The 288358-nt window shown below is 40.0% G+C and overlaps 4 protein-coding genes across 4 annotated transcripts; 1 reads left to right on the top strand and 3 right to left on the bottom strand.

Moving 5' to 3' along the window:
* The first annotated feature begins 118305 nt into the window (after positions 1-118305).
* LOC147605899 (uncharacterized) lies at positions 118306-234114 on the top strand. The gene is made up of 5 exons (XM_086792563.1): positions 118306-118355; positions 119882-120472; positions 120558-120908; positions 233741-233925; positions 234018-234114. Exons 1-5 carry the CDS (start codon positions 118306-118308, stop codon positions 234074-234076), a joined length of 1236 nt encoding a protein of 411 aa, XP_086648689.1. The 3' UTR covers positions 234077-234114.
* Positions 234115-263193: 29079 nt separating this feature from the next.
* On the bottom strand, positions 263194-263996 carry LOC147605898 (cyanovirin-N homolog). Its single transcript, XM_086792849.1, has 2 exons — positions 263880-263996; positions 263194-263631 (listed from the first exon to the last, which is right to left on the bottom strand). Exons 1-2 carry the CDS (start codon positions 263964-263966, stop codon positions 263326-263328), a joined length of 393 nt encoding a protein of 130 aa, XP_086648975.1. The 5' UTR covers positions 263967-263996; the 3' UTR covers positions 263194-263325.
* Positions 263997-276830: 12834 nt separating this feature from the next.
* On the bottom strand, positions 276831-277525 carry LOC147605897 (cyanovirin-N homolog). Its single transcript, XM_086792686.1, has 2 exons — positions 277388-277525; positions 276831-277151 (listed from the first exon to the last, which is right to left on the bottom strand). Exons 1-2 carry the CDS (start codon positions 277472-277474, stop codon positions 276846-276848), a joined length of 393 nt encoding a protein of 130 aa, XP_086648812.1. The 5' UTR covers positions 277475-277525; the 3' UTR covers positions 276831-276845.
* A 7614-nt stretch (positions 277526-285139) lies between these two features.
* Positions 285140-285965, bottom strand: LOC147605896 (cyanovirin-N homolog). The gene is made up of 2 exons (XM_086792620.1): positions 285824-285965; positions 285140-285587 (listed from the first exon to the last, which is right to left on the bottom strand). Exons 1-2 carry the CDS (start codon positions 285908-285910, stop codon positions 285282-285284), a joined length of 393 nt encoding a protein of 130 aa, XP_086648746.1. The 5' UTR covers positions 285911-285965; the 3' UTR covers positions 285140-285281.
* Positions 285966-288358: the final 2393 nt, after the last annotated feature.

Genomic DNA, 288358 nt, shown 5'->3' with positions numbered 1-288358 from the left:
TCGAGGAGGCATGTGTCCCCGCGGTTTGAGTCAATGTCATCCTCGATCTTTGGAAGATTCCCGTGGCATGGTGATATTTGTGAAAGAATCTCCTATCCTTAGAAGAAGCCATTGGAGTGAGAAAGCGGCGACAGCGGTGGCCTTGTTCGTCGGAGTGTTAGTGCAATGTCGCCTTTAATGCTAATGTTTGCACCATTGCTTTTGGCTCGTTCCTCTTGTTGACCACTGTGGGAGGCCTTGGTGGTTACAGTTACGATCAAGAAATGGTTTCAGCCTTGTAAATCTCTTTCCTAGAGACTTTTACATTGACCCAATTGTGCATTTTGAACACTAACAATGTCCATAAGAGTAGGATTTTCCAACAATGGTTTAGATATTAGCACTAATATTGGAGAATTTACTAATTTAGGACCACACATGATCCATTTTTTCTTCCATCCTTTGAGCGCTCTTATTAGCCTTGTGGAAAATTTAGTACTTTAGTATCCATTGGCCTCGTAAAAATATCATGCTATTGTCGAGGCAATCATAATAATAATAATAATCATATTCTCATACTAGACAGGTTTCCCCTCAAAAGCAATTGGTGTACTAATTTAATTGCAATTTCTGCATAGTAAATTTACCTTCAATTTGCTTAAATTGTTTTAAAAGCTGATTACATGATATTTTGTTGGGCCAAACTTTCGACAACTGCTTTGATTCTTTGGACCAATTTGACTTTATGCTTAGAAGCACACCCTGTGTGGTATGGATGCTTGATCAAGGGTGGGTGTTAGAAATATGTGATCTAGCATCCTCTCTTAGTTTGGTTTCTTAGTGATACCTTAGAGTGGTTTGTTCTAAGGCTAAAAGGCTCAATTATCAGAGTAACTGGGTGTAGGTCTAGTAGTTATCTCTCTTTGATTGGGGCATCACCTTTTAGGTGAGTCAGGTGAGAAATCATAAGAAGGTGAAGAGAATCAAGGGCTCTAGTTCCCTCCCTCTCATGACCCTATAAATTCAGCTTTACAGATAAAGAAACTAGGTAGCTGCTTTACCTCTAAGAGTCTAGACTTCCAAGGGCTTTGTGCCTTCCTATCGATTTGTGTGATAACTAGCTACATTTTGAAAACGATACATCCATGCCAACACATCCTCTTCGATAATTAGGAAAAGGCTTTGTGGGCGGACCTTTGGATCGGCTTTTTCATGAGCATACAGCTGTTGCCGAGTTAAAACAAAGTTTATTAGTGTGACTATCAAATTTTCTTTTATTTTTAGTAAACTCGTAGTGCATAAGGGCATCTTTAAACTGAGGAGAACTCGGCATATTCCTTGGGAAGGTAACACAGCTCATTCAGGAAGAAGGGAGGAGGAATCCAAGAAGTAATGAAAGGAAGACAAGGCTTCTACCAAGATTTTTGTACTGTACACAAAAATGACTCTATCTGGAAGTGCCAGTAACCTCCTAAGGACCATGTATACTAGAATAGATGATAATTACAGATTGGGCATTAGCAAATGGGCATAAACCCAGTACTAATTTAAAAAATATTGCCCTTATAAACCAAGCTCTTATTTAAAATTTTGCAGCTCTGTGTAGAAGAGCTGCAAGCAACACTGGTTGTTGTTGTTATTGTTGATGCAGTTATCGAGGTTGAGGTTGGTCCAGATAAGGGTGCCGGTGCCATTCTTACAGTTTTGGCAGTGAGGGTGTGTCCGTCGCTCAGGCCTATGTTTGAGCAAGTCGCTCTGCGAAGTCAGCACCGGGGCACTGTAGGTTGCCATTGTTGTTGCTCACATGCTCGTTCAGGTTGATGGATGATGTCACTGAGTTGCCACTCTCGGACGCGTAGCTCGTCGTCAATGTCGACCCGCTAAAGCCCTTGTAGGTGCACGTTGCTGTGTATTTGCACTGCATGCATAACGACATACAATATATATATAAATGATCATGGCCTCCAACGAGTCTGTATATAATAGCTTCCATATACGAGAAAGACAGAAAGAGCTAGCAGTTCCACGTGAAAGTTTGATCGAGATTCATGGATGACGACAAGTGCTCGTGTGAAAAGCTCTGAAAAAGACGAGAAAAATGATGATAGATAACGGGAAAAGTTTAGGCATTTCAGGGTACAAATATCTCAGGTGAGATACGTGGCCATCGACATTCATTTTCGCTCTCGTACGATAAATATTAATTCAATTTAATTTTCATATCCCATCCGAGATATGTTAATTAAATTTTTGTTTACTAATTGAGATAATCTAAATAAATTTCAAGCATATGTTACTCCAATTTCATTTTTGGTATCTGGCCTCAAATATATTTTCTCGATTTCTAATCTCACCCAAGATATGGTAATTCAATTTAATGCATATATTGATCCAATTTCATTCTCCGTGTATCTCACCCAAGATATGGTAATTCAATGTAATGCATATATTAATCCAATTTTATTTTTAGTATCTCAACCAAGAAATGCTTTCAATTTCATGCATATATTCAATTTAATTTTCGTATCTCAACTAAGATATGTTAAATAAATTTATGTATCGCTCTCGAGATATGTTAAATAAATTTTCGTATCTTGCCCTAGATACGTTAAGATAAATTTTTGTATCTCGCCCGAGAAACAATTTATCAATTTTTATATCTCACTCGAGATATAAATATACATACTGAGATGGCATGGCACCATCATCGGGAAATCTAGTCAGCAACTCCACCTATCTCGCTCGATATATGTTGAGATGCTGACTAGATCGCTCGAGATATTGCGTGGCTCTACCATTCATGAACTTACATGGCCAACACATATCTCAACCGAGATATGTGACCACGACAACTTGACATTGTGTGATTGGTCATTTTTAACTCACCTGAGATACCCGGACATGGATTCGACAGGCTAAAAAATGTCCCACTTTTTGCCAAACTTCGGCGAAGTAGCCACCTTATCATGCTACTTCCCACTAACTCCTCTCAACTCTCATACTCATGTACACAAGAATGAAAGTAACTTGTACCAAGATTGTAGCTCTCTCCTCTCTAAACTCTCTCTCTCTCAAACATAATAGACAAGCAAGAAAGCAAGAAAGCAAGGACGTTGGTTGCTGACCAGCATACTAAATGGTGGGCTCTCCTCACTAGTAGTCACGAACGGATGCAAAGACAGAGTGGAATGAAACACAAACATAAGGTAAGAGATAATAAAACGAATACAAATAAGAGAGAGAAGACTGTGATAGGGGAAAAAGGCACTTGCGGTACTCAAGACACACTTATACAAGTCCGCCACAGTGCACTACGCACACTCAGCAAAGGTCAGAGTGGAAAGGACGATGCACAACTCAAGATGGAGGCAAGTGACTCTTCAAGACTAGCCAAGTCACTATTGACACAAACTACAAGAGTATATTAGAAGAGATGTCCAACTCATGCAAATGAATCGACTCCCTCAGGATGAGTCGAGGTGGCATGTGTCCCCGCGGTTTGCGTCGATGTCATCCTTGATCTTTGGAAGATTCCCGTGGCATGGTGATATTTGTGGAAGAATCTCCTATCCTTAGAAGAAATCGTTGGAGTGAGAATGCGGCGGCAGCGATGGCCTTGTTCGTCGGAGTGTTAGTGCAATGTCGCCTTTAATGCTGATGTTTGCACCATTGCTTCTCGCTAGTTCCTCTCGTACTGTGGGAACCCTTGGTGGTTACAGTTGCAATAAAGAAATGGTGTCAGCCTTGTAAATCTCTTTCCTAGAGACTTTTACATTGACCCAATTGTGCATTCCGAACACTAACAATGTCCATAAGAGTAGGATTTTCCAACAATGGTTTAGATATTATCACTAATATTAGAGAATCTACTAATTTAGGACCACACATCCATTTTTTCTTCCATCCTTTGAGCGCTCTTATTAGCCTTGTGGAAAATTTAGTACTTTAGTACCAGGCATCCAATTTTCTTCTATCCTCTGAGCACTCTGAATAGCCCCATGGAATGTTGGAGGACCATGATCCATTGGCCTCATAAAAATATCATGCTATTGTCGAGGCAATAATAATAATAATAATAATCATATTCTCATACATAGACGAGTTTGCTCTCAAAAGCAATTGGTGTACTAACTTAATTGTAATTTCTGCAATTTTTGCACAATAAATTTACCTTCAATTTGCTTAAATTTACCTTTAATTTTCAAAATAATGTAGCTAGTTATCACACAAATCGATAGGAAGGCACAAAGCCCTTAGAAGTCTAGACTCTTAGAGGTAAAGCAGCTACCTAGTTTCTCCATCTGCAAAGCTAAATTTATAGGGTAGAGGGAGGCACCTAGAGCCCTTGATTCTCTCCACCTCCTTATGATTTCTCACCTGAATCACCTAAAAGGTGATGCCCCAATTCAAGAGAGATAACTACCAGTTACTCTAGTAATTGAGCCTTCTAACCTTAGAACAAACCACTCTAAGGTATCACTACGAAAACACACTAAGAATGCATGTATTATTGATACTCGGTGTATGTACATGTACTCTGGTAAGATTTGGTGACACACAGGTTGTGCTAAAGTACCGCTGCTGTTGCAATATTTACATGAGATATTGTTGTATTAGAGGTTGCATACAGAAGCAGTGCCTATTTGCAGGTTATTTTTGCTGTAGGAAAACATGTCTAATAGAATTAATAAGATTGGTAGTGAGAAGCTCGATAAGAATAACTTCCATATGTAAAATTTCAGAATGATTAATTTCCTAATGGTGGGTAAAGGATTTTAGGATTATGTAGAAGGAGACAATGAGGGGCTTCCAGAGTTATCTGAGGAGAATGCCACTCCTGTAGATATAAAGGGATTCAAGGATTGGAATCAGGTGCAAGAAAAGTCATGTATTGGCTTTCAATTAGTGTCACAGACACTATGATAGGACACATACAAGAATGCAAACACTCCAGTAGTTGCATGGTAGAATCTGGTTCATATGTTCTAGAATAATAAAGGCAAGGAAATTGCAGTTAAAGAGAAAGAGTTGCATACTAAAAGATCCTTGTCCCCACCGTACAACGAATTCAAGGGTGCTAGCAGTGAAAGTAGCACTTCTTGCATGGGGCAAGGTCCATCACTTGGAGCCTTGCCTCCCACGGATATCCGGACAAGAGACTAACCCTCGATTCTTCCAAAACCAAACCCCGAAAAACTTTTCTCGCCCGGAAAGCACAGGCGATTCCTCCAGGATATTTTTACTCTAACGTAGTCAAGAGCCTTAACTAACTGAATTGATCTGACTGAACCCGTAAGTATCATAGTTAGATCAAGGAAAAGACTTGCACTTGGATCATAGAGACCAATGCTTTTTTTCTCATTCAGAGGCACAGCCGTTGATTCTTTTCCATAGAACAAATTTTATCCGGGATTTATTTCATCTATCGTACCATAACAGAATCGAGTCTCATTTTAGGGATCCATCAGTCCGTGGGTTAGCCAACCGCCTAGCCAATCGCCCAACCACTGTAGTGATGGGATCCAATTAGGAATTTGGTTAGGTTTTGTCTCGAGTACTAGGGAAAAGAGTTCTCAAGCACCTTAGCTGGATATTCATGCAAACTTGAAACTAGTCACACCACTTACACACCCAATATGAAATCGCCTTTTTCACAGATTCAGCTGTCTTTAAAACAATCAACTAATGAAATCATAGTGTCACTGATCATAATCCTCAAAATCTCTTGTTGAATCCTAATTTCTAATAATTCCTTTATCGGTGTACCTATGGCATCATTGGCAACCAGAACGCTCATAACCTGTCCAATCAAGGGCCTTTTCGATGGTTACCAGCTCATAGTACTCGATAATATATTCATATATCAAAATGGAATCTCCATTGAAGATTAGAAAGATCAACCAATGGATCCATATAAAAGAGCCATGGACTCATTTGTTGAGGACCAGCAAGTTCAATCAACCATATCCATGCCCGAATTCAGAAAACAACTCTTACTCCTTGTTCCAATATCTTCCATGCATGACGCACGTGTGAGTATCTTCGGTGACCTAGAGCCCAAGCATTGTATGGTCAACACCCTCTAGGATCCTTCGCAGGTCACCTAGTGCTTCACTCATAGGCCGCTTCCTTGGTCCCTCATCCACCACCATACCAGAAGCTCACCATTTAAATCGAACCGAGGCTGGTCAAGACCTCGACCAACTTTGCTACGCGAGACGTCTTCTGTTGACTCTCCGTCAGCTATTGTAACTTTTTCAGTTAGGTCTCCATGACCTCATTCACAAAACGATCAAAATGCTTCCCCAATATTCTTGACATAAAACAATCATTTAAAAATAGGTCATAAATACAGTTTCTATAACGAACTCTCTTTCCACATTGTTCCACATCAATCCACATTATTTAATTCCATGTCCATTTCATATGTATTCCTATTCTCATCCAATCACATCATTTTCATCTCATCACATCTTTCCTCAATTTATCCTCATCAGATCTCATCCACTCGCATCTACCCATATCCACATCTCATCACATTACATTCATTCACATCTCATCCATTCAGACCACATCACATTCACTCACATCACATCTCATTCATTTTACCTCACGTCTCATTCATTCACATTCATCCCGATTTACATTCCATCACATCACATTCATTCATATCCATCACATTCACATTCATTCATATCCATCACATCACATCATTCACCGTCACATTCACATTCATTCATATCCATCACATTCATTCTCATCACCATCCCATCCCATCACATACATTCTATCCGCATAACATCACATCATATCTATCCACATCAAATCTCATTCATACGCATCTCATCTCATTCATCCACATCCATCTAATTCATCCACATCCATCTAATCGTTCCCATGTACGACTAACCACATATATCCATACATTTATATCTATCACTTCACATCTACATATATTCATGTCACATCACATCTCTTTACATCACATCACATTCTTTCACATACACATACACATTCACATCCATTCTTCACATACACATCCACATCCATTCTTTCACATGCACATTCACATCCATTTTCATCACATATCATCCACTCACATCCCATATCATTCATTTACATCCTGATTCACATGACATTACATCTTATCCATTTATTCACATCTATCCATCTCATCACATCTATTCACCTCACATCTCATAGCATTCATTTACATCTTGATTCACATGACATCACATCACATACACATCCACATCCATTCTTTCACATACACATTCACATCCATTTTCATCACATATCATCCACTCACATGACATTACATCTCATCCATTCATTCACATCTATCCATCTCATCACATCTATTCACCTCACATCTATCTGATTCACATCACATCTCATCCATTCTTCACATACACATCCACATCCATTCTTTCACATACACATTCACATCCATTTTCATCACATATCATCCACTCACATCCCATATCATTCATTTACATCCTGATTCACATGACATTACATCTCATCTATTCATTCACATCTATCTGATTCACATCACATCTATTCACCTCACATCTTATATCATTTATTTACATCTTGATTCACATGACATCACATCTTATCCATTCATTCACATCTATCTGATTCACATCACATCTCATCACATCTCATCACATCTATTCACCTCACATCTCATCACTCACCTCTATTCACATCTCATCCATCCATTCATTCATTCACATCACATCTATTCACATCTATTCACATCACATATATTCATAGAATTTAAATATAGATTTTAAGCGAATTCTAATTTTGATATAAAAATTCTTTATGCATAAAAATAAACTTTAATGAGAATAACACTTTTGAAATAAAAATAATTCCTTTATGCATCTTTCTATGCATAAAAATCAAATTTAATGAGAATAACACTTGTGAAATAAAAATAATTCCTTTATGCATCTTTCTATGCATAAAAATCAAATTTAATGAGAATAACACTTGTGAAATAAAAATAATTCCTTTATGCATCTTTCTATGCGTAAAAATCAAATTTAATAATTAATATCAGTGATATCCATGCATATTCATAGGTGAATATGTACATGTAGTAATTAGAATATTTCTTTTAGATGCAAAAATGGTCGGAATTACTCTTTTGGAATAACATAAAAACAAACTTTCTTTTCCAAAAAAATTTAGAAAATTTTGCCATAACCTCCTTTGTGTGGCTGACCATTTCTCATTTAATATTCTATTTTTGACTTAAATTAACCCAAATTAGATTCCAAGAACTCTATTCATTTTCTAAAATCAAGAGAGTAAACAATAAAAAGAGTTTAATTAATCTTTCTAGGATTAAGAAAGGATGGAATGTAAAGAAGAGAAGGGGTGGCCTTTTCATCAAAGGCATAGCATTAGATTTTAATTAAAACATTTGCAAAGCATAAAAATTAAGAAAACCATAGATTTAAAATTTAAAAATGAGTAAGAAATTAGCTTACATGGAGCTTGTAAGCTCTCCTTTGGCTTTAGGGATTGAGGGTTCTACTCATGTTTGAAGCAAGAGTGGCCACCAATTCACTTTGGAGAGGATTAGGCCAAAAACAATTGAATTATTAAGAAATTCAATGTTAAATGGCTCAGGACAGCAGAGTAACAGTGCATAAACACTATTGAGCTTTTACAAAGGGGGAGGCTTCTATTTATAGAAAAATGTGAGCCTCTGACCAAGCAAACTGATTCTAGAATTGTCTAGATCAGTTTGGTCAATTTTTAACCATTTTTGGGTCAGTTCAGCTTACTTTTTAGATCTAGTTTTGAAATAGGAGAGAGGAGAGATGAAATATCTCATTTTATTGATTTAAAATTGAGGGTAATGATTAAAAAAAAGGTGCCTCCTTCATGAGGGGAGATCCCCACTGTGAGGTGTCAAAAATCAAATTTTTAACTATTTTCTTTGGTCCTTGTCCACTCTTCATCTTATGTGAACATTTACTCATTTTTGGGAGAGTTTTTTCTTTTATTCTTCAATTTATCTCCTCGCCCTACATTTGGTTTAATCCTATTAGTCCATAGAAACCTTAATCCAAATTTTATTAAAAATTTGGACCCTTAGGCTAAGGTGATCTTTTGTGCACATTATAATTTATTTCTAATGCACCTTAGGAATTTCTTTTTGAACTTCTGATTCGGGAAAATTTATTTTAATAAGAAGGAATATTTTTCCATCCAAAGATATCTAAAAACTGGATTATCTCTCTCTAGAATATTTTCTCTCTCTAGGTCAAAACAGATAGAAACAAGATCTGTTACTATTCTGAAAAGGGGATTAATTACAGGGGGAGAAAATGGACATCTTGAGGAGCTGGGGAGGAATCTTACACATACTCTGGAAAAGAAAAGCAGATCTATCAATGAATATGTCTTAAAAATCAAGGGTATTGTTGAATCCCTTGGGTCTATCAATGTATCAGTGGAGGATGATGATTTGGTGAGTGTCTGTCTAAATGGGCTCGGCAAAGAGTACAAGCCATTCATCAAGACCTCCCTTGGAATTAGGGAGAATATTCTCAACTTTTCGGACTTGATATCTATGATGGTCATAGAAGAAAAGGCTTTAGGTGAGGATTCTTCTTCACAAAGCAAGAACACATTGAAACAGGCCTTCTACTCTAATTTAGGTAGAGGCATAGGTAGAGGCTGTGGTCGAGGCCAAGGTGGTGGCTGACAAGGAAATCAGAATTTTGGACAACAGTCAATGATTCATAGAGCAGCAATCATACAACACAGGTGGAAGAGGTAAGTGTAGAGACAAGGGGAGCCAAAGAGGCCGAGGTGTGAAAGAAATCAAAATAAAAATAGTATAGAGTGGTATTAATTTGGAAAACTAGGATACATGGCAAAGGACTACTACAAAAGCAGAATGACATTAAAAGTGGGAAGTTGTAGCAAGGCACCTATGCATCATCTAGCAAACATGGAGGTGATGATAGAAGTAAGTAGTTGTTTATGATGCAGCAGGTGTTTAGTCCCATAACAGGGGATGTGTCAGGATCTCAAGATATATGGTATGTGGATTCTGGCGCCTCTAACCACATGACTAGTCATGCTGAGTGGTTTAGAGATATACAAAAAATGGAAAAACTAGGTTATGTAGAAAAAGGTGCAGATAATACTGCACATCCCATTGCGCATGTTGGTAAAGTGTCATTGTCTATGTAGGATGGCAAAATGAATTACTTGGCTGATGTACTTCATGTTCTGAATATTACAAAGATCCTGGTTTTCTGTTGGACAGATGATTGAGTAGGGTTTACAAGTGAGGTTTAATCCTCAAGGATGTTTTGTGGAAGACTTCAAAAATAAGTGTCCCTTGGTTGTAAAGGGTAACAAAAATGGCACGATGTTTACTTTGGATGTGAACATGCCCGAGAAAAAGGCATCCATGTTTGCGCATGGAACAAGTGTTATTGTAGATATTGAAATATGGCACAAACGCATTGGTCATGTGAATGTACAGTGACTGAAGTCTATGCATGCCTAAAATATTGTTGCAAGTTTGCCAAAATTTAAGATTGACGGTATGCATAAGGTATGTGAAGCATGCCAAATTGGTAAGAAGGCCAAACATGCTGTCCCACATGAAAAGCATGTCAGTACAAGGCCATTGGATGTCATACATTCAGATGTATGGGGATCGACCAAGACTACAACAATTGCAGGTTGCAGGTACTATGTTACATTCATTGGATGACCACACTAGGAAAGTGTGGGTTTATTTCATGAAGGAGAAAAGTGAGGTGTTTGCTCACTTTCAAAGATTTAAAGCCTTGATCGAGAAAGAAAAAGACATGCAAATAAAATGCCTAAGATCAGATGGTAGGGGAGAATATTTCTCCAATGAGTTCAGCAATTTCTTAAGAAAGTAGGGAATCAAGAGGCAATTTATGTGCAGGTACACTCTGCAAATAGAATGGTGTTGTAGAAAGAAAAAACAGGCACATTCCAGAAGTGGCATGTGTCTTGATGGCTGAAAAGAATATGCCACATTACTTTTTGGCAAAAGCAGTAGCAACTACTGTGTACATTATAAAGAGGACACTAACTGCAACTGTTCATGGTATGACTCCGAAACAAAAGTTTACAGGCATAAGACTGGATGTGTCTCACTTGAAAGTGTTTAGGTGTATTGCATATGTACATGTTCTTGATGAAGTTAGAAAAAAGTTAGATCCAAAGGCAGAGAAATGCATCTTTATTGGTTATGCTATGGAGAAAAAAGGTTATAGATGCTATAACCCTACCACTCAGGAGATGCGAGTAAGTAGAGATGTTGTCTTCGATGAGATGAGTAGCCGGTATGCACTAGTAGTAGTGAGTGAAGGTAACAAAAGATGCAGATGTAAGAAGTGTTGATGTTGCACCACATGTAGAGTAGCAATCTCACAGGTGTGCTGAGTGGACTTGGGGAGTCCTCGAGCAGTGGCTCCAATGTTAGCCCATGGCCAGGTAGGTCGAGGAATGATGTAGGTACACATGTATCATGGAAAGGGAAGGAAAAGGTAGATCAACCTTTTGTTCTTGATCTGTCAGAGCAGGTCACTCATATATGGATGGTGAATCTAGTGGCTCTTAAAAGAGCCTTGATGAGGCCTGCTTGGCGTTTTGTCTATGGTTACTTTGGCGTAAGGAGAACCAGGGCTGTTTTGAGGACACCTGGCAGTGATCCAGGTGTATGCAGGTCTACGAGGGTTAGATACCCTGTTGATGACATGTTTAGATATGATGGATATATAGCCCATCATTATGCATACATGGTAAAAGCAATACAGGAGGTTGATCCCACTTGCTTTGAGCACGCAATTGGAAATAAGAAATGGGAAGATGCCGTGGATGAGGAGATGGGAGCGTTGGATGCAAATACAACATGGGAGTTAGTGCCTTTGCCTAAGGAAAAGAAGAAAATTGGATGTAAGTGGGTGTATAAAGTCAAGCACAATGATGATGGTTCAGTGAGAAGGTAAAAGGCAAGATTGGTTGCCAAGGGCTATGCGCAAACTTATGGCATAGACTATGAGTAGACATTCAGCCCCAGTTGCAAGAATAGAAACTGTGGGAGCTTTCATTGCTATGGCTGCCGCAAAGGGTTGGTGTTTACATCAAATGGATGTAAAGAATGCTTTCTTGCATGGTGATTTGCAAGAAGAAGTGTACATGATGTAGCCACCAGGTTATGAGAGTGATGCATATCTAGATTTGGTATGCAGGTTACGCAAAGCCTTGTATGGCTTGAATCACGCACCCAGAGCATGGTCAAACACGATCGGGGAGTATCTTGTTACCATTGGATTTCAGATATCCAATGCCTATTTTTCACTATATGTGAAAAAGATAGATAGAGGGATCATGCTATTAGTCATCTATGTGGATGACTTGATTATATCACTGGTGATAGTGATGTAGACATACATGATGCCAGGATGTTTTTGAAGCAGAATTTTGAGATGAAGGATTTGGATGAGCTACAGTATTTCTTGGTCATAGAGGTGGTGAGATCACTTCATGGCATTTTGCTATTGCTGTAGAGGTAGTATGGCTTGGACATTATGGTATGACAGGATATAAGCCTATTTTAGTGCCATTCGAGTAGAACACAAAGCTTGCCACACATACAGGTGAGCTTTTGGAGAAGCTTGCCACACATACAGGTGAGCTTTTGGAGGACCCCACTACTTACGGGCACATATAGTGGGTAGTTTGATGACCATTACAAGGCCAAACTTGAGCTATGATGTTGGACTTGTGAGTCAGTTTATGCAGGCCCCTAGGAAGCCACACATGGATGCGGCTAGATGGATCCTCAGGTACATAAAGTCCATAATTAATTATGGACTTTTCTATGAGGGTGGTATAGAGATACAGTTGCATGGGTACATAGATGCTGATTGGGCTAGTAGTATTACAGACATGAGATCTACCAGTGGTTTTATGTTCTCATTTGGGAATTTTGCTGTGAGTTGGAGTAGTTATAATCAAGTTACAGTTGCCTTGTCAAGTGCAAAGGCAGAGTACACGGGTGCTGCTACTATGGCAGCTTGTGAGGTAGCTTGGTTTTAGAAGCTACTTGGTGACATGGGAGAGGTCATGGTGGGATAGGGCAGTTGTCATATATTGTGACAACATGAGCAGCATACACTTGGCCAATAACCTAGTATATCATGCTAGAACAAAGCACATTGACTTTGTGAGGGAGAAGGTTCTAGCAAGAGATGTAGTCATTTTGGATTACTAGAGACTGGCATGGTTATAGCGCCATAGGTTTAGGAGCTTACTTGGAGTGCAGTGTGTGGAGTTGAGCTCGAGGGAGAGTGTTGATATATCGAGCTCAACTAGTGCTACGGTGGACATTGATGACGTGCCTGGGTGATAGCTTTCGCATCTACACCACTACCGTGGTTGGTGAGATTATGGGTGATATGCGACCAGTGGGATGATAGGCTCTGTGACAGTCATTTTGAATTACTAGAGACTAGCATGGTGATAGCTTTCACATCTACACCACTACCATGGTTGGTGAGATTATGGGTGATATGTGACCAGTGGGATGATAGGCTGTGTGACAGTCATTTTGGATTACTAGAGATTGGCATGGTTATAGCACCAGCTCATTTAGTCATGTTCACATTATGGACTGACCCTTATATGTTGTAGTAGTTGAGTAACAACCCATATAGTGTGTACACTTATCTTTATGTTATGTTGGTTGTGTAGAGAAGAAGAATATAGAAGAAAATTTAGCTATCCATCTCTAGTGTCCATCTCTAAATTCAGCTATCCATCTCTCTTGTGTCTTGCTCTCTCTTTTGTGTGTGTGTGTGTTTGCTTGCTAGGGTTTGAAGCTCTCCCTCTCCCCACATTCTGTTGATGGTAAAGAATAAACTGAAAGACTTATTAGAGGAAGGAATGTCCAAATTTCTATTTGTAGAATCTTTTGGGAGCAACAATTTATCTATAAATTGCGCTTCAGGAACATGTAATCAATGGGTCTTCCAACGTGTACAAGGGGATATAGTCCTTGGCCTAAAACAATGTTTATCTATACAGGGGAGTTCTAGGAATTTCAATGACTGTAACCAATGAGTTTGTCGAGCACACAATAGTCTAATTGGAATAAATCAAGCAATTTTAAACATGATACGTAGCTCTAAAATAATGGACCCGTGCATAATCGAATGCAAACTGGTTTTGATAATTATGCTTTACAATAATCAAGTTTCTTTAATTCAGGTTTTAATAGAAATGTTTTTCTTAAAGCTTAAGAAAAGCATTACTAGTTAAACTAGGGAGCTTACTTCGGCGAAAGGGTAGGTTTGATAAGAGATTGATGGGGAAGATCGAGCGAGATCGATAGCTACACGCGATAGCTTGATCGAGATCCATGGACGACGATAGGTGCTCGTGAAAAAGACAAGAAAAAGGATGATCGATAATGAAAATGGGGAAAGTTTAGGCATTTCAGGATACAAATATCTTAGGTGAGATAGGTGGCCATCGACATTCATTTTCGCTCTCACGTAATAAATATTAATTCAATTTAATTTTCGTATCTCATCCCAGATATGTTAATTAAATTTATATTTCTTGCTTGAGATAATTTAAATAAATTTCAAATATATGTTACTCCAATTTCATTTTCGGTATCTCACCCGAGATATCTTTTCTTGATTTCTTATCTCTCTCAAGATATGGTAATTCTTTTTAATGCATATATTAGTCCAATTTTATTCTCGTTATCTCACCCAAGATATGGTAATTCAATGTAATGCATATATTAATCCAATTTCATTTTAAGTATCTCGACCAAGATATGCTTTCAATTTCATGAATATATTCAATTTAATTTCTGTATCTCGACTGAGATATGTTAAATAAATTTTTGTATCTCGCCCTAGATATGTTAAATAAATTTTCCAATCTTGCTCGAGATATGTTAAAATAAATTTTCGTTTCTCGCCTTAGAAACATTTAATCAATTTTCATCTCGCTGGAGATATAAATATACATACTGAGATGGCATGGCATCATGATTAGGCAATCTAGTCAGCAACTCCACCTATCTCACCCGAGATACGTTGAGATGCTAACTAGATCGCCCAACACAACGCCATCAACTTCCCACTTGGAGCTTTTGAAATCTCTATCACCCCAGCCACCCCCTCTTCCACTGCTATTACTCCAGCTACCTCCATCATTTATGCCTCCTCCAAAACAACCACCTGTAGGGATCCTCCCTCCACACCCAAATCTTCCCTTCTGACCCAAGTTTTGCCTCCAAAATCACTACAAAAAACAAAGGAAGGCCATAGATGAAACAACATGAATTGAAGTAAGACTAGGCATGCTTTAGCTACTCCATAAGTTTTTTTCAAATTAGGTTTTCTTTGATTTAGGATATCTGAAAACAAAGACGATTAGATGCCCTATTAGGTTTCTCTAAAAGCAAAGTTTTACATAGGCCACTTTGCTACCACAAATAAGGCGCCAAATGATAAATTGAAATTCTAGACATTGAAATTCATTACGAATTGTGATGCTTAATAATTATACCATATGGCCATTGGCCATTAGCTATTGCCTTATAAATGTTTATACTATATAAGCATCCAAACTTCAAAGCTAAATACCTTAAGGTAATATAGGCACTATTGATATTAAAATATTAATTTTCTTTAAAAAAATTTACCCTTATGTAGAAAGGTGATTTTTTAAATGCATTTCTTTGAGAAGGGAAATTTCTTAAAATTAACCTTCTATACAAGGCTCTAAATTTTTCTTCAATTCTATTGAAGGGCCAATTCCCTTAAGAAGGGTGCCACAACTTGCAAAAATAAACTTTGGTTAGATAAGGGGAGGAAAATGACTCCATGCTGCATGTTGGGAGCTTTTGAAACTTTTTTAATATAAAATATCCTTTTGTATATTAACCTTTGGACCTTAATTTACTTCCTTCACTATATATAAATCTATAAGTAATGGAATTAATAAAAACCCATGTGTTGAACTCACATGGTAGGGTTATATTTGATGAGTGATCCCCTCGAGAACGAATGGTAACATCTCCAATCCACGAGGTGTCCGAAGTGCAGGTGGGAGATGCCTAGCTTGGTCACCATGCATGTTGTCCTGGTCCTGAAGAAGCTGGCCTACACCATGGTGATCATCCATGAGTTTTTCTCCACTTTTTAGCATGAAGATTTGTTCCCTGCGATTGAACACCCTAGTTACTTAGGACGGCAGAGCTTATACTGTTTATTATGACAATGCACGACGCTCCACTATCCCATTGAAAAAGGTGTCTGCAATCATTTACGTACTTAAATGGAGTTTGAGTAATAGTAATTCATGCTATTCCATGGACTCAACAGGCTAATCATGTTTCCACGGTGCGTGACATTGTTGCCTTTTAAACGAACTTATGAGCACAATCTTAAGAGAAGAAGAGTTATGAAACACTTTGTTGAAAACATTCTCAAAGAATATGCTGAAAGGTTTTGTGAAGCCCCTGATAGCCCCACAAATACTCATGAAATTGGGAAGAGAAGTGGGAGTTCCAGGCATTTATTTTTTTCTTTTTTTAAAAGTAACTTGTACAAAGGGAGGAGTTAAATCTGGTGGCACAGCCACCAGATCCCCACCACATGGACTAATTGGTGTGGCTATAAAGTGCATATAGAGAGCATCTCTCTTTTTGGGCTCACTAGATTACAATTTGATAACAAGACACATAGAGAAGAATCATACCTACTAAAAATTTTAAACTTTGCTAAGCAACCTTATTTCTTTGTATTAAACATGCTCCAATTTACAAATCTATAAGGTTGTTAAGCAATCTAGCTCAACTCTGCAAACATAAAAAAATAGCAAACACACACCAATCCTCCACTACTAAAATGTATAAATGCATGGTGAGGAATAAATCGAAAGGCTTATTAGAGGAAGGAATGTCCAAATTTCTATTTGTAGAATTTTTTGGGAGCAACAAATTTTCTGTAAATTGCACTTTTGGAACATGTAATCAATGGGTCTTCCAGTGTATACAAGGGGATATGATCCTTGGCCTGAAACAATGTTTATCTGTGTAGGGGAGTTCGAGGAATTTTGATGACAGTAACCAATGAATTTGTCAAGCACGCAATAGTCTAATTGGAATAAATCAAGCAATTTTAAACATGATACATGGCTCTAAAATAATGGACGCGTGCATAATCAAATGCAGACTGATTTTCTTAATCATTCTTTACAATAATCAAGTTTCTTTAATTCACGTTTTAATAGAAATGTTTTGCTCAAAGCTTAAGAAAAGCATTACTAATTAAACTAGGGGGCTTACTTCGACGAAAGGCCAGGTCCAGAAGAGATTGATGGGGAAGATTGGGCGAGATCGACAGCAGCACACGTGATAGCTTAATCGAGATTCATGGATGGTGACAGGTGCTCATGTGAAAAGCTCTGAAAAAGATGAGAAAACGGATGATAGATAATGAAAGATGGAAAAAGTTTAGGCATTTCAGGGTACAAATATCTTAGGTGAGATACGTGGCCATCGACATTCATTTTTGCTCTCGCACGATAAATATTAATTCAATTTAATTTTCGTATCCCATCTGAGATATGTTAATTAAATTTCTGTTTCTTGCTTGAGATAATTTAAATAAATTTCAAGCATATGTTACTCCAATTTCATTCTTGGTATCTCACCTCAGATATGTTTTCTCGTTTTATTATCTCGCCCAAGAGATAGAAATTCAATTTAACGCATATATTGATCCAATTTCATTCTCGGTATCTCGCCCAAGATATGGTATTTCAATGTAATGCATATATTAATCCAATTTTATTTTTAGAATCTTGACCAAGATATGCTTTCAATTTCATGCATATATTCAATTTAATTTCTGTATCTCAATTGAGATATGTTAAATAAATTTTTGTATCTCTCCTGAGATATGTTAAATAAATTTTCGTATCTTGCCCTAGATATATTAAAATAAATTCCTGTATCTCGCTCGAGAAATAATTTATCAATTTTCATCTCGCCCGAGAAATAATTTATCAATTTTCATATCTCGCTCAAGATATAAATATACATACTAAGATGGCATGGAATCTAGTTATAGCAACTCCACCTATCTCGCATGCTCGAGATATGTTGAAATGCTGACTAGATCGCCCGAGATATTGCATGGCTCTTCCATTCATGAACTTACATGGCCGACACATATCTCAACCAAGATATGTGACCACGACAGCTTGGCATTGTGTGATTGGTCATTTTTAACTCACCTGAGATACCTGGACATGGATTTGACAAGCAAGAAAATGTCCCACTTTCTGCCAAACTGCCCGCGAAGTAGCTAGCTTATCATGCCACTTCCCACCATGAACTCCTCTCAACTCTCATACTCATGCACACAAGAATAAAAGTAACTTGTACCAAGAATGTAGCTCTCTCCTCTCAAAACTCTCAACTCTCATACTCATGTACACAAGAATAAAAGTAACTTGTACCAAGAATGTAGCTCTCGCCTCTCAAAACTCTCTCTCTCTCAAACATAATAGACAAGAAAGAAAGCAAGGAATTAGACTAATGTAGCAACGTTGGTTGTTGGTGACGGGCACACTAAATGGTGGGCTCTCCTCACTAGTCATGAGCGGATGGAAGACGAAGTGGAATGAAACACAAACACAAGGTAAGAGATAACAAAACGAATACAAATAAGAGAGAGAAGACTGTGACAGACGAACAAGGCACTTACGCTACTCAAGAAACACTTATACAAGTCCGCCACACTAGTGGAAAGGACGATGCATGGCTCAAGATGGAGGCAAGTGACTCTTCAAGACTAGTCAAGTCACTAGTGACACAAAGTACAAGAGTATATCAGAAGAGATGTCCAACTTGTGCAAATGAATCGACTCCCTCAGGATGAGTCGAGGTGGCATGTGTCCCTGCACCGTTTGAGTCTGCCACACTGCACTACGCACACTCAGCAAAGGTCAGAGTGGAAAGGACGATGCACAACTCAAGATGGAGGCAAGTGACTCTTCAAGACTAGCCAAGTCACTACTGACACAAACTACAAGAGTATATCAGAAGAGATGTCCAACTCATGCAAATGAATCGACTCCCTCGGGATGAGTCGAGGTGGCATGTGTCCCCGCGGTTTGAGTCGATGTCATCCTCGATCTTTGGAAGATTCCCGTGGCATGGTGATATTTGTTGGAAGAATCTCCTATCCTTAGAAGAAGCCGTTGGAGTGAAAATGTGGTGGCGACAGTGGCCTTGTTCGTCGGAGTGTTAGTGCAACCTCACCTTCAATGCAGATGCTTGCACCATTGCTTCTGGCTAGGAACCCTTGGTGGTTACAATTGCCATAAAGAAATGGTGTCGGCCTTGTAAATCTCTTTCCATTGACCCAATTGTACATTCCGAACACTAACAATGTCCATAAGAGTAGGATTTTCCAACAATGGTTTAAATATTGGCACTGATATTGAAGAATTTACTACTTTAGGACCACACATCCATTTTTTCTTCCATCCTTTGAGCGCTCTTATTAGCCTTGTGGAAAATTTAGTGCTTTAGTACCAAGCATCCAATTTGCTTCTATCCTTTGAGCACTCTTAATAGCCCCATGGAATGTTGGAGGACCATGATCCATTGGCCTTGTAAAACTATCACGCTATTGTCGAGGCAATAATAATAATAATCATAATCATATTCTCGTACATAGATGGGTCTACCCTCAAAAGCAATTGGTGTACTTACCTTCAATTTGCCTAAATTGTTTTAGAAGCTGTTTGCATGATATTTTGTTGGGCCAAACTTTCTATCGATCGACAACTACTTTGATTCGAACCAATTTGACTTTATGCGTAGAAGCACACCTTGTGTGGTATGGATTCTTGATCAAGGGAGGGTGTTAGAAATATGTGTCTAAACCCTATCTGCAGTTCCAAAATGCACTGTTGCTCTGCAATAACCAGATTTTGAGTAGAAACAGTTCTCTACCAGAACTTCTAGAAAACTACCGAAAATACCCTGTAGTGACGAAACGGGGCCCGTAACATGCCCAAAACGTGAATCTGTCTGAAAAAACTTTGTCCAATAGGGAAAAGAGATGATGGTGCTCTTACTCGTGTGATACCGCTTCCTTCCTTGCTTGTTCCTGCCTCTTGCTTGCCTCCTTAGCTCTCACACGAACGAGGATCTCATACCACATAAAGAGAATGTGGGGGAGAGGGAGAGCTTTAAACACACACACAAGAGAGAGAAAGACACAAGAGAGACGTATATCTGAAATTTCTTCTATCTTCTTTTTCTCTACTCAACCAACATAACATAAAGATAAGAGTACACACTATATGGCTTAGTTCTCAACTACTACAACATCCAAGGGTCGGGTGACCCAAATGGCTCACACAGCCTATCATCCGAGTGGCTGCATATCATCCATAATCTCACCAACCATGCCAGTGGTGTAGATGCGAAAGCTATTACCCACCACGAGGGTCATCAATGTTTGCCGTAGCACTAGTTGAGCTTCATATCTCAACACACCATGAATTTATACATATTAGTAGTGGAGGAATTGTGTATGTTTGCTATTTTTTTATGTTTGTAGAGTTGAGCTAGATTTGTAGACTGGAGCATGTTTAATATAAAGAAACCGTCGATTAGGTTGCTTAGCAACCTTATAGATTTGTAAACTCGAGCGTGTTTAATACAAATAAATAAGGTTGCTTAACAAAGTTTAATTTTTTTAGTAGGAATGATTCTTCTCTACGTGTCTCGTTATCAGTTTGTAACGTAGTGAGCCCAAAAAGAGAGATGCTCTCTACATGCACTTTATAGCCCCACCAATTACTCCACGTGGTGGGGCTCTGGTGGTTGTACCACTTTAACTCCTCCCTTTGTACAAGTTACTTTTCAAAAAAGAAAAAAAGAAATGTCTGGAACTCCCACTTATCTACCCAATTTCATGAGTATTTGTGGGGCTATTAGGGGCTTCACAAAACCTTTCACAGCATATTCTTCGAGAATGTTTTCAACAAAGTGTTTCATAACTCTTATTCTCTTGAGGTTATGCTCATAAGAGTGTTTAAAGGCAACAAAGTTGTGCACCATGGAAACATGAATATCGGGCTGAGTCCGTGTAATAGCATGAATTATTATTACTTAGTCTGCATTAAAGTACACAAATGATTGCATAATCTTTTTGCAATGGGATAGTGGAGCATCACGCATTGTTGTACACAAATAAACAATATAAGCTCCGTCGTAATAAGTAACTAGAGTGTTCAATCATAGGAACAAATTTTCATGCGGAAAAGCGGAGCAAAACTCATGGATGATCACCAAAGTGATGATCCTCATTTTTTGGAGTGAAAATTAATACTCCAGTCTACTAAAGCCATTAGCATTCTTGCCCAATTTTGTAACCTCTGTGCTCATTATGTCTTCATTAGTCTTTGTGGACATATTCCTAAGTGTCTTTTATCTCTTCATTGTCCCATACGCATGCAAACCTGCTATGTTGCATCTAGCCAACCACTCGCACCCCTTGGCACATATGCATCGCCGACCCTACAACCTATCATTGCTCTTAAATCATTGAGGTTATTTTTTCCATCATTAGTAAAAGACCCTCTTGCCCCATGTAGACTACAATGGCCCATCAGCCTTTCTAAAATTGTTTCAAGCCTACATGGCTGGCCCCAAGCGGCCTTTTGCCCTTTGAGGCACATAAAAGAGTCTATAGAGGCCCTAAACAATGCCTAGGCAACAAGTAGTCATCTCACTTGGGTGATATAAAACTATTGAGAATCAGAGAGAGAATGAGAGTGAGAGAGAGAGAGAGAGAGCCTTTCGGTTACGTGGCACCCTGCAATTTTTATCATGGCTCTCGTGAGGCACGTCCAAAGACCCCATCCCTGAGATGGTCGCACTCTTAGAGGCTTCATGCAGTCAGCTTTGCGAACAAAGAGATCCACATCCCTCCACCATGCATCTTGTTGTATCATTGGAGAGCATGTTGAAGACTCTATGTTTCCTCAACGACGAGAGCATTGAATAGATTCATCAGCAAGCATTGGACATGAAAGTAGAGATAATTTGCAGAGTCGTATACAAGGCTGGTGTCTTAGAAATGTTCTATCTGAAAACAAAGGATGCTGATGAGAAGGGGATGCCACCATTTTAAGTGATAATATAGAAACAATCTTCATGTTCATGTGGTGCATTTATAGAAAGGGTAAACAACAAGAAGACGTATCTTGCTTGTAAGCATATATATATTTTGTTTTTGATGGTGATTGGGCAAGATGTAAATAATAGTATGCACATACATCATGTAAAAATAGCTCAACATTTTTGAAGTACATGCTCACCAAAGCTATAAGGAGTTACTCTTCCACTTTACATTAGGCCAGAGTTCCTTTGCCTCATTTTATGTTGTACGTCTTTTTAGTAGACCATAAATACCTAGTATAGCACTATTTCGTGATGGTAGATATACAAGCATAGGCATCTCCATGTGGTAGAAATTTTAAAATTTTGAAGTTATCATGAAATGCCATGTGTCTCAAATTCTCCTAAAAACTAGCACTAGAATGTTACTTGTTATTGTCTCAGTATTACCATTGGTATATTTTTTATGTTATGTTATTTGTAAATTGCTTGTCAATTCATGTTATTTGATGTTAGTAAATGTAGGTAGTTTAGTATTCCTTTATGATTAATTACTACATATGTACATATCCATATATCTTTTGGCTCACTCTTGCTAGCTCACACACTACTAAGTTGTCAATAACCCAATCTGCTTGCTAACTCGTGCTCGCTCCACATACACACCCATTGTGTTATATCACATAGGTTATTGAAGAATCAAATTATACCAAAAGACAATGAGATGCCTTTGAACCGTGCACGAGAAAAGATAGTATTGCACCCCATAGGGATGGACTAGAACACAGACCATGCTTGTCCAAAGAATTGTATTCTCTTTCGACAAGATTAGGCCACTCTTCACACGAGTTTCCACAGTAGTGTGGTTCATTCAAATATAGGCAAGATGTCTAGAGATGAAGGGTACCTACTAAATTCTTATGACACTTCCCTATCATTCCATGCATTCAAACAATGTTTATATGCAAATCCATCGTATCTTTAATAACTTGGCATCGGAACACCAAATCCAGAGATGACGTTATGCGTGTGTCCCCTTATTCTCCACCATGGAGGTATATCAAAGAGCAGTGTGTGGACTTTGGGGAAGATCATCGTGACATTCGCCTCGGACTATAGTATGGAGACAATCCATTTGTCTTATGAGATCATCATGGAGTACATGGCCCATTTGCCTAGTCAACTATAACCTACCACCATTTTAGCGATAAATAAGGAGAACCTTTTACTTTCTTTGATAGTTCCAAGCAAGTACAAGGTTAATAACATGGACAACTACTTAGCTCCATTAGTCTATGACCTACGCACATTATGGGATTTTTCATGACTTTTTAGATCATACAAGTCAGCATTAGAATCATTTCTTATAAACCCAATCTTTTTGAAAAATTGGTCTACCTTGTGATACCATGCCCTTGGGGCTTGTTTCAACCCGTACAATGCCTTCTTCTGTCTACAAACTTTGTTTTTTAATCTAGGCATCTCAAAACTTTGTGGTTGAGCTATATATATCTTCTTCTTGAGATGGCTGTTCAAAAATGATGATTTGACATCCATGTGAAAGACTGGCCACTTTTTGTGAGCAGCCAAGGCAAGTATCACCTTCATAGTTGTCATACGAGTTGTGGGAGCAAAGGTTTAATCAAAGTAAAAACCCTCTACCTGTGCAAATCCATGTGCAACCAGCCTAGCTTTGTATTTTTCAAGTGAGCCATTAGCCTTATACTTAGCTTTCTAAACCCATTTATACCAATTACCTTTCTGTTTGGTGGTCAGTCAACTAGCTCCCAGCAAAGCAGGTGTTGTTGTTTATGATGTCATACTCAAACTGCATCGCAGCTTTCCACTTTGGATTTGCTAAGGCTTCATCCAAGGTGGATGGCTCCTTTACTGTTCCCATTATATTATCCATCAAGGCTATATTGACAATGAGATCAGATGCTCTTCTCTGCTCCTCTATTCTCCTTGATCTACGTGGTGTATCTGCTAAAGATATTGGCTTCTTAGGTATTTGATTACGCTCATCAAAGAGCTTTTGTGTCCACTTTGGAAGTGGCTTTCCTTGTGGTGCAATAGCAGGATGTTCTGATGTGTGAGAGTCTTCATTCTCTGAAAGCTCCTCCTCCTTGAGAGGAAATCTAACTGGTGGGTTGGACTCATGGTGGACTATTTCTTTGGCTGATGATAGAGTAGTGGATGGACCTCCTTCCTCCACTGAGTGTGGCTGTTCTTGTAAATACCACATCTCAGCTGGCCATAATATTCTTTGCCTCTCTATCATAGAGCCAATATGCCTTTGACTCTTGACTATATCCAAGAAAGATACACTTTTTGCTTTTGGCATCTAGCTTGGTGCTGGATGCATTTGGAATATGCACATAACATTCATAACCAAATGTTTTGAAATGAGAATTTGAAGGTTTCTTACCAGAGTAGGCCTCTTGAGGTGTAACATCCTTGAGTGCCTTTGTGTAGCTCCGATTGAGGACATAAACTGCTGTGTTGATGACTGCTTCTTTAGCCCAAAAAGTATTGGGCAAACCCTTTGCCTGCATCGAGCCATGTCCATGACAGTTTGATTGTGACATTCTAATACACCATTTTACTGAGGTGTGTGAGCAGTGGTGAGTTGGCACTTGATGCCATTCTCCTTGCAGTAGTTGTCAAATTCCATTGAAAGGAATTCTCCTCCTCCTTGATCTGTATGAAACTTCTTCACCTTCTTTCCTGTCTCATTTTCCACAAGCCTATGCCACTGTTTCAACTTGCCCATCATACAAGCTTCACATGGTTCCTTCAATTCTAAAAATGCAAGCAAATTAGCTACCATACCCTTTTTCTACATCTCCTTTAGCACGGCAAATCCAATATGACCAAATCATCGCTTGTGCCAAAGCTTGCTTGTTCTCTTATCTGGAGACACTATAAGGGCACTCAGCTCGTAGAGATTGTTGCGCCTTACTCCTTTGCCGACTACCTTTCCAATAGTATCTACAATTTTTGCTTCAATTTTCTTGAAGCGTACTTCAAGCCCACGATCCGTCATGGCAGCAAACTGATAGTAGATTTTTCTTTATCTAGGTACATAGAGCACATTTGATAGCTTCTTCTCTTCACCTATAGCTGCTACAAAAGATATGGTTCGAGACCCTTCGGTTGGACATTTAGCATTATTCCCAACAACAACACTGATGGGTTCTTGTAGAGGCTTCAAGGCACTATACCAGCCCTTCTTACTGGTCATGTATCGGGATGCTCCACTATCCAAAATCCATGAATCATCAACTGGAGCCTGAACAGATGAACATACCTCTTCAATGTGGCGACCTAAAGTTCAGGCTTGGTCTTGACATTGTTGACTGACTCCTTTCCCTTCCAAGAAGACTTCAAGGTGCCGTTCTTCTCATCAACCTCTTCTTTCTACAGTCTTGGAGAGTGTGACCCTTCTTGTCACAATAATCACAGCTCCCTTGAAACTTCTTCTTCTTCTTCTCATTAGAAGATGTCGTGCCTTTGCCTTGAACATTGGCTAAAAATGCACCATCACTACCATTGCTCTGCGAGTCTTCAGCCTCATCTTCTCCTCAAGTAGCATAGCACTAAATTATTCAAATGATAAAGATGGTACTCTAAACTGAGTGTTTAGTGATGTAGCCAAGCCATCATACTTCTGTGTGGAAGAATTCGGCCAAGCCAACTCCTCACTAGTGTGTGTAATCTCTACAGGAGCCATTTGATCTCACAGATTTTTGATCCATGAGATTAATGCTTCAGCAGCTTCTCCTTCAGCAAACTTTTCAGCAAGCAAGCTAATTCTCTAGGTTTAAATCATGGTCTGATTACGATTCTCATATGGATTTCTCAGTATGATCCAAGCCTCTACAGCCTCGGTAGTATGTTGAATCAGAGTGAGAACAGAATCACTTACGCTGGTGACGATGGCACAAAGTGCATCAGCATTGCGTCTTCTCCATGCTCTAAGAAGTGTAGCATCTGGTGGAAGCATGTTTGTAGGGTTGTTGAGGATGAGACTTCCCTGGTTCTGAATCCATTCCCATAACAGTTTCTAGGAGCTCATAAGAGTCTAGAATGGCATTAATTTTGAATTTCCAAAGAGTATAGTTCATCCCATCAATCTTTCCTTCCATGAATTTCCAAAGAGTATAGTTCATCCCATCAATCTTGCCTTCCATGAAGGCAAGTGGACGAATGCGCAAGACTGGTGAAGTAGCGCACAAGCCATCACTCCTAGGGTTCTATGCAAAGAAAGACTAAACTTTATGCACTATTCATGCTAAGAGAACCTAAACACCTGATACCATATAAGAATATGGCATAGCGAAAAGAGATATCAAGACAAAGCACAATAGACAATGAAATAGATACACAATGGAGAGAATTTAAAATTCTTATTATACCAAAGAGGTGCAAGTGATGGTGCTATCCACCCATGCACTCTCAAGTAGAGCTTAGATGGTGATCTAGACAGACTCTAGATGGAGTATGTACGAGGGCGGTTACACTACATAGACACGATCACTGCCTGCATATCAAGAACGCGGCCCACCGACCACCGCCCACTAATGATGGACCTAGTATCCAAGGGAATATTCTAGAAAATATTCCTCATACCGTCGCCTCCTCAACATGATGCCCTGGACCCCAGCTAACTCTCATACCCCTAACCATCATCAATGGTAATGACCCCGTCAGCGTCTAAGCAAGGGTTCCCACACTAAATACATATGCACCATGGCTACTCCTCATAATGAGGGCCTAACAAATGTGCATTATACAAACAAAATGAGATACATGCTGAGAGGTAAGCATTGAGTGTATACTAACATATTGTACATTTCGCATTATTTACAGATCTAATCATAATGATTAGAATGTTTGAAAAGGCTTTTAATATTTGGTTACCTATACATGGGCCTATATTAGAGGACTGATACCCAACATCTTTTAGAAAGGTTATCTATGAGGGCCACAAAAAGTATCTGCCCTAACAACCATGAGTTGCAAGAGAGATTTCTAGGAAGGCCTCCTCATGTACGAAAGCTAAGTGATTGGAGGAGGGCATGAGAAGTGGATCCAAGTTGTTCACCCCCCAGAATGAAGCAGCTATCCATCTTCCATCTACTCCTATACTAGAGTGATCTTCTAGTCAATCATCTTCTTGAACAACCGTATGCACGTATTTACAAACATAGTGGATATGCTTTGGAGAACCATCCCAAGTGCTAAAGAGATTAAGGCAAAAAGATATGCTCTCTACAAGAGGTGGATTGCATGAAGGACTTATGGGCATTGAGCATACTTGATGGGAAGGTGATTCTCCCTAGAGCACCTTGGGCCTTGGAAGAGCAGCGATGTGCAAGGAATTGCATCAGTGAGTTTCGTACTCCCACTGGTTGCAAGCATTGCTTGAAGCGAGCACTCATAAAGGATAAAGAGCTTAGTAGCTTGAATTCTCATGATTAGCACAAAATCTTATAGTTTGTACTACCAATATCTATTAAAGATTACCTCACCAAGGAGATAAGAGTGGAAATATACAAGATTGATACAGTGGTACAATGGATATCAAGCAGCTCACTGAATGTAAATGAGGTTTTGTTTGCTTTGGGAACATAAAAATTTTGAACCAAGCAACTCACTGAATGTACCTTTCTTTGAAGAGGTTAAATGACGTTTTGGAAGAGGAAGAGGTTCAATAGGAAGAGGATTAAAATCTAAATATCCTCTAATATTGATAAGACAACTCTGAAGACAAGACCTCTAATAATGATGAGACCACTCCACAAAGACAAGTGCAAATCTAGCCTCTAATGGATAATTTTGAGCTTGATTAGTGAGTGCTACTAAAGTAATTAGCAAAGTACTTCTTTGTTTTTAATGCAAAGAATAACCGATTTTGGAGTCAACAATAGAGTACTAGAATCAAGGGACAAATCAATTTTGATTACATAGAAGTGTTTAGCAACACTTGAATGAGATATTAATTACAGGCATGGGATACAAAGAAACATCTCAGTGAGACTAAAATATATGTGTAATTCATAATTTCAAGAGACACTCTCTGAGACCCATATAGAGATTGGAGTGCCACCACAGCTAGAATACTTGATGGTTGCTCATCAAAGTCAATGTAAAGATTTCTTATAACATTAGTATATAGTCTATTTTGACAATAGATAAGCAATAGAACATATTTAACATGTTGTGTAGATTTGGGTTGCCATCTTAGTGTTTGCTTTACTGGAACAGATAGTTATTGTTGATGATATAAGTGAATCATAGAGTTTTCACTTCTATGTTTGGAAGGCTCTCCACTCCCTTCAAGGAGTACAAAAGCTACAAACGCTCACTAATGAGCCGATTAAGCACAAGGGCTACAACGAGGGAAAAAATAGAATTTAGTAGGGAGCTTAATCTATGATTATTACGTAATTTAGGAGCTTATTTGTGATGAATGGGTTCAAGTAAGATGGAGATGAGGCCCTGATACCCATAATAAGAGTAAATTGGTGTTGTGGACATGGCTATGGTGGATACAAAAGAATGGGAGCCATCATTAACATATACAGTGGATGATTAAAAAGGTGATTAAAACTTCATTAAGGCCTCGTCCAATTTGAAAGCTATCACTTGTTCTTTCAATGAATCAGCTTTTAAATAATACTAATAATAATTTCTCCCTTTCTCTCTCTGTACCTTCTTCACCTTCAGGCTTCTCTATTCTTGTGAATAATTATATATTCATGCTCACCTAAAAGGTACCGGCGGGGACGCTTGCCACTCTACTACTATATTCTCCTTCTGATCCGAAAGAGGAAGCTGATTAGCAATTATTTATTATGGCTGCCTTATTCTCATCGCCTGCTCACATCTTACTTCTTCTGTGCTTTCTCCTAGCTGTGGCTGGGGGCCTACGCGTCACTGCATCAGTAAGAAGACATTAGTTCTCGTTGTTATTCTCGTTTCCAGCATAACTACGAGTTCAAATCATGTTTGTTTTTTCTTTCTTTTTTTAAAATGAAAAGTTCTCGGCCATGCATGAGCGCGTCGTCGTAAGCTTCGCCCGCGTCAAATTCCCCTAAATCTTATTAGCGTAGAACTGCTCTCTCTGTCTTTCCCCGGTCCCGTATATGGAAGCTGTTATATACAGACTCGTTGGAGGCCATGATCATTTATATATATATTGTATGTTGTTATGCGTGCAGTGCAACTACGCAGCAACGTGCGCCGACGAGGGCTTAAGCGGGTCGACATTGAAGGCGAGCTGCGCGTCCGAGAGCGGCAACTCGGTGACATCATCCATCGACCTGAACCAGCATGTGAGCAACAACAATGGCAACCTGCAGTGCCCCGTGCCAGGCTTTAAATTTGGCACCCATACGGGAGCCTTTCACAATTTCAAGTGCCAAATGGCACCTCCGTTTTCTCGTAAAAGTGCCAACGTGGCACTTTGAAAAAACAAGGGAAGTACCCAATGGCACCTAGCCTTAGGGGTCTAAGTGACCAAGGGTATATATCCTATATAATATATATAATATAGTAAATATATATAATATAGTACACAATACATAATAAATATGGAAAGTCTTCAATAACTTGAAAGTCTTCAATAATTTGAAAGTCTTCAATAATTTATGATGCCTTTAAAAATTCTCTTGCTATAATTGTGTGATGAGAAGATGTCTATTGAATTGTGAAAGCTTAATGCACTTACAAAGCTAATATGTTTTCATTACTCAAAGTAAAGTGCTTTGTTATTAAAAGGGGCACTCAAAATTTTAGCCAAAGGTGACATTTTGACACCCATGGTTGATGGCAAAAGTGCCACTAGATTTTCTATGGCACCTAGACTTAGGTGCCAAATTTAAAGCCTGCCCGGTGCTGACTTCGCACCGACTTGCTCAAACATAGGCCTGAGCGACGGACACACCCTCACCTTATCCAGACCAGCTCGACCTCGATAACTGCATCAGCAATAACAACGGCTACCTCGTTGCATGTGTCTAGCATATATGCACACCGCCGCCACCTATATATATAGTATATACAACACGGCACAACAACCAGTGTTGCTTGCAGCTCTTCTACACAGAGCTGTAAAATTTTAAATAAGAGACTGGTTTATAAGGGCAATATTTTTTAAATTAGTACTGGGTTTATGCCCATTTGCTAATGCCCAATCCGTAATTATCATCTATTCTAGTATACATGGTCCTTAGGAGGTTACTGGCACTTCCAGCTACAGTCATTTTTGTGTACAGTACAGAATTGTTAGTAGAAGTCTTGTTTTCCTTTCATTGCTTTTGCTTCTTGGGTTCCTCCTCGCTCGTGAGTGAGCCGTGTTACCTTCCCAAGGAATATGCCGAGTTCTCCTCGGTTTAAACATGCCCCGATACACTACGAGTTAACTAAAAATAAAAGAAAATCTCCTCGGTTTAAAGATGCCCCGATACACTACGAGTTAACTAAAAATAAAAGAAAATCTGATAGTCACACTAATAAACTTTGTTTCAACTCGGCAACAGCTGTATGCTCGTGAAAAAACCGATCCAAAGATCCGCCCACAAAGCCTTTTCCAGATTATGGAAGAGCATGTGTTGGCATGGATATGTCGTTTTCAAAATGTAGCTACTTGTCACACAAATTGATAGGAAGGCACAAAGCCCTTGGAAGTCTAGACTCTTAGAGATAAAGCAGCTACCTAGTTTCTCCATCTGCAAAGCTGAATTTTTAGGGTCATGAGAGGGAGGCACCTAGAGCCCTTGATTCTCTCCACCTCCTTATGATTTCTCACATGACTCACCTAAAAGGTGATGCCCCAATTAAAGAGAGATTACTACTAGACCTACACCCAGTTACTCTAGTAATTGAGTCTTCTAACCTTAGAACAAACCACTCTAAGGTATCACTAAGAAAACACACTAAGAATGGATGCTAGATCACATATTTCTAACACCCTCCCTTGATCAAGCATCCATACCACACAAGGTGTGCTTACGCGCATAAAGTCAAATTGGTCCGAATCAAAGCAGTTGTCGGTCGATAGAAAGTTTGGCCCAACAAAATATCATGCAAACAGCTTTGAAAACAATTTAAGCAAATTATGTTGAAATTGCAGTTAAATTAGTACACCAATTGCTTTTGAGGGTAGACCCGTCTATGTACGAGAATATGATTATTATTATTATTATTATTACTGTCTCGACAATAGCATGATATTTTTACAAGGCCAATGGATCATGGTCCTCCAACATTCCATGGGGCTATTCAAAGTGCTCGAAGGATAGAAGCAAATTGGATGCCCAGTACTAAAGTACTAAATTTTCCACAAGGCTAATAAGAGCACTCAAAGGATGGAAGAAAAAATGGATGTGTGGTCCTAAAGTAGTAAATTCTCCAATATCAGTGCCAATATCTAAACCATTGCTGGAAAATCGTACTCTTATGAACATTGTTATTGTTCGGAATGCACAATTGGGTCGATGTAAAAGTCTCTAGGAAAGAGATTTACAAGGCCGACACCCTTTCTTTATGGCAATTTTAACCACCAAGGGTTCCCATAGTGGTCAACCATAGGAACTAGCCAGAAGCAATGGTGCAAGAATTAGCATTGAAGGCATTGCAATGACACTTCGACAAACAAGGCCACCGCTGCCGCTGCCGCATTACCACTCCAATGACTTCGTCTAAGGATAGGAGATTCTTCCACAAATATCACCACGCTGCCACGGGAATCTTCCAAAGATAGAGGATGACATTGACTCAAACCACGGGGACACATGCCACCTCGACTCGTCCCGAGGGAGTCGACTCATTCGCACCAGTTGGACATCTCTTCTGATATACTCTTGTAGTTTGTGTCAGTAGTAACTTGGCTAGTCTTGAAGAGTCACTTGCCTCCATCTTGATCTGTGTGTCGTCCTTTCCACTATCACCTCTACTGAGTGTGCACAATGTAGTGGCAGACTTGTATAAGTGTTTCTTGAGTAGCGCAAGTGCCTTGTTTCTCTGTCACAGTCTTCTCTCTCTTATTTGTATTTGTTTTGTTGTCTCTTGCCTTGTGTTCATGTTTCATTCCACTCTGTCTTTGCATCCGTCTCGTGACTAGTGAGGAGAGCCAACCATTTAGTGTGCCAGTCAGCAACCAACCTTGCTACATTAGTCTAATTCCTTGCTTTCTTGCTTTCTTGCTTGTCTATTATGTTTGAGAGAGACAGAGTTTTGAGAGGAGAGATCTACATTCTTGGTACAAGTTACTTTCATTCTTGTGTACATGAGTATGAGAGTTGAGAGGAGTTAGTTGAAAGAAGCATGATAAGCTAGCTACTTCGGGCAGTTTGGCAAAAAGTGGGACATTTTTTAGCCTACCGAGTCCATGTCCGGGTATCTCAGGTGAGTTAAAAAGGACCAATCACACAATGCCAAGCTGTCGTGGTCACATATCTCGGTTGAGATATGTGTCGGCCATGTAAGTTTATGAATGACAGAGACACACAATATCTCAGGCGATCTAGTCAGCATGTCAACACATCTCGGGCAAGATAGGTGGAGTTGCTGACTAGATTTCCCGATGATGATGCCATGCCATCTCAATATGTATATTTATATCTCGAACGAGATATGAAAATTGATAAATTGTTTCTCGAGCGAGATACAGAAATTTACTTTAACATATCTAGGGCAAGATACGAAAATTTATTTAACATATCTCGGGAGAGATACAAGAATTTATTTAACATATCTCAGTTGAGATACGAAAATTAAATTGAATATATACATGAAATTGAAAGCATATATTGGTCGAGATACTAAAAATAAAATTGGATTAATATATGCAATACATTAAATTACCATATCTTGGGTGAGATGCCGCGAATGAAATTGGATCAATATATGCATTAAATTGGATTACCATATCTTGGGCGAGATAAGAAATAGAGAAAACATATCTCAGGCGAGATACTGAAAATGAAATTGAAGTAACATATGTTCGAAATTTATTTAAATTATCTCAAGCAAGAAACATAAATTTAATTAACATATCTCGGATGAGATATGAAAATTAAATTTAATTAATATTTATCACGCGAGAGCGAAAATGAATGTCGATGGCCACGTATCTCACCTGTAATATTTATACCCTGAAATGCCTAAACTTTCCTCATCTTTCATTATCTATCATCCTTTTTCTCGTCCTTTTCTAAGCTTTTCACAAGCACTGGTCGTCATCCGTGAATCTCGATTAAGCTATCGCGTGCTACCGTCGATCTCGCCCGATCTTCCCCATCAATCTCTTGTCGAACCTGGCCTTTCGTCTCGAAGTAAGCCCCCTTGTTTAATTAGTAATGGAGCAAAATATTTCTATTAAAATCTTAATTAAGAAAACTTGATTATTGTAAACCATAATTAACAAAACCAGTCTGCATTCGATTATGCTGCACCGGTCCATTATTTTAGAGCCACGTATCATGTTTAAAATTGCTTTATCTACTCTAATTAGACTATTGCGTAAAGAAAAAGTAATTGGTTACAGTCATCGAAATTCCTAGCATGGATGTATCGTTTTCAAAATGTAGCTAGTTATCACACAAATCGATAGGAAGGCACAAAGCCCTTGGAAGTCTAGACTCTTAGAGGTAAAGCAGCTACCTAGTTTCTCCATCTGTAAAGCTGAATTTATAGGGTCATGAGAGGGAAGCAACTAGAGCCCTTGATTCTCTCCACCTCCTTATGATTTCTCACCTAACTCACCTAAAAGGTGATGCCCCAATCAAAGAGAGATAACTACTAGACTTACACCTAATTACTCTAGTAATTGAGCATTTTAACCTTAGAACAAACCACTCTAAGGTATTGTTCCACGGGAACACTCACGAGAACACGGATTATGGAAGGAGGCCGGAAGTAATTAATGCGAGAGAGCGGGATTGTAGCCATGGGAACATAAAGACGCACATAATTTTTTCATATTTTTGTGCCGAAGTGCAATGTAAATCATTTTAGGCCAATGTGGGTTCTAAATGAGAGTTCTAAGTGTATTAAGCAAGGCTCACTTATGGGATTGTCTGCCCATGTGTGAAAGAGGCCTAGGGTTAGGGTTAGTGACATCGCTATAAAAGAGATGTTAGCTAAAGAAAGAGTACATTTTTGGCCATTCTCATAAGCTATTGAGTGAAGCTCTTGAGCTCTCAAGCTATGGCAACTCTCTAACTCTCTCTATTGTACTCTAATGAGCATCAAGCTCCAATGAGTATAGCTCCACTTCTTTCTCTTAATCTGTTTTAGCATCATTGAAGTAGATTAATCTATGATTAGTTGAATGCTTCTTTCTTTCTCTTGTGTATGCATGCTTGTAGTGTGTGTGTGTGTAGTCTCCATTGATGCAAGCTCTTGCCCACCTCATTGGCAATGAGTTATTCACGGATAGACTCTCTCTATGAGCTTGTGGGTTTGTGAATGTTACATTCTATGCTTGCTTAAGCTTGTGGGTTAGTAGATGCACGCTTATGGGTTTGTTGGCATTAGGAAAATCTAAGATTTAATCAATGTTTGAATGGGATTAAGAGATTGCCATGCATTGCTTGTTCTCTTGATTAGTGTAGTGGGTTTAAGGGATTGAGAGATTGATTGAGGTGTTGAATGGTTGAATCGTCAAGTGGTGATTCGTGTATGTGAGCTCTCCCCCGTAATAAGGGATAAGCCTTCATGCACTAATCGGGTCGAGTACTCGGATTGATATTGTGTTTCTCAACACATTTGTTGATCGGTAGTACTGTATGAGCACTATATTGCACGGTAGAGAGAACCGCTCTTCAATGGCGCCGCTTGCCGAGGAGTGAGTGCCTACATTAGTTGAGCAGCATACACACACTACCACTCCTTGTTAAGCTCCAATCGGTTGCAAAACCGTTGGATAGGAGAGCAGGCTTTGGGATTAATTTTGGTACTTATTTAAGATTAATCTGTTGTTAAATTCTCTTTATTATCTTGCAAATTGAGTGCGATTGGTTAGCTACTCCTCTCCCTTGAGGTCAGGACAAGAATTCAACACACGGGAAAGGATTGGAGGTAGGCGCTAAACCTGCCAATTTCAATTTGTGTGCGAAAGAGAGAGGCCTGATTTGCATTTCTATCATTCTGTTTGAGGATAATTTTTACAGTTTCAATTTTCTACATGTTCGTTTTATTTTATGTTCTTAGCTTAGTTTTTTGCATCTTTAATTTTGTGCATTTTAGTTCAGTGTTAAACCTGCACCTGTAGAGAAATTGAAATCTGTACACACCTGTAGAGAAACTGAAATTTGTGCATTTCGAATTCCCTGCAAATCTCACAGCTGCACACTCATTGAGTTCCTTGCCACACGCATTGAATTCGCTGCAAATCTCACAGCTGTACACGCATTGAAATCTCTGCACACGCACTTCAAAAAAGAGAAAATAATAATAATAAAAGAAGGCGCCTGTGCGTGAACAGTGCACCGCACGGAGAGACCCACACACCGCACCATAAAGACCGCCAGCGCACCGGATAAAGGGGTGCAAGAGTATGAAAAATTTTTCATTTTCTAGTGCAAAAAATTGGGAGGTTTTCTAACTTTTTGAGAGGAGTTAGAAAACACCCATCGTCGAAATTTTGGTCCCAGAACCATTTTTCCATAGTGAGTTCATTATGGAAAATTGGTAAATTTTAGGCGATTTTTTATCCTGAAAAATACGCAATTTTTTTGGCCTAATGTGTTCAAGGGGGTTCAAAATGGGTTCTGGCAAAGTTTGCGCCAACTTGAAATTTTTTGGATTTTTTTTTAAAAAAAATAAATTTAAAAAAAAACCAATCTTAAAATTTGACCTTATTCACTTGGCGGTCGGGACGTCATATAGACACTGCCATAGCGTCTAGGGCACCTTCTTCTTGGAGATGGAGGCGATAGCATGAGAGAGATGAGAGAGAAGCATACGAGACACAAGATTGAATCCCCAAAGTGTGTGGAATACACACAATAGATGAGTATATATAGAGGAGATCCTAGGGCTATATATAGAGACATTCTATATATAGCCAACACCCCACTCAAAGAAGGGTCTCTAACTGTGGATGAAAAAACCCTTGGGGGCTCAAGGGAAAAACCCACAGCTCTATATACACCTACCGCTATATTAAATTATTTTATAGTTACAAAGTATTATTTAAAGGAGCTACATCACTCCCATTATACAATAGCCATGAAGGCTGCGAAGGAGCTACATCACTACCATATACACAATATCCATGAAGGAGCTACATCACTCCTATATATACAATAGCCATGAAGGCTGCGAAGGAGCTACATCACTCCCATATACACAATATCCATGAAGGCTGCGAAGGAGCTACATCACTCCCATATACACAATATCCATGAAGGAGCTACATCACTCCCATATATGCAATAGCCATGAAGGAGCTACATCACTCCCATATATACAATAGCCATGAAGGAGCTACATCACTCCCATATATCCTTCATCACTCTTATGTGTACAATAGCCACCATGAAGGCTTTGAAGGAGTCATCATCATCCATCTTCATGTTGTCTTGATCCATTCATGTAGGTTGGGTGCGAGTCTATCTTCGTGACGATGCCAAATAATATTTTTGTAGTCTCTTCTCTATACTGAAGCTCAACAATATCCAAATACAATCCTGATCCATAAACCCTGTAATATGGAAGAAGTCTCCATAACAAATGGAAAACCATAATTTTGTTATAGAAATATGAGATGTACATGAAAAGATGTACACAAAGAAATAGACATAAAGGTATCTATTATATGGTTGCTTAGGAATATAGTCCATCCGCAAGGACATGCATGGCAATGTCAACTTGTGGAAGATCATCTAATCAATGGCAAATGAACTAGATTTGGTAAGAGAATCTGGTTACTTGGAGAAGTTGACTTGGAAGATTGACATGTCAATAAACACTAAAATAGAGAATGACACTCATTCTAGTTAGTAAGGATATCATGGAAAGCTAGAATCATATCTTTGCCATGGGAAAAATTTATGACATAAGATCAAACCTCCAATATTATGAGTCAAGATAATGACACAACTATAACTTGGATCAAACCTCCAGGATGACATGATATGAAAGTAAACCTCATAAGATGACAGGACGAGAAATCAAACCTCTGACGTCCATAGGTAGGATGACCAGACATGATGAAAAAGCAAACCTCTGACATGAAACAATAATTAGGATGTAGACACCTCTGACGAGACGAAAAAGCAAACCTCTGACATGACGTACTTGAAAGTAAACCTCATAAGATGATAGGCCGAGAAATCAAACATGTGACATTCACAATCAGGATAGTAAACCTCATAAGATGACGGAACGAGAAATCAAACCTTTGACATCTGTAGGCAGCATGTAGCCAGGATAACATGATGTGAAGATAAACCTCATAAGTTGATAGGACGAGAAATCAAACCTCTGATGGGAAGAGAAATCAAACCTTTGACATGTAGTCAGGATGACATGACGTGAACATAAACCAACCTCGTAAGATGACGTGAACGTAAACCAACCTCGTAAGATGACGGAACAAGAAATCAAACCTCTGCCATGTAGTCAGGATGACATGAGGTGAACATAAACCTCATAAGCTGACGGGACAAGAAATCAAACCTCTCGGGAAATATGCTCGACGGAATTTCTTGTTAGTTGCCATAGATTAAATTCCAATACGACCACCATTATAGCCATTTAGACCTGCATGGATTGTCGACCACAAAAGACATTGATAGACTTAAATAAACCTAGTCAATCTGATGAGCCAAAGCCAAGCACGGTGCATCCAATGACCATGGCATCATGGATATAATCCATGGAAACGTAGTCAACCATCGTTGATGAAACATGTAGCCATCATCATGGAACAACACCATGGCATCATGGATAAAATCCTTGGAAACACAATCAACCAATATAGATTAGCCAAGTGAACCAACATCAACGAAACATGTAGCTTGGAATGACCAACATCAATGAAACATGTAACCATCACCATGGAACAACAATCCATGGAAACATAGTCAACCATCATCGATGAAACATGTAACCATCATCATGAAACAACACCATGGCATCATGGATAAAATCCTTGGAAACACAATCAACCAATATAGATTAGCCACGTGAACCAACATCAACGAAACATGTAGCTTGGAATGACCAACATCAACGAAACATGTAACCATCACCATGGAACAACGATCCATGGAAACATAGTCAACCATCATTGATGAAACATGTAACCATCATCATGGATACAATCCATGGAAACGTAGTCAACCATCATCGATGAAACATGTAACCATCATCATGGAACAACACCATGGCATCATGGACATTTCGACGAAAAAGCATCCATATGTATGCTTGAAAAATCATCATAAAACAGCACCATGGCATCATGGATCTTTTCCATGGGAACATAATCAACCAATATCGATGAAATGTGTAACCATCACCATGGCATCATGGATATTTTGAGGAAACGTGTAACCATCATCAAGGAAGGAAACCATAGTATCATGAGACAACACCAAAGCATTAATACAAAGGTAAACCAAGTCAATGGATGCACAACCAAGTCAATATGAAAGAAACAAGATGCATTTAAAAGCATCACAATCAATATGGGAGAAACAATTGACATACCTTTTCTTGAGGATTTAATATGAGAATCATACCTATCAGCTCCTCATCTGAAAAGTGAGATTTGAGTATCCTCCATGCACTTGATGGATACTCATATAGCAGTTTTTGTGATGGAGAACCAATGCTACCATTGTATGATGGAGATAAGGATTATGTCTCCACAAGATCTTCCTTAGGGTCAAGCCATATCAAACTCGACACCAAATGCAGGGTGAGAAAGGTAAAATTAGCGAGAACTTGTGTAAAATACTAGTTATGCTCTCTCTAAGAGATGCTTGATAGTGGATTCATGTATGAATTTCAATACAATTTCTCATAGTTAATGCAAAACAAACTATAAAATAGAGAACTTATCTCGCCATAATCCAAACTCTCCTGCTCTTGTTGGCAGCTAGTGCCTTCACAAGATGAATATGAATGTATATATGATCAAGAAACCATAAGAAGTGAAATCATAGATTACCAGATTGATTTAGTTGAAAAAAAATGATGAATATGTCAAGCTGCAATGTATATATGATCAAGAAACCATAAGAAGTGAAGATAGTAGCATTGCGTGTAAGAGTTAGTTTTCACAACATAAACCATCAAAAGTGATCACAAAAGAGGACTTAGCTGTTTGTTGATGAAGAGATTTGTTTGACGATTAAGAGATTTGCATGATGATGAAGGTTCCATAGTTTAAGATCTTGCTTTAGTAGGTTGAAGAATGGAAGTATACATTGGACCTTGGGATCCTTTTGAGGGCATGGCAGTGGTGTAATATCTTCAAGGTGCTCGAAAGCATGAGAGAACTGTATAATTTGCATTGGTCAAGAAGCCAGTAGAGACGAAGCGAGAAGCCCTTTAAAAACCCCTTGAGCTGGCATGTCTCGTCGAAGCATAACTCAATCGTCTGTATAATTGATCAAAGAATATCTCAATCATCTGCATAATTGATCATGACTGTGGCCTTGACTCTTACAAAGGATCTGTATGTACTGCACAACTACTTTCTAATTTGTGACCGATTACAATCCTCATGATGATTGTTATCTACATTTTGATTTGAAGTCTTGCAATAGTTTTCTATTTGAAGATTTTCACAAGTTGGTTGCTATACAATAACTGTCTTGGACACCGTAGCTAGCTATCGATGTAAGACTGCATTCATAATTATAAGAAGACCTCTTGTTGGAATCCGATATCATCATCATCGCAATTAATCTTTGATCAAAACACCACTTGTGTTATAAGACGAGTAAGGTAACTGTTGGAATCTAATGAAAGACTCTTGAAGCGCTGCTGATTTGCAGAGAATTAAGGTAACTGTGGGAAAGATTTGTGTGCTTGTATTTACACACACATACACACCGCTCTCTCTGCTTTGCAAAACAGATCTAATCTCTCTATCTCATGACAGCGATTTCTCTCTCCCTTTCGCTCATCTGGAAGTGCACGAGCCCCTTGGGAAATACGAAAAGGTCGACCCGCGCTGTCGACCTGGCCCACCATGATGCTGCCATCGACTACGTAGAAGAGTTCAGTGGCACGCGGGTGGGTGTGGGAGGTGTTTTGGGACCTCGGCTGGAACTCCAAGAGAGCGACGGAGATGCCCATCAATGCCGGGAAGGCGTTCGCGAAGGCCTTGATGGGCTTGAAGGCGCCGGCGGCCGCGTTGGGCCCCCCACAGAACCTCGTGAAGGTGAAGAAGTTGCCATCCAACATGCTAGCGTTCATCCCCGTGAGCACTGAGAAGTCCGTTAGCTTCGGGTCGTTTAGCGCCCGCCATCTGGGGCACCAGCAATGCTAACGTGGCTGCGCACATGAGCAAGGCATAGGAGAACATGGCCATGCTGACGCTGCTGCGGAGGATTGAATGTTATCGCACACACGATGGCTTTGAGACCTATGTTATCGCGTGGCCATATGTAGGCTTTGGCAGTGCTCTGATACCATGTTAGAGATAGAGGTGATAGCATGAGAGAGATGAGAGAGAAGCACACAAGACACAAGATTGAATCCCCAAAGTGTGTGGAATACACACAATAGATGAGTATATATAGAGGAGATCCTAGGGCTATATATAGAGACATTCTATATATAGCCAACACTCCTAGAGTGCCTACGCAGGAAAGTGAGACCCAATCGGTAGGAAATTTGGCAGATATTGCTGAAACCTTTTCTGAATCCCAATCTAATATCCTTTCCAGGACAACTAGCTCATTGTCTATAGACAATCTAGGGCCGTCAAATAGTCATCCCTTACCCCCAAATAGGACACCCACAAGATCTTTTAACCCATTTGAAGCCGACATCATGGGGTTACCACTCAATGTGAGACTTCAATATGTCTACATGAATGCTCAAGGAGTTGAGATCTTTAGGGATCCACAATAATGGTATCTCGTTAAGATTGCAGACTTTTTCTCAGAACTTGATAGAGCACCTCTAGTCAATGACCAGGGTAACATGTACATGGGTGGAGATGGTGTTCGCTCTACGAAGTCACCTATCATCCAGAGAATGTAGACAAATTAGGGGGGCTCTCTAAGAGTGAGTTCTTAGACTTATCAAAGCCTTCGAGAGCAAGGGAGTCTAGAGATGATTGTGGCTCATTGAGCCGGACATGCTTGGACCATCCAATGCCCAGTCCTCAAAGCCATCCATAGATGATTTACTTTTTGTAGATCTAAATTTGGAAAGGGATAGGAAAGGCAAGAGCAAAATGGATCAGGGGGCCGAGAACCAATGGGAGTTTGTACGATAAATTCCAGTGACAAAGGTCTTTCAAGATGACCCACTTCAAGAGGTCTATAAGGACTCTTTAGAAGGATATTATGCCACAACTAGATTGCCAGAGCTAGATCTTCCTCTAGCACTTGTGGTGGTAGTCGAGAAGCTTGCAGGACAAATTTCAGTGACAAAGGTCTTTTAGGATGACCCACTTCAAGAGGTCTATAAGGACTCTTTAGAAGGATATTATGCCACAACTAGATTGCCAGAGCTAGATCTTCCTCTAGCACTTGTGGTGGTAGTCGAGAAGCTTGCAGGATACATGAACCGAATCGTTGATAAATGGGCCAATGAATACCGGACCTTAGATTGGAAGGAGATTCGTGAGCTCACGTGTAGAGGACAACCATTATTCATGGAAGTGTTCTCAACTAATATAGCTAAACTAGGAGAGACAACCTTTCTTGGAGAAAGTGTTGCTCCTTCCCTACGAGAGTTCACTAGAGAGGGACCCTCAACATCAAAGTGGACCACTGCAAGTAGCCCAACTCTAGCACCAAGATATTATCCTACACCAAAAGTGCGACCACAGATCACACCACAACAACGTTTCTCTCACTATGACAATCGGAGGATAGGGGAGACAACTCAGCCTCCCATAAATGCACCTCCTGAAATGCGGGTAACAAGATCTTTGGAGAGGGTTGGTGAGGCAGGTAATAGGGGACCCACACCAATTTGGGATGCATATGGACCACCTTACCAAAGAGAGGAACCACTGAGAGAGAGGCCGTAGGCCTGATGATGAGTATTCAAGACGAGTAAGGCCATCAACTCTTCAAAAATTAGTAAAGAAGTACGAAGGGTCGAGAGATCCATATGACCATGTAGCAGCATTTAGGCAAGCAGTTTGAGCTGAGCAAGTGACTGACAAGCATACGCAAATTGAAGGATTTGGGCTGAGTCTTGAGGGAAAGGCCCTTGCTTGGTTTCAGGCACTAGAGACTTTAGACAAATCTTCTTTACGTGTTTTGGAAGAGAGATTCATTGATGCTTTTTCCTTGATGGGGATTGAGCATGACACAGTAGCAAACATCTACTCTTTCAAGCAAGGCAAGACTGAGAGTGTTAGAGACCGTGTAAATAGGATGAAGCAGTACATTAATCGTTGCCCAGAAGATGAGAATCCCACCCAGAGTCGATTAATTTCTCTCTTCTTAAAAGGACTCAAAAATTCAACACTGCACACACATCTCTATGCAAAGAAGCATACAAATTTCAATGAGTGTTGCCATGATGCTATGGATTTCACAGATAACTTCAAATTCCAGATGGTACTGGCCCTGAGGTGCAATCGAGAGATCAGTGGGGTGATGACCAAAGTTCAGGATCTAGCACACTAGTAAATCCAGACCAGATAGCTAACCTCGTACTAAGGAGATTGGGACAAACCTATCGCCCACCCATGCAGCCACAACAACAGCAGCAGCAGCGAATGAGGAGTGTACTACCTACAGGTCCTCATCTTTGTGGAGCATGTGGCGGTAACCATAAAACCAAAGAATGTAATACCTTTTCTCCTCTAGTCACAAACCAATCCAAAAAGAAGTGGTGCCAGGCCTGTGCTTGGAATTATACCCACACCACACAGGAATGTACTCGCATTGCAAGAATGAGACAAGAGTGTGAGCAGCAAAGGGGTGCAGTGGCTCCACAAATGCATCAACAGTATACTAATTTTGAACGTAAGCCACTGATGGCACAAGAGCAAGCACGACTTGTACTTGGAGCTCAACCTCCTACTCCTGGGACTACTCCTGTGAGGTTTGTTGACTACGACAATTCAAATATGTGTAGAGACTTGGTAAACCCAAGCTATGTGGAGGAGGAATATGCATCATATTCGTCCAAGGAAAATCTCTTTGAAAGTCCCACATATCCAAGCCAAGCACTGGAGCCTCAATCGGGGGAACAAAATTCTTTGATGTTGCTAGGCGGCTACCAACCTAGGACTCCAGGCCCCTTAGGTCAATGGCAGCAAAGGAAAGTAGAAGCCAAACTAATGGGCCCCTGTTATGAGTGCGAAGAAGCCCATTGGGCTCAAGATTGTCCACATCGCCAAAGGCAAGCAGCTCAATCCAATACAACAGTACCTCAGTTTTCACCAATTGAAAGATATTGTCTAGGGTGTTGTGTAGAACACTTTCCAAAGGATTGTTTGCTGAAACTACATGAGGAAGGCACCTCTCAACCAAAGGTCTCACTCAACTTTGTAGAGGCAGTCCCATCGCCACCTTCATCAGAGAATGAGGATGTCGTGCCACTTAGAGTCATGACTAGATCATAGACACGAAATGCCGAAATGCATACCGATGAGACACCTCGAACTAGGGATGCAAAGGCAAATCTAGTGGACAAGACCCTACATTTCAATAGAAAAAGGACCACTAGGAGGAAAAAGAACCGTAACAAGCAAACTAAGAGTACATCCACTAGTTCTCAAGAAGTCTCTAAACAAAACATGAAGGATCAAGCTTTTACATCCCAAGAAGAGCATGAGGAGCATCAACCTCAACCTGGGCCTAGCGCTAAACAAGATGAGGCTATTCTCGAGGATAGTTCAGGGGGTTCTGTTTTTGTGGATAAGGTGAACGAGACTCTAGATGCCATCATTGATGCTCATAGAAGTCGCATTGTAGCTTTATCTGAGCTACCCAAGAAGCTTCAAGAATACCCAAACCCTCGTGGTGGAGGAGAAGATCAATCTAGCTGTACATTAGCAACTCATTAGGGAAGCTCAATCAATACTTGAGGGCCCACCTCCACCTATCCCATGGGGCACCACTTCTCTTAAGCCAACATTAGAAACCATACCAGAAGTGTCATTAAGTTGGGAAATGAAAAGTGAGCTGATCTCACATAGCGAGAAGTCTGCACCAATTGACACCCCATTGAAAGAAGGCATTCTGCCACCACCTAGTCTTGCCTTCCCATGCAATGATGAAGTTATTGATGCTAACGGACATGGCAAATGAGATGTGGACAGCAGTTCATGAAAAAGTTAATGAGAATATGTCCTCTATTATTTCACCTCCATTCTCTGAAGTGGATTTTACCAGGGGCACAGAAAACAACTTTAGACACCCAAGCATCCAGGAGGAAGTTCAAACAATTGTTTCTCCTAGAAGTAAGCATACAATGAAAACCTTACCATCTTATTTGGGAGAATATGAGAACTGTTCTCAAACCTTGAGGATACCCTCCATGCATAGAAGGTTGACAAAGGAGATGGATATGGGTATTGTGCAAGCTATTTTGTCAGCATAAAGCTTCGACCAGAGTTGTGGAATGATCTTGCCACATTTTTGTCAGAGCAGGTATTGCTACAAAAGGGTCACCATCAATGTGCTATACACCCTGAGACAAAGCATGTTATGCCAGTTCCTATCAACAAAGTAGGAAAATTTCGTGAGGACGATCAGGGAAATGCTACCTTCCCATTAGAAGTGCGAAAAGTAGCTTCAACTGCAATACTTGATAGTGGTGCAGGAGTGGGCATTGTAACAAGGTCCATTTGGGAAAAGTGGGACAAACTAGCTATTAGGAGTACAAGGATGCGCTTGCAGCTAGCAGATGGAAGCTTAGAACATCCCATTGGGCTGCTAGAGAACATATTGGTCACCACATGTGGGATTGAATATGAGCACGCATTTGCAGTAGGAAAGCATCCAAACTATGAAGTGATATTAAGTGATTCTGTTCTCACACTGATTCAACATACTACCAAGGCTATAGAGCCTTGGATCATACTCAGAAATCAATATGAGAGTCGTAATCAGGCCACAAATTTGTACCTAGAGAATTAGCTTACTACTGAAAAGTTTGCTGAAGGAGAAGCTGCTAAAGCATTTATCTTGAGGATCAAAAATCTGCAAGATCAAATGGCTACTGTAGGGATTACACACACTAGTGAGGAGTTGGCCTAGAGGTGCATCCAGATTCTTCCACAGAAGTATGACGGCTCTGCTACATCACTAAACACTTAGGTTAGAGTACCATCTATATCATTTGAATAATTTAGTGCTATGCTACCTAAGGGGAGGAGATGCGGTTGAAGACTCGCGATGGTAGTGAGGAGTTGGCCTAGAGGTGCATCCAGATTCTTCCACAGAAGTATGATGGCTCTGCTACATCACTAAACACTTAGGTTAGAGTACCATCTATATCATTTGAATAATTTAGTGCTATGCTACCTAAGGGGAGGAGATGCGGTTGAAGACTCGCGATGGTAGTGATGTTGCATTTTCAGCAAAAGCACGTCATCTTCTAATCAGAAGAAGAAGAAGAAGTTTCAAGGGAGCTGTGTGATTACTGTGACAAGAAGGGTCACACTGTCCAAGATTGAACTTTAGGTCACCACTGAAGAGGTATGTTTATTTGCTCAGGCTCGAGTTGATGATTCATGGATTTTGGATAGTGGAGCATCCCAACACATGACCAGTAAGAAGAGCTGGTATAGTTCCTCGAAGCCTCTACAGAAACCCATAAGTGTTGTTGTTGGGAATAATGCTAAATGTCCAACCGAAGGGTCTGGAACCATACCTTTTGTGGCAGCTATAGGTGAAGAGAAGAAGCTATCAAATGTGCTCTATGTACCCAGATAAAGAGAAAATTCATGAGACAATTTCAAATGATTCAAGATTGGGGATACAATTATTTGTACCTCCGACATGATTCTGTCATCACAAGGGTCAACCTAAAGAATCACTCATATCGTGATGTAACAAGGTCTCCAATAGATGAGTTTGATTCTGCTTCATCTGAGGGCTCAAGAGTTACATTATTAGATGGGCAAGAAGATCTGTGGATGTGTAGAGCCTCATGTAAGGATTTCAACACTGAGAGACTTAAGGGTAATCAAAGTATATTAGATGAGGCATACATTCCACAACCCTTCCCTTAGCACTTAATTGATCCCCTAGAATGGAGTTATGTCCTTGCAACATTATCGACATGTGCTTTACCTAAGCCAATTCAATTTTGTGACTTAGATGGATATGACATTATTCCTATACGAATGGTACAACCACGTGACCTTCTAGATGATTTGTACTATGGGGATGCATCCACAACACTGCATGTAGAGGAAGTCTCAGTGGAGGATTTAGCACTCGAATCTACTAATGATGCTGATAAGGAAGATGGATGGGACTCTGATTTTGATAATGATGTGATAATCCCCGAGGAAGAGTTAGGAAAGGCACGCCTACTCTTGAGAGGAAGGGAGGTTCAAGTAGAGATCCCTCGAAGCCGACCTAAACGTAAATGCTGTAAGAGCCATAAGAGAATCCGTAAACAAGATGAGAGGGAACGATGTGAGAGAATACTAAAAGAAGACGAGGAGTTTAAGAATGAACACTCTCAACCACCACCTCACTTCTCTCAGGAAAGAATGGATATCTATACTATATCCAAGCACAAGATAGTATCAAAGACCAAGTAAAACGATGAGATGGATTTCAACTAAGAGAAAAGCCAAAAACTATTAGCAAAAATCGAAAAAAACAAAGAAACCAAAACAAAAACTCAAGTCTCAAACAGATTCAAAAGAGAGTGTCGGAAGTGCAAAGATAAAGGTTGAACGAGAAACTCTGATGTAAGATTGCAAAAGAGAGCTCAAAACCCCATGGTCTTCAATTAGTAATGACTCAAGTGAACAAGAACAAGGTCTCAATGTTCCCCCCAACTTCACACAGTACACTCTTCAAGATCGGAAGATTGTTCTTCAACAGCCCATGCGACAAAAGCCAAGCATGCCAGGGGTTTTATATGATGGTCCAGAAGAAGCAAAAAAATTGATATCGCTGATCCAGGAAAAGAGCCTCGCTATGTGTGGATTGCCACAGACTTATCCTTAGATGAGGAGAAGTTATTAATTCAAACAATAAAAGAGTATGGCGATGTTTTTGCTTGGAGTTATAAAGACCTCAAAGGAGTTGATCCAAGCATATGTCAGTATATAATTCCATTACGAGAGGATGCAAAGCCTTCCAAGCAACGTCCTTATACTTACAATGAGAATTTTGCACGAAAGATAAAAGAAGAAATAGACAAGCTCTTAAAGGCAAAATTTATCTATGAGATTGAACACACTGAATGGGTCTCCCCTATTATAGTGGTGCCCAAGAAAAATAGAAAAATTTGAGTATGTGTAAACCTCAAGAAGGTAAATGCAGCTACTGTACGTGATTATTACCCACTTCCAATCACGGATCATGTTTTGGAATGTGTTGCAGGAAAAAAGGCATATAGTTTCTTGGATGGATTCTCTGGTTACAATCAAGTGTCAATTGATCCGAAGGATCAACAAAAGACAGCCTTTGTTACTAAAGATGACATCTTTGCCTATCGTGTTATGTCATTTGGTCTAACAAATGCACCTGCAACCTTTCAGCGGTTAATGAGTCATGTATTCAAGGAGTACCTTAGGCTATTTCTTGAGATCTTCATGGATGATTTGTGTGTTCACTCACAAGAGCGTGATGATCATATAGAACACCTCAGACTTGTGTTTCAAAAGTGTCAAGTTTATTATATATGCTTAAATCCTGACAAGTGCAACCTCATGGTAAGACAAGGGAAGATTTTGGGCCATATTGTTTCTCGCAATGGTATTTCAACAGATATGGATAAAATTGATGTCATTGTCTCATTACCTCGGCCTATCAACCCTAAAGGGGTACAAATATTCATGGGACATTGTGGCTATTATCGTCGATTCGTCTACATGTACGCTGTCCTAGCCAGACCATTATATGCTCTTCTTGTAAAGTTTAATTGGACTGACGAGTGTGAGGAATCCTTCGAAAAGTTGAAGCAAGCATTAGTATCTGCACCCATCTTACAGGCACCAGATTGGAACCAAATCTTTCATGTCCATATTGATGCTCCAAACTTTGTAATTGGATGTATTTTGGCTCAATCGGGAGAACATAATAGGGATTTCCCCATCTCATATGCTAGTCGACAATGCTGAGAAGAATTATACCACAATAGAAAGAGAAGGTTTGTCCATGATATATGCAGTGAAAAACTTTTGCCATATACCTTTTGGTAAACAAATTTATATTTTTTGTGGACCATCAAGCACTGCTATATTTGGTGAATAAGCCTTGTGTAACTGGAAGGATTGTGAGGTGGTTTGTCATCCTTCTTGAGTTTGATTTTGAAGTGGCAGTCCGAAAAGGAACAACTCATCTTAGGGCAGATCATTTGTCTCGAATCACCTCTGGAGAAGCTCCTGTACTGGGTGTGGATGATGATATGTTAGATTCAACACTTTTCCTTGTAGTAGAGACAGCTCCTAAATTGTCTGAACCCATCTTAGAAATTTTGACAAGTGGGCAAATACAACTAGCGGGTCCTAATGTGGACCTATGGCGACCATTCACGTTAATCTCAGGGAGATTATATCGTCAGGGTAATGATGGACTGTTGCGGCTTATACCTAGCCCTGACCAATATGAGGAGATCTTGGAATGGGCACATGAGGGTATTGGTGGAATTCATGCATCAGCTACTCCTTGTGTGCGACGTATAACTGAGGATGGGTAATGGTGGCCTACCATGCATGCGGATGCTGAAAAATTTGTTCGTAACTATGCTTCATGTCAAATTCAACAACCAATTCATAATGTCACATTATTCCAAATTTCAACTACACCAAGTTGGAGTAAGTATATTGTGGACTATCTTCAGCATGGTCATACTGATGGAACAATTCCTAAATATCGAAAGCATGCTATTGAAGTTAAAGCGGCCAACTATATGCTGATAGAGGGCCAACTCTCCAAGAGGGGCAAGGATGGCAACCTGCACATGTGTGTATGTGAAGATAACTACTTGAAAATCTTGACTCATGCACATGCAGGTGGGGGTGGACACTTTTCGGGCAATACCACAGCTAAGTTGATTAGGTGGTCTGGACTTTGGTGGCTAACCTTACAAATGGATGCCGAAGAATATGTAAAACGTTGTGACGATTGTCAAAGGACAAAACCTCCCATCACAAAGGACAATATGCCATTGCGGCCTATGTTAATTAAGCACACGTGCTTTTGCCAAATGGGGTATTGATTTTGTCGGTCCCATTAAACCTCCAGCTCGTCACACGCATGCCAAATATATTATAGTCGCAACAACTGACTATTTGACCAAATGGGTAGAGGCAAAGGCTACAGTCAAAAATGATGCCAGAACCACAGCCAAGTTCTTGTATGAGTACGTGTTTACACGCTATGGCTTATCTATTGGAATCGTTAGTGATCAAGGTGTGCACTTTGTGAATGAGGTCATAGAGTTTTTACTTCAAGAATTTATGGTAATTCACAAGCGTTTGCACCCTATCATCCCCAGACCAATGGTCAAGCTAAGAGTACTAACAAGATTCTCTGCACAGCACTCACAAAGATTGTTGAGGGACATAGGATTGATTCGGAGCAAAAGTTGCACTCAGTTCTTTGGGCATATAGAACAGCCTATAAAACATCTGTGGGAAAAACCCCATTTGAGCTTACTTTTGGACTAGATGCAATTCTTCCCATTGAATTTCTTGTACTGCCTACTCTACGAGCTAAACAATTGGACTAGACTGGTCATTCATGATCTTTCTCAATGCATTGATGAATTCAAAAATCTTGATGAGACCCGCTTATTGGCGGTAATGGGGATGTATGCCGAGAAGAGGAGACAAAAGCAATGGTATGATCGAAATGTAACAACTGGCTGATTCAAAAAAGGGGACCTTGTGCTCTTGTACACACTTAAGAAGCATAAGCAAAAGCTCAAGAAACGTGGCCTAGGACCGTTTGTGATTAATGAGCTTACTCCTAGTGGTGCAGTGCATTTAGAGACACTAGAAATGCCTAACTTCATTAATGTAAGTCGTCTCAAGAAATACAATGAATCATTAACTGAAGCCATGCTTCAACAAATGCATGCTACCCACACACGGAAAGAAGCACATGACCTACTTAAATGTCAGGCTCAAGAAGAAGCTAAAGCTAGAGTTGCAAAAGCCAAGGAGCGTCGCAAGGCTTCTGTGTTGACCTTATAGTTGGCTACTGATGAACAATATGTCGATCCTTTCAATATTCACGTGTGTCTTCATCTTCATGAGACTACCTACATTGTCTGTGCCTTAATTGACTCTAGTGCAGATTATAATGTTCTCTCATTTGACACATGGGTAGCCTTGGGACAACCAATACTTGTGCACATTCCTATTGACTTACGAAGCTTCTCAGGTGAAGATAACCCTATAGAGGGAAATGTGTCATTATGATGTCCATTCAGGATCACCAGATGTCAGTTCCCTATTATGTGGCTAGTAAGTCTAAGGTAGTGGTAGAGGTTGTTCTTGGTCGATCATGGTTAAGTGCTACCAATTGTTCATTAGATTGGAAGAAGAGACAATACAAATTGCAAATTGATTTTGATTGCATCTTGGGATCTGCTGCTCCATGAGTTTTATCATGTCAAAAGGGTGGTAGTTCTACCTTACACAACCCAATTTCAACATCTGCTCTTCAAGCTCCAAGACAAATGATGTGGATAATCGATGAGTCCTCAAATGAGGGCCATGGCTGGCATGTTCCAACTACTCTAGTCACTGCTCAAAGAAGGCCAGGCAAGAAGGAATTGTCAATTTGGCTACCCAAAGATGCGTACAAATTTGTGCCATCTAGCCTAGTTGCTAAATCTCCTAAAAAGCATATCTTTTCAAAGCCTAAGCCTCAGATTGTTACTCATTGGGTCCCAAAGCACGTTCTTAAAGCACAAGGCTATTATGAGGGTGCAACAACACTTTGGCTTCCCAAATGCCATGGTTTGCTAGATCCAGAAGAGTGTATCAATAAGATTCCAAAAGCCACTCTTGGTTTTTCATATCAGTGGTGGATGCAAAGGAAATCAACACAACCTCTTCAAGATAGGATAGGTACCTACAAATCTACTTGTGTTGACCTTCCCCAAACATGTATTGAATCACCAGTTGTTCCAACTTCTTCTTGTTACACATTTCCACCATTAACTTGTGTACTTAAGACAAATCCAACTTTACATGAGTCTCCTTTGAGCATAGATTCTAGCACTTCACTGCCTAAATCCTCTTATCTTGCTCAAATTTCTCGACAATTACTATCCTTCCCACCTCTTAAGAAGGACATACCCAAAACCAAAGGTAAGGCATTAACACTACAATTGAAGCTCTTTGGTAGATCAGTGTTTGAATAGTCTCACTTTTACTAATGTGGTTCCTTATGCCTTTACAGGATTGTGTTCTTTTTTAGATGATCTTAGCTACATTGTTTTTGATAGGGATTGTAATGATGGATATGAGTGTATAAAGTTTGAAGTTTCTAAATTTCATTGTTCTACGCCCAGATACCTCCTGATGGATACTTGGCAAGAACATGTCCACCATGCATTGACCGTAATAGTACTCAACCTGAACATTGCGGGGGTTATAGTGCTCCTCCTTTTCAAACTCATTCTAGGTACTTTTATGCTCCCTTAGGTGAAATTTGCTGTGGGCATCACTTTGTCACTTTATTCTATCAACAGTATCATCCATTTCCACATTGTCAAGAGTGTGCACGACTCGTATTAGGGGAAGCTTCACACATTTGTTGGCTATGTCTCTCTTACTTTCGACGATATGGCACGGGCTTAATGAAACAAATTATGGGAATTACACCCCAATGCCATAACCTTCTTGATGTGCGAGTACCAAACCGAGGACCAAATAAACGTAGATTACATGAGGAGGTTCAAGCACAACAATGGAGGGATACATGCATAAATGACTTGCAACTACCTATCTTGCAAGCCCTTATTCCCCCAGCCTCAACATGTCAATTTTGGATCACAATGAGCACCTATATTGAGCAATTCCAAAATCGAAATTGTCTGCTTAACCTTCCCATAGAACCAATGCCATATTTTAGCGAGAGGAAGCACTCCTTCCTCTACCACCTTCTCCAGAGGCCGGCTTTTGTATAGGGTTGTCCTTGCATCCTGAAGTGATTGATATAATCTTTCTAGCAGAAGTGGACACGGATCCACTGCCAGTGCAAGGATAATCTCATCAACTCCATAATAAGATCAACAAGCCCCAGAGCACTTTTCTCCCACTGGGTTTTTTCCCTCGGCTATATTCAGTGATTGGCACCAATAACAAATTTTATTCTTTTCTTTTCTTGTTTGTTAATAAGACATTTTGCAGAGATCTCAGCTAAACAAGAGCATACAAACAAGCTCCAACAGTCCACCTACCGTGCACACAAATTAGAAAGGGGGGAGACATGCAATGCCTACAAAGAGCAAAAGAAGCAATCTACAAATCAGCAATGCATCAAGATAAACATGTCACATCAATGAGCACTACAACACGTGTATTCAAATCATAATCTTTTGTTCTTTATGTGCTTTTCACTTTTGCATATATTGTTTGCATGTTCACATACAGTTGGCTGGTTTAAGTTTTAAATTAGTTGTTACTATGTGGCAAGTGATTTCTAGATTCTTAGAGGACTTAGTCGAAGGTATTTCGATTTGAAGATGATGTAAGACATATACCAACGGAGTATGCCAAGTTCTTATGCTCTAGAAGTATATTAGTTATCCCTAGCGGTAGCTACCTCTTAGTTATGGACTAGGTTCTACGATAAACAAAAATTTACGAAACACATGCCCTAGAAATATATAGAAGTGACTTGAGACATGACGTGTCTACGGCCATGTGAGATGCTTGGTAGGACCTTGGGTTGTTTTAGCACCTTGCGGCTGATACCTTGGTTTCCATGGTGTGAACACTCACGTCTAAAAGATTAAGAAGAAGACCTACAAGGACTCTATCACCTTGATAGATGCTAGTAGGACTCTTGGGTACATTATGGGCCCTCGAGACCGATGCCCTCATCTTCATGGGGTACTCCTTATGTCAAAAAGAAAGAAAAGGGTCTGTCGTCCTTGAGATACTTAGCGGCCTTTAGATACTCTCGGCGGAGGTCTCTTGGCCATTGGTTGGGTCTCATTGGGATGGAACCTTCCTCTTTATCAAGCTAAAAATAATAATTCTCTTTAATCTTCTGCTCTTTACACCAAAAAAAAAAGAAGAAGAAGAAGAAGGAAAAAAGAAAGAAAGAAAGGTCCAATCACCATGGCTTATATTTAGGAGTAGGGTTGCCACTTAGGAATAACTTAAACACTTGTAGGACATCGAGACTGCGGTCATAACCTGCAGTGTAAAAACACACTTGCCTTTGCATAGAACTATCTACCACTTAGTCTCACTTTGACTAGTCTTTACTCGCTTCTTTTAGCACTCTTTAAAACTCTAATCGGCCTTTCACTTGCATGCTCATGTGTGAGATTGTCATTGCTAGTTTTTTTTCAATAAAAGGCTTTACTTGTCTTCCATTGTTTTTTATAGCTTTTGTTTCTACCGCACCTGAGGACGTGCGCGATTTAGGAAGGGATGAATGTTCCACGGGAACACTCACGGGAACACGGATTATGGAAGGAGGCTGGAAGCAATTAATGCGAGAGAGCGGGATTGTAGCCATGGAAACATAAAGACGTACATAATTTTTCCATATTTTTGTGCCAAAGTGCAATGTAAATCAAATTTTCCACAAGGCTAATAAGAGCGCTCAAAGTATGGAAGAAAAAATGGATGTGTGGTCCTAAATTAGTAAATTCTCCAATATTAGTGCTAATATATAAACCATTGTTGGAAAATCCTACTCTTATGGACATTGTTAGTGTTCGGAATGCACAATTGGGTCAATGTAAAAGTCTCTAGGAAATAGATTTACAAGGCTGACACAATTTCTTTATCGCAACTGTAACCACCAAGGGTTCCCACATTGGTCAACGAGAGGAACTAGCCAGAAGCAATGGTGCAAACATTAGCATTAAAGGCGACGTTGCACTAACACTCCGACGAACATGTCTACCGCTGCCACCACATTCTCACTCCAACGGATTCTTCTAAGGATAGGAGATTCTTCCACAAATATCACCATGCCACGGGAATCTTCCAAAGATCGAGGATGACATCGACTCAAACCGTGGGGACACATGCCACCTGGACTCATCTCGAGGGAGTCGATTCATTTGCATGAGTTGGACATCTCTTCTGATATACTCTTGTAGTTTGTGTCAGTAGTGACTTGGCTAGTCTTGAAGAGTCACTTGCCTCCATCTTGAGTTGTGCGTTGTCCTTTCCACTCTGACCTTTGCTGAGTGTGCATAGTGCAGTGTGGCAGACTTGTATGAGTGTTTCTTGAGTACCGCAAGTGCCTTGTTCCCCTGTCACAGTCTTCTCTATCTTATTTGTATTCGTTTTGTTATCTCTTACCTTGTGTTTGTGTTTCATTCCACTCCGTCTTTGCATCCGTCCGTGACTAGTGAGGAGAGCCCACCATTTAGTGTGCCAAAAAGCAACCAACGTCCTTGCTTTCTTGCTTTCTTGCTTGTCTATTATGTTTAAGGAGAGAGAGAGAGAGTTTAGAGAGGAGAGAGCTACATTCTTGGCACAACTTACTTTCATTCTTGTGTACATGAGTATGAGAGTTGAGAGGAGTTAGTAGGAAGTAGCATGATAAGATGACTACTTCGCGGCAGTTTGGCAAAAAGTGGGACATTTTTTAGCCTGCCGAATCCATGTCCAGGTATCTTAGGTGAGTTAAAAATGAGCAATCACACAATGTCAAGCTACCGTGGTCACATATCTCGGTTGAGATATGTGTCGGCCATGTAAGTTCATGAATGGTAGAGCCACGCAATATCTCGAGCGATCCAATCAGCATCTCAACATATCTCGAGCGAGATAGGTGGAGTTGCTGATTGGATTTCCCGATGATGGTGCCATGCCATCTCAATATGTATATTTATATCTCGAGCGAGATATGAAAATTGATAAATTGTTTCTTGGGCAAGATACAGAAATTTATCTTAACATATCTAGGGCAAGATACGAAAATTTATTTAACATATCTCGAGAGAGATACATAAATTTATTTAACATATCTCTGTTGAGATACGAAAATTAAATTGAATATATGCATGAAATTGAAAGCATTTCTTGGTCGAGATACTAAAAATAAAATTGGATTAATATATGCATTACATTGAATTACCATATCTTGGGTGAGATACGGAGAATGAAATTGGATACATATATGCATTAAATTGAATTACCATATCTTGGGTGAGATAAGAAATCGAGAAAACATATTTGAGGCCAGATACCGAAAATGAAATTAGAGTAACATATGCTTGAAATTTATTTAGATTATCTCAAGCAATAAACAAAAATTTAATTAACATATCTCGGATGGGATATGAAAATTAAATTGAATTAATATTTATCGTGCGGGAGTGAAAATGAATGTCGATGGCCACGTATCTCACCTGAGATATTTGTACCCTGAAATGCCTAAACTTTTCTCGTCTTTCATTATCTATTACTCTTTTTCTCGTCTTTTTCAGAGCTTTTCACACGAGCACCTGTCGTCATCCATGAATCTCGATCAAGCTATCCCGTGTGCTGCTGTCGATCTCGCCTGATCTTCCCCATCAATCTCTTGTGGTACTTGACCTTTCGTCGAAGTAAGCCCCCTAGTTTAGTTAGTAATGCTTTTCTTAAGCTTTAAGCAAAACATTTCTATTAAAACCTTAACTAAAAAAACTTTATTATTGTAAAGCATAATTAACAAAACCAGTCTGCATTCGATTATACGTGGGTCCATTATTTTAGAGCCACGTATCATGTTTAAAATTGCTTGATTTATTCCAATTAGACTATTGCGTGCTCGACAAATTCATTGGTTGCAATCATCGAAATTCCTGGAACTCCCCTGCTACACAGATAAACATTGTTTCAGGCCAAGGATCATATCCCCTTGTACACATTGGAAGACCCATTGATTACATGTTCCTGAAGTGCAATTTATAGATAAATTGTTGCTCCCAAAACATTTTACAAATAGAAATTTGGACATTCCTTCCTCTAATAAGCCTTTCGATTTATTCTCCACCATGCATTTATACATATTAGTAGTGGAGGATTGGTGTGTGTTTGCTATTTTTTTATGTTTGCAGAGTTGAGCTAGATTTGTAGACTAGAGCATGTTTAATATAAAGAAACCATCGATCAAGTTACTTAACAACCTTATAGATTTGTAAATTGGAGCATGTTTAATACAAAGAAATAAAGTTTCTTACCAAAGTTTAATTTTTTTAGTAGGAATAATTCTTCTCTATGTGTCTTGTTATCAGTTTGTAATCTAGTGAGCCCAAAAAGAGAGATGCTCTCTACATGCACTTTATAGCCACACCAATCAGTCCTTGTGGTGGGGATCTTGTGGTTGTGCCACTTTTACTCCTCCTTTTTTTTACAAGCTACTTTTTAAAAAAGAAAAAAAAAGAAATGCCTGGAACTCCCACTTATCTTCCCAATTTCATAAGTATTTGTGGGTCTATCAGGGGCTTCACAAAACCTTTCAACATATTCTTCGAGAATGTTTTCAACAAAGTGTTTCATAACTCATATTCTCTTAAGATTATGCTCATAAGCGTGTATAGAGGCAACAACATCGCGCACCGAGAAACATGAATATCATGTTGAGTCTGTGGAATAGCATGAATTACTATTACTCAATCTGCGTTTAAGTACACGCAAATGATTATGCAGACACCTTTTTCAATGGGATGGTGGAGCGTCATGCATTACAGTATAAGCTCCATCATAAGTAACTAGGGTGTTCAATCACAAGAACAAATATTCATGCCAAAATGTGGAGAAAAACTCATGGATGATCACCAAAGCGATGATCCTTGTTTTTTGAAGTCAAAATTACTACTCCTGCCTACTATAACCATTAGCATTCTTGCTGCCCAATTTTGTAATCTTTCACCACCACCAAAACAATTAGCATTCTAGCCCAATTTTGTAATCTTTATGATCATTATGTCTTCATTAGTCTTCGTCGACATATTCCTAAGTGTCGTTTGTCACTTCATTGTCCCATACGCATGCAAACCCGCTCTGTTGTGTACAACCAACCATTCGCACTCCTTGGCACATATGCATGTATCACCAATCCTACACCCTATCATTGCTCCTAAATCATCAAGGTTCTTTTTTCCATCATTAATAAAAGACCCTCTTGCCCCATGTAGTCTACAATGGCCTGCATCAACCTTTCTAAAATTGTTTCAAGCCTACATGGTTGGTCCCAAGCGGCCTATTTGCCCTTTGAGGCACATAAAAGAGTCCATAGAGGCCCTAAACAATGCCTAGGAAGAAGCAAGTAGTCATCTCACTCGGGTGATATAAAACTATTGAGAATCAGAGAGAATGACATAGAGAGAGAGAGAGAGAGGGAGAGGGAGAGAGAGAGAGAGGGAGAGGGAGAGAGAGAGAGAGAGAGAGAATCTTTCGGTTACATGGCACCTTGAAGTTTTTATCATGGCTCTCATGAGGCACATCTCTAAGATGGTCGCACTCTTAGAGGCTTCATGCAGTTAGCTCGCAACAAACAGAGAGATCCACATCCCTTCACCATGCATCTTGTTGTATCATTGGAGAGCATGTTGAAGACTCTATGTTTCCTTGACGACATAGAGTCTTTGATAGCATGGCTAGAGAGGCGTAGCAGGGTGGATGAGTTTGTTGTTGCAGCTTGTCTCATCGATAGGTATCTCGACTGCCCTCTATCAGCAGAGAGAGGACATTAGAGATGTTCATTCATGAGGATGGGCGCGAGTCACAGAACAGCAAACAGGGCCGCCTTCTTAACGCAGCTCTGTGCTTCCATGTAGCTATGGCAGTCCACATTCTACCACAATATGTGGTGTATTATGGTGCCTTGACCCATCATCATGATATTTTGATCTACTTTGCACATCAATTATTTGCGGAGTTTGTGTTGGGATGCGAAGTAGATTATCATGTTCACTGACCCAGCGTTGGCCATGGTATAGGCGAGCTTCTTCAGGACCAAGACAGCAGGCTTGTTGGTGACCAGGCTAGGCATCTCCCACCTGCACTTCCGGACACCTCATGGATTGGAGATGCTACCATATAGTGAGAAGGAAGTAAATTAAGGCCCAAAGGTTAATATACAAAAGGATATTTTATATTAAAAAAGTTTCAGAAGCTCCCAACATGCAACATGGAGCCATTTTCCTCCCCTTGTCTAACCGAAGTTTACTTTTGCAAGTTGTGGCACCCTTCTTAAGGGCATTGGCCCTTCAATAGATTTGAAGAAAAAATTAGAGCCTTATATAGAAGGTCAATTTAAGGAAATTTCCCTTCTCAAAGAAATGCATTTAAAAAACACCTTTCTACATAAGGGTAAAATTTTTGAAAGAAAATTAATATTTTAATATCAATAGTGCCTATTACCTTAAGGTATCTAGCTTTGAAGTTTGGATGCTTATATAGTATAAACATTTATGGGGTGATAGCTAATGGCCAATGGCCATATGGTATAATTATTAAGCATCAAAATTTGTAATGAATTTTAATGTCTAGAATTTCAATTTATCATTTGGCGCCTTATTTGTGGCAGCAAAGTGGCCTATGTAAAACTTTGCTTTTAGAGAAACCTAACAGGGCATCTAATCGTCTTTGTTTTCAGATATCCTAAATCAAAGGAAACCTAATTTGAAAAGACCTTATGGAGTAGCTAAAGCATGCCTAGTCTTACTTCACTTCACGTTGTTTCATCTATGGCCTTCCTTTGTTTTTTGCAGTGATTTTGGAGGCAGACTTGGGTCAAGAGGGAAGGTTTGGGTGTGGAGGGAGGATCCGTAGAAGTGGTTGTTTTGGAGGAGGCATAAATGATTGGGGTAGCTTGAGTAATAGCAGTGGAAGAGGGGGTGGTTGGGGTGACAGAGATGCCCCAGACCCTAGCTAACGATCGTACCTCTGACCATCTCCTAACGGTCATCAATGGTCATAATAATGACCCCGTCAGTGTCTAAGCCCGGGTTCCCACTAAAGACATATGCATTATGGCTACTCCTCATAATGGAGGACTAACAAATGTGCATTATACATTAAAGTGAGAAACATGCTGAGAGGTGGGCATTGAGTGTATACAAAAACCTGCCTTAATGTCCACTGGAAGATGCACTAGGTTTTTAGCCCAATGCCAAGTTGATGAAGATGCCAAGTGAGCTGGTCCTTTCCAAAAGCCTTGCTGAAGATGTTGGCGTAGTTTTTCTCTGTAGAGCAATAGTCTAGCTCAATTATCTCATCCTCTATCGGCTCGTGCACATAATGATACTGAATCTCAAAGTGCTTCGTGCGAGCATGAAACACAGGGTCCTTGGAGATAGCCATGCAACTCTGATTGTCGCACCTCAAGATTGTAGCCTCCCTGATCTAAACTCCCATGCCAACCAAGATTCTTCTTAGCCATACTACCTCACATGCAACAAAGCAAGCTTCCTTATACTCAACCTTTGTGGAAGAAAGTGCAACTGTAAGTTTCTTTTTCTTGGTCCAATTGAAAGCACCGGAACCAAGCAAAAAATAATATCTAGAAACTAATTTTGTAGAATCACAATCTCCTGCGCCCAATCTGAGTCACAATAAACTGTCAAAGTGTCACCCATGCTGTAAGTGATGCCATACTCAAGAGTACCTCTGATGTACCTAAGTACCCTCATCCCTTCCTTCCAATGACTCTCTTGTGGCTTGTTGGAAAACCTGCTCAATACACAAACAGTGAAAGTGATATCAAGTCTAGTGTTAGTGAGACAAATTAAACTCCCCACAAACTTCTTGATGTCAAGAAGTGATGAAGAATCCTCTGCAAAAAGCTTCATGTTCCATTGGCATAGATAGAGGATTGCAATTGGTCATCCCACATGCTTTGAGAATCTCCCAAGTATAATTTTACGACGAAATGAAGATTTTACCTGACTCTTGCCAGACATCAATCCCCAAACAGAAATGCATAAGACCCAAGTCTACCATCTCAAACTCATGGCTCAACATATCCATTATCTTCTGGATCATCTCTTCATTGTCACCTGAAATGTTTAAGTCATCTACATACAAGACTACTAAAACAATCTTGCCATGAACATACAAGTCAGCATTAGAAGCACTTATTATAAACCCAATCTTTTTGAAAAATTGGTCTACCTTGTGATACCATGCCCTTGGGGCCTGTTTCAGCTCGTACAATGCCTTCTTCAGTCTGCAAACATTGTTTTTTAATCTGGGCATCTCAAAAGTTGGTGGTTGAGCTACATATACCTCCTCCTTGAAATGGCGTTTCAGAAATGCTAATTTGACATCCATGTGAAAGACTAGGCACTTTTTGTGAGCAGCCAAGGCAAGTATGGCCTTGATAGTTGTCATACGAGTTGTGGGAGCAAAAGTTTAATCAAAGTAAAAACCCTCTACCTATGCAAATCCATGTGCAACCAACCTAGCTTTGTATTTTTCAAGTGAGCCATCAACCTTATACTTAGCTTTTCAAACTGGTACCAATTACCTTTCTGTTTAGTGGTCGGTCAACTAGCTCCCAAGTGTTGTTCTTTATGATGCTGTCATACTCAAACTGCATCGTGGCTTTCCACTTTGGATTTGCTAAGGCTTCATCCAAGGTGGCTGGCTCCTTTACTGTTTCCATGATCTCATCCATCAAGGCCATATTGACAATGAGATCAGATGCTCTTCTCTGCTCCTCTATTCTCCTTGATCTGTGTGGTCCAACTGCTAAAGATATTGGCTTCTCATCAGGTTATTGGATTACGCTCATCAAAGACCTGTTGTGCCCACTTTGGAAGTGGCTTTCCTTGTGGTGCAGCAACAGGATGTTGTGATGTGTGAGAGTCTTCATCCTCTGAAAACTCCTTCTCCTTGAGAGGAAATCTGACTAGTGGATTGGACTATTTCTCTAGCGGATGATAGAGTGGATGGACCTCCTTCCTCCACTGAGTGTGGCTATTTTGCAAATACCACATTATCTCAGCAGCAGTATTCTTTGCCTATGTATGTATCATAGAGCTAATATGCCTTTGACTCTTGACTATATCCAAGAAAGATACTCTTTTTGCTTTTGGCATCTAGCTTGGTCCTGGATGCATCTAGAATATGCACATAACATTCATAGACAAATGTTCGGAAATGAGAAACTGAAGGTTTCTTACCAGAGTAGGCCTCTTGAGGTGTAACTTCCTTAAGTGCCTTTGTGTAGCTTCGATTGAGGACATAAACTTCTGTGTTGACTACTTCAGTCCAAAATGTATTGGGCAAACCCTTTGCCTTCATGCATTGAGCCATGTCCATGAGACAGTTCGATTGTGGCATTCTAAAATACCATTTTATTGAGGTGTGTAAGTAGTGGTGAGTTGGCGCTCGATGCCATTCTCCTTGCAATAGTTGTCAAATTCTATTGAAAGGAATTCTCCTCCTCGATTTGTACTACGAAACTTCTTCACCTTCTTTCGTGTCTCATTTTCCACAAGCCTATGCCACTATTTGAACTTCCCAAAAGCTTCAGCATTATCTTCAATGAAATAAATCCACATCTTGCTACTCTGATCGTCGACTAACAGCATAAGTAATAAGATCCCCCTAATGCAGTAGTAGACATTTTACCACAAAGATCAGCATATAGTACCAGGTCTAGAGGAGTCTTTGCTTGATTGTTGCTTTCTTGTGGAAATGCCTTGCATTGTTGCTTGCCCATCATACAAGCTTCACATGGTTCCTGCAATTCAAAAAATGCTTGCAATTCTAAAAATGCAAGAAAATTAGCTACCATACCCTTTTTCTGCATCTCATTCAGCACGACAAATCCAATGTTACCTACAATTTCAGCTTCAGTTTTCTTGAAGCGCCACGATCCATCATCGTAGCATGACGATGGCACAAAGTGCCTCAACATTGCACCTTCTGCATGCCCGAAGAAGTGTAGCATCAGGCAAAAGCATGTTTGTAGGGTTGTTGGGGTCGAGACTTCCCTGGTTCTGAATTCATTCCCAGAACAATTTCTAGGAGAATATATATAAGAGTCTCGAATGGCATTAATTTTAAACTTCCAAAGAGTATAGTTCATTCCATTAATCTTGCCTTCCCTGAAGGTAGGGGGACGAATACGCAAGACTGGTGCAGCAGCAGCAGCAGCAGCAGAAGCCATCATTCCTAGGGTTCTATGCAAAGAAAGACTAAACTTTATGCACCATTTCTACTAAGAGAACCTAAGCTCTGATACCATATAAGAATATGGTATAGCAAAAAGAGATATCAAGATAAAGCACAATAGACAATGCAATAGATACACAATGGAGAGAATTTAAAATTTTGATTATACCAAAGAGGTGCAAGTGATGGTGTTGTTCCCCCGTGTGCTCTCAAGTAGAGCTTAGATGGTGATCTAGACAGACTCTGGATGGAGTATGTACAAGGTGTAGAAGGGGGTGGATACTCACAAGTATTGGATGCCTTAGCTCATGGCAACCATGTCCATATATAGTATTGTAGGTTGCGTGATAGACGTGTATACCAACGAGGGCGGTTACACTGCATAGACACGATCGCTGCCCAAGAACACGGCCCACCGACCACTGCCCACCACTAATGATGGACCTAGTATCCACAAGAATATTCTAAGAAATATTCTTCATACCGTCACCTTTAGGGTGATGCCCGGGACCCTAGCTAATGTTCATACCCCTAACTATCTCCTAACCATCATCAATGGTCATAATAATATAATGACCCTGTCTTGGCGTCTAAGCCAGGATTCCCACTAAATACATATGCACCATGGCTACTCCTCATAATGGGGGCCTAACAAATGTACATTATACATCAAAATAAGATACATGCTGAGAAGTGTATACTAACATATTGTACATTTCACATTATTTATAGATCGAATCACAATGATTAGAATGTTTTAAAAGGATTTTAATATTTGGTTACCTATATAAGGGCCTAGATTAGAGGACCGATACTCAACATCTTTTAGGAAGGTTATCTACGAGGGCCACAAAAAGTATCTCCCCTGACAATCATGAGTTACAAGAGAGATTTCTAGGAAGGCCTCCTCGTGTACTAAAGCTAAGTGATTGGAGGAGGGCATGAGAAGTGGATCCAAGTTGTTCACCCCCCGAAATGAAGCAGCTATCCATCTTCCATCTACTCCTATACTAGAGTGATCTTCTAGTCAATGATCTTCTTGAACCAATGCACATATTTACAAACATAGTGGATATGCTTTGGAGAACCATCCAAGGTGCTAAAGAGAGTAAGGCAAAAAGGCATGATCTACAAGAGGTGGATTACATGAAGGACTTATGGCATTGAGTATACTTGATGGGAAGGTGATTCTCCCTAGAGCACCTTGGGCCTTGGAAGAGTAGCGACGTGCAAGGAATTGCATTAGTGAGTTTCGTACTCCCACTGGTTGCAAGCATTGCTTGAAGCGATCACTCATAAAGGATAAAGAGCTTAGTAGCTTGAATTCTCATGACTAGCAAATCTTATAGTTTGTACTGCCCAATAGCTATTAAGCATTGTCTCACCAAGGAGATAAGAGTGGAAATATACAAGATCGTTACAGTGGTACAATGGATATCAAGTAGCTCACTGAATGTAAATGAGGTTTTGTTTGCTTTGGGGAAGATGAAAATTTTGAACCAAGCAGCTCACTAAATGTACCTTTTCCTCGAAGAGGTTAAATGAGGTTTTGGAAGAGGAAGAGGTTGAATGAGATTTTGGAAGAGGATTAAAATGTGAATAACCTCTAATATTGATAAGATAACTCTGAAGACAAGCTCAAACCGACCTCTAATAATGATGAGATAACTCCACAAAGACAAGCGCAAATCTAGCCTCTAATGGATAATTTTGAGCTGGATTAGTGAGTGCTACTAAAGCAATTAGCAAAGTACTTCTTTGTTTTTAATGCAAAAAATAACCGATTTTGGAGTCAACAATAGAGTACTAGAATCAAGGGAAAAATCAATTTTGACTACATAGAAGTGTTTAGCAACACTTGAATGAGATATTAATTAGAGGCATGGGATACAAAGAAACATCTCACTGACTAAAATATATGTGTCATTCATAATTTCAAGAGACACTCTCTCAGACCCATATAGAGAATGGAGTGCCACCACAGCTAGAATACTTGATGGTTGCTCATCAAAGTCAATGTAAAGATTTCGTATAACATTAGTATATAGTCTATTTTGACAATAGATAAGCAATAGAACATATTTAACATGTTGTGTAGATTTGGGTTGCCATCTTAGTGTTTGTTTTTCTGGAACAAATAGTTATTGTTGATGATATAAGTGAATCATAGAGTTTTCACTTCTATGCTTGGAAGTCTCTCCACTCCCTTGCAAGGAGTACAAAAGCTACAAATGCTTGTTAATGAGCCGATTAAGCACAACGCCTACAACAAGGAATTGAGTAGAGAGCTTAATTTGTGATTATTACGTAATTTAGGAGCTTATTTGTGATTATTACGTAATTAAGGAGCTTATTTGTGATGAATGCAAAATGCCATTTTCCAAATACACACACGACTCGAGGTTTTTGAAGTCAAGACATGACCATTAACCACTCTTTGTCTTGTCAACTTTGGGGGCCACGTATTGAGCCACTAGACTTGGATATCTCAATCAGTACCTCGTCCTTGATTCTTTTCTCTTAAATAATTAAGCAGCATTAAGGGTTATTCAAAACTGGTGTTGGCTACTCGTAAAAACCACTCGTAGCTTCATTAAGAACTAGCGGCGAAAGACTTGTTCAATTAAGACTTTAAATAAACCTTTATTACTCACAAAATTGGGCCCCTTATATGAATGGTGGGCTAAATAAGATAAATCTTAATTACTCCCTACATGAATGGTGGGCTAAATAAGATAAATTCTCCCCGATTCTCACTTAGGAACTCGTCGTTATGTGATGTCCTTTTAGTGTGTGTGTGTGTGTGCATGTGCTTGAGAAAGAGGGAGAAGGAGAGAGGGAGAGGTCTCACAAAGCTTAGTTAAAAATGGGAAGTGTATTGTTCATCATGCACTTGCGAACTATGGTCCCTTGAAAGACTACTAATGATCCCGGACGGGGATAGTAGGCTCTGTGCACAATTAGATACAAGATATATCTTGAATGATATAGGTCTCACCATAGAATGCTTGCATTAATATATTGAATTACTTCATGTAGTGTGCATACACCACTAGGTCTCTTAGAACTTTTTTTCCTAACACCATTAAGTAAGATTTCATCTCATGCACGAATCGCATGGGGATAATAGATGACTTCTCCTTCTTGTGTGTTGTATCTTTCCATGGGGATAATAGATGACATGTCCTCTTTGTGTGTTGTATCTTTCCATGGGGAGTAGTGAATGGCTTTGGTTGAAACTCGTGACGTTGTTGAATATCTAAGAGGGAATAATTTCCCTTACCCCATGAAGTCCAAACAAAATTAAATGCATTATTATATATGGAAGGAAACCAGAAAAATGAATGCAAAATGTCATTTACCAAATACACACACGACTCGAGGTTTCTAAAGTCTTCAAGAATGATGACCATTAACCATTCTTTGTCTTGTCAACTTTGGGGGCCACGTATTGAGCCAGTAGACTTGGATATCTCAATCAGTGCCTCGTCCTTGATTCTTTTCACTTTTTCTTGTTTTTTCCTTTTTGCGGCTACTAACGGACCTTGGAAACAATGTCGCTGGGGGAGGGGAGACGTACACAATAATATTATTCGCGTTGGCTTCTCGTTGGACACTAGTAGTGGACTACTACTAAGACAAATAATTAAGCAGCATTAAGGGTTATTCAAAACCGGTAAAAACCACTCGTAGCTCATGAAGTTATACGCTAAATCAGTCTTGGGTCACGCAGTCCAATTTGACGTGGTTTTCATCCTGCCTGGCATCATCACCTCGTCCAATTTGAAAGCTCCCTCTCTCTCTCTCTCTCTGTACCTTCTTCACCTTCAGGCTTCGCTATTCTTGTGAATAATTATATATTCGTAACCACCTTCGTTTTTAATCGCACGCCGCGCGAGGGCGCCACCTGGTTGTGTACATCTAGACGTGGCCGACAAACTACATCTCCTAAATCTTAGACTTGGAAGTTGGTACTCACCTAAAAAACTTGGGGAGTTATAATAAAAGGTATTCGCCTTCTGATCCGAAAGAGGAAGCTGATTAGCAATTATTTATTATGGCTGCCTTATTCTCATCGCCTGCTCAGTAAGAAGACATTAATTCTCCTTGTTATTCTCGTTTCCAGCATAACTACGAGTTCAAATCATGTTTGTTTTTTCTTTCTTTTTTTTAAATGAAAAGTTCTCGTCATCATCATGCCATGCATGAGCGCGTCGTCGTAAGCTTCGCCCGCGTCAAATTCTCCTAAATCTTATTAGCGTAGAACTGCTAGCTCTCTCTGTCTTTCCCGTATATGGAAGCTGTTATATACAGACTCGTCAGAGGCCATGTTATATATATATTGACTACGCAGCAACGTACGCCGACGAGGGCTTAAGCGGGTCGACATTGACGGCGAGCTGCGCGTCCGAGAGCGGCAACTCGGTGACATCATCCATCGACCTGAACCCGCATGTGAGCAACAACAATAGCAACCTGCAGTGCCCCGGTGCTGACTTCGCAGCGACTTGCTCAAACATAAGCCTGAGCGGCGGACACACCCTCACCGCCAACTGTAAGAACGACGCCGGCTACCTCGTTACGTGTGTCTAACGTATATGCACACCGCCGCCACCTATATATATAGTATATACAACAACAACCAGACTGTGTTGCTTGCAACTCTTCTACACAGAGAAGAGCTGCAAAATTTTAAATAAGAGCCTGGTTTATAAGGGCAATATTTTTTAACTTAGAACTGGGTTTATGCCCGTTTGCTAATGCCCAATCCGTAATTATCATCTATTCTAGTATACATGGTCCTTAGGAGGTTACTGGCACTTCCAGATAGAGTCATTTTTGTGTACAGTACAGAATTGTTGGTAGCAGCCTTGTCTTCCTTTCATTGCTTCTTGGGTTCCTCCTCCCTTCTTCTTGTGAGTGAGCAGTGTTACCTTCCCAAGGAATATGCCGAGTTCTCCTCGGTTTAACGATGCCCCGATGCACTACGAGTTTACTAAAAATAAAAGAAAATCTGATAGTCACACTAATAAACTTTGTTTCAACTCGGCAACAACTGTATGCTCATAAAAGAGCCGATCCAAAGATACGCCTACAAAGCCTTTTCCTGATTACCGAAGAGGATGTGTTGGCATGGATGTAGCGTTTTCAAAATGTAGCTAGTATCACACAAATCGATAGGAAGGCACAAAGCCCTTGGAAGTCTAGACTCTTAGAGGTAAAGCAGCTACCTAGTTTTTTGCAAAGCTGAATTTATAGCGTCATGAGAGGGAGGCAACTAGGGCCCTTGATTCTCTCCACCTCCTTATGATTTCTCACCTGACTCACCTACAAGGTGATGCCCCAATCAAAGAGAGATAACTACTAGACCTACACCCAGTTACTCTAGTAATTGAGCCTTTTAACCTTAGAACAAACCACTCTAAGGTATCACTGAGAAACCACACTAAGAATGGATGCTAGATCACATATTTCTAACACCCTCCCTTGATCAAGCATCCATACCACACAGGGTGTGTTTTTAAGCATAAAGTCAAATTGGTCCGAAGAATCAAAGCAGTTGTCGATCGATAGAAAGTTTGGCCCAACAAAATATCATGCAATGAGCTTTTTAAACAATTTAAGCAAATTGAAGGTAAATTTATTGTGCAGAAATTGAAATTAAATTAGTACACTAATTGCTTTTGAGTTTCTCTCTCTTAGTTGTATTCGTTTTGTTATCTCTTACCTTGTGTTTGTGTTTCATTCCACTCCGTCTTTGCATCCGTCTCATGACTAGTGAGGAGAGCCAACCATTTAGTGTGCCGGTCAGCAACCAACGTCCTTGCTTTCTTGCTTTCTTGCTTGTCTATTATGTTTGAGAGAGAGAGAGAGTTTAGAGAGGAGAATTCTTGGTACAAGTTACTTTCATTCTTGTGTACATGAGTATGAGAGTTGAGAGGAGTTAGTGGAAAGTAGCATGATAAGCTGGCTACTTCGCGGCAGTTTGGCAAAAAGTGGGACATTTTTTAGCCTGCCGAATCCATGTCCGGGTATCTCAGGTGAGTTCGGCCATGTAAGTTCATGAATGGTAGAGCCACTCAATATCTCGAGCGATCCAGTCAGCATCTCAACATATCTCGAGCAAGATAGGTGGAGTTGCTGACTAGATTTCCTGATGATGGTGCCATGCCATCTCAATATGTATATTTATATCTCGAGCAAGATGAAAACTGATAAATTGTTTCTCGAGTGAGATACAAAAATTTATCTTAACATATCTAGGAGAAGATATAAAAATTTATTTAACATATCTCGAGAGAGATACATAAATTTATATAACATATCTCACTTGAGATACGAAAATTAAATTGAATATATGCATGAAATTGAAAGCATTTCTTGGTCGAGATACTAAAAAAAAAATGGATTAATATATGCATTACATTGAATTACCATATCTTGGGTGAGATACCATTCCTACTAAAAGTTTAATTTTTTTAGTAGGAATGATTCTTCTCTATGTGTCTTGTTATCACTTTGTAGTCTAGTGATCCCAAAAAGAGAGATGCTCTGTACATGCACTTTATAGCCACACCAATTAGTCCATGTGGTGGGGATCTTGTGGTTGTGCCACAAGATCTTGTGATGGGGATCTTGTGGTTGTGCCACTTTAACTCCTCCCTTTGTACAAGTTACTTTTCAAAAAAAAATTGCTTGGAACTCCCACTTATCTTCCCAATTTCATGAGTATTTGTGGGGCTATCAGGGGCTTCACAAAACCTTTCAGCATATTCTTCGAGAATGTTTTCAACAAAGTATTTCATAACTCTTATTCTCTTAAGATTATACTCATAAGCGTGTATAAAGGTAACAACATCGTGCACCGAGAAACATGAATATCATGTTGAGTTCATGGAATAGCATGAATTACTGTCACTCAATCTGTGTTTAAATACACGCAAATGATTGTGCAGACACCTTTTTCAATGGGATGGTGGAGCGTCGTGCATTACAGTATATAAGCTCCATCATAAGTAACTAGGGTGTTCAATCACAAGAACAAATCTTCATGCCAAAAAGTGGAGAAAAACTCATGGATGATCACCAAAGGGATGATCCTCATTTTTTAAAGACAAAATTACTACTGTAGCCTACTAAAACCATTAGCATTCTTGCCCAATTTTGTAATCTTTATGATCATTATGTCTTCATTAGTCTTCATTGACATATTCCTAAGTGTCTTTTGTCACTTCATTGTCCCATACGCATGCAAACCTGCTCTGTTGTGTCCAACCAACCATTCCCACTCCTTGGCACATATGCATGTATGACCGATCCTGCACCCTATCATTGCTCCTAAATCATCGAGGTTCTTTTTTCCATCATTAATAAAAGACCCTCTTGCCCCATGTATACTACAATGGCCCGCATCAACCTTTTTTAAAAATTGTTTCAAGCCTACATGGTTAGTCCCAAGCGGCCTATTTTCCCTTTCAGGCACATAAAAGAGTCCATAGAGGCCCTAAACAATGCTTAGGCAGCAAGTAGTCATCTCACTTTGGGTGATATTAAACTTTTGAGAATCAGAGAGAGAACGACATAGAGAGAGAGAGAGAGAGAGAGAGAGAGAGAGAGAGCTAGGTTTGAGATTTGGATGCTTATATAGTATAAACATTTATGGGACAATAGCTATATGGTATAATTATTAACCATCACAATTTGTAATGAATTTTAATGTCTAGAATTTCAATTTATCATTTGGCGCCTTATTTGTGGTAGCAAAGTGGTCTATGTAAAACTTTGCTTTTAAAGAAACCAAACAGGGCATCTAATCGTCTTTGTTTTCAGATATCCCAAATCAAAAGAAACCTAATTTGAAAAGACCTGATGGAGTAGCTAAAGCATGCCTAGTCTTACTTCGCTTCACGTTGTTTCATCTATGGCCTTCCTTTGTTTTTTGCAGTGATTTTGGAGGCAGGGTCAAGAGGGAAGATTTGGGTGTGGAGGGAGGAGCCGTACAGGTGGTTGTTTTGGAGGAGGCATAAATGATGGGGGTAGCTTAAGTAATAGCAGTGGAAGAGGGGGTGGCTACGGTGATAGAGATGCCCCGGACCCCAGATAACAGTCATACCCCCCCTGACCATCTCCTAACCATCATCAATGGTCATAATAATGACGCTGTCAGCGTCTAAGTCGGGGTTCCCACTAAAGACATATGCATTTGGAATTGGCTTTCCTGGTGGTGCAGCAATAGGATTTTGTGATGTGTGAGAGTCTTCATCCTCGGACAACTCCTCCTCCTTGTTGAGAGGAAATCTGACTGGTGGGTTGGGCTCATGGTGGGTTGGACTATTTCTCGAGCTGATGATAGAGTGGATGGACCTCCTTCCTCGAGCTGATGATAGAGTGGATGGACCTCCTTCCTCCACTGAGTGTGGCTATTCTGCAAATACCACATCTCAGTTGGCCACAATATTCTGTGCCTCTGTATCATTGAGCCAATATGCCTTTGACTCTTGACTATATCCAAGAAAGATACACTTTTTGCTTTTGGCATCTAGCTTTGTCCTGTTTGCATCTGGAATAAGCACATAACATTCATATGTAGTAACATCCTTAAGTGCCTTTGTGTAGCTCCGATTGAGGACATGAACTTCTGTGTTGACTGCTTCAGTCCAAAATGTATTGGGCAAACCCTTTGCCTTCAATATGCATCGAGCCATGTCCATGTGACAGTTCGATTGTGGCATTCTAAAACACCATTTTATTGAGGTGTGTAAGCAGTGAGGGTGAGTGGCGCTTGATGCCATTCTCCTTGCAATAGTTATCAAATTCCGTTGAAAAGAATTCTCCTCCTCGATCTGTACGAAACTTCTTCACCTTCTTTCTTGTCTCATTTTCCACAAGCCTATGCCACTGTTTGAACTTACCAAAAGCTTCAGAATTATCCTTAAGGAAATAAATCCACATCTTTCTAAGAGCATAAAGTAAGAAGATCCCCCTAATGTAATAGTAGACATTTTACCACAAAGATCAGCATGTACCAGGTCTAGAGGAGTCTTTGCTTGATTGTTGCTTTCCTGTGGAAATGCCTTGCATTGTTGCTTGCCCATCATACAAGCTTCACATGGTTCTTGCAATTCTAAAAATGCAAGCAAATTAGCTACCATACCCTTTTTCTGCATCTCCTTTAGCACGGCAAATCCAATGTTACCAAATCGCTCATGCCAAAGCTTGCTTCTTCTCATATCTCTGCAGACACTGTAAGGGCACTCAGCTTGTAGAGATTGTTGTGCCTTACTCCTTTGACAACTACCTTGCCAACACAATAGTATCTACAATTTCAGCTTCAGTTTTCTTGAAGCATACTTCAAGCCCATGATCTGTCATCGCAATAAATTGATAGTAGATTTCTCTTTATCTGGGTACATAGAGCACATTTGATAGCTTCTTCTCTTCACCTATAGCTACCACAAAAGATATGGTTCTAGACCCTTTGGTTGGAATTTAGTTTTATTCCCAACAACAACACTGATGGGTTTCTGTAGAGGCTTCAGGAACTATACCAGCCCTTCTTACTGGTCATGTGTCGGGATGCTCCACTATCCAAAATCCATGAATCATCAAATGGAGCCTGAGCAGATGAACATACCTCTTTAATGGTGACCTAAAGTTCAATCTTGGTCTTGACATTGTTAAGTGACTCCTTTCCCTTCCATGAAGACTTCACGGTGCCGTTCTTTTCATCAACGGCACCTTCTCCCGCACAAAGTGATAATGCACCTCAATGTGCTTTGTTCTAGCATGATATACTAGGTTATTGGCCAAGTGTATGCTGCTCATGTTGTCACAATATATGACAACTGCCCTATCCACGACCTCTCCCATGTCACCAAGTAGTTTCTAAAACCAAGCTACCTCACAAGCTGCCATAGTAGCAGCACCCCTGTACTCTGCCTCTGTACTTGACAAGGCAACTGTTGATTTTTAAGGCATATTCATTGATGGACCTGGTTTTCTTTTCCAGAGTATGTATAAGATTCCTCCCCATCCCCTCAAGATGTCCAGTTTCTCCCCCTGTAATTAATCCCCTTTTCAGAATAGTAACAAATCTTGTTTCTATCTGTTTTGGCCTAGAGAGAGATAATTTAGTTTTTAGATATCTTTGCATGGAAAAATATTCTTTCTTATTAAAATAAATTTTCCTGAATCAAAAGTTCAAAAAGAAATTCCTAAGGTGCATTAGAAATAAATTATAATGTGCACAAAAGACCTTAGCATAAGGGTCCATATTTTTTGAAAATTTTGGATTAAGGTTTTTATGGACCAATAGGATTAATACAAAGGTAGGGAGAGGAGATAAATTGAAGAATAAAAGAAAAAACCCCCCCAAAAATGAGTAAATGTTCACATAAGATGAAGAGTGGACTAAGGACCAATCTCATTAAATTTAATTTTTATGCATAGAAAGATGATTCTCTTAAAATCTATATTTAAATTCTATGAATATATGTGATGTGAATAGATGTGAATAGATGTGATGAGATGTGATGTGAATCAGATAGATGTGAATGAATGAATGGATGGATGAGATGTGATAGAGGTGAGTGATGAGATGTGAGGTGAATAGATGTGACGAGATGTGATGTGAATCAGATAGATGTGAATGAATGGATGAGATGTGATGTGATGTCATGTGAATCAGGATGTAATGAATGATATGAGATGTGAGGTGAATAGATGTGATGAGATGTGATGTGAATCAGATAGATATGAATGAATGGATGAGATGTAATGTCATGTAAATCAGGATGTAAATGAATGATATGGGATGTGAGTGGATGATATGTGATGAAAATGGATGTGAATGTGTATGTGAAAGAATGGATGTGGATGTGTATGTGAAGAATGGATGTGAATGTGTATGTGTGTGTGAAAGAATGTGATGTGATGTAAAGAGATGTGTATGTGAAGAATGGATGTGAATGTGTGTGTATGTGAAAGAATGTATGTGTATGTGAAAGAATGTGATGTGATGTAAAGAGATGTGATGTGACATGAATATATGTGGATGTGAAGTGATAGATATAAATATATGGATAGATGTGGTTAGTCGTACATGGGAACGATTAGATGGATGTGGATGAATGCGATGAGATGTGTATGAATGAGATTTGATATGGATAGATATGATGTGATGTTAAGTGGGTAGAATGTATGTGATGGGATGGTGATGAGAATGAATGTGATGGATATGAATGAATGTGAATATGATGGATATGAATGATGTGATGTGATGGATATGAATGAATGTGAATGTGATGGATATGAATGAATATGATGTGATAGAATGTCAATCGGGATAGATGTGAATGAATGAGATGTGAGGTAAAATGAATGAGATGTGATGTGGTCTAAATGGATGAGATGTGAAGAATGAATGTAATGTGATGTGTTGTGGATATGGGTAGATGCAAGTGGATGAGATCTGATGAGGATAAATTGAGGAAAGATGTGATGAGATGATGTGATTGGATGAGAATAGGAATACATATGAAATGGATGTGGAATTAAATAATGTGGATTAATGTGGAACAATGTGGAAAGACGAGAGTTCGTTATAGAAACTGTATTTATGACCTATTTTTAAATGACTGTTTTATGTCAAGAATAGAAAGTTTGGCCCAACAAAATATCATGCAAACCGCTTTTAAAACAATTTAAGCAAATTGAAGATAAGTTTATCGTGCTGAAATTGCAGTTTAATTAGTACATCAATTGCTTTTGAGGGTAGACCCGTCTATGTACGAGAATATGATGATTATTATTATTATTATTGCCTCGATAATAGCATGATATTTTTACAAGGCTAATGGATCATGGTCCTCCAACATTCCATGGGGCTATTCAGAGTGCTCGAAGGATAGAAGCAAATTGGATGCCTGGTACTAAAGTACTAAATTTTCCACAAGGCTAATAAGAGCGCTCAAAGCATGGAAGAAAAAATGGTTGTGTGGTCCTAAAGTAGTAAATTCTTCAATATCAGTGCCGATATCTAAACCATTGCTGAAAAATTGTACTCTTATGAACATTGTTATTATTCGGAATGCACAATCGGGTCGATGTTAAAGTCTCTAGGAAAGAGATTTACAAGGCCGACACCCTTTCTTTATGGCAATTGTAACCACCAAGGGTTCCCATAGTGGTCAACCAGAGGAACTAGCCAGAAGCAATGGTGCAAGCATCACCATTAAAGGCATTACACTAACACTCCGACGAACAAGGCCACCGCCACTGCGGGATTATCACTCCAACAACGACTTCTTCTAAGGATAGGAGATTCTTCCACAAATATCACCATGCTGCCACGGGAATCTTCCAAAGATAGAGGATGACATCGACTCAAACCACAGGGACACGTGCCACCTCGACTCATCCCGAGGGAGTCGACTCATTCACACGAGTTGGACATCTCTTTTGATATACTCTTGTAGTTTGTGTCACTAGTGACTTGGCTAGTCTTGAAGAGTCACTTGCCTCCATCTTAATATGTGCGTCGTCCTTTCCACTATCACCTCTGCTGAGTGTGCACAGTGCAGTGGCAGACTTGTATAAGTGTTTCTTGAGTAGCGCAAGTGCATTGTTTCTCTGTCACAGTCTTCTCTCTCTTATTTGTAGTCGTTTTGTTGTCTCTTGCCTTGTGCTTATGTTTCATTCCACTCCGTCTTTGCATCCGTCGTGGCTAGTGAGGAGAGCCAACGCTACATTAGTCTAATTCCTTGCTTTCTTGCTTTCTTGCTTGTCTATTATGTTTGAGAGAGAGAGAGTTTTGAGAGGAGAGATCTACATTCTTGGTACAAGTTACTTTCATTCTTGTGTACATGAGCATGAGAGTTGAGAGGAGTTAATGGAAAGTAGCATGATAAGCCGGCTACTTCGGGCAGTTGGGCAAAAAGTGGGATATTTTTTAGCCTGCCGAATCCATGTTCGGGTATCTCAGGTGACCAATCACACAATGCCAAGCTCTCGTGGTCACATATCTCGATTGAGATATGTGTCAGCCATGTAAGTTCATGAATGGCAGAGACATGCAATATCTCCAGCAATCTAGTCAGCATGTCAACACATCTCGGGCAAGATAGGTGGAGTTGCTAGCTAGATTTCCCGATGATGGTGCCATGCCATCTCAATATGTATATTTATATCTCGAGCGAGATATGAAAATTGAAAAATTGTTTCTCGGGCGTTATACATAAATTTATTTTAACATATCTAGGACAAGATATGAAAATTTATTTAACATATCTCGGGAGAGATACAAGAATTTATTTAACATATCTCAGTTGAGATACGAAAATTAAATTGAATATATGCATGAAATTGAAAGCATATCTTGGTCGAGATACTAAAAATAAAATTGGATTAATATATGCATTACATTGAATTACCATATCTTGGGCGAGATACCGCGAATGAAATTGGATCAATATATGTGTTAAATTGGATTACCATATCTTGGGCGAGATAAGAAATCGAGAAGACATATTTCAGGCGAGATACCAAAAATGAAATTGGAGTAACATATGCTTGAAATTTATTTAAATTATCTCAAGCAAGAAACATAAATTTAATTAACATATCTCGGATGAGATACGAAAATTAAATTGAATTAATATTTATCGCGCGAGAGCGAAAATGAATGTCGATGGCCACGTATCTCACTTGTGATATTTGTACCCTGAAATGCCTAAACTTTCCCCATCTTTCATTATCTATCATCCTTTTTCTCATCTTTTTCTAAGCTTTTCACGAGCACTTGTCATCGTCATCCGTGAATCTCGATCAAGCTATCGCGTGCTGCTGTCGATCTCGCCCGATCTTCCCCATTAATCTCTTGTTGGACTTGGCCTTTTGTCTTGAAGTAAGCCCCCTTGTTTAATTAGTAATGGTTTTCTTAAGCTTCGAGAAAAACATTTCTATTAAAACCTTAATTAAAGAAACTTTATTATTACAAACCATAATTAACAAAACCGGTTTGCATTCGATTATGCACGGGTCCATTATTTTAAAGCCGCATATCATGTTTAAAATTGCTTTATTTATTCCAATTAGACCATTGCGTGCTCGACAAATTCATTGGTTACAGTCATCGAAATTCTTGGAACTCCCCTACATAGATAAACATTGTTTCAAGCCAAGGATCATATCCGCTTGTACACATTGGAAGACCCATTGATTACATGTTCCTGAAGCGCAATTTATAGATAAATTGTTGCTCCCAAAAAATTCTACAAATAGAAACTTAGACCTTTCTTCCTCTAATAAGCCTTTTGATTTATTCTTCACCATGCATTTATACATATCAGTAGTGGAGGATTGGTGTGTGTTTGCTTTTTTTTTTATGTTTGCAGAGTTGAGCTAGATTTGTAGACTAGAGCATGTTTAATATAAAGAAACCATCGATCACGTTGCTTAACAATCTTATAGATTTGTAAATTGGAGCATGTTTAATACAAAGAAGTAAGGTTGCTTAACAAAGTTTAAATTTTTTAGTAGGAATAATTCTTCTCTATGTGTCTTGTTATCAGTTTGTAATCTAGTGAGCCTAAAAAGAGAGATGCTCTCTACATGTAGAGATGCTCTCTACATGCACTTTATAGCCACACCAATTAGTCCATGTGGTGGGGCTCTGGTGGTGGCAATGCCACTTTGACTCCTCCATTTGTACAAGTTACTTTTCAAAAAAGAAAAAAAGAAATGCTTAGAACTCCGACTTATCTTCCAAATTTCATGAGTATTTGTGGGGCTATTAGGGGCTTCACAAAACCTTTCAGCATACGCTTCAAGAATGTTTTCAAAACAAAGTGTTTCATAATTATTATTCTCTTAAGATTATGCTCATAAGCGTGTTTAAAGGAAACAACATTGCGCATCGTGGAAACATGAATATCGTGTTGAGTCCGTGGAATAGCATGAATTACTATTACTCAGTCTGCGCATTTAAGTACGCAAATGATTGTAGACACCTTTTTCAATGTGATAGTGGAGTGTCGCGCATTGTTGTACGAATAAACAATATAAGCTCCGTCGTAAGTAACTAGGGTGTTCGATCATAGGAACAAATCTTCATGCTAAAAAGTGGAGAAAAACTCATGGATGATCACCAAAGTGATGATCCTAATTTTTTTAAGTCAAAATTACTACTCCAGCCTACTAAAACCATTAGCATTCTTGCCCAATTTTGTAATCTTTCACCTTCATCACTAAAACCATTAGCATTCTTGCCCAATTTTGTAATCTTTGTGATCATTATGTCTTCATTAGTCTTCGTAAACATATTCCTAAGTGTCTTTTGTCTCTTCATTGTCCCATACGCATGCAAACCCGCTTTGTTCTTTCCAACCAACCACTTGCACTCCTTGGCACATATGCATGTATCATCGATCCTATAGCCTATCATTGCTCCTAAATCATCGAGGTTCTTTTTTCCATCATTAATAAAAGACCATCTTGCCCCATGTAGACTACAATGGCGAGCATCAACCTTTCTAAAATTGTTTCAAGTCTACATGGTTGGCCCCAAGCGGCCTATTTACCCTTTGAGACACATAAAAGAGTCCATAGAGGTGCTAAACAACGCCTAGGCAGCAAGTAGTCATCTTACTTCGGTGATATAAAACTATTGAGAATCAGAGAGAGAATGTGTGTGTGTGTGTGTGTGTGTGTGAGAGAGAGAGAGAGAGAGAGAGAGAGAGAGAGAGAGAACCTTTCGGTTACATGGCACCCTACAGTTTTTATCATGGCTCGTGAGGCATGTATCTAAGATGGTCACACTCTTAGAGGATTCATGCAGTCAGCTTCGCAAACAGAGAGATCCACATACCTCCACCATGCATCTTGTTGTATCATTGGAGAGCATGTTGAAGACTCTATGTTTCCTTGATGACGTAGAGTCTTGGATAGCATGGCTAGAGGCACAGTAGGGTGGATGAGTTTGTTGTGGCTTGTCTCATTGTTGATAGGTAACCCGAGTGCCCTCTATCAGAGAGAGGACATTAAAGATGTTCAGTCATGAGGATGGATGAGTTGCGAAAAGCACGGCTGCTTAAGGCAGCTCTGTGCTTCCATGTAGCTATGGCAGCCCACATTCTACCACGATATGTGATGTATTGTGGTGCTTTGACCCATCATCATGATATTCTGATCTACTTTGCACATCAATTATTTGTAGAGTTTGTGCTGGGGCATGAGGTAGATTATCATGATCACTGACCCGGCGTTAGCCATATGGTGTAGGCCAACTTCTTTAGGACCAAGAGATAGTAGGCATGCTGACCAGGCTAGGCATATCCCACTTGCACTTCGGACACTTCGTGGATTGAAGATCCTACCATTCGTTCTCAATGGCATCACTCATCATATATAACCCTACCACATGAGTTCAACAGATGGGTTTTTATTAATTCCATTACTTATAGATTTATATATAGTGAAGGAAGTAAGTTAAGGCCCAAAGGTTTATATACAAAAGAACATTTTATATTAAAAAAGTTTCAGAGGCTTCCAGCATGCAACATGGAGCCATTTTCCTCCCTTTGTCCAACCAAAGTTTATTTTTGCAAGTTGTGGGACCCTTCTTAAGGGCATTGGCCATTCAATAGAATTGAAGAAAAAATTAGAGCCTTGTATAGAAGGTTAATTTTAAGAAATTTTCTTTCTCAAGGAAACGCATTTAAAAAATCACCTTTCTATATAAGGGTAAATTTTTTGAAAGAAAATTAATATTTTAATTATAGTGCCTATATTACCTTAAGGTATCTAGCTTTGAAGTGTGGATGCTTTTATAGTATAAACATTTTTGGGGCAATAGCTAATGGCCAATGGCCATATGGTATATTTATGAAGCGTCACAATTCGTAATGAATTTTAATGTCTAGACTTTCAATTTATCATTTGGCACCTTATTTGTGGTAGCAAAGTGGCCTATGTAAATCTTTGCTTTTAGAGAAACCTAACAGGGCATCTAATCATCTTTGTTTTCACATATCCTAAATCAAAGGAAACCTAATTTGAAAAAAACCTTATGGAGTAGCTAAAGCATGCCTAGTCTTACTTCGCTTCACGTTGTTTCATCTATGGCTTTCCTTTGTTTTTTGTAGTGATTTTGGAGGCTGATTTGGGTTAGGAGAGAAGATTTGGGTGTGGAGGGAGGATCCCTACAGGTGGTTGTTTTGGAGGAGGCATAAATGATGGGGGTAGCTGGAGTAATAGCAGTGGAAGAGGGGGTGGCTGGGGTGATAGAGATTTTAAAAGCTCCAAGCGGGATGTTGACCGCGTTGTGTTACCACGCAATATCTTGGGCGATCTAGTTAGCATCTCAACGTATCTCGGGCGAGATAGGTGGAGTTGCTCACTACATTGCCTGATCATGATGCCATGCCATCCCAGTATGTATATTTATATCTGGAGCGAGAAATGTAAATTGATAGAATGTTTCTAAGGCGAGAAATGGAAATTTATTTTAACATATCTTGGGCAAGATATGAAAATTTACCTAACATATCTAGGGCGAGATACAGAAATTTATTTAACATATCTCATTGCATGAAATTGAAAGCATATCTTGATCGAGATACTAATAATGAAATAGGATTAATATATGCATTACATTGAATTACCATATCTTGGGAAAGATACCAAGAATGAATTTTGATTAATATATGCATCAAACTGAATTACCATATCTTGAGAGAGATAAGAAATCGAGAATACATATCTCGGGCAAGATACTGAAAATGAAATTGGAGTAACATATGCTTGAAATTTATTTAAATTATCTTAAGCAATTATCTTAAGCAAGAAACATAAATTTATTTAACATATCTCGGATGAGATACGAAAATTAAATTGACTTAATATTTATCGCACGAGAGAGAAAATGAATGTTGATGGCCACGTATCTCACTTGAGATATTTGTACCGTGAAGAAATGCCTAAACTTTCCCCGTCTTTCATCCTTTTTCTTATATTTTTTTGAGCTTTTCACGAGCACCTGTCGTCGTCCATGGATCTCGATCAAGTTGTCGCGTGCTGCTGTCGATCTTGCCTGATCTTCCCCATCAATCTCTTGTCAAACCTACCCTTTTGCCGAAGTAAGCCCCCTAGTTTAACTAGTAATGCTTTTCTTAACTTTTGAGAAAAACATTTCTATTAAAATCTTAATTAAAGAAACTTGATTATTGTAAATCATAATTAACAAAACCAGTCTGCATCATTCGATTATGCGCAGGTCCATTATTTTAAAGCCATGTATCATGTTTGAAATTGCTTGATTTATTCCAATTAGACTATTGTGTGCTCGACAAATTCATTGGTTATAGTCATTGAAATTCCTGGAACTCCCCTGCTGCATAGATAAACAATGTTTTAGGCCAAGGACCATATCACCTTGTACAGGTTGGAAGAACCATTGATTACATGCTCCTCAAGCACAGTTTTTAGATAAATTGTTGCTCCCAAAAAAATTTACAAATAGAAATTTGGACATTCCGTCCTCTAATAAGCTTTTCAATTTATTCTTCACCCCATAAATAGAATGTGGGGGAGAGGGAGAGCTTCAAACCCTAGCAAGCAAACACACACACACAGGAGAGAGCAAGACAAAAGAAAGATGGATAGCTGAATTTAGAGATGGACACTAGAGATGGATAACTGAATTTAGAGATGGACACTAGAGATGGATAGCTGAATTTTCTTCTATTCTTCTCTACTCAATCAACATAACATAAAGATAAGTGTACATACTATATGGGTTAGTACTCAACTACTATAACATACAAGGGTCGGTCCTCCCCATAATGTGAATGCGACTAACCCTTGAGCTCAACTCTACACACTGCACTCCAAGTAAGCTCCTAAACCTGTGGAGGTTCTTTGTGCCCAATGCCTTCATGAAGATGTCAGCCCCCTGATCCTCTGTGCTGACATATAAGAGATCTACATCTCTTGCTAGAACCTTCTTCCTCACAAAGTGATAATGCACCTCAATGTGCTTCATTCTAACATGATATACTGGGTTACTGGCCAAGTTTATGCTACTCATGTTGTCACAATTTATGACAACTTCCCTATCCACAAGCTCTCCCATGTCACCAAGTAGCTTTTGAAACCAAGCTACCTCACAAGCTGCCATAGCAGCACCCTTGTACTCTGCCTCTATACTCAACAAGGCAACTGTTAGATGCTTATTACTACTCCAACTCACAGCAAAACTCCCAAATGAGAACATAAAACCACTGGTAGATCTCCTGTGAGCAATACTAGTAGCCCAATCAACATCTGTGTACTCATGCAACTGTATCTCTATACCAGCCTCATAGAAAAGTCCATAATTGATTGTGGACTTTATGTACCTAAGCATCCGTTTAGCCGCATCCATGTGTGGCTTCCTAGGGGCCTGCATAAAATGACTCACAAGTCTAACAACATAGCTCAAGTCTGGCCTTGTAATGGTCATGTAGATCAAACTAAGCGCCTGTATGTAGTGGGGTCCTCCAAGAGCTCACCTGTATCTGCGGCAAGCTTTGTGTTCTGCTCCAATGGCACTAAAATAGGCTTATAGCGTGTCATACCATACTTAGACAATATGTCCAAGCCATATGTACTCTGCAGCAATAACAAAATGCCATGAAGTGATCTCACCACCTCTATGCCCAAGAAATACCGCAGCTCACCCAAATCCTTCATTTTAAACTTCTGCTTCAAAAGCATCCTGACATCATGTATGTCTGTATCACTATCACCAGTGATAATCAAGTCATCCACATAGATGACTAGTAGCATGATCCCTCTATTTGTCTTTTTCACATTTTGATGTAAACACCAACTCTTTGATGTAGCCATCGCAATGACAGCTCTTATGGTTGCCATTCTTACAACTAGGCTGAATGGCTCCTCATAGTCTATGCCATAAGTTTGCCCCATAGCCCTTGGCAACCAATCTTGCCTTGTACCTGCTCACTGAACCATCAGCATTGTGCTTGACTTTATACACCCACTTACATCCAATTGCCTTCTTTTCCTTAGGCAAAGGCACTAACTCCCATGTTGTATTTGCATCTAATGCTCCCATCTCCTCATCCATGGATCAACTTCTTGTATTGCTTTTACCATGTAAGCATAATGATGGGCTATAAATCCATCATATCTCAACCTGCCCAATAGGGTATCTAACCCTCATAGACCTGTGTACACCTGGATCACTACCAGGTGTCCTCAAAACAACCCTAGTTCTCCTTACACCAAAAGTAACCATAGATGAAATTCCAAGCTCCTCATCAAGGCTCTTCTAAGAGCCACTAGAGTCACCATCCGCATATGAGTGACCTGCTGACAGATCGGAACAGAAGCATGCAAGTCTCGGTGATTCTGACAGGTTTGGTGAGTTTGTAATTTTGGTGCCTTGGTAATTATATCATTAACTATGTCACTTTGACTCATGGCATCTCAGTAATGATATCTCTAGTGCCAAGACAAAAGTACCTTTTTCATATTCATCTCAGTGCTTCCTTTCCTATATGTTATTTGTATAACACATTTGTATGACACATTTGTGATTTCATATGCGCACATATTTGTATGACACCTTTATATGTTATTTGTATGACACATTTGTGATTTCATATGTGCACATATTTCATTAGTATCATTTGTATCTATGTTGTCCATAGAGCGGCATCATGACCCGTCTCTTATGGCATTGTGCTTATGTTGTGATATTTTGTATATAATATAATTATACAACTTTCTGTTGAGTTTATGATATTATAGATTATGCTGCCCAGATCTGAAGAGAAGGAAAAGACATATCAAAAAGACAATGAGATTACAGACTATGTTGCCTGAATTTAAAGAGAATACAAAGACATATCAAAGACAATGAGTGAATCTATTTTCTCATTTAGTTATAGCTATAAATCATTTAGTTGTTTCTACATTTTTTGTCCGTATCTACATACCGTTTGTATCTATGTTGTCTTGAGAGCGGCGTTGCGAACCATCTCTTACGACATTGTGATTGCATTTCATATTCATAATCTTTCCATAATACTTTACGTGGATTCTTTGTTTTGAGTTTATGATGCTTCTAGGTCATAACAAGGAGAAGTTGTATTCAATTGATGACTCACAGAAAAGTTGAACTCAAGCCGATGATTCTAGGTCATAACAAGGAGAAGTCATATTCAATTGATGACTCACAGAAAAGTTGAACTCAAGCCAATGACACAAATTTTTTCAAGATGTTTTATATCTTTCAAGTGACCCTTTGTGGCCACCATTGTATGTTTGGGAGTGATGTAGCTCCTTTGAACAATTCTTTTGTAACTTGAAATAATTTAATATAACGGTAGGTGTATATAGAGCTGTAGGTTTTCCCTTGAGCCCCCAAGGGTTTTTTCATCCACAGTTAGAGACCCTTATTTGAGCGGGGGTGTTGGAACTATATATATAGATGTGCTCTATATATAGATGGGTCTCCTCTATATATGATCAATCTCTCGTGTGTATTGAACACACTTTGGGGATTCAATCTTGTGTCTCGTGTGCTTCTCTCTCATCTCTCTCATGCTATCGCCTCCATCTCCAACATTTACATCACATCACATTCTTTCACATACACATACACATCCATTCTTCACATACACATTCACATCCATTCTTCACATACACATCCACATCCATTCTTTCACGTACGCATTCACATCCATTTTCATCACATATCATACGTACGCATTCACATCCATTTTCATCACATATCATCCACTCACATCCCATATCATTCATTTACATCATCCTGATCCACATCCATTCTTTCACGTATGCATTCACATCCATTTTCATCACATATCATCCACTCCATTCCATATCATTCATTTTTATCATCTTGATTCACATGACATCACATCTCATCCATTCATTCACATCACATCTATTCACCTCGCATCTCATATCATTCATTTACATCATGATTCACATGACATGACATCTCATCCATTCTTTCACATCTATCTGATTCACATCACATCTATCTTATTCACATCACATCTCATCGCATCTATTCACCTCATATCTCATCACATCTATTCACCTCACATCTCATCACCTCTATTCACATCTCATCCATCCATCCATTCATTCACATCTATCTGATTCACATCACATCTCATCACATCTATTCACATCATATCTACTCATAGAATTTAAATATAGATTTTAAGAGAATTCTAATTTTGATATAAAAATTCTTTATGCATCTATTTATGCATAAACACTTTTGAAATAAAAATAATTCCTTTATGCATCTTTCTATGCATAAAAATCAAATTTAATGAGGATAACACTTTTGAAATAAAAATAATTCCTTTATGCATCTTTGTATGCATAAAAATTAAATTTAATGAGGATAACACTTTTGAAATAAAAAATAATTCCTTTATGCATCTTTCTATGCATAAAAATCAAATTTAATGAGGATAACACTTTTGAAATAAAAATAATTCCTTTATGCATCTTTCTATGCATAAAAATCAAATTTAATAATTAATATCAGTGATATCCATGCATATTCATAGGTGAATATGTACATGGAGTAATTAGAATATTTCTTTTAGATGCAAAAATGGTGGGAATTACTCTTTTGGAATAACATAAAAACAAACTTTCTTTTCCACAAAATTCTGGAAAATTTTGCCATAACCTCCTTTGTATGGCTGACCATTTCTCATTTTTAACATTCTATTTTTGACTTAAATTAATCCAAATTAGATTTCAAGAACTCTAATCTACACTATTTTCTAAAATCAAGAGAGTAAACAATAAAACAAGTTTAATTAATCTTTCTAGGATTAAGAAGAGAAGGGGTGGCCTTTTCATCAAACGCATAGCATTAGATTTTAATTCAAACATTTTCAAAGCATAACCCTGTCTGCAGTTCCAAAATGCACTGTTGCTCTGTAATAACCAGATTTCAAGTAGAAACAGTTCTCTACTAGAACTTCTAGAAAACACCGAAAATACCCTATAGTGACGAAACGGGGCCCGTAACGCACCTAAAATGGGAATCTGTCTGAAAAAACTTTGTGCAATAGAAAAAAGAGATGATGATGCTCTTACTCGTGTAATACCGCTTTCTTCCTTGCTTGTTCCTACCTATCTTGCTTGCCTCCTTAGTTCTCACACGAACCAGGATCTCATACCACCATAAAGAGAATGTGGGGGAGAGGGAGAGATTTAAACACACACACAAAAGAGAGAGAAAGACACAAGAGAGACGAATATCTGAATTTTCTTCTATCTTCTTCTACTCAACCACCATAACATAAAGATAAGAGTACACACTATATGGGTTAGTACTCAACTACTACAACATCCAAGGATCGGTCCATAATGTGAACCCAACTAAATGCGCTGGTGCTATAGCTATGCTAGTCTCTAGTAATCCAAAATGGCTCACAGAGCCTGTCATCCCACTAGCCGCATATCACCCATAATCTCACCAACCATGCCAGTGGTGTAGATGCAGAAGCTATTATCCCCAGAGGAGGGTCATCAATCTTCGTCGTAGCACTAGTTGAGCTCAATATCTCAACACACCATGAATTTATACATATTAGTAGTGGAGGATTGGTGTGTGTTTGCCATTTTTTTATGTTTGCAGAGTTGAGCTAGATTTGTAGAATAGAGCATGTTTAATATAAGGAAACCATCGATCAGGTTGCTTAACAACCTTATAGATTTGTAAACTAGAGCATGTTTAATACAAAGAAATAAGCTTGCTTAACAAAGTTTAATTTTTTTAGTAGGAATGATTCTTCTCTATGTGTCTCGTTATCAGTTTGTAACGTAGTGAGCCCAAAAAGAGAGATGCTCGCTACATGCACTTTATAGCCCCACCAATTACTCCACGTGGTGGGGCTCTGGTGGTTGTGCCACTATAACTCCTCCATTTGTACAAGTTACTTTTAAAAAAAGAAAAAGAGAAATGTCTAGAACTCCCACTTATCTTCCCAATTTCATGAGTATTTGTGGGGCTATCAGGGGCTTCACAAAACCTTTCACAGCATATTCTTTGAGAATGTTTTCAACAAAGTGTTTCATAACTTGTAGAGTGGTTCTCTCTACCGTGTGCAATATAGTGCTCATAGAGTACTACCGATTAACAAATGTGTTAAGAAACACAATGTCAATCTGAGGACTCGACCCGATTAGTGCATGAAGGCTTATTCCATGAGGGAGAGCTCACATACACGAACCACCACTTGACGATTCAACCATTCAACACCTCAATCAATCTCTCAATCCCTTAAATCCACTACACTAATCAAGAGAACAAGCAATGCATGGCAATCTCTTAATCCCACTCAAACATTGATTAATTCTTAGCTTTTTCTAATGCCAGCAAACCCATAAGCATGCATCTACTAACCCACAAGCTTAAGCAAGCATAGAATGTAACATTCACAAACCCACAAGCTCATAGAGAGAGTCTATCCATGAATAACTCATTGCCAATGAAGTGGGCAAGAGCTTGCATCAGTGGAGACTACACACACACACACTACAAGCATGCATACACAAGAGAAAGAAGGAAGCATTCAACTAATCATAGATTAATCTACTTCAATGATGCTAAAACAGATTAAGAGAAAGAAGTGGAGCTATGCTCATTGGAGCTTGATGCTCATTAGAGTACAATAGAGAGAGAGAGTTAGAGAGTTGCCATAGCTCGAGAGCTCAAGAGCTTCACTCAATAGCTTATGAGAATGGCCAAAAACGTATTCTTTCTTTAGCTAACATCTCTTTTATAGAGATGTTACTAACCCTAACCCTAGGCCTCTTTCACACATGGGCGGACAACCCCATAAGTGAGCCTTGCTTAATACACTTAGAACTCTCATTTAGATTCAACATTGGCCTAAAACGATTTACATTGCACTTCGGCACAAAAATATGGAAAAATTATGCGCGTCTTTATGTTCCCATGGCTACAATCCCGCTCTCTCGCATTAATTGCTTCCAGCCTCCTTCCATAATCCGTGTTCCCGTGAGTGTTCCCGTGGAACATTTCTCCCTTCGTAAATCGCGCACGTCCTCGGGCGCGGTAGAAACAAAAGCTGCAAAAAACAATGGAAGACAAGTAAAGCCTTTTGCAAAAAAACCAGAAATGACAATCTTACACGTGAGCATGCAAGTGAAAGGCCGATTAGAGTTTTAAAGAGTACTAAAAGAAGCGAGTAAAGACTGGTCAAAGTGAGACTAAGTGATAGATAGTGCTATGCCAAGGCAAGTGTGTTCGTACACCGTAGGTTATGACCGCAGTCTCAATGTCCTACAAGTGTTTAAGTTATTCCTAAGTGGCAACCCTACTCCTAAATATAAGCCATGGTGATTGGACCTTTCTTTTTCTTTTTCTTTCTCTTTTTTGTTTTTTGTTTTTTGTTTTTTTTAATTTTTTTTTGTGTAAAGAGCAGAAGATTAAAGAGAATTATTATTTTTAGCTTGATAAAGAGGAAGGTGCCATCCCAATGAGACCCAAGCAATGGCCAAGAGACCTCCGCCAAGAGAATCTAAAGGCCGCTAAGTATCTCAAGGGCGACATACCCTTTTCTTTCTTCTTGACATAAGGAGTACCCCATGAAGATGAGGGCATCGGTCTCGAGGGCCCATCATATACCCAAGAGTCCTACCAGCATCTATCAAGGCGATAGAGTCCTTGTAGGTCTTCTTCTTAATCTTTTAGACGTTAGTGTTCACCCCATGGAAACCAAGGCATCGGCCCCAAGGTGCTAAAATAACCCAAGGTCCTACCAAGCATTAATCCACATGGCCGTAGACACGTCATGTCTCAAGTCACTTCTATATATTTTTTAGGGCATGTGTTCCATGAATTTTTATTTATCGTAGCACCTAGCCTATACCTAAGAGGTAGCTACCACTAGGGATAACTAATATACTTCTAGAGCATAAGAACTTGGCGTACTTCATTGGTATATGTCTAACACCGTCTTCAAATAGAAATACCTTCTACTAAGTCCTCTAAGAATCTAGAAATCACTCGCCATATAGTAACAACTAATTTAAAACTTAAACCAGCCAACTGTTTGTGAGCATGCAAACAATATATGCAAAAGTGAAAAGCACATAAAGAACAAAAGATTATGATTTGAATACACCTGTTGTAGTGCTCGTTGATGTGGCGCATTTGTCTTGATGCATTGCTGATGTGCAAATTGCTTCTTTTGCTCTTTGTAGGCATTGCATGTCTCCCCCCTTCCTCATTTGTGTGCACGGTAGCTGGACTGTTGGAGCGTGTTTGTATGCTCTTATTTAGCTGAGATCTCTGCAAAATGTCTTATTAACAAACAAGAAAAGAAAAGAATAAAATTTGTTATTAGTGCCAATCACCGAATATAGCCGAGGGAAAAAACCCAGTGGGAGAAAAGTGCCCTGGCTTGTTGATCTTATTGTGGAGTTGATGTGCTTATCCTTGAACTGGCAGTGGATCTGTGTCCACTTCTGCTGGAAAGATTGTATCAATCACTTTAGGATGCAAGGACAACCTTGTACAAAAGCCGGCCTCTGGAGAAGGTGGTAGAGGAAGGAGTGCTTCCTCACTAAAATATGGCATTGGTTCTATGGGAAGGTTAAGCAGACAATGACGATTTTGGAATTGCTCAATATAGGTACTCATAGTGATCCAAAATTGACATGTTGAGGCTGGGGGAAGAAGGGCTTGCAAGATAGGTGGTTGCAAGTCATTTATTCATGTATCCCTCCATTGTTGTCCTTGAACCTCTCAGGTAATCTACGTTGATTTGGTCCTTGGTCTGGTACTCTCATATCAAGAAGGTTATGGCATTGGGTTGTAATTCCCACAATTTGTTTCATTAAGCCCGTGTGCCATATCGTCAAAAGTAAGAGTAGCATAGCCAACAAATGTGTGAAGCCTCCCCTAATATGAGCCATGCATACTCTTGACAATGTGGAAATGGATGATGCTGTTGATAGAATAAAGTGACAGTGATGCCCACAGCAAATTTCACCTAAGGGAGCATAAAAGTACCTAGAATGAGTTTGAAAAGGAGGAGCACTATAACCCCCGCGATGTTCAGGTTGAGTACTATCAGGGTTAATTCATGGTGGATATGTATCTAGCCAAGTATCCATCAGGAGGTATCTGGGCGTAGAACAATGAAATTTAGAAACTTCAAACTTTATACACTCATATCCATCATTACAATTCCTATCAAAAACAATGTAGTTAGGTTCATCTAAAAAAGAACACAATCCTATAATGGTAGAAGGAACCACATTAGTAAAAGTGAGACTATTCAAACACTGATCTACCAAAGAGCTTCAATTGTAGTGTTAATGCCTTACCTTTGGTTTTGGGTATGTCCTTCTTAACAGGTGGGAAGGATAGCAATTGTCGAGGAATTTGAGCAAGATAAGAGGATTTAGGCAGTGAAGTGCTAGAATCTATGCTCAAAGGAGACATGTAAATTTGGATTTGTCTTCGGTACACAAGTTGATGGTGGAAGTATGTAACAAGGAGAAGTTGGGACAACTGGTGATTCAATACATGTTTTGGGAAGGTCAACACAATGAGATTTGTAGGTGCTATCACAACCACCTATCCTATCTTGAAGAGGTTGTGTTGATTTCCTTTGTACCCACTGATATGAAAAACCAAGAGTGGCTTTTGGAATCTTATTGATACACTCTTCTAGCTCTAGCAAACCATGGCATTTGGGAAGCCAAAGTGCTGTTGCACCCTCATGATAGCCTTGTTCTTTAAGAACATGCTTTGGGACCCAATGAGTAACAATATGAGGCTTAGGCTTGGAAAAGATATTCTTTTTAGGAGGTTTAGCAACTAGGCTAGATGGTACAAGTTTGTACGCATCTTCGGGTAGCCAAATTGACGATTCCTTCTTACCTGGCCTTCTATGAGCAGTGACTAGAGTAGTTGGAACATGCCAGCCACATGGCCCTCACTTGAGGACTCATTGATTATCCACATCATTTGTCTTGGAGCTTGAAGAGCAGATATTGAAAGTGGGTTGTGTAAGGTAGAACTACCACCCTTTTGACATGATAAAACTCGTGGAGCAGCAGATCCCAAGATGCAATCAGAATCAATTTGCAATTTGTATTGTCTATTCTTTCAATCTAACCATGATCGACCAAGAACAACCTCTACCACTGCCTTGGACTTAACTAGCCACATAAAAATGAACTGAAATCTGGTGATCCTAAATGGATATCATAATGACACATTTTTCCTCTATAGGGTTATCTTCACCTGAGAAGCTTCGTAAGTCAATAGGAATGTGCACAAGTGTTGGTTGTCCCAAGGCTACCCATGTGTCAAATGAGAGAACATTATAATCTGCACCAGAGTCAATTCAGCCAGAGATAAAGTAGGTAGTCTCATGAAGATGAAGACATACATGAATATTGAAAGGATCGACATATTGTCATCAGTAGAGCCAACTGTAAGGTCAACACAAAAGCCTTGCGACGCTCCTTGGCTTTTGCAACTCTAGCTTTAGCTTCTTCTTGAGCCTGATGTTTAAGTAGGTCATGTGCTTCTTTTCGTGTGTGGGCAGCATGCATTTGTTGAAGCATGGCTTCAACAAATGGTTCATTGTATTTCTTGAGACGACTTCCATTAATGAACGCACTGCACCACTTGGAGAGTAAGCTCATTAATCACAAACGATCCTAGGCCACGTTTCTTGAGCTTTCTCTTATGCTTCTTAAGTGTGTACAAGAGCACAAGGTCCCCTTTTTTGAATCGGCCAGTTGTTACATTTCGATCATACCATTGCTTTTGTCTCCTCTTCTCTGCATACATCCCCATTACTACCAATAAGCAGGTCTCATCAAGCTTTTCCAATTCATCAATGCATTGAGAAAGCTCATGACCAATCCAGTCCAAATTTTTAGCAACTCATAGTGTAGGTACAAGAAATTCAATGGAAAGAATTGCATCTAGCCCAAAAGCAAGCTTCAAATGGGGTTGTGCCCACAGATGTTTTATAGGCTGTTCTATATGCCCAAAGAACTGAGTGCAACTTTTTCTCCCAATCAATCCTATGTCCCTCAACAATCTTTGCGAGTGCTGTGCAGAGAATCGTGTTAGTACTTTCAGCTTGACCATTGGTCTGGGGATGATAGGGTGCAGAACGCTTGTGAATTACCATAAATTCTTGAAGTAAAAACTCTATGACCTCATTCACAAAGTGCACACCTTGATCACTAACGATTTCAATAGGTAAGCCATAGCGTGTAAACATGTACTCATACAAGAACTTGGCTGTGGTTCTGGCATCATTTTTTACTGTAGCCTTTACTTCTACCCATTTGGTCAAATAGTCAGTTGCGACTATAATATATTCGGCATGCGTGTGACGAGCTCGAGGTTTAATGGGACAGCCAAAATCAATACCCCATTTGGCAAATGCACGTGTGCTTAACATAGGCCGCAATGGCATATTGTCCTTTGTGATGGGAGGTTTGGTCCTTTGATAATCGTCACAATATTTCACATATTCTTTGGCATCCATTTGTAAGGTTGGCCACCAAAGCCCAGACCACCTAATCAACTTAGCTCTGGTATTACCCGAAAAGTGTCCATCCCCCAACACCTGCATGTGCATGAGTCAACATTTTCAAGTAGTCAGCTTCACATACACACATGCACAAGTTGCCATCCTTGCCCCTCTTGTAGAGTTGGCCCTCTATCAGCATATAGTTGGCCGCTTCAACTTCAATAGCATGCTTTCGATATTTAGAAATTGTTCGATCAGTATGACCATGCTGAAGATAGTCCACAATATACTTGCTCCAACTTGGTGTAGTTGAAATTTGGAATAATGTGACATTATGAATTGGTTGTTGCATTTGACATGAAGCACAATTACGAACAAATTTTTCAGCATCCGAGGTGCCTTCCTCATGTGGTTTCAGTAAACAATCCTTTGGAAAGTGTTCTACATAACACCCTAGACAATATCTTTCAATTGGTCGAAATTGTGGTACTCTTGTATTGGATTGAGCTGCTTGCCTTGGGTGATGTGGACAATCACGAGCCCAATGGGGTTCTCCGCACTCATAATAGGGGCCCATTAGTTTGGCTTCTACTTTCCTTTGCTGCCATTGACCTGAGGAGCTTGGAGTCCTAGGTTGGTAGCCACCTAGCAACATCAAAGAATTTTGTTCCCCCGACGGTTGAGGCTCCAGTGCTTGGCTTGGATATGCGGGACTTTCAAAGAGATTTTCCTTGGATGAATATGATGCATATTCCTCCTCCACATAGCTTGGGTTTACCAAGTCTCTACACATATTTGAATTGTCTTAGTCAACAAACCTCACAGGAGCAGTCCCAGAAGCAGGAGGTTGAGCTCCAAGTACAGGTTGTGCTTGCTCTTGTGCCATCGGTGACTTACGTTCAAAATTAGTGTACTGTTAATGCATTTGTGGAGCCACTACACCCCTTTGCTGCTCACGTCCTTGTCTCATTCTTGCAATAAATGCGAGTACATTCCTGTGTGGTGTGGGTATAATTCCAAGCATAGGCCTGGCACCACTTCTTTGCGGGTTGGTTTGTGACTAGAGGAGAAAAGGTATTACATTCTTCGGTTTTATGGTTACCGCCACATGCTCCACAAAGATGAGGACCTGTAGGTAGTACACTCCTCATTCGTTGCTGCTTTTGTTGTGGCTGCATGGGTGGGCGATAGGTTTGTCCCAATCTCCTTAGTACTAGGTTAGCTATGTGGTCTGGATTTACTAGTGCGCTAGACCCTGAACTTTGGTCATCACCCCACTGATCTCTAGGTTGCACCTCAAGTCCAATACCATCTTGGAATTGAAGTTATCTATTGTTGAAATTTGAGCATAATGATGAGCTATGGTGGATCATACACTAGAATCAACATGATTAAGAAATGATTAAGATGTAATTAGTGAATAATTAGCAGATAGATTAATGTAGGCATGGATACTCAAAAACTAGCAAATTCTCATTAGGGCTATGCCTCAATTTATAGTGTTTACATCAAGAATCAAATCCCATTGATTTCTCCATGATTCACTCCCTGAACATCTCCACCTCTTGCCTGATTCTCTCCACCTCTTCTCTTTTCCCTGAATATCTCCCAGAATATCTCCACACTCCTAAATTCCCTCATGCTACCCATTATTCTCTCCCAGTAGATTCTTCTAACCTTTTCACAGGTTCTTTCACAATTACATCTCCTCTTTTACAGCCTCTATCCAAGAGCTTGTTCCCACACACACCCTATTCACTTGTATTTTCAACACCTCCCCTCAAGTGAATAATCCTAGCACACCTAGACCCTATACCAAGTTTGCCTCCCTTTACTTGGTAGTCCGCGACCAGTGTCTACTCCTCCCCCCTCAAGTTATCTCAGCACACCTGGACCCTATATCAAGTTTCTTTCTTACTTGACAGTCCGCGACCAGTGCCTCAAGTCCCTAAACTCCATAGTCCTTGACACACTCTCTCTCTCTATGTGTCCAAGGCTACTATAAGTGCCCGCGACCTTGACTAAAGTGCTCACACATACATCTACCACTTGGCTTGCATCATCGGTGGCTCAGAGGTGGTTTTACTTTATTGGGGCAGGTTACATTGGGTTGTGGGCTCTCTCTCTCTCTCTCTCTCTCAGAGATTTTCACATGGCTCCTCACTCTTTGGAGCCTCACATCTTCTCTTCTCTTCAGTCTTCTTGTCGTGGCAGCTTCTCTTCTCGTGTCCATGTCTTCCTTCAGATCTTCTTCTCGGTGTGGATCCTCTTCTTGGGAAGAGATATTCTTCTTCTTTCATGGTTGGGGCCATGAGCTCGTCCGTCAGGTCATTTTGCTCCATGTGAGCAACATGTTTCAATGTTTTGCTCACAGTTCCTTTGGGTTGTTGATGTTCATCTTTTATCATTATGCAATGCAAACCCAAATTTATGCGGGAGGTCTTACCTCTTGCCTTAATCTGGACAAGGGCAGTGTCTATTCCCATTTTTACACTGATGCAATGTGCCCAATACATAATGCGTATAGCATTCATTCTCATGCACATTCCCAAATGCAACTCTGGCTGTGAATAATCTTGATTTTGAGTGAGATTTACAGGCATTAACCAAGGGTTAAATGCAAAATGATGATTTTCACAATTTTATCAGTACAATTTTACCAGAAATTACATTAAATTAAGGGTAACCAATTTGTACGGGATGGTTGGAGTATCAAACCAACTCTGATTTGAAATCTGAAGTTATAGGGATCTGTATCAGATACCTAATGGTTAATTTGAACCCTCAATTGCACCAAAGTACAGTGATTAGCACTGATTAATCACTGATTAGCAAATTAATGCTCTGGTTTGTGTGCAAAAAATAGAGTATGCGGGGAGCTCATATCTGGTGCCTTCCACTTCAAATGAGCTCAAATGCTTTCAAAGGCATCAATAGCAATGAGTCTAGTAGAGGATTAAGCCAAGAAACACAAGATTTGACCAAATAATGAAAGCTTAATCTCTGTTTTACCAAAGTCACCTACAGATTTGATGAAGAGCTTTGATCTCTCTGTAGACTTGATGAAATGGATTTCTGTCTTCACCAGCTTGTAGAGCATGCTTGATTACCCCTTGGGCTACGAGGAATTGAAGTAATTTGATTGGAGCAAAGAGAAATCTGCAGTTTTCTTCAGAAAAAACGCGCCGGCTAAAACGTTGATTTTCGCGTCTTCCGTTAGCGGTTTGCTGCGTAGAGTAGATGGGCTGGTAGCCAGGAGTGTTGGCTAGCTTAAGCTAGAAGCTTGTGACCTAATGTGATGTGTGCTAAGTGCTAGAGACCCTCCACTGGCTGGGGGTGAAGGGGAAGAGAGAAAACTCACTAAAAAACTTGATTTTTTGCTAATTACCTACTAATCCTGATTAATTCACTAATGGGCTCATAAATCTGGTTGATTATAGGCATGGCTCTGATACCATGTTGAAATTTGAGCATAATGATGAGCTATGGTGGATCATACACTAGAATCAACATGATTAACAAAGTGATTAAAAAATGATTAAGACGTAATTAGTGAATAATTAGCAGATAGATTAATATAGGCATGGATACTCAAAAACCAGCAAATTCTCATTAGGGCTATGCCTCAATTTATAGTGTTTACATCAAGCATCAAATCCCATTGATTTCTCCATGATTCACTCCCTGAATATCTCCACCTCTTGCCTGATTCTCTCCACCTCTTCTCTTTTCCCTGAATATCTCCCAGAATATCTCCACACTCCTAAATTCCCTCATGCTACCCATTATTCTCTCCCAGTAGATTCTTCTAACCTTTTCACAGGTTCTTTCACAATTACATCTCCTCTTTTACAGCCTCTATCCAAGAGCTTGTTCCCACACACACCCTATTCACTTGTATTTTCAACATCTATGAAATCCATAGCATCATGGCAACACTCATTGAAATTTGTATACTTCTTTGCATAGAGATGTATGTGCAGTGTTGAATTTTTGAGTCCTTTTAAGAAGAGAGAAATTAATCGACTCTAGGTGGGCTTCTCATCTTTTGGGCAACGATTAATATACTGCTTCATCCTATTTACACAGTCTCTAACACTCTCAGTCTTGCCTTGCTTGAAAGAGTAGATGTTTGCTACTGTGTCATGCTGAATCTCTCTTCCAAAACTCGTAAAGAAGATTTGTCTGAAGCCTCTAGTGCCTGAAACCAAGCAAGGGCCTTTCCCTGAGCTCAAACCCTTCAATTTGCGTTTGCTTGTCAATCACTTTCTCAGCTCGAACTGCTTGCCTAAATGCTGCTACATGGTCATATGGATCTCCCGACCCTTTGTACTTCTTTACCAGTTTCTAAAGAGTTGATGGCCTTACTCGTCTTGAATACTCATCGGGCCTACGGCCTCTCACTCTGAGTGGTTCCTCTATTTGTTAAGGTGGTCCATATGCATCCCAAATTGGTGTGGGTCCCCTATTACCTGCCTCACCAACCCCCTCCAAAGATCTTGTTACCCGCATTTCAAGAGGTGCATTTATGGGAGGCCGAGTTGGCTCCCCTACCCTCCGATTGTCATAGTGAGAGAAACGTTGTTGTGGTGTGCTCTGTGGTCGCACTTTTGGTGTAGGATAGTGTCTTGGTTTCTAGAGTTGGGCTACTTGCAGTGGTCCACTTTGATATTGAGGGTCCCTCTCTAGTGAACTCTCGTAGGGGAGGAGCAACAGTTTCTCCAAGAAAGGCTATCTCTCCTGGTGTAGCTGTATTAGTAGAGAACACTTCCATGAATAATGGTTGTCCTCTCCACGTGAGCTCACGAATCTCCTTCCAATCTAAGGTTCGGTATTCATTGGCCCATTTATCAATGATTCGGTTCTTGTATCTTGCAAGCTTCTCGACTACCACCACAAGTGCTAGAGGAAGATCTAGCTCTGGTAATCTAGTTGTGGCATATTATCCTTCTAAAGAGTCCTTATAGACCTCTTGAAGTGGATCATCCTGAAAGACCTTTGTCATTGAAATTTGTCGTACAAACTCTCATTGGTTCTCAGCCCCCTGATCCATTTTGCTCTTGCCTTTCCTGTCCCTTTCCAAATTTAGATCTACAAAAAGTAAATCATCTATGGATGGCTTTGAGGAGTGGGCATTGGATGGTCCAGGCATGTCCGGCTCAATGAGCCAATCATCTCTAGACTCCCTTGCTCCTTTGATAAATCTAGAAACTCACTCTTAGAGAGCTCTCCTAATTTGTCTACATTCTCTGGATGATAGTTGACTTCATAGTAGCGAACACCATCTCCACCCATGTACATGTTACCCTGCTCATTGACTAGAGGTGCTCTATCAAGCTCTGAGAAAAAGTCTGCAATCTTAACGAGATACCGTTGTTGTGGATCCCTAAAGATCTCAGCTCCTTGAGCATTCATGTAGACATAGTGAAGTCTCACATTGAGTGGTAACCCCATGATGTCGACTTCAAATGGATTAAAAGATCTTGTGGGTGTCCTATTTGGGGCTAAGGGATGACTATTTTTAACGACCCTAGATTGTCCATAGGCAATGAGCTAGTTGTCCTGGAAAGGGTATCAGATTGGGATTTGGAAAAGGTTTCAGCAATATCTGCCAAATTTCCTATCGATTGGGTCCCACTTTCTTGCGTAGGTACTCTAGAAGGTGCCCTAGACCCTATGGCAGTGTCTATATGACGTCCCGACCGCAAGTGCATAAGGTCAAATTTAAAGGTTTTTTTTTCAAAAAAATCCAAAAATTTTCAAGTTGGCTCAAACTTTGCCAGAACCCATTTTGAACCCCCTCGAACACATTAGGCAAAAAAATAGCGTATTTTTTAGGATCGAAAATCGCCTAAAATTTATCTAGAAGGTGCCCTAGACCCTATGGCAGTGTCTATATGACGTCCCGACCGCAAGTGCATAAGGTCAAATTTTAAGGTTTTTTTTTCAAAAAAATCCAAAAATTTTCAAGTTGGCTCAAACTTTTCCAGAACCCATTTTGAACCCCCTCGAACACATTAGGCAAAAAAATAGCGTATTTTTTAGGATCGAAAATCGCCTAAAATTTACCAGTTTCCCATATTGACTCACTATGGGAAAATGGTTCCGGGATCGAAATTTCGACGATGGGTGTTTTCTAACTCCTCTCGAAAAGTTAGATAACCTCCCAATTTTGTACGGAAAAAAATGAAAAATTTTCCAGACAGCATTTTTTTTGGCACCCCCTTATCCGCCGGTGCGGTGGCGGTCTTTATGGTGCGGTGTGTGGGTCTCTCCACGTGGTGCGCTGTTCACACACAGCTGCCTTTTTTGAAGTGCGTATGATGCAGTGAACTCAATGCATGTGCAGTTGTGAGATTTGCAGCGAATTCAATGCGTGTGTAGCTATGAGATTTGCAACGAATTTGAAATGTTCAGTCTTCATGTGTGTGTACAGATTTTAGTTTCTCTGCACAGGTACAGGTTTAACAGAGAACTAAAATGTAGGTTTAACAGAGAACTAAAATGCACAAAATTAAAGATGCAAAAAACTAAACTAAGCTAAGAACAGAAAATAAAACGAACATGAAGAAAATTAAAACTGTAAAAAGTAACCTCAGACACCTAAAATTATCCTCAAACAGAATGACAGAAATGCAAAAACAGGCCTCTCTCTTTCGCACACAAATTGAAATTGGTAGGTTTAGCGCCTACCTCCAATCCTTCCCGTGTGTTGAATCCTTGTCTTGACCTCAAGGAAGAAGCGTAGCTAGCTAATCGCACTCAGATTGCAAGACAAATAAAGAGAATTTAACAACAGATTAGTCTTAAATAAGTACCAAAATTAGTCCCAAAGTCTGCTCTCCTATCCAACGGTTTTGCAACGGATTGGAGCTTAACAAGGAGTGGTAGTGTGTGTATGGTGCTCAACTAATGTAGACACTCGTTCCTCGATAGCAGCGCCATTGTAGAGCGGTTCTCTCTACCGTGCAATATAGTGCTCATAGAGTACTACCGATCAAAAAATGTGTTAAGAAACACAATGTCAATCCGAGGACTCGACCCGATTAGTGCATGAAGGCTTATCCCATGAGGGAGAGCTCACATACACGAACCACCACTTGATGATTCAACCATTCAAAACCTCAATCAATCTCTCAATCCCTTAAATCCACTACACTAATCAAGAGAACAAGCAATGCATGGCAATCTCTTAATCCCATTCAAACATTGATTAATTCTTAGCTTTCCCTAATGCCAGCAAACCCATAAGCGTGCATCTACTAACCCACAAGCTTAAGCAAGCATAGAATGTAACATTCACAAATCCACAAGCTCATAGAGAGAGTCTATCCATGAATAACTCATTGCCAATGAAGTGGGCAAGAGCTTGCATCAGTGGAGACTACACACACACACACTACAAGCATGCATACACAAGAGAAAGAAGGAAGCATTCAACTAATCATAGATTAATCTACTTCAATGATGCTAAAATAGATTAAGAGAAAGAAGTGGAGCTATACTCATTGGAGCTTGATGCTCATTAGAGTACAATAGAGAGAGAGTTAGAGAGTTGCCATAGCTTGAGAGCTCAAGAGCTTCACTCAATAGCTTATGAGAATGGCCAAAAACGTACTCTTTCTTTAGCTAACATCTCTTTTATAGAGATGTTACTAACCCTAACCCTAGGCCTCTTTCACACATGGACGGACAACCCCATAAGTGAGCCTTGCTTAATACACTTAGAACTCTCATTTAGATTCAACATTGGCCTAAAACGATTTACATTGCACTTCGGCACAAAAATATGGAAAAATTATTTGCGTCTTTATGTTCCCATGGCTACAATCCCACTCTCTCACATTAATTGCTTCCAGCCTCCTTCCATAATCCGTGTTCCCGTGAGTGTTCCCATGGAACATAACTGATATTCTCTTGAGGTTATGCTCATAAGAGTGTTTAAAGGCAACAAAGTTGCGCACCATGGAAACATGAATATCGCGTTGAGTCCATGGAATAGCATGAATTACTAATACTTAGTCTGCATTAAAGTACACAAATGATTGCAGAATCTTTTTGCAATGGGATAGTGGAGCATCGCGCATTGTTGTACACAAATAGACAATATAAGCTCCGTCATAATAAGTAACTAGGGTGTTCAATCACAGGAACAAATTTTCATGTCAAAAAGCGGAGCAAAACTCACGGATGATCACCAAAGTGATGATCCTCATTTTTTGGAGTGAAAATTACTACTCCAATCTACTAAAACCATTAGCCTTCTTGCCCAATAAACAATATAAGCTCCATCGTAATAAGTAGCTAGGGTGTTCAATCACAGGAACAAATTTTCATGCCAAAAAGCGGAGCAAAACTCATGGATGATCACCAAAGTGATGATCCTCATTTTTTGGAGTGAAAATTACTACTCCAGTAGTCTACTAAAACCATTAGCCTTCTTGCCCAAATTTGTAATCTTTCGCCTTCACCAATAAAACCATTAGCATTTTTGCCCAATTTTGTAACCTCTGTGCTCATTATGCCTTCATTAGTCTTTGTGGACATATTCCTAAGTGTCTTTTATCTCTTCATTGTCCCATACGCATGTAAACCCGCTATGTTGCGTCTAACCAACCACTTGCACCCCTTGGCACATATGCATGTATCGCCAACCCTATAGCCTATCATTGCTCTTAAATCATTCATGTTATTTTTTCCATCATTAGTAAAAAACCCTCTTGCCCCATGTAGACTACAATGGCCCATCAGTCTTTCTAAAATTGTTTCAAGCCTACATGGCTGGTCCTAAGCGGCCTATTTGCCCTTTGAGAGCCACATAAAAGAGTCCATAGAGGCCCTAAACAATGCCTAGGAAGCAAGTAGTCATCTCACTTGAGTGATATAAAACTATTGAGAATCAGAGAGAGAGAATGACAGAGAGAGAGAGAGAGCCTTTCGGTTATGTGGCACCCTGCAGTTTTTGTCATGGCTCGTGAGGCACTGTGCCATGAAAAATTGATATCTTTCATTGTCAATTTTGTGCTTATTTTGATGGTTTCGCAATGGTAATAAGGTGGAAGCTTGTCCAAGTAGATTGTGGCGCCCACAATGGAATAACGGCGTGGTGATGCGGCGGCTTGGCGGCTACCCCGATAACAGCATTCTATCTTCAAATATCATGGTTTTACTTGATTTAGGGTGCACACATTGTAAATGCCACAAGTATGTTTGATAAATACTTTGGTATGGTAGATAGGCTAGTGATGTGGAAAATAAAAGTGGGCCTTCATGCTCACATGGATTTTTATTGTATTATTAATATGGTATTCACCATAAGGCTACAAGTTGGGGAGTGTGGAAGGCGTGTGGAGGAGTGTGTGTAGGTGCATAATTGGGAAAGATTCTTCTAGAATGCCTACATGGAAGAGGAGAATTCTGCCATGTGTAAGTGGGATCTCCACCTACACGCCACTTAGGCTTGGCTATTATCTCATCACACTCTCAAAGTCAAAAACTCTTCAATTTAATAATCAATAGAAGACTTAGCCTAAGAGGACAATTGATGGTGACATCTACCCTTATGTCACTGAAGGGTTGAAGATTTTTATGTTGTAATTTGTAACAATGGAAGAGAGGGTGATTCTCCACCTATAAAAGGAGCCCTCCTCTCCCTTTCAAATCAAAGGAATGAGCCTCCTCAATTGAGCATTTTGTAACATTGCCATTCTCTTATCTTCAAATCCTTATTCCAACACTCTCTTTACATGTGAATGTCTCATTTAGCATTAGCTCCTCATGCTTAACCCAATTTTGGACCTCTTTGATGATTCATGATAAGTGGGATAAGGAGTTATTATCTTGGCGGGCTTGTGACTTCTCAAGGTAGCCCTTGCCTTATTACCGCCCTCCTTTGGAGGTACCAATGGTTTTAACGGTAATGAGCATGTGGAAAGACTTTGGGGACCATAGGTAAATCTTTACGATTGTCTGCTGAGCAATGTTAACCCTTACCCTCTAGCTTGAATCATGAAGGAGATGAAAGGCAAGAGGCTATGTGAAAATTGAGGTTTCATGCAAAGAGAGAGAAGTGCAGTTTTTGTGGTCCAATACCCAAATTTCAACCGATAATTACTCATCACTCGGGTGTTGGTTTCTTAAATTGATCATATGGCTAGGAAGCTTTTTCTATGCTCTTTCCACTCATGTAAATAATTTCTTAATCTCTTACTTCATTGATGATCAGAATTTCTCCCAAAGTTGCTAATTTTTAGGCGAATTTTGGCAGTTTTATAGTCTTGTAGTAAAATGCTCATAACTTTTCGCTCGATTGTCCGTTTTTGAAAGTTTTTATATGGGCGCGAAGCTCTCTTCAAGATCTACGCACCTATCTAATCATCTCTTGCACAGCCTATATGGATTTAGAACTGCAATTCTCTGTGTATCTCTATTTTTATAGAATTTTGGTAGTTTTATAGTCTTGCAGTAAAATGCTCATAACTTTTCACTCGGTTGCCCGTTTCTGAATGTTTTAGTACAGGCACAAAGCTCTCTTCAAGCTCTACGCATCTATATAATCCTCCCTTGTACAGCCTTTATGGATTTAAAACCGTAATTCTCTGTGTATCTCTGTTTTTATAGCTTTTTGGCCATTCTTTCTTCTTAATCATGATTAATTCCTCCTAATCCCTTATCAAAAGGCAGACCCCATGTGTCTTATCCTCTTGTAAGTGATTGCCATATTCATTTTCTTTAATATATTCCGTCCAAATCGCCCAATTCGAACGGATGAACCTTACCAATATTCCCCGTATGTTTCCGTTCACATAATCCTGAGTCGGAAGATTTTCTTCCAACAAAGAATCGCCCTTTTGTTTGGAGCTACAAGACTGGCAGAAATTCTTGCTTCTTCGGAGCCTTTCATCTTTCCTTCCATGAATTATGATCTCACCTTTGATGTGTATATCTTTATTCTAATCTAGGGAGAGAAAGGGAGGTGAGGAGGCTGTGAGGTTTCATACAAGTGTGTTTTGATTCTAAGAAGTGACCGAAGTCCAAACCCCAACTTCGTGTCACATCTTTTGGTGGAGTTGACGGGCAGGTTTTACTTAGAATTATTCTATTTTAACCTCAAGGTCCCGCATGATCAAAGGAAAGTTATTTTGAAATAAGCAAATTTCCCTTGTTGCTACTCATCTTTTGGTGCAAGATGTTCAACATTCTGGTGTTCCGAGGATCGGAAGGAGAAGACCCGGGGAGTTATCTCCGAGAGTTTAACCGAGCATGCCGCTTGACGGGTTGGTCTATGAAGGAGAGGGCAGAAATACTTCCAGATTTCTTGGAGGCTATGGCCTTAACTTGGCATGAGGCTTTGCCAGAGGAGTCCAAGAATGATTGGGAAAGGTTGACTAAAGCAATGAAGGAGAGATTTGGGACAGTGGAGTTGCCAAATGCTTTACTATTGCAATTGGATCAAATCTTCCAAAAGGATGGAGAGTCAGTTTCTGCCTTTTCAGTGAGATATGAAGCCTTATTCATCAAATATCAACAAATTGCTTTACATGTTGCTTCTTCTTGTTCACCTTCTATGGAAGATTCAAAGAGTTCTTTAGCAATGGAGCACCTTAAGATGAGCAAGTTTATCAGGGCTTTGGATCCCCGCTTGCATGGAAAAGTTCTTAGCAAAGATCCCACTAGTTTTAAAGAGGCCCTTCGTATTGCTTTGAAGAAGGAGGCCACTCTTCATATTGAGTCCACATTCTAATCTTCTCCAAGTGTGCCAACCCCACCACCACGAGTAGAGATAGCCTCAACATCTCAGGTACAAGCTCCATCCTTGGATCATAACAGTGCACAACTTATGGTAGAATTTGCTGATTTGAAGTTACACTTAGTCAATGCAAGGCCACCTAGGGTTCCACAAGCTGAGGATAAACCTAGGGATAGAAGTAGTGTCACATGCTATGAATGTCAAGAAAAGGGGCACTATCGTACTGAGTGTCCAAAGTATAGAAAAAGTGAGGATAAAAGTTTAGCACTTTTAGAGGAAACATGCTTAGAAGAAGAAGAGGAAACATTGATGCCATTAATGGCAAAAAGGGGTCGTAAAACTAGGAGTCAGGAAGAAGAAGAACAAGAAGATAAATCTGAAGAAGAGGAGAAAAATAAGAAGAAGAAGAAGTCATCTAGGAGAAAAATTGAACAATCTAACTTTCCTCTTGGAAAAGGATCTCTTAGTTATGACCTCTTAACAGATCTTAGGGAGAAAATAACACAAATCACATTTGGTCAGCTTTTGGCACTCTCTCCCAAGCTCAGAAAGGAATGGGGTAAGCTGGCTAGCACAAGGGAATCTAAGAAAAAGAAGAAGAGGGATAATGGGACTCCTATGGTTCAAAAGGTGGATATTGATGTAGGAGATGACGTGCCTGTGATTGATGTCATCATTGAGGGGCAAACAATTTCTAATGCATACATTGATGGAGGTGCGTCAATCAATGTCATGAGTGAAAAAATAATGAAAGATGCTGATTTAAAGTTGTCTTCTACCAACTCTCCCTATCGCATCAAACTTGCTGATAATACTAGGGTGAAAACCTTAGGAATTGTCAGGAATTTGGGAGTGGATGTATGTGGTATTTCTGTGCCTACAACTTTCCAGGTCATTCGTACAAAGCCTGATGTTAGGGCTTACCCATTGATATTGGGTAGGCCATGGCTTCGCCAAGTGAAGGCAATTCAAAAGTGGAAAACAGGTGATCTTATTCTACAAGGTGAGAATAAGAAGGTCCACTACAACATCAAGAGTCATCGCAAAAAAGTGGTAAGAGGTGAGCCTTCAACTTTCAAAAGTTCAGAGTCAGAGTCATCCGATGAAGAGGAGACAAGTGGTAGCTCTGAGGATTCCATCTCAGAAGGAGAGGTGGAGGGAGTTGCATTTGGTCTTTCCCTCGGAAGGGATCGAGGGGATGCTGAAGACAATGGAGCCTTGGAAGGGGAAGCTTTTTCAACCATGTGCAAAGAAAGGAGATGTGGACCTCACTAGTCTTCACCAACAAAATGAACTTCTTCTTGATGAGTCCATAGCAGGTACTGAAAGGGAGAATTACTTAAAAATGTTGCATGGATTTCCTAACCTTTTTGCAAACAGCTACTCACAAGTACGCCAAGTTACCCTAGTAGAGCACAAGATTGATCTCAAGCCCCAAAGTAAGCCAGTGGTGCAGCGGCTAAGGCTTTTGGGAGTAGTGCAAGCAGAGGTACTTAAGAAGGAGGTAACTAATTTGCTGGAAGCTGGATTTATTTTTCCAGTAGAGAATTCAGAGTGGATTTCCCCAGTTGTAGTCACTCCCAAAAAGGGTGGAAAATGGCGTGTGTGTGTGGACTTTCGGCCTTTGAATGTATGCACAAAGAGGGATTATTATCCTCTACCCTTTCAGGATGAGATTTTGGATCAAGTTGCAGGTCATGAATTGTATTCAGTGTGTGATGGATACTCTGGATACTTTCAAATCCGGATTTGTGAAGAAGATCAAAGGAAAATCTCATTTATCACCCCTTGGGGAGTGTATGCCTATAGGGTGATGCCATTTGGCTTGACCAATGCACCAGCAACTTTTCAACGCTTCATGAGTCAGGTATTTGCACCTTACTTGGGGAAGTTTATAAGGGTCTTTCTGGATGATTTTTGCATTTATTCAAGCCACATGGATCACTTGGAAAAGTTGAGGTTGGCCTTGCAAAGTATTGATGATGCAAAAGTGTGTCTTAATCCTAGAAAATGCCGCTTAGCACGAAGGAAGGTGGTTCTCTTGGGACATGTTATCTCAGAAGAAGGCATAGAGATGGATCCTGAGAAGGTGCAGGCAATTGTGGCCCTCCCACCACCTACCAATGTACGGGAGGTAAGGAGGATTTTGGGTAAAACAAAGTACTACCAACGCTTTGTTGACATGTTTTCTGAGAAGATGTATCCTATAAATCTACTAACAAAGAAGAATGTTTCCTTCCAATGGGGGCCCGATCAAATTCAATCTTTTTGTTTGCTCAAGGAATGCATGAGTCAAAGTCCAATTGTGCAGCCTCCTAGGTGGGGGGAGGACTTTTATGTGAACCCAAGTGTCTCATCACATTCAGTGGGTGCTATACTCTTGCAAAAGGGAGAGCAAGGACGTATGCAACCAGTGTATTATGCAAGCCGACAACTCACTGACGCCGAGGAGAGGTATGGTGAAATGGAAAAAGGTGGTTTGTCTCTTATTTTTGCAGTAAAGAAATTCAGGTCATACTTGTTACCTCACCCTTTTTTCTTCCTCACATCTCAACCTTCTTTACAATTCTTGGTCCATAAACCTAATACTGCAGGAGGAAAGTTTGCAAAGTGGATTTGTGAGCTTCAAGAATTCTCTTTCACTTTTATTACAGAAAACACCACTAGGGCCTCTCTTGCAGATTTGCTTACCAGCAGGAAGGAAGAGGAAGAAGGAACAAGAGCAAAGGAAGAAGTATATGAAGATTTGGAGACACCACCAACTGCTTTCACTATGCATTTTGATGGAGCCTTTAGCCCTTCCAGGCAATGTGGGGCTGGGGGGATAGTTTTATTTGATCCAGGAGGAGAGGAAAAGAGGTATGATGGCCGTGTGGAGAAATGGCTAGATAAAAAACTTCTTCGACGCTGGGAAGGCCCCTTCAGGATAAAGCAAAAGTTCAAAAATAACACCTATCTTCTAGAGGATGCAAGTGGCCAGAAGGTTCCTGGACGTGCCGATGAGTACCGGCTAAAGATATTTTACCCTCAAGCACCATGGCCAGCAGATCCCCAAGGCAAGCATGGAGGATCTGCTGGGGGGGGAAAGATGTGACGTGAAAAATTGATATCTTTCATTGTCAATTTTGTGCATATTTTGATGGTTTCGCAATGGTAATAAGGTGGAAGCTTGTCGAAGAAGATTGCAGCGCCCACAATGGAATAACGGCGTGGTGATGCGGCGACTTGGCGGCTACCCCGATAACAGCATTCTATCTTCAAATATAATGGTTTTACTTGATTTAGAATGCACACATTGTAAATGCCACAAGTATGTTTGATAAATACTTTGGTATGGTAGATAGGCTAGTGATGTGGAAAATAAAAGTGGGCCTTCATGCTCACATGGATTTTTATTGTATTATTAATATGGTATTCACCATAAGGCTACAAGTTGGGGAGTGTGGAAGGCGTGTGGAGGAGTGTGTGTAGGTGCATAATTGGGAAAGATTCTTCTAGAATGCCTACATGGAAGAGGAGAATTCCGCCATGTGTAAGTGGGATCTCCACCTACACGCCACTTAGGCTTGGCTATTATCTCATCACACTCTCAAAGTCAAAAACTCTTCAATTTAATAATCAATAGAAGACTTAGCCTAAGAGGACAATTGATGGTGACATCTACCCTTATGTCACTGAAGGGTTGAAGATTTTTATGTTGTAATTTGTAACAATGGAAGAGAGGGTGATTCTCCACCTATAAAAGGAGCCCTCCTCTCCCTTTCAAATCAAAGGAATGAGCCTCCTCAATTGAGCATTTTGTGTCATTGCCATTCTCTTATCTTCAAACCCTTATTCCAACACTCTCTTTACATGTGAATGTCTCATTTAGCATTAGCTCCTCATGCTTAACCCAATTTTGGACCTCTTTGATGATTCATGATAAGTGGGATAAGGAGTTATTATCTTGGCGGGCTTGTGACTTCTCAAGGTAGCCCTTGCCTTATTACCGCCCTCCTTTGGAGGTACCAATGGTTTTAACGGTAATGAGCATGTGGAAAGACTTTGGGGACCATAGGTAAATCTTTACGATTGTCTGCTGAGCAATGTTAACCCTTACCCTCTAGCTTGAATCATGAAGGAGATGAAAGGCAAGAGGCTATGTGAAAATTGAGGTTTCATGCAAAGAGAGAGAAGTGCAGTTTTTGTGGTCCAATACCCAAATTTCAACCGATAATTACTCATCACTCGGGTGTTGGTTTCTTAAATTGATCATATGGCTAGGAAGCTTTTTCTATGCTCTTTCCACTCATGTAAATAATTTCTTAATCTCTTACTTCATTGATGATCAGAATTTCTCCCAAAGTTGCTAATTTAGTTCATCCCATCAATCTTGCCTTCCATGAAGGCAGGTGGACAAATGCGCAAGACTAGTGCAGTAGCAGAAGCCATCACTCCTAGGGTTCTATGTAAAGAAAGACTAAACTTTATGCACTATTCGTGCTAAGAGAACCTAAGCTCTGATACCATATAAGAATATGGCATTGCAAAAAGAGATATCACGACAAAGCACAAGAGACAATGCAATAAATACACAATGGAGAGAATTTCAAATTCTTATTATACCAAAGAGGTGCAAGTGATGGTGTTAGCTTAGATGGTGATCTAGATAGACTCTAGATGGAGTATGTACAAGGTGTAGAAGGGGGTGGGTACTCACAAGCATTGGATGCCTTAGCTCATGGTAACCATGTCCATATATAGTACTATAGGTGGTGTGGTAGACGTGTATGCAATGAGGGCGGTTACACTACATAGACACGATCACTGCCCGCCCGCGTATCAAGAACGCGGCCCACCGACCACCGCCCACTAATGATGAACCGAGTATCCGAGGGAATATTCTAGAAAATATTTCTCATACTGTTGCCTCTCAGGATGATGCCCCAGACCCCAGCCAACTCTCATACCCCTAACCATCATCAATGGTCACAATAATAACCCCGTCGCCATCTAAGCAAGGGTTCGCACACTAGATACATATGCACCATGGCTACTCCTCATTATACTTTAAAGTGAGATACATGCTGAGAGGCGGGCATTGAGTGTATACTAACATATTGTACATTTCACATTATTTACAGATCTAATCACAATGATTAGAATGTTTAAAAAGGCTTTTAATATTTGGTTACCTATACGTGGGCCTAGATTAGAGGACCGATACTCAACATGTTTTAGGAAGGTTATCTACGAGGGCCACAAAAAGTATCTCCTCTGACAACCATGAGTGGCAAGAGAGATTTCTAGGAAGGCCTCCTCGTGTACTAAAGCTGAGTGATTGGAGGAGGGCATGAGAAGTGGATCCAAGTTGTTCACCCCCAGAGTGAAGCAGCTATCCATCTTTCATCTACTCCTATACTAGAGTGATCTTCTAGTCAATCATCTTCTTGAACCAATGCACGTATTTACAAACATAGTGGATATGCTTTGGAGAACCATCCTAGGTGCTAAAGAGAGTAAGGCAAAAAGGGATGATCTACAAGAGGTGGATTGCATGAAGGACTTATGGGCATTGAGCATACTTGATGGGAAAGTGATTCTCCCTAGAGCACCTTGGACCTTGGAAGAGTAATGATGTGCAAGGAATTGCATCAGTGAGTTTCGTACTCCCACTAGTTGCAAGCATTGCTTGAAGCGAGCACTCATAAAGGATAAAGAGCTAAGTAGCTTGAATTCTCATGACTAGCACAAAATCTTATAGTTTGTACTACCAATAGTAGCTATTAAGGATTGCCTCACCAAGGAGATAAGAGTGGAAATATACAATATCCATACAGTGGTAGAATGGATATCAAGCAACTCACTGAATGTAAATGAGGTTTTGTTTGCTTTGGGAAGATAATAATTTCAAACCAAGCAACTCACTGAATGTACCTTTCCTTGAAGAGGTTAAATGAGGTTTTGGAAGAAGAAGAGGTTAAATGAGGTTTTAGAATCTAAATAACCTCTAATATTGATAAGACAACTCTGAAGACAAGCTCAAACCCGACCTCTAATATTGATGAGACAACTCTAAAGACAAGCTCAAACCCGACCTGTAATAATGATGAGACAACTCCACAAAGACAAGCACAAATCTAGCCTCTAATGGACAATTTTGAGCTTGATCAGTGAGTGCTACTAAAGCAATTAAGGAAAGTACTTTTTTTTTAATGCAAAAAATAACCGATTTTGGAGTCAACAATAGAGTACTAGAATCAAGAGACAAATCAATTTTGATTACATAGAAGTGTTATGAACACTTGAATGAGATATTAATTAGAGGCATGGGATACAAAGAAACATCTTACTGACTAAAATATATGTGTAATTCATAATTTCAAGAGACACTCTCTGAGACCCATATAGAGATTGGAGTGCCACCACAGCTAGAATACTTGATGGTTGCTCATCAAAGTCAATGTCAAGATTTTTTATAACATTAGTATATAGTCTATTTTGACAATAGATAAGCAATAGAACATATTTAACATGTTGTGTAGATTTGGGTTGCCATCTTAGTGTTTGCTTTACTAGCACAAATAGTTATTGTTGATGATATAAGTGAATCATAGAGTTTTCACTTCAATGCTTGTTGGAAGGCTCTTCACTCCCTTGAAGGAGTAGAAAAGCTACAAACACTCGCTAATGAGCCGATTAAGCACAAGAGTTACAACAAGGGGAAAAATAGAATTTAGAAGGGAGCTTAATTTGTGATTATTACATAATTTAGGAGCTTATTTGTGATGAATGGGTTCAAGTAAGATGGAGATGAGGCCCTGATACCCATAATAAGAGGAAATTGGTGTTGTGGACATGGCTATGGTGGATACAAAAGCATGGGAGCCATCATTAAGATATACAGTGGATGATTAAAAAGGTGATTAAAGCTTCATTAAGAACTAGTGAAAGACTTGGTCAATTAAGACTCTAAATAAACCTTTATTACTCACGAAATTGGGCCCCTTATATGAATGGTGGTCTAAATAAGATAAACCTTAATTACTCCCTACATGACTGGTGGGCTAAATAAGATAAAGTCTCCTCGATTCTCACTTAGGAACTCATGGTTATGTGATGTAATTTTAGTGTGTGTGTGTGTGTGTGTGTGTGTGCTTGAGAAAGAGAGAGAGGGAGAGGTCTCACAAAGCTTAGCTAAAAATGGGAAGTGTATTGTTCATCCTGCACTTCAGAACTATGGTCCCTTGAAAGATTACTAATGATCCCGTTGGGTATAGTAGGCTCTGTGCACAATTAGATACAAGATATATCTTGAATGATATGGGTCTCACCATAGAATGCTTGCATTAATATATTGAATTATGTCTATTGAATTACTTCATGTAGTGTGCATACACCACTAGGTCTCTTAGAACTTTTTTCCCAACACCATTAAGTAAGATTTCATCTCATGCACGAATTGCATGGGGATAATAGATGATTTCTCCTCCTTGTGTGTTGTATCTTTCCATGGGGATATTAGATGACATGTCCTCCTTGTGTGTTGTATCTTTCCATGGGGAGTAGTGAATGGCTTTGGTTGAAACTCGTGACTTTGTTGAATTTCTAAGAGGGAATAGTTTCCCTTACCCCATGAAGTCCAAACAAAAGTAAATGCATTATTATATATGGAAGGAAACCAGAAAAATGAATGCAAAATGCCATTTACCAAATACACACACGACTCGAGGTTTCTAAAGTCTTCAAGACATGATGACCATAACACAGGGTTCTTGGAGATAGCCATGCAACTCGGATTATCGCACCTCAAAGACTGTAGCCTCCTTCATCTAAACTCCCATGTCAACTAAGATTCTTCTCAGCCATACTACCTCACATGTAGCAAAGCAAGCTTCCTTATACTCAACCTCTGTGGAAGAAAGTGCAACTGTAAGTTGCTTTTTGTTGGTCCAAGTGAAAGCACCAGAACCAAGTGAGAAATAATATCTAAAAACTAATTTTCTAGAATCACAATCTCTTCCCCAATCTAAGTCACAATAAACTGTCAGAGTGTCACCCATGCTGTAAGTGATGCCATACTCAAGAGTACCTCTGATGTGCCTAAGTACCCTCATCCCTTCCTTCCAATGACTCTCTTGTGGCTTGTTGGAAAACCTACTCAACACACCAACTGTGAAAGTGATATCAGGTCTAGTGTTAGTGAGACAAATCAAACACCCCACCAAATTCCTGATGTCAACAAGTGATGAAGACCCCTTTGCACAGAAAGCTTCATGTTCACTTCCATTGGCATAGATACAGACTTGCAGTTTGTCATCCCACATGCTTTCAGAATATCCCAAGCATACTTTTGCTATGAAATGAAGATTTTACCTGACTTGCCAGACCTTAATCCCCAAACAAAAATGCATAAGACCCAAGTCTATCATCGCAAACTCATGGCTCAGCATATCCATTGTCTTTCGGATCATCTTTTCATCATTGTCACTTGAACTGTTTAAGTCATCTACATACAAGACAACCAAAACAATCTTGCCATGACTTTTTAGAACATACAAGTCAGCATCAGAAGCACTTCTTACAAACCCAATCTTTTTGAAAAATTGGTCTACCTTGTGATACCATGCCCTTGGGGCCTGTTTTAGCCCGAACAATGCCTTCTTCAGTCTCTGCAAACTTTGTTTTTTAATCTAGGCATCTCAAAACTTAGTGGTTGAGCTACATATACCTCCTCCTTGAGATGGCTGTTCAGAGATACTGATTTGACATCCATGTGAAAGACTGGCCACTTTTTGTGAGCAGCCAAGGCAAGTATCGCCTTGATAGTTGTTATACAAGTTGTGGGAGCAAAGGCTTAATCAAAGTAAAAACCCTCTACCTATGCAAATCCATGTGCAACCAACCTAGCTTTGTATTTTTCAAGTGAGCCATCAGTCTCACACTTAGCTTTCCAAACTGATTTGGTACCAATTACCTTTCTGTTTGGTGGTTAGTCAACTAGCTCCTAGGTGTTGTTCTTTATGATGTTATGATGTTGTCATACTCAAAATGCATCGCGGCTTTCCACTTTGGATTTGCTAAGACTTCATCCAAGGTGGCTGGCTCCTTTACTGTTCCCATTATCTCATCCATCAAGGCCATATTGACAATGAGATCAAATTCTCTTCTCTACTCCTCTATTCTCCTTGATCTGCGTGGTCCATCTTCTAAAGATACTGGCTTCTCAGGTACTCGATTACGCTCATCAAAGAGTTGTTGTGCCCACTTTGAAAGTGACTTTCCTTGTGGTGCAGCAACAAGATGTTGTGATGTGTGAGAGTCTTTATCCTCTGAAAACTCCTCCTCCTTGAGAGGAAATTTGATTGGTGGGTTGGGCTCATGGTGTACTATTTCTCCGGCTGATGATAGAGTGGATGGACCTCCTTCCTCCACTTAGTGTGGCTATTCTGCAAATACCACATCTCAGTTGGCCACAATATTCTTTGCCTCTTTATCATAGAGCTAGTATGCCTTTGACTCTTGACTATATCCAAGAAAGATACACTTTTCCTTTTGGTATCTAGCTTGGTCCTGGATGCATCTGGAATATGCACATAACATTCACAGTCAAATGTTTAAAAATGAGAAACTGAGGTGTGTGAACAGTGGTGGTGAGGTGTGTGAACAGTGGTGGTGAGTTGGCGCTTGATGTCATTCTCCTTGCAGTAGTTGTCAAATTTCATTGAAAGGAATTCTCCTCCTCAATCTGTAAGAAACTTCTTCACCTTCTTTCTTGTCTCATTTTCCACAAGCCTATTCCACTGTTTGAACTTGCCAAAAGCTTGAGCATTATCCCAAAGAAGGAAATAAATCCACATCTTCCTATTGTAATCGTTGACTAATAGCATAAAGTAAGAAGATTCCCCTAATGCAGTAGTAGACATTTTACCACAAAGATCAGCATGTACTAGGTCTAGAGGAGTCTTTGCTCGATTGTTGTTTTCCTATGGAAATGCCTTGCGTTGTTGCTTGCCCATCATACAAGTTTTACATGGTTCCTGCAATTCTAAAAATGCAAGAAAATTAGCTACCATACCCTTTTTCTACATCTCCTTTAGCACGGCAAATCCAATCTGACCAAATCGCTCATGCCAAAGCTTGCTTGTTCTCTTATCTGCAGACACTGTAAGGGCACTCAGCTCGTAGAGATTGTTGCACCTTACTCCTTTGATGACTACCTTGCCAACAACAGTATCTACAATTTCTGCTTTAGTTTTCTTCTTGAAGTGTACTTCAAGCCCACGATCCGTCATCACAGCAAACTGATAGTAGATTTCTTTTTATCTGGGTACATTGAGCACATTTGATATCTTCTTCTCTTCGGTTGGACATTTAGCATTATTTCCAACAACAACACTGATGGGTTCTTGTAGAGGCTTCCAGGAAGAACTATACCAGCCCTTCTTACTGGTCATGTATCGGGATGCTCCACTATCCAAAATCCAATAATCATCAACTGGAGCCTAAGCAGATGAACATACCTCTTCAATGGCGACCTAAAGTTCAAGCTCGATCTCGACATTGTTGACTGACTCCTTTCCCTTCCATTGTTGACTGACTCCTTTCCCTTCCATGCAGACTTCAAGGTGCCGTTCTTCTCATCAACCAAGTTCTTTTGACAGTCTTGGGTGTGGATAGTGTGACCCTTCTTGTCACAGTAATCACGACTCCCTTGAAACTTCTTCTTCTTCTTCTCATCAGAATGAAAAGATGCAGGGGAGAAGAGATCTTGAGCTGTTGCAAGCACACACTCACAAAATCCTAAGAGAGAACACACACTCATCAGAATGAAAAGATGCAGGGAAGAAGAGATCTTGAGCTCTTGCAAGCACACACACACTCACAAAATCCTAAGAGAGAACACACAAGGTGAGAGGCTGAAAATCTTCTTCTTCTTCACTCACCACTCAACACACCATATACAAAGATAAGAGTACACACAATATGAAAGGTACTCAACCAAATACATACTAGGGTTCTCTATAGTGTGAACCCAACTAAATGAGTTGGCGCTATAACTATGCCAGTCTCTCTAGAATGGCTATGACACAGCCTGTCATCCCATTGGCCGCATATCACCCATGATCTCACCAAACCATGCATTAGGGGAAGGTTGAGGTCTATGGGGGCCCTTTAAGCTGCCATGAGATTAAGGAGATGATTAGTGTGAAGGCCAATAGGAAAAATACATGTGTACAAAAACGTTGGGTTGATTAAGACCCTAAATCTTGTGGTCAAAGGTGGAATCTTACCTTTTTCAGATCTGCCAGCAAAGAAAATCTTCAATATCTTTTTTTTAAATATTTTTTTAAAGGAAAAGTTTCAAAAAGTTACCCCCCCTCACTTCCCTCTTCCCTCCAAAAGTAGGGGCGTGTTTCTCTCTCCTCCCTTTTAGACTAACCCACTTTCCCCATCTACCACTCACTACACCCTCACTTGCAGCCCTATCTTCATCCCCAACTTGAGGAAAGCTCTTTGCTACCACCTACTCAGAGAAAGCTCTGTTATCAGCCTCTTTCTCTCTCTAGCGGAAGCTCTGTTATCAGACTCTATCTCTAGGTCTCTCTCTCTCTGTGTGCAAGCAGGCACCTAATGCAATCTCTCATTAGCTTTCTTTTGAGGAAAACTCTTTGCTACTAGCTACTCAGAGGAAGCTCTGTTATCAGCCCTTCTCTCTCTCTCTAGAGGAAGCTCTGTTATCAGACTCTCTCTCTCTCTCTCTCTCTCTCTCTCTCTCTCTCTGTGCATGCAGGCACCTAATGCAATCTCTCATTTGCTTTCTTTTGAAGGTTTAGCTTTCTGTGTGTGTGTGCATGTGTGTGTGTGTGTGTCTGTGTATTGTGTGTGTGTGTGTATGGATTTGCAGCAAACTTCTTTGAAGCTTTAGCTAGCTCTCTCTCTCTCTGTCTCTGAGCAGGTATTTGCTTTTTTGCCATATTCTTAACATTCACTTTCTTTTCATTTGGGCCATCTATGGCTCTTCAGTGTGTACGCAGGCCATCATCCACTATCGAGTCCATGGCTATTTCCACAGTACAGGATGATGAAGGTTATTGGATTCCTACCGTTTTTAAGCGGTTCATGTGGATAACAATGCAGCCCAGTTTGAGGGGTGCACACAAGGTTCCTCGACGAAGGCACATGGCTTCCACAAGCCATCACTGGAAAGGAAGGATCTTAGAATTCAAAGTTTGCAACAAGGATGGAAAGCGGCTTGCAAAGGTGCAACATGTTTACACCTCAAGCCAAATACATCTTGAAGATGAGAACTCACCACGGTTCCCAACTAACTGTAAGTTTCAGTCCTTGTTTAATGTTTCTTTGCTTTGGAGAAATGCTTGCATGAAGACTATGTGAATATCAAGAACTCCAATGTATTCTATTGTATGCAGATGTTTTCCCTTCAACATGTGTGGAATGGCAGCCTCTAGAATGTTTTACAGGGACCTTCGAAGCATGTCATGTTGATCTAGGTAGGCTTATGTATGCTGGGGAAACAAGTTCCGAACTTGCAAATAGAGGAGTATTTTTCATTGCTACAACATATGTTGTGCCACAGAGGGGAAGGTTTGGAGCACTTGAGCCAATTTCTCCTCCTGCACTAAATAGCCCGGAATGGCCCATTCCAGACCCCACTACAATGGAGAGCTTTCAGCGCAGGATTTTCCATGACATTCAGTCAAGCCTAAAGGTTGCATATGGATCCCACAGGATAAGTGTATCTCTTTTCATGCCTTTACATGTGTTTATTGCTATTTTCAAAGCAGGCAAGTTCCATCGCACCCCAACAATGTGGATAAGCAAAGATGGGGCCTTTGAAGCTCTAGATGATAGACCATGGAGTGGCAGACTGCATCATAATACTTGTCCTGCAAATGTGATTAGTACATCACATAAAGGCAAAGAGAAAGTGGTTGAGCCCCTTAGTATGCTTGACATTTCTGCAGGGCATAGCTATGAGAACATCTGGTGTAAAGAAGTCTATGGAAGCCATGAATGCAAAGCTGTGAAGATCTGGGAGAGTGAAGAATCTTGTGCAAAGGTTTATCTATGATGGTTATGTGGCACATCATTATGCATACATGGCAAAAGTTGTGCAGGTTGTAGAGCCCACATGCATTGATGAGGCTGTTGGAAATGTGTGTTGTTGGGAGAAAGCTATGGATGAGGAGATGGATGCACTATATGGAAATGAGACTTGGGATTTAGTGCAATTGCCCAAAGGCAAGAAAGCCATTGGATGCAAGTGGGTGTACAAAGTAAAACATAACAGTGATGGAAGCATAAGCAGGTACAAGGCTAGATTGGTAGCCAAAGGATATGCGCAGACATATGGCATTGATTATGAGAAGACTTTTAGCCCAGTTGCCAAGATGGCAATAGTCAGAGTTGTGATAGCATTGGCTATGTCAAAGCAATGGTCTTTACAGAATGCATTCTTACATGGGGAAAGAGGTGTATATGTTGCAGCCACCTGGTTATGAGAATGTGAGTCACTTTGAGCATGTTTGCAGGTTGAAGAAAGCCTTGTAAGCTTAAAACAAGCACCAAGAGCATGGTCTGACAAGATTTTTGAATATTTTGTCACTATTGGCTTTCATGTAGCCAATGCAGATTTCTCACTGTATGTGAGACACAGTGATAGAGGGGTTGTACTTGTTGTCATCTATGTAGATGACCTAATCATTACCGGGGATCTTTGATGTAAAGATCTTGCTTAGATAGAAGTTTGAGATGAAGGATCTGGGGGAGCTCAGATATTTCTTGGGCATTGAGGTGATTAGGTCACCACATGGTATTGGATTACTGCAGAGACAGTATGGCTTGAACATGTTGTCCAAGTATGGATGACAACAGGATGTAAGCCTATCTCAATGCCATTGGATCATAATGGCAAGTTGAGTGCTGATTCAGAGAGATTTTGGAGGATCTTGCTATGTATAGGCACATAGTAGGAAGCTTGATCTACATGATGATCACCAGGCTAGATTTGAGCTATGCTAGGTGGTTGGTGAGTCAGTTTATGCAGGTTCCTCAGAATCTGCATTTCGATGCATTGAGACGCATACTGAGGTATGTGAGGTCTACTTTGCATTGTGGACTATTTTATGAAACTGGGACAGAGATATGTGTACATGGGTACACATATGCTGGTTGGGCTGGTAGTATCTTAGATAATAGAAGATCTACGAGTGGCTTCATGTTTTCTTTGGGGAGTGCTGTTGTGACTTGGAGCAGTAAGAAGCAGCCTACGGTTGCTCTATCCAGTATACAAAGACCGAGTACAGAGGTGTTGCTTTGGCAACATGTGAGGTAGCTTGGTTGAGACAGCTACTTGCAGATTTGGGTCTATCAGTGAATAGACAAGTTGTCATTTTCTATGACAACATTAGCAGTATACAGTTGGCCACCAAGAACCCAGTTTTTTCATGCTCACAAGAAGCGTATAGAGGTCCACTATCATTTTATGAGAGAGAAGGTTTTCGCAGGAGACATTGACCTTGTTTATGTCCGCAAATAGGATCAGGTCGCTGACATCTTCACTCACCAAAGCATTTGGGTACAGAGAGAAGCTCCGCAGATTTAGGGCTTCGCTTGGTGTACATGAGATGGAGTTGAGCTCGAGGAGGAGTGTTGAGATATCGAGCTCATCTAGTGAGGCGGTGGACAGTGATGATGACCCGCCTGGGGGATAGGCCCCACACTTACACCACTAGCATTAGGGGAAGGTTGAGGTCTATGGGGACCCTTTAAGCTGCCATATTATGTTTTTAAGTACTTTTGCTTAAGGACTCTAAGCATACTTTGACTAGGCCTGACAAGGGGATCTTTATGCAATCATTATTTGAATTTCTATTTTTTCAAATATATATTTGCTTGAGCTAAAATGGGGGTAACTTTTTGGTTTCCCCAAATTCAAAATGGCTAGAAAGCCTTCCCTCCTCTCTTCCCTCCACGTTTAGGTCCCCCCCCACTTTCTCTCCCCCCCCACTTTCTCTCTCTACATTCTCTCTCTAAGATGCCCTCGTTTCTCTACCACTCTCTCTCTTCCCCTTTCTCACATTTGGGTGTGCCATGGCTCTGCATCTGTGATTAGTAAGCTTCCATAACCTCTGAACTTCCAAATGCAGATATCTCACACTCTCTCATCCTCCATGCCTCATCTTTTTATCATTTTCTGCTCTCTCTCTCTCTCTCTCTCTCTCTCATGTCTTTCCCCCATTGAAGTGCAGAAAATCCCTTTGTCAACCTCCATAGCTTCAAAGCTTACCATTTTCCATTCTTGCATTGTTTACCATACATATCCCCTACTTCTGTCTGCAATCTACATCTCTCTCTCTCTCTCTACTGCATTATGCTGCAAAACCTCAATCTACCATTTTCTATGCCTCTTGCCATCTTCCTTGTCCTTTCTCCTATTACCTAATCAGAAGATCTATGACCTTCTAATATTTTTTACAGCAAAACTTCATTGCACTCTCCTCAGAATACCCTATCCTCACTCTTGCATTGTGTTCTACAAGAAGCTCTTTTCAGCATTGCCTAACCCTAAAGAAAATGCCACTTGAAGATATATCTAACAGAGCACCAAAGTTCAGGTTACATGTAGATTTGGATGCTGAGTATGCTACAATCCGCAGCACAAAATCAAGTGGTGTGACCGATGTGCCATTGGGTACTCTTCGATCACAAGGGCGAAAATGTATTGACCTCTGGACGAATGGATTCATATACCCTATTGACCCGCTCACCAATGCTCCACCTCATTTTGTTAATATCACTACATTTCTTAGTTATGTAGGTGATGGAGCTAATGGTCTATTTGGCTATTGTAGGAGGCTTTCTTTTGTTGCAGCTCAGGAATCGCATTCAAGACTGCATTTCCGAGGCTTATGGCTTGAGTTGCAGAAGCAACACAAGAAGGACATTGATAGGCTTGAAGAAGTGGTGAACAACTTGAAAACTCAGAATCAGGAGCTCCAGCAGAACAACTTTTTGCTTAAGCAGGCCTTTGATACTGAACGGGACAAGGTGAATGCAGCCAAACAGGATGCACGAAACAAGCAACGACATCTTGCAAGCCTGAAGAAGCTTCCAGTAGGCTTTCGACAACGGAAAAGAAAGCGTCAGTCCCTAGAAACCTTGGCAATCCTAAGTGGAGCAAGAAAACGTCGTGTACGAGCAACAAGGTAACCTCTATTCTTGCCATTGTTTTGCAGGCCTTTCTGTTTTGTGAAACATATTGATGTTATTTTGTACTTATGTTCCATGTAGAGATATTGCTGGGGATATGATGGGATATGAAGGTGGTGCTGAGGAATGTAGAGCAGGCATATTGAAACATGTTGTTAAGTTATCAGACATATATAAGCTGCTAGAAGATCCCACATGCAAAATATCTAAGCAAATCCGAAACAAAATTTCTGGAGAGCTGCAAAATATGGTAAGCCCCATACAGATTATGGATGCATGTGATAGTGCTGGTGTCAGTAGGAAGGGATATGAAGCCATCTACAGGGTGTTTACACTAGGTCATCGTGCTAAAGGTTTTCTTCGACCCATGCTACCAACTCCATACAGTGTAACCATGGCAAAAAAAAGTGCAAACTCAGAAATTGCGACCATGTTAGGTGGCTACCGTCATGTGGAGGATGCTCTGCCTGTATGTACTACAAAGGTATTTGAATACAACAAGTACAACAATGTCTTTATTGATTTAAGGACCCTTCAAAGAGCTATGATTTCTTATTATGGTCTAAGCATTGAGGAGTGCCAAGGTCAGGCTGTGTTTGTGTTAAAGCTTGATGAGTGTCAAATTGTAAAAGGACGAAAATTAGAAAGAGTCAGCCTAACACTTATGAACAGGGCTATCAAAGGAAATATGGAACAGGATGATAATCTTCTTGACTGTAGTGCACAAGCCTCAAATTCCAACAAGGGAAGTCAATCTCAGGGAAAAGATTACTATGGAGTGCAATCAGAAAAGAATATATGGTGGTTGGCAGCATTTGAGCTTCCACAGGAGACGAATGATACATTGCGATGGTACCTTACCCGAACAGGCATCCCAAATGTCATATCATTGCAATCAAAAGGAGAAACTTTGCATGTGGAAGATGTAGGAACATTTACAGTTGAGTGGCACATGGCAGGTGATTTAAAGACATTGAAGTGTATGCTGGGATGCAAGCTAGGAGCAAATACTTTTTTTCCATGTATTTATTGCTGCCATTCAAAATCAGAGTATATTGATCACGGCAAAGCTTCAGGCAAGGTTGCAGCCACCAAGACGACCAAATCTCATGCAAAGGGCAAGAAAAATGTACAACCAACTTCAATGAGTGCAACGCAAAACAAAGATCCAAAGAAACCTATGCAGTGGGTTAATGGCATCATGAATTGTAATACCAATTGTCCGCCTAATCGTGATCAAGAAGATATCTCATGGAGCCCTATATTAGAGATTCCACTTTCCCGTGTTCATATTTGCACGCTTCATGCTAGGTTACGCATAATGGACAAATTACTGAAGTTACATATCAATTATGCATGGAATATGGAGCCTGAACATCTTCGCAACGAATGCATCAGTAAGCTGGAAGATGTCCTTTCAAGTGTGGGGCTTCATGGTGGTGCTGTAAAGTTGACTAAGGATACTAAAAAGTCAGGACCGGGTCAGGATAATCCAAACAAAATATGCATGGGTGGGTCCAAAGCAAGACACCTTCTCTCAAATTACGAGGGGTACAATAGTCACACAAAATATGAATTATGGAAGGCCATTTGTGAATGCACCACTTATCGTGGGAATAATGCAAAGCTTGGTCTCAAGCGGGCAAGGCTGTGGGAGTCACTTGACAAAATGATTCAATTGCTAGAAAAGGCTCCACTTGTTGCTGAGGAGATTGCAAACTTGAAGACTGCAATACATACATTTACTCAGCAAATGGTTGATGCATGGGGAGAAACACATATCACCCACTATATGGTATTTACCTTTCTATCTATTTACTGATATTAATCGCCAAATAGTAAAATTCTGATATGATCTTTGTTGCAGCACATTATATTTGCCCACGCACAGTTTTTTCTCGACGAATATGGTCCAATGGCAATTTGGAGCACCCAAGGAATGGAGCGCTCTCATTATCAACCTAAGGCAGCATACTTTAAGAACACGCGACATGGTGGAGGTGGTAAGGAAAAAAGTAATGCCTTGCATGAGATGTTTAATTGGTTTTATCGCAGTTTGGGAGGTCGACGCCGACAGAAACCAAAAGGGCAGGTGTCATTACTACAAAGGGTTGTAAAAAATGTCAATCTGCAACGAGCAATTGCATGGCGAGCATCAAGTGTCGTGCATGGGATGCGTGAGTGGTTCGCTGCGCGGAGGCGTATGGGTCGAAAATGGGTTCCATATTAGAAAATTGTAACCTTTTTTAAGTTAGAGCTTTTTTTATTAATGTCAAGATTTTTTTTATTAATAAGTTTTTTTTCAAAAACTATATAAACCTGTGAAAGTGAGTTTTAAAATTACATTTTCACGTTCATTCACTCGTGTAAGTCAATGGATGGCTAGAACTAAGCACACTGCACGCAAAACTGAGAACCCAAACGTACCGTCTGGTGCACACAACTTAATACACGCAGTAGCCGCGGCACAGGCATTTCAACAAGTGCAAAAACGTATCAAAAAGAAGCATACAAGCATGGACAGAGAGGTAGAGACCCGACAGGAAGATGTACAGCCGGATGTGTTCTCAGGACTGGACAATATTGAGGATGTCTCCAAGCAGCCTGGAGACACCGGCTCATTTAGAGCCACGCGTACACCATTCCCCCGACCTCTCTCAGAGGCTGAGCAGCAGGAGCGTGTGCTGGAAGAGCAACAATGCCAGATTGATGAGGAGGAGCATAGAAGAAGAGAGCAACAGCAAGCCCTATTCCCTCAGCAGCTACAAGAGGAGCTAAGGGTCGCATTTGAGGAAGACCAGGAAGCACTTCTATGTATTGAGCAAGAGCAGTTTCAACAGGCTGCTCACTTCTATGAAGCAGAGGAAATAAGCCATCGTGAAGAGCTGGATAGGCTCTTAGCACAAACACTACATGAGGAACTTGAGAGGCGTCAGCCCCCGTCTCCACCTAAAAAACAAAGAATAAAGATTCGTGTCAAGAGAAAGAAGGAACGTGCAAACAGGCAGCAAGAGGTGGAGATGGAAGAGGAGGATCGACGACAAGTAGAGGAGCAAAGGGAGAGGGAAAGACTGGAGCAGGAGGAGCAAAGGGAGAGGGAAAGACTAGAGCAGGAGGTGCAAAGGGAGAGGGAAAGACGGGAACAAAGAATTCAAGAAGCACGCAGATTAAAACAAGAACAAGAAAAGAAGAAGGCAGAAGCAAGTAAGAGAAGACTAAATCTAGATCCAGCCGAGCAAGAAAGGCGAAAAAAATTTAGAAATGATAGACAGCCATGGGAAGAGAGGTCGCATCCACCACCACCCCCTGTAGCCAACAAGAAGAGAAGATGGAAACCAGCGACCGTGGCTCTGCGAGAAATCAGAAAGTACCAAAAGAGCACAGACCCCATCATGGCGAAGGCCCCCTTTGCAAGAGTTGTAAAAGAAGTCATCGACAAGTACAGTGACAGGGTCACTCGGGTACAGAGTACGGCACTGGAGGCCCTCCAAGAGGCGTCAGAAACAATTTTGGTCTCTCTGTTTCAAGATTCGGTGATGTGCCATGCTCACGCCAAAAGGGTGACCCTAAAGTCTGTTGACATGGCACTTGCACTACGTTTACGTCAGGATAAAGCGCTCCATCAGGAAGGCTTTATAGGATAGGATTAAGCTTTTAGGCGGCGGCCTTTGTGCCTTTTGTAATCTCGACATTGTAATACATTTTTTTGAATCTATAAGATATTGTCAATGACTCGTTAACCAACGTATTCATTTGTTTCAACTGTTATAAAAGCAGACATTTCATTTCTTGTACTGTTGTTTGAATGAGAGAAACTGTTGATCATGTATTAAGAGCCTTAGTTAAACAGGAACAAAATTTATATTACTGATAAGGTGATTGTGAAACATTATCTTGTTATACGTGGCATTGTTGTTGGCATTGAACAGAGGATCCTTACATAGTGCAGAAACAAAATTATATTGAATTTATTTTCGGTCCGAAAAAAAGGCTTAAAGCTCAATAAGGCCTTAGAAAAGCTCAGGGACAAAAAAAAAAGTTATTTGGGGCTCAAAATCACCTGGTGAAGTCTGGCATTAGATAGAACATTTTTTAAAAAAGCAACAGTTTTCTTTTTTTTTTATGGTTCTAGGCAGAGTAATCATCAAAATAAAGTGCACACAATGCATTTTTGTGTGAAAAAATGATCAAAAAAAGGGCTGTGCGCTACGGCGCGAATTTAAGCCTGGCCTGCAATTTGAAAGGCTGAAATTTGCGCCGTAGCGCACAGCCCTTTTTTTTTAATTTTTTGACTCTATCCAGCATTATGTGCACTTTTTTGATGAAAAATATGCTTACAAATATCAAAAAACATAAAAAAATTCTGATTTTTTAAAAATTGTTCAGATTTTGTACTGCCAGATTTCAGCTTGATGTTAAGTGACATTCAAAGAACAAATATTTGATCATTATCAATGAAATTTCCTACACATTCACATGCCTGCCAAAAGTTTAGAGGGCACAGTGCTGACACAACAAATAAACAAGAGAAATGGTTCAGACTTCTTAGAAACATTACAATTAAAAAAGTATACATTTTGTATTGATTTCGTAGAAAGAAAATTACAAGTTCCTGAGAAGATTTCTGAGAGCTTCTTTAGCTTCATCACTCTGTGTGGTTTTCTCACCTAGGCTATTAGCTATAATAATAGGATTGGTTACACCTTTGGAGATTGAAGTGGCACAGTGGCTTAGCACGTGGCCGGTGTAGTTGCCTGCAAATGTGTACATGGCTGCCTCCCTGCTAATAAGTATACATTTGTTTGCATTATTTGCTAGCCCATCTTCGGTGAGAACCCCACTTAGAGCTTTACACTTGATGAGCTCTGCTTGGGCCTCCTCAGAGTACTCTAAATGGATTACTCGAATAATGATGGAGAGAGGCTAGGAAGGTAATGAATCAGGGAGGTGTCTCGTCCATCGGATTGCACACGAACTCCACCTCCACGTGCAGCAAACTTGTCAAAAATATAAGCTTTCTACAAGAGAAAAAAATCAGGTGTTAGTAATAACTCACTTATAAATATGAAGGCACAACTTTGATTTAAACCCACCTCAATGTCATCATCACATTGGCTAATGTGTGGGTTGCATATGTCTATACTACTTCCACGCTGCTCAACTGATGTATCTACATGCAAGCGCTTATGTGGTTGAAATGCTTCTTGAGGGACACTTTCATACTCTGCTGCTACATTTTCTATAGCAACAAGAGCATTGGAAACAGTTTCCTCAATTGTACGTTCTGTATCATAACCTTGGAATGCTAGCGCTTTGGTAAGATCATGGTCATCAAAATCAATCTGTACACCTGCAGTCTGTTGCTCAAGTGTGTCTTCTTTGCAGAAACCAGACCCAATTGCTAATATGCTTAAGGCCTCATCCTCCCTTAACCCCAAGGATTTACAAATGTCATCAAGGAAAAGAAATTCCTTGTTATCCACGATGATGGGATTCAAAGTGGTTACATCCAACTCAGGGATCTCTTCCACAATTTCATCCCCTTCGAGGTCACGATGAGGCTCTTCATCCTCAGTTGACCCTTGTTGGAGAAGCACCAAGGCCATGGACGCTTCAGCTTCTTCTGAGAAAACCTCTTCCACCTCGCCTTTGGATTCCTTCACAAGAGCTACTTCCTTTTTCACTGCCTTTCCCTTCTTTTTTTCTGTATCCCTGGCTTCTTGCAGAAACAGTGCTAACATCATATCCCATGAAAGGAAGGTGGTGCCTACATTACCAACCTGCAATTCATAAACGGTGTCATCATCTTCAACCCTATAATTGCTAGATGTAAGCCCTTTCAAAAATCGGTTGAGCCTGAATCGGAACGACTTGTCACCATGGTACAGATGCCTGATTAAGTCCACTGGAACCCATTTAGTGGTGGATTCAGGCAATTGCACGACATATTGTGCCACTACATCATTCATGTAGTGGACCTGCTCTTGAAAAGCCTCTGCATGAAGGTCTATAGTTTTTTGCATATCGATCACCCCCTCAAAAATGGCGATGTTCTCACCTGCACCTGTTGAGAGCCCAATTTTCTCAAGTTTTGCGCGTAGTGAGTTAGAGCTTGAAGCCATGGCGGGATATTGAAGGGAAATAGAAACTGCAAGATCTTAAGAATGAAATGAGCTTTATAGAGCAAAACCTATTCTTATAAAGCATTCCACTATAAAGTTTAATAAATTTATAGAACATACTTAAAAATTTTAAAATTAACAAAATTAAAATCCAAATTGTAGTGAAATACAGAGGACATTGGGACTATGGTGCAATCAATAATTTTGTATTCAGAAGTACACCGCTACAAATTATCGCCCAAAATCACTCAAAATGTTACCTAAGTCTGCAACTTAACAGTCTTTCAAGCTAAGGATCCTAGGGGGCTCCAATGACACACAGAGTGTATGTTTCTCTGACCTTTGACGCATGGGTCGATTAGAAACAACAAACTTGAATTGGTTCCTTACATTAAAGGACATGACAATATGATCTCTCAACTGAGCAAAATTCCAATCATCATTAACTACCACTGTATGCTCCTCTCCTGGGTGAACTTCAATATGAAGTTCTACCTCCTCCCTAGCATAGAGATCAGAGTCCAAAGCCTCCCATTCACCATGCGAGCATTTCCACCTTCCAATAGGGTACACCATAGTTAGATTTTGCTTGCCTATCTGATACCTGCATCCCACTAGATGAGAACTCTCCTAGTCCACTCAAAGACTATGATTGCTGACTTGCATTTTGTGCAACCACATTTCCACTCACATCAGTCCCAACAGCTTCTTTTTCAGTAGCATACCAGCTGCTCATCCCATCAAAAACATCCCTGCTTACCCGCAACTCACGTGTAGCAGGGTTATAACACTTGTATCTCTTTTGCTTAAGGGAATATACAATAAACACACATTTTTTAGCTTTTGGATCCAGCTTAGTTCTCAGCTCATCTGGCACATGCACATATGCAATGCATCCAATGACTTTCAGATGAGACAAATCAAGTTTTTTACCAGTAAACCTCTCCTCTAGAGTTACATCATGTATGGCTGTAGTTGGAGTTCTGTTCATGATGTAAACTGTTGTAGAAACAGCCTCAGCCCAATAGCTATGCGGCATATTCTTCTCTTCCATCAATGCTCACGCAATCTCAGCAATGTGCCTGTTTTTTCGCTCACCAACTCCATTTTGCTGCGGAGTGTATCTACATGTAAACTGTCTCCAAATACCATTCTTCTTCAAAAATTCAGAGAACTCATTGGAGAAGTACTCTCCCCCTCCATATGACCTTAGGCACTTTACATATTTCCCTGTTTGCTTTTCAACCATAACTCTGAAATTCTGAAAATGAGTGAACACCTCACTCTTCTCCTTCATGAAGTATACCCACACTTCCCTTATGTGGTTATCAATAAATGTCACATAATACCTGTAGCCTCCCATGGACATGGTCTTTGTAGGACCCTATACATATGAATGCACAACATCTAGTGCATTTCTGCCCACATTTCTATTACGTGGAAATCTATGCTTTATTTGCTTTCCAAATTGGTATGCTTCACATATTCTCTACATATCTTCAACTTTAAACTTTGGCAGCCCTGTCATAATTCCTTTAGTCTGCATAGACTTCATTCTCTGCACATTCACATATCCAATTCTTTTATGCCAAATGTCTATGTCTATAACAATTCCTGAACCATTTGCAAACATTGCAGCACTCACTTCAGACATGCTTACATCCAATGTAGATATTTTGCCTACTCTGTTTCCTTTTGCAACCAACATGCACTTGTCTTTAAAGTCTTCAACATAACCACCATCAGGGTTAAACCGAACCTGCAAACCTTGCTCAATCATCTGGCCAACTGAAACCACATTCTTTGTTATATTCGAAACATGCAGTACATTTGCAAGGTACTTCACTTTGCCATCTGATATAGACAATGGCACATCTCCAACATGGGCAATTGGATAAGCAGTGTCATCCCCTATTTTCACAAAACTTGGTCTTTCAAGGTTTTTCATCTCCTTGAACCACTCCCCATGACTTGTCATGTGGTTCCAAGTACCTGAATCAATGTACCATACATGATCTTTATATGTTGCTTCAACATTTTCAGACATGGCATTACCAACATGCTGCATATTAAATAACCTTTCATTATCCTCATTGTTTTTGCTCAAGGATTCATAGTTATTTTGCTGCAATTTTTCATTTTGCATGTCAGCCTGCTTCTTATAACAATATGCCTGCACATGTCTAGGCTTACCATAGCCTCCAAGCATGGAAGTTGTTCTTATCAAGCTTCTCAGCAATAATCTGGTTTATGCCATAATTTGACATCTTGCCAGACACACAAAAATTTACCATCACAAACAGCACTCTGGTTTGTCCTACAGAAACTGCTATATTTTCTGCAGTGGTACTGTACTACAATCAAATATCACAACTAGTGACCTCAATGTGCATACATACACCCAGTGGCAACTGTTGACCTCCTTGCAGAGCACACAGAGTGTTTGCACAACCAATTTATCTTCTTGCAGTTTTTAAAATAGAGTTCTACAGAGAATCGATGACTTACCCACAGTGCTCGTCGAAATCGCCTGTTTTCTGAAAAAACGGAGGTCGTAATACGCCAAAACACGTTTTCGGTCGAAAAAATGCTGTGCGATAGGACAGTATATAGTTGCCCTATAGCTTTACTCTCACGAAGAAAGCTCCTCAAACAATCAGAGATCGTTTGCCGGTGCCTCCCGTAGAACTCCCAATAAGAGTGTAGTCGCCAACACAAACAGGGAAGAGTAGTTGAAGCTCTTATTCTGGTACCGCTTCATGTACTTCTTTTGCTTGCAGCTCAACCCTTAGCATGAACCACGCTCTAATACCATCAAAAGATAGAGGGGAGAAGAGAGCTTCAGCTCTTGCAAGCACACACACACTCACAAAACCCTAAGAGAGAACACACAAGGTGAGAGGATAAAAATCTTCTTCTTCTTCACTCAACACTCAACACACCATATATAAAGATAAGAGTACACACAATATGAAAAGTACTCAACCAAATACATACTAGGGTTCTCTATAGTGTGAAATCAACTAAATGAGATGATGGCACTATAACTATGCCAGTCTCTAGAATGGTTGTCACACACAGCTTGTCATCCCACTGGCCGCATATCACCCATGATCTCACCAACCATGCCAGTGGTGTAAGTGTGGGGCCTATCCCCCAGGTGGGTCATCAGTGTCCACCGCCTCACTAGATGAGCTCGATATCTCAACATAGAAGATGTCGTGCCTTTGCTTTTAGCATTGGCCAAAAATGCAGCATCACTACCATCACGAGTCTTCAGCCGCATCTCCTCCTCAAGTAGCATAGCACTAAATTATTCAAATGATAAAGATGGTACTCTAACCTGAGTGTTTAGTGATGTAGCCAAGCCGTCATACTTCTGTGGAAGAATTCGGATGCACCTCTAGGCCAACTCCTCTCACTAGTGTGTGTAATCCGTAGAGCAGTCATTTGATCTCGTAGATTTTTGATCCGCAAGATACATGATTCAGCAGCTTCTCCTTCAACAAACTTTTCAGCAAGCTAATTCTCTAGGTTTAAAATCCTGGTCTGATTATGATTCTCATACTGATTTCTCAGTATGATCCAAGCCTCTATAGCCTTGGTAGTATGTTGAATCAGAGTGAGAATAGAATCACTTACGCTGGTGATGATGGCACAAAGTGCATCAGCATTGCGTCTTCTCCATGCCGCCCGAAGAAGTGTAGCATCTAGGCGGAATTATGTTTGTAGAGTTGTTGGGGTTCGAGACTTCCCCTGGTTTTGAATCCATTCCCATAACAATTTTCTAGGAGCTCATAAGAGTCTAGAATGGCATTAATTTTGAATTTCCAAAGAGTATTGTTTATCCCATCAATCTTGCCTTCTGTTTGAAGGCAGGTGGAGGAATGCACAAGACTGGTGCAGCAGCAGAAGCCATGACTCCTAGGGTTCTATGCAAAGAAAGACTAAACTTTATACACTATTCCTGCTAAGAGAACCTATGCTCTGATACCATATAAGAATATAGCACAGCAGAAAGAGATATCAAGACAAAGCACAATAGACAATGCAATAGATACACAATGGAGAGAATTTAAAATGCTGATTATACCAAAGAGATGCAAGTGATGGTCCTGTCCACCTGTGCGCTCTCAAGTAGAGCTTAGATGGTGATCTAGACAAACTCTGGATGGAGTAAGTACAAGGTGTAGAAGGGGGTGGATACTCTCACAAGCATTGGATACCTTAGCTCATGGGCAACCATGTCCATATATATAGTACTATAGGTGGTGTGGTAGACATGTATACAATGAGGGTGGTTACACTACATAGACATGATCACTGCTCATGTATCAAGAACACGGCCCACTGACCACCGACCACTAATGATGGACCTAGTATCTGAGGAAATATTCCTCATACAGTAGCCTCGGGGCAATGCCCCGGACCCAGCTAACGCTCATATCCCTAACCATCATCAATGGTCATAATAATGACCCTGTCGGCATCTAAGCTAGGGTTCCCACTAAATACATATACACCATGGCTACTCCTTATAATGGGGGCCTAACAAATGTGCATTATATAACATCAAATTGCTAAGAGGTAGGCATTGAGTGTATACTAACATATTATACATTTCACATTATTTATAGATCTCATCACAATGATTAGAATGTTTGAAAAGTCTTTTAATATTTGGTTACCTATATGTGGGCCTAGATATTAGAGGACCGATACTCAACATCTTTTAGGAAGGTTATCTATGAAGGCCACAAAAAGTATCTCCCCTGACAACCATGAGTTGCAAAAGAGAGATTTCTAGGAAGGCCTCCTCGTGTACTAAAGCTAAGCGATTGGAGGAGGGCATGAGAAGTGGATCCAAGTTGTTCATCCCCCATAATGAAGCGGCTATCCATCTTCCATCTACTCCTATATCATCTTCTTGAACCAATGCACATATTTACAAACATAGTGAATATGCTTTGGAGAACCATCCCAGGTGCTAAAGAGAGTAAGGCAAAAAGGGATGATCTACAAGAGGTGGATTGCATGAAGGACTTATGGGCATTGAGCATACTTGATGGGAAGGTGATTCTCCCTAGAGCACCTTGGGCCTTGGAAGAGTAGCGACGTGCAAGGAATTGCATCAGTGAGTTCCATACTCCCACTGGTTGCAAGCATTGCTTGAAGCGAGAACTCGTAAAGGATAAAGAGCATAGTAGCTTGAATTCTCATGACTAGCATAAAATCCTATAGTTTGTACTACCAATAGCTCTTTAGGATTGCCTCACCAAGGAGACAAGCATAGAAATATACACGATCCATACAGTGATACAATTGATATCAAGCAGCTCACTGAATGTAAATGAGGTTTTCTTTGCTTTGGGGAAGATAAAAATTTTGAACCAAGTAGCTCACTGAATGTACCTTTTCTTGAAGAGGTTAAATGAGGTTTTGGAACACGATTAAAATCTAAATAACCTCTAATATTGATAAGACAACTCTAAAGACAAGCTCAAACCCAACCTCTAATAATGATGAGATAACTCCACAAAGACAAGCGTAAATCTAGCCTCTAATGGATAATTTTGAGCTTGATTAGTGAGTGCTACTAAAGCAATTAGCAAAGTACTTTGTTTTTAATGCAAAAAATAACCGATTTGGGAATCAACAATAGAGTACTAGAATCAAGGGACAAATCAATTTTGATTACATAGAAGTATTTAGCAACACTTGAATGAGATATTAATTAGAGGCATGGGATACAAAGAAACAACTCATTGACTAAAATATATGTGTAATTTATAATTTCAAGAGACACTCTCTAAGACCCATATAGAGATTGGAGTGCCACCACATCTAGAATACTTGATGGTTGCTCATCAAAGTCAATGTCGAGATTTTGTATAACATTAGTATATAGTCTATTTTGACAATAGATAAGCAATAGAACATATTTAACATGTGTAGATTTGGGTTGCCATCTTAGTGTTTGTTTTTCTAAAACAAATAGTTATTGTTGATGATATAAGTGAATCATAGAGTATTCACTTCTATGCTTGGAAGGCTCTGCAAGAAGTACAAAAGCTACAAACGCTCGTTAATGAGCCGATTAAGCACAAGGGCTACAATGAGGCACTACAAGACAATGCTGCCATACACGCGTTTCATACACGCGTTAAATTACGAGCGCGTGTATGGTCATGCGTGTATTTGAATAGAATCGGGCGCGTGTATTTTATCATTTAAGTTCGCGTGTATATTTGCATTTATCAACGCGTGTATAAACGAGTTTATATACATGCAGTAATAAACGCATCTATACATGCTAATATACACGGATTAATACACGCTACCATACACGGATTAATACACGCCACTATACACGGATTAATACACGCATGGTAAAGAAAAACTGAAGAAAAACTGAATTCCTTTACAAAATTAAAAACTATTTTCTTTAAACCATCTCATAGTACATTACAGTATACATCATTACACAATCCCACTACATGCATTTACAACAATGAAATATATTCAAAAATAAATCATGCATATGAGATGATAGAAATGTCATCAATTTAGAACGTACAGTGACGGATTGGTTAGGGTTCGATCTCATCTTCAATAAGATCCATCCTTGTCAAACAATCAACATCAATATCCATTTGATCAATTTGTAAGGCTACGATTAAATTTATTCCACTATCGATATTCTGTACTCCATTGATAATGGTATCGATGTCCTGATCATCCTCATCAACATCACCATCATCCTCAATGGTAGGGTCATTCTCATGATCATGAGAAATGGCACGCTCATCCTCATTATCATGATCATCTCTTATTTCTTGATCATCGATCACATCTTCATTGGCATGTTCGACATCATCTTCATTGCGGCTTGTTACATCCTCCATATGCTCCATATCAGTGAATGTATTATACATCACTTTGGAACGTGGTGCAATAGGGATGACGTACCACCATTTAATGTCATGCACCATTGGTAGATAGATAACCTACTCAAATACACATAGTACAGTAATTAATTAGCATATCAAAAGTCAAGGGGTACGTGAGCTTAGATATATATGTACATGAAACACATTAGTAAAAAAATGCATACCTGCTCACATTGTTGTGGCAATACGAGCCTATCTTTCTTTGTTTGCCAAAACTTTGTAGAGTCAATAGTTACATAGCCACTTGCATGGCATTTTATCATTGCATCAGGCCCTTTTTCCACCACGTTCATTTGCCATTTGACATCCAAAACATACACAAAGAAGCGACGAAAGTCAAGCCTAAATATGTCTTGGATTATGCCACAGTAATCATCCATTTTTCCATTAGCTCATATAGCATTGAACATAGTGCACTGGACCAAAATAGAAGCAATATTTGTGTAAGCAATGTGAATAAATATTAAAAGCAAATCACTTACAAATAATGCAAAACATTAGTTCTATGTACCTTTAACATGCATCCTCGTGCATACTCCCATTCTTCTGCTGTGATATGCAGTCCCTCGTCGCTCTCTGCTCTCTCCATTTCCTCATGCAACCAATCAACATGGATATCATTCGGAAGTGTTGCTAGATGCTTAGGGTACGCCTTCTGAGAGCCATGTTGCCTCCGAAAGAGAGCTCTTTCTGCTTGCCTTTTTGTCTTTGCATCCTCATATCTTGTAACCCATCTGCTCATCACATCACTATTAAGGATACAAGTGAAATTGAGATCATCAATCAATGTTCTCTCAATTACTTTACTCTGTCCTTTTTCTTGAGGCACAATAGAGGTCATCCTCAAGTCCTCTTCATTGCTCCATAGTCGTGGCAAAGAGCTGTCCACCTGACCAAGAAATTCTGAAATATATACAAGAGACTCTTGTATCAACCAACCCTCGGCCATGCTTCCTTCAGGCCTTGCACTTTGCCTCACAAAGTCTTTTAAGGTCTTCATGAAGTGCTCTAGGAAGAACATCCAACGTGCATGCACAGTACCACATAAAGCGATTTCGTCCACTAAATGCACAATGACATGTAGTTGACTTGTGAGAATGGTTCGCGGAAAAGTCTCCTCTACCAAACAAACCACCTCCACTGCCATAACACGTGCATCATCCAACGTGGCTGGATCAATTGCTTTGGAACTAACATATCTGAAAAATAAATAAATAGTACGTTATACCTCATGCACGTTCATTTTGCAAGGTATAATGAAGGGTGATCTGACATGGGTTTTACATATCTCACAAGCTCACCCATCTTATAAATACATTTTTTCAAACTCTTATTTGCACAATGGTCGATGCTAGTAGGTAGTATGAACTGCGCACATAAGAGCACATGTATGTATGGTTTATGGCATTACAAAATTTAATTTCAACGTACAAGACTTGGAAAACACTTACTTGAAGCATCTTGTGCCAATCGTGGGACTTCAACCCATATAGTTGCTCAACGCCTCTTTTCTTAGTGGTTGTAAAGGCTCCCTTCAATGATCTCATGCATCCAGTGGGAGTACGCAAAGTGGTGATGGCCTGCTTTACCTGCTTCTCCTCTTTCTTTGATATAATCCATGGTGCAGGCGGAAGACGAACGTGCCCACCCACCTCTCGTGGCCAAGCTTGACGCATACGTCCTGCGACCCGCAAGTCCTCACGTACGCTAACATTGTCTCGTTTACCAATAATATGTTCCCAAATACCAGATCCCACATTCTTGAAGATGTGCATGGGATCAAGAAGATGGTTGATCTTAAGATGGGTCCAATATGGCAGCCGAAAAAAAATGGAGTACCTACACAAGGGATTGCTCTATGTGACCTTTAATCCAATTAGAGACTACACAAAACAAGATTGAAAAAACATTATTATACCTGTTCATGCCATCTGGAGGAAGAATAGTTGTAGACTCCCAAATACGCTTCCAATCTTTTGCACGAAGTGTTTGTGGAGGAATGTTACTCTTACTAGCAACATATTTAGGATGATCTGAGGGGAGAAATCGATGATGATTATCGAATATGGTCTTACACAAACCGTCAGCATACTCATGTACTAACGAAGGGCCACAAACAGGACATGCATGTTTACCCGATGTTTTCAAACCTGTTAAAATATAAATAAAAGTTAGAATAATAAAGTCAATATGTATAATTAATATATATAGCCAATAGTAATAGAGTAGGGAGGTAATTAGAATTCTTACCAGAACAATCGCTGTATCCTGGAAAGTCATGCATTGTCCACATCAACACTGCTTTTAAGTCGAAGTGTCGAGAGGAGGGAGGCCTACTAATGTCCACCACCGCAACACCTCTCCATAGTTCCTCCAACTAATCAATGAATGGTTCAAGATAAACATCCATATGCTTGACTTTATGTTTCCCTGGAATTAGAAGGGATAACATAAGATGTCCCTTCTTGATCGCCATTGATGGTGGAAGGTTGTAATTCACCAACACAACTGGCCACACGCTGTATGCGGTGCTTTTGAAACCAAATGGATTCACTCCATCCATACCTAGGCCAAGTCTCAAGTTTCTCGGCTCTGTTTTAAAGCTGGGCCACTCATCTTCAATATGCTTCCAAGCAGGAGTGTCTGCGGGAATTCTCCACATGCCATCATCCGATCGATGTGAGGAATGCCATGACATGAGCTCTGCTATGGATTTACACTTGAACATGTGTTTGATGCGAGGAATTATAGGAAAGTGTCGCAAGACTTTACGAGGTACATCAAAACTGTTCATATCTGTTCTATACCTTGCTTCACCACAAGTGGGACAATGTCGAGCCCCCTTATGCGTCCCACGAAAGAGAATGCAATCATTGACGCATGCATGTATGCGATCATAATCCAATCCTCCAAGAGATGTCACATAGCGCCTCGCTATGTCTCTTAAGGTGGGTAGTCTATTTTCCTTTGGAAGCATGTTTGATAATAGCCTGCATCCAATATCATCAATTATAATTAGTCTTAAATCCTAAACCTTAAACCACTAATTCAAATTTGTAAGTTAGAATGCTTACTTCAATAATGCGTCAAGACTTGCATTGCTCCATCCATAAACTGTTTGTATATTCAGTAGTTCAAGTGAAGCACGTAAAACAGAGAATGTGCACCCTTCAAACACCGGTGTCGATGAAGCCTTGTAAAGATGCTCTTGTTCCATATCATCGTCATCCATACCTTTGGGATCATCCTTAAAAAGATTCCGCACCATATCATCAAGCACCTCCTCTTCCACAACTTCGTGGGGTGCAGGGCTATTATCATCCCTTTCCCACTCATCTCTGACAATAGATCCCGAAGCTCCAGCATCATCTCGTCGACGCTTTGCGTGCTCTCGTCGCGCGTAGGGTACCATGTTAGGGTGTGGTACTGCATCCTACTTCAATTAGAGTTTATATATTATAACTCTATTAATTTAATTTGGATACCATGAGTCATTTGAATACCATCAATTTACATCTACTCACCTCTAAACCTGTTTGATTCCATTCTCCATACATGGAGATGTGATTCAAGGTAATTCGACGTGCTCGTACAATGTATCCTTGACATCGATTACACATACATTTGATCCGTTGTCCCAACCACACATCGCGATTACGATGATGCATTGTCTCATCTTCCCCAGAACTGCTTGAAGAGGTTGATGACATCCTATGTACAAACCAGAAAACACAAAATCATAATATGTTTTTAATGAAAGTATAAAAATCGCGTGTATTGACGCGGCTTTTGGGTTTGTCTCCGTCCTTTTGCTTCTGTGCACACGATTGGGTGAATGATTCTGACAGGGGCGACAGTGGACCTTTTATAAGGACACTTTGTCTTTGTCGGAGGTCGGTTCTTTTGAAAAAAAAATTCGCAGGTCGCGTGTAGAAATGCGTGTAAAAGCGCGTGTACCCTGTCTGCAGAGTCTGTTCACGCGAATATACACGCGTTTTTGGACGGGTATATACACGCGTTTTCTGACGGGTGTATACACGCGTTTCTGCAGCACGGGTGTATACACGAGACTGCGTTTCCTGTTTCTATGATTTGCAGGCAACACAACTGACTTGAATGATGATATTTGTGTGAGTCAAGAGACAGCCCATGATGTGCTGCAGGATTTGTGTTGCAGGTTCTTTATGGATATTCTAGGTTCTTCATCCGATCCATTTGCGTACAGCAATTGGCTGATGGAGATGCTGAATCATTTTGGGCGCCATCCTTGTCCAGTTGAGCTTACAGAGTATATGTATGCCCATCCCCCTCCTTCCCTGCCTGGTGTCTATACCCCTACCGCGAGTATCCAGGGCACTCCAGTGCCGTCTATTCCTACGAGTCCGACGACACGGCATGTAGCTTCTCCTCTTCCACGTCCACCGAGGAGACATATCTCGTCCCAGACATATCTCGTCCCAGACACACTCATGCACACCCTCACAGCCACCATCACGTGCTCCCTGAGAGCCACCGTCACGTCAGGGCTCACAGCCACCGTCACGTAGACAATCCCCCAGTCGTGACTCCACCCGCAACAGTAGGAAGAGTGGGAGTGGAGGATGCGGCGGGTGCTTTGGGGTGGGGGAGGTGGGGGAGGTAGTAGGGCACGCGGTGAGAGAGGAGATAGAGGGAGAAGAGTTAGAGGAGACAGTTCGGAAGAGGAGGAGATGAGAGAGGTGGAGAGAGTGATCTGCTATGATGTGACCGATAAGGGGCGGGATAGTGATGGATGCGAGGGGGAGGGAGGTAATGGAGTACATGCGTGGGGTAGTATCAAACTCATATAGAAATTGTTTTATTAAATTTAAAGATCAAAATAGCCGATTAATTGGGGAGGTGATAGAGGCTGTACATAGTCGGTACCCCAATCCCCCACATGCTACATTCTCGGATGTATGGGGAAGGACGCGAATAAGGGAGATCTTAAGTAATAAAAGATCTCACCTTAAAAAACTCGCGTACGATGACCGGCTAAATGTAGCTGCGGGTGGCTATCCTGCCGAGAAACCTGCCCACTGCGCACAAACGTGAGTGGAAGGAGGCAAAGAAACGAGCAGAGGGTGGCGTGAAGAGCAGGCAACATGTGGAGGCATGACGGATCTAAATGGAGACCATTGGATCTTCGCATTTCGGATCTGGCAGCGTCGAGTCATGGGAGGCAGAGTTCGTAAGTATCTTGCCACTTTATTTGATTGTTTACTTAATTCATTGATTCTATGATTGTTTTAATCTTATAAATTGTGTTGATTATGATACAGCGACGGGTTACGGGGAGGAAGCGCACAACCCATGATACTGCGTATGCTCGCCGGCATAGCAGACGTGACACGTGGGCCATCTTCAGAGCCGAGGGACGTATTACGGACGCGCAATTTGAGATGGCCATGAGACCATACGGTCGACAGGTACTTGAAAATTCTAAACGAATGATTTTGGTTTATTGAATTACATATATATATACTTATATACTATATATTACTTGAACAGGCACAAGCTGCTGATGATCCACCCGCCCGCCACTGCAGAGGGTGGACGTGAGCACTACTCATCAGACATTCCGACCGATGTGAGCTCATCTGAGCATGGAGGGAGCACCGAGTCATCATCTGGGTCTGAGTAGTACTCAGACTTATAGTATCACATTCCATATTGAGGATGTGGTTGTATATATTTTTTTGTAAACTGAAGCCATGGGCTACTTCGAGATATGGACTCCCTTGTATACATGTATGAAATTTTGATAGCAATATTGAATCGTGAATCGATAGTATTACATTCATGTCTGTCTTGAATCGTGTATTGACAATGTATGCATTCATGTCGTTCTTGTCTTAATCTCCCTCGTGCATATGTTCTTCGTGGATGGTCTAATGCACAAAAAAAAATAACCCAGAGAGTGTTATTGGGTGCTGGAATGCTGGAACAGTATTCAGGCACCAAATAGCACTCTCTGGATTTTTTTTTTTGCTCTCTGTTTGCGTGTATAAACGCGTCAGAACTGCTAAAACTCGCGTGTATATACGCGGATAATCTATAAAATACGCGTGTATTAATGCGTCAAAACTGACAATTACGCGTGTATAAGCACATCTAAATTAAAGAAACGCGTGTATAGAGGCACGTATCAATGCGTCTGAGTACATCTGAACTGAATAGAACGCAGCTATACACCCATGTATAAGCGCGTCTAAATTAAAGAAACGCGTGTATAGCGGCATGTATCAACGCGTCTGTGAACAGAACGCGGCTATACACCCGTGTATAAGCGCGTCTGCGAGGTCCTATACATGCGCTTTTACACGCATGTCTGTGGCCGCGATGATACACGCGCTGGTACACGGGCCCGCTACTTTTTTTCACAAGTCATTTTTAGCGGCTAGGAGCGCGGGTATGAGCCCCGATCCCTTGTAGTGAGGAATTTAATGGGGAGCTTAATTTGTGATTATTACTTAATTTAGGAGCTTATTTGTGATGAATGCAAAATGCTATTTTTCAAATACACACATGACTCGAGATTCGAGTTGCCATCTTAGTGTTTGCTTTACTAGAACACATAGTTATTGTTAATGATATAAGTGAATCATAGAGTTTTCACTTCTACGCTTGGAAGGCTCTCCACTCCCTTCAAGGAGTACAAAAGCTACAAACGCTCGTTAATGAGCCAATTAAGCACAAGGGCTACAACGAGGGAAAAAATAGAATTTAGTAGGAAGCTTAATTTGTGATTATTACGTAATTTAGGAGCTTATTTGTTATGAATGAGTTTAAGTAGGATGGAGATGAGGCCCTAATACCCATAATAAGAGTAAATTGGTGTTGTGGACATGGCTATGGTGGATACAAAGAATGGGAGCCATCATTAAGATATACAGTGGATGATTAAAAAGGTGATTAAAGCTTCATTAAGAACTAGCGAAAGACTTGTTCAATTAAGACTCTATACAGTGGATGATTAAAGCTTCATTAAGAACTAGCGAAAGACTTGTTCAATTAAGACTCTAAATATACCTTTATTACTCACAAAATTGGGCCCCTTATATGAATGGTGGGCTAAATAAGATAAAGTCTCCCTGATTCTCACTTAGGAACTCGTGGTTATGTGATGTCCTTTTAGTGTGTGTGTATGTGTGCGTGTGCATGAGAAAGAGAGAGGGGTAGAGAGGGAGAGGTCTCACAAAGCTTAGTTAAAAATGGGAAGTGTATTGTTCATCCTGCACTTGAGAACTATGGTCCCTTGAAAGATTACTAATGATCCCGACAGGTATAGTAGGCTCTGTGCACAATTAGATACAAGATATATCTTGAATGATATAGGTCTCACCATAGAATGCTTGCATTGATATATTGAATTATGTCTATTGAATTACTTCATGTAGTGTGCATGCACCACTAGGTATCTTAGAAGTTTTTTTCCCAACACTATTAAATAAGATTTCATCGCATGCACGAATTGCATGGAGATAATAGATGACCTCTCCTCCTTGTGTGTTGTATCTTTCCATGGGGAGTAGTGAATAGCTTTGGTTGAAACTCGTGACTTTGTTGAATTTCTAAGAGGGAATAGTTTCCCTTACCCCATGAAGTCCAAACAAAAGTAAATGCATTATTATATATGGAAGGAAACTAGAAAAATGAATGCAAAATGCCATTTACCAAATACACACATGACTCGAGGTTTCTAAAGTCTTCAAGACATGGTGACCACCTTGGAAACAATGTGGGGAGGGGAGACGTACACAATAAGACAAATAGTGGTCTACTACTAAGACAAATAATTAAGCAAGGGTTATTCAAAACCGATAAAAAACACTCGTAGTTCATGAAGTCATATGCTAAATCACTCTTGGGTCACGCCGTCCAATTTGAAGCGGTTCTCATCTCGCCTTGGCATCATCACCTCGTCCAATTTGAAAGCTATCACTTGTTCTTTCAATGAATCAGCTTTTAAATAATACTAATAATAATTTCTCCCTTTCTCTCTCTGTACCTTCTTTATGGCAATTGTAACCACCAAGGGTTTCCACAGTGGTCAACCAGAGGAACTAGCCAGAAGCAATGGTGCAAGCATCAGCATTGAAGGCGTTGCACTTACACTCCGACGAACAAGGCCACCGCCGCCGCCGCATTATCACTCCAACAGCTTTTTCTAAGGATAGGAGATTCTTCCACAAATATCATCATGCCACGGGAATCTTCCAAAGATAGAGGATGACATCGACTCAAACCACGGGGACACATGCCACCTCGACTCATCTCGAGGGAGTCGACTCATTCGCACGAGTTGGACATCTCTTCTGATATACTCTTGTAGTTTGTGTCAGTAGTGGCTAGTCTTGAAGATTCACTTGCCTCCATCTTGATCTGTGCATTGTCCTTTCCACTATCACCTCTGCTGAGTGGACGCAGTGCAGTGTGGCAGACTTGTATAAGTGTTTCTTGAGTAGCACAAGTGCCTTGTTCCTCTGTCATAGTCTTCTCTCTCTTATTTGTATTCGCTTTGTTGTCTCTTGCCTTGTGTTTATGTTTCATTCCACTCCGACTTTGCATCTATCTCGTGTGACTAGTGAGGAGAGCCAACCATTTAGTGTACCGGTCAGCAAACAACCTTGCTACATTAGTCTAATTCCTTGCTTTCTTGCTTTCTTGCTTGTCTATTATGTTTGAGAGAGAGAGAGTTTTGAGAGGAGAGATCTACATTCTTGGTACAAGGTACTTTCATTCTTGGTACAAGGTACTTTCATTCTTGTGTACATGAGTATGAGAGTTGAGAGGAGTTAGTGGGAAGTAGCATGATAAGCTGGCTACTTCGGGTAGTTTGGCAAAAACTGGGACATTTTTTCGCCTACCGAATCCATGCTTGGGTATCTTAGGTGAGTTACAAATGACCAATCATACAATGCCAAGCTGTCGTGGTCACATATCTCGGTTGAGATATGTGTTCGGGCATGTAAGTTCATGAATAGCAGAGCCACGCAATATCTCGGGCGATCTAGTCAGCATGTCAACACATCTCGGGCAAGATAGGTGGAGTTGCTGACTAGATTTCCCGATGATGGTGCCATGCCATCTCAGTATGTATATTTATATCTCAAGCGAGATATGAAAATTGATAAATTGTTTCTCGGGTGAGATACAGAAAATTATTTTAACATACCTAGGGCAAGATACAAAAATTTATTTAACATATCTCGGGAGAGATACATAAATTTATTTAACATATCTCAGTTGAGATATGGAAATTAAATTGAATATATGCATGAAATTGAAAGCATATCTTGGTCGAGATACTAAAAATAAAATTGGATTAATATATGCATTACATTGAATTACCATATCTTGGGTGGGATACCGCAAATGAGATTGGATCAATATATGCATTAAATTGAATTCCCATAGGCGAGATAAGAAATCGAGAAAACATATGTCAGGTGAGATATCGAAAATGAAATTGGAGTAACATATGCTCGAAATTTATTTAAATTATCTCAAGAAAGAAACATAAATTTAATTAACATATCTCGGATGAGATACGAAAATTAAATTGAATTAATATTTATCGCGCGAGAGCGAAAATGAATGTCAATGGCCACGTATCTCACTTGCGATATTTGTACCTTGAAATGCCTAAACTTTTCCCATCTTTCATTATCTATCATCCTTTTTCTCGTCTTTTTCTGAGCTTTTCACGAGCACTTGTCGCCATCCATGAATCTCGATCAAGCTATCGCGTGTTGCTGTCGATCTCGCCCGATCTTCTCCATCAATCTCTTGTGTCAAACCTAGCCTTTCGTCGAAGTAAGCCCCCTAGTTTAATTAGTAATATTTTTCTTAAGCTTTGAGCAAAAAATTTCTATTAAAACCTTAATTAAAGAAACTTGATTATTGTAAACCATAATTAGCAAAACCAGTCTGCATTTAATTATGCACGGGTCCATTATTTTAGAGCTACATATCATGTTTAAAATTGATTTATTATTCTAATTAGACTATTGCGTGCTCGACAAATTCATTGGTTACAGTCATCGAAATTCCTAGAACTCCCCTGCACAGATAAACATTGTTTCATGCCAAGGATCATATCTCCTTGCACACATTGGAAGACCCATTGATTACATGTTCCTGCGCAATTTATAGATAAATTGTTGCTCCCAAAAAACTCTACAAATAGAAATTTGGACATTGCTTCCTCTAATAAGCCTTTCCATTTATTCTTCACCATGCATTTATACATATCAGTAGTGGAGGATTGGTGTGTGTTTGCTATTTTTTTATGTTTGCAGAGTTAAGCTAGATTTGTAGACTAGAGAATGTTTAATATAAAGAAACCATCGATCAGGTTGCTTAACAACCTTATAGATTTGTAAATTGGAGCATGTTTAATATAAAGAAGTAAGGTTGCTTAACAAAGTTTAATTTTTTTAATAGGAATTATTCTTCTCTATGTGTCTTGTTATCAGTTTATAATCTAGTGAGCCCAAAAAGAGAGATGCTCTCTACATGCACTTTATAGCCACACCAATAAGTCCATGTGGTGGGGATCTGGTGGCTGTGCCACTTCAACTCCTCCATTTGTACAAGTTACTTTTCAAAAAAGAAAAAAAGAAATGCCTAGAACTCCCACTTATCTTCCCAATTTCATGAGTATTTGTGGGGCTATTAGGGGCTTCACAAAACCTTTCAGCATACTCTTCAAGAATGTTTTCAACAAAGTGTTTCATAACTATTATTCTCTTAAGATTATGCTCATAAGCGTGTTTAAAGGAAACAACATCGTGTATCGTGGAAACATGAATATCGTGTTGAGTCCGTGGAATAGCATGAATTACTATTACTTAGTTTGCATTTAAGTACGCAAATGATTGCAGACACCTTTTTCAATGCGACAATGGAGCGTCACGCATTATCGTACGAATAAACAATATAAGCTTCATCCTAAGTAACTAGGGTGTTCAATCATCGGAACAAATCTTCATGCCAAAAAGTGGAGAAAAACTCATGGATGATCACCAAAGTGATGATCCTCGTTTTTTACAGTCAAAAATACTACTCCAGCCTACTAAAACCATTAGTGCCTATATTACCTTAAGGTATCTAGCTTTGAAGTTTGGATGCTTATATAGTATAAACATTTTTGTGGAAATAGCTAATGGCCAATGGCCATATAGTATAATTATTAAGCATCACAATTTGTAATGAATTTTAATGTCTAGACTTTCAATTTATCATTTGGCACCTTATTTGTGGTAGCAAAGTGGCGTATGTAAATCTTTGCTTAAACCTAACAGGGCATCTAATCATCTTTGTTTTCAGATATCCTAAATCAAAGGAAACCTAATTTGAAAAAACCTTATGGAGTAGCTAAAGCATGCCTAGTCTTACTTCGCTTACGTTGTTTCATCTATGGCATTCCTTTGTTTTTTTTGTAGTGATTTTGAAGCAAGAGAGAAGATTTGGGTGTGGAGGGAGGATCCCTATAGGTGGCTGTTTTTGGAGGAGGCATACATGATGGGGGTAGTTGGAGTAATAGCAGTGGAAGAGGGGGTGGCTAGGGTGAAAGAGATTTCAAAAGCTCCAAGCGGGATGTTGTTCCGTCTTGTCTCATCAATAGGTATCCCGACTTCCCTCCATATCAGAGAGAGGACATTAGAGATGTTCATTCAGGAGGATGGACGAGTTGCGAACAGCATGGCCGCTTAAGGCAGCTCTATGCTTTCGTGCAGCTATGGTAGCCCACATTTTACCTTTATGGTGCCTTGACCCATCATCATGATATTCTGATCTACTTTGCACATCAATTATTTGGAGAGTTTGTGTTGGGGCACGAGGTAGATTATCATGATCACTGACCGGGCGTTAGCCATGGTGTAGGCCAGCTTGTTCAGGAGCAGGAGACAATAGGCATGCTGACCAGGCTAGGAATCTCCCACCTGCACTTCGGACACTTCGTGGATTGGAGATGCTACCATTCGTTCTCAACGGGATCACTCATCATATATAACCCTACCATGTAAGTTCAACAGATGGGTTTTTATTAATTCCATTACTTATAGATTTATATATAGTGAAGGAAGTAAGTTAAGGCCCAAAGTTTAATATACAAAAGAATATTTTATATTAAAAAAGTTTTAGAAGCTTCCAACATGCAACATGGAGCCATTTTCCTCCCCTTGTCCAACCAAAGTTTTTTTTTGCAAGTTTTGACACCCTTCTTAAGGGCATTGGCCATTCAATAGAATTGAAGAAAAAATTAGAGACTTGTATAGAAGGTTAATTTTAAGAAATTTCCCTTCTCAAAGAAACACATTTAAAAAATCACCTTTCTACATAAGGGTAAAATTTTTGAAAGAAAATTAATATTTTAATATCAATAGTGCCTATATTACCTTAAGGTATCTAGCTTTGAAGTTTGGATGCTTATATAGTATAAACATTTTTGGGGCAATAGCTAATGGCCAATGGCCATATGGTATAATTATTAAGCATCACAATTTGTAATGAATTTTAATGTCTAGACTTTCAATTTATCATTTGGCGCCTTATTGGTGGTAGCAAAGTGGCGTATGTAAATCTTTGCTTAAACCTAACAGGGCATCTAATCGTCTTTGTTTTCAGATATCCTAAATCAAAGGAAACCTAATTTGAAAAAACTTTATGAAGTAGCTAAGGCATGCCTAGTCTTACTTCGCTTACGTTGTTTCATCTATGGCAATCCTTTGTTTTTTTTTGTAGTGATTTTGAAGGCACAGACTTGGGTCAGGAGAGAAGATTTGGGTGTGGAGGGAGGATCCCTATAGGTGGCTATTTTTGGAGGAGGCATGAATGATGGGGGTAGCTGGAGTAATAGCAGTGGAAGAGGGGGTGGCTAGGGTGACAGAGATTTCGAAATCTCCAAGCGGGATGTTGACCGCGTTGTGTTACCACGCAATATTTTGGGCGATCTAGTTAGCATCTCAATGTATCTCGGGCGAGATAGGTGGAGTTGCTGACTAGATTCCCTGATCATGACGCCATGCCATTTCAATACGTATATTTATATCTCAAGCAAGATATGAAAATTGATAAAATGTTTCTAAGGGCGAGAAACGGAAATTTATTTTAACATATCTCGGGCAAGATATGAAAATTTACTTAACATATCTAGGGCGAGATACAGAAATTTATTTAACATATCGCAATCGAGATACGAAAATTAAATTGAATATATGCATGAAATTGAAAGCATATCTTGGTCGAGATACTAATAATGAAATAGGATTAATATATGCATTACATTGAATTACCATATCTTGGGCGAGATACCGAGAATGAAATTGGATTAATATATGCATTAAACTGAATTACCATATATTGGCCAAGTGTATGCTGCTCATGTTGTCACAATATATGACAGCTGCCCTATCCACGGGCTCTCCCATGTCACCAAGTAGCTTTTGAAACCAAGCTACCTCACAAGCTGCCATAGCAGCACCCCTGTACTCTACCTCTGTACTCAACAAGGCAACTGTTATAGCTGCTTATTACTACAACTCACAACAAAACTCCAAATGAGAACATAAAACCTATGGTAGATCTCCTCTGAGCAATACTAGTAGCCCGATCAGCATCTCTGTACCCATGCAACTGTATCTCTGTACCAGCCTCATAGAAAAGTCCATAATTAATTGTGGACTTTATGTACCTGAGCATCCGTCTAGCCACATCCATGTGTGGCTTCCTAGGGGCCTGCATAAATTGACTCACAAGTCCAACAACATAGCTCAAGTCTAGCCTTGTAATGGTCATGTAGATCAAACTACCCCCTATGCGCCTATATGTAGTGGGGTCCTCCAAGAGCTCACTTGTATCTGCGGGGGCAAGCTTTGTGTTTTGCTCCAATGGCACTAAAATAGGCTTATAGCCTATCATACCATACTTAGACAATAACATGTCCAAGCCATACTGCCTCTGCAGCAATAACAAAATTCCATGAAGTGATCTCACCACCTCTATGTTTGAGAAGTACCAAAGCATCCTGACATCATGTATAGCTGAATCACTATCACGATTCATAATCAAGTCATCCACATAGATGACAAATAGCATGATCCCTCTATCTGTCTTTTTCACATATAGTGAAAAATAAGCATTGGATATTTGAAATCCAATGGTAACAAGATACTCCACGATCTTCTTTGACCATGCTCTGGGTGCGTGCTTCAAGCCATACAAGGCTTTGCGTAAACCTGCACATAAAATCTGGATATGTATCTCTCATAACCTGGTGGCTGCATCATGTACACTTCTTCTTGCAAATCACCATGCAAGAAAGCATTCTTTACATCCATTTGATGTAAGCACCAACCCTTTGCTGCAGTCATAGCAATGACAGCTCTTACGGTTGCCATTCTTGCAACTGGGCTGAATGTCTCCTCATAGTCTATGCCATAAGTTTGCGCATAGCCCTTGGCAACCAATCTTGCCTTGTACCTGCTCACTGAACCATCAGCATTGTGCTTGACTTTATACACCCACTTACATCCAATTGCCTTCTTTTCCTTAGGCAAAGGCACTAACTCCCATGTTGTATTTGCATCCAATGCTCCCATCTCCTCATCCATGGCATCTTCCCATTTCTTATTTCCAATTGCCTACTCAAAGCAAGTGGGATCGACCTCTTGTATTGCTTTTACCATGTAACCATCAGTATTGTGCTTGACTTTATACACCCACTTATATCCAATTGTCTTCTTTTCCTTAGGCAAAGGCACTAACTCCCATGTATTTGCATCCAATGTTCCCATCTCCTCATCCATGGCAGCTTCCCATTTCTTATTTCCAATTGCCTACTCAAAGCAAGTGGGATCAACCTCTTGTGGTGTAACATGAGCACTTCTTACATCTGCATGTGGTGTAACATGAGCACTTCTTACATCTGCATCTTTTGTTGCCTTCACTACTGGTGCATACTAGCTACTCATCTCATGGAAGACATCTCTGCTTACTTGCATCTCATGAGTGGTAGGGTTATAGCATCTATAACCTTTTTTCTCCATAGCATAACCAATGAAGATGCATTTCTCTGCCTTCTTTGGATCTAACTTCATTAGGAACATGTAAAATGCAATACACCCAAACCCTTTCAAGTGAGACACATCCGGTCTTATGCGTGTAAACTTCTATTCAGGAGTCATACCATGAACAGTTACGGTTAGTATCTTGTTCATAATGTACACAGCAGTTGCTAATGCTTCTGTCCAAAAGTAATGTGGTATATTCTTTTCAGCCATCAAGACACATGCCACTTCTGGAATGTGCCTGTTTTTCCTTTCTACAACACCATTCTGTTTGCGAAGTGTACCTGCACGTAAATTGCCTCTTGATTCCTTGATTTCTCAAGAAATTACTGAACTCATTAGAGAAATATTCTCCCCTCCCATCTGATCTTAGGGATTTTATTTGCATGCCTTTTTCCTTCTCAACCAAGGCTTTAAATCTTTGAAAGTGAGCAAACACCTCACTTTTCTCCTTCATGAAATAAACCCACACTTTCCTAGTGTGGTCTCATCAATGAATGTAACATAGTACCTGCAACCTGCAATTGTTGTAGTCTTGGTCGGTCCCCATACATCTGAATGTATGACATCCAATGGCCTTGTACTGACATGCTTTTCATGTGGAAAATCATGTTTGGCTTGCTTACCAAGTTGGCATGCTTCACATACCTTATGCATACCTTCAGCCTTAAACTTTGGCAAACATGCAACAATATTTTAGGCCCACATAGACTTCAGTCGCTGTATATTCACATGACCAATGTGCTTGTGCCATATGTCAATATCTACAATAACACTTGTTCCATATGCGCAAACATGGATGCCTTTATCTCGGGCATGTTCATAACCAAAGTAAACATCCTGCCATTTTTGTTACCCTTTGCAGCCAAGCGACACTTATTTTTGAAGTCTTCCACAAAACATCCTTGAGGATTAAACCTCACTTGAAAACCCTGCTCAACCATGTGTCCAACAGAAACCAAGTTCTTTATAATATTCAAAACATGAAGTACATCAGCCAAGTAATTCATTTTGCTATCATACCAACATGTGCAATGGGATTCACAGTATCATCACCTTTTTTTACATACTCTGGTTTTTCCATTTTTTACATATCTCTAAACCACTCAGCATGACTAGTCATGTGGTTAGAGGTGCCAGAATCCACATACCATATATCTTGAGATTTTGACACATCCCCTGTTATGGAACTAAGCACTTGGTTTGCATCATAAACAACTGCTTACTTCTGTCATCACCTCCATGTTTGCTGATGATGCATAGGTGTCTTGCTACAACTTCCCACTTTTAATATCATTCTACTTTTTGAGGTAGTCCTTTGCCACATGTCCTAGTTTGCTAAAGTAATAGCACTCTATGCTATTTTTATTTTTATTTCTTTCACAACCACCTCGACCTCTTTGGCTCCCCCTGTCTCTAGACTGACCTCTTTCACCTGTGTATGATTGCTTCTCTATGAATTATTGGAGTGTTGTTGTCCAAATTTTTGATTTCCTTGTCGGCCACCACCTTGGCCTTGACCTTGACCTCAGCCTCTACCCCACCATGAAGTGATAGGAGGCCTTGAGAATGGCACCACTGCTATGCTTCCTAGAATGTAAGGGAGTTTGGTAACACTGTCGTTCTTCCTTGAATGTAAGGGAGTTTGGTAACACTGTCGTTCTTCCTTGAATGTAAGAGAGAACGGCATGTTGTGCCATTCTCCCCTTCAAGGTAATTGGAGGACTAAAGAATGGCAACCACTACCATTCTTCCCTGAAAGTAAGGGGGACCATTCTATCCCTGAAGATGATGGGGTGTGAGGCCTTGATAATGTCACCATTGCCAATCCTTCTTGAATGTAAGGGAGAATGCCATTCTCCCCATGAAGTGATAGGAGTCCTTGAGAATGGCACCATTGCCATTCTTCCTAGAATGTAAGCGAGAATGGAACCACTGCCATTGTTCCTCGAATGCAAGGGAGAATGGCAATCATGCCATTCTCCCCTTTAAGGTGATTGGAGGACTTGAGAATGGAAGCCATTGCCATTACTCCTTGAATGTAAGGTGTAATGGCATTGGCTCCACTATACCCCTCAAGATGATGGGATGTGAGGCCTTGAGAATGGCAACACTGCCATTCTTCCTTACATTCAAGGAAGAATGGTAGTGGTGCCATTCTCCCCTTCAAGGTGGTGGGAAGCGAGGCATTGAGAATGGCACCACTACCATTCTTCCTACAATGTAAGGGAGAATGGCACCACTGCCATTCTTCCTTGAATGTAACGGAGAATGGCATCTCGTTCCATTGTCCTTTTCAAAGTGATGGGAGAACCTAAGAATGGCACCACTTCCATTCTTCCCTGAAAGTAAGGGGGAATGACAGTGGTGCCATTCTACCCCTCGAGATCATGGGATGTGTGGCCTTGAGAATGGCACCACTACCATTCCTTGAATGTAAGGGAGAATGGCACCAGTGCCATTCTTCCCATGAAGTGATGGAGGCCATGAGAATGGCACCACTACTAGTCTTCCCATAATGCAAGTGAGAATGGCACCACTTCCATTCTTCCTTGAATATAAGGGAGAATGGCATGTCGTGCCATTCTCCCATTCATGGTGATCAAGGGACTTGAGAATGGTAGCCACTGCCATTCTTTCCTGTAAGTAAGGGAGAATGGGAGTCGTAATTTTCTTTCCCTCAAAATGATGGGATGTGAGGCCTTGACAATGGCACCACTGTCATTCCTTGAATGTAGGAGAGACTGGCACTGGTGCCATTCTCCCCACCATGAAGTGATAGGAGGCCTTGTGAGTGAATGACACCACTAACATTCTTTCTAGAATGTAAGGGAGAATGGCACCACTACCATTCTTCCTTGAATGTAAGGGATAATGGCATGTCATGCCATTCTCCTCTTCAAGGTGATGGGAGAACTTGAGAATGGAAGCCACTATCATTCTTCCCTGAAAGTAAGGGAGAATGGTAGTGGTGCCATTCTACCCCTCAAGATGCTAGGATGTGAGGCCTTGACAATGGCACCACTACCATTCTTCCTTGCATTCAGGAAACAATGGGAGTGGTGCTATTCTCCCCTTCAAGTTGAGTGATGGGAGGCTTTGAGAATGGAACCACTGCCATTCCTTGGGTGTATGGAAGAATGGAAGTGGTGCCATTCTTGATAATGGCACCACTGCCATTCCTTGAATGCAAGGGAGAATGGCACTGATGCCATTCTCCCCATGAAGTGATAGGAGGCCTTGTGAATGGCACCACTACCATTCTTCCTAGAATGTAAGGTAGAATGGCACCACTGCCATTATTCCTTGAATCCTCCTTGAATCCAAGGGAGAAATGGCAGTGGTGCAATTCTCAAGGCAATAAAGGAGAGGAAACTTGGTGAGCGGTTGCCAACCATAACTAATATGAGGTGCCTATTGGGCTTGAGTGAAGAGAATGTCACGTGCATCCAGGATGAAATTGAGAATGGAACCATCGTATTATTCAGGTTCAGAAAAGATAGGAATGTTGTTGACATTAAAGAGAGGGAAATGATGAGAAGAAGTAAGATAAGGTCATGCAAGAAGAATTGCTAAAGGTCTTCAACACAAAATGCTCATTGAAGGTGTCCAATCAATGGTGTGAGCTTGCAAAATATTATCAAATTGGCAAGGAACAATATGAGTGCTTGTGTGCATGTTGTGAACCTTGGTTGAAGGCCAAATTACAATTAGGAAAGACAACCCTCAAGTTCCCTCTTGCAGCTCTGAAATATGTGGAATGGACCATTAATGCAAGAGAAGGTATCTCTACCTCTGAAACTTGTTTTCCATGGAGGGTTTGCATGGTAAATATGGAGATGGAGGGTAAAGTGTTTCTTGCACGTCACTTCCATGGAGAGCTTTCTCCAATTAGGTTATGTGTGCTTGAAACCTGCATGAGTCCAGCCAATGATGTGGGGAATGGAATGAGGATAGGTTTGGAATGCTGATCAAGAGGACTTGATGGAGGCTACATTAGCCCCAAAACAAATCATTCTATTGTCTTTTATCAATTTGAGGACGTTGATAAGTCTAGAAGATGCTATAAGTAAACATGCAAGATGATGGTCCAAAAGATTTGTGGGAATAACCAGACAAGGCCCCCTTCATGGGAAAGACAGAGACATTCATTGTGATTACCTTCTATAGCAAAGAAGAAAGCTATGCTGGATACGAGCACATGCTAGAAGCAACCCAACCATATAATTTAATAGGAGTTCAATATGATACCAAAAATATGGAGGATGCACAAGGTCATCTAAAAGACAATGTCATAGGTGATTGCATCAACAACTTATGTAGAGAAGATCATCATGTTGTTGATATCTTCAGTGTGGGTGGGTTTCATTGAGGTATTTAGGTGGAAAACCACAGAAAAGTGGTTTCTTTAATGACCAATAATCGTCAAGCCAAGGAGATGCAAAAAAATTGTGTGAATTTTGTATCAGAAGATCCAGAGCTTGAGAAATGGGTAGGCATCAAAAAGGTTAATTCACCTAAGGTTATGGTGGTAGAGGAGGCAAATGAGGATTATGACCAAGAATATCCACCAAAATACCCCTTGAAGCCTTTAACAAAAGAGCAGCTTTCTGAAGTACCACAATTTACAAGTATTGTAGACATTGAAGGTGCTCATGAATAGCTGATTGTTTATCCTTCAGGTTGTAGTTTAGAAGTATTGGATTTTATTTTTTTTATAATACAACTTTCACTATGGCACATTCATATCTTTTTATAAATCCTTTTATGTATTTTAATGTTACAATAGAATACATGTGAGTCTTTGTTATGCTTAATTTGAGATACTGGAATACTAACAAGACATTACAAGAAATATGTAAGTAAAACATTACAAGAAATATCTTGTTTGTTTATACTTTATGTTCTTTTTATTTGTGTGTTGCGAAAGACATGATTATTTTATGATAGGAAATCTATACGAATGTGATAATGTATCATCCCTCCCCATTGTCTTAGTACCACTCTTTCCTCCTACATTACCATATACTACAACTAATTTTCCAAGAAGGGGATGGTAGTGGTTTGGCACTTTGGTTTGGGGGAGAATGGCACCACTGCCATTCCTCCCAATGATAATGCAACCACTTCCTTTCTCATCTCAAACAAAAATACTCAATAGGAAATGGTTCCTTTAATAAGATGACATTGTGATTGGGGATAGAATGGCACCACTAGCATTCTCCCCAAAATGATAATGCACCAAACGAAATAGAGCCATGCTTCATGCTTTCATTATAATCAGAGTAGAGAGAATGGCCGTTCTACAATTCTCCCTTGGAAAGTTTAATGATTAAACTTGAGGATGGCACCATTGCCATTCTTCCTCGATTTCATACAAGAGAGAGAATAGAAATGGTGCATTTCCCATCCAATTTTTATTTTTGAAGGAAGGAAGGGGAGAATGCAAGCACTGCCATTCACCTTATAATTTTCTTATCTCAAACCAAAAATTTCAAGGAGATAATGACACAATACCATTTTTCCCTAACTAATGGGGCTATCATCTCCCTTAATGAGATGAGAATGGTACCAAATCCATCGCTGACCCCTAGAATCAAATTCCCAATAGGATTGGAGAATAGCACCACTTTCATTCTCCACAATGATAGAGAATCCTAAACCCTTCCACTCTACTAGTGGGGAAAAGAGGAGAATGACGATCTCTCTCAAAACCAAGTGAAGGATGGGAGAACAACACCATGCCATTATCTTCTATGATAGTGGGCAAAACCAATGAAAGTCAAGGTAGATAATGAAGTGGTGCTATACTTCCATTAAACAAAAATTTAGTGTAGATAGTTATGATAATAGAAAGTTTGTGAGCATTTTTATGTGTGTATTTAACTAAATATTTTTAATATTTGAATTCACATAAATGAAGGGCACAAGGAATTCTATTGATACAATAAATACAAATGGAATGGGAGCTACAAATATAGGAGATGTAGTAGCAAAAGGAGCTTACATGATGCATGTAATTTGGAGAGTACTACCACTATAAGGATAGATGAAGAAAGATCTTTGTGGAGGAGTCTAGAGAGAAAAATTTTTATGACAATCAAGATCCACCTCCAATTACATTGCATTCTGATATTCGATAAGGATGTTTGTAATATTGGACCTAAATGGCTTACTATTGACACGTTGTTGGTTTAAGTCACATATACACCCCTCCATAATGTGGTGCAACAAAAGATTTATGGTTATTCGGTGTTGATGCATTGAATTTCTAAAAGCATTGCTTGAAAGATTTAATGTCAATATTTAGTCAAGAGCAGAAGAGCACAATGTTCTTGAGATGATAGAAAGCTTGCAACTCTATGCAAAGGAGAGCCTCCCATTCTTTGTGATATGGAGTCAATAAGGTTGCTACACGTATAGTAAGAAGAGAATCATCGGACTTGATAAGCTTGGTGTTGAGGCACAGTTCAAACCCTTGGCAAAAATATCAAAAGTATTTGGATGTGATGCTAGAAGGACCATACTTATTGATGACTCTCCTTACAATACTTGTCTCTGTCCGCCATCAAATTGCATATTTTCTGTACTTTTAATGTTCAAGATAGGGATGATACCCTACTTCTGGGAATTGCTACCTTACTTGCTACATCTTAATAATGAAGCTAGTGATGTGTGCAGTGTGATAGAGCCTCTAACCGGTATGGACAATTACCTGTGTCTATTGATTGGGATAGTATCAAAGAAGTTGTTGAGGAATGGGTTGAGCATAATCATCAATGGTAAATATTAGAGTATAGAACAAGAATCCTTTCTATTGCATCCCAACTAAGAAAGCCTCTAACCAATAAGAGAGATTTAGGTGGTGCAACATTTGGTCCTCCACTCAATTCATCTTAGCTAAGACTATTAAGGGATTCACCTCCAGTATCCAAGATGAACAATATTCAAGCTATTCATCTGGCTGAGCAACGAGGATTTAAAGGAAAATTTATCAAGCCACACACTGCTAAGGATTACATAAAGTCCTTAAGGATTGGACATGGTTTCTCATGGTATAAATATTGTATTCTTTTATCTATTTGTATCTCATATGTTTATTTGATGATGAATATGAGATCTTATTCTCGGTGCTACTTTTGGGATGATTTAGATGTAAAGGGGTGGAGATCGACATGTTTGAGTAGATATATATTGGCATGTGATCCACTTCGAATAACAACATTTCCTATTCTAGTCACGTAAGTGTTTCAAATACAGAGCATCAATTTTGAGGTCCGGGAGTCTACCATAATAGGCGTGGGACTTGGTCTTTTTTCACATAGTTTTATCAAGAGAGGGACAATCGTCCTTCATTATGGAGGGGATAAATACTCATATAAATACTGGAAAAAGATGTGTAAATTCACTCCAAGGATAAATAAGTATTCCATTTTAGAAGACCCTAAAGTCTCATCGAAGAAGGAGATGGTGTACATTGTTGGTGATGTTAGAAATGGAAATGTGGTAGGGTATATCAACAATAGTAGAAGTTCAAGCATCAATCCCATCGTATATTATGTATTTTCTCCTAAGTTTTCACCTTGGTCCGCTTCTATGGATAATGTAGACATTGCAAAATATGGTTATATTTATGTTGAAACCATAGATGATATTTGTATAGGTGATGAGCTATTCGCATACTATGAGTTTTATTAATTACATAACACTATGAATACTTTTTCATTCATTGCAAAATATGGTTATATTTATGTTGAAACCATAGATGATATTTGTATAGGTGATGAGCTATTCGCATACTATGAGTTTTATTAATTACATAACACTATGAATACTTTTTCATTCATTTCCAGATGTCATTTTTTGTGTGTTGTGTACCAATGCAATCTTACACTTTGAATATAAAGGCTTTTGTGTCTTTTCAACAAAATGTTTAATTGTGTGAGGAATACTTTATTCATTTGCAAACATTGGTGCTCAAAAATAGTTCATTTTTAATCCTTCAAGTTGTAATTTAGAAATTATAGATTATATTTTTTGTAAATATAACTTTGACTTTTGCACATTCATATCTCTGTATAAATCCTTTGATGTCTTTTAATGTTATAATTGAAGACATGTGAATCTTTGTTATGTTTAATTTAAGACAGTGAAGTGATAACAAGACTCCATTCATAAACGTCTTTTTAAAATTGAGATATGTAAGTAATATTCCAATAAATATCTAGTTTGTTTCTACTTTGTGTCCTTTTTATTTGTGTATTGCAAAAGACATGATTATTTTACCAACGTTTTACCAATGGACATGAAAATCTATATGAATGTGATAATGAATCATTCCTCCCCATTCTCATTCTTAAATAGTACCACTCTTTCCTCCTTTATTACCATCTTCTACATCTAATTTTCCAAGAAGGGGATGGTAGTGTTTATCATTTTGTTTCAAGGGAGAATGGCACCACTGCCATTCTCTCCAATGAGAATGCACCAAACGAAGCCAAATCTAATAAGAGGTAGAATGGCACTATTACCTCTCATCTCAAATCAAATATTTAACGGGGAATGAGTTTGGAAAAGTCTTGCTCATATGACATTGTGATTGGGGGTAGAATGTTAAAACTACTATTCTTGCTAATGATAATGCACCAAACCAAACAAAACCATGCTTTCATTGTAATCTAAGTAGGGATAATGGTGGAACTATCATTCTCCCTTCGAAAGTTTAATTATTAAAGGAGGATGGCACCATTGCCATTCTTCCTCCATTTTATACAAGAGGGAGAATTGTAGTGCTGCAACTCTCCCATCAAATTAGGGAGGAGGGGATAATGGCAGCACAGCCGTTCTCCCTTTAATTTTGTCATCTTAAACCAAAATTTTCAAGGAGAGAAGGACACAATGCCTTTTTTTCCCTAAGTAATGGAGCTATCATCTCCCTTAATGAGGTGACAATGGTACCAAATCCATCTTCGACCACTAAAATTAAAATTTTCAAGCATATTGGAGAATAGCACCATGTCAATGATAGAGGGTCCTAAACCCTTCCATTCTAGTGGGGAAAAGTGGATAATGATAATCTCTCTCAAAACTAAGTTAAGGATGGGAGAACAACACCCTACCAGTCTTCCCTAGTATGATAGTGCACATACCAGTCTATACATTTTAAATTTGTATGTTTTATATAATGTTATCCAACCCTTAACAATAAGGTTATCCAATGAGGTAAGCGACACCATGACCATTTATTAAACTACTTGAATGTGACAATTATAGAACAACATTTCTTAGATCTAATATTTTGATGGTGTTTTATGAACACCACAAAGACTCTTGAGATAATGAGGGCTCATGCTACCAAAAGTTGCATTTCATAGTGGGTGTCTCTAAACCAATTTTCTAATAAGGATTGTACATATGTTCAAGGATAGTTGCTAGAAACCATTCTGTATTTTCTAAGTCCTTTACCAAAATTGAGGAAGAATGGCACCACTGCCATTCTCCCTTAATTCAAAAAATAGTTGTAAAAGACCATTTTTTAGTAATAAGGATTGTACATATGTTCAAGGACAGTTACTAGAAACCATTATGTATTTTCTAAGTCCTTAATTGAGGAAGAATGGCACCACTGCCATTCTCCCTTAATTCAAAAAATAGTTGTAAAAGACCATTTTTTAGTCCCTTGATAAATGCCAATGGTGTCATTTTGGGACTATAAATCTCAATGACTCAAGTATAATATCTTCATTCCCCATAGGTGGAGTATGGTTATGTGTGTGCATGTAGCTTTCTTTCTTAATATTGGGAGAATTTGATTAGGTTTTACATAAAAAATTAACTAATTTGCATGCTTATTGTCCAGACATGTAGTTCTTTATGCCATAAAATCTATGTTTTGAGGCAAATTGATAATAAAAACCGTAAACACTGCCATTCTGGGGATTGGGATTTTCCCAAATTATCTAATATACGGTCTTAATAGAATGAGACAGTCTTACCTAAGAAGACTTGTAACACTTGCATCACTCCATCCATAAGTTGTTTGCAAGTTTAAAAGCTCCAAATTTGCTTACAGTGTGGTGTACAAACATCCCTCATACAAAGGGGTGCTTGCCTCTCTATGCAAGGTTTCCTCCTCTAACATTGGAGCTTGCTCACTATAATCTATGACCTACCATCCAAAGAAGTCATTCACCATGTCATCCATGATGACATTATCTTCCTCCTCATGTGACAATGGTGTAGGCACCTCATTCATTGGTTCACAAAGATGAGTCTCAGCCATGCTTTCCATATGAAGCCTTGCCACCTTCAACACTCTACCCAATGTCACTTAATAATGTGGCATGTTACCTTGCACTCCCCTATGTTTCTCCTCCATGTCATCATCCGTACTTGTTCCTGCCAATGCCTCATGAAGCCCATATGTCCAGACATGCTTAATTATTATACAACGTTGTCGTATATATTGGCCCTTGCATCAACCACACACACAATGGAGTTTTTCTCTCAACCATGCCTCGGAACCAACTTTCAGCTCTTGATCACTTTCAGACATCTGAAACCTAGCCAAAACTAATGTATGTAACATACCTCTGAGATTAACCAAGTTATGATTAAAGATAATCCTAATTTTTGGATGCTATAGATTTCAGTATAATGAATACCAGTAGGTTTTAACAGTAAAGATTCTAAGTGTTTCAATTAAGTAAAAACTCAAGATTGATTTTTCAATTAGTTAGTATGCTCAAAGGAAGCCTTTAAGTGTGTTGATGGACATGCAAATTGAAATTTGATAAAAAAAGTAAAACGTGACTATTTTTCGAGTCGATACTTTTAGCGATTCTTTCGGCGCTCGATTGTAGGCTACATACGTTCTGGTAATTCTAAGTACCCACATGACTAGTATCTTATAACCGTGATAGCAGATCTAAGAGTCTTGCCAAATCTACAAACATCTCTTCCACAACTTCTGGAGAGTAGACATGGATTCCTAATCAATCAAGACATCAGCAAATATATCCAGGAAGTACATAAACACCATTTCTATTATTTTGCTTTAATTATTTTAAGATTAAATAAATATATCGATAAGCATGTACATGGGAGAATCTGAGTATGGCATGCTTAACCATGGCAAACGATGGGAAAACACTGCGAGAAGAGGAGAGGGGGGGTTTCCCACCAAGAGATATTGTTGATTGCCTTAGTCCGACTCATAAAATAAACACTTTTGGAGTTAAAGAATTAGAAGATATAATATTTGACTACTAGATATTAGGTATAACCTTAGGTACTGTTTTGCGAAGCATTTATCTTTCCATGTGTTTAGAATCAGATTTTGACATAAAGATAAAAGTTTTAGATGATAGAAAACTCTACAAGAGTGTATGAGATGCTAGAAAGGCAAATCCCTTTCGTTTTTTAGTTATTCGACTGTAAAATGGAGCACTTGGCAGTTTTTTCCTAAAGCTTGAAGTTTTGACTTTTCTCTAATTCTAAATAGATTGAAAGATATTACTCTCCCAAAGAGACCAGTTATTAGGCTTTGCCTTAGAAATTGCTATCAAGATTGACTATCTTATCTATATAGACTGGATGGACTAACCCATAAGCATAGTTAAAACTTAGCTATAGTGACTAGAGATGACCTTGCTCGTTAGAACATGATAATTGATTATGTTAAAAACAAGGATTCCCATGTGACTTCAAAGATAAAGAGAAGTTAAAGATTCTTTAAATTAAAAGCTTGTTTTATACTTGAAATTGATTTGAATATGCATGCCTTGAAAGATTATGGACTAGAGATGAGTGTGAGATGATTGCTTTGTTTTGAGATGAATGATTGATATGCACGCATATGGCTGATTGATATGCATGTGTATGATGAGACACTCGACAGGAGATTTTGAGATTCGGGTCGGTCATCCTTAGACAGGGAACGCCGGACAGAGAATGAACTTTATGCCCTATGGGAGCCATGTGGTAGAACCCATAGAGGACGAGATTCAAAAAGAGGCACCTAAGATAGTTGCCATGTCCAGTGTGGAGGTTGGAAGGACGGGCATCGGAGAAAGCCCTAGATTGGCTGGATTATATTTTGGTTATTATGACTAACCATGTTGTCGAGCATGGTGATGATGATAGAATCTTGAGATAGACACATACATTGTGATTGATTGAGATGCTATGCTCTAATTGATAGTAGAGATATATATCATGTGAATGTTTGTTTGAGATTACATGATTCTTTGCTTATGTGAATAACCTTGGATATGACATGTATGCTTGTTTGCTATTTGAGAAGGTTGATTTGATTGTATTGCTATGTAGAAATAACATGATTAAGTGAGTTTAATGTTTTGTTAGATTAAGTTGTATGATTAAGATATGGTTAGATTTAGGACCATCACAGTATCTTGAATTTTTACTTAATTTTAACACTTAGAATCTTTACTGTTAAAAAACCATTGAAAACCTACTAGTATTCATTACTGAAATCCATAGCATCCAAAACTTAAGATTATCTTTAATCATAACTTGGTTAATCTCAGAGGTATATTACAATGTAGCATTAGTACAAAAATACTTGAGATATCCAAAACTTATGATAAAAAATAACCCTGGATTTTGCTGCCAGACAGCGACTACAATAACATTTTTTCGCTACCTAGTAAATGAAGTTAAGAGCCAAAAATTTGCAATAGCAACTTGGCTCAGGGGGTTCCTCATAAATATGTAAGCATAGCACGTGGGTTCAACAAAAGGAGTTTTTTGAATCTCTTTTTTACACATTTTTTTACACACAGAAGGGTACCATTTAAAGGGGGTATTTACATATTGAATAGAAAAAGGGTGTGTTTTAATCATGAAAAATTCACAGATAAGAGGTTTTTTAATTAGTCCTTAAACACACGTGATATAGACATTTTACATATAGTGAACTCCCCGAGCGACCTAGAAATTGGGAATCTCACCTAAATCGCTGCCAATGGGAGTCTATTCTTTCTACTTACTTTGATTGCTTGTACATGCGGAGAGGATGCCTACACAACAATATTTCCTCCCACCACACCTCTTCCCTCAAGCCTATTCCATTCAGCCTCTCTTCCTCTCCAAGGTAAGTGCCCCTTTCCTTTCTTGCTTTCTCCCAAGCTTTCATGAAAAGCTTCAATGCTTTCTTTCATTCCAAGCTTTCACAGAAAGCTTCTACATAGCTCTATGTGAGATTTTCTTTCCCTTACCTTCTCTTTCCTTTCCCTTTCTCCCTTACCTTAATCCTAGCCCTATGCATAGAGATCTAAGAGAGAGATTTGATGGAGAGCTCTCCATCAAGCTATCTATTAAAAGCATTCTATACATAGAGCTAAGGTTAGAGAAACATAAACCATTTTCTTTCAATCACTTTTGCATTAGGAATAGGGTTTAGGATACTCACCTCTTTTTCTCTTCTTCTCCTTGCTTACTAATATGTTAAAATGAACTAAAATTTTGATTTATTATGTTTCTTTTTTGTAGGTCTATTCAAGTGAACAACTAACAAGGGTTTAGGTCAATCCTCTCTCACAACATCTCAAAGAAGAGGTAAGCCCTCTTTTTCCATTCTCTGTTTCTGCTTCTTCTCTTTGTGTTATAGCAACCTTGGGTGCTGTGGTGATTAGGGTTAGGTCAAGTCATGCATAAGCCTATGCTTAAGGCTTATGCATAAGCCTTAAGCTTATGCATAACTCAGACATAGATATGATTCCATCAGACCTTTTCACATACACAAAGTTAACTTTTTATGTGTTCTATAAGTCTTATTGTTTAATCTTATATGCAAGAAGGCTTATGATCGGGCCAATAGATGCCATGGGGGCAATCTACCCCACTTGGCCGATTGGGGGATAGACCACACCTTTGATAGAAACATGTTCGAATAGCATGGGGCCGAGTGGTGTAGGCCCATCATAGTATGGTTGTGAGATGAGCCTACACCACCTACCTCAACTAGACCAACCCCTGCTCCCTCACGTTCATCTTCACCACCATGAGGATGACATAGTAGGGAGGCTGGGGGGCTAGTTGACGTGCGAGTAGGGGGGGCAAGCTACTTTTGCTTTGGCAAAAGCAGCACTAGGTCTCTTGATGCGTCTCCCTAGCAAGGCGGCTCGTCATCTGCTCATTATGAGCCAGCCCCCACGAGACCGATTCCACCATTCGATTCACACACCCTACTATACAATGTGGATGTCAATGGTGCCCTCATGATGGATGCATGAGGGAAGAAATTCATGAACTGCATGCATGTACTTACTAACATGGAGTTCATGAATTCCTTCAAAAAGTGAAAAGCACAAGCAAAAGCTTTCAAAGAAATATGTCATTGATGTGCTTAAGTTGGAGTTCCCTGTTCCACATGCGGATCTTTGCTTCTCGGGGGAGTGGATGAAGAGAAGAATCAAGATTTTTCTCTCTAATAGGAGAGAAAATATAAAGAGAGTTACAAAGAATAATTTGAAAAAGACCAGCATTTGCACGCACGAGGAGTGGAGGAACGCACACAACTTTGAGAAAGTACCCACATGCTTTTCAAAAACAAGCGGTGTTGTGAGTGCTTCACAAGCAAGGGGCTTTACACTTTGGCTCAGGAGGAAAGTCCTCCTTCATTTCTTGTTTTGTAAGTGCTTATTTTACTAATCATTTCACCACTTCTTTCATTTTGTTTTGGTGTTGTAGCCCTTTTAAAAAAAAAAGCATGTTTGGGAAGCCTTCTTTATGCACGATCATCATTCACACTAGGAAATGGGTCCTTTTTCATGGTGCGCCACTTGTGCCTCTCTTGCTGACCCAATGAGGATTCCTAATAGCTCATCCCAAAGATTCCATCCTCTTCTTCAACTTTGTAATTGTTTGTCTGAGGATAATTATGTGTCCTTGACCTTCGTTTAATACCTGCAACTCGGCATGAGAACCTAGGTACTTTTTAGCACAAAACCACCCAAAAACCACTTTGGATGCATCTAAGCACTGTTGAAAAGAGACAAAGAAAGAGAGAGAGAGAGAGAGAGAGAGAGAGAGAGAGAGCTATGGAGATTTGAGTTGCTAGTTTTCGGGGAAATGTAGGGTGATTTTGGAGGGGAGAATGGAGTCACGAGTGTAGAGAGAGAATATGGAGGAAAGTCCTCCTTCATTGCTCGTTTTGTACGTACCTATTTTACTAATCATTTCACCACCTCTTTCATTTTGTTTTGGTGTTGTAGCCCTTTTTAAAAAAAACATGTTTGGGAAGCCTTCTTTACGCACATTCACACTAGGAAATGGGTCCTTTTTCATGGTACACCACTTGTGCCTCTTAGTGACCCAATGAGGACTCCTAATAGCTTATTCCAAAGATTCCATCCTCGTCTTTGACTTTGTAATTGTTTGTCCGAGGATAATTATGTGTCCTTGACCTCCGTTTATAATACTTGCAATGTCTCGGCATAAGAACCTAGGCACGTTTTTAGCACAAAACCACCCAAAAACCACTTTGGATGCAGGTCTTTGGATGTAGGGCTAAGCACTGTTGAGAGAGAGAGAGAGAGAGAGAGAGCTATGGAGATTTTAGTTGCTAGTTTTGGGAGAAATGTAGGATGATCTTGGAGGGGAGAATGGAGTGTAGAGAGAGAATATGGAGGCAAAAAAACTCTTTTTTGATACAATTTGGTTTGTTTTGGGTTTTTAGGAGGGAAAATCACTTCTATGAATTTTTTTTGAAAAAAACCCATTGTTAAGGTTTTTTCGACCCATGAGTTTGATGGGGGATGAAAATGATGGAGCCCCCTACTTTTAGGTAACTACCCCCCCCCCCAATTTATGAAAGCCAGCCCCTACTTTTTGAACCCCTACATTTGGTTAATGAGGAAGACAAGCTTAGTTGCCCCCTACTTTTGAAGGAAACCAAATTTGCACACTGCTCATTAGCAAAGGGCCCAAAATATGCTCAAAGGCTTTCTAGTGTTATTTCAATTTGATGAGTACAAGTACATTATTCTTCTACTAGCACTCACACTATATCATCAACTTCATCCATATCTGAGGCATCTGATCATACTTCCCATTCATTGTCATCTTCACTACATCTCTCTTCTACAACTGTGTCAGTAGTCAAAGGCAATGGCACAAAAGGTTGTGCATCACAAGTAGCTATATTCTCAGGCATATGTAACATTCTTATATTGCAAAATACATATACCAAGTCGGCTTCACCTGATGCCTTTAATCGATTTTATCGCTTAGTGTGAATGAAATCAAATGCTGACCAATTTCTTTCACAACTTCCTGATAAGGCTACAACTAAAAGAACATGTGTGGGTACATGCTGCAACTCAAATATTTTACCTTCATACTCTTTCCACCGCATTAGAGCACTCAATTTCTTAATTCCATCCAAGTTCCATGGATCCGCAAAACTACCAATTCTATTAGAAAATGTGATGGTCCCAAACTCTGACCATACTCCTTACATGTCTGTTGATTTTCTGAAGCAAGCTCTACCATAAGCTTCTTTTGATAAAATTAAGTTATTCCTAACTATTTTATTATGTGGGGTAATGGAAAACTATGGGTTCTTCCCGAGTCAATCAACACTTGAAATACACTATTCGCAATCTTGATAGGAAATTTTAATAATTGAAGCTTGGTTTTTGGCCTTACCTTCTCTTGAACAGTGGCATTGCCATGTGCATATTCTTCAATCTCCCACAGTTGCAGTAGCTTTTCCTCTTGCTCCACATACATTCTCTTGCACATTTTGTCTTGTTTTCTAATCTCTTGTAGTTAATCTCTCATGCACCTCACGTGATGCGGGCTTGTTTTTGCACTCATTAGTTTTATGGCCCTTTTCTAAACAACGAAAACATAGGTCTTCACGTCGCACCTTTTTTACCATCTCTGGGGACAAACATGTGAAATACTAGTTACCATTCTTCTTCTTGCCCATCTGCATTCTCATATTCTACATAAAACTTTCCCTTCTCGTTGACCCTGTCTATCATCAAATTTTAGATGATCTTGCATCTCTTCATCTTGTTAACCACCCTCTTCTTCATTCAAATCCATGGAAGTTTGAACGTGCATGGCTCTCATTCTTTCCCTCAATTCTTCATGCCTATCAATAACTTTGATAACATTCTCAAGAGTTACACCCACACAAAATAATCTCTATAAAAGCTCGGCTTGCCCTAGGTTGACTACTAAATTTGTTTGATGTGTAGCCATCTTGTGGCTGTACAACAAAATTGTAAAAAAAAATCTCAAGAGAAAGAAACTCCTGGCTGTATCACAAAAATAAAAAAATAAAAAAATTAATATATGTCACCCAAGACGTGCAACATCCGCAATTAAGTACGGACTGCCCAACCTATGCTTTGATACGAATTGTGAAGGTCTCGAATTCAGACCATACTCCTTACATGTCTGTTGATTTCCCAAAGCAAGCTCTACCATAAGATTGTTTTGATAAAATTAAGTTATTCCTAACTATTTTATCATGTGGGATATTGAAAACTATGGGTGCTTCCTGAGTCAATCAACACTTAAAATACACTATTCACAATCTCGATAGGAATTTTAATAATTGAAGCTTGGTTTTTAGCCTTACCTGCTTGAACAACGACATTGACATGTGCATATTCTTCAATCTCCTCGCCCCCCACAGTTGCAGTAGCTTTTCCTCTTTCTCCACAAGCGTTGTCATTACTTGAAAATCCACGTACATTCTCTTGCACAATTTGCCTTGTTTTCTGATCTCTTGTTGTTAATCTCTCACGCACCTCACATCATGCTAACTTGTTTTTGCACTCATTAGTTTATGAACCTTTTCTAAATAACGAAAACATAGCTCTTCGGGAACAAACAACTAGTCATGTGGAAACTTAAAATTACCAGAACGTATGTGGTGTTATGCGGGCGGAATCGCCAAAATCAGCTATATGTGAAAGCTGACAAAATCAACTGTATGTGAAAGCTGACTCCAAAAATAGGTCATGTTTTACTTTTGTATCAAATTTTGATTTGCATGTCCATATACATACTAAAGGCTTCCTTTGAGCACACTAACTAATTGAAAACTCAATCTTGAATTTTCACTTAATTTTAAAACTTAGAGTTTTTGCCTACTCTCAAAATCTGCTAAAAAGCTATTGGAATTCATTACTAGAATCTGTAGCATCCAAAACTTAGGATTATCTTTAATCATAAGTTGGTTAATCTTAGAGGTATGTTAGAACAAACTTCACATGTTTGTGGAAGCGTCTTTCCCATCATCACCTAGCAATAGTTGACCACATACTATTTTAAAATTAAAACTCACTTCATTGTTCGCTGACTAAGAATGCTCTTGAAAGGAAGGCTCCAAGGTAGAAGTATCCCCATGCAAAGGCGCAGTTGAAGCCATATTTCATTAGCCTGGGCTACCATTTGTGCCTTCTCCCTAACAGTAAATTGGTTAAATTATGTTATATGCTATATAGCTTCAGACATTAACCAGTACACTTCACCAATGACAAACTTCTCAATGTCCACAATAGTAAATTGATTAAATTATTTTATTTACCATATAGCTTCAGACATTAACCAATACATTTTACCAATGACAAACTTCTAAGTGTCCACAATCTTGAGAAGTTCTACAAGAGGCTTAGTAATGTTGACATTTTTATCAACATTTCACCAAAATGTTAGAGAGTCTATTAAATTTTGGCACCTAGTTGCAGCATGAGCATGTTTTGAATTATTGGCTATCCAAAGATCCCACCCCCTATTTGCCACCACTGTCGGTAAACTACTAACAACCTTTGCAATACATAATATGTTGTTTCAAATCTAGTGGCACAAAAGATTTGTAGCCCCTTATTAGGTGACTTCAAATGAAACAAAGCATGTGAAAATTGGTTCTCCTTGATAAACTTCACCACATGGTTTGCATGTAATAGAGTCAATTGAATGAATGGAATTTATCCAATATCCTTTAACAACAAGTTTATAGTATGAGTAGCACATGGCACCCATCTTATCTCAAGATACTTTACTCATATGGCATCGCTTGCACTCTTGTAATTTGATGCATTGTCTATGAATATTATTGTCACATTTTCTGGCCCACCCACTCTTGTAATTGCGCGGTAATAGATTTTTTTATATACGAAGACGCTTCTCCTTCAATGAGGTGTTTATAGCCTTTAGAAACACATGACCTCTAGGACATATGCAAACAATATTAATAAAGGGCTTCTTTTGAGGACAGCTAGTCCACCCATGAATTGCAATTGTACAACCAAATGTAGGCACAAAAGCCAACACTGTATGTTTCAATGCAAGTTCAGTCGCATGTTTGATCTTGTCAAGATACTCTATCCGCATTTTATTGTAATCAAGCAATTGAAACCCAAACTTTCCTGTACTCATCAATGCATCTTTAAAAATAGGATTTCGGATTACATTGAATGGAATCTCACATGCACCAAATGCTTGTGTCCATTCAAATGTAATTCAAGCATCCCTTGCTTATCAAATGTTGCCTACAAAGGTGTCTACTCTTTACTCTTCTTTCTAGAACCCTACATCATGTATGCAGACGGAGTATTGGCAGATGGACATGATGCAAAGAGAGTACTTATGGATGTATAATTATTCATTGACCCAGCATGTGCTATTGATTTATGCATCGGACCACAAGATAGAATAAATTCACTTGTAGACATATGTGTATTATCTTCTTCGACCGTTTTTATTGGTCGTACTGCAAAGCCTAATTTCCTTTTTATATTTACATCCCCTTTGACCTTAAGCTTTGCTACATACTTATGTAGTTTAGCATGTAACTTAGCAGGGGGTACTATGCAATATTCAACATTATTACCAATGCCAAACAAATGTTCTTTGATTCTAGTAGTGCTACCATGAAATGCATGACCACAACTTTTACACTGCACATGAGATAATGTTTTTCCTTATCTTACCTCATAAACATAATCTCATTCTAGACCACACACCATTTTAGCTGCTTGATTTAGAAAACATGTGCGAAAGAATATTAGATATGAACAATATCCTAACTGAACATATTAAAAAGAGGTCGCAACACATGTGCATGTCCATGAATGTAAGAGTTCTCTCAGAGGAAGGGTTAACAATGCACTAACACGACCTGTTGGTCTACCCATGGGCCCAAAGTCTTTTTGCATTCTCGCCATCACTAAAACCAAAGGTTCCTTTGAAGAGAGTGATGATAAGACATGGGCTACTCTAGGTTTCCATGGGCCCCTCATGATAATAGCTCCCATGCTACTAATTAATGACTCTTGCATTCATGGGCATGCAATATTGAAGCATCCCACTTCATGCAAATAATAGAATAAAATGTACTGATCGATATTTATCTTTAGAATGTGAAGGAAGCTTCGAACATAAAAAAGTTAAATCGTAAACTTTAAAAAATGCTATAAAGTGTGAAGCAAGATTTGAACACAGTAAAGGATAAAACCTGCTACCTATATTTTGCATTATCTTTTAAGTGTGAAGCAAGATTGAACACAATAAAAGATTAAACCTAAACCTAAACTTTTATCTTCTAAGTGTGAAGTGAGATTCGAACACAATAAAAGATGAATTCTATTCCTAAGACTTTATCTTTCAGGTGTTCAAACACAATGAAAGAAAAAACTGATTTTTGTTTTCTAAAATATATGTATAAGTGTAAAGTAAACCTCGAACACAGGTACACATATATCTAAACCTATATCTAAGGTTCTTTTAGCTAATATATTAGAAATATTTTTAATTTTCTAATTTTAGAAGTACTACCTTAGAAGAAAAATATGCATCTTTTTTTAAAGCTTACGGCCTTCAGATATTGAAATTCATGCACATATAGTACATTAAGAATGATGTACTATTTTTATAGTGATTTATTTTGATTAATAACTTCATCAATCAATAACTTTATAGATTGATAAGTTTATCGATCGATATATTATGGATCGAAATGTAAGAGCCTAAATGTATAACCCAAAATATGTGATGTGTAATTGTATAATATGCATGTATAAAGAGGACAAATGAGTGGACATTATTCGTGTATAAAACGAATCTCAGTTAACATATAATGCAACTTAGAACTGAGAATGAGGGAAGGTCTTATCTCATCACTTTGTTGTGCATTGTCTAATCCCTAGTACAATGATGCTTTATATGCCTTCATCATACAAGTGTATATTTATGCTCAAAAATTCAAAAAAACCTTGTGCATTTGCAAAGTGATAGTACAAAGGTTTGGGGATTCCTTCCACAATATTCTTTTTGGGCTTATAGATGAGCTTCACTTGCTCTTATTGCTTTGCGGAAGATGGAAATTTTGAACCAAGTAGCTCACTGAATGTACCTTTCTTCAAAGAGGGTAAATGAGGTTTTGGAAGAGGATTAAAATATGAATAACCTCTAATATTGATAAGACAACTCTAAGAAGACAAGTTCAAATTTGACCTCTAATAATGATGAGATAACTCCATAAAGACAAGCTCAAATCCAGCCTCTAATGGACAAGTTAGAACCTGATTACTGAGTGCTACTAAAGCAATTAGCAAAGTACTTCTTTGTTTTTAATCCAAAAAAAACCAATTTTGGAGTCAACAATAGAGTACTAGAATCAACGGACAAGTCAATTTGGATAACATAGAACTGTTTAACAACACTTGAATGATATATTAATTAAAGACGTGGGATACCAAGAAACATCTCACTGACTAAAATATATGTGTAATTCATAATCGCAAAATAGACACTCTCTAAGACCCATATAGATATTGGAGTGCCACCGTAGCTAGAATACATGATGGTTTCTCATCAAAGTCAATGTAAAGATTCCTTATAACGTTAGGAAAATAAGTAGTAGCTAATGCATGGATTCCACCAATACCCTCATGTGCCCATTCCAAGATCTCCTCATATTGGTCAGGGTTAGGTATAAGCCACAACACTCCATCATTACGCTGACAATATAATCTCCCTGAGATTAACTTGAATGGTCGCCGTAGGTCCACATTAGGACCCGCTAGTTGTATCTACCCACTTGTCAACATTTCTAAGATGGGCTCAGACCATTTAGGAGCTGTCTCTACAAGGAAAAGTGTTGAATCTAACATATCATCATCCACACCCACCACAGGAGCGCCAGAGGTGATTTGAGACAAATGATCTATCCTAAGATGATTTGTTCCTTTTCCGACTGCCACTTCAAAATCAAACTCAAGAAGGATGACAAACCACCTCACAATCCTTCCAGTTGCACAAGGCTTATTCACCAAATATAGCAGTGCTTGATGGTCCACAAAAAATATAAATTTGTTTGCCAAAAGATAATGGCAAAACTTTTTCATTGCATATATCATGGACAAACCTTCTCTTTCTATTGTGGTATAATTCTTCTCAGCATTGTTCAACTGTCCACTAGCATATGAGATTGGAAAATCCTTATTATGTTCTCCCGATTGAGCCAAAATACATCCAATTGCAAAGTTTGAAGCATCAATATGGACATAAAAGATTTGGTTCCAATCTGGTGCCCGTAAGATGGGTGCAGACACTAATTCTTGCTTCAACTTTTCATAGGATTCCTCACACTCATCAGTCCAATTAAACTTTACAAGAAGAGCATATAATGGTCTGGCTAGGAAGCGTACATGTAGATGAATCGACGATAATAGCCACAATGTCCCATGAATATTTGTACTCCTTTAGGGTTGGTAGGGTAATAAGACAATGACATCAATTTTATCCATATCTGTTGAAATACCATTGCGAGAAACAATATGGCCCAAAATCTTCCCTTGTCGTACCATGAATTTGCACTTGTCAGGATTCAAGCATATATGATAAACTTGACACTTTTGAAACACAAGTCTAAGGTTTTCTATATGATCATCACGCTCTTGTGAGTGAACACATAAATCATCCATGAAGATCTCAAGAAATAGCCTAAGGTACTCCTTGAATACAAGACTCATTAACCGCTGAAAGGTTGCAGGTGCATTTGTTAGACCAAATGGCATAACACGATAGGCAAAGATGCCATCTTCAGTTGCAAAGGCTATCTTGTGTTGATCCTTCAGATCAATTGACACTTGATTGTAACCGGAGAATCCATCCAAGAAACTATATGCCTTTTTCCCTGCAACACGTTCCAAAACATGATCCGTGATTGGAAGTGGGTAATGATCACATACAGTAGCTGCATTTACCTTCTTGAGGTCTACACATACTCAAAGTTTTTCATTTTTCTTAGGCACCACTACAATAGGGGAGACCCATTCATCAGTGTGTTCAATCTCATAGATAAATTTTGCCTGTAAGAGCTTGTCTATTTCTTCTTTTATCTTTCGTGTAAAATTCTCATTGTAAGTATAAGGACGTTGCTTGGAAGGCTTTGCATCCTCTCACAATGGAATTGTATGCTGACATATGCTTGGATCAACTCCTTTGAGGTCTTTATAACTCTAAGCAAAAACATCACGATACTCCTTTATTGTTTGAATTAATAACTTCTCCTCATCTAAGGACAAGTCTGTGGCAATCCACACATAGTGAGGCTCTTCTCCTCGCTTAGCGATATCAATTTTTTTTGCATCTTCTGGACCATCATATAAAACCCATCGCATGCTTGGCTTTTGTCACATGGGCTGTTGAAGAACAATCTTCCGATCTTGAAGAGTGTACTGTGTGAAGTTGGGGGGAACATTGAGACCTTGTTCTTGTCCACTTGAGCCATCACTAATTGAAGACCATGCAGTTTTGAGCTCTCTTTTGCAATCTTGCATCAGAGTTTTTTGTTCAACCGTTATCTTTGCACTTTCGACACTCTCTTTTGAATCAGTTTGAGACTTGAGGTTTTGTTTTGGTCTCTTTGTTTTTTTGTGATTTTTGCTAACAGTTTTTAGCTTTTCTCTTGGTTGGAACCCATCTGATCGTTTTACTTGGTCTTTGATACTATCTTGCGCTTGGACATAGTATAGATATCCATTCTTTCTTGAGAAGTGAGGTGGTGGTCGAGAGTGTTCATTCTTAAACTCCTCGTTTTCTTTTTGTATTCTCTCACATCATTCCCTCTCATCTTGTTTACGGATTCTCTTATGACTCTTATAGCATTTACATTTCGAGGGATCTCTATTTGAACCTCCCTTCCTCTCAAGAGTAGGTGTGCCTTTCCTAACTCTTCCTCAGGGATTATCACATCATCATCAAAATCAGAGTCCCTTCCATCTTCCTTATCAGCATCATTAGCCGATTCGAGTGTTAAATCCTCCACTGAGACTTCCTCTACATGCAATGCGGTGGATGCAACCCCATAGTACAAATCATCTAGAAGGTCACGTGGTTGTACCATTCATATAGGAATAATGTCATATCCATCTGAGTCACACAATTGAATTGGCTTAGGTAAAGCACGTGTTGATAATGTTGCAAGGACATGACTCCATTCTAGGGGATCAATTAAGTGCTCAGGGAAGGGTTGTGGAATGTATGCCTCATCTGATACACTTCGATTACCCTTAAGTCTTTGAGTGTTGAAATTCTTACATGAGGCTCCACACATCCACAAATCGTCTCGCCCATTTAACAATGTAACTCTTGAGCCCTCAGATGAAGCAGAATCAAACTCATCTATTGTAGACCGCGTTACATCACGATATGAGTGATTCTTTAGGTTGACCCTTGTGATGACAGAATCATGTCGGAGGTACAAATAATTGTATCCCCAATCTTGAATCATTTGAAATTGTCACATGAATGGTCTACCCAATATCACTTCATAGTTTGGATGCTTTCCAAAATCCACTACTGCAAATGTGTGCTCATATTCAATCCCACATGTGGTGACCAATATGTTCTCTAGCAGCCCAATGGGATGTTCTAAGCTTCCATCTGCTAGCTGCAAGAGCATCCTTGTACTCCTAATAGCTGGTTTGTCCCACTTTTCCCAAATGGACATGGTCACAATGCCCACTCCTGCACCACTATCAAGTATTGCAATTGAAGCTACTTTTTGCACTTCTAATAGGAGGGTAGCATTTCCCTGATCGTCCTCACAAAATTTTCCTACTTTGTTGACAGGAACTGGCATAACATGCTTTGTCTCAGGGTGTATAGTACATTGATGGTGACCCTTTTGTAGCAATACCTGCTCTAACAAACATGTAGCAACATCATTCCACAACTCTGGTCGAAGCTTTATCAAATCAAGCAAAGGTAAGGTACAAGCCATTGGTGCTGACAAAATAGCTTGCACGATACCCATATCCATCTCCTTTATCAACCTTCTATGCATGGAGGGTATCCTCAAGGTTTGAGAACAGTTCTCATATTCTCCCATATAAGATGGTAAGGTTTTCATTGTATCCTTACTTCTAGGAGAAACAATTGTTTGAACTTCCTCCTGGATGCTTGGGCGTCTAAAGTTGTTTTCTGTGCCCCTGGTAAAATCCACTTTAGAGAATGGAGGTGAAATAATAGAGGACATATTCTCATTAACTTTCTCATGAACTGCTGTCCACATCTCATTTGCCATGTCCTCGTTAGCATCAATAACTTCATCATTGCATGGGAAGGCAAGACTAGGTGGTGGCAAAATGCCTTCTTTCAATGGGGTGTCAATTGGTATAGACTTCTCGCTATGAGCTTGTGAGATCAGCTCACTTTTCATTTTCCAACTTGATGACACTTCTGGTATGGTTTCTAATGTTGGCTTAAGAGAGGTTGGGCCCTGAGGGATAGGTGGAGGTGGGCTCTCAAGTATTGATTGAGCTTCCCTAATGAGTTGCTGATGTACAACTAGTTTGATCTCCTCACGAGGGTTTGGGTATTCATGAAGCTTCTTGGGTAGCACAGATAAAGCTGCAATGTGACTTCTATGAGCATCAATGATGGCATCTAGAGTCTCGTTCAGCTTATCCACAAAAACAGAACCCCGAGAACTATCCTCGATTGTACTAGCCTCATCTTGTTTAGCACTAGGAGGTTGATGCTCCTCATGCACTTCTTGGGATGTAAAAGCTTGATCCTTCATGTTTTGTTTAGAGACTTCTTGAGAACCAGTGGATACACTCTTAGTTTGCTTGTTGCGGTTCTTTTTCCTCCTAGTGGTCCTTTTTCTATTGGAATGTAGGGTCTTGTCCACTAGATTTGCCTTTGCATCCCTAGTTCAAGGTGTCTCATCAGTCTACATTTCGGCATTTCGTGTCTGTGATCTAGTCATAACTCTAAGTGGCACGACATTCTCATTCTCTAATGAAGGTGGCTGATGATATAAGTTAATTATAGAGTTTTCACTTCTATGCTTGGAAGGCTCTCCACTCCCTTGCAAGGAGTACAAAAGCTAAAAATGCTTGTTGATGAGTCGATTAAGCACAAGGGCTACAAAACGAGGGAAAAATAGATTTTAGTAGGGATCTTAATTTGTGTTTAATATGTAATTTAGGAGCTTAGTTGTGATGAACGGGTTCAAGTAAGATGGAGATGAGGCTATCATATCCATAATAAGGGTAAATTGGTGTTGTGGAAGACGTGGCTATGGTGGATACAAAAGAATGTGAGCCATCATCAGGATATACATTGGGTGATTAAAAAAGTGATTAAAGCTTCATTAAGAACAAGAAAAAGATGAGTTCAATTAAGACTATAAACCTTAATTACTCACAAAATTGGGCCCCTTATATAGGCACATGTACAAGAGTTGTGACCCCTTAATTTCCTTCTACATCTTCTTCACTTCCTGCTTACATGAATGGTGGGCTACATAAGATAAAATATCCTCGATTCTCACTTATGAACTCATGGTTATGTGATGTCCTTTTTTTGTGTGTGTGTGTGCGCGCACGCGCGCGCATGAGAAAGAGAGAGAGGAAGGGAGAGGTCTCACAAAGCTTATTTTAAAATGGGAAGCGTATTTCTCATCCTCCACTTGAGAACTATGAACTATAAGCCAAAGATTACTAATGATCCCAGTGGGTAAAGCAACAGATAAGAGCATTGCAAAACTTCATAGAGCTGGCTCATTTGGTGGCATTTTGGAGTAGGACACTGGGGACACTTTCTTGTAAAGGTGCATAAAAGCTTTTTGTTGTTTGTAAGATATATGGTTTCTTCTTAAAATGAGATTGTGTCAAGAGCTAATAATCCTATGTGTGTGCAGGGTGGGGATCCCACAATCAATGCATTGGTGCCCATGACTAATCTATCAGAATCAAAACATGGGAGTTGGCTAGAGGAGAGGGTTATAAGCACAAAATTATCCTCTATGATGCGCTCGAAAACTAGCTTTCATGGAGGGAAAATACAATATTGGTAGTGGACATGATCTTAATATGCTAATAGATGGAACTTTGCTAAGGCAAAAGAGCAGCCCATCTCCTGGAGCCACTTCAAGAATAGTTAGTGTAGTGATGGGAACTCCAATGTTTACAGACATGATAAAATTCAAGGGGGAGAAGAAGACTATTTAAGCAAATAGACCTCTTCACCAAGGAGAAGAGGAAAATGCTACTAATTGTAGTCATAGACGAGAATTCATCTTTGTGATAGTAGACCAAGTGGACTCTATAAAGGCAAAGGATGCAAAGATAGACTTGGGGCATGATACAGATAAAAAACTAGTAGAATGGAAAAAGAAATTAATGATACAAAGTGGGCTATTAGGAGAGTTCCAAAGGGAAGCAAGGTAAAGTGCCATCATTGGGAAAAGATTCATAAATGTGATGTGTAGTTGCCAGGAGGGGATGTCAGTCCTTGTTTTTCAAGTGACTGTCAGTGGTCACAATGGACAAAAGATAAGATGTACTATTTTTGCAATACTGATATGAGACATACATGGGAGATTCAAACATTAGTTTTACATCCACTCTCTAGTGTTCCTGATGTATGGCCCATTGCAAAGGGCACCTCCTTGAAAATTGGGGAAGCAAAAAATCTTATTCATGCAGGTTTTGATATTGTTATTTCACTTAAAAATCTCCCAGCATCCAAAACTTCACACAGTGAGACAATGACATTCTTGAGGAAAAAATCCATAAGTTTCGCCATAGAAGAGGTACATCTAAACCTGCATTTGAACAGATTCAGCAACAAGCATTGGATATGAAAGCAGATATTATTGGTGGACTTGAATACACGGCTGGTGTCTTATAAATGTTCTTTGATCTAAAAATAAGGAATGTTGAAGAGAAGAGGATGCCACCATTTGAAGTGATAATACAGAAGCAACTCTTCTGTTCATGTGATACATTTATGGAAAGGGTAAACAACAAGAAGATGTATCTTTCTACAAGCATATATATTTTGTGTCTTTTATGGTACTTGGGCATGATGTGAATAACAGTATGCACATCCATAAAGTAAAAATAGCTCAACATGTTTTGAAGAACATGCTCACAAAAGCTATAAGGATCTACCCTTCCACTTCACATTACGCTAAAGTTCCTTTGCATCCTTTTATGTTGTACTCCTTTTTGGTAGACTAGTAATACTAGTATAGCACTATTTTGTGATGGTAGAAATACCAACATCATAGGCATCTCCATGTAGAAATTTTAACTTTTTGAAGTTTTCATGAAATGCCATGTTCTCAAATTCTCCTAAAAACTAGCACTATAATGCTACTTATTCTTGCCTCAATATTACCATTGGTATATTTTTTATGTTATGTTATTTGTAAATTTCTTGTCAATTCATGATCAACTTGTTATTTCATGTTAGTAAATATAGGTAGTTTAGTATTCCTTTATAATTAATTACTACATTTGTACATATCCATACATCTTTTGGCTCAATCTTGCTTGCTCATGCACTAGTAAGTTGTTAATAACCCAATTTGCTCGCTAACTCGTGCTCGCTCCACAGACACACCCATCGTGTTATATCACATAGGTTATTGAAGAATCAAATTCTACCAGAAGACAATGAGATGCCTTTGCACAAGCAAAAGCAATGTTGCACTAGTCCATAGGGATGGACTACAACACACACCATGCTTGTCCAAAGAATTGTATTCTCTTTTGGCAAGAGTAGGCCACTCTTCACAAGTGTGCATAGTGTGGTTCATTGAGATATAGGCAGATGTCCAAGGATGAAGGGTCTCTGCTAAATTCTTATGACACTTCCCTATCATTCCATGCATTCAAACAATGTTTATATGCAAATCCATTGTATCTTTAATGACTTGGCACTGTAGAAGACCAAATCCACAGATGACGTTATGCATGCATTCCCTTATTCTCCACCACATGGAGGAATATCCAAGAGAAGTGTGTGCACTTTGGGGAAGAGCCTCGTCACAGTGGCCGCGGACTAGAAATGTATGGAGTCAATCCATTTATCTTACGAAGCTCATCATGGAGTACATGGCCCGTTTCCCTAGTCAAATATAACCTGCTAGCATTTTAGCGATAAAGAAGGAGCACCTTCTACTTTCTTTGATAGTTCTAGGGAAGTACAAGGTCGATAACATGGACATCTACTTAGCTCCATTCGTTGATGACCTATGCACATTATGGGATGGCTATGGAGAGTACTCTGGTAAGTGAGTTATTCTACAATTTCTTGATCAAATATAATTTTGACAATTTCTGTATTGTACATTTCACATTATTTACAAATCTCATAAAAATGATTATAATGTTTGGTAAGGCTTTCAATATCTGGTTATAATGCATGCCCTATATGTGGGTCTAGATTAGAGGACCGATACTCAACATCTTTGAGGAAGGTTATCTTATGAGGGCCACAAAAAGTATCTCCCTAACAACCATGAGTTATGGGAGAGATTTCTAGGGAGGCCTCCTCATGTGCTAAAGCCAAGTGATTGGAGGAGGGCATGGGAAGTGGATCCAAGTTGTTCACCCCCCAGAATGAAGTAGCTATCCATCTTCTGTCTAGTCCCATAATAGAGTGATCTTCTAGTCAATCATCTTCTTGAACCAATGCACGTATTTAAGAACATAGTCGATATGCTTTGGAGAACTATCCCAAGTGCTAAATAGAGTAAGGCACAAAGGGATGATCTACAAGAGGTGGATTGCATGCAGCAGCACTTATTGGCACCGACGAGTAGACTTGATGGGAGGGTGATTCTCCCTAGGGCACCTTGCGCCTTGGCCAAAGAAGACTAGCGACGTGCAAGGAATTGCATTAGTGAGTTTTGTACTCCCCTTGGTTGCATGTATTGCTTGAAGGGAGCACTCACAACAACGGATAAAGAGCTTAGTATCTTCAAGTCTCATGACTAGCACAAAATCTTACAGTTTGTGCTACCAATAGCTATTAAGGATTGCCTCACCGAGGAGATAACAATAGAGGAAATATATAAGATTGGTACAATGGTACAATGGATATCATGGAAGGACATTAGAATAAATACATTGGAAGAATCTCCTCTAAAGTCCATCGAAGCAATTACAATGGCGGAGAACTTCTTTCCAACAAGTTTTTTAACCATTCAATTTCACCTACTAGTTCCTGTGTGGTTAACGAGGTTGCTATACTAGGGGTTGTCCATATCTGATGGATGTTTTTCCTTGAGAGATGTATGGATACACTTAAAGGTTTTGTTTGTCAAAGAGCTCATCCTGAGCGCAGTAGGCTTGTTCAAGAATCTCTTGTATGTATAAAAAAAATTCTTTGTACATCTAACCTAGATATGCCATCGCTGAGGACACGAGAAGAGGATCAACTCGTGGAGGAAGAGCGTGAATGACAAGGCCTTCACATAACAATGGATATGGCATTACAAGAGAATATCAAAAATTTTTACATTGTGAACTCACATGCTATGGAGAAATGGATTAAGAGGTATAGCCTAGCAAAAAGAGCGAAAGAGATTGAGATTGTTTGAATGTTAGAAAGAGTCAAACAACCCAAGCATTTCCATACATAGATTCGCAGGAGCTTGCATATGGTTGTGATTACCATGTAAGTGAGTTTTATATATACACAAGAAACCATAAGACATAGTCTTGTATAATTTCTTCTTTTTCATATAATTTCATGATCTTCTTTTGCTTTTAGTATCACAAATTTGGTGCACTTTGGCCACGCGATTGTCACTATTGAGTGGAGCGAATAGATAAGAAGAGAACAACATGTGATTATGGTGTAAAGGCCAATTTCATGCAAGAAAGTCATTCAAGTGCAAGTGACCTGAATAGTGAAGTTGGCATGTTTGCTGCTGTGGAACGATACAAGACATTATCAAGGGGTTGGGTTCTTAAAGTTTTCTATGTTCACTTTTGATGTGAAATGGTTCAAGGTGGTGACTCAAGGACCATAAGTAACCATGCACAAAGATAAGAGTTGATTTATTTACGTAGACTCCATAAATATATGGATAGACTAAAGGGACACATTTGTGCTACAGAGCATCGTGAACAGGTCATCTTCAAGGCAAACCCGAGAGATCATAGGTGGTTGTTCATAATCCAAATTCATCCACACATAAAAAAATATTTGAAGATATGGAAATATCAGATGTAGTAGAGGTTGAGGAATCCACTAAAGATGCACGAGAAGAAGATATTGATCTAGTTAAACACCTAGAAGAATGGTGAAATTAGGTATAGTAATTGAGCAACTAGAACTTGAACCAGAAGCAAACACAATGGCTACTTCAAAACTTGAAGAAGAAATAGGAGAATAACCTTTCAACACAACCACCTCTAATGTCAGAAATAGAAGAGGATGATACAGATGAACGACAATAAACAAGGCTCCACCCAAAACATATTGTGACGCTTCATACTTTCATATAATTATTTTTTTGGAAATACATGTTATAGAAAGTGTGTAGAATACTTTGTTAGGACATCTAACATGTTTTGACAAAATTTTGTATTGCATGAAATTTTTTGGTTTTGGCTATTTTCAAGTAGTTGCCACTTTCGTGGGTGAGTTTTGATTAGGTTAGAGGTGGAATTAGGAAAAGTCTTATATGAGAGAGTTTTTCCATTTTGTACATAGAACAACTTTTCTTGAGTGAAAATTTTGTGATTCGCATTATTTCACATCCGTTTGGTGACTCGAAAGTGATTTTTGAGTGGTTTTGTGCTAAAAATGCTCCTAAGTTTTCGTGTCGAGACATTGCAGGTCCTAAACGGAGGTCAAGGACAAAGATTTAGTCTCACACAAACAGATACAAAGTCGAAGAGGAGGATGGAACATTCAACATGAGCTATTAAGCATCCTCATCGGGTCACCGAGGCGCGAGTGGCACACCATGAGAAAGGGCCGTTTTCCCAATGTTGAAGAAGGCTTCTCAAACACACTTTTCCAAAAAAAAGGACTACATCACCAAAAATATGGCACGCGGTTTGAGAAAGCCCAAAAAAGGCCTACTTTTGGCTTTTCGTAAAAAGAAGAGGAACTTAGAGAAAACGGAAGAAGAAGAAGCTATTGTAAGTGCGAGTGTGAGTGCGTGTGTAAGTGTGAGTGCGAGTTTGTCATGAGAGTGAGAGTGAGAGTGAGAGTGAGATAGCTCGAGGGTGGTCGGGAAGCTCGAGCTCTTTCTTCCAAGAGTGCTTCATATCAAACTGTTGTAAGAAATTTCTTCCAAGAGTGCTTCATATCAAACTGTTGTAAGAAATTTCTTGATTATATACAGAGTTGTTCTCTTTCTACCTCAAAAACTTGTGCAAATTCTATTCTCTATGAGTTGTATTGTGATTTTTGAGCTAAAGCCTCACAGATACAGATGGAGAGATCTTTCTAGAAAAAGATGTATTTAGAGACATGGATCTATCTAAAGGATGAAAGAGTGGATGATGAGCTATAACATCATATTTCTTTTTTATTTGACAAGTAATATATGTTTTTGTCATAATTTTCTTGTTTGGGACCATTACTGTAAGCTTTGGTAGACACTCGTCATAATTTCTTGTAAATATTGCTACATATATCCTTGTATTTTTACCCATTAGTGTAAGTAAGTTTCAACAGAAAAATATTATCAAATTTTTTTATTATAAATATTGCTACATATATCTTTGTATTTGTTTCAAAAGTAACTAAAAATTAGGTTGATTATAGGACTATGAGAAGTAAAAATACTAGAACTTTTTTCAAAAATCACACCAAACAATAAGAAATACTTTTCCATTCTTTTATCGACTAGTATATAGATATTATCATTGACATAAATTTTGATACTTTTTTCAACCTGTATATATAGAAGGCTATTTCAACGATCATTTTAACGGCGGTTATTTTGATGATGGGAGTACCGTAGAAACTGACTATTGAAGGCTAAAGATCTTGTAGTAGTGTTTGACCTAACAAAATATCATACAATGAGCTTTTAAGACAACTTAAGCAAACTGAAGGTGAATCTATAGCTCAAATTGTAATTAAATTACACCAATGGTGAGAATATCAATTAAAAAAAAAAACCTCGACTAGAGCATAATATTTTTAGAAGACCAATGGATCATGGTCCTCCAACATTTCATGGGGCTATTCACAGAGTGCTCAAAGGGTAGAAGCAAATTGGATTCTTGGTTCTACAGTACTAAACTTTCTACAAGGCTACTAAGAGTGCTCAAAGAATGGAAGAGAAAGTGAAAGTAGTAAATTTGCCAATATCAGTGCCAAGATCTAAACCATTGTGAAACTCCTACTTCTATGGACATTATTAGTGTTCAGAATGCACTATTGGGTCAATGTAAAAGTTTCTTAGAAAGAGATTCACAAGGCCGACACAATTTCTTTATTGCAATGTCTATGGACATGTTCCAAAGTATTGCACAAAATTGAAGGCCAACTTTGTAGTTTCAAAATGTTTGATTTAATATTGAAGGTGATGTAAATCTTGCCATGGTTTTGTGACAATCAACATATATCTCTTTTGTAGTACTGTCATTGGTTGGAATCCATAGAAGAGAGTGATGAAAATACCATCATTACCCACCAACCAATAGCAAGGGATGCAGTTGACAACCCTACACCACCTCTTGTGCTAACCTTTTCCAAGCTTGGAGACGAAGGGATTGAGATGTTGGAATTTAGATGCTGTCTGCACCATCTTGACAATAGAGCTATAAAAGAGTCTTAGGGTTTCATTTTCAATCCAAAAGAATCACTTTTAAGTGTTATCTTTGATTTATCTTAGTGATCTTTCCCTTAGCCCCAAACAATTTTTGTAGTTCCCTTGCATCTAAGGATGAATCAAGATAAAAAATATGATACTAAAGCAAGTGATATAATATAGAACACTTTATCATCCCTAGTTATATATTTCTTCTCCTTACCATTAACTATGCTGCATAACCCTTATCTCATTAAATGATACTTAAGCCTTGTATATGAAAGCCAAACTTATCCAAGTGATATGCATTGGATGCCATATGAGAATGAGGAATTTAAAATGGGAAGTGTATTGTTCATCCTCCACTTGAGAACTATGGTCCCTTGAAAGATTACTAATGATCCGGACGGGTATAGTCTCTGTGCAAAATTAGATACAAGATATATCTTGAATGATATAAGTCTCACCATAGAATGCTTGCATTAATATATCAATAGTAGAGAGTCTAGAATGAAGGTTATTATGTCTATTGAATTACTTCATGTAGTGTGCATACATTACTAGGTATCTTAGAACTTTTTTTCCCAACACCATTAAGTAAGATTTCATCTCATGCATGAATTGCATGGAGATAATAGATGACTTCTCCTCCTTGTGTGTTGTGTCTTTCCATGGGGATAATAGATGACATGTCCTCCTTGTGTGTTGTGTCTTTCCATGGGGATAATATTGGTTGAAACTCGTGACTTCGTTGAATTTCTGAGAGGGAAATAATGCAGTATTATATATGGAAGGAAACCAGAAAAATGGATGCAAAATGCCATTTACCAAACACACACGACTCGAGGTTTCGAAAGTGTTCGAGATATGACCATTAAGTACTTTTTGTCTTGTCAACTGTGGGGGCCACGTATTGAGCCACTAGACTTGGATATCTCAATCAGTGCCCCGTCCTCGATTCATTAGGACTTGTTTGGGGTCTTCTTGGGCCCTTTAATTTGCCCCAAGCCTAATGACAGTCATTAAGGAATGGTGCAATGGGAGAAGGCCATGTGGAGAAAAATGTTGGGTTTCCCTGCCCCTAATATGTAGGGGTCAAACTTGAATCATACGTTTTTTTTTAAAAGAAATTGGGCTGAAAATGCAAAATCTTTCAATAAAATTAGATTTCCCACCTTTTTTTAATAAAGACAGCTCAAACTGGCATAAATGACCCCACCTCAAAAAGTGGGCTAGGGCCAGAAACGCCCCCCATCATTATCCCTCATTTAAAGCTACTTTTCCCTCTCCCCACTCCCTCTTTCTCTCTCTAAAACTAGCAATTCGGTTTTGAGTCTCTCTCTAACTAAAAGAATCTTTTTTGGCCTCCTCCCTCCCCATTCTGCCTTCCCCTTCCCTCCTAAAGTTAGATCTATCTTTCTGTGCCTTCTTGGCTATGGAAAGCTTGGAAAACAGTCCACTTTTTCCCCCATCAAGTCCATCCTCTCTTGCTTGCACACATTCTTCACTCTCCTCTTGCTAGCTTATACACATTCTTGACTCCTCTTGCCAGCTTATATGCTCTGCTAGCATTAGGTTGCAGAGATCTTCTTGGCTATGGAAAGCTTGGAAAACAGTCCTTTTTTTCCCATCAAGTCCATCCTCTCTTGCTTGCACACATTCTTCACTCTCCTCTTGCTAGCTTATACACATTCTTGACTCCTCTTGCCAGCTTATATGCTCTGCTAGCATTAGGTTGCAGAGATCTTCTCACACACCTACAACTTCATAGCATTTAGCTTAGTCGGTTAGCCAAGCACAATGAGTCGCCGACCTCGTTCAAGGGTGGAGTCCTTTAGCAGCAGCAACGAACAAGACGACACTGGCTTGTGGGTTACAAGCACCTTTGCAAAAGGAATGTGGGTGACGATGCGTCCAAGCACAAGGGGAGCCCACAAAGTCTCTCGCAGATACATAGGGTTAAAGTCACACCATTGGAAGGGTCGCATAGTGGATCTCAAGCAGGGGGCTGACGGAAGCAAGCAGGTGATGATCCAACACGTCTACAAGGCATCGCAACTCCGTGTTGACAATGCCAATCACAAACGCTTTCCTGCAAATTGTAAGTTTTATTTGTGCTTCTTGTTTTATGGGCTGCACTGAGACATGCTAATATCATTTCATGTTACGGAAGCTTGATTTTTTCAAGTGTGTTCTTGTAATGTTCTGTGCAGACATCTTTCCGTCGACATTTGTGGAATGGGAGCCTTTAGAGGCCCTTTCTGGAACCTTTGAGGCGCACCACTTTGAAATCGGCAAGCTACTATATACTGGTTGTTCAACATCAGAGCTTTTAGAGCGCTCAGTTTTCTTCTTTCATGCAGAGTATATTGTACCCACGTCAAGAGATGGTTCTAGGACTCTACGGAGGCTCCCTACACCAAGTCTCACGGACCATGATTGGCCAAAGCCCGACAATACTTTGGTTGCACTAACCAGACGTCGGATTGAGATTGATGTGTGCAATGCAATGAAGTGCACCTATGGGTCACATCGTGCGACTCTCACGTTCTTCATGCCTTTACATTTGTTTGTGTTTTTGTTCAAGGAGGCTGATGTTCACCGGACTCCTACAATGTGGATTGCAAAGGGAGGCACAGTAATGAGTGCCTTTTTGCCACCTTCGTGGGATTTGAAGGTTATTCAACATCAGGGTGACAAGATAAAGTGCATGGTGGTGTCGGAGAAGATGGTCGTTTGGTACCAGCTTGGAAAGCAACAACTCTCTATTATCTTTCCTTACAGATGTTGGAAGCTGACTGGAGGCGAATGGAAAGCACTCGATTCGGACATCAACGATGCAGAACAGCTTGATGTACATGTTAGCACGCAAGCTGATGTGTGGGATATCGTAGTAAATGTTGATTGGAATATGGTGAACCTAAGGGAGTACTTAGGCCTTAGGTTTGCACTGAAAGGTGACTTTTCATTTGTGATTGATAACACACCTCTACGTAAGAGGAAAGAGGCATCTTACTTTTGTAAAAGCATTCCCTTCCCCAGATGTATCCATATCAAGCAAGCTATGTAACAGATTTTGAGAGATTAATTCAAAACAATTTTGGCTACTCGCAATTTGCGTTCAATTTTGTGCACTTTTAAGTTTTGTCACGTGTTTTTATTTTTTTGGAGGTTTTAAGTGAGTTTTTAAACATAAAAAAAGTTTTAAAGACCTCTTTATAAGTCACTTTTGGCCACTTTGAGTTCATCTCCTCACTCTCGGCATCTTTGCGGTCCCCTCGCCTTCTTCGCTACTCAAGCATGGCCACCCCTGCCCAAGCTCTCCTATCTCAATTGCACAAGCTTGACCTCGGTCACTTGATCGAGAAGCTTGCACCCATCTTTCAGACATCTATTGACATGGAAGGCACCGCCGAACTCCATAATGACGTGTTTGGGGCGTTCACTAGCTACATGGACACATACATGTAATGACGTGTTTGGGGCGTTCACTAGCTACATGGACACATACATGGCTGAATATTGTGTCAACTTTGAAGACGAGGAGGGAACTTGGGTGCCTGTGGATCTTATCAAGCATACCTACAAAGCGGACAAAAATTTCAGGTTCAGGCTTGCAAGATTCCTCAAAGGCCTTAGTAGCGCATATCTAAGGGAGGAGGAAGAAGATAACCTGGTAGGTCTTGGAATGGGCAACATTGGCACAAGTTTTTTGAGGTGGGACATGACTCTTGCCCTCCTGATCTTAGAGGGAATGGAGAAAAGCAAGGGAAAGAGGAAGGCCACTCCTCCAAAGAAAGCCACACCTTATCTCTTGATCAAGGAAGCTGACCCAAAGGAGGAGATTGTCACCCCACTGCAAGAAGCATCTCTTGCACTTGTGACTCCGGCGGAAGAGCCGCAAGCTGAGGCTGTGAAACGGGACATCGAAGGGGACGATGTCATGGATGAAGTTCCAGAGCTCGAAGTGCGAACTCTACACCCCATCATAGTAGAAGGTGTAGAGTTCTTATTTTTGGATGACATCGCCCATGTCCTTGGGCTGCACCAGGATGAAACTCTCTCAGTCATTGCTATGTACGCGAGCATGCGAGACACACAACAGCCGTCCAAAGATGATGACATCCACATTGACTTCAGTTCCGCAGATGTCACAAAGGTGCTTGCGCTCCCGGAAAATCATGCCTCAATAGAGTCCCTTGCGGCAGAGACTCTTGTACAAATATCCCAGTGCAAGGATTTCTACGAGAGTGTGCCAGAAACTAGCTTTGCCCCTCACAAGCCACTTGCCATTTCGGATTCCGTCAGCCTCGGGAGCATCAATATTAGTGATGCAGACCTTGCGGATCATGATGATGCCACTGAGGTAGTACACCCAATTTCTTCCCTTCTTAATTTGTAATTTTTTGAAGTCAACTCATTCTTCTATCTACTTTGTAGACCGCAAGAGAAATGGGCTGGTTCGCAAGCCGAAAGGGTGGAGCACGAAAGGAGGTGGAGGGGAAAGATGCTGCGCTATGGCACTACATCCCGAGCTTCAATGCCGAGATGCTTCGCGTAGTTCACAATGACTTTTCAAATGATGCGCAAGCTGAATTTTTGAAGTGCAGAGCCCTAAGCGCCATCCTGTCTGAAGCCCCTATAGCCCAAAATGCCCATAAATGTATTCTTGTAAATAGGGAAGCAGCTATCTATAGCTTTGGTGATAAAGGTGCAGGGTCTTTCCTAGGATTTTGTGGCCTTAGCCTTGGACAAGGCATCACTGATGCCAAAGAGATAGCCGAACGCATTGGTGACAAACCATCAGTAAAGACTCTCACCCACGAGGCTTTCACCAAGCTCATCAAGCGAGTTGGCTAGATCCAATGTACTCATTTGCCTTCTGTGAAAATCAAACAATTAATGACATCAAGATGTTTTTCGAGCTGATTTTAAGTTTTATCTTCTTGATGTGTTTATATGTTGTTGTCGTGTCCTGTCATGATGTTTCAATCAATTTTTTGTGAACGCTCGTCTGTGAAAATCAAACAATTAATGACATCAAGATGTTTTTCGAGCTGATTTTAAGTTTTATCTTCTTGATGTGTTTATATGTTGTTGTCGTGTCCTGTTATGATGTTTCAATCAATTTTTGTGAACGCTCGTCTGCCACCGCCCGTCCGACTTTGGCTCGACTCGATGGGCCGATTTCTCCCACGTATGGCCCCAGAAGGGTATATCAGCTGTGCGGGGTGCGCCGGGGCCGGTGGTCGCTCCGTGGAGCCTGTGTGCCACGGAGCGACTTTTGGCTGTTTGACCAGGTCAAACAGCCAAAAGTTGCTCCGTGGCACACGGGCTCCACGGAGCGACCACCGGCCCCCCCTCGGCCCCGGCGCACCCCGCACAGCTGATATACCCTTCTGGGGCCATACGCGGGAGAAATCGGCCCGTCGAGTCGAGCCAAAGTCGGACGGGCCGTGGCAGACGAGCGTTCACATGAGGTCGAATGTACATAGCGACAACAATTACATGCAAAAGACTACAATTACCTTGACAAGACAACAATCACTTGCAATAGAAAATAACTTTTTTGAAAATAGACATGGTTTTTCATTAATCAAATTGAGATTACAAAACACGGTTTGCTGCATTACAAGGCTTCCCCTATCTAGTGAAAGAGAGCTTCCTCTCCACGGATACGCCTAGCTAGATGAAGATCAGATGGCTTCAAAGTGACACGTTTTGCATGCACCATGCACAAAACTGCGTCTTGGAAAAGCGAAACCAAAATATCCTCGGTACCTTGTTGCAGAGCGCCTAGTGCCGCCGCTTGCACACGATTGACATCCCGGCGCTGGTCGTGGATAATCTCTTTGACGAGACGCCCAAAAGGTGCCTTTGGAATAATTGGTGTGCAGGTCTTTTGATATTTGCGAATTTCTCTAAGGGCAACTGTCCCTGGTCTCCACCTTTGCTTCTTCTGCGTTGTTGGGGGCGGTGGTGCTTGCGCGTGGCGAGTCCAAGCTGGCGTGTCATTTTTAAACTTCTGTCGCTGCTCTTGGAAGTTATCGGAAGGGGGTTTTGTGCGTTTAGGAATGGTTTTCCCCTTCTTAGCCTTTGCAGGTGTTGGAGTTTTCTTTGCCTTTGCAGATGGAGTCTTCGGAGCTGCTCGCTGCTCTGCCTCCTTCCTTACTCGCTCCTCTTCATCTTTCCTGTCTTTTTCCTCACGAAGCTTCCGTGTGTTTGTTGCCCTGGCTTCTCGTTCAAGCTTCTGTCTCTTATTTTCTACTTCCTCAGCTGAGAGTTTTCTCTTTCCTTTACCAACTACACGAGCCAAGTCTCTGTCTAGCATTGCATTGACAATCCTATTGCTCGGCAGGTGCTCCCTTTCTACTGTGTCTTCATTTCTCCTCTTTGTATATTCTGCTGGAAGACTTTGTATAGCCGCTTCCAAAATTGTGTCATCTTCGTATCCGGCCATTCGCAGGTCAGCAACAAATCCGTGAGCTTTTCTGTTAAGCCAATCCTCCTCCGCAGCAAAGAATGCTAATCTTCTCTTGTTGCTTGCGGCGGCCTGAGCTTCTTCTACAGCCTTCTTATCTGCCTCCGCCTTCCTAACTGCCTCGTCTTCTTCCTCCTTCTTGGCAGCCTCATCCTCCTGTGCTTTCTTTGCTGCCTCGTCCTCTTGAGTTCTGACCGTCTCTTCGGCTTCTTTTCTTGCTCTCTCAGCTGCCTCCATGTCCTCTGCTTCTTTGTGTAATCTCTTCGCTTCTTGGCATTCTTGGGCTTCTTGGGCCTCTCGCTCAAGCCTCACACGCTCAGCTTCCAGATCCACTTGGGCTTGTGGATAAATGTTTGGGATTGCAGTTCTATGTGCCACCGGTAAGGGCCCAAGGTCTTTGAAAATGTCATCCTGCGTATTGGAGGGAGGATCATTTGGGGGCTCCATGTGCGTGAGATATTAGTGCACGAGCGAGAGAGAGAGAGAGAGCGCGCGCGAGAGAGTCAAGGGGCTCACAAGTCAAGACTTTTAAAAATGACTATAAAACTCATTGATATTTATAGGGGGCCAAAATTACAAAAAAGTCAATTTACAAAATGAACGCGCCAAAAAGTGGCGAACAAGAATTATTGGGTGGGTAACCACACACGGCCATTTCTTAGTCGACCACTGTGCCATTGCCTCGCTCTTTCACGTGCCATTGACGCATTGCACCCTTCTCTTTCGCCTTGCACCTAACACCTTCATGATTTTGCGCCTCAAAGACAAATTTCCAGCTCACTTTTGGGCCTTTCTCCCAGTAAGTGCACGATAAAACCAATTGAACATTTCCTGAAACGCATTGCTGCAAACCTTGCCACCACCATGACCCGTGTTCTTAAAATAGGCCGCCTTGGCTTGGTAATGTGATCGTTCCATGCCTTGGTTGCTCCAGAGTGCAAGAGACCCATATTCATCTAGAAAGAAGGAACTGTGCGCATAGAGAATATGCATGTAGTGTGTTATATGAGTTTCCCCCCAAGCATCGATCATTTCTTCTGCGAATCTGTCAATCGAAGTCTTGAATGTAGCTATCTCTGCTTCATCAAGATACGGGCGCTCAAGAAGCCTCATCATCTCATCACAAGCTTCCCACACATGTGCACGCTTCAATCCTAGTGTCGCCTCATTGCCTCGATAGGTTGTTACATCACAAATCTGCTTCCATAATTCAAAATGTGTATGGCTTTGAGCCTCACCATAGTTTGAGAGCAGGTGTCTTGCTTTTGCACCACCCATACATATCTTATTAGGGTTATCTTGGGTACTTGATGGGTTTTTGCGATCCTTAGAGAGGGTGACAGCACCTGCGTGAAGCCCCACGGATGATAAAACAACTTCAAGCTCTTGGATGCCCTGTTCTCGCCGTGACTCTGGCTCCATGTTCCAAGCATAATTGATGTGGAGCATCAACAATTTGTCCAGAATTCTAAGTCTTGCGTGCAAGGTACACACATGTACTCGCGACAGTGGAATTGAAAGAATAGGGTTCCAAGTAGCATCCTCCTCTGCGCGAGATGGTGCCTTGCTTTGATTGCAGCTCATAATTCCATTGAGCCAGACGTGCATACCCTTCCCTTTTTGTAATTGATTTGAGCCCTTTGCACTTGCCTGCTTACGACCTTTCACCTTGGTTGCTTGTTTGGCCTTCCCCACTGCGACACTTGGCATCCTTGGATGACAACAAAAGATGCATGGAAACAAAGTGTTAGCACCGCTTTTAGTTCCCAACATGCATTTGAGGGTCTTGAGATCACCACCAAGGTGCCACTCTATTTCAAAGTGACCAGTGCTAGGCACATGCAAGACTTCACCATTTGATTGCCTGTGTATCACTCCTTGAATACCTGTACGGGTGAAGTACCACCTCAGACTGTCATGGTCCTCGTGCGGAAGGGTCCATGCCGCCTGCCACCATATGTTCTTCTCAGACTGCACTCCAAAGTAATCTTGCTTGCGTCGCTTTGTGTGCAAGTTATTCTCCGCATCACCTGTTTCATCTTCGCCGTCTAAGCTCTTTCGCTTCAATGCCCTGCTCATGAGTGTCAGACTTGTACGTTCCACCCTTTGGCCCTTTACAACCTGACATTCATCCAATTTGAGGACAAATATAGCCTTTCCATCCGTCTCCTCTAATGTCATATCATAAAACTAAATCATAGCTCGTTGAAGTGCCTCCACCTCGACGTAAACATTGTTAAACTTGTTATAAGCAAAATCTTTTGAATTTGACATTGGCATGCTACCATCCACCCATCTGTAGTCGCCTAGCAAGTCGGCAATATTGTTGTTTGCTGACTTCCTTGCCATAACTATACCGTATGGTGTTGGAAGTATAGATCGTGTCATTCCTTTGCCTCGTAGACGTGCTGTGATGCAAGTATACAAAGCCCTGTATCCCTTATCACTGATACCTGCTGTGTCGCACACAGTGAGCATGTCAATGGGACTGACAATCTGCTCGAATTCCTTGAGAAAATACTTTTGAATCCTATCACGCAACGCACCATTTACTAGATTGGTTATCATATTGATTACTTTCTGCTTTGGAATAATGTGCTCAAGGATAGACTCCTCAGTATTGGAACAACCTAATATTGCTTTAGCACATTCCCTGGACATCACATAGTTCAGAGTCAATGACATAACTATATGAAAAAGGAATGTAATGCTAGTTTTGAAGCTGTGATTACCTTGTTTGACGCACACGTCGCTTGCGAGCCCCCCATCTTTGGAAAGAAGACTCAGAGGCTTGCGCTTTCGCTGCCTTGCATTATATCCCACGGGGAGGTGAGTGAAATGATCGACACGTCGGCGAAGGTTCCGAGTTGAGTTTCGAAGATGGAGATAGTTCTCTATAGCTCGATCCCTCCTTTCCACACCTTTATCAAGCTTCATCTTCTGTTCTGCATCCTCCTTCTCTAGATCCTTGACTCGAGCCAGCATATGTTCCTTTGTGGCCATGAAAGTTGACGCACATTCTTCCTTTTCTGCCTTGCATAATTTTAGAAGCTTCCTGAGGTGATTTTGATTTGAGAGTTCCTGCAAGTACAAAGAATAGAGCCTCTGACAGTACCCTAAGAAACCATTATAACCATCACCCAAGAAGCGTACGACCTGCGTGATATTACGAAAAGGGGGAGGTGCACCAGTCGGTGGATCAAGGGGATAAATGCTTCCATCAGTCCAAAGATCAATGGCTTTTGCACCTTGAAGTTGTAGCACCTCAGCAGGAATACATCCCTTCGTTCGATTACTTTGCATTGTGGCATACTCCTCGTCTAAGTCCACGTGCAAGCGAAACTTTGATTGCTTGTTGGTGATGTCCCGTAGAGCCATTGTACCTAGCAAATGGAGATGGAGATGTAGATGGATACAGAGATGGAAATGTGGATGGTGATGGAGATGGAGATGTAGATGGATACAGAGATGGAAATGTGGATGGTGATGGAGATGATGGAGATGGAGGATGGAGGTGGAGGATGGAAATGTGGATGGTGATGGAGGAGATGAAGATGGAGATGGTGATGGAGATGGAGGTGGAGGAGATGCAGATGGATATAGAGAAATGGAGGCCTTGAGGAGATAGATATGGAGAGCTTGCTAGTGATGGAGATGGAGAGCTTCAGCTTGCAAGGATGTGTAGATCTGTACCTTCACAGGAGGGGATGGTGAGCTCTTCCATGAGAGCTGGTGGAGAGGATGATAGATATGGAGAGCTTGCTAGTGATGGAGATGGAGAGCTTCAGCTTGCAAGGATGTGTAGATCTGTACCTTCACAAGAGGGGATGGTGAGCTCTTCCATGAGAGCTGGTGGAGAGGATGATGGAGTAGGAGGTCCAGATCTGCAGGCCATGGCTCCTAGAGAGAGAAAAAGAAGCCCTTACCCAAGTAAAACACCCTAAACGCGTTTTAGAGAGAGTGTAGAGAGAGAGTGGGATCTGCAGCACCTCCAAAAAGGGAGGGAACAAAGTGATGAAAATTTTCAAACATTCTTTGTGAAAGGTACTTCACTACAAGACAAAAAGGCAGTTAGGTCCATATTCCTTCCCAAGGACAGAAGATCTAATGATTAGATTACCTTTAGGCCTATTTTCTTTTTTGTACAAAAGGAAAAATGCATTTTCAGGCCTAGGCCACTAGCTTGGTCAAAGCTTGATTAGCATTTTAAGCATTTCACTAAGTGTCCAAATAAAAGGGGCCAAGAAGACCCCAAACAAGTCCTAATGCTTTTCACTTTTTTTTCCCTTTTTGCGGCTACTAACGGACCTTGGAAACAATGTTATTCGCGTTGGCTTCTCGTTGGACACTAGTAGTGGACTACTACTAAAACAAATAATTAAGCAGCATTAAGGGTTATTCAAAACCAGTGTTGGCTACTCGTAAAAACCACTCGTAGCTCATGAAGCTCTTGGGTTACGCCGTCCAATTTGAAGCGGTTCTCATCCTGCCTGGCATCATCACCTGCATGTTTTTTACATGTCTTTCTTTTCCTTTTCTTTTCGTCCAATTTGAAAGCTATCACTTGTTCTTTCAATGAATCAGCTTTTAAATAATACTAATAATAATTTCTCCCTTTCTCTCTCTCTGTACCTTCTTCACCTTCAGGCTTCGCTATTCTTGTGAATAATTATATATTCATAACCACCTTCGTTTCTTGATCGCACGCCGCGCGAGGGCGCCACCTGGTTGTGTACATTGTCAAACGGAGACGTGGCCGACAAACTACATCTAGACGGAAATATTAGACCGGACTCTCCTAAATCTTATGTGTTATAATAAAAGGTACCGGGGACGCTTGCCACTCTACTACTATATTCTCCTTCTGATTCGAAAAAGGAAGCTGATTAGCAAGTATTTATTATGGCTGCCTTATTCTCATCGCCTGCTCACATCTTACTTCTTCTGTGCTTTCTCCTAGCTGTGGCTGGGGGCCTATGCGTCACTGCATCAGTAATAAGACAGCTTTTCTTAATTCTCCTTGTTATTCTCGTTTCCAGCATAACTACGAGTTCAAATCAGTAAGAAGACAGCTTTTCTTTCTCCTTGTTATTCTCGTTTCCAATATACCTACGAGTTCAAATCATGTTTGTTTTTTCTTTTTTATTAATGAAAAGTTCTCGTCATCAATCATCATCATGCCATGCATGAGCGCGTTGTTGTAAGCTTCGCCCGCGTCAAGTTTCTTGCATGCTTGTGTACTTGAGCTTGTGTACTTGAGCTTCAGGAGGAGGCAAGAGAGTCATGCTAGCTACCACTAGCAAAGGTTGGAGTCTACATAGATATGAGCTTTGAGACTGGCAAGTATCCCACAACAAGGTGAGAATTGTGCTTTGCATTAGGGAAGGGGTGGTGTACCATGTAGCAATCCTATGGTGACGTACCATGTAAAACCAAGCCCATGTCTGAGGATGTGCTTTCTGTAGCATGTCATGAGACGAACCAGGATGTTTGTTAGTACCAACCACAACATTTCATAGCTCTTTTGTAATATACCTCCGAGTTTAACCAAGTTATGATTAAAGATAATCTTACGTTTTTAGATGCTACAGATTTTAGTAAATGAATTCCAGTAAGTTTTCTCAACAATTTTTCAGTAATAAAAATTCCAAGTGTTTAAAATTAAGTGAAAATTCAAGCTTGAGTTTTATATTAGTTAATATGCTCAAATGCAGTCTTTAAGTGTGTATATGGACATACAAATCAAAATTTGACCCAAAAAAAACGATCTATTGTTGGAGTTGACCTTCACATTGCGATCGAATTTGGCAGTTCTGCATGCGTTGGGTTTTAAACCACACAGATTCTAGTAATTTCAGATACCCACATGACCAGTTTCTGATAATTGAGTACGAAGTTATACATGTTGCAACTTGGAGCCCTGGTAGCAAAGCTAAGAGGCTGACGAAATCTGCAAACAACACTTCCATAGCTTCTGGAGAGTACACATGGATCCCAATCACTCAAGACATCATCAAATACATCGACAACTATGAGTTCAAATCTAGGCCACCATTCTAACCATGTTTCTAACTGCATTGATATCCATGTTTACAACCATAAAATGAAAAAACAAACACAAAAATGGGGCAAAATGGAGGAGAGTAATCTTTTCCATTATTCCCTGAGTTCTTTTCATTAAATGTAACTACACATCTTTAAGAGAACATTAGGAAGATAAATATCTCATAACATTTAAGAGCGTAGAAAGAAATTACATTTAACATCCAAAATACCAAAAGTATATTTATGATAGGTACAATATACATATCTCCAACCATGAATTCATCTTATCTAATCATGATTGTGATTCAAGATTTGATAAGAAAAAAAAAACTCCAATCTACCTTTTTCTTTAAATTAGAGCATTGGTATAAGTATTAATAGAAGCATCGGTGTAAGTGTTGATAGAAGCATCAATATAATCACCATACCATTAATCAAAACCAAGAAATAATAATATATTCAATATAATCCAAACATAGCAAACAATGAGTTACAAAATGCGAGAAAATTATATTAACACTACTGATCTCTATCTTTTATTTTTCTCTCCTTTCAAACATTTTGAATTTTGTCGCTCTTTGTAATCGCCCTTTTTAATTTCATCCTTAACCCGCACATTTCAATTGTTTTGAGACTAAAAATTTCCATTACTTTTTGGTTGTACATGGACATGGTTTGTAGTACCATGACCATAAAAAAACAACACAACTAACACATGGCCATGGTTTATAGTACCATGATTACAAAACACAACAAAACTAGCACAAGTGAAATAATGTTTTAAAAAACACAAGTCAAAACTCTATTTAGAAAAACAAAGAGCTCACAAGTTTAGCACTTACTTGACATGTACTTGCCATGATTGCAAAGCACAACCTCCATAAATAATAATACAACCTCCTTTCTGTACCCTTTCAAAGAGAGCTTCCAAACATCGATGTTATGTGAACTCATATTCAATAATCATTAGGAGGTCATTGGTCCATTGATTTAAGCTACATGCAAACATTCAGATGAACATTAATTTGAATTTGTTATAAGATAATACTATTTCTTAAAAGATAAAATAAAATTTGAGCTAGTATATTTACAAAGACTACATGGATATCTACTCCTCATTCAGATGTAACATCTCACTATAGGTGGTTTGCTAGCTACCCATGCATAAACTTAAGGGCCACATGGAGACTAAATAACTTCTTGACACTTTCTTTTCATTTACCCATCTATTCAACAATAGATCCAATAGCAGAGTAGCAAAATAATGCTTGTGGAAGAGAGCAATGAACAAAGGAGATGAAGTGTGGACAATTGTGCTTGGTCTAATCGTCGCTTAAACGACGGCTAAAAAGTTTATATCCTCGGCCCAGCCGCGGGAGAGACATTTGTTTATTTTCACAGTGCACGCAAACAGAGGTCTCTTGGACTAATAAGGCAGCTACTACAAGGCAGGTAGACTTGACAAGGTTACAATTTGTGTTTTGTTTGGACATCATTTTCATTCCATCTTGGTCAATTGAAGTCTTAAATAACTTAGGACTTCATATATTTGCAAGACATTTTTTCTCTACATCATATGAGTCTAGGGTGTCGATTCAAAGGTTGTGTTCGGTTGATCTCTCCTTCATTTTTTGCATTTTGGAGCACGTTGTCGTACCATGGCACGTCTATGATGTGAAACCGTGCATGTGAGGCCATCAAATACACATCCAGATGCATGGGTTAAGTGCTATGATGAGTCATTATATGATGCCATGTACATATGTTCATATTGTAAATGAGGTTCAATAAGACGAGCTGAGGCTGAGCCAGATCTAGGAGTTTTGTATATGAGTATGGAGGATGATGTTTTTGCTGTAACTCAGAGCTCATGGGCAAGTTAGAAGCATCCAGTTATATATGATGGCATGAGGGCATATCAATGCACAAAGGAATGCATTTATGAAGGCATGGAGAAATACTTGAATGAGCAATTGGGAATTTTATAAATCACATGGGCCGATATGATGATTTATAAACTATGAAGGTGTCAAGAGAAATGGAGATTTAATGAACATCACAGTGCCGAAGAGTTCATTGAATGTTGGGGAAATGTGGAGATAGAAAATTGCACTTGGACTTCATGGATCATCATGTAGAGGTACATGTATCTTATGTATATCTAATGTGGAGATAGAAAACATGGGGCTTGTAAGCATGTTTTCATAGGTGTGAGAATGCCTTGCAATGATAATTCTAACCTTAATGCTAAGGTTAGAAGAAATATATAATGGGTGGCAGCGTACGTGGAAAAGGGAAGACATTACTTTTATTTAGAATTTTCTGGAGCAAGCGCAGCATTTTGTATTTGGAAAATCCGGATGTATAGCGGGAAAAAGGTGGTGGGGGGGCGCCGAGTTCTCCGCGGGAAAAATAGAAAGACACCGGAGGCATACGGCGAGTGCAGAGTGGGAGGGAAAATTCTGCAGAGAGAGGAACAGTGTCGAAATCTACCAGTACTTTTAATTCCAGGAATATACACGCTGTTTGTGTCTTGTAGGTGTTAGAATTAAAGAGTAAATTAAATACTACGTGATGATATACTTCTGAGAAAATCCATTTTGAAGATCAACACTCAGCGATGCTGCTCCAGATGTTTCTCCTTCGCATAATCGGCGAGCAGCATGTGATTGGTGAAACAAATAAAGAGATCCACGTATGTAAATCGTCAGTTGAGTGTTTTGTTTATTTTATTTTCTTTAAAAATTACACTCACTCTATATGAATGGAGAGAATCGAATATCCCATACATCAAAAAGAATTTGGAAATGAATAGAAGGATTTTGGGAAAAAGCTAAAGAATTTGGAGCTCGGAGATTTGTGAAAAATGCATTGAAGTCGAGGGTAATTTGCCTTACTTTCTACTCAAATGAATTTTGGAAATTACGAGTATGTTAAAGCTATGCCAAATGCTATCTTTGCTTGTGAGATGTTAGAATATTAAGGCAGGTTTTCAGGTAAAAAAGTGCATCTCGAAATAATGGTTTTGATGGCACTGGGTGTAAAGGATGTAACTGGTCACATGTATATTTGAAAAATTGGAAGAACTTGTTATGCCCACATGTGAATGGTTCAAAGGATTTCATGCAATTCTGTGCAAACATCAGGATGAATTCAAGGATGTATTGAGGCAAGTTGACACATGCAATTGTCATTGGAAGTAGTGATGTTCAAAACTCCTTGGGATATTTTGTGCGTGAGTTTCCTTGCTAGATTTGACATTCACTCTCACAGCTAGAAGTCTCGTACTTTCCTGGCTGTACCGCACACTTCACGACAACTTTGGTGAACCCGACATGAAACTGCTAGGGTGAGAGTGTGGTGAAATATACAGGGAAGCTATGGCTGAGAATTCTGAGGGTCAGGGGGTTCATTTTGACCCCGGAGTTATGCAGATGTTTCAAATGTTTACCATGTACATGCAACAGCAACAAGCTGCTGAGAGGGGACAGATTTCCACGACCAAGGCATTACAATCAATTGTGAAAAAGGTGGATCAATTTGATGGGAAGGACATTACAAAGTACCTGCGCAATTATATAAAGGAGATGGAGCTAAACAGGGTGACTGAGGAGGATATGGTTCAAAGTTTCGAGCTGGTATGCGTTCCTGAAATAAGAGAGCGCATAAAAGGATTGCAGACAGCACAGGGTGGCAGAAATTGGGAAGAGTTTAAGCTTGCTTTAAAGGATGAATACTTCATGGAGGATTCTGAGCGAGTGACCAAACGAACTTTCTTGGAATGGGTCACAAAACCTAAAATGGGAATTTCTGCCACAGAATTGCTAAGGGAGTTTGAGAAGCGTTATGCCCAGTTGTCAAGAATAGAGCGTGCAACTTTGGACAGAGAAAAGACAGAGCTCTTCTTGCAAGCAGCTGGGAAAGATCTCCAGGAGAAATTGGAAATCCTCCTTGAGGACAAGGATACAGAGCAGGGATTAAAGAGTGATTGGAATGATGTTGAGGATGCAGTCACTATGTTAGCAAAGCGGCAGCGGAGGAGGGATAAAATGGTGATGGGCTCTGCACCCCCCATAGCTGCTGTTACCCCTGAGAATCTACCCAAACCTGCTACTACAATTCCCAAGGTAGATGGGCCAATGGATGAGCTTATCAAGGGTATGCGTGACTTAAAATTGAAGATGTCCAGGATTGAAGAAAAAGGTCTACCATTGGGGCAGGCTTCTATGCAAAGGCCTCAAAGCAAAGAAGGGTTTACATATAGATGCATATGGTGTGATGACCCAGAGCATGCAAAGAAGGATTGTACCAGCTATAAAGAAGCTCTTAAAAATCAACTTGTGTTTTTCAAAGATGGGAAAATCCATCTTACAGAGACTGGTCTTCCATTGAGTACAAACTTTGGGAAAGGAGGGATGAAAAAGCTGGTAGAGGATATGGCTGCTAGTCATGCCATTTCTATGGTTGAGGCAGCAACCTATGGATTAAAGGTTGGTCAATTAAAGCAGGGATTTGAGAATGATGAGGATTATGAGAATGAGGATTTTTGGCCATCAACAATGGAATTAATTGCGTCAAACAAAGTGTCAAAGCAAGCTTTGCATGAGGCAGGTGATTGTATACGTCTTGAGACTGGGTGGGAGGAGCCTGTGGATTCTTTATCCATTCATGCCTATATTGCCAAATGCCAAAATAATGAGGCACAGGTAGAGGAGAAGCAAAAAAGGGAAAATGAGGAAGGAGGGCCATCAAAAAGAGTTACACGTGGAAGTGAAAAGAAGGATCCTGGGCCATCACATATGCCTCCACAGCATAGCAGACCTCCACATGATGTTTCAATGGAAGAAGTGCCAGCAAAAATGAAGGAGAAGGGTAAAGGGAAAAGTCCACTCTACAAGCTTCAATCTGATATTGAAGTTGCAACAGATCTCAAAAAGGTACTTGAAGAAAGGATTCTAAACAGCAGGGTGGAATTCACACTAGGGGAAGTCTTGGGAATTGCAAAGAAAGAATTTCATGATGAGATAATTGATATTATACGAAGAAAAAGGCAGTCCATAATTGAATCTATTCCATCACAAGGGGAGGCAAGCACTTCCAAGACTCATGGAGTACAGGTACAGAAAAAGGAAGAGAGAGAAAATGTGGTGGAATGTAATCACTCTGCTGATGGGGCACGACAAGTGCGCTTTGTGGAAGAGGATGATGAAAAAGAAGTTCTTACAAAGAGTCATTACTCCAGGAGCCATTGGGCAAGAGCAACCACTGAAACCCTTGTCAAGATAGGTGATTTGGAAGAGCCATATGTCGCTCTAATTGATCATGGGTCTGAAATAAATCTTATGGCTAAAAATCTCTACAACAAATGTAAGTGGCCAATGGATGTAGATCATGGGTGGATGATTAAAGCAGCCAATAACTCATCTGGAGAGCTTTATGCAGCATGTCCAAATGTAAGGGTAACTATAGGGGATGTGAAGGATGATCAGAATTTCTTTGTTCAGGAAATGTCATCGTATCCCCTTATCCTTGGGCAACCCTACATTACAGCTGTAAGAATGGAAACAAAGGTTTTGGATGATGGTTCAGCATATGCAAGAATAAGGAGTAAAGATGGCAAAAAGGCTGTTCAGTTTTTGACAGTTTGTATTAATCATGAAAGGAATCGTGAGTCTCTTCGGGCACAGTCACTCCCAAAGATAAACAGAGAGTTCATGAACTACAGGGAGATGAGGGATTTTGGCCAGGTGCCATTGTAAAGCGGGATTCCAATGGTACAAGGGGAAATGAGTTCTCGCAGGACTCAATCAATGTAAATAGCTTTTCAGCAAATTTTCAGGGATTCTCTAGCTATGGGTCACTGGTTTTTGTAAAAAGCAAGGATTTGAAGCGTGGTATGCAAAAACATATACAAAATGAACAAAAAAGTTTTGAGCAGTGTGGTCTTTTGGAGAAGAATGAGTTTATTTCAGGGGTGCTTGATGAGGTGTCATTTATAGATACTATGGATGTGCTTTTTGATATGGGAAGAGCATGCTTACAGGGTGGAAATGAAATGATAAAGGTGTCATCTGTGGAGATGTATGATATAATCCAGGAATTTGAGGGGGTGGAATGTAAAAACATGAATTGTGAGATGGATGCTCATGTTGATACAAAGTACAAAACGGTTGCAAAGAAGGTGAAACCAGTTGCCTTGCCCTTGCCACCGGGAAGCAAGGAGAAGATAGATGAAGCTTCTATGCAGCCAAATCTTAGAGATCCGAAGAAAATTGGGCATAAATTTACTCAAGAAACTCTGAAAGAGCTGAAGATTGGTGAGAAGGATTTTCTGTTGCCAGTTGAAAGGGAATGCTTTGAGGAGATGCTTATAAAACATGGGAAAGCTTTTGCCTTTCAGCCGCATGAGATAGGCTGTGTTGATCCAAGTGTAACAGCACCAATGGTGATCTTTACTATTCCACATGTGCCCTGGAACCTGCGGCCAATTCCAGTACCAAAGGCTCTCTTGCCAAAGTTGATGGAACTACTAAAGGAAAAGATCAGGATGGGAATCTTGGAGCCTTCATGTGCCCCATATTCCAACAGATGGTTTACTGTACCAAAGAAAAATGGGACATTGCGCTTTATTCAAGACATGCAACCTGTAAACAAAGTCACAATCAGGAATGTGGGAGCAGGTCCAATTGTGGATGAGTTTGCAGAAGCATTTGCAGGGAAAGCTATATACTCTATGGGTGTTCTGTATTCGGGATATGATCAGTTCCAGCTGGATATACAAAGCAGGGACTTGACCACAATGAGAACTCCTTTGGGATTAGTAAGGATGTGTACCCTACCACAAGGAGCCACTAACTCAGTGGCACATATGATGAATGGAATGAACAAAGTCTTACGAGACTTTATACCACAAAAAACTATGCCATTTTTGGATGATGTGCCAATAAAGGGCTGTGATGAGAAAGACAAAGATGGGGATTTGGATTCAAAGGGGTGCCGCAAGTTTGTGGCAAATCATATAAAGGATTGTGACATGATTCTATCTAGGCTTGAAGAAGTGAATCTTACTTTATCTGGGCTGAAATCAGTGTTTGGGGTTGGTGAAGCGCTAATAGTGGGACATCTTTGTAGTACTAGTGGACACCGTCCTTGTCCAGCCAAAATAGATGCAATACAAAGAATGAAAGAGACATGCATTAATGTTACAGAGCTGAGGAGATTTCTTGGAGCATGTGTCTTTTATGTTATTTGGATCCCACATTATGCACATGTAGCAGATCCTCTTTATCAACTTTTGAGGAAAAATCAAAAATTTCTGTGGAGTGCAGTACATATTAAAGCTATACGGAAGCTGAAAAATTTGCTCCAATCATCACCCACTTTGAGAAAGGCAGATTATGAGTGTGGCAGGCCTGTGATTGTTACAGTTGATACTAGTCCTACTGGGATAGGATGGGCAGTAGGGCAAGATGATGAGGATGATCATAGGTATGTAATTAGATTTGGAGCAAAGGTGTTAAGCTTTCGACAACGAAAGTATCCACAGATCAAGAAAGAATTATGGGGGATAGTCACTGCTCTAAAATGTGAAAAAGAATATCTTATTGGGGCATCTGTACTTGTGGAAACTGATTGCTTGCCACTTCTTGGGATGATAGCAAGTTATACCACTCCAGATATTGCTATGCTTAGGTGGATTGCTTATATCAAGTCACTAAATCCTGAGTTTGAGCATATTGCGGGAAAAGATAATCCAGTTGCAGATATGCTATCAAGAGCCAGGTATGAAGATGAGAAAGAGATAATAAGTGACATTGATGATGTGGGTACAAAGTTCTATACTACAGCATATGCAAAGGGGGATCATATTTGCCTATCAAATGCACTTGAGTCTTTTATTGAGGAAATATATGAAGGAGATTGGTTGCTTATTGGTCAATATTTGAGTACTCTGACAAGGCAAGAAAATTGGTCTGACTCAGAATTTAAGAGGATCCGCAGAAAAGCATATGGTTACTTTCTAAAGGATGGGTATCTCTGGAAGCATCCTAAACAGAGGAATGCTATGCCACAGAGAGTCATATGTGATAAAGAGACTCAAGGAAAGCTTGTGAAAGAATTCCATGAGAGTCTCTGGGCTGGGCATAGAAGTGTGTGGGCCACCTTTACCAAAATAAAGGAAAAATATTGGTGGAGAGAAATGTACAAGGATATTTCCCAATATGTGGAAACATGCATAGTATGCCAAATGTACTCAAATGTGCGGCATCGTGATGGCTTGCAACCAACCTACCCACCTGCCATGCACTACAAATGGGTAGTGGATCTAGTTACAATGCCTTTGGAAATTTGGCAGATGCGGTATATAGCACTTGCAAGAGAAGATTTGACAAATCAGGTAGAAGGGCGTGCTCTTAGAACAAAGAGTACGGAAACAGTATGCAAATTTCTCTTGGAAGATGTGATCTGCCGATATGGTTGTGTTGGGAAAATAACAGCTGATAGGGGTGAGCTAGATGTTGAAGAAGCAAGGGAATTCTTCTCTAGAATTGGTATCAAACTGTCTCTAACATGTGCTTACAATCCTGAGGGCAATGGGAAAAGTGAGCGAGGACATCCTCCAATCATTAAAGCTTTGGCTAAGGCATGCAGAGAAAGGATGAGACAGTGGCCAAAGCTGCTACCATATGCCTTGTGGGCTGACCGTACAACTCATAGCTCAGTGACAGGATACATGCCTGCAGAATTAATGTATGGTCAGAAGCCAGTGATGCCAGTTGAAGAAGTAATTCTAACTTGGAATGTATTGCCCTGGGTGGAAGGATTGAGCAGAGATGACCTCCTTGCATTGCGAATAAGACAGTTGGAGAGGAGGCCTGAAGATGTAGAGCTTGCTAAAGCTCGCTTGAAAGATGCAAGGCTGAAAAATAAAGAAAGATTTGATAGTAGACACAGACTCCGGCCAAAACCTATTGAAGAAGGTGATTGGGTTCTAATGTATGATAGTAGCCTTGACAACCAATTCACTGTTCAAAGAAAATTTGCAAAAAGATGGTTTGGCCCTTACATTGTCAAGCATGTGCATGGAAATGCCACGTATACTCTGTGTGAGCTTGATGGAACAGAAGTAAAGAATCTTGTGGCTGGCAAAAGAATCAAGATATTTAAAAGAAGGCATGATAGTGATCCTTTTGATTCACAAGAGGCTCAGGATGAGAGGCTTGACAATGGTAGTATGGATATGGTTGAAGAGGAAGAGGATGATCTTCCTGACAATGCAGAAGATGAAAACGACATCCAGCTATATGTAGATCTTGATGATGATTTGGCACATACCAGAGGATGTGCAAGTTTAGAGGGGGTGGATGTCGTACCATGGCACGTCTATGATGTGAAACCGTGCATGTGAGGCCATCAAATACACATCCAGATGCATGGGTTAAGTGCTATGACGAGTCATTATATGATGCCATGTACATATGTTCATATTGTAAATGAGGTTCAATAAGACGAGCTGAGGCTGAGCCAGATCTAGGAGTTTTGTATATGAGTATGGAGGATGATGTTTTTGCTGTAACTCAGAGCTCATGGGCAAGTTAGAAGCATCCAGTTATATATGATGGCATGAGGGCATATCAATGCACAAAGGAATGCATTTATGAAGGCATGGAGAAATACTTGAATGAGCAATTGGGAATTTTATAAATCACATGGGCCGATATGATGATTTATAAACTATGAAGGTGTCAAGAGAAATGGAGATTTAATGAACATCACAGTGCCGAAGAGTTCATTGAATGTTGGGGAAATGTGGAGATAGAAAATTGCACTTGGACTTCATGGATCATCATGTAGAGGTACATGTATCTTATGTATATCTAATGTGGAGATAGAAAACATGGGGCTTGTAAGCATGTTTTCATAGGTGTGAGAATGCCTTGCAATGATAATTCTAACCTTAATGCTAAGGTTAGAAGAAATATATAATGGGTGGCAGCGTACGTGGAAAAGGGAAGACATTACTTTTATTTAGAATTTTCTGGAGCAAGCGCAGCATTTTGTATTTGGAAAATCCGGATGTATAGCGGGAAAAAGGTGGTGGGGGGGCGCCGAGTTCTCCGCGGGAAAAATAGAAAGACACCGGAGGCATACGGCGAGTGCAGAGTGGGAGGGAAAATTCTGCAGAGAGAGGAACAGTGTCGAAATCTACCAGTACTTTTAATTCCAGGAATATACACGCTGTTTGTGTCTTGTAGGTGTTAGAATTAAAGAGTAAATTAAATACTACGTGATGATATACTTCTGAGAAAATCCATTTTGAAGATCAACACTCAGCGATGCTGCTCCAGATGTTTCTCCTTCGCATAATCGGCGAGCAGCATGTGATTGGTGAAACAAATAAAGAGATCCACGTATGTAAATCGTCAGTTGAGTGTTTTGTTTATTTTATTTTCTTTAAAAATTACACTCACTCTATATGAATGGAGAGAATCGAATATCCCATACATCAAAAAGAATTTGGAAATGAATAGAAGGATTTTGGGAAAAAGCTAAAGAATTTGGAGCTCGGAGATTTGTGAAAAATGCATTGAAGTCGAGGGTAATTTGCCTTACTTTCTACTCAAATGAATTTTGGAAATTACGAGTATGTTAAAGCTATGCCAAATGCTATCTTTGCTTGTGAGATGTTAGAATATTAAGGCAGGTTTTCAGGTAAAAAAGTGCATCTCGAAATAATGGTTTTGATGGCACTGGGTGTAAAGGATGTAACTGGTCACATGTATATTTGAAAAATTGGAAGAACTTGTTATGCCCACATGTGAATGGTTCAAAGGATTTCATGCAATTCTGTGCAAACATCAGGATGAATTCAAGGATGTATTGAGGCAAGTTGACACATGCAATTGTCATTGGAAGTAGTGATGTTCAAAACTCCTTGGGATATTTTGTGCGTGAGTTTCCTTGCTAGATTTGACATTCACTCTCACAGCTAGAAGTCTCGTACTTTCCTGGCTGTACCGCACACTTCACGACAACGTACAATCTAGACATATTTAAGGATTTCGTATATTGTAATACTCTTATAGGTTTTAAAATAGTTTGCTGAGTATCTTTAAGTTTGATTGTCACTTTCTATATGCTTAAGGTTATACTCTCCTTATTCATTGTTTAAAGGTTTATAAAATTTGATGTACATTTCACTCAAAGAGTGGCTCAGCTCATAATGACCCACCCTAACCAAGAGGTCATAGGTTCGAGGTGTATCTTCTAGCTCGACAACATCCCCTCGAAAGAGGGCTTTAACTCTCTGTCTAATTTGTCTTTTGTTTTTGATTGCTCTCTTGACAAGTCTATTCTCATTTCTGATCACTTCCCTCTTATTTTCAAATTTAACATACTCCTCACTCTCTAGATTTTATTACAATAAATAACATACTCCTCACTCTTTCTCAATGCTTTTGTACAGAGTCTTAGTTGATCCACTATCCAGTTTAGTTCCATTAAACCATGCCCAGTCCTTTATCCAATAAGACTGATCAACAACTGTAGAGATCCATCCCTTTTGCACTTCATCAGTACATGTATAACAAGTCATGCTTCCATGTAAGACAAACCAAGTTCCAGTTCTAGTTTCTCAGGCTCCTTCCACCCAACTCAAACCCCATTCCAGCAATCAGAAAACCTTCTCAAGCCTTTGTTGTTTAGGATTTTGGCTATTCTAGCATCTTGCAAGGCTAAAAGGGGATTAAATTTATGAGTCCACCATATCCCTAGACACAACAAAGAATTTCCTGAGGCCCTACCAGACCCATCCCAAACCATTAATTCCAAAACCTCTTTCCATTTGCTGCAAAGCATTTTGCAAAATGAATACTCTATAGCAGAAGGAAGCCGCAAAGAAGCAAATTTAGAGCATAGGAAGCTCCCCTCTTGGAAGCAGTGGTATTTTTTCTTTCCATCCTAGGCCTTGCCAATTATCTTCAAAATAAATAACTGAACAATCCACTAACTCTTTTAGTATCCTTGTCCAAATCTCCTTCTACTAAAGGCACATGGTTAAAAGAAGTGCCAACCTGGCAACTATGTGAGAGGTAGAGATGAAGAATGCCAAGGCCTCCTTCACATCTAGATCAGAAGGCAATGAAGGATTCTATAGATAAACCATCCCACCCAGGTGATTTATCTCTTCCCATCTTTAAAAGGGCATCCCAACATTCCTCTATCTTAATATTTCTCTCCATCCATCTAGCCCTATCCAATCTATTGCTAATTTGTTGTAGAAATTTGGCTTCATTTTTTAGTAATCCTCTTTGAGACTGAGGGTTATTAACTCAAAAACTCTACCCATTTTTTGGCTATTAACCTAATCCCCTCTATCTCTTAATCATTTTCATCCAAAACCCTCCCCATAATCTCCTTACCCCTTTTCCCCTTAGTCAACTTAAATAGATACCCATCTGACTTCCTTTTGTTATTAAAGGTTTTCCACTTGTTTCTAATTTCCTCCCTGCTACTACATTTATCATCTTCACTCCTCAACCCAGCTTGACATTTGAAATACCAAGTAGCCTCCTCATTAGTAAATTTCCCAATCTCTGTCTTTTTCTATAGAGTTTCTACAAGATCACCCCATCTGCTTCTTTCCTGTCTTTATTTCCCAACCCCTCTAATTATATCTTGCATTGCATTGGAAAAAATCTTCCATAATTCTTCTATAGTGCCTCTCCTCTTGAGTCTCTCAATTGCATCTTCTGTTTGTCTAATAAATAGTTCATCCTTGAGTAATAAATTGTTTACCCTTAGTTTCCTAGTAGGAAACTTGCTTAACTCAACTTCTTCACAACCCATTACCCTTAGTTTCCTAGTAGGAAACTTGTTTAACTCAGCTTCTTCACAACCCATTACGTGTTATCCCCATTTTAAAGAAATATGGTCATACAGTGCAGTATTGGAATCCACATTCAATTTGAGAGTGTGAGGAATCCACACATCTTGTTGAGTGAAAAAGACCCTATCTAATCTTGAAGATGACCCAAAATATTCAAGACTAAAATAAGTATGCCCAAGATCCGATCCCCATTCACCCATATCCCACCCATCCCTTAAACCCATTCTCCCTCTCAGACCCTCCCACTTGATCTTCTACTATCCCATCAAAACAATTCTACCCTCACACCTATCCCTATGTTTCTCAACCATGTTAAAATACCCCATAAGGATGCAATGACCCTGAATATTTAGGTTAACTATCCATTCCCACATCCCACTTATGACTTTATGATTATGAGCCCCATAAGCATTTATTTCCCAAACTCTCTCCCCTTTTGGAAGTATTTCTACAACCAAAATTCTACCATTAGGATGATTAGCTATGACGTTAGGTTTCAAACTGCTTTTAATAATAGTCATAACTCCACTATACCCTCCATTCACACCCCCATACAACATCACTACCCAATCCTTAAATTTATCTTTCCTCAAACTTTTAGACCCGTATAAATTATGCACTTGAATAGCCAAAATGGATAGACCCCACTCTTTGACTAAGCCCCAAAAAGCAGTGTTTTTCTTTTTATCTTTGATTCCCTTGACGTTCCTCGTGCACCGATTAGTTTTTAATGTCTCTGCAGTATGCCGAAGCTTCGGAGAAGGATCGATACTTCAAAACTCAGAAATCAGCACTCTTTTCATGACAAAAATTAAAGCACAAACTGAAAGATGTGCAAAAAATAGAGAGAGAAGGGGGAGATGGAGAGGACCCAGTATTGGGTCCCAATTACCCTCTGTAGGGCCCGCACAACGGCGGATGGTGTATTTGCTTTATTAGAATGATGTAAATCTAAAACAAATACAGAAAACTTGACCTTTCTTGGTTGGAAAATCCTGCCCTTGACCTGAATCCTTCACCCCTTTGCGTTACCAAGCCCTTGGCTGTCTTGGCCCCTTGGTTTGCTTGAGCACTTGGTTAAAAATGAGATGAATGATGGGATTGTGGACCTCTACTATTTATACTACCCTTCAGGGGGAGTCAGCCAGCATAAGAGCAGGCACCCAGCAGCATATTCCCACTACTGAGCAAAATCAGCGTAAAATGCTCCAAAAATCCTAATAAATGCTGCGTAAATTCCCTAGCAAGCTGGGGAGGCTGGCGCTTGCTTCTAGAAGGCTGGGCAAAGCCTTTGCCCATAGTCCATGGGCTGGGCAGCCTATATGGGCTACCCCATATTTGCCCTACAGCCCTATGAAGGCTGTAACCTCTTGAAAATGGCCTTATTCTTGCCTTAGGGTTGTCCCACAGCCCTTCCATGGCTGGTGGGTCCAGCCTAGGCCTTATTGGCCCACATGGGGATGGTTTCACACCAATGCCCATACTAAGCTCTGGGGTAGCCCTATGGGCTGGCCCCTTGTCCTAAACATACTCTACTCAGTGATCTGGCATCCGGTACCATACCTCATACAGAGAACCACTGACATCATCCTAGAGGGAGACTCACAACGCAGACTGGCACTGTTTCATGTGCAGGACAGTGCACATTTGACCTTGGACTCATGTGCAGGACAATGCACACCTGACCTCGGACGGTTGAGATGGATCCCTGGCTCTGACTCGTCTCGCGAACTGGCTCACATGGGACCAGTTCACCATCCCAAGTCCTACACCTTCTGTACAGAAATGTCTATGTGGCATTCAAGTGCGGGATGCACGTGACATCCCCTTCTGCTTAACTTGACGAAAGCTGCATAGCCTCAAGATAATCCGTCAATAACGCCCAATAGTCTTCAAAAAATTCTCTGTCAAGCCATACTACTTCATGAGTTCCTCAGTCCTGAAACTTCGTAGGAACTGGCATAGTCTTCGGGCCTGAGCCATGCTTGAAACGGTGCAAAAGGACTTGTTCTAGAACCATTACTTCTGCTTTATCCATAATGTCTGGTTTTGCTTCGTCTTTGACCTCTGAAGGGGGCGGACCTGCATATGGCTTTAACCAACTGACATGAAATACATCGTGCATAGTCCAACTTGGAGGTAGCTTTAACTGCATAGACACCTCATTAATCTTTTTCCGTATGGGAAATGGTCCGAAGCTCCTAAAAGACAACTTTGGGCATCGCTTGCCCACCTGCTTCAATCTTTGCTTCATAATCTGAAGATACACCCAATCTCCTTCCAAAAATGTCATATTCCTTTGGTCTTTATTGGCTTGTCGAGTGTAGGCCTCTTGTGCTTTAGCCAATCTGTCTTTTACTGACTCTAGGATCTCCTGGTAAGACTCTCTCACTCTTTTCACCTTTGGTACTGAAGACAAAGTCCTGGTTCACAATGACGACTGGAAAGGTCTTCCAAATGCTGCCTTATATGGAGTCCTACCAATAGCTGAAGAAAAAGAGTCATTCAAAACAGCTTGAACTAAAGGCAAAAATGATTCCCACTTACCTTGCTGATCATGGACATAACACTTCAGCACATCAAAGGCCAACTATTTGTATATCTCTGTCTGGCCATCTGTCTATGGGTGGAAAACGCGACACTGGAGAGCGGGAACGCTCCTCCAGAGCCAAGATCCGCGCCTTCTACTCATCCAACTTGGCTGTTTGTTCTGCGACGAGTGCTTGCATCATCTGCTGGAACATGTCTCTGACACTCAAGCCGGGTGCCCTAGCTGGGCTGCCCGGTGCACTTTGGTCCCATGGTTCTGGTTCTCTCTCATCGCCGAAGCTCGCCATAGCAAGAAAATGTAATTCCTTTCCAAGATGCAATCTGACCATCCACTATCTAAGTGGGAGACTTTCGGAGGCTTTCGGAGGCTAAAAACGAGCCGTCCTTCGAGGGACAGGAGTCACCTCGAAAGGGCTAGTCCACCGGCATCTAAAAACCAACCACACGAGCGAGAAAAAATTTCTAGTCTTCGTCACTGAATCTTTGTCCTTGAATTAGGCTCTGATACCACTATATTATGCGGAAGCTTCGGAGAAGGATCGATACTTCAAAACTCAGAAATCAGCACCTTTTTCGTGATAAAAATTAACGCACAAACTGAGAGGAGATGTGCAGAAAATAGAGAGAGAAGGGGGAGATGGAGAGGACACAGTATTGGGTCCCAATTACCCTCTATAGGGCCCCCACCACACGGATGGTGTATTTGCTTTATTAGAATGATGTAAATCTAAAAACAAATACAGAAAACTTGACCTTTCTTGGCTGGAAAATCTTGCCCTTGACCTGAATCCTTCACCCCTTTGCGTTAGTAAGCCCTTGGCTATCTTGGCCCCTTGGTTTGCTTGAGCACTTGGTGAAAAATGAGATGAATGATGGGATTGTGGACCTCTACTATTTATACTGCCCTTTAGGGGGAGTCGGCCAGCATAAGAGTAGGCGGCCAGCAGCATATTCCCATGACTGACCAAAATCAACATAAAATGCTCCAAAAATCCTAATAAATGCTGCGTCAATTCCCTAGAAGGCTGGGGAGGCTGGCGCTTGCTTCTAGAAGGCTGGGCATAGCCTTTGCCCACAATCCATGGGCTGGGCAGCCTATATAGGCTGCCCCATACTTGCCCTACAGCCCTCTGAAGGATGTAACCTCTTGAAAATGGCCTTATTCTTGCCTTAGGGCTGTCCCGCAGCCCTTCCATGGCTGGTGGGTCCGAGCCTAGGCCTTACTCGCCCACATGGGGATGGTTTCACACCATTCCCATGCCCATACTAAGCTCTGGGTTAGCCCTATGGGCTGGCCTCTTGTCCTAAACATACTCTACTTAGTGACCTGGCATACGGTACCATACCTGATACACAGAACCACTGACATCATTCTAGAGGGGGACTCACAGCGTGGACTGACACTGTTTCATGTGGAGGACAGTGCACATCTGACCTTAGACTCATGTGCATGACAATGCACACCTGACCTCGGACGGGTGATATGGTTCCCTGGCTGACTCATCCCGGACTGGGCTCACATGGGACCAGTTCACCATCCCAGGTCTTGCACCTTCTGTACAGAAATGTCTACGTGGAATCCAAGTGCAAGATGCACATGACATCCCCTTCTGCTTAACTTGACGGAAGCTGCATAGCCTCCAGATAATCCGTCAATAACGCCGGATAGTCTTTGAAAAATTCTCTGTCAAGCCATACCACTTCATGAGTTCCTCGGTCTTGAAACTTTGTGATTAACTGGCGTAGTCTTCGGCCTGAGCCATGCTTGAAACGGTGCAGAAGGATCTGTTTTGGAACCATTACTTCAACTTCATCCACAATGTCTGGTTTCGCTTCGTCTTTGACCTCTAAAGGGGATGGACTTGCATATGGCTTTAATCAACTGACATGAAATACGTGCATAGTCCAACTTGGAGTAGCTTGAACTGCATAGACACCTCATTAATCTTTTTCCGAATGGAAAATGGTCCGAAGCTCCTGAAATAGAACTTTGGGCATCGCTTGCCCACCTGCTTCAATCTTTGCTTCATAATCCAAAGATACACCTGTTGAAATGTAGAGAGAAAAAGACGAGACGAGAGACACATCATGTACGCTCCCAAAGACTAATTCATATTGAGGACAAGATACATATATATAGGTGAGACCAAGTTAGGTAGAGTGAGCAATATATAGAGCTCCAACACCCCCACTCAAACAAGGGTCTCTAGCTATGGATGAAAAAACCCTTGGGGAGTACAAGGGAAAAACCCAAGCCCCTATACAAATGTGAAAATATGAACCAGAAGTAATGATGTGAAAGTGCATTGTGCATCTATGTACAAATATACAAAAGGACCAAGAGGTCATAGTGTGCAATTGTGAAATGTGCAAAGTGCATGGTGTCTAGAAGATTACAATGATATATGTGCAAAGTGTATAAGAGTAAAGAGCCTAATCTAGAAAGAGTGAGCCCGAGCCAACTCCAAGCTCTGAGCGCAAGAGAATGAAGCGTGACTCATTGAGACCTTTGGTAAGAATATCTGCAATCATCTGGTCACTTGGACAATGTTCAATCATGATGATGCCTTTGCGTACTTCGTATCGAACATAATGGTAATGCACAACAATGTGTTTTGACTTGTTATGTTGGAGATAGTCTTTTGCAAGACTAATAGCACTCTGATTATCACACCGCAAGGGTGTACTAGAAAGAGGAGAATGGCCAATATCTGTCAACACTTGTCGAAGCCAAATGAGTTCACGAGCTGCAAGTGATGCCACAACATATTCAGATTTGGTTGTAGAAACTGCAACACAACGTTGTTTCTTGCTGGTCCAAGAAATAAGACAACCATTAATGAAGAAACAATTGCACCACTAGTAGATCACATAGATAAATGTGAGCTGACCCAATCTGCATCTGTGTAACCCAAAAGAGAAAGAGATGGAATGGAGTCGGATGATGTGAATTGTCGTTGATAAACCAAACCATAATCTGCAGTGCCTTTCAAGTATTTCAACACGCGCTTTGCTGAAGACCAATGCTTAAAAGAAGGACATGCAAGGTGTTGCCCGAGATAGTTAGCAATAAACAAAATGTCAGGACGAGTGTTCAAACCAACAACTTGAAGACATCCAACCAAATTAGCATATGGTTGATTTGTAACAAGCTCGCCACCACCATCAGAAGTGTTTTTCATGGAACTCGCAAGACAAGGAGTAGTTGCTGAATGTGCAGATTCCAAACAAACTTCTTAGTAGTATCTTCAATAAACTTTGATTGTCGAAGTAATAAAATACCTTTGCTGCGATCCCTTTGAATCTGAATGCCAAGACACGAGTGAAGCTCTCCAAGATCCACCATATCACAAATGCCGAAGATAACAACTGCTTACTTTGGTGTAGAAATCTCAAATCATTGGAAACAAGGATTGTATCATTCACATGAAGGGCAAGGATTACAAAACTACCATTTTGGTGTTTGGTAAATAAGTTGGGATCAGAAGAGCAAGAGAGAAAGCCATGGGAGGTAAGAAAAAGATCAAACTTGATGTACCAAGCCCGTGAAGCTTGTTTAAGACCATATAAAGCCCTGTGAAGATGAGCAACAAGATCTTCCTTACCTGCAATAACAAATCCTTCTGGCTGTTCCATGTAAATTTCTTCATTCAAATCTCCATTCAAGAAAGCTATGCGCACGTCCATCTGATGAATTTCTAAGTCAAATTGAACAGCAAATCCCAATAAAACCGGAATACTGGTAATGCAAACAACTGGTGAAAAGGTTTCATGATAATCAACGCCAGCAACTTGAGAATAACCTTTGGCAACTAAATGTGCCTTGAATTTGTCAAAGGATCCATCTGCTTTAAATTTTTTCTTATATACCCACTTACACTTAATGGTAGTTTGGTCAGGAGGCAGCTCAGTGAGAATCCATGTACCTTTAGAGATAAGAGAATCGTACTCTACTTCCATAGCCTCTTGCCATTCGATCCTTTTGTGGAGAACATATAGCATCACTGTACGTGGCAGGATCTTTTGGAAGTAGAGAAAACATTAGCCTCAAAATCTTCATCATAAACATGACAAGAACCATGCTCAAAATCAATAGGCAGATCAATGAAAATGTCAACATCCTCAATGACAGCATTCGAAATCAATGGTTGTGAAGAGGAAAGTTGCTCTTTAGATGGTTGTGAAGAGGAAAGTTGCTCTATAGAAGAAGATTCATCATTACACAAGAATGGAAAAGCTTGAAGCAAAGATTTAGTATCATCAGAATCATCCATGGACCATGTACAGCCCATAAGCTGTTCATTGAAAATAGCATCACGATTCACAAGCACTTTCTTGGAGGACGGGTCATAGAATTTGTAGCCTTTGGAAGTGTCAGAATACCCAATAAAAATAACTTTAAGCCTAGGAGCATCAAGCTTTGCTCGTGTTTCTTTAGGAACATGAATATAAGCAATATATCCAAAGGTTGAAAAATGAGATACAGAAGGAATTTCACGTGTCCATGCTGTGATGGGTATCTTACCAGAAGGAGTAGTAGTAGGAAGATGATTCTAAACAAAGACTACTGTCAAGAGAGCTTCACTCCAGAAAACACAAGATAACCTAGAATGAATTAGCATACATCGTATAGCATTGATAATAGTGCGATTCTTACGTTCAGCAACACCGTTCTGTTGAAGTGAATATGGAATAGTATGTTCATGAGATGAATACCATGGTCCGTACGATAACTCTCAAACTCACGAGACACATATCCTCCACCATTATCGTTGCGAAGTTTCTTGAGGCGAGACGACCAGTTTGATGTTCGGCAGCCTTGTGAAATTGCTTAAAAACAGATAACGCCTCAGATTTTTGTTGAAGCAAGAAAACAACTGTATACTGTGAGTAATCATCAATAAACGTAATGAAATAATGATGTTGTGTTCGCGATGGAGGCAAAGGTCCACAAATGTCAGTATGAACAAGATCTAACAAATCGTGAGAATGAACTGAATTCGAGAGAGGAAAGGGTTTACGATTGTGTTTGCCAAGAGCACAAAACTCACAGATTCCCATATGAGGATGAGCTTTAAGATCCATGCCACGTACAAGACCTTGACGATGAAGATCAAGAAGCTTTGAGAAATCAGCATGAACAAAGCAATGATGCCATATCTTGCAATCTCTAGATAAACGTGGTTGTTTTGTGGTAATGTTGTGTTCTTCATCATATTGACGTGCCCAATAGTCATCTTCAGTATGACCATTCCTATTGCAGTAAGAACAATGCTTGTTAGGAAATTTGAGACGAGAGAAACTACCACCACCACGACCACCTCTGTGGTTGCCTCGTTGAAAAGGACGCCTTCGCACATAAAAGGCCCGTTCCAACTATTGTGACTCAGGCTCCTCTTGTTGTAAAAACATAGCTGCATCATGACCAACGCTATGTCGTTGTTGACGTTGAGAATACTCAATCAAAGATATGAAAGTTTGGTCAAAATCAAGACCGTCCTTGTTAGAAAGAATGGTAACAATGTTGTCATAAGACGGATCCTTTATCGTATCAAGAAGAATTGTAATAAGTTGCTTTCGTGGAACAGGATCACCCGCAGCAGCAGCAAGTTGATTAATAATAGATTTGAAAGAATCAATATGTCCCGTCATAGCAGTACCAACATCATACTGTAACTTTGAAAGCAAACCTCTCAAATAAAGTGTTTCTATAACAGACTTTTTCTAAAAATTTGCTATAAGATACTCCCATACATCATGGGAAGTTGGAAAGTCATACACATCAAGCATGAGAGAATCACTAAGAGCAGAAAGAATGTATCGACGAGCTGCTTTATCACGCCTCTGCCAATCCATATAAGCAAGATGCCATGCATCAAAAATAGGGCCTTCCGTGATAAGAACGTTGTCAGAATCCGATATAGCAGGCTGAGACGAACATAGAGAATCGCCAATAACAACAGCTGAGAGCTCATCGCCTTCAAGAATTAACATCTTTGCTTTCCAACCGGGAAACCCTTGGCCTTGAAAAGAAGGAATAGAACGTTGGCCTGAAGGAAAACCATTGACGAGAACAGTCATAGCCATATCTGTCTGCGAGAAGACGTATAAGATAAAATCACAAAATCTGCACACCATAGACATGGACGGCCGCAAGAGATACGAGACGTCAATGAGAAAAGAGTCCTCAAAATAGAGAGATGTGGGAGGCAAGATTCATTGATAGACGCTTGATGAAAAAGCTAGATTGGTCGTTTTGCTAAAAATAGCAAAATAATAAGAGATGCTTGACGAAAAAGCTAGATTTGGCAGTTTGCTAAAGACGCTTAACGAAGACGAAACCTGTGTGCTCACACAAAGAACCTATTTGCTTATTCAAGGAACCTGTTTTGCTGTTACAGATGCAGTTTGCCCGAACTATCATAACTTTTAACTCACAACTCCGTTTGACAAACTTTTTTGATAGGATTCACCAACACAATTCAATCTCTGGTTTTGGTTTTAAGGACGCCATTAAGAAACAACTCTAATTACAACAAGTTAAGCTATAAAATCATGTAGACAACACATAATCAAATAACAACCTTGCAAGACATCAAATTCTAATCATGAATTTAACAAGAAGACATAGATGCTTCCCTTATAGAAGACATAGATGCTTCCCTTATAGATGCTCTGATACCATGTTGAAATGTAGAGAGAAAGAGACGAGAAAAGAGACATATCATGTACGCTCCCAAAGACTGATTCATATTGAGGACAAGATACATAGGTGAGACCAAGTTAGGTAGAGTGAGCTATATATAGAGCTCTAACAACACCCAATCTCCTTCCGAAAATGTCATATTATTGGTATGTCGAGTGTAGGCCTCTTGAGCTTTAGCCAATCTATCTTTTACTAACTCTAGGATCTCCTGGTAGTAAGACTCCATCACTCTGTTTGCCTCTGGTACTGAAGATGAATTCCTGGTTCATAAACGACTGGAAAGGTCTTCCAAATGCTGCCTCATATGGAGTCCTACCAGTAGTAGCTGAAGAAAAAGAGTCATTCAAAATAGCTTGAACTAAAGGCAAAAATGATTCCCACTTACCTTTTTGATCGTGGACGTAACACTTCAGCACATCAAAGGCCAATTGGTTGTATATCTCTGTCTGGCCATCTGTCTGTGGGTGGAAAACACGACACTGGAGAGTGAGAACACTCCTCCAGAGCCAAGTTCCGCGCCTTCTGCTTATCCAACTTGGCTGTTTGTACTGCGAGTGCTCGCATCATGTGCTGGAACATGTCTGTGACACTCAAGCCAGGTGCCCTAGCTGGGTTGCTTGGTGCACTCTGGTCCCATGGTTCTGGTTCTCTCTCGTCGCTTGCTTCTAGAAGGCTGGGCATAGCATTTGCCCACAATCCATGGGCTGGGCAACCTGTATGGGCCGCCCCATACTTGCCCTACAGCCCTATGAAAGCTGTAACCTCCTGAAAATGGCCTTATTCTTGCGTTAGGGCTGTCCCAAAGCCCTTCCATGGCTGGTGGGTCCAGCCTACTGGCCCACATGGGGATGGTTTCACACCATTCCCATGCCCATACTAAGCTCTGGGGTAGCCCTATGGGCTGGCCCCTTGTCCTAAACATACTCTACTCAGTGATCTGGCATCCGGTACCATACCTGATACACAGAACCACTGACATCATTCTAGAGGGAGACTCACAGCGCGGACTAGCATTGTTTCATGTGCAAGACAGTGCACATTTGACCTTGGACTCATGTGCAGGACAATGCACACCTTACCTCGGACGGCTGAGATGGATCCCTAGCTGACTCGTCCTGGACTGGGGTCTCACATGGGACCAGTTCACCATCCCAGGTCCTGCACCTTTTGTACAGAAATGTCTACGTGGCATTCAAGCGCGGGATGCACGTGACATCCCCTTGTACAGAAACTTCGAGATGTGGATGCATCTTGCTTGGAGTTATTTAGTCAATGTTTCTGATTAGATAGATTGAGCTCTCCTCTAACAATGTATCTCTAGTCTGACATATAGGATTTTTAAATATATAGATACGATGAGTGACCACACCCGTAAAGTGAAGCTGGTGATCATCAAGACTTTGCTATACGAGGCACTGCACTTTCTGGAGATACACTGTCAGAGGCCATGGCAGATTATATGGAGATGGATGATGTGGGTTTAGATAGCGCCATCGAGATTCTTGGGAGATTCAGTATGCCCGTACAACCTGGAGAGGGTACATCCTCCCAGCCACATGCAGGAATGGAGACTTCTTCTCATGCACACACTACAGCGCATCGGTAAGCTTCTCGATTGATAAAATAGTAATGTCATCCTTTTTTTAGATTGGCAAAAGATGCTTCAAGTAAGTGAAACATTAAAGTTGTACATATTTTACTTGTTCAATCATGGTGTATAAATGTTTATAGTTTATTCTTCCTATAAGAATTTCCAATTGTGCATCCCACGAAGTGCGAGAGACGATTTATAAGATGGGGGAGCTTGTGAGGTTTGTATCCCAAACCCTCATAGTAGCCAATTTTCTACACGCGTTTTTCTCAAAATGATTTGTTTATTATTTTTTGCATTGTAGATATGTGAGCTCAAAGGAAATCGATCCATGTACACTTGACTGTGCAAGGGTCATGGCGGTGGAGGTGGTTTGTTTGGTGGAGGAGACATTCCCACGATTAATTCTCACAAGCCAACTACATCTTATGGTTCATTTAATTCATCAGATTTCCATATGTGTCACTATGCATGCTCGATGGATATTCTTTCTTGAGCATTTCATGAAGACCTTGAAGGATTTTGTAAGGCAAAATGCAAAGCCAGAAGGTAGTATGGCTGAGGGTTTGGTTGGTACAAGAATCACTTGTTTATATCTCAGAATACCTTGTGGAAGTGGATCCCTCTCTTTCTTGCCTATGGAGCAATGAAGAAGACTTGAGGATGACCTCTCATGTTCCTCAAGGAAAGGGAAAGACCAAAGTCATGGATACAGAGATGCATAGTAAGCTTAATACTTTTTGTGTGCTTAATAGTGATATGATGAGAGGATGGGTGGCAAAGTATGAGGATGAGATGGCAAGAAGACAAAGTGAAAGGTAGGTATTCCATAAGCACCATGGACATAGTGTGCAATACCCCGAGCACCTATGATCACTTCCCAAGGATCTTGATGTAGATTGGCTACATGAGGAGATGGAAAGAGTGGCGCAAGAGAAAAACATGCATATCACATTGGAGGAGTGGGAGTATGCCCGAGAATGCTTTAAAAAGGTAAACAAACTTATGTTCTCAATCATATTTTAGTATGTCAAACTTGCGAAAATTTATTTTGAGGTTTTTATAATTTTTTTTGTCTTGGTATAGTACACAATGTTTAATGCTTTGTGGTCAGAGGATAAAAATTTTCACACACAAAGGATTGATGAGAAGAGGAACACCCAAGATTATGGGGTAATTGTAAGTTTTTAGGGAGCCAATGGAGCCATGGATGATTATTGTGGATTGATCCAAAATATCATTAAGCTTGACTTTTAAAGCTTCTTTGTATATATTTTGGATGTCAAGTGGTTTAAGGATGTGCTGGAAAGAGTTCCTAATGTAATAATCAAGCGTCATGCAAGTGGCTTTGTGACCATTGAATCTACAAAGTTTTGGTGGCAAGGAAAGGATGGGACTCTAGTGCTACCACAACATTGTGACCATTGACTCTACAAAGTTTTGGTGGCAAGGAAAGGATGCGACTCTAGTGCTACCACAACATTGTCAACAAGTACATATAATTATTGGTAATTACAATATATACATTTACAGATAGTTGAGATGTAATTTTTTTGTATGATGTATCTTTGTGCTTGAACAGATTGTGTATCAGCCAATAATTGACAATAAGAGATGGTGGCATATAATCCCAATCTCACCACGTTCAAGAGACATTTATAGTACATTCACCCACATTAAGCATATGGAGGAGCATGTCAACTCAACTATGGAGAGAGATAGCTTGGAAAACATTGATGAGATGATCGTGCCATTGGAGATGATGATCGAGCTATTGGAGATGATGGTATTGCCTCTCATAGTGATGATTCTAGTAGTGGGATGGATCTCTTTGTAGATTTGGATATAGGCATGGACGTTGAGATAGATCCTTTAGAAAGGTTTGACCTCATTGAAGATGAGGTTGAACTCTAGTTCTTTCATTGTACTTTTATTATGGCTATGGTCTTCCTTTTGGTTGTTTGTTATTGGTGATTGATTGATTGAGATTACATGTATAGATTCATTCCTTTTTGAGATTACATGTATAGATTTATTGTGATATGTTGCTTTTCATGGCATTACTTAATCATTGACCTTTGGACTGCTTGTCATGGAGGTTCAAGATTTTTTTTTAAAGCTTCACTTTGATGAAAAGAAGTGGGGATTGAATCATTGTTCTTTGGATTGTTTTTCATGGCATTACTTGATATACCTAAGCCTTTGCATGTATCCATTCCTTTCACCACATTACTCGATTTATATCTATTTCTTTTCTCTTTCCTTAGCATATTTTTCCTTGCAAATATGCTTTCTAGAGATTCATTTGTATATAAATGCACCAAAAAAATCATGCATACTATCAAAATCTTGTGCACATAGTTCAACAAATGATATTTTTGGGTAAGCATGGGACATATTCTCTCCTTAAGAAACTTGAGCGAGAGGGCATCAATGTTAACTACACAGATGTGGTCAATATGGTAAGCGTTCTACACTTTGCACCCATGTCAAAGTTTTGCATCACTTGCCATTTCTCAGTTTTTTCATTATGAATGTTCTTTGTAGGACGAATGCAAAACCTCGAGTCCATTGATGATTAGTTTTGGCATTGCTCGCAAAGCACTATATATAGGAGCAATGCCTTTACATAATTTTTTGTCAGCTCCATGTGTTTAAGCATATATTGTATAAATAAATAAAAGACCCTATGTAACTTTTTATAAGTATTAAAAATCTAACGTGTGTGAAATTTGAGTACAATTGCTGTGGGTACTCTTCAATGCTCGCATAGTGGTGCACCTTGATGTATCATTATGTTCAAAAAATTTCAAAAATACATCCATCGAAGTAATAGTCGAAATATTCGTCAAAATAATCATTAGGATTCTCATCAAAAAAAGTATCAAAACAACGATCGTTAATGAATTTTAATTTTTACACTTCGTGCAGCGATGATTTGGATGGTTATTTTAGCACTTATTTTGGGGGTTTGTTTCAACGAATCGATACCAATGCTTTTCTCAACATAAATTTTGACGCTTTCCTGGTTTTTTATATGCTCATTTCCATCAAGAAAGACGTCGAAAAGAGGATTGTATGTAATAGTGAAACATTGTATTAAAAACTACTTTGATTCGAAACAATTTGACTTTATGCTTTCACTTTGACGATGGAGGAACCAAGTAGCGGCTTTACCTTCTTCGTACAACTTGAGTGAGAGGGTGTCAACATCGATTGGATAGATGTGATCGATGTGGTAAGCACTCTATACTTTGCACCCATGCTAAAGTTTTCCATCACTTACCATTTCTCAGTTTTTGCGTTATGAATGTTTCTTGCAAGGACCCGTGCCAAACCTCGAGTCCACCGATGATTAGGTTTGGCCTCGCAAGGCACTATATATACAAGAGTAATGCCTTTAAGTACTCTTTTGTCGGCTCCATGTGTTGGAACATAAATTATAAACATAAATAAAAGACACTATGTAGCTTCGTCTAAGTAATAAAAATCCATCTTTTGCGAAATTTGAGCATAGTTATTGTGGGTACACTTCAATGCTGGCATAGTGGTGCATTTAGTTGCAGGAGTGCACCTCGATGTACCATTATGTCAAATAAAAACCTATGTCTGTGGAAATAACCATCGAAATAATCCTCGAGATTCTCCTCGAAAAAAGTGTCAAAACAACTGTTCCTAACCAATTTTAATTTCAATGCCTATTGCAGTGATGATTTTGGCACTTATCTCGAGGCTTGTTTCAAGCGATACTTTTCTTGACATGAATTTTGACGCTTTCAAGGGTTTTTTATATGTTCATTTCCATCGAGAAAGACACTGACAATAGGATCGCCTGTAATAGTGAAACATTCTATCAACAACTACTTTGATTCAAACCAATTTGACTTTATGCTTTCACTTTGCGGATGGAGAAACTAGGTAGCTGCTTTACCTTCTAAGAGTCTGGATTTCGAAAGGCTTTGTGCCTTCTTCTCAATTTGTGTGATAACTGGCCACATTTTGAAAACGATATATCCATGCTAAGACATCCTCTTCGGTAATCCGAAAAAGGCTTTGTCGATGGACCTTTAGATTGGTTTTGTGATGACCATACAGCTGCCGAGTTGAAATAAGGTTTATTAGTGATTGATTAGTATGATTATCAAATTTTCTTTTATTTTTTACTAAACTCCTAGTGCATCAAGGCATCTTTATACAGAGGAGAACTTGGCATATTCCTTGGAAAGGTAACACTACTCCTCACGAACAAGTGAGGAGGAACCAAAGAAGCAACAATAGGAAGACATTACTTCTACCAACAATTCTGTATTGAACACAAAAATGACTCTAGCTTGAAGTGCTAGTAACCCCTTAAGGACCTTGTTCACTAGAATCAATGATAATTATGGATTGCACATTAGCAAATGGGTATAAGCCCAGTACTAAATTTTAAAAAATTCTCTTATAATCCAGGCTCTTATTTAAAATTTGCAGCTTTGTGTACATGGTAGAGGAAACATAGAGGAGAGCTACAAGCAACACTGGTTGTGCCGTGTTATATCCTATATATAGGTTACCGCAGTGGGTCGATACGCTAGACACACGAAACGAGGTAGCCATTGTTAATCTTATCAAAAAAGTATCAAAACAAATGTCGTTAATCAATTTTAATTTCAACGCTTACTGCACCGATGAATTTGACGATGATTTCGGCGCTTGTTTCGAGGAATCGATACCCACATTTTTCTCGAAATGACTTTTGACGCTTTCAGGGTTTTTTATATGTTGATTTCCACCGAGAAAGACGAAAATAGGATTACATGTAATAGTGAAACATTCTATCAAGAACTACTTCGATTGAGACCAATTTGACTTTTTTGCCCGCACTTTTCTAAGAGTGTGGATTTCCAAGGACTTTGTGGCTTCTTATCAATTGTGTGATAACTGGCTACATTTTGAAAATGATATATCCATGCCAATACATCCTCTTCCGTAATCTTGAAAAAGCTTTGTGGACAGACCTTTGGATGTTTTGTGATGAGCATACAGCTGTCGAGTTTAAACAACGTTTATTAGTGATTGATTAGTGTGCTTATCAGATTTTCTTTTATTTTCACTAAACTCGGTACTGATTCAAAATAAATCATGCTCTTATTTAAAATATGCAGCTTTGTGTACACGGTAGAGACACCATAGAGGAGGAGAGCTGCGAGTAACATTGGTTGTGCCGTGTTATATCCTATATATTTAAAATTTGCAGTTTTGTGTACATGGTAGAGGTAACATTCATAGAGGAGAGCTGCAAGCAACACTGGTTGTGCCGTGTTATATTCTATATATACGTGGCCGCGGTGGGCCGATACGCTAGACACACGAAACGAGGTAGCCATTGTTATTCTCATCGAGAAAAGTTTCGAAACAAGTGTCGTTAATCAATTTTAATTTCAACGCTTTCAAGGTTTTTTATATGTTCATTTTCACCGAAAGATGATGAAAATAGGATTGCATGTAATAGTGCAACATTCTATCAACAATCACTTTGATTGAGACTAATTTAACTTTTATGCTTGCACTTTTCTAAGAGTGTGGATTTCCAAGGACTTTGTGTCTTCTTATCAATTTGTGTGATAACTAGCTACATTTTGAAAACGATATATCCATGCCAACACATCCTCTTCGGTAATCTGGAAAAAGATTTGTGGACGGACATTTGGATCAGTTTTGTTATGAGGATACAGCTGTCGAGTTTAAACAACGTTTATTAGTGATTGATTAGTGTGATTATCAGATTTTCTTTTATTTTCACTAAACTCGGTACTGATTCAAAATAAACCAAGCTCTTATTTAAAATTTGCAGCACGGTAGAGACAACATAGAGGAGGAGGAGGAGAGCTTCGAGTAACACTGGTTGTGCCATGTTACTCGGTACTGATTCAAAATAAACCAAGCTCTTATTTAAAATTTACAGCACGGTAGAGACAACATAGAGGAGGAGAAGGAGAGCTGCGAGTAACACTGGTTGTGCCGTGTTACTCGGTACTGATTTTCTTTTATTTTCACTAAACTCGGTACTGATTCAAAATAAACCAGGCTCTTATTTAAAATTTGCAGCACGGTAGAGACAACATAGAGGAGGAGGAGGAGAGCTGTGAGTAACACTGGTTGTGCCGTGTTCTATCCTATATATAGGTGGTCGTGGTGTGCCGATACGCTAGACACACGAAACGAGGTAGCCGTTGTTATTACTGATGCAGTTATCGAGGTCTAGGCTGGTCGTGATAAGGGCACCGCCATCGTTCTTACAGTTGGTGGTGAGGGTGTGTCCGCCGCTCAGGCCTATGTTTGAGCAAGTCGCTGCAAAGTTAGCACACATGAGGACTTAAGCATAAAGCTACACATGAAGTTTATGCATGAGGCTTATGCATTAAACTATGTATGAGGCCTTATGCATAAGGCTTATGCATAAAACTATGTATGAGGCCTTATGCATAAAGCTTATGCATGAGGCTTATGCATAAAGCACTATGCATAAGGCCTTAAGCATGAGGCCTTAAGCATAAAGCTATGCATGAGGCCTTAAGCATGAGGCTTTAAGCATAAAACTATGCATGAGGCCTTATGCATAAAGCTTATGCATAAGGCCTTATGCATAGTTTTATGCATGAGGCCTTATGCATAAATCACTATGCATAAGACCTTAAGTATGCATGAGAATTATGCATAAAGCTTATGCGTATACCTACAAAACAAATCCCTAGCACCCAAGGGTGCATTAATAATACGGGAAAGAGACAAAAGATATGAAAGCACTTACCTCTTTCTAGTGATGTTTAAAGAGAGGATTAGAGGACCTAGAAAACCAACAAAAGGGTGAGCAAAAGATTAGTAAAGCATATGCATAAAGCTATGCATGATGCGTTATGTTTAAAATACTATGCATAAGCTTAAACCACTATGCATTATATTTAAAGCACTATGCATTATGCAAGCCTAATGTAAGCCGTTACGCTAAGCGTGATGTTGAAAGAGAGGATTAGAGGACCTACAAAACCAACAAAAGGGTGAGCAAAAGATTAGTAAAGCATAAGGCATAAAGCTTATGCATAAGGCTTATGCATTAAGCATAAAGCTTAAGCAAAAGGCCTTAAGCATAAAGCATAAACCTTATGCATAAGGCTTATGCATAAAGCTATGCATGAGGACGTATGCATAAAGCTTAGCATGAGGCTTATGCATAAAGCTTAAAGCATAAGGTATAAGGCTTATACGCATAAAGCATAAAGCTTAAGCATAAAGCTTATGCATAAAGCTTAAAGCATAAGTCATAAAGCTTAAGCATAAGGCCTTAAGCATAAAGCATAAAGCTTATGCATGAGGCTTATGCATAAAGCTATGCATGAGGCCTTATGCATAAAGCTTAGCATGAGGCTTATGCATAAAGCTTAAAGCATAAGGCATAAAGCTTATGCATAAGGCTTATGCATAAAGCTATGCATGAGGCCTTATGCATAAATATTAGCATGAGGCTTATGCAAAAAGCTTAAAGATTAAGGCATAAAGCTTATGCATAAGGCTTATGCATAAAGCTTAAAGCATAAGGCATGAAGCCCATGCATAAGGCTTATGCATAAAGCATAAAGCTGAAGCATAAGATGTTAAACATAAAGCATAAAGCTTATGCATATGGCTTATGCATAAAGGTTAAATCATAAGACATAAACCTTATGCATAAGGCTTATGCATAAAGCATAAAGCTGAAGCATAAGATGTGAAACATAAAGCATAAAGCTTATGCATGTGGCTTATGCATAAAGCTTAAATCATAAGGCATAAACCTTATGCATAGAGCTTATCCATAAAGCATAAAGCTTAAGCATATAAGGCCTTATGCATAAAGCATGCATGAGCATTATGCATAAAGCTTAAGGGCAGACCTACAAAACAAATCCCCAGCACCCAAGGGTGCAATAATAATAGAGGAAAGATATGAAAGCACTTACCTCTTTTGCGTGATGTTGAAAGAGAGGATTAGAGGACCTACAAAACCAACAAAAGGGTGAGAAAAAGATTAGCAATGCATACATACAAACCAAGAAAATTTTAAGAAGATTAGTAATGCATACATACAAAAGATTAGTAATCAAATATTAAGAAAATATAATAAATAAACCAAGAGGGCTACCTTGGTTATTTGTGATTTTCGAGGTAAAAAGATATAAAATAGCCCCCAAAAAAAGTGAACTATACAAACACTTGATTGTCTTTTACAAAAGAAAATTAGGATTTAAGAGCAAGAGCAAGAGCAAGAGCAAGAGCAAGAAGAAAAGGAGCAAGAAGAAGAAAAAGAGAAAGAGACTCACCACAACCTTAAGGTATGTACCAAGGTAAACTCTTACTCCATAGTCCTTTGTAAAGCAGATTTGCAACATGGTGATGAAGCTTGAGAGGGTGAGAGAGGCTTGAGAGGGTGAGAGAGGGTTAGAAGCTTGAGAGGGTGAGAGGTTTAGAAGCTTGAGAGGGTGAGAGAGGATTAGAAATAGGGCGGGATGCTTTTTGGAAGAACCACGTTTTGCCAAAATACCGGTAAAAAACTCTCTCGGGTTTAATTTTTAATCTTTTTTGCCACATTGCGCATCTGTAAATGCGTCTATACACGCATCTAAAAGTGCATCTAAAAACACGTCTATTCTACAGAGTAGACACGTTTGTAGATGTGCTTTTAGATGCATGTATAGATGCATTTATAGACCCGCAAATAAACACGAAACAGAACAGGTTTTAAACACACATAGAAAGATGAAAATTATTTTTTCTTTTCTTGAATATGCAGGATGTCTTCATCAATTAGTTCTTCTAGTGATGATGAGTCCCTTTGTGTTCAAAATCAAGATCGTTGGTTACAACAAAAATAAAATGTATGTGTGATCATTGTCGAGGATGTATGCATCGACAACATAGCATTACGAATGAATCACATTTCAATGTATGGAAAATGGGAACCGACGGGGTAAATGATAAGTATACTTTTCTTATATTGTAAGAATTTAATTAAGAATTAGTATTCAATGGAGACTCACATTGAAATACTTGTGTGTGTAGGATAATGCGCCGCACCCTTCTATGTTAATCCATAGGCGGCGTCAAGAGGTCAAGCGTTGTAGAGAAATGGTAGAGACTTCACAAAACATAGAAGTGGTGGAGGATTGGAATGATGGAGATACAAGCCCACCACCCTTTCCTCATGTGATGGTCAAGGAAGAGGTTTTAGAAGATATGGTACGTGCACTACAAGACAATGCTGCCATACACGCGTTTCATACACGCGATAAATTACGAACGCGTGTATGGTCGCGCTTGTATTTGAATAGAATCGGGCGCGTGTATTGTAGCATTTAAGTTCTCGTGTATATTTGCATTTATCAACGCGTGTATAAATGCGTTTATATACACGCAGTAATACACGCATAAATACACGATAATATTTACGGGTTAATACTCGCTATTATACACGGATAAATACACGGTACTGTACACGGATTAATACACGCATAACAGAGCAAAACTGAAAAAAACTGAATTCCTTAACAAAATTAAAAACTATTTTCCTTAAACCATCTCATAGTACATTACAGTATACATCATTACACAATCCCACTACATGCATTTACGACAATGAAATATATTCAAAAATAAATCATGCATATGAGATGATAGAAATGTCATCAATTTAGAACATACAGTGACGGATTGGTTAGGGTTCGATCTCATCTTCAATAAGATCCATCCTTGTCAAACGATCAACATCAATATCCATTTGATCAATTGGTAAGGCTACGATTAAATTTATTCCACTATCGATATTCTGTACTCCATTGATAATGGTATCGATGTCCTGATCATCCTCATCAACATCACCATCATCCTCAATGGTAGGGTCATTCTCATGATCATGAGAAATGGCATGCTCATCCTCATTATCACGATCATCTCTTATTTCTTGATCATCGATCACAACATCTTCAATGGCATGTTCGACGTCATCTTCATTGCGGCTTGTTACATCCTCCATATGCTCCATATCAGTGAATGTATTATACAGCACTTTGGAACGTGGTGCAATAGGGATGACGTACCACCATTTGATGTCATGCACCATTGGTAGATAGATAACCTACTCAAATACACACAGTACAGTAATTAATTAGCATATCAAAAGTCAAGGGGTACGCGAGCTTAGATATATATGTACATGAAACACATTAGTAAAAAAATGCATACCTGCTCACATTGTTGTGGCAATACGAGCCTATCTTTCTTTGTTTGCCAAAACTTTGTAGAGTCAATAGTTACATATCCACTTGCATGGCGTTTTATCGTTGCATCAGGCCCTTTTTCCACCACGTTCATTTGCCATTTGACATCCAAAACATACACAAAGAAGCGACGAAAGTCAAGCCTAAATATGTCTTGGATTATGCCACAATAATCATCCATTTTTCCATTAGCTCCCTCAAAGCTACTAATGACACCGCAATCTTGTGTATTTCTCTTTTCATCAATTCTTTGTGTTCGAAAATGCTTGCCTTCACACCATATAGCATTGAACATAGTGCACTGGACCAAAATAGAAGCAATATTTGTGTAAGCAATGTGAATAAATATTAAAAGCAAATCACTTACAACTAATGCAAAACATTAGTTCTATGTACCTTTGACATGCATCCTCGTGCATACTCCCATTCTTCCGCCGTGATATGCAGCCCCTCGTCGCTCTCTGCTCTCTCCATTTCCTCATGCAACCAATCAACATGGATATCATTCGGAAGTGTTGCTAGATGCTTAGGGTACGCCTTCCGAGAGCCATGTTGCCTCCGAAAGAGAGCTCTTTCTGCTTGCCTTTTTGTCTTTGCATCCTCATATCTTGTAACCCATCTGCTCATCACATCACTATTAAGGATACAAGTGAAATTGAGATCATCAATCAATGTTCTGTCAATTACTTTACTCTGTCCTTTTCCTTGAGGCACAATAGAGGTCATCCTCAAGTCCTCTTCATTGCTCCATAGTCGTGGCAAAGAGCTGTCCACCTGACCAAGAAATTCTGAAATATATACAAGAGACTCTTGTATCAACCAACCCTCGGCCATGCTTCCTTCAGGCCTTGCACTTTGCCTCACAAAGTCTTTTAAGGTCTTCATGAAGCGCTCTAGGAAGAACATCCAACGTGCATGCACAGTACCACATAAAGCAATTTCGTCCACTAAATGCACAATGAGATGTAGTTGACTTGTGAGAATGGTTCGCGGAAAAGTCTCCTCTACCAAACAAACCACCTCCGCTGCCATAACACGCGCATCATCCAACGTGGCTGGATCAATTGCTTTGGAACTAACATATCTGAAAAATAAATAAATAGTACGTTATACCTCATGCACGTTCATTTTGCAAGGTATAATGAAGGGTGATCTGAGCATGGGTTTTACATACCTCACAAGCTCGCCCATCTTATAAATACATTTTTTCAAACTCTTGTTCGCATAATGGTCGATGCTAGTAGGTAGTATGAACTGCGCACATAAGAGCACATTTATGGTTTATGGCATTACAAAATTTAATTTAAACGTACGTACAAGACTTGGAAAACACTTACTTGAAGCATCTTGTGCCAATCGTGGGACTTCAACCCATATAGTTGCTCAACGCCTCTTTTCTTAGTGGTTGTAAAGGCTCCCTTCAATGATCTCATGCATCCAGTGGGAGTACGCAAAGTGGTGATGGCCTGCTTTACCTGCTTCTCCTCTTTCTTTGATACAATCCATGGTGCAGGCGGAAGACGAACGTGCCCACCCACCTCTCGTGGCCAAGCTTGACGCATACGTCCTGCGACCCGCAAGTCCTCACGTACGCTAACATTGTCTCGTTTACCAGTAATATGTTCCCAAATACCAGATCCCACATTCTTGAAGATGTGCATGGGATCAAGAAGATGGTTGATCTTAAGATGGGTCCAATATGGCAGCCGGAAAAAAATGGAGTACCTGCACAAGGGATTGCTCTATGTGACCTTTAATCCAATTAGAGACTACACAAAACAAGATTGAAAAAACATTACTATACCTGTTCATGCCATCTGGAGGAAGAATAGTTGTAGACTCCCAAATACGCTTCCAATCTTTTGCACGAAGTGTTTGTGGAGGAATGTTACTCTTACTAGCAACATATTTAGGATGATCTGAGGGGAGAAATCGATGATGATTATCGAATATAGTCTTACACAAACCATCAGCATACTCATGTACTAACGAAGGGCCACAAACAGGACATGCATGTTTACCCGATGTTTTCAAACCTGTTAAAATATAAATAAAAGTTTGACAATAGCCTGCATCCAATATCATCAATTATAATTAGTCTTAAATCTTAAACCTTAAACCACTAATTCAAATTTATAAGTTAGAATGCTTACTTCAACAATGCGTCAAGACTTGCATTGCTCCATCCATACACTGTTTGTATATTAAGTAGTTCAAGGGAAGCACGTAAAACTGAGAATGTGCACCCTTCAAACACCGGTGTCGATGAAGCTTTATAAAGATGCTCTTGTTCCATATCATCGTCGTCCATACCTTTGGGATCATCCTTAAAAAGATTCCGCACCATATCATCAAGCACCTCCTCTTCCACAACTTCGTGGGGTGCAGGGCTATTGTCGTCCCTTTCCCACTCATCTCTGACAATAGATCCCGAAGCTCCAGCATCATCTCGTCGACGCTTTACGTGCTCTCGTCGCGCGTAGGGTACCATGTTAGGGTGTGGTACTGCATCCTGCTTCAATTTATCAAATTATATGTTACAACTCTATTAATTTAATTTGGATACCATGAGTCATTTGAATACCATCAATTTACATCTACTCACCTCTAAACCTGTTTGATTCCATTCTCCATACATGGAGATGTGATTCAAGGTAATTCGACGTGCTCGTACAATGCATCCTTGACATCGATTACACATACATTTGATCCGTTGTCCCAACCACACATCGCGATTACGATGACGCATTGTCTCATCTTCCCCAGAACTGCTTGAAGAGGTTGATGCCATCCTGTGTACAAATCAGAAAACACAAACTCATTATATATTTTTAATGAAAGCACAAAATCGCGTGTATTCACGCGGCTATCTCCTAAAATTTGCGTGTATTAACGCGGCTACTTCCTAAAAAACGCGTGTATTCACGCGGCTAATTTCTGCAAAACGCGTGTATCAACGCAGCTAAAATCAGATACACGCGAACATACCTGCGTTTATAAACGCGAACATAAACGCGGCGGCATATTTAAACTAAAAATAGCCCGCCTTCCCCAAATATAGATTTTGAACTTGAAAATCAACAGTGCATGCGTTTTCGCCTGTTTTCGCCTCTTCCAACAGCAAGGAGGGAGCAGAGAAAGGAGCACACACACGGGAGAAGGAGGGAGCAGAGAAGGAGCAGAGAGGACTCACTTTTTCAGAGGTGAGTCACTTTGTCCTGTGCCTTGTCTCTTTTTGTCAGATTTGTTTATTTTGCTCTTTGCTCTTTGGGTTTGTCTTCTTGCACACGATTGGGTTGCTGCATCCTGACAGGGGCGACAATGGCTGGTCCTTTTATAAGGACATTCTGTCTTTGTCGGGGGTCGGTCTTTTCGAGAAAATTTTTTCGCAGGTCGCGTGTACGGACGCGTGTAAAAGCGCGTGTAAGCTGTCTGCAGAGTTTTTTCACGCGCATATACACGCGTTTTTGGCCGGGTGTATACACGCGTTTTTTGACGGGTGTATACACGCGTTTCTGCAGACAAAAAACTGCGGCGTTTCAGATTTCATGGTTTGCAAGCAATTGACTTGTGTAATGACAATGTGTGAGTCAAGAGACAGCCCATGATGTACATGATGATGTTTGTTGCAGGTTCTTTATGGATATTCCAGGTTCTTCATCCGATCCATTTGCGTACAGCAATTGGTTGATGGAGATGATGAATCACTTTGGGCGCCAACCTGGTCCGGTTGAGCTTACAGAGTATATGTATGTCCATCCCCCTCCTTCCCTGCCTGGTGTCTATACCCCTATCGCGAGTATCCAGGGCACTCCAGTGCCGTCTATTCCTCCGAGTCCGACGAGACGGCATGCAGCTTCTCCTCTTCCACGTCCACCGAGGAGACATACCTCATCCCAGACACACTCACGTACACCCTCACAGCCACCATCACGTGCTCCCTCAGAGCCACCATCACGTCAGGGCTCACAGCCACCGTCACGTAGACAATCCCCCAGTCGTGACTCCACCCGCAGCAGTAGGAAGAGTGGGAGTGGAGGATGCGGCGGGTGCTTTGGTGGGGGAGGTGGGGGAGGTGGGGGAGGTAGTAGGGCACGGGGTGAGAGAGGAGATAGAGGGAGAAGAGTTAGAGGAGACAGTTCGGAAGAGGAGGAGATGAGAGAGATGGAGAGAGTGGTTTGCTATGATGTGACGGATAGGGGCGGGATAGTGATGGATGCGAGGGGGAGGGAGGTAATGGAGTACATGCGTGGGGTAGTATCAAACTCATATAGAAATTGTTTTATTAAATTTAAAGATCAAAATAGCCGATTAGTTGGGGAGGTGATAGAGGCTGTACATAGTCGGTACCCCAATCCCCCACATGCTACATTCTCGGATGTATGGGGAAGGACGCGAATAAGGGAGATCTTAAGTAATAAAAGATCTCACCTTAAAAAACTCGCGTACGATGACCGGCTAAATGTAGCTGCGGGTGGCTATCCTGCCGAGAAACCTGCCACTGCGCACAAACGCGAGTGGAAGGAGGCAAAGAAACGAGCAGAGGGTGGCGTGAAGAGCAGGCAGCATGTGGAGGCACGACGGATCCAGATGGAGACCGTTGGATCTTCGCATTTCGGATCTGGCGGCGTCGAGTCATGGGAGGCAGAGTTCGTAAGTATCCTGCCACTTTATTTGATTGTTTACTTAATTCATTGATTCTATGAATTGTTTTAATCTTACAAATTGTGTTGATTATGATACAGCGACGGGTTACGGGGAGGAAGCCCGCAACCCACGATACTGCGTATGCTCGCCGGCATAGCAGACGTGACACGTGGGCCATCTTCAGAGCCGAGGGACGTATTACGGACGCGCAGTTTGAGTTGGCCATGAGACCATACGGTCGACAGGTACTTGAAAATTCGTAACAAATGGTTTTGGTTTATTGAATTGCATATATATATACTTATATACTATATATTACTTGAACAGGCACAAGCTGCTGATGATCCACCGGCCGCCGCTGCAGAGGGTGGACGTGAGCACTACTCCTCGGACATTCCGACCGATGCGAGCTCATCTGAGCATGGGGGGAGCACCGAGTCATCATCTGGGTCTGAGTAGTACTCAGACTTGTAGTATCACATTCCATATTTAGGATGTGATTGTATATATTTTTTTGTAAACTCAAGCCATGGGCTACTTCGAGATATGGACTCCCTTGTATACATGTATGAAATTTTGATAGTAATATTGAATTGATTGATCGATAGTATTACATTCATGGCTGTCTTGAATCGTGTAATGACAATGTATGCATTCATGTCGTTCTTGTCTTAATCTCCCTCGTGCATATGTTCTTCGTGGATGGTCTAATGGGATGGTCTAATGCACCAAAAACCCTAAACCAGAGAGTGCTATTGGGTCCTGGAATGCTGGAACAGTATTCAGGCACCAAATAGCACTCTCTGGATTTTTTTTTTTGCTCTCTGTTCGCGTGTATAAACGCGTCAACACTGCTAAAACTCGCGTGTATCTACGCGGATACCCTGGAAATAACGCGTGTATTAACGCGTATAAACTGGCATTTACGCGTGTATAAGCGCATCTAAATTAAAGAAACGCGTGTATAGACGCAAGTAAAGCCGCGTCTGGAACATGGGAACTGAGCAGGATGCGGCTATACACCCGTGTATAAGCGCGTCTAATGTAATAAGAAGCGTGTATAGGGGCGTGTATTAACGCGTCTGTATAAAATAACGCGGCTATATACCCGTGTATACGCGCGTCTAAAAGCTACTGTACACGCGGTTATACACGCATGTCTCTGGCCGCGATTATACACGCGCTGATACACGGGCCCGCTACTTTTTTTCACAAGTCATTTTTAGCGGCTAAGAGCGCGGGTATGAGCCCAATCCCTTGTAGTGGTGCTTTATTTGCCAAACAGCGTAGTGAAAATGAAAAAGCCATGGAAAATGATCACCTTTATAATGCGGCTTCGATCCCACTTTTTGAGGGATGCATATATTTCATTCTACGCGTTGCTCTCAAGTTGCTCAACTTGAAAACAATCTATGGATGAAGCAATGCAAGTTTGAATGCACTTCTCAAGTGAGTTTTCTACTTTCATAAATTTTCTACTTCCATTATATTGAGTGTGATGGACCATAAGGTAGGTGTTGATGTAGATGATGCACATTGATTTTTGGGAAGGCATTATAGTGTATTTTTACTAGAGCAAATTTATAAAAATTTAGTATAATTTTTTGTAGCCATTATAATAAATTTAAAATTCCAAAATAAAGGTATAACATGTATTTTTTAGTTATAAACCTAGCATATAAAAGAAAAAAGAGATAGGTTAAGAAGTTGTCTTTCCTTTGCTCAGTTGGAAAAAATGTTATTTTCAAACATTGCACCATGCATCTCGTCTTGACATGTGTGATGGCATCTACAAAGGTGGAGATGTTTGGTCATTTCATGTGTGATGGCATCCACAAAGGTGGAGATGTTTGGTCATTTCATGTCCTTGTGTGTAAGCACAAATAAGTCACAACTTGACTTTGAGGTCTCTCATTTAATATCCGATCTGGCCTTGTAGTCACTTTTGGTCTACTACATTCTACAAGTGCTTGCACTCAGAATGTGCCTATGGTCGCCTTCTTGTGTGGACTATTCTAAGTCTTTTCATGCTTGCATGTTCTACATGGGTTATGTGCCGTCTGTCCATACCCAATCCAAGTCATAAGTGACGTGGCTCGTCCTTGAATTTCGACTACTCCTCTTCTATGTGTTTCCATGTCGATGAGTCCGCAAAGGCCGGGACCATCACTTTCTCTTACTTCCTTTCTCTCCCTCTTTCCCTCTAAGTTTAACTAACCCTCACTCTCTCTAACTCTCTATCACTCTCTAATTAAATGATCTCTCTTTCTTTCTCCCTCCCTCTCTCTCTCTCTCTCTTTATCGCTCTAACTCTCTCTCTCTCATCCATTGTTTGACTCTTTCTCTCTAACTCTCTCTAAGTGATCTCTAAGTCTCTCTTACTCTCTCTCTAATTCTCTCTCTAGATATTTCTCTCTCTATCTCTCTTGTAAGCTCTCAATCTCTCTTGTAAGCTCTCAATCTCTCTTTCTATCTCTCTCTAATCCTCTCTCTCGAACTCTCTCTAATGCTCACTCTATAACTCTCTAACCCTCTAAATTCATGGAAATAAGATAGAGGTAAGAGAAGAAAAGAAGGGCAGAGCTACCGCTTCTTGGTTCCAATGGGGAATTTGAGCCCCCACGTGGCAACCCCCAATCTCTCTAGCTCTCTTTAACTTCCTTTCTCTCTCCCTAACTTATCTCTCTAACTGTGCTCTATCTAACTCTCTAACTGTGCTCTATCTAACTCTCTCTCTCTCTCTCTCTCTCTCTCTCTTTGTCTGCCTCTCTTTCTCTGAGTCTCTATGACTCTCTCTCTCTCTATCAATCTTTCTCTACATCTGTCTCTCTTGAACTTTACATCTTTCTCTACATCTTTCTCTACATCTGTCTCTCTATCAATCTTTCTCTACATCTGTCTACTCTAATGCTCTACAATAGAGACAGATGTAAATGCCAAAGTCATTAGACTTTATTGTAGAGCATTAGAGTGGAGTTAATTAAAGTAAGACAAGAGTCTATTTTAAGTTATGCTGGTTACTCATAATGTGAAAATTTTCTCCTTATATATATATAACACTTTCGTAGAGTTTTGGTTCAGAGTTCTCAAGTGGAGGATGAATAATACACTTCCCATTTTAAACTAAGCTTTGTTACACCTCTCTGTCTCACTCACTCTCTCTCTTTCTCTCTCTCTCTCTCTCTCAAGCACACACACAATAAAAGGACATCACATAACCACAAGTTTCTAAGTGAGAGAATCATGGATATTCTATCTTATCTAGACAACCATTCATGTAGGGAGGAGGTGAGGATGTAAGGGGAAATGAAGGGGTCACAGTGGCTCATGTGCATGTTCCTTTATAAGGGGACCAATTTTATGAGTCCACAACACCAATATACTCTTATTATGGGTATCAGAGCCTCATCTCCATCTTACTTGAACCCATTCATCACAATTAAGCTCCTAAATTACATAATAACTAGAAATCAAGCTCCCTACTAAAATCTATTTTTTCCCTCTTTGTAGCCCTTGTGCTTAATCAGCTTATTAAACGAGCATTTGTAGCTTTTGTACTGCTTACAAGGGAGTGAAGTAAAAACTCTATGATTCACTTATATCATCAACAATAACTATTTGTTCTAGAAAATCAAACACTAAAGTGGTAGCCCAAATCTACGCAACGTGTTAAATCTGCTCTATTGCTTGTCTATTGTCAAAAATGACTATATACTAATGTTATAAGGGATCTCTACATTGACTTTGATAAGAAACCATCAAGTATTGTAGCCCTAGCAACACTCCAATATCTATATGGGTCATAGAGAGTGTGTATTGAGATTATGAATTACAAAGATATTTTAGTCAGTGAGATGTTTCTTGGTACCTCACACCTCTAATTAATATCTCATTCAAGTGTTTCTAGTACTGTATTGTTGACTCCAAAATCAAAATTGATTTTCCCCTTGATTTTATGTAATCAAAATTGATTTACCCCTTGATTCTAGTACTCTACTGTTGACTCGAAAATTGGTTATTTTTTGCATTAAAACAAAGAAGTTCTTTGCTAAAAGTACTTTAGTTAGCACTCACAAATCAATCTCAAACTTGTCCATTAGAGGTTGGATTTGAGATTGTCTTTGTGGAATTGCCTTATCATTATTAGAGGCCAGGTTTGAGCTTTTCTTGATGGAGTTGTCTTATCATTATTTTAGGTTATTCAGATTTTAATCCTCTTCCAAAACCTCTCTTCAAGGAAAGGTACATTCAATGAGCTACTTGGTTCAAATTTTCCATCTTCCCGCGCAAAGCAATAAGAGTTGGTGAGGGTCACCTTTGAGCCCAAAAATAATATTGTCGAAGGAAATCCGAAACCTCTATACTATCGTTTTGCAAACGCACAAGATTTTTCTGAATTTTTAGGCACAAATATGCACTTGCATGATGAAGCCATGTAAAGCATCATTGTACTAGGGATTAGACAATGCACAACAAAGTGATGAGATAAGACCTTCTCTCATTTGGAGCATGGTTAATGTTAAAAGGAGGAGAAATCCCCAGAGCTAGAGATGATAAAGAACTCTATATTATATCACTTGCTTTAGTATCGTATTCATCATATTTATGACCTTGATTCATCCTTAGATGCAAGGGAGCTACAAAAATTGTTTGGGGCTAAAGGAAATATTGGTAAGATAATTCTAACACTTAAAAGTGAATCTTTTGGATTAAAAATGAAACCCTAAGACTTTTTATAGTTCTATGGTGAGGATGGCGCAGAGAGCATCGAAATTCCAACATCATCTGAATCCCTTCATCTCTAAGCTTGGACAAGGTCAGCACAACAAGTGGTATAGGGTTGTCGACTACATCCCTTACTATACGTTGGGAGGAATGATGGCATTTTCATCACTATCTTCTATGGATTCTAACGGTCCTACAAAAGAGATATATGTTGTTTATCACAGAACCATGGCAAGATTTACAGCATCTTCAATCTTAAATTGAACATTCTAGCACTACAAAGTTGTTGCCTTCAATTTTGTGCAATACTTTGGTGTCGGCCTTCTAGATATTTTTCTAAGAGACTTTACATTGACCTAAATGTGCATTCAGAACACCAACAATGTCCACAAGAGTAGAAGTTTCTAACAATGGTTTAGGTGTTGGCATTGAAATTGGAAAATTTATTGCTTTAAAAAGCACACATCCATTTTCTCTTCCATCCTTTGAGCACTATTATTAGCTTTGTGGGAAAGCTTAGTAGTGTAGAACTAGGAATCCAATTTGCTTCTATCCTTTGAGCACTCTAAATACCCCATGAAATGTTGGAGGACCATGATCCATTGGTCTTGTAAAAATATCATGCTCCAGTTAAGGTTTTTCAAAAAAATAATTTCAATCTCAACCCTCCCATCCTCTTTTTCTCGACACCACCTTGTGGGGCCCACATGGGCCCACCCACGTCCATGTGTTTACATGGGTCCCACTTGTCCCATACGCATGCTAGAAGCTCCCTCCTCACACCCTCATGCATAGCCTCTCCACCCAGGCCCACGATACTAGAACATAACCTAAGCCTCTTCATTCATTCTAAGCCTCGATATGTTCACATTTTTTCCAAATATTGTTTGCAACTTCTCCATACTCTAATGATGTGTTATTCTCTTTCAGTATCAAAAATGTGCAGCATTGTAATCACATGGATGCCATTTTCAAGTGGAGCGGATCGATAAGAAGATACAACATTCGATTGTGGTGTTAAAGAAAATTTCATGCAGGAAAGGAGGACTACTACAAGTGATTCAAATACAGATATGAACATGCTCGATTACTTTGGAACCATCCAAGATATCATCAAGGTTGGCTTTAGAAAGTTTCATATGTTTATCTTTGAAGTTAAGTGGTTCAAGGTAGTCACAATAGGAGCACATGCAACCGTACGAAGAGACAAATCCGAATTAGTTCAAGTGGACTCCACAAAGATATGGACATACCAAAAAGATACATTTGTACTACCAAGGCGTTGTGAGCAAATAATCTTTAAGGAGGACCCAAGAGATCTAAGATGGTGGTTTGTAATCCAAGTGGCACCACGTAATAAACAAATATATGAAAACATCGAAATAGATGGAGATGAAGCAGAGTTTGGTGTGGACCAGCAAGATCAAGTTCCACTACATGTGACAGTATAGTAAGAGCAAGGGCTAGATGACGGTGTAGAGATCGAACAAACAGACACAGGAAATGTTTCAGACATAATAGACGGTGATCTTAATGAAGAGCCAGCAACAACACATGAGGAACCAGAGCCAGAGCTAGAAGATTTAGAGGCCGACATAGATGCATCGTCTATTCCCACACAATTTCAAGATGGAGGGATTTTCCTTGAAATTGATATTTTTGAAGCTAATGATCTTTTAAAGATGAGAGGGTTGATAATGATGAACTTTGATTTTGTAAACATGTAAATATTCTCACATGTTATGATTGGATGGTAATGTATTTATTAGTTTCATTTAATTTTATAAGTATTTTATTATACTAAAAGTGAAAAAAAACATATATATTGGTAATAATATAAATAATGTAAAAAAATATATAATAAAATTTTGACTTTTATTGCAATGTGTATAGAGGCGTTATTGCAATGTGTATAGAGGCGTTATTTCCAACGTTTATAGTGACATTGTTTTTGACGTCAATAAAGACACTTTTATAAATGCTTATTCCGACATTGCAAAAAAATGTCAAAATACGTCGTCACAACATAGGAATCATGTAGTAGTGGAACTTACCAAAAAAGCTCTCAGTCTACTCTCGTTAACATTTACCTTGTTATTTGTAAGGTGCCCATGCCATCTATCAAAAGAAACGCTCTTCTTTTGTAATCTAGAATTGGTTCTAATACACCGGCTAAAAGCATTGATGGGTAAATGCCAATGGATAATAAGTCATCAAACTTTATTGTAGATCATCAGAGTGGATTTATGACATAAGTCTATTTTAAGTTATGCTGGTTAGTTATAATGTGAAATTTTTCTCTTTATATATATGTATATATATATAACACTTTCGTAGAGTTTTTGTTCATAGTTCTCAAGTGGAGGATAAACAATACACTTCCCATTTTAAACTAAGATTTGTGAGACCTCTCCCCCTCTCTCTCTCTCTCTCTCTCTCTCTCTCACGCACACGCACACACTAAAAGGACATCACATAACCACAAGTTTCTAATTGAGAGAATCAGGGAGGTTTTATCTTATTTAGCCAACCATTCATGTAGGAAGGAGGTGAAGAAGATGTAGGGGGAAATGAAGGGGTCACAGCTCATGTACGTGTGCCTATATATGGGGACCAATTTTATGAGTCCACAACACCAATATACTCTTATTATGCATATCAACGCATCATCTCTAATTTGACTTTATTCTTTCACTTTGGTGATGGAGAAAATAGGTAGCTACTTTACCTTCTAAGAGTCTGGATTTCGAAGGGCTGTGTGTCTTCTTCACAATTTGTGTGATAACTGGCCACATTTTGAAAACGATATATGCATGCCGAGACATCGTCTTTGTTGGTAATTCAGAAAAGGCTTTGTCGATGGACCTTTAGATCGGTTGTGTGATGAACATATAGGTGCCGAGTTGAAACAAGGTTTATTAGTGATTGATTAGTATGATTATCAAATTTTCTTTTATTTTCAATAAACTCCTAGTGCATGGAGGCATCTTTATACAGAGAAGAACATGGCATATTCCTTTTAGGAAGGTAACACTACTCTCACGAAGAAGTGAGGAGGAACTCAAGAAGCAATGATAGGAAGACAGGACTTCTACCAAAAATTCTGTATTGTACACAAAATTGACTCTAGCTCGAAGTGCTAGTAACCCCTTAAGGACCTCGTTCACTAGAATCGATGATAATTTGGATTGCACATTAGCAAATGGATATAAACCCAGTACTAATTAAAAAAATTCTCTTATAAAGCACGCTCTTATTTAAAATTTGCAGCGTTGTGTACATGGTAGAGGTAACATGGAGGAGAGCTGTAAGCAACACTGGTTGTGCCGTGTTATATCCTATATATAGGTGGCTGCGGCGGGCCGATACGCTAGACACATGAAACGAGGTAGCCGTCGTTAGTCTCATCGAGAAAAGTTTCAAAACAACTGTCGTTAATCAATTTTAATTTCAACGCTTACTGCACCGGTGAATCTGACGATGATTTCGGGGGTTGAGGAATCGATACCGACACTTTTCTCGACATGAATTTTGACGCTTTCAGGGTTTTTTTATATGTTCATTTCCACCGAGAAAGACTTTGAAAATAGGATTGCATGTAATAGTGAAACATTCTATCAACAACCACTTCGATTGAGACCAATTTGACTTTTATGCTTGCACTTTTCTAAGAGTGTGGATTTCCAAGGACTTTGTGGCTTCTTATCAATTTGTGCTGTCGAGTTTAAACAACATTTATTAGTGATTGATTAGTGTGATTATCAAATTTTGTTTTATTTTCACTAAACTCGGTACTGATTCAAAATAAACCAGGCTCTTATTTAAAATTTGCAGCTTTGTGTACACGGTAGAGACAAAATAGAGGAGGAGCGCTGCGACCCGCTTAAGCCCTCCGTCGGCGCACGATGCTGCGTAGTTGCACTGCACGCATAACAACATACAATATTTGATCATGGCCTCTCCAACCAGCCTACAGCTTCCGACGATTTAGGGTAATTTTACGCTAACGCGGGCGAGAAGCTTACGACGACGCGCTCCTGAGGATCAGAACGAGACGAGAAGTTTTCATTTTTTTTAAAATAAAAAATGATTTGAACTTGTAATTACGCTGGAAACGAGAATAACAAGGAGAAAGAAAAGCTGTCTTCTTACTGATGCAGTGACGCGTAAACCCCCAGCCACAGCTAGGAGAAAGCACAGAAGTAAGATGTGAGCAGGCGATGGGAATAAAGCAGCCATAATAATAATTGCTAATCAGCTTGCTCTTTCGGAGAAGGAGAATAGAGTGGCAAGCGTCCCCAAGAATAACGCTTTTAGGTGAGTACCAAGTCTAAGATTTAGGAGACGGTCAATTTAGTTTGTCGGCCATGTCTCCGTTTGACAATGTACACAATCAGGCAAAACAAGGGGCGCCCTCGCGCGGCGTGCTATTCACGAGAATAAAATATATTATTCACAAGAATAGCGAAGCCTCAGGGTGAAGGTACACAGAAAGGGAGAAATAAAATAAAAGCTCCATTGAAAGAACAAGTGCTAGCTTTCAAATTGAACAAGGTTATGAATATATTATTTACAAGAATAGCGAAGCCTCAGGGTGAAGGTACACAGAAAGGGAGAAATGAAATAAAAGCTCCATTGAGAGAACAAGTGCTAGCTTTCAAATTGAACCGAAAAAAACATGTAAAACATGAGACCAGCGACTCAACACCGGTTTTGAATAACCCTGAATGCTTTATCCAAGTGGCACAATACGTGGCCCCCAAAGTTGAAAAGATGAAAAGTGGTTAATGGTCCCGAAAGTTTATATTGCACACAGAGTGTATGTAGGCCTCAAGTCGTGTATTTGGTAAATGACATGTTGCATTTATTTTTCTGGTTTTCTTCCATATATAATGCATTTACTTTTGTTTGGAAACTATTATCTCTAAGAGATTCAACAAAGTCACGAGCTACAACACACAAGGAAGAGAAGTCATCTATTAATCTCCATGGAATTCGTGCATGAGATGAAATCTTACTTAATGATATTGGGAGAAAAGTTCTAAGATACCTAGTGGTGTATGCACACTACAAAGTGGTCTGGTGGCTAATTCAATAGACATAATAACCTTCATTCTAGACTCTCTACTATTGATATATTAATGCAAGCATTCTATGGTGACCCTTATATCATTCAAGATATATCTTGTATGTAATTTTGCACATATACTTGGGATCAGTAGTAATCTTTCAAGGGACCGTAGCAATAAATTTAATATTATACTCAATAGCTTGTTGGAAAAATCTTCATTCTAGCAAACATGCCTAGAACTTACCAAAAAAACTCTCATTCTACTCTCGTTAACATTTACCCTGTTATTTGTAAGGCGCCCATGCCATCTTTTCACAAGAAACTCTCTACTTTTGTAATCTGGCATTGGTACCGATACACCAGCTAAGCATTGATGGTAAATGCCAAAGGATAATAAGTCATTAGACTTTATTGTAGAGCATCAGAGTGGAATTAATCAAAGTAAGACAAGAGTCTATCTTAAGTTAAAGTAAGACAAGAGTCTATCTTAAGTTATGCTAGTAAGTCATAATGTGAATTTTTTCTCCTTATATATATATAACACTTTTGTAGAGTCTTCGTTCAGAGTTCTCAAGTGGAGGATGAACAATACACTTCCCATTTTAAACTAAGCTTTGTGACCTCTCTCTCTCTCTCTCTCTCTATCTCTATCTCTCTCTATCTCTCTCTATCTCATGCACACACACACTAAAAGGACATCACATAACCACAAGTTTCTAAGTGAGAGAATCATGGATATTCTATCTTATTTAGCCAACCATTCATGTAGAGAGGAGGTGAGAAGATGTAGGGGGAAATGAAGGGGTCACGGCTCATGTACATGTTCCTATATAAGGGGACCAATTTTATGAGTCCACAACACCAGTATACTCTTATTATAGGTATCAGAGCCTCATATCCATCTTACTTGAACCCATTCATCACAATTAAGCTCCTAAATTACATAACAATCACAAATCAAGCTCCCTACTAAAATCGATTTTTTCCCTCTTTGTAGCCCTTGTGCTTAATCAACTCATTAACGAGCATTTGTAGCTTTTGTACTCCTTACAAGAGGGAGTGAAGAGCCTTCCAATCAAAGAAGTAAAAACTCTATGATTCACTTATATCATCAACAATAACTACTTGTTTTAGAAAATCAAACACTAAAGTGGTAGCCCAAATCTACGCAACATGTTAAATCTGCTCTATTGCTTGTCTATTATCAAAATTGACTATATAATATTGTTATAAGGAATCTCTACATTGACTTTGATGAGAAAGCATCAAGTATTGTAGCCCTAGCGACACACCAATCTCTATATGGGTCGTAGAGAGTGTCTATTGAGATTATGAAACCATCAAGTATTGTAGCCGCAGCGACACTCCAATCTCTATATGGGTCATAGAGAGTGTCTATTGAGATTATGAATTACAGAGATATTTTAGTCCATGAGATGTTTCTTGGTATCTCACACCTCTAATTAAAATCTCATTCAAGTGTTTCTAGTACTCTATTGTTGACTCCAAAATCAAACTTGATTTTCCCCTTGATTCGATGTAATCAAAATTGATTTGCCCCTTGATTCTAGTACTCTACTATTGACTCCAAAATTGGTTATTTTTTGCATTAAAACAAAGAAGTTCTTTGCTAACTGCTTTAGTTAGCACTCACAAATCAATCTCAAACTTGTCCATTAGAGGTTGGATTTGAGATTGTCTTTGTGGAATTGTCTTATCATTATTAGAGGCCAGGTTTGAGCTTGTCTTGATGGAGTTGTCTTATCATTATTTTAGGTTATTCAGATTTTAATCCTCTTCCAAAACCTTTCTTCAAAGAAAGGTACATTCAATGAGCTACTTGGTTCAAATTTTCCATCTTCCCGCGCAAAGCAATAAGAGTTGGTGAAGGTCATTTTTGAGCCCAAAAATAATATTGTCGAAGGAAATCCCAAACCCCTATACTATCGTTTTGCAAACGCACAAGGTTTTTCTGAAATTTTGAGCACAAATATGCACTTGCATGATGAAGCCATGTAAAGCATCATTGTACTAGGGATTAGACAATGCACAACAAAGTGATGAGATAAGACCTTCTCTCATTCTCATTATGGCATCCAATTCATATCACTTTAATGAGACAAGAGTTATGGAGCATGGTTAATGGTTAATGGTAAGGAGGAGAAATCCACAACTAGAGATGATAAAGAACTCTATATTATATCACTTGCTTTAGTATCGTATTCATCATATTTATGATCTTGATTCATTCTTAGATGCAAGGGAGCTACAAAAATTGTTTGGGGCCAAGGGAAATATTGGTAAGATAACTCTAAGATAACACTTACAAGAGAATCTTTTGGATTAAAAATGAAACCCTAAGGCTTTTTATAGTTCTATGGTGAGGATGGCGCAGAGAGCATCTAAATTCCAACATCATCTGAATCCCTTCATCTCTAAGCTTGGACAAGGTCAGCACAACAAGTATAGGGTTGCTGACTACATCCCTTACTATTGGTTGGCAGGATTGGCATTTTCATCACTATCTTCTGTGGATTCTAACCCATAATGGTCCTACACAAGAGATATATGTTGTTTATCATAGAACCATGGCAAGATTTACAGCATCTTCAATATTAAATTGAACATTCTGAAACTACAAAGTTATTGCCTTCAATTTTGTGCAATACTTTGGAACATGTCCATAGATATTACAATAAAGAAATGGTGTCGGCATTGTAAATATTTTTCTAAGAGACTTTACATTGACCTAAATGTGCTTTCAGAACACCGACAATGTCCACAAGAGTAGAAGTTTCTAACAATGGTTTAGGTGTTGGCATTGAAATTGGAAAATTTACTGCTTTAAAAACCACACATCCACCACTTTCTCTTCCATCCTTTGAGCTCTATTATTAGCCTTGTGGGAAAGCTTAGTAGTGTAGAACTAGGAATCCAATTTGCTTCTATCCTTTGAGCACTCTAAATACCCCATGAAATGTTGGAGAACCATGATCCATTGGTCTTCTAAAAATATCATGCTCCAATCGGGGTTTTTTTATAAAATAATTTCATACTCTCATAAATAGACAGGTCTGTCCTCAAAAGCAATTGGTGTAATTTAACTGAAATTTGAGCTATAGATTCACCTTCAGTTTGCTTAAATGGTTTTAAAAGCTCATAATAGGATACTTAGCCTTTGATAGTCAGTTTTAATGGTACTCTCATCCTCAAAATAACCGTCAAAACGATCGTGACAATAGCCCTTTATATACAAGTCAAAAAATGCGTCAAAATTGCGTTGATGTGATAACGACTATAGACAAGTTGATAAAAGGATCCAAATTTTAGCACTACAAAAGAATGAGAGTTTAGCAGCGAAAATAGTAGTGCTTTTATAACTAGAAGGGTACGGAGATGTCAAGCCTATATCACTGCTAAACACACTACTATGTTCGCTGACAGCATCACTGCTCACAGCACACGAGCCCTGCTCAACAGCGATATTGCGCTACTCAACAGGGAAAGTTTTGCATAATTAAAAAAAGTTGGGACAGAATGGGGAGTCTGCACAAGACTCCTCAATCTCTGCGCCAACTCTTATTTTCTAATATAGACACAATAAAACTAACATAACTTCACATCATCATGGATAAGTGTAATGTAAAACTTGAAAAATACCAAATAGAAAAGACATTTGCAAACCATGGTTTTAGGATTGTCAAAATTCAATTACAATACTTAGCGAAATTACGTAAGTGTATGTTTCCAAAAAACTCATATACAAGATAAAGCGTAATAAATACCTTATGTATCTAGGGGCTATCTAGATCTCATGCTATGAGATTGGTATTGTTCCCTCAGCTCTAGCCCCTTCGCTTCTCACATTTCCATTACTACCACCATGGACATTTGCACCACCGTTTCTAGTTACATGATCCTAAAACACAATAAAACTAACACAAGTGAGAATCAATTTTGTAGAAACAAAGAGATTTAGGGTTTAGGAATGTACTTACTTGACATGCTTGCCAAGCTCCTCCAGAAATAACAATATATCCTTCATCTTGCACCCTATCCACAAAAAGAGCTTGCAAACACTACTAGAGGTTTAGGGCATACCGACGCTAGAACACCGACGCAAATGTGGAGCATCGGTACGTACGTCCTAAACTTGGAGGCAAAAAGTCGGGCGGGTAATTTTAAAAAGTGCGTATAACGACGCGTATACCGACGCATATACCGATGCGTATTTTGACGCATATTCCGGCGGATATTCCGACGCAGATATCGATGAATATTCTAACACAGATACCGACGGATATTTCAACACAGATACTAACGCCCATAACTTTTTTACAGCCGAGAACCTATTATTCTCTGTTTTACAAGGCGTCGAATTTCAGACAAGGTATGCATGCATCTCCCTCAAGCGTTCGCCTTCTTCCATTCGACCCACTCTTAATGTGTGTGTGTGTGGAGAGAATTAGTCAAGTGTGTGTGTAGATCTCCCTCTATCTCCTTGGGCGTTTTGCCTCTCCCCATCTCCTCATCTTCTTATGGCGTTTTGCCTCTCCCCATCTCCTCATCTTCTTATGTGTGTGTGTGTGGAGAGATTAGGGTAAATGTGTGATGTGTGTGTACATCTCCTTCCCCTCTCTCCATCCTTCTTCTTATCTTCTTAATTATGTTTGGAGAGAGGATTTGTATGTGTGTGTTGTGAGAGATGTAGAGAGTGAGAGAGCTTTTGTATGTGCATCTATTACTAATGTATGCAATGTGTGTGTAGGTTTGTTCCTCCCACGTGTGTCCTAGCTTGCAGATCTGCTTCGAACACGCACTATCCAATCCACATTTGAGAGGTAAGCACATTACCAATTATGTTGTTTTATTACTTCTCTTTTTGTTATGTTTTAATTTGTTCTCAATTTGTAATTATTAATTGAAATTGAGTATGCAAGCTTGTTGTTTTATGCACATATGAGTGCATAATAAGTGATGAGATAAGACCTTCTCTCATTCTCATTATGGCATCCAATTCATATCACTTTAATGAGACAAGAGTTATGGAGCATGGTTAATGGTTAATGGTAAGGAGGAGAAATCCACAACTAGAGATGATAAAGAACTCTATATTATATCACTTGCTTTAGTATCGTATTCATCATATTTATGATCTTGATTCATTCTTAGATACAAGGGAGCTACAAAAATTGTTTGGGGCCAAGGGAAATATTGGTAAGATAACTCTAATATAACACTTACAAGAGAATCTTTTGGATTAAAAATGAAACCCTAAGACTTTTTATAGTTCTATGGTGAGGATGGCGCAGAGAGCATCTAAATTCCATCATCTAAATCCCTTCATCTCTAAGCTTGGACAAGGTCAGCACAACAAGTGGTATAGGGTTGCTGACTACATCCCTTACTATTGGTTGGCGGGAATGATGGCATTTTCATCACTATCTTCTGTGGATTCTAACCCATAATGGTCCATATAAGAGATATATGTTGTTTATCATAGAACCATGGCAAGATTTATAGCATCTTCAATATTAAATTGAACATTATGAAACTACAAAGTTATTGCCTTCAAATTTGTGCAATACTTTGGAACATGTCCATAGATATTACAAAAAAGAAATGGTGTGTCAGCCTTGTAAATATTTTTCTAACAGACGTTACATTGACCTAAATGTGCATTCAGAACACCAACAATGTCCACAAGAGTAGAAGTTTCTAACAATGGTTTAGGTGTTGGCATTGAAATTGGGAAATTTACTACTTTAAAAACCACACATCCACTTTCTATTCCATCCTTTGAGCACTATTATTAGCCTTGTGGGAAACCTTAGTAGTGTAGAACTAGGAATCCAATTTGCTTCTATCCTTTGAGCACTCTAAATACCCCATGAAATGTTGGAGGACCATGATCTATTGGTCTTCTAAAAATATCATGCTCCAATCGGGGTATTTTTTATAAAATAATTTCATACTCTCATACATAGACAGGTCTGTCCTCAAAAGCAATTGGTGTAATTTAACTGAAATTTGAGCTATAGATTCACCTTCAGTTTGCTTAAATGGTTTTAAAAGCTCATAATAGGATACTTAGCCTTCAATAGTCAGTTTTAATGGTACTCTCGTTCTCAAAATAACCGTCAAAACGATCGTCAGAATAGTCCTTTATATATAAGTCAAAAAACACGTCAAAATTTACGTTGATGTGATAAACGACTATAGACAAGTTGATAAACGGATCCAAATTTTTTTCGTTTGGTGTGATGCACTACAAAAGAATGAGAGTTTAGCAGCGAAAATAGTAGTGCTTTTATAACTAGAAGGGTACGGAGATGTCAAGCCTATATCACTGCTAAACGCACTACTATGTTCGCTGACAGCATCACTGCTCTCACAGCACACGAAATAGCCCTGCTCAATAGCGATATTGCGCTACTCAACAGGGAAAGTTTTGCATAATTAAAAAAAGTTGGGACAGAATGGGGAGTCTGCACAAGACTCCTCAATCTCTGCGCTAGCTCTTTTTTTTCTAATATAGACACAATAAAACTAACATAACTTCACATCATCATGGATAAGTGTAATGTAAAACTTGAAAAATACCAAACAGAAAAGACATTTGCAAACCATGGTTTTAGGATTGTCAAAATTCAATTATAATACTTAGCGAAATTACGTAAGTGTATGTTTCCAAAAAACTCATATACAAGATAAAGCGTAATAAATACCTTATGTATCTAGGGGCTATCTAGATCTCATGCTATGAGATTGGTATTGTTTCTTGCAGCTTCAGCCCCTTCGCTTCTCACATTTCCATTACTACCACCATGGACATTTGCACCACCGTTTCTAGTTACATGATCCTAAAACACAATAAAACTAACACAAGTGAGAATCAATTTTGTAGAAACAAAGAGATTTAGGGTTTAGGAATGTACTTACTTGACATGCTTGCCAAGTGTCAGGCTTTTTCTGTAAAGCTGTTTTGAGTCAGTGTACATATGGTGTGGATGGTGTGCAATAAAACTTTGCCCTGAATGCCCTGGCAAATGTACAGGCCGAATGGTTTTGTCGTGAGCTAGAATTTGCACGTGTTTGTTCTGGAGTAAATATGGGAGATCTGGAGCTTATTTGGGATGCAAGTATGGCACCGACTGTGGTCGTATTTGGAAATTCATAATGTTGATAATGTGGATGATGACAATTGGCAGCATTGTTTGGAAAGATGATGATGTTCCTGATGACAAGGTCATGGCGCGGCGTGATGGCCCAAAGCATAAGGAGAAGGAGGCTCTTTTAGTATTTGTGTGTAGCCATAATTATGTGGTTTGGAGGCTTTTTAGAAAAATATTAAATATATAATATGGCCAATTTGAACAGCCACGTGAAGGTATGGGTGGTCGCCAGCTTAGAGTTCGAGAAGATGGTGAAGAGCTGGAAGGCGTGAAAGAAGCCGAGGCGGCCGTTTGGAAGAAAAAAAAAGGTGCAGAGGGCTGGCTGGCGCAGAGGAGGAGTAGCAAGGAAGGGTCGCTTTGTTTTCTTGAGGCTCTGTGGGCGGCTGCAAGAGAGAGCAAAAAGAGGCTGGGGCTCTGATCGAACGGAAAAGCGCAGCTGCAAGATACGTGTGGAAAGAGGAGGAGACTCTCGGGTAGCAGAGGAAGGCAGCCGCCTTGGTAGATGAAGGGTGCGCTAGTGATTCTGCGGAGACAGCGGAAAGGGAAGTCGCCTTGTGCTGGAGGTCACGCTGGAGTGATCGTGTAGAGCAAAGGGGCTGGAGCGCAACCGTAGGCCTGAAGGGAGCGCAGCTGCAGAGAAGGTGCTTTATTTTTGCATGGCTAGGTGCAGATATATACTGCCTGTCGGGTAAACTTTGCAGAGGCTGGTACAGAGCTACAGCCGGGGGCGGATATTGTTGTAGCCAGAGAGAAGCTATATAGTTGCTACCTCATAGATGACCAAGGGCTGGATGGTGATACTCGTGGGAGACAGAGGAAGGAGCAGCTTTGCTGCAGTGGTTGATGGGCTGGCACTGTAGAAGGGAGCTCATTTTGCACGATCCTGGACTGGAGGAGAGCCCTGTGGAGTGCTTGTAGAGCTGTGGATGCAGATGAGACTACTAGAGGAGCTTGCCTGTGAACCTGGAGAGCAAGATTGCAGCCAAGGAAGCTGAATTTGCCCTGAAGGATGCTGGATACAGCAAGAACTGGTGAGGAAGTGGCGCCAACTGCAGTGGACAAAGAGAGAGAGCGAGGGACTGTGAAGAGGTGGAGGCTCTGGTGTGTGGGCAGACGAAGCTCCAGAGAGAGAGAGAGAGAGGATGAGAGTGTGTGTGAGAGTCCTGTGCATGTGTGCTATGGCGTACTCTTGGATTTCTCCCTGTGTGAGGGTTGTTTCTCTGTATCTGCTCATTGGGAATGTAAGCAATAGCTGATGTGCCCTTTCTGTTTGCTTCTTTGAGTAGTGTAGCAGTGTGTGGTGTTGCTCTGAACGGATTGTGTTCCAGCCAGAGAAGCTGGTGGTGCCCCTTGTGCTTATGAGTGTTCTGAAGGTGGTGAGTCGGCGAGCTATAGTGGCCTTCTTGTGTTTCTGAGCCGCTTCACATCTTTCTGGTGCCCCCACTGAGGAGTGGCTCTGGTATTTCCTTCAGTTATCAGGGTGTGTGCCCTAGGTGTTGAGAGTTTCAGAGAAGGTGCTTTCTTGGGATCTGAGGTGAAGTTTGGGGGGTGAAAATGATGTCTTATCCAGAGTTTTATGGTAGCCCTAATGAGGATGTGGCAGACTTTTTGGAAAGGATGGAGGTTGCATGCATCAGCAACCATATTAATGAGTCGGTACAGGTGTTGCGACTTCTGAGCATCTGTTTGAAAGGGGATGCAAGGACCTGGTACAGGACTTATGAAGAATCATTGAGGGCTGCTGTTCCACATCTAGATATGACTGAAAATGGATTAAAGACAGCACTCAGCAAACAGGTTCAAGAAGGTGGAAGACCCCGATAAGGTTTGGCATGAGGTGCAAGCTCTGACACAAGGTGAGTTTGAATCATTAGATGATTATATGAAGAAATTTTCTTTGCTTTGGGAAACTCTATGCAGGGCTTTAGGGGAAGACCAGGTGCCGCCTGATATGATGAAAAAGAATAAGTTTTTAGCCGGGCTTAAGAGGAGTATTCGCTGGAAAGTGGAATTGAAGAAGCCCAGGTCTTTTGAGGATGCGGTAGAAATTGCTAAGTCAAAAGACTGGAAGCTGCAACGAATGAATCAGCTGGGGATGATTCCAGTTGTAGCACAGCCAGAGATTCGTAGAGTGGAGGCTACACCCATGAGTACAGTGATCGAGAGGATGAAGCCCACTGAAGCTCAAGCTATACAGATGGTGCCTCAAGCTAGTCAAGGAGTACCTATGGTTCCTGCAGGTTCTGACGAGGGATTGCGGCAGGATATGAAACAGATGGTTGATCTTATGAAGAATTTGAGTTTAAATTTAATGGGAAGTACAGGTGATGGACGTGGTAGAGGCCGTGGCCACAATCATGAGGGGGGAGATGGACAAGCAGGGTATGGACGTGGTCGCGGTAGGGGCCGTCGTTTCATCCCTACATGCTGGAACTGTGGTGAGCTTGGTCATCTGAGTACAGATTGTGATAAGCCTCAGCGTATGGGTGGTGATATATACCCACTACCTTCACAGTTACGTGATAGGTCAAAAGATTATGGTATTGATATCAGGGATCAAGCAGGCCCCAGTGGAATCACAGCTGAGGAGAAGGGGAAGGCAAAGGTTATGAATGTTGTCACACTGGAGAATGTTCAAGTGAGAGAAGAAGGGGATGTGATGCCTGTTGGCAAGCGCACCACAGATGAAAGAGAAGGAAAAGGGGTGGCTGGACCCAGCCGTAAGAAGGGAAAGCAGCAGGTAGGAGAAGATGTGAAAGTTAAAAGGAAACGGAAGCCTCGTAGAAGGTTCCAGGTGTCAGACTTCCCACTGGGGGATGGGCAAACCAACTATGACTTGAAATCTGATTTGGTGAACAGGAAGGCAAACATCACCTTTGGGCAGCTGGTGGAGATGGTGCCAAAATTGAGAAGACAATGGAAGAGACTGGTGAATCCAATGGAAAAGGAGTCAGAGAAGAGGTCAGTCAAGGTACTATCTTTAGAGGAGCTTCCAGATATTTGCCCTATTGTGGAGGTGTGGAGTAAGGGTAGAAACCTTGGTGAGGCCTATATAGATGGAGGGGCTCAAATCTGTGTGATTACCCAGTCATGTGTGGAGCAGTCAGGCTTGAGGGTGTCTGGGGTTTCTGGGTTTCGAATCAGGATGGCTAATCATCAAAAGGTAAAATGTCTTGGTATGATAAAGGAATTGGAAATTGAAGCTTTTAATGTCAAAGCTACTGTAGATTTCCATGTGATGCCTGCGGGTCTGGGTGCTTTTCCAATCATTCTTGGACGACCCTGGTTGCGAGTGGTAGGTGCAGTACAGGATTGGAGGTATGGGACCATTTCTTTACATAATAAGCAGGGTAATAAAAAATCTTTTGAGATGCATAGTAGGAGATCTTTAAACGATGTGTGGGAGAGGCCACAGGATTCAAGTGAAGGGGAAACTACCACCACTACTTCTGAATCAGAGACGGATTCATCGACCACTGCTTCTAGTGGAGAAGGGACAGATGTGGCTTTTCTTATATCAGAGCAACAAAGTAATGAAGATAAAGCAGTGCATGAAGTGGGTGCTGAGGGAGAAGATACTATGGGGTCATATGAAGTAATCGAGGAATTACTGCAGCCAAAGATAGAAGTGAAGAAGAAACAGGAGCTGATTGAAGGAATGCTGAGTCCGGATCTCTCAAGTGGAGAAAAGGTTAGATATGTTAATATGCTTTCTCATTTTCCAGAATTGTTCATCACTTCTTATAGAGAGATTCGAGGATTTAAAGGGTCAGACCTGAGGATTGAATTGAAGGAGGGTGTAAAAGCAGTTAGGCAGAAGCTTCGCAGGATGGGACGAGAACAAATGCAGGCCCTGAGAGAGGAAGTTGATAAGCTGTTGAGTGCAGGTTTCATTACACCAGTGGATACAGCTGAGTGGGTAAGTCCTACGGTGGTGAGTCCAAAGAAAGATGGCAGGTGGCGTATATGTGTGGATTTCAAGCCTTTGAATGCTGCTACGAAGAAGGATTCTTACCCCCTACCCTTTTTGGATGAAATCCTGGATACTGTAGCTGGATATGAAAGGTATAGTGTTTGTGATGGATATTCAGGTTATTTCCAGTTAAAGATTGCAGAAGAAGATCAGTGCAAGACGACTTTCATTACACCGTGGGGATGTTTCTGCTACAAAGTTCTTCCTTTTGGATTGATGAATGGACCAGCCTACTATCAAAGAAGGGCAAATTGGGTATTATCTCCTTTTTTGAATAAGTTTGTGAAGGATTTTATTGATGATTTTTGTATATACAGCTCCAGGCAAGAACATTGTGATAAGCTGGCTACAGTCTTTCAGCGTTATGATGAGTGTGGTGGTCAATTAAATCCAAAAAAGTGCTTTTTAGCTCAACCAAGGGTGAAGCTTTTGGGCCATATTATATCAGAGAATGGTATTGATCCAGATCCTGATAAAGTCAAGTCTCTTCTTCTTCTTCCTACACCAAAGAATACAAGGCAACTGGCCACTTTTGTGCAAAAGGTGAAGTATATGGCTCGATTCATTTCTTTATCTTCACAGTTGTTATATCCTTTGCAGCAAGCAGCACAGCATGATCCTTTGCATTGGACGGAGGAGTGTGAAGTGGCTTTCCAGAAAGTGAAAGAGGTGTTGGGAGCTGTTCCTACAATGCAGGCACCCAATTGGGAACAGGTATTTTATGTTAATCTTTCAGTAGGTGAGGATGCTATTGGAGCTATGCTGTTACAGAAGGGGAAGGAATCACATTATATGCAACCAGTCTACTGTGCTAGCAGAGTAAAACTTGCCAGAGAGAGGTTGCTATCAGAGGTGGAACTTGTTATGGTCAGTGTACTTTATGCATGTAGGCGGTTCCGCCATTACTTATTGCCTCGCCCCTTTGTGTTTTTGACAAGCTACACTTTTTTGCCTCAGTTGATAAATGGTACAAATTTATCTAAGGCTATGATGAAGTGGGTGATTGAGCTGCAGGAATTTACTTTTTCATTCCTGGTGGAAGAGAGTACCAGGGCTACCTTAGCGGATCTACTAACATATAAGGAGAGTTCTCTTCTTATAAAAGAGGAAACCATCAAGAAGCCAGTTGAGGATGCGGCTGAGTTGGTGAATGCACACTTATTATATTTTGATGGTTCTTACAGGAAAAGCCATGATGCAGCCTCAGGAGGTTTGGTGCTCTATGATCCACAGGGTTGCCTTGTTTTTAAAAAGGGTGTTAAAGTGGATGCACATAGCAACAATGAAGCAGAGTATCTGACTCTGGAAGTTGGATTGCAAATATGCTTGAAGCATGGTGTACACAGGATTCGCATTCGAGGAGATGCATTGCTGGTGGTAAAACAGGTATTGGGAGTTTGGAAGTCAAAGAATTTGTTACTCAAAGAAATGTGTTTCAAGATTAAGGGTCTACTGAAGGGATTTGAAGCTTGGAGCCTGAAGCATGTGGATCGAGGCCATAATGAGGAGGCTCATGAAGCAGCCCAGGGAATGATTGGTGAAGTATTTGTTCTTAAAGCTCATGCATCATTTTATTGTGGCAGGGAGAACTTACAGGATGTGGAAAAGTTTTTGTTAACCGGGATGATTCCCAATGGTATTGACAGATCAAAAAAATATGGTTTCATCAGGAAAGCTACAAGGTATGTGATGATTGGTGATGCTTTGTATTTGAAAGGAATTGATTTGATAATGCGAAGGGTACCTTGGAAGGAAGAAATCTACAAAATTCTCAAGGAAAACCATGGAGCATGCGGTGGACATTTTGCATCAAAGATTACCTTGCATAAGGTGTTACAGGAAGGTTATGTGTGGCCAAGTGTGCATAAGGATATCAATCATTGGTGCAGGTCATGCAAACAATGCCAAGCTCACAGTAAACGGATTTTAAAGCCTGAGATGAGGAAGACAATTCTTGCTTATGATGTTTTTGAAAAATGGGAAATTGATGCTGTGGGACCATTACCTATTACCAGCCGAGGGAAGTGTTATATCTTAACTGCAGTTGATTACCTTTCTAGATGGGCGGAAGCAAAGGCAGTTAAACAAATTACTGCTAAGGAGGTAGCAAAATTTGTATATCAAGATATCTGTTGTAAATTTGGTGTGCCATTGGAATTGCTTTCTGATCAGGGTCCAGGATTCAGAGCAGAGCTTATGGATTATTTGTGTACAAAAATGAAGATCAGCCGCAGCTTTACTACACCTTACTATCCACAGTGTAATGGCCTGAATGAGCGGTTCAATGGTGAATTGATCAAGATTTTATCTAAAGTGACAGAGCAACAAGGGAAGATTTGGGATCTGGAGTTGCCTGCTGCCTTGTGGGCATACCGAACAGCCATTAAAACTGGTACGGGTTTCACTCCATTTTGTCTTGTTTTTGGAAAGGAAGCCTTATTGCCTATTGAGGTGGAGATACCAGCTATTAAAATGTTGGAAAAGCTTTTGGAAGAGCCTGAAGATGTCTTCAAAGAACGGCTGTTATATTTACAAGAAGCACAGCTGAACAGAGATAATGCTTTGAAGCATTATGAAGATATGCAGGCAAAGACGCTGGAGAAGTTCAACAAGAAGATTAAAAGCAAAGGAATTATGAAGGATGATCTGGTATTACGTTATAATAGCAGACTGGATAATGCCTTTCATAAGAAATTCCAAATTAAGTGGGAAGGACCTTTCTTGGTGATGCAAGGATTTACAAATGGCACTTATCAATTGGCAGATTTAGATGGGACTTTACATGCTTCCAGGGTAAATGGATACAGGCTGAAGAAGTATTATGCACGTCTGATGGTAATTGTGCAGGATGCAGTGTCTGAAGATGTTATTCCAGATGAAGGGCAGTTTTTGGATATGGGTTTAAGTCTGGAAATGCTTTTTGCTGCTGATCATGAATGATTCAGCAGGCTGGGGGTTGGGCAAAGTATGTCAGGCTTTTTCTGTAAAGCTGTTTTGAGTCAGTGTACATATGGTGTGGATGGTGTGCAATAAAACTTTGCCCTGAATGCCCTGGCAAATGTACAGGCCGAATGGTTTTGTCGTGAGCTAGAATTTGCACGTGTTTGTTCTGGAGTAAATATGGGAGATCTGGAGCTTATTTGGGATGCAAGTATGGCACCGACTGTGGTCGTATTTGGAAATTCATAATGTTGATAATGTGGATGATGACAATTGGCAGCATTGTTTGGAAAGATGATGATGTTCCTGATGACAAGGTCATGGCGCGGCGTGATGGCCCAAAGCATAAGGAGAAGGAGGCTCTTTTAGTATTTGTGTGTAGCCATAATTATGTGGTTTGGAGGCTTTTTAGAAAAATATTAAATATATAATATGGCCAATTTGAACAGCCACGTGAAGGTATGGGTGGTCGCCAGCTTAGAGTTCGAGAAGATGGTGAAGAGCTGGAAGGCGTGAAAGAAGCCGAGGCGGCCGTTTGGAAGAAAAAAAAAGGTGCAGAGGGCTGGCTGGCGTAGAGGAGGAGTAGCAAGGAAGGGTCGCTTTGTTTTCTTGAGGCTCTGTGGGCGGCTGCAAGAGAGAGCAAAAAGAGGCTGGGGCTCTGATCGAACGGAAAAGCGCAGCTGCAAGATACGTGTGGAAAGAGGAGGAGACTCTCGGGTAGCAGAGGAAGGCAGCCGCCTTGGTAGATGAAGGGTGCGCTAGTGATTCTGCGGAGACAGCGGAAAGGGAAGTCGCCTTGTGCTGGAGGTCACGCTGGAGTGATCGTGTAGAGCAAAGGGGCTGGAGCGCAACCGTAGGCCTGAAGGGAGCGCAGCTGCAGAGAAGGTGCTTTATTTTTGCATGGCTAGGTGCAGATATATACTGCCTGTCGGGTAAACTTTGCAGAGGCTGGTACAGAGCTACAGCCGGGGGCGGATATTGTTGTAGCCAGAGAGAAGCTATATAGTTTCTACCTCATAGATGACCAAGGGCTGGATGGTGATACTCGTGGGAGACAGAGGAAGGAGCAGCTTTGCTGCAGTGGTTGATGGGCTGGCACTGTAGAAGGGAGCTCATTTTGCACGATCCTGGACTGGAGGAGAGCCCTGTGGAGTGCTTGTAGAGCTGTGGATGCAGATGAGACTACTAGAGGAGCTTGCCTGTGAACCTGGAGAGCAAGATTGCAGCCAAGGAAGCTGAATTTGCCCTGAAGGATGCTGGATACAGCAAGAACTGGTGAGGAAGTGGCGCCAACTGCAGTGGACAAAGAGAGAGAGCGAGGGACTGTGAAGAGGTGGAGGCTCTGGTGTGTGGGCAGACGAAGCTCCAGAGAGAGAGAGAGAGGATGAGAGTGTGTGTGAGAGTCCTGTGCATGTGTGCTATGGTGTACTCTTGGATTTCTCCCTGTGTGAGGGTTGTTTCTCTGTATCTGCTCATTGGGAATGTAAGCAATAGCTGATGTGCCCTTTCTGTTTGCTTCTTTGAGTAGTGTAGCAGTGTGTGGTGTTGCTCTGAACGGATTGTGTTCCAGCCAGAGAAGCTGGTGGTGCCCCTTGTGCTTATGAGTGTTCTGAAGGTGGTGAGTCGGCGAGCTATAGTGGCCTTCTTGTGTTTCTGAGCCGCTTCACACCAAGCTCCTCCAGAAATAACAATATATCCTTCATCTTGCACCCTATCAATAACAAAAAGAGCTTGCAAACACTACTAGAGGTTTAGGGCATACCGACGCTAGAACACCGACGCAAATGTGGAGCGTCGGTATGTACGTCCTAAACTTGGAGGCAAAAAGTGAGGCGGGTAATTTTCAAAAGTGCATATACCGATGCGTATACCTACGCATATACCGACACGTATTTTGACGCATATTTCGGCGGATATTTCGACGCAGATATCGACGAATATTCTGACACAGATACCGACGAATATTCCGACGCAGATACCGACGAATATTCTGACACAGATATCGACGAATATTCTGACACGGATATTCCGACGCAGATATCGACGAATATTCTGACACAGATACCGACGGATATTTCAACACAGATACCAACGCCCGTAACTTTTTTACAGCCGAGAACCTATTATTCTCTGTTTTGCAAGGCATCGAATGTCCAGACAAGGTATGCGTGCATCTCCCTCAAGCGTTCGCCTTCTTCCATTCGACCCACTCTTAATGTGTGTGTGTGTGGAGAGAATTAGTCAAGTGTGTGTGTAGATCTCCCTCTATCTCCTTGGGCGTTTTGCCTCTCCCCATCTCCTCATATTCTTATGGCATTTTGCCTCTCCCCATCTCCTCATCTTCTTATGTGTGTGTGTGTGGAGAGATTAGGGTAAATGTGTGATGTGTGTGTATATCTCCTTCCCCTCTCTCCATCCTTCTTCTTACCTTCTTAATTATGTTTGGAGAGAGGATTTGTATGTGTGTGTTGTGAGAGATGTAGAGAGTGAGAGAGCTTCTGTATGTGCATCTATTACTAATGTATGCAATGTGTGTGTAGGTTTGTTCCTCCCATGTGTGTCCTAGCTTCAGATCTGCTTCGAACACGCACTATCCAATCCACATTTGAGAGGTAAGCACATTACCAATTATGTTGTTTTATTACTTCTCTTTTTGTTATGTTTTAATTTGTTCTCAATTTGTAATTAATTGAAATTGAGTATGCAAGCTTGTTGTTTTATGCACATGTGAGTGCGTAAGAAATTAATGTATGTGCTTACACACACACACACACTTTGCAAGAGAGAGAGAGAGAGAGAGAGAGAGATTTTCTTTTTAGCGCATACCCAAGGCGTTTCGGTCTCTTTTTCGACTTGAAATCTAATGTCTAAGACATGCATGTCAACGCTATGTCTATATGTATACAGTCTAATGTATATTCCTAAAGCACATATCCATAAGCTAATGTATATGCCTAAACATCGCTAATGTATACTTGATCTCCCTCAACGATAGCTGGGAAAAAGAAGCCCGTTTGACGCTTTAAATATTATTTTTAAAATCTCCCTCAACGGGGGAAAAGAAGCCCGTTTGTCGCTTTAAATGTTATTTTTAAAATCTCCCTCAACGGCGGCTGGGGAAAAGAAACCCGTTTGACGCTTTAAATGTTATTTTTAAAATCTCCCTCTCACGGCTGGGAAAAAGAAGCCCTGTTTTATGGTTTACATAATGCTTTGTGTAATGCGTAATGATTTGCATTTAATGAGATACATATACATGTTATCCTGCTAGATGGAGCCTCTAAATCTTGAAGAGAGAATAGCGTGTCCATGCATGCGATGTAAGTATCAAATATCTCGAAAATGAAGGATTTGCAACCAACATATTCATGACGCTGGTTAATTTCCAATGGAGTGCTTACAACATTTACAGTTTCAATCATACGACCAAGCAAGTGTGCAACCATATCTTGATAACATTGCGCCTATAAGATTAGCACATTGGTGCGTTGGATTTCTTCAAAAAATATAAAGAGAGACACTTTGGAGACAGCGCATTTAAACTCCATAGAGGCACTCTGCATGGTAAACAAGTTTTTCCCTACAAGTGTATTAATAATCCAGATGCATCTGCTAGTTCATGTTGTAGATGAGGTTGCAGTTGCTGGAACAGTCCATTCAAGATGGATGTTCTTTTTGGAGAGGTTTATGAAGACATTAAAGGGATTTGTTCGCCAAATGGCTCGCCCGGAGGGAAGTATGTCAGAAGGGTGGCTGATACAAGAGTCCCTTGTTTACATCACTGAATATTTAAGTTCATCAGATCCAGAGATACCTCGACTATGGTCTCAAGAGTCTAACAGGCCAGTCATTGGTGAGGAACCTCAAGGCCAATGCATTAAGAGAAAGATGGATAATAATTTGGGAGAAAAAATCAACAAATTTTACATCTTGAACTCGCATGTAATGGAGAAGTAGATTGAGACATATGAAGCTCTCAAGCGACAGCGAGTACAAGATCGTTTAAGTTTCAAAAGGAATCGCACTACAAGAAATCTCCCATATCCAGAAGGTCTGTAAGCTCTTCTAGACTTTCCCACAGGTAGATGGCTAGAAGCTACAATTTTAGAAGCCAAACGTGCTGGTTTTACTATAACAGAGGAGACAGAGGAGCTTACAAAAGGATGCGATTGGCATGTAAGTGTTTAAGTTCTACATGTCTCTCTTTTTTTTCTCTACATGTCTCAGTTATTATTTGTCCATCAACAATCTTTATGTGCTATTTGTAGTATCACAAATATGGGGCATTTTGGTCACATGGACATCATTTTCGAGTAGAATGAATAGACCAAAGAAGAGAAACCTTTGATTGTGGTGTCACAGCATAATTTGTTCAAGAAAGTCGAGCAAGTGCAAGTGATGATAACACAATTAGTGAAATGCTTGATTACTTTGGAACCATTCAAGACATATTAAAGGTTGTCTTTAGAAGTTTTGAGTTGTTTATCTTTGATGTGAAGTGGTTCAAGGTAATCACAAATGGGCCACATGCAACTGTACGTAGAGACAAGAGTGGCCTCATCCAAGTGGACTCCACAAAGGTATGGACCGATCAGCAAGATACTTTTGTGCACCCAAAGCATTGTGAGTAGGTTGTCTTTAAAGCGGATCCAACAGATCCATACTGGCTATTTGTGGTTCAAGTCTCCCCCCGCAGTAAGCAAATTTGTGAAGAATTAGAGCTACAACAGGGTGATGTGGATTCAGGGTGGTGAGGAGCAACAAGAACAAGCTGATATCAACAATGAAGAGGAGCAAGCAAACGAAGAGGAGCAACTTGCAAACCAATGAAGCTGGAAAACCTGTTGAGGAAGAAGACATAGATGATGAGGACAGCCTTCATCAAGGGACTTTTAATGATGAGGATGCTGAAATGTACATAGAAATAGATCTCTTTTGCTACTGATCTTAATGAGGATGATAGAATAGATAATGATTTTTAAAATGATGTATCTTAATGATTATGCAAATAGTTATGACATATTTGTAATGATTTTATGACATTGAAGGTGCAAAGTGATATGGTTTACCATTGTTGCATGTAATAGTGAAACATTCTATCAACAATCACTTCGATTGAGACCAATTTGACTTTTATGCTTGCACTTTTCTAAGAGTGTGGATTTCCAAGGACTTTGTGTCTTCTTATCAATTTGTGTGATAACTAGCTACATTTTGAAAACGATATATCCATGCCAACACATCCTCTTCGGTAATCTGGAAAAAGCTTTCTGGACGGACCTTTGGATCAGATTTGTGATGAGGATACAGCTGCCGAGTTTAAACAACGTTTATTAGTGATTGATTAGTGTGCTTATCAGATTTCCTTTTATTTTCACTAAACTCGGTACTGATTCAAAATAAACCAGGCTGTTATTTAAAATTTGCAGCTTTGTGTACACGGTAGAGACAACATAGAGGAGGAGAGCTGCGGGTGACACTGGTTGTGCCGTGTTCTATCCTATATATAGGTGGCCGATACGCTAGACACACGAAACGAGGTAGCCGATGTTATTGCTGATGCAGTTATCGAGGTCCAGGCTGGTCTGGATAAGGGCACCGCCGTCGTTCTTACAGTTGGCGGTGAGGGTGTGTCCGCCGCTCAGGCCTATGTTTGAGCAAGTCGCTGCGAAGTCAGCACTGGGGCACTGCAGGTTGCCATTGTTGTTGCTCACATGCTGGTTCAGGTCGATGGATGATGTCACCGAGTTGCCGCTCTCGGACGCGCAGCTGGCCGTCAATGTCGACCCGCTTAAGCCCTCGTCGGCGCACGATGCTGCGTAGTTGCACTGCACGCATAACAACATACAATATTTGATCATGGCCTCTCCAACCAGCCTACAGCTTCCATATACGGGAAAGACAGAGAGAGCAGTTCTACGCTAATAAGATTTAGGGTACGACGCGCTCATGAGGATTAGAACGAGACGACAAGTTTTCATTTTTTTTAAAATAAAAAATGATTTGAACTTGTAATTATGCTGGAAACGAGAATAACAAGGAGAATAACAAGGAGAAAGAAAAGCTGTCTTCTTACTGATGCAGTGACGCGTAAACCCCCAGCCACAGCTAGGAGAAAGCACAGAAGTAAGATGTGAGCAGGCGATGAGAATAAAGCAACCATAATAATAATTGCTAATCAGCTTGCTGTTTCGGAGAAGGAGAATAGAGTGGCAAGCGTCTCCGGTACCTCTTATAACCCAAGAATAACGCTTTTAGGTGAGTACCAAGTCTAAGATTTAGGAGACGGTCAATATTTCCGTCTAGATTTAGTTTGTCGGCCATGTCTCCGTTTGACAATGTACGCAATCAGGGGCGCCCTCGCGCGGCGAAACGAAGGTGATGTATATATTATTCACAAGAATAGCGAAGCCTCAGGGTGAAGGTACACAGAAAGGGAGAAATAAAATAAAAGCTCCATTGAAAGAACAAGTGCTAGCTTTCAAATTGAACCAAAAAAAACATGTAAAACATGAGACCAGCGACTCAACACCGGTTTTGAATAACCCTGAATGCTTTATCCAAGTGGCACAATACGTGGCCCCCAAAGTTGAAAAGATGAAAAGTGGATAATGGTCCCGAAAGTTTATATTGCACACAGAGTGTATGTAGGCCTCAAGTCGTGTATTTGGTAAATGACATGTTGCATTTATTTTTCTGGTTTTCTTCCATATATAATGCATTTACTTTTGTTTGGAAACTATTATCTCTAAGAGATTCAACAAAGTCACGAGCTACAACACACAAGGAAGAGAAGTCATCTATTAATCTCCATGGAATTCGTGCATGAGATGAAATCTTACTTAATGATATTGGGAGAAAAGTTCTAAGATACCTAGTGGTGTATGCAGACTACAAAGTGGTCTGGTGGCTAATTCAATAGACATAATAACCTTCATTCTAGACTCTCTACTATTGATATATTAATGCAAGCATTCTATGGTGACCCTTATATCATTCAAGATATATCTTGTATGTAATTTTGCACAGAGACTTGGGATCAGTAGTAATCTTTCAAGGGACCGTAGCAATAAATTTAGTATTATACTCAATAGCTTGTTGGAAAAATCTTCCTTCTAGCAAACATGCCTAGAACTTACCAAAAAAACTCTCATTCTACTCTCGTTAACATTTACCTTGTTATTTGTAAGGCGCCCATGCCATCTTTTCACAAGAAACTCTCTACTTTTGTAATCTGACATTGGTACCGATACACCAGCTAAGCATTGATGGTAAATGCCAAAGGATAATAAGTCATTAGACTTTATTGTAGAGCATCAGAGTGGAATTAATCAAAGTAAGACAAGAGTCTATTTTAAGTTATGCTGGTAAGTCATAATGTGAATTTTTTCTCCTTATATATATATACCACTTTTGTAGAGTCTTCGTTCAAAGTTCTCAAGTGGAGGATGAACAATACACTTCCCATTTTAAACTAAGCTTTGTGACCTCTCTCTCTCTCTCTCTCTCTCTCTCTCTCTCTCTCTCTCTGTCTCTCTCTCATGCACACACACACTAAAAGGACATCACATAACCACAAGTTTCTAAGTGAGAGAATCATGGATATTCTATTTTATTTAGCCAACCATTCATGTAGTGAGGAGGTGAGAAGATGTAGGGGGAAATGAAGGGGTCATGGCTCATGTACATGTTCCTATATAAGGGGACCAATTTTATGAGTCCACAACACCAATATATTCTTATTATAAGTATCAGAGCCTCATATCCATCTTACTTGAACCCATTCATCACAATTAAGCTCCTAAATTACATAATAATCACAAATCAAGCTCCCTACTAAAATCTTTTTTTTCCCTCTTTGTAGCCCTTGTGCTTAATCAGCTCATTAACGAGCATTTGTAGCTTTTGTACTCCTTACAAGAGGGAGTGAAGAGCCTTCCAAGCAAAGAAGTGAAAACTCTATGATTCACTTATATCATCAACAATAACTACTTGTTCTAGAAAATCAAACACTAAAGTGGTAGCCCAAATCTACGCAACATGTTAAATCTACTCTATTGCTTGTCTATTGTCAAAATTGACTATATACTAATGTTATAAGGAATCTCTACATTGACTTTGATGAGAAAGCATCAAGTATTGTAGTGCTAGCGACACACCAATCTCTATATGGGTCGTAGAGAGTGTCTATTGAGATTATGAAACCATCAAGTATTGTAGCCGTAGCAACACTCCAATCTCTATATGAATCGTAGAGATTGTCTATTGAGATTATGAATTACAGAGATATTCTAGTCAGTGAGATGTTTCTTGGTATCTCACACCTCTAATTAAAATCTCATTCAAGTGTTTCTAGTACTCTATTGTTTCTTGGTATCTCACACCTCTAATTAAAATCTCATTCAAGTGTTTCTAGTACTCTATTGTTGACTCCAAAATCAAACTTGATTTTCCCCTTCATTCTAAATTTCTATGTAATCAAAATTGATTTGCCCCTTGATTCTAGCACAAATATGCACTTGCATGATGAAGCCATGTAAAGCATCATTGTACTAGGGATTAGACAATGCACAACAAACTGATGAGATAAGACCTTCTCTCATTCTCATTATGGCATCCAATTCATATCACTTTAATGAGACAAGAGTTATGGAGCATAGTTAATGGTTAATGGTAAGGAGGAGAAATCCACAACTAGAGATGATAAAGAACTCTATATTATATCACTTGCTTTAGTATCGTATTCATCATATTTATGATCTTGATTCATTCTTAGATGCAAGGGAGCTACAAAAATTGTTTGGGGCCAAGGGAAATATTGGTAAGATAACTCTAAGATAACACTTAAAAGTGAATCTTTTGGATTAAAAATGCAACCCTGAGACTTTTTATAGTTCTATGGTGAGGATAGCACAGAGAGCATCTAAATTCCAACATCATCTGAATCCCTTCATCTCTAAGCTTGGACAAGGTCAGCACAACAAGTGGTATAGGGTTGTCGACTGCATCCCTTAGTATTGGTTGGCGGGAACGATGCATGCGATGTAAGTACCAAATATTTCGAAAACGAAGGATTTGCAACCAACATATTCATGACGCTGGTTAATTTCCAATGGAGCGCTTACAACATTTACAGTTTCAATCATATGACCAAGCAAGTGTGCAACCATATCTTGATAACATTGCGCCTATAAGATTAGCACATTGGTGCGTTGGATTTCTTCAAAAAATATAAAGAGAGACACTTTGGAGACAGCGCATTTAAACTCCATAGAGGCACTCTGCATGGTAAAGAAGTTTTTCCCTACAAGTTTATTAATAATCCAGATGCATCTGCTAGTTCATGTTGTAGATGAGGTTGCAGTTGCTGGAACAGTCCATTCAAGATGGATGTTCTTTTTGGAGAGGTTTATGAAGACATTAAAGGGATTTGTTTGCCAAATGGCTCGCCCGGAGGGAAGTATGTCAGAAGGGTGGCTGATACAAAAGTCCCTTGTTTACATCACTAAATATTTAAGTTCATCAGATCTAGAGATACCTCGACTATGGTCTCAAGAGTCTAACAGGCGAGTCATTGGTGAGGAACCTCAAGGCCAAGGCATTAAGAGAAAGATGGATAACAATTTGGGAGAAAAAATCAACAAATTTTGCATCTTGAACTCGCATGTAATGGAGAAGTAGATTGAGACATATGAAGCTCTCAAGCGATAGCGAGTACAAGATCATTTAAGTTTCAAAAGGAATCGCACTACAAGAAATCTCCCATATCCAGAAGGTCGGTAAGCTCTTCTGGACTTTCCCACAGGTAGATGGCTAGAAGCTACAATTTTAGAAGCCAAACGTGCTGGTTTAACTATAACAGAGGAGGCAGAGGAGCTTACAAAAGGATGCGATTGGCATGTAAGTGTTTAAGTTCTACATGTCTCTCTTTTTTTTCTCTACATGTCTCAATTATTATTTGTCCATCAACAATCTTTATGTGCTATTTGTAGTATCACAAATATGGGGTGTTTAGGTCACATGGACATCATTTTCGAGTAGAATGGATAGACCAAAGAAGAGAAACCTTTGATTGTGGTGTCACAGCATAATTTATTCAAGAAAGTTGAGCAAGTGCAAGCGATGATAACACAATTAGTGGAATGCTTGATTACTTTGGAACCATTCAAGACATATTAAAGGTTGTCTTTAGAAGTTTTGAGTTGTTTATCTTTGATGTGAAGTGGTTCAAGGTAATCACAAATGGGCCACATGCAACTGTACGTAGAGACAAGAGTGGCCTCATCCAAGTGGACTCCACAAAGGTATGGACCGATCAGCAAGATACTTTTGTGCGCCCAAAGCATTGTGAGCAGGTTGTCTTTAAAGCGGATCCAACAGATCCATACTGGCTATTTGTGGTTCAAGTCTCCCTCCGCAGTAAGCAAATTTGTGAATAATTAGAGCTACAACAGGGTGATGTGGATTCACAGGGTGGTGGGGAGCAACAAGAACAAGCCGATATCAACAATGAAGAGGAGCAAGCAAACGAAGAGGAGCAACTTGCAAACCAATGAAGCTGGAAAACCTGTTGAGGAAGAAGACATAGATGATGAGGACAGCCTTCATCAAGGGACTTTTAATGATGAGGATGCTGAAATGTACATAGAAATAGATCTCTTTTGCTACTGATCTTAATGAGGATGATAGAATAGATAATGATTTTTAAAATGATGTATCTTAATGATTATGTAAATAGTTATGACATATTTGTAATGATTTTATGACATTGAAGGTGCAAAGTGATATGGTTTACCATTGTTGTTTAGGGAAGTTAATGTTTGTCATATGGTCCTTTCATTGTTTACCATTGTTAATGTTTACCGTCATAATCACTAGTGCAGGTGCAAAGTGATATGGTTCACCATTGTTGTTTATCATTGTTAATGTTTGTCATATGGTTCTTTCATTGTTTACCATGTAATTTTTATTTCGCACAAGTTTGTCATATGGTTTTTTGTCCAACAGGCCATGGGTGATGACTCACCGCCACTCGACTACAGTCCTGATTTCTCATTTAACCCTACATCTCAGGGCATGAGTCCCGAGCAATTATATGGTTTTTTCTCGTCCATGACTCTAGAGCAGAGAGCCATGGCTCAGACTTATTGGGGTTCTGGAGCAGGGACATCTGCCTCACCATCTGGCTTCACGACGGTAGTTCCCACACCTGTAGGTACGACAGCAGTTCCCACACCTCATACCACACAGCCTTCCACTCCTCTTACAGCTCGATCTACCACCTCTTTACATAGACATTGCTTACGTAGTAGGTCTTCAGGGGGAGGTTGTTGCGGTGGTAGTGCCACAGATGCTGTGACACCACCACTACGTGAGCATCATCCTTCGCTCTCATCTGTTGATAGCACACCCATGTGTTCACCTTCTACCCCTTGGGGTGCACATGACCATGAAGTACGCTCACAAATATGGCCTTGTGGCCTTATTTGAGATGCTTGAAGCAGAAGGAGAGACCATCAATCGGGAGGCTACTTCCTATTTTAAACTAAGATTTGTGAGACCTCTCCCTCTCTCTCTCTCTCTCTCTCTCTCTCTCTCTCTCTCTCTCTCTCTCTCTCTCTCTCTCGTACACACACACACTAAAAGGACATCACATAACCACGAGTTTCTAAGTGAGATTATCAGGGAGGTTTTATCTTATTTAGCCAACCATTCATGTAGGGAGAGGAGGTGAAGAAGATGTAGGGGGAAATGAAGGGGTCAGAGCTCATGTACATGTGCCTATATACGAGGACCAATTTTATGAGTCCACAACACCAATATACTCTTATTATGGGTATCAATGCCTTATCTCCAATTTGACTTTATTCTTTTTCTTTGCTAATGGAGAAACTAGGTAGCTACTTTACCTTCTAAGAGTCTGGATTTCGAAGGGCTTTGTGCCTTCTTCTCAATTTGTGTGATAACTGGCCTCATTTTGAAAACGATATATCCATGCCAAGATATCCTCTTTGTTGGCAATTCGGAAAAGGCTTTGTCGATGGACCTTTAGATCGGTTTTGTGATGAGCATACAGCTGCCAAGTTGAAACAAGGTTTATTAGCGATTGATTAGTATGATTATCAAATTTTCTTTTATTTTCAATAAACTCCTAGTGTATGGAGGCATCTTTATACAGAGGAGAACTCGGCATATTCCTTTTGGGAAGGTTACACTACTCTCACGAAGAAGTGAGGAGGAACCCAAGAAGCAATGATAGGAAGACAGGACTTCTACCAAAAATTCTGTATTGTACACAAAAATGACTCTAGCTCGAAGTGCTAGTAACCCCTTAAGGACCTCGTTTACTAGAATCAATGATAATTACGGATTGCACATTAGCAAATGGGTATAAACCCAGTACTTATTAAAAAAATTCTCTTATAAACCATGCTCTTATTTAAAATTTGCAGCTTTGTGTACATGGTAGAGGTAACATAGAGGAGAGCTGCAAGCAACACTCGTTGTGCCGTGTTATATCCTATATATAGGTGGCTGCAGTGGGCCGATACACTAGACACATGAAACCAAGTAGCCGTTGTTATTCTCATCGAGATAAGTTTCGAAACAATTGTCGTTAATCAATTTTAATTTCAACGCTTACTACACGGGTGAATCTAACGATGATTTCGACGCTTATTTCAGGAGTTGTTTCGAGGAATCGATACCGATACTTTTCTCGACATGAATTTCAGGGTTTTTTTATATGTTCATTTTCACTGAGAAAGACTTTGAAAATAGGATTGCATGTAATAGTGATGTTGGAATTAGGGTTGCAGGAATGCACACACAACTTCAAGAAAATGAGGAAGCTTGAGCACAACACAGTAGTGTATTATGAGTGCCAAAAATGAAAGATAACAAGCCCTAGAAGATAATGGGCGTATATACAATGCACGGGGGAAAAAACCTCCTAGTGAGGGAAAAAGTGCCCCAGCGGTCCTAAGTGTGTTCACACACATCACTACTATAATATGGTAACAAATCCCCCCTGGAGTGATGCGGTGAACAAGAGCTAGCACTCATGTATAGGGAAGTGTCTAGCTATGTGGACGAATCCACAAAAGGGAGTAAGCCCAAAGCTTTGCGAAAAGCTTCGAACTTCTCACGAGGCAGAGCCTTTGTGAAAAGGTCTGCAAGGTTATCCTGTGTTGGCACATAAGCCAAACTGATCTCTCCTGCAGAGAGTCTCTCCCTGACATAATGGTAGTGCACCTCAATGTGCTTTGTACGAGCATGGAACACTGGGTTCCGCGCAACTGCCAATGCGCTCTGACTGTCAGTGAAGATGGTGGTGGCAGATGGCTGCCCAACACCCAAATCAGCCATAAGGCGTCTGAGCCACACACACTCAACCGTAGCTGTGAAAGCTGCCCTGTACTCAGCTTCACAACTAGAAGTGGCCACAGTAGGCTGCTTCTTGCTCAACCATGATATGCATGAGCTTTCAAGCATGAAGCAAAAACCACTCGTGGACACGCGTGTGTCATAACAACCAGCCCAGTCAGAATCTGAAAAAACATGTAAATCTGGCGGCAATGATCCCCCCTTGGGATAAAACAACCCAAGATGCCGAGTACCACTCAAATAGCGAAAGATACGCTTCACTGCCTGCCAATGCTTAATGCCTGGGCTATGCATAAATCTGCTCACCTGTGAGACTGCAAACTGAATGTCTGGCCTCGTAATGCATACATAAATGAGGCAACCAACAGCTGTCTGATAGAGTGTGACATCAAAGTGATCTCCAGCATCATGAAGACTCAACTTCAAACCTGTCTCCATTGGAGTAGCAATAGGCTTGCAGTCTTCAAGGCCAAATCTCCGCAACAATGTTTCAATATACTTTGTCTGACACAAAGCAATACCTCCATCACACTGCTTAAATTGTATCCCCAAATAATGATGCAAATGCCCCAAATCTGACATCTCAAAAGAGGCATTCAAATCAGCATTAAAATCAGCAATATGACTCTCATTTGGTCCTGTGAGCAGCATGTCATCGACATAGAGAGCAATGATTAGATGTACACCATCCACACGTTTAACATACAAAGTGCTTTCTGTTGGACTATTCTGAAACCCATGTGCAGTCAAATATGCATGTATTTTTTCATACCAAGCTCGTGGAGCTTGCTTTAAACCATATAAAGCCTTTTTTAACCTGCACACTTTGTTTTCCTGCCCTTTTTGAACAAAACCACGAGGCTGCGATACATACACCTCCTCATGCAAATCTCCATTTAAGAACGCAGTCTTTATGTCCAGCTGATGTACATTCCAACCATTATGAGCTGCTAATGCACAGATGCTACGAACAGTGGTCATACGACATGTGGGAGCAAAAGTCTCATCAAAATCAATGCCCTTCTCTTGAGCATAACCTTTTGCAACAAGCCTAGCCTTATGGCGATCCACTGTGCCATCAGGCTTACGCTTCAATTTGTATACCCACTTAGTGCCAATGGCCTTCTTGCGAGGGGGCAAGTCACATAAAGACCATGTACTATTCTTCATAATAGCATCGTATTCTGCTTGCATAGCAGCCATCCAATTTTCTGAACTTTGTGCCTCATCAAATGAAACAGGCTCACTTTCATCGCACATACTAGAAACAGCCAATGCATAACAATCTGACGCATAAGAGGCACCATGAGAGCCAGAACGAGTGCGACTAGACAAAGGGGCATCCAACTTGCTGTCACGCAAAGTCTGCACCAGCCATCTAGGCATGTTCCTAGAGCCCTCAATCTCTTGTCTCTCATCCTCAAGTGCATCATGCACATCTGCATCAGATATAGGCTGATCTGTGCCATCATTTAAAACCTGCATAGGCTGAAAAACTGCCTCATGAGGTATTGCACTTGACTGTGCACCACTGAAAAGAGGCAACAATGTATCATAGACATCACGTGAGCTGATATCTGTCTCCTTAGTACATGAAACCAAGGGCTGAACTGCATCTTCCACAAATACAACATCACGGCTAACCAAAATTCGCTTTGTCTGTGGATGATACAAACGATAGCCTTTGCTCTCAGCACTATATCCAACAAAAATACATTTGACAGCTTTGTCATCCAATTTTCTGCGATGTTGCACAGGCACTAATGCATATGCCAGGCAACCAAAAACACGTAAATGGCCAACAGATGGCTTGCGGCTATGCCAAGCCTCATATGGAGTGACAACCTGTAATGCTTTGGTGGGACACCTGTTTAGTACATAAGTGGCACACATGACAGCCTCAAGCCAAAAACCATGTGGTAGACTTTGACTCTTAACCATACATCTTGCCATTTCCATGAGAGACCTGTTTTTTCTCTCAGCCACACCATTTTGCTGTGGTGTATACGGCACTGTACATTGGTGTTTTATCCCACGCTCAGCCAGAAATGCATTAAATTCTGAAGACATATACTCCCCCCCTCGATCTGAACGGAGGGTGCCCATCTTTCTTTCTGACACATTTTCAGCCATAACCAAAAATTGTTTGAAGCACAAAAACACTTCGGACTTTGCCTTCAAAGGATATACCCATGCATGCCTGGTAAAATCATCAATGAAAGTCACGAAGTAAAGGTAGTTTCCAAATGATGGAGTTTGCATGGGACCACAAACATCACTGTGAACAAGCTGCAATCTGCGTTCAGCTCTCACTGATCCATCTTTGGGAAAGGAAGCACGCTGCATTTTACCCAATATGCAGCCCTCACAAACATGCTTGACAGGTGCCTCAAGCTTAGGTAAAGAAGACACCATTTCAGATTTCTGCAGGCGCAGCAAACTTGCAAAATTCAGATGACCAAAACGTGCATGCCACAGTTTTGCATTTGAAATAGCCTGCGTATCCATAATAGCACATGCTGAATCCTCTACACATTTGCCATCCATATTGAGCTTATACAGCCCTCGACATAGTGAACCAGATGCTACAATGATGTCACCACAAGAGAGATCATGAACAGTACATCTGTCATCCACAAATTTTACAACCAAACCTGTTTTGGCAAATGCGGAGACTGACAGCAGATTCTTTTTGATCCCTGGCACATACAATGCATCAAAAAGTGTAAAGGTGTTGCAATTTGCAACATTCAGCACAATCTGTCCAACTCCTTTAACGGGATAAGAGGAGTTATTGGCACAAGTGACAGTATTCCCTGTGGGAGCAGACTCAAGGAAAGTGAATAAACTGCGCTGCGAGGTGATATGCTTAGTGGCACCACTGTCAAAGTACCATACATCTGAATCTACTGCAGACATACATGTGTCATGCAAAGATGGGTCATAACTGCACTGCGCATTGAATGCCCATTCTGTATCTTGAACAACATTAGCAGATTCATTGTTAGAAGGAGAGGCATCTGCAACAGCCATACCAGCCTCTTTCTTCTTAGCCTCTTTCGCAACCAGCTTAGGACACGCTTTGATGACATGATCATTTCCCTTACAGTACTTGCAAAATGTCTTCTGTTTGTCACCCTTCTTCTCATCTTTGTCTTCCTTCTTTGGTTGCGCAGCATTTGCAGATTTCTGCTTACTAGAAGAAAAGCTAGCTTTACCTTTCCCGCTTCTCTGACTAGCAACGAAAGCTTGATCTGAGACACGCATAATATTCCTGTTTTGCCTTGACTAGTCTTCTTGCAGCAAAACAGAAACTAACTCCTCAAATGATAAGGCATTGGGATTGCCTTTCATCATCAAGCGAAGAGTGGAAGTAAAACCCTGATAAGAATCTGGTAGACCATTCAAAACAGTCTGCACAAGTGAACTGTCTGACAGGATTTCATCTGCAGAAATGAGCTGCTCTTTGAAATCCTTGATCTTTGTCAAAAAGCTATCCATAGAATCACCTTCGTTCATATGCTCACTCTCCAACTGTTTTTGGAGGTAAGCAACACGAGCCTCATTTCTTGCCTGATACAATGTGGCAAGTACATCCCAAGCATCCTTAGAAGTCCTGCAGGAGCGAATATGTGGGATAATGGTACGTTTGACAGACAGCGCAATCAAGGCATGAGCCTGCGCATCTCTACCATCCCAACGAATCTGCTCTGCTGAAAGTGGTGGTTCTCGAACAGCTGCTACAGCACTTGTGCCTGCACCATCATCAACAGTACCTGTTTCTGATGTGTTTGCAGCATTCCCAGCCACAATAGGACGTGCATCAATACCCTGCACAATGTTCCATAACCCCTTTGCTACCAATACATGTCGCATCATATATGCCCACAATGGATAGTTGGTGCCATCCAACTTATCCTCAGCAGCCAACATGCGGAATACATCATTGTTGTCAGCCATGGCCAATGACTGTACTACTAGATGTAAATGCTGTCTGTAAGAGGTAAACCTGTATAAAATCGACCTGTGCTATGTAGCACAGCCCAAAACAGACGAATGGGGCACCTGTCCTGCAGATTTTAATCTTGACAGAAAATCTGCACAGTAGGACGATTTTGCCTGCGCAGTACTTGGAATGCAAAAACGGAGGGCGAAATGACTTCAGATCAAAATTCTGAAACGAACTAAGCCCTACGGGCTCTCCCACGGCATATACTAACCTGCAGACGCTCGTGAAACCTCGTCGCAATCGGAGGAGATGAAGCGGCAGGTGCCGGTGATGCTGCCCGGGAGGAGGAAGCCTGCTCTGATACCAATTGTTGGAATTAGGGTTGCAGGAATGCACACACAACTTCAAGAAAATGAGGAAGCTTGAGCACAACACAGTAGTGTATTATGAGTGCCAAAAATGAAAGATAACAAGCCCTAGAAGATAATGGGCGTATATACAATGCACGGGGGAAAAAACCTCCTAGTGAGGGAAAAAGTGCCCCAGCGGTCCTAAGTGTGTTCACACACATCACTACTATAATATGGTAACAAGTGAAACATTCTATCAACAACCACTTCGATTGAGACCAATTTGACTTTTATAATTGCACTTTTCTAAGAATGTCAATTTCCAGGGACTTTGTGGCTTCTTATCAATTTGTGTGATAACTAGCTACATTTTGAAAACGATATATCCATGCCAACACATCCTCTTCGGTAATCTTGAAAAAGCTTTGGATGTTTTGTGATGAGCATACAACTGCCGAGTTTAAACAACATTTATTAGTTATTAGTGTGATTATCAGATTTTCTTTTATTTTCACTAAACTCGGTACTGATTCAAAATAAACCATGCTCTTATTTAAAATATGCAGCTTTGTGTACACGGTAGAAACAACATAGAGGAGGAGAGCTGCGAGTAACACTGGTTGTGCCGTGTTATATCCTATATATTTAAAATTTGTTGCTTTCTGTACATGGTAGAGGTAACATTCATAGAGGAGAGCTGCAAGGAACACTGGTTGTGCCGTGTTATATCCTATATATACGTGGCCGCGATGGGCCGATATGCTAGACACACGAAACGAGGTAGCCATTGTTATTCTAATCGAGAAAGTTTCGAAACAAGTGTCGTTAATCAATTTTAATTTCAACGCTTTCAGTGTTTTTTATATGTTCATTTCCACCGAAAGATTTTGAAAATAGGATTGCATGTAATAGTGAAACATTCTATCAACAATCACTTCGATTGAGACCAATTTGACTTTCATGCTTGCACTTTTCTAAGAGTGTGGATTTCCAAGGACTTTGTGTCTTCTTATCAATTTGTGTGATAACTGGGTACATTTTGAAAACGATATATCCATGCCAACACATCCTCTTCGGTAATCTGGAAAAAGCTTTCTGGACGGACCTTTGGATCAGATTTGTGATGAGGATACAGCTGCCGAGTTTAAACAACGTTTATTAGTGATTGATATGTGTGCTTATCAGATTTCCTTTTATTTTCACTAAACTCGGTACTGATTCAAAATAAACCAGGCTGTTATTTAAAATTTGCAGCTTTGTGTACACGGTAGAGACAACATAGAGGAGGAGAGCTGCGGGTAACACTGGTTGTGTCGTGTTCTATCCTATATATAGGTGGCCGCGGTGTGCCGATACGCTAGACACACGAAACGAGGTAGCCGTTGTTATTGCTAATGCAGTTATCGAGGTCCAGGCTGGTCTGGATAAGGGCACCGCCGTCGTTCTTACAGTTGGCGGTGAGGGTGTGTCCGCCGCTCAGGCCTATGTTTGAGCAAGTCGCTGCGAAGTCAGCACCGGGGCACTGCAGGTTGCCATTGTTGTTGCTCACATGCTGGTTCAGGTCGATGGATGATGTCACCGAGTTGCCGCTCTCGGACGCGCAGCTGGCCGTCAATGTCGACCCGCTTAAGCCCTCGTCGGCGCACGATGCTGCGTAGTTGCACTGCACGCATAACAACATACAATATTTGATCATGGCCTCTCCAACCAGCCTACAGCTTCCATATACGGGAAAGACAGAGAGAGCAGTTCTACGCTAATAAGATTTAGGGTACGACGCGCTCATGAGGATTAGAACGAGACGACAAGTTTTCATTTTTTTTTAAATAAAAAATGATTTGAACTTGTAATTATGCTGGAAACGAGAATAACAAGGAGAAAGAAAAGCTGTCTTCTTACTGATGCAGTGACGCGTAAACCCCCAGCCACAGCTAGGAGAAAGCACAGAAGTAAGATGTGAGCAGGCGATGAGAATAAAGCAGCCATAATAATAATTGCTAATCAGCTTGCTCTTTCGGAGAAGGAGAATAGAGTGGCAAGCGTCTCCGGTACCTTTTATAACCCAAGAATAACGCTTTTAGGTGAGTACCAAGTCTAAGATTTAGGAGACGGTCAATATTTCCGTCTAGATTTAGTTTGTCGGCCATGTCTCCGTTTGACAATGTACGCAATCAGGGGCGCCCTCGCGCGGCGAAACGAAGCTGATGAATATATTATTCACAAGAATAGCGAAGCCTCAGGGTGAAGGTACACAGAAAGGGAGAAATAAAATAAAAGCTCCATTGAAAGAACAAGTGCTAGCTTTCAAATTGAACAAGGTTATGAATATATTATTCACAAGAATAGCGAAGCCTCAGGGTAAGGGTACACAGAAAGGGAGAAATAAAATAAAAGCTCCATTGAAAGAACAAGTGCTAGCTTTCAAATTGAACCAAAAAAAACGTGTAAAACATGAGAACCAGCGACTCAACACCGGTTTTGAATAACCCTGAATGCTTTATCCAAGTGGCACAATACGTGGCCCCCAAAGTTGAAAAGATGAAAAGTGGTTAATGGTCCCGAAAGTTTATATTGCACATAGAGTGTATGTAGGCCTCAAGTCGTGTATTTGGTAAATGACATGTTGCATTTATTTTTCTGGTTTTCTTCCATATATAATGCATTTACTTTTGTTTGGAAACTATTATCTCTAAGAGATTCAACAAAGTCACGAGCTACAACACACAAGGAAGAGAAGTCATCTATTAATCTCCATGGAATTCGTGCATGAGATGAAATCTTACTTAATGATATTGGGAGAAAAGTTCTAAGATACCTAGTGGTGTATGCACACTACAAAGTGGTCTGGTGGCTAATTCAATAGACATAATAACCTTCATTCTAGACTCTCTACTATTGATATATTAATGCAAGCATTCTATGGTGACCCTTATATCATTCAAGATATATCTTGTATGTAATTTTGCACAGAGACTTGGGATCAGTAGTAATCTTTCAAGGGACCGTAGCAATAAATTTAATATTATACTCAATAGCTTGTTGGAAAAATCTTCCTTCTAGCAAACATGCCTAGAACTTACCAAAAAAACTCTCATTCTACTCTCGTTAACATTTACCTTGTTATTTGTAAGGCGCCCATGCCATCTTTTCACAAGAAACTCTCTACTTTTGTAATCTGACATTGGTACCGATACACCAGCTAAGCATTGATGGTAAATGCCAAAGGATAATAAGTCATTAGACTTTATTGTAGAGCATCAGAGTGGAATTAATCAAAGTAAGACAAGAGTCTATTTTAAGTTATGCTGGTAAGTCATAATGTGAATTTTTTCTCCTTATATATATATACCACTTTTGTAGAGTCTTCGTTCAGAGTTCTCAAGTGGAGGATGAACAATACACTTCCCATTTTAAACTAAGCTTTGTGACCTCTCTCTCTCTCTCTCTCTCTCTCTCTCTCTCTCATGCACACACACACTAAAAGGACATCACATAACCACAAGTTTCTAAGTGAGAGAATCATGGATATTCTATTTTATTTAGCCAACCATTCATGTAGTGAGGAGGTGAGAAGATGTAGGGGGAAATGAAGGGGTCATGGCTCATGTACATGTTCCTATATAAGGGGACCAATTTTATGAGTCCACAACACCAATATACTCTTATTATAAGTATCAGAGCCTCATATCCATCTTACTTGAACCCATTCATCACAATTAAGCTCCTAAATTACATAATAATCACAAATCAAGCTCCCTACTAAAATCTTTTTTTTCCCTCTTTGTAGCCCTTGTGCTTAATCAGCTCATTAACGAGCATTTGTAGCTTTTGTACTCCTTACAAGAGGGAGTGAAGAGCCTTCCAAGCAAAGAAGTGAAAACTCTATGATTCACTTATATCATCAACAATAACTACTTGTTCTAGAAAATCAAACACTAAAGTGGTAGCCCAAATCTACGCAACATGTTAAATCTACTCTATTGCTTGTCTATTGTCAAAATTGACTATATACTAATGTTATAAGGAATCTCTACATTGACTTTGATGAGAAAGCATCAAGTATTGTAGTGCTAGTGACACACCAATCTCTATATGGGTCGTAGAGAGTGTCTATTGAGATTATGAAACCATCAAGTATTGTAGCCGTAGCAACACTCCAATCTCTATATGAATCGTAGAGACTGTCTATTGAGATTATGAATTACAGAGATATTCTAGTCAGTGAGATGTTTCTTGGTGTCTCACACCTCTTATAATTAAAATCTCATTCAAGTGTTTCTAGTACTCTATTGTTTCTTGGTATCTCACACCTCTAATTAAAATCTCATTCAAGTGTTTCTAGTACTCTATTGTTGACTCCAAAATCAAACTTGATTTTCCCCTTCATTCTAAATTTCTATGTAATCAAAATTGATTTGCCCCTTGATTCTAGCACAAATATGCACTTGCATGATGAAGCCATGTAAAGCATCATTGTACTAGGGATTAGACAATGCACAACAAACTGATGAGATAAGACCTTCTCTCATTCTCATTATGGCATCCAATTCATATCACTTTAATGAGACAAGAGTTATGGAGCATAGTTAATGGTTAATGGTAAGGAGGAGAAATCCACAACTAGAGATGATAAAGAACTCTATATTATATCACTTGCTTTAGTATCGTATTCATCATATTTATGATCTTGATTCATTCTTAGATGCAAGGGAGCTACAAAAATTGTTTGGGGCCAAGGGAAATATTGGTAAGATAACTCTAAGATAACACTTAAAAGTGAATCTTTTGGATTAAAAATGCAACCCTGAGACTTTTTATAGTTCTATGGTGAGGATAGCACAGAGAGCATCTAAATTCCAACATCATCTGAATCCCTTCATCTCTAAGCTTGGACAAGGTCAGCACAACAAGTGGTATAGGGTTGTCGACTGCATCCCTTAGTATTGGTTGGCTGGAACGATGCATGCGATGTAAGTACCAAATATTTCGAAAACGAAGGATTTGCAACCAACATATTCATGACGCTGGTTAATTTCCAATGGAGCGCTTACAACATTTACAGTTTCAATCATACGACCAAGCAAGTGTGCAACCATATCTTGATAACATTGCGCCTATAAGATTAGCACATTGGTGCGTTGGATTTCTTCAAAAAATATAAAGAGAGACACTTTGGAGACAGCGCATTTAAACTCCATAGAGGCACTCTGCATGGTAAAGAAGTTTTTCCCTACAAGTTTATTAATAATCCAGATGCATCTGCTAGTTCATGTTGTAGATGAGGTTGCAGTTGCTGGAACAGTCCATTCAAGATGGATGTTCTTTTTGGAGAGGTTTATGAAGACATTAAAGGGATTTGTTTGCCAAATGGCTCACCCGGAGGGAAGTATGTCAGAAGGGTGGCTGATACAAAAGTCCCTTGTTTACATCACTGAATATTTAAGTTCATCAGATCCAGAGATACCTCGACTATGGTCTCAAGAGTCTAACAGGCGAGTCATTGGTGAGGAACCTCAAGGCCAAGGCATTAAGAGAAAGATGGATAACAATTTGGGAGAAAAAATCAACAAATTTTGCATCTTGAACTCGCATGTAATGGAGAAGTAGATTGAGACATATGAAGCTCTCAAGCGATAGCGAGTACAAGATCATTTAAGTTTCAAAAGGAATCGCACTACAAGAAATCTCCCATATCCAGAAGGTCGGTAAGCTCTTCTGGACTTTCCCACAGGTAGATGGCTAGAAGCTACAATTTTAGAAGCCAAACGTGCTGGTTTAACTATAACAGAGGAGGCAGAGGAGCTTACAAAAGGATGCGATTGGCATGTAAGTGTTTAAGTTCTACATGTCTCTTTTTTTTCTCTACATGTCTCAGTTATTATTTGTCCATCAACAATCTTTATGTCCTATTTGTAGTATCACAAATATGGGGTGTTTAGGTCACATGGACATCATTTTCTAGTAGAATGGATAGACCAAAGAAGAGAAACCTTTGATTGTGGTGTCACAACATAATTTATTCAAGAAAGTCGAGCAAGTGCAAGCGATGATAACACAATTAGTGGAATGCTTGATTACTTTGGAACCATTCAAGACATATTAAAGGTTGTCTTTAGAAGTTTTGAGTTGTTTATCTTTGATGTGAAGTGGTTCAAGGTAATCACAAATGGGCCACATGCAACTGTACGTAGAGACAAGAGTGGCCTCATCCAAGTGGACTCCACAAAGGTATGGACCGATCAGCAAGATACTTTTGTGCGCCCAAAGCATTGTGAGCAGGTTGTCTTTAAAGCGGATCCAACAGATCCATACTGGCTATTTGTGGTTCAAGTCTCCCTCCGCAGTAAGCAAATTTGTGAAGAATTAGAGCTACAACAGGGTCATGTGGATTCACAGGGTGGTGGGGAGCAACAAGAACAAGCCGATATCAACAATGAAGAGGAGCAACTTGCAAACCAATGAAGCTGGAAAACCTGTTGAGGAAGAAGACATAGATGATGAGGACAGCCTTCATCAAGGGACTTTTAATGATGAGGATGCTGAAATGTACATAGAAATAGATCTCTTTTGCTACTGATCTTAATGAGGATGATAGAATAGATAATGATTTTTAAAATGATGTATCTTAATGATTATGTAAATAGTTATGACATATTTGTAATGATTTTATGACATTGAAGGTGCAAAGTGATATGGTTTACCATTGTTGTTTAGGGAAGTTAATGTTTGTCATATGGTCCTTTCATTGTTTACCATTGTTAATGTTTACCGTCATAATCACTAGTGCAGGTGCAAAGTGATATGGTTCACCATTGTTGTTTATCATTGTTAATGTTTGTCATATGGTTCTTTCATTGTTTACCATGTAATTTTTATTTCGCACAAGTTTGTCATATGGTTTTTTGTCCAACAGGCCATGGATGATGACTCACCGCCGCTCAACTACAGTCTTGATTTCTCATTTAACCCTACATCTCAGGGCATGAGTCCCGAGCAATTATATGGTTTTTTCTCGTCCATGACTCTAGAGCAGAGAGCCATGGCTCAGACTTATTGGGGTTCTGGAGCAGGGACATCTGCCTCACCATCTGGCTTCACGACGGTAGTTCCCACACCTGTAGGTACGACAGCAGTTCCCACACCTCACACCACACAGCCTTCCACTCCTCTTACAGCTCGATCTACCACCTCTTTACATAGACATTGCTTACGTAGTAGGTCTTCAGGGGGAGGTTGTTGCGGTGGTAGTGCCACAGATGCTGTGACACCACCACTACGTGAGCATCATCCTTCGCTCTCATCTGTTGATAGCACACCCATGTGTTCACCTTCTACCCCTTGGGGTGCACATGACCATGAAGTACGCTCACAAATATGGCCTTGTGGCCTTATTTGAGATGCTTGAAGCAGAAGGAGAGACCATCAATTAGGAGGCTACTTCCTATTTTGAACTAAGATTTGTGAGACCTCTCCCTCTCTCTCTCTCTCTCTCTTTCTCTCTCTCTCTCTCTCGTACACACACACACTAAAAGGACATCACATAACCACGAGTTTCTAAGTGAGATTATCAGGGAGGTTTTATCTTATTTAGCCAACCATTCATGTAGGGAGAGGAGGTGAAGAAGATGTAGGGGGAAATGAAGGGGTCAGAGCTCATGTACATGTGCCTATATACGAGGACCAATTTTATGAGTCCACAACACCAATATACTCTTATTATGGGTATCAATGCCTTATCTCCAATTTGACTTTATTCTTTTTCTTTGCTAATGGAGAAACTAGGTAGCTACTTTACCTTCTAAGAGTCTGGATTTCGAAGGGCTTTGTGCCTTCTTCTCAATTTGTGTGATAACTGGCCTCATTTTGAAAACGATATATCCATGCCAAGATATCCTCTTTGTTGGCAATTCGGAAAAGGCTTTGTCGATGGACCTTTAGATCGGTTTTGTGATGAGCATACAGCTGCCAAGTTGAAACAAGGTTTATTAGCGATTGATTAGTATGATTATCAAATTTTCTTTTATTTTCAATAAACTCCTAGTGCATGGAGGCATCTTTATACAGAGGAGAACTTGGCATATTCCTTTTGGGAAGGTTACACTACTCTCACGAAGAAGTGAGGAGGAACCCAAGAAGCAATGATAGGAAGACAGGACTTCTACCAAAAATTCTGTATTGTACACAAAAATGACTCTAGCTCGAAGTGCTAGTAACCCCTTAAGGACCTCGTTTACTAGAATCAATGATAATTACGGATTGCACATTAGCAAATGGGTATAAACCCAGTACTTATTAAAAAAATTCTCTTATAAACCATGCTCTTATTTAAAATTTGCAGCTTTGTGTACATGGTAGAGGTAACATAGAGGAGAGCTGCAAGCAACACTCGTTGTGCCGTGTTATATCCTATATATAGGTGGTTGCGGTGGGCCGATACACTAGACACATGAAACCAAGTAGCCGTTGTTATTCTCATCAAGATAAGTTTCGAAACAATTGTCGTTAATCAATTTTAATTTCAACGCTTACTACACGGGTGAATCTAACGATGATTTCGACGCTTATTTCAGGAGTTGTTTCGAGGAATCGATACCGATACTTTTCTCGACATGAATTTCAGGGTTTTTTTATATGTTCATTTCCACTGAGAAAGACTTTGAAAATAGGATTGCATGTACTAGTGAAACATTATATCAACAACCACTTCGATTGAGACCAATTTGACTTTTATAATTGCACTTTTCTAAGAATGTCGATTTCCAAGGACTTGTGGCTTCTTATCAATTTGTGTGATAACTAGCTACATTTTGAAAACGATATATCCATGCCAACACATCCTCTTCGGTAATCTTGAAAAAGCTTTGGATGTTTTGTGATGAGCATACAGTTGCCGAGCTTAAACAACATTTATTAGTTATTAGTGCGATTATCAGATTTTCTTTTATTTTCACTAAACTCGGTACTGATTCAAAATAAACCATGCTCTTATTTAAAATATGCAGCTTTGTGTACACGGTAGAAACAACATAGAGGAGGAGAGCTACGAGTAACACTGGTTGTGCCGTGTTATATCCTATATATTTAAAATTTGCTGCTTTCTGTACATGGTAGAGGTAACATTCATAGAGGAGAGCTGCAAGGAACACTGATTGTGCCGTGTTATATCCTATATATACGTGGCCGCGATGGGCCGATATGCTAGACACACGAAACGAGGTAGCCATTGTTATTCTCATCGAGAAAGTTTCGAAACAAGTGTCGTTAATCAATTTTAATTTCAACGCTTTCAGCGTTTTTTATATGTTCATTTCCAACGAAAGATTTTGAAAATAGGATTGCATGTAATAGTGAAACATTCTATCAACAATCACTTCGATTGAGACCAATTTGACTTTTATGCTTGCACTTTTCTAAGAGTGTGGATTTCCAAGGACTTTGTGTCTTCTTATCAATTTGTGTGATAACTGGGTACATTTTGAAAACGATATATCCATGCCAACACATCCTCTTCGGTAATCTGGAAAAAGCTTTCTGGACGGACCTTTGGATCAGATTTGTGATGAGGATACAGCTGCCGAGTTTAAACAACGTTTATTAGTGATTGATATGTGTGCTTATCAGATTTCCTTTTATTTTCACTAAACTCGGTACTGATTCAAAATAAACCAGGCTGTTATTTAAAATTTGCAGCTTTGTGTACACGGTAGAGACAACGTAGAGGAGGAGAGCTGCGGGTAACACTGGTTGTGCCGTGTTCTATCCTATATATAGGTGGCCGCGGTGTGCCGATACGCTAGACACACGAAACGAGGTAGCCGTTGTTATTGCTGATGCAGTTATCGAGGTCCAGGCTGGTCTGGATAAGGGCACCGCCGTCGTTCTTACAGTTGGCGGTGAGGGTGTGTCCGCCGCTCAGGCCTATGTTTGAGCAAGTCGCTGCGAAGTCAGCACCGGGGCACTGCAGGTTGCCATTGTTGTTGCTCACATGCTGGTTCAGGTCGATGGATGATGTCACCGAGTTGCCGCTCTCGGACGCGCAGCTGGCCGTCAATGTCGACCCGCTTAAGCCCTCGTCGGCGCACGATGCTGCGTAGTTGCACTGCACGCATAACAACATACAATATTTGATCATGGCCTCTCCAACCAGCCTACAGCTTCCATATACGGGAAAGACAGAGAGAGCAGTTCTACGCTAATAAGATTTAGGGTACGACGCGCTCATGAGGATTAGAACGAGACGACAAGTTTTCATTTTTTTTAAAATAAAAAATGATTTGAACTTGTAATTATGCTGGAAACGAGAATAACAAGGAGAAAGAAAAGCTGTCTTCTTACTGATGCAGTGACGCGTAAACCCCCAGCCACAGCTAGGAGAAAGCACAGAAGTAAGATGTGAGCAGGCGATGAGAATAAAGCAGCCATAATAATAATTGCTAATCAGCTTGCTCTTTCGGAGAAGGAGAATAGAGTGGCAAGCGTCCCCGGTACCTTTTATAACCCAAGAATAACGCTTTTAGGTGAGTACCAAGTCTAAGATTTAGGAGACGGTCAATATTTCCGTCTAGATTTAGTTTGTCGGCCATGTCTCCGTTTGACAATGTACGCAATCAGGGGCGCCCTCGCGCGGCGAAACGAAGCTGATGAATATATTATTCACAAGAATAGCGAAGCCTCAGGGTGAAGGTACACAGAAAGGGAGAAATAAAATAAAAGCTCCATTGAAAGAACAAGTGCTAGCTTTCAAATTGAACAAGGTTATGAATATATTATTCACAAGAATAGCGAAGCCTCAGGGTAAGGGTACACAGAAAGGGAGAAATAAAATAAAAGCTCCATTGAAAGAACAAGTGCTAGCTTTCAAATTGAACCAAAAAAAACGTGTAAAACATGAGAACCAGCGACTCAACACCGGTTTTGAATAACCCTGAATGCTTTATCCAAGTGGCACAATACGTGGCCCCCAAAGTTGAAAAGATGAAAAGTGGTTAATGGTCCCGAAAGTTTATATTGCACACAGAGTGTATGTAGGCCTCAAGTCGTGTATTTGGTAAATGACATGTTGCATTTATTTTTCTGGTTTTCTTCCATATATAATGCATTTACTTTTGTTTGGAAACTATTATCTCTAAGAGATTCAACAAAGTCACGAGCTACAACACACAAGGAAGACAAGTCATCTATTAATCTCCATGGAATTCGTGCATGAGATGAAATCTTACTTAATGATATTGGGAGAAAAGTTCTAAGATACCTAGTGGTGTATGCACACTACAAAGTGGTCTGGTGGCTAATTCAATAGACATAATAACCTTCATTCTAGACTCTCTACTATTGATATATTAATGCAAGCATTCTATGGTGACACTTATATCATTCAAGATATATCTTGTATGTAATTTTGCACAGAGACTTGGGATCAGTAGTTATCTTTCAAGGGACCGTAGCAATAAACTTAATATTATACTCAATAGCTTGTTGGAAAAATCTTCCTTCTAGCAAACATGCCTAGAACTTACCAAAAAAACTCTCATTCTACTCTCGTTAACATTTACCTTGTTATTTGTAAGGCGCCCATGCCATCTTTTCACAAGAAACTCTCTACTTTTGTAATCTGGCATTGGTACCGATACACCAGCTAAGCATTGATGGTAAATGCCAAAGGATAATAAGTCATTAGACTTTATTGTAGAGCATGAGAGTGGAATTAATCAAAGTAAGACAAGAGTCTATTTTAAGTTATGCTGGTAAGTCATAATGTGAATTTTTTCTCCTTATATATATATAACACTTTTGTAGAGTCTTCGTTCAGAGTTCTCAAGTGGAGGATGAACAATACACTTCCCATTTTAAACTAAGCTTTGTGACCTCTCTCTCTCTCTCTCTCTCTCTCTCTCTCATGCACACACACACTAAAAGGACATCACATAACCACAAGTTTCTAAGTGAGAGAATCATGGATATTGTATCTTATTTAGCCAACCATTCATGTAGAGAGGAGGTGAGAAGATGTAGGGGGAAATGAAGGGGTCATGGCTCATGTACATGTTCCTATATAAGGGGACCAATTTTATGAGTCCACAACACCAATATACTCTTATTATGGGTATCAGAGCCTCATATCCATCTTACTTGAACCCATTCATCACAATTAAGCTCCTAAATTACATAATAATCACAAATCAAGCTTCCTACTAAAATCTTTTTTTTCCCTCTTTGTAGCCCTTGTGCTTAATCAGCTCATTAACGAGCATTTGTAGCTTTTGTACTCCTTACAAGAGGGAGTGAAGAGCCTTCCAAGCAAAGAAGTGAAAACTCTATGATTCACTTATATCATCAACAATAACTACTTGTTCTAGAAAATCAAACACTAAAGTGGTAGCCCAAATCTACGCAACATGTTAAATCTACTCTATTGCTTGTCTATTGTCAAAATTGACTATATACTAATGTTATAAGGAATCTCTACATTGACTTTGATGAGAAAGCATGAAGTATTGTAGTGCCAGCGACACACCAATCTCTATATGGGTCGTAGAGAGTGTCTATTGAGATTATGAAACCATCAAGTATTGTAGCCGTAGCTACACTCCAATCTCTATATGAATCGTAGAGACTGTCTATTGAGATTATGAATTACAGAGATATTCTAGTCAGTGAGATGTTTCTTGGTATCTCACACCTCTAATTAAAATCTCATTCAAGTGTTTCTAGTACTCTATTGTTTCTTGGTATCTCACACCTCTAATTAAAATCTCATTCAAGTGTTTCTAGTACTCTATTGTTGACTCCAAAATCAAACTTGATTTTCCCCTTCATTCTAAATTTCTATGTAATCAAGATTGATTTGCCCCTTGATTCTAGCACAAATAT

This window comes from Cibotium barometz, chromosome 58 (genome assembly GCF_041138505.1).
Source record: "Cibotium barometz isolate CiBa-2024 chromosome 58, ASM4113850v1, whole genome shotgun sequence".
Classification (NCBI taxonomy): Eukaryota; Viridiplantae; Streptophyta; class Polypodiopsida; order Cyatheales; family Cibotiaceae; genus Cibotium; species Cibotium barometz.
This window is presented reverse-complemented; position numbering and strand designations above follow the sequence as displayed.

Coding starts and splice junctions, on each gene's coding strand:
- LOC147605899 (XM_086792563.1), top strand. CDS start 118,306: ATGCAGGTTCCTCAGAATCTGCATTTCGATGCATTGAGACGCATACTG. Junction 118,356..119,881: donor GCATTGAGACGCATACTGAG/GTATGTGAGGTC, acceptor ACCAAAGTTCAG/GTTACATGTAGATTTGGATG. Junction 120,473..120,557: donor CGTCGTGTACGAGCAACAAG/GTAACCTCTATT, acceptor TGTTCCATGTAG/AGATATTGCTGGGGATATGA.
- LOC147605898 (XM_086792849.1), bottom strand. CDS start 263,966: ATGGTTGCTTTATTCTCATCGCCTGCTCACATCTTACTTCTGTGCTTT. Junction 263,632..263,879: donor GTTTACGCGTCACTGCATCA/GTAAGAAGACAG, acceptor TTATGCGTGCAG/TGCAACTACGCAGCATCGTG.
- LOC147605897 (XM_086792686.1), bottom strand. CDS start 277,474: ATGGCTGCTTTATTCTCATCGCCTGCTCACATCTTACTTCTGTGCTTT. Junction 277,152..277,387: donor GTTTACGCGTCACTGCATCA/GTAAGAAGACAG, acceptor TTATGCGTGCAG/TGCAACTACGCAGCATCGTG.
- LOC147605896 (XM_086792620.1), bottom strand. CDS start 285,910: ATGGCTGCTTTATTCTCATCGCCTGCTCACATCTTACTTCTGTGCTTT. Junction 285,588..285,823: donor GTTTACGCGTCACTGCATCA/GTAAGAAGACAG, acceptor TTATGCGTGCAG/TGCAACTACGCAGCATCGTG.